The sequence below is a fragment of the Somniosus microcephalus genome, unplaced genomic scaffold (genome assembly GCF_052327205.1).
Source record: "Somniosus microcephalus isolate GS21.2 unplaced genomic scaffold, FLI_Smic_1.0 unresolved_chr1, whole genome shotgun sequence".
Lineage (NCBI taxonomy): Eukaryota > Metazoa > Chordata > Chondrichthyes > Squaliformes > Somniosidae > Somniosus > Somniosus microcephalus.
The window spans coordinates 10,179,168-10,467,525 of record NW_028225179.1 but is presented as its reverse complement, the minus strand read 5'-3'; the positions used below and the strand labels follow the sequence as shown (position 1 = coordinate 10,467,525).

Here is a 288,358-nt window from a genome sequence, read left to right as displayed (position 1 = left end):
CAATGCTGAAAGCCTTGTCCAGTGTAAGATCCTTTTCTGATAGAAGCCGTTTCTGGGTTCCTTCACTTTGAAGCCCACACACAAACTTGTCCCTTAAAGTATCTGCTAGTCCCGTTCCAAACTGGCAATGTTTCGATAGCTTGCACAGTTCCGTTAAATACTCAGCATTACCTTCATCTTTATGCTGGTTCCTTTTGTAAAACTTAAATTTTTCTGCTATCAGCAGCGGTGTGGGGTTTAAGTGGTCCTGTAGGATTGACACTATGTTTTCAAAATCCTTTTCTACTGGCTTCTCTAGGGTTACTAGGTTTCATAATAAGCCATACATTTTTGCACCCATTGAATTCAACAATATCAGGGCTTTCTTGTCATCTGGCACTTAATTTGCCTTGCAGCATAAGAACATAAGAAGTAGGAGTAGGCCAATCGGCCCCTCGAGCCTGCTCCGCCATTCAATAAGATCATGGCTGATCTGATCCTAACCGCCAATCCACTATCACAGAACCATCTCCTGAATCTAACAGAATTAGACACACGAAATAGGAGCAGGATCAGGCTACACGGTCCCTGGGCCCGCTCCGCTACCCACAGGGCTATGACCGATCCGAACCTAGACTCGTGTCCAAATTCCTGCCCGCTCCCCGTAACCCTTAATTTCCTTTACTTCTAGGAAACTGTCTATTTCTGTTTTAAATTTATGAAATGATGTAGCTTCTACAGCTTTTTGGGGCAGCATATTCCATGGACCTACCACCCTCTGAGTGAAGTAGTTCCTCCTCATCTCAGTTTTGAAAGAGCAGCCCCTTATTCTAAGACTATGCCCCCTAGTTCTAGTTTCACCCATCATCGGGAACATCCTCCCCACATCCACCCGATCCAACCCCTTCACAATCTTATATGTTTCAATAAGATCGCCTCTCATTCTTCTGAACTCCAATGAGTCGAGTCCCAATCTACTCAACCTCTCCTCATATGTCCATCCCCTCATCCCCGGGTTTAACCGAGTGAACCTTCTTTGTACTGACTCGAGAGCAAGTATGTCCTTTCTTAAGTATGGACACCAAAACTGTACGCAGTATTCCAGGTGCGGTCTCACCAATACCATGTACAACTGAAGCAATACCTCCCTATTTTTATATTCTATCCCCCTAGCAATGAAAGCCAACATTCCATTGGCCTTCTTAATCACTTGCTGTACCTGCATACTAACCTTTTGAGTTTCGTGCACCAGGACCCCCAGATCCCTTTGTACTTCAGTACTTTCCAGTTTCTTGCCATTAAGATAATAACTTGCTCTCCGATTTTTCCTGCCAAAGTGCATAACCTCACACTTTCCAGTATTGTATTCCATCTGCCAAATCTCTGCCCACTTACTTAGCCTGTCTATGTCCCCTTGCAGGTTTTTTATGTCCTCCTCACTCACTACTTTCCCTCCCATCTTACTATCATCTGCAAACTTTGATATGTTACACTCGGTCCCCTCCTCCAAATCGTTAATATAGATTGTAAAGAGTTGGGGACCCAGCACTGACCCCTGTGGAACACCACTAGTTACTGATTGCCAGTCTGAGAATGAACCATTTATCCCAACTCTCTGCCTTCTGTTAGATAGCCAATCCTCTATCCATGCCAGAATATTACCCCCAATCCCGTGATTTTTTATCTTAAGCAATAATCTTTTGTGTGGCACCTTGTCAAATGCCTTTTGGAAGTCTAAATACACTATGTCCACTGGTTCCCCTTTATCCACCCTATACGTTACTTCCTCAAAGAACTCCAGCAAATTTGTCAAACATGACTTCCCCTTCATAAAACCATGCTGACTTTGTCCTATTAAATTATGATTATCCAAATGTCCTGTTACTGTCTCCTTAATAATGGACTCTAAAATTTTACCTACCACAGATGTTAGGCTAACCGGTCTATAGTTTCCAGCCTTCTGTCTACTGCCCTTTTTAAATAAGGGTGTTACATTAGCAGTTTTCCAGTCTGCCGGGACCTTTGCCGAGTCCAGGGAGTTTTGGAAAATTATTACCAATGCATCCACAATCCCTACCGCCACTTCCCTCAAGACCCTAGGATGTAAGCCATCAGGTCCAGGTGATTTATCCGCCTTGAGTCCCAGTATTTTACCGAGTACCACTTCCTTAGTGATTTTGATCGTGTTTAGCTCCTCCCCCCTTTAACCCCCTGTTTGTCCAGTGTTGGGATATTCTTAGTGTCTTCTACTGTAAAGACTGATATAAAATATTCATTCAGTGTTTTTGCCATCTCCATATTTCCCACCATTAATTTCCCGGTCTCATCCTCTAAGGGACCAACATTTACTTTAGCCACCCTTTTTCTTTTTATATAACTATAAAAACTCTTACTATCTGTTTTTAGATTTTTTGCTAATTTACTTTCATAATCTATCTTCCCTTAATCAATCTTTTTGTTATTTTTTGCTGTCTTTTGAAGTTTTCCCAATCCTCTATCCTCCCACTAGATTTGGCTACCTTATATGCCCTTGCTTTTAGTCGAATCCTATCCTTAATTTCTTTACTTAGCCACGGATGGCTGTCTTTTCTTTTACACCCTTTTCTTCTCAGTGGAATATATATTTTTTGGAAGTTGTAAAATAACTCCTTAAATGTACACCACTGATCATGTATCGTCTTACCCTTTAATCTATTTTCCCAATCCACTCTACTCAATTCCGCTCTCATACCTTCATAGTCTCCTTTATTCAAGCTTAACACGCTTGTTTGAGATCCAACCTTCTCACCCTCTAATTGAATATGGAATTCAACCATGTTATGGTCACTCATTCCAAGGGGATCCTTTACTGGGACATTTTTAATTAATCCTGTCTCGTTACACAGGACCAGATCTAAGGTTGCTTGCCCCCTGGTCGGTTCAGTTACATACTGCTCAAGAAACCCATCCCTAATACACTCAATGAACTCATCCTCAAGGCAGCCCTGCCCAATTTGATTTGTCCAATTAATATGATAGTTAAAATCCCCCATAATTATAGATGTTCCCTTATTACAAGCCTCAACTATTTCCTGATTGATACTCCGTCCAACAGAGTTGCCACTGTTCGGAGGCCTATAGACTACGCCCACTAGTTTTTTTCCCCTTATTATTCCTTACCTCCACCCAAACTGTTTCATTATCCTGATCTTTTGACCCAATATCATTTCTCTGTATTACAGTGATTTCTTCCTTTATTAACATAGCCACCCCACCTCCCCGTCCTTCCTGCCTGTCCTTCCTGATCGTTAAATAACCTGGTATGTTTACTTCCCAGGCATTGTCACCCTGCAGCCATATTTCTGTAATGGCCACAAGATCATACCCATATGTAGTTATTTGTGCCATTAACTCATCTATTTTGTTACGAATGCTACGTGCATTCAGATAGAGAACTTTCAAAGATGTTTTGTGACACTTAGTTCCTGCTTTTGCCCTTTTTATTACTTTACCTTTTACTCCATACCTTCTATGCGTTCGACATATGTCGTCCAATCTTCGACTTCATTGTCAAATGCTGTGATACTGCCACTCTTCGGCATTTTTGGGTGTGGTTAGACTGGCTTAAAATGGCATCTCCCGCGCTTTCCTTTCTTCCCCGCTGCGGCTAAAAATGGCGTCTCCCGCGCTTTCCTTTCTTCCCCGCTGCGGCTTAAAATGGCGTCTCCCGCGCTGCTGCCAACGCCGCTCTCGGCGGTCCTTGTGGCAAATGGCAACACCCTGTGGGTTTCGTGCGCTGCTCCTGCGCTGCTGCCAATGCCACTCTCTGCGGTCCTCGTGGCAATGGCAGCGCCTTGCGTTTTCCTGCGCCCCTCCCCCCCGTTGACGCTGCTCAGCCCTTGAACACCGGCTGCGCTCTGCTCTCTCTTGTCTCTCTCCCCGTTGACGCCACTCGGTCCTGAACACCGGCTGCGCCCTGTGCGCTCTGCCCTCTCCCCCATCGATGCTGCTCGGCCTTTTTCTGTGCCGCTCGGTCGGCTCTAGCCGCCGCTGTCCGGGAAGGGTCTGCGCAGTACCTGTTGCCAGCCCGTTTCGCTGGACCACCGTGACTGGAAAGCCAAGCCTGGCTCTCGACAGCCTCCCCTGCGATGCTCAAATCTCTGCTGGATGACTGGGTGGTTGCCCGTGGTCGATGCCCGTGCTTCTGGACTCGACCTCCTTCCACTGTTCTCCAGGAGCGAATCCCTGGGAGGTGATGCAGAGTTGCAGGTAGGTTCGAATCTGCGTTGTCGCCAATGTTATATCCGTGTATCTTAATGTTGTGTCCTTCAATAATCAGACAATAGACTGCAGGGAACGATCAACAGGTGTTTACTGAATGAGGGTTCAAACTGCAACTGACTGTACAGATCACTACTCAGGGTTTATATACAGGTGTGGTCACTTCCGGTACTACAGGATACCGGAGCCTTAAAGGTACATACATTACAGCAACTTTTAGTAATTTGTGTATTTGTACTCCGAGATCCCTTTGTTCCTCTACCCCACCTAGACTCGCACCCTCCAAGTGATAAGTGACCTCCCCATTCTTCCTACCAAAATGTAATACCTCACATTTATCTGTTCAGCCTTGGTCACTCTGCAAAAACTCTGAAATGTTTAATAATGAAATCAGGGAGTCAAAAAGCTGAGGTGAGGCAGTTTAAAAAGACAGTCCCTGACCAGAGATTGCTGGATGCTGACACTCGGTGCCCATGAGGATAGAATGTCCCATTCCCCAGGCACGGACATCCAGCACCTCGATCACAGCAACAATTCACAAAACAATGGCAATATAACTTGGAGCAGAGACGGTTAAGTGGAGCTGTGATCGAGGTACTCAAAATTAGGAGGGGTTTTGATCGCGCAAACAAAGAGAAACTGTTGTCACTGGCAGGAGGGTCGGTAACGAGAGGACACAGATTTCAGATCATTGGCAAAATAATCGGGAGGAAATGAGGAGACTTTTTTTACACAGCGAATTGTGATGATCTGGAATGCACTGCCTGAATGGGAGGTGGAAGCAGATTCAATAGTAACTTTCAAAAGGGAATTGGATATATACTAAAAGCAGAAATTTGCAGGGCTGTGGGGAAAGAGCAGGGCAGTGGGACTAATCGCATCGCTCTTTCAGAGAGCTGGCACCAGCACGATGGGCCAAAAGGCATCCCACTGTACTCTATGATTCTATAACATCAGCTCCTCTCTGCTCACGAGTACTGAGAGAACAGGGAATAATCTTTAAATCCAGCCCAGTTATTGGGAGCTCTTAATATTAACAAGCCCCAGTTGCCTGAATTAACATGGTTCAGTCCTGCATGTGATTAAAGGCATCAGAAACAGTGCAATCTGTAGTGTCCGTGTGTAGATAAAGACACTGAAGACAGGAGTTGGTTCATAGGTATTTACTAAGCAAGTCTGGCCGGGGGGGGGGGGGGTTTCTAAAGGATATACACAATACACAGGCTTATATAGCCCAAGTGGCAATTACCGGCATTACACACACCTGGGGCTCTTAAAGGCACATACACCACAATTCCTCCCCTTCTAGCTAACTAGTACATCATATTTTAAGTAATTATTAATTACATGTTATATGCAAAATAATATACATTGCTGTATTAATTAATTATAAGTTAGTCTCTCAGGAGGCTTCCTGACTCAGTCTGGATAACGCCTCGGGGGTGTAGTAGTTTCTGGTGGTGTAGTAGGTTCTTCTGGCAAGGCTGAGTCGGCTTGAAGGCCAGTGTCGGGTTCATCGGGCTCCAGTATCACCGGATCGGAGGTAGATATGGGTATCTCTACTTCATCGTTAGATGTATAGAGTGGTGGTGTAGGTTGTCCCTTTTCGGATGACTTGATGATTTGGTCAGCATGGCGCCTTATTATGCTGTCTCCGATGTCCACGGTATATATCAGTGGTCCTAATCGTGTGCAGATAGTTCCAGGCTGCCATTTCTCGGTACGGTAGTCCCGGGCCAAAACCGGTTGGCCTATCTGGAAGGCCCTAGTTGGCCTTTCATTCATGCCCTGAAACTGCCGGTTCTCCACGTCCCTTCGGATGTTGGGCTTGACCAAATCCAGCCGGCATCTTAGGTTTCTATTGTAGAACATCATGGCGGGAGTTTGGTTCGTAACCATATGCGTTGCATTCCTATATGCAAATAAGAAGTTATCCACCTTGTGCTGAAGTTTTATGTCTTCATTACCCATGGCCTTGATGGCCTTCTTGAAGGTCTGGACAAACCTTTCAGCCAATCCATTGGTGGCGGGATGGTATGGGGCGGACGTGTAGTGCTTTACCCCATTGTTCTTTAAGAACTTTCTGAATTCTTCGGACACAAATTGCGGTCCATTATCAGAACATATCTGTTCCGACAGCCCATTCCTGGCAAATATGGTCCTTAATACTGTGATGGTTTTTTCTGTGGTGGTGGAGGACATCTTTATTACCTCCGGCCACTTGGAGTGTGCATCAACTGCGATTAAGAACATTGAGTCCATAAATGGACCAGCAAAGTCGATGTGCACCCTTTGCCAGGGAGATGAGGGCCACTCCCATGGATGTAGAGGGGCCTGTGGCGGAGCATTTTGGACCTTCTGGCATCCTAGGCAGCTCTTGGTCATGTCTTCGATGTCTCCATCGATACCTGGCCACCATACAAACGCCCTAGCTAGGTTCTTCATTTTCACTCCACCCAGATGCCCCTCGTGAAGCTCCTTTAGCACTTTATCCTGGAGTTTGGGTGGAATCACCACTCTGGATCCACACATCAAGGTTCCTCGGCACACTGACAGCTGTTCTCTTCTTTGCGAGAATGCTGGCAACAGTGGTTCGCCATGTGCTGGCCATCCGTTCAGTAGACCCGTGAGAGAGTAGGGTCATTTCTTGTCTCCCTTTCAATGGCAGAATTTGTCACCGGTAGACATTCCACTATGGTAGAGTGGAATATCTCTACTGGGTCTACTGTAGGTGCCTCTTCTATCGTTGGCAACGGTAGGCGCGATAAACCGTCAGCATTCCCATGCTGTTTTGACCATTTGTATTCAATGTTGTATTGGTGTACCCCTAGAAAAAGGGACCACCTCTGTAGTCTTTGTGCCGTCATAATGGGGACACCTTTTTTAGGGTTGAATATGGAGATGAGGGATTGATGGTCAGTCAACAAGGTAAATTTTTGTCCGTGTAGGTAATGGTTGAATTTCTTCACTCCCCATACCAGGCTGAGTGCTTCCCTGTCTATCTGGGCATAGTTACGCTCAGCTGAGTTCAATGAGCGTGACACAAAAGCTATCGGCCGTTCCGAGCCATCAGGGAATCTATGGGACAATACCACTCCTATGCCGTAAGGGGATGCATCGCACGCCAGTCTGATTGGTAGTGATGGGTTGTAATGAGCCAAAACTTTCTCGGATGTGATTAAGTCTTTACATTTATGGAAGGCATGTTTACAGTCTTCGTTCCATTTCCAAATCACTCCTGTCTGTAGAAGATCATTAAGAGGGTGTAGAATAGTTGATAAGTTCGGTAAAAATTATTTGATAGTAATTTATTAATCCCAGGAATGACCTTAATTGTGAAACATTTTCAGGTGCTGGGGCTTTTATAACTGCTTCAATTTTTTCAGGTGACTTATGCAACCCTTCCTTATTAATTATGTGGCCACAATATGATATCTGATTTTGGAAAAATTTGCACTTGGGGCGATTTGCTCGTAGGCCCCGTTCTTTCAGCCTAGTGAGCACCTGCTCCAAATTGGCAAGGTGCTCGTTGTCGTTTTCTCCTGTTATAAGGATGTCGTCTAGGTAGCATTGAGTCCCCGGAATCCCTTGCAGGACTTGCTCCATAGCTCTTTGCCAGATAGCTGGAGCTGATGCTATTCCAAAAACTAGTCGATTGTACTGGTACAGGCCTTTGTGTGTGTTTATTGTGAGATACTTTTTAGAGGTCTCCTCAACCTCCATCTGTAGATATGCCTGTGCCAAGTCAATTTTTGTGAAACGTTTCCCTCCGGATAGTGAGGCGAAAATATCTTCTATCCTTGGAAGAGGATACTGTACCATGTGAAGGACCGGGTTTACAGTCACCTTAAAGTGCAAATTTTTTTCTGTTCCTCAGAGTTATTTTTCAATGTTTTTTTCATGACTGGAACGATGGGTGTTGCCCATTCGCTCCAATCTATTTTGGATAATACGCCTGCCTTTTCCAAATTCTCCAGCTCTGCCTCGACTGCCGGACGTATTGCGTATGGCACCGGTCTTGCCTTAAAAAATTTTGGAATTGCTGCATCTTCTACTTTTATTGAGGCGGTGATGCCTTTCAAGGTTCCTAGTTTCTCTTGAAACACTTCTTTGGCGTTGGCCAAGATGTCTTTTAATCGTTCAGGTATGATGTCATCATTGTTTTTTTCCTTACTGGTCACCGTCAGTGCCTGAATGGAGTGCCAGTCTAAACGTATCTTCCTTATCCATTCACGTCCCAACAACGGTGGACCACCATCTTGCAGAATGTATAAATACAACTTTTGTATTTCTTTGCCGTTGTATACCACAGGCACCTTTATTTTTCCTTTGGGGTAGACTTTCTGCCCCGTATATGTTTTTAAGATAATGGATGTGTCTTTTAGAGGTATATGCGAAAATAGCCTCTCGTAATCTCGTCGATTTATTACGGTTAGAGCTGATCCTGTATCTAGCTCCATTTTAACTGGGGACCCTGCTATTGTGAGGGTAACCCAAATGGTTTGGTAATCCTCTTTGGCAAGTACATTATGTAATTTGAGACAGCTTAGTCTCTTGTTTTCGGAGTCGCTATCGCTATTCTGGTCTTCGGAGCTATTGTCCATCATCATTTGTACCTTCCTGTACTTTTCTTTATTGATTTTTTGTTTTCTGTCAGTGGATTTATTTTGTCCAGATTGGCATACCCGTGCAATGTGTCCAATCTTACCACATTGCCTGCATGCTTTGCCCTTGAACCAGCAGTCCCTCTGGTTATGGGTGGATCTGCCGCAGCGATAACATCTTCCGAACTCCTGTGTCATTTTATGGGTGCCAAAGTCCTGTGTCTCTCGTTGTATCTCTGCAACTCCTTTTGCTGCTGCTTCGTATGATACAGCCATACTGAAAGCTTTGTCCAATGTTAAATCTTTTTCAGAAAGCAGTCTTTTTTGTGTTCCTTTACTTAAAAGACCGCAAACAAATTTGTCTCGAAGATAATCCGATAGTCCTGCTCCGAATTGGCAGTACTTTGATAGCTTTCTTAATTCGGTTAGGTAATCAGCGTTACTTTCATTCTTGTGTTGATTTCTCTTGAAGAACTTGAATCGTTCCGCTATCAGCAGCGGTGTTGGGTTTAAATGCTCCTGCAGGGTATCAACAATTTCTTTAAAAGTCTTGTCCTTTGGTTTGGCTGGAGTGATTAAATTTCGTAACAGCCCGTATGTCTTCGCGCCCATTAAGTTCAGAAGTACTGAAGCTTTTTTTTCATCTGCTATTCCATTTGCAGTGCAATAAACCTCTACTCTTTCCACGTATGTGGTCCAATCTTCTATTTCGCCATCAAAAGCCTCAATATTACCAGATTTAGGCATTTCAGAAAAGATATGGCGCTTCCCGCGCTTTTTTTTTCCTGTAGCAACGATATGGCGCTTCCCGCGCTTTCCCGCCGCTGCTACCGATAACAACGCTGTTTTACTGTGGTTTCCGTTTATTCACTGTTGGAGACTCGTTCCCAACGGAGGTCTAAACGCTGACCTGCTTGCCGCGCCGGCCGTCTCTCGAGTGCACCCTCCCAGTCCGTTATTGCTTGCCTCCGATTTCGCTGCCTGTCTCAGCTGTAGAGCCCGCCGCTGGAGCTCCAGCCTGATGCCCAGGAAGGATTAGCGCAGTACCTGTCACCAGCTTGGCCAGCTGGTGAAACCAGAGTTTCTCTTACTTCCTTGAGTCTTCTGGACGCTGGAGGAATCGATGTCCTTGAGGTGCTGCCGAATTGCAGGTAAGTCCGTTTCCACTTCGTCGCCACTGTAGTGTCCGTGTGTAGATAAAGACACTGAAGACAGGAGTTGGTTCATAGGTATTTACTAAGCAAGTCTGGGGGGGGGGGGGGGGTTCTAAAGGATATACACAATACACAGGCTTATATAGCCCAAGTGGCAATTACCGGCATTACGCACACCTGGGACTCTTAAAGGCACATACACCATAATTGCTCTTAAAGGCACATACACCACACAATCGACCCACCGCAGTCACACTGTGGACACTCTGGTGTGTCAGCGGGTGGGATACACCAGGGAATCCCTTTCCACACACTGAGGTTGACTCTAATGATCGGGAGTCCCAGGGTTTCGGATACCTGATAATCAAGCTCACAAGAACACAAATTGTCTCTCCAGACTTTATTAAGAGCGCTGCATAACACAGATCGGGTGATAATTCCCTCAATCTGAAGAATAGAAGTACAGTTGATTCGCGCGCAATCTTCTCGAGTCTCTTCCAACTGACAACGGCTTAAGCGGCCTGTTCTTATACACAAGCTTGGTTACCGCTCAGGAAATGGGATTGTTTGGACCCGTCTGTTGACCGCCTCCTGAACTCCTGCTAATTCGGGGAATTTAGTCCATCTGTGACCAGACTATAACCACAACCCCGTCTCGTTATCACACCTATACAGTCCGTGAAGTTATTATTCGATTCACACCCAGACGTTGTGCCTTCACTTGTCTGGCACTTCATCCCATAACACGGGTACAGGGGCTCAGTAATGTTTCATTCATCAGAAAAAGACAAAGTACAACAACGTACTGGTCAGCTTAACAAAATCTCATCATATTTATGTGGCTATAAATATAAAAGTCACTAACAAATCCAGGAGGGAATTCAGGAGAAACTTCTTTACCCAGAGAGTGGTGAGAATGGGGAAGTTGCTACCACAAGGAGTGGTTGAGGTGATCAGCATAGATGGATTTATGGGGAAGCCACACAAGGGAGAAATGAATGGGAGGATGTGTTGATCGGGTTAATTGAAGTAGGGTGGGTGTGGGGCATAAACACCGGCATGGACCAGTTGGGCCGAATGGCCTGTTTCTGTGCTGTACATTCTATGGAACACCATGAACAGTCAATCGAAGGGAATCATCAGCACAACAGTCTTAAAGATTAAACAGCAGTACAAGAATTTCAAAACATTCATCCATTCCATGTTCATGATGCCCCAGCTGTCTGCAGGGCTCTGCTCTACAGAACAATGTGAGCTCGCTGGTGTCTCTTCAGGTTCCCAGAGCTTTTAAAGCTCTTACCACAGTCAGAAAAGTGAAAAGGTCTCTCATCAGTGTGAACTCGCTGGTGATCGAGCAGAGTCGAGGACAGAGTGAATCCCTTCCCACACACGGAGCAGGTGAACGGCCTCCCCCCAGTGTGAGCTCGATGGTGTCTCTTCAGGTTTGCGGAGCTTTTAAAGCTCTTCCCGCAGACAGAACATGTAAATGGTCTCTCATCAGTGTGAACTCGCTGGTGTTCGAGCAGAGTCGAGGACTGTGTGAATCCCTTCCCACACACGGAACAGGTGAACGGCTTCTTCCCAGTGTGAAATCGCTGGTGTCTTCAGCTCCCCGGAGCTTTTAAAGCTCTTCCCACAGACAGAACATGTAAATGGTCTCTCCCCAGTGTGAACTCGATGGTGTCTCTTCAGGTTCGCGGAGCTTTTAAAGCTCTTCCCACAGACAGAACATGTAAATGGTCTCTCCCCAGTGTGAACTCGCTGGTGTGCCAGCAGATTCGAGGACCGAGTGAATCTCTTCCCACACATGGAGCAGGTGAACAGAATCTCTCCTGCTCTCTCCAGCTGGTGTCACTTCAGATCCTGGGACCTTTTAAATCTCTTCCCACAGTCAGAACATTTAATCGGTCTCTCATCACTGTGAAAAAGCTGGTGTCTCAGGAGGGTGGCGGAATGAGAGAATCGCTTCAAAAACACGGAGCAGGTCAACGGTCTCTCATCGGTGTGGACAAGCTGGTGTCTCAGCAGCACAGAGGGTGCAATTAATCCCTGTCCCCACACAGAGTGGGTTAAAGGTCCCTCCCTCATGTGAACTTGCTGGTGTATCATTGGAGCGGATGACTGAGTGAATCCCTTCCCACACACGGGGCCTGGGCTTCCCCCAGTGTGTGGCCACTGGTGTTGCTTCAGGTATTTGTAGATTTTGAAGCTCTCTCAGAACATTTAGAAGGTCTGTCATAAGTGTGAACTCACGGGTGTGCCAGCAGATTGGAGGAGAGACTGAATCAGGTCCTGATGAATCGCGTAACTCTGTTAGATCTTGACGTGATGTTTGGTTTGAGCTTCCTGTCAGTAAATGCTCCACTTCTAAAACCCTTTAAAAGGAGTGTAGAAAGGGTAAGGGGGGAAGCAGGGTTAGAAACATAGAAATATAGAAGATAGGAGCAGGAGTAGGCCATTCGCCCCCCCCGAGCCTGCTCCACCATTCAATGCGATCATGGCTGATCATCCAATTTCAGTACCCGGTCCCTGCTTTCTCCCCATACCCCTTGATTCCTTTAACTTAAGAAATATATCCAACTCCTTCTTGAATATATTTAATGAATTGGCCTCTACTGCCTTCTGTGGTAGAGAATTCCACAGGTTCACTTCTCTCTGGGTGAAGAAATTCCTCCTAATTTCTGTCCTAAATGGCCTACCCCTTATCCTTAGACTGTGACCCCTGGTTCTGGACTCCCCGACCATCGGGAACATCCTTCCTGCATCTAGTCTGTCCTGTCCTGTCAGAATTTTATAAGTTTCAATGAGATCCCCTCTCATTCTTCTAAACTCCAGCGAGTACAAGCCCACTCGACCCAATCTCTCCTCATACATCATTCCTGCCATCCCAGGTATCAGTCTGGTGAATCTTTGTTGAACTCCTTCCACAGCAAGAACATCCTCAGATAAGGCGACCAAAACTGCACACAATACTCAAGGTGTGGTCTCACCAAGGCCCTGTACAACTGCAGCAAGATCAGGCAGCTGTTGAACTATCCGCAGCATCACTAAGAGTGCCTCCTTCCACCTGGGTAGCATCGCCCATCTCCGCCCCTGCCTCAGCTCATCCGCTGCTGAAACATTCCCCCGGCCCTTTGTCAGCTCTAGACTTGACTATTCCAACACACTCCTGGCTGGCCTCCCACATTCCAGCCCACGTCACCTTGAGCTCCTCCAAAACTGCCTGTACAGTGACCCCGCCCACTTCCCCTACTCCGCATGTGCCGCCCGCCGCCAGACTGCGTATGCTCGGCAGGACCCCGCTCCCGAGGATCAGCCGGCACCGCGCCTGCGCACAGATCCCGCATTCTGGGTCGGCCCGGGCAACCGCCAGAGTCCGGATCACTGGCGGAAAGTGAGTTTGATCAGGGTTTTTTTATATATCCCAGGCTGCTGTGGGAGGCAAAGGAGGAGATTTTCAGAACCTCTCTGGCCACAGGGGATGTACCAGAGAACTGGAGAACAGCTAATGTAGTACCATTATACAAGAAGGGTAGCAGGGATAAACCAGGGAATTACAGGCCAGTGAGCCTAACATCTATGGTAGGGAAATTATTGGAAAAAATTCTGAGGGACAAAATTAGTCTCCACTTGGAGAGGCAAGGATTAATCGGGGATAGTCAGCATGGCTTTGTCAAGGGTAAATCATGTCTGACAAATCTGATTGAATTTTTCGAGGGGGTGACTAGGGAGGTGGATGAGGGAAATGCTGTGGATGTGGTTTACATGGACTTCAGTAAAGCTTTTGACAAAGTCCCGCATAGGAGACTGGTCAAGAAGGTAAGAGCCCATGGGATCCAGGGTGCCTTGGCGCGTTGGATCCTAAACTGGCTGAGTGGCAGGAGGCAGAGGGTGATGGTCGAAGGTTGCTTTTGTGACTGGAAACCTGTGTCCAGTGGGGTACCTCAGGGATCGGTGCTGGGTCCCTTGTTGTTTGTGATCTACATAAATGATTTGGATGAGAATGTAAAAGGGATGATCAGTAAGTTTGCAGATGACACGAAAATTGGTGGGGTGGTAAATTGCAAGGAGGAAAGCCTCAGGCTACAGGACGATATAGACGGGTTGGTCAGATGGGCGGAAAAGTGGCAAATGGAATTTAACCCTGAAAAGTGCAAGGTGATGCATTTTGGACGGACAAATAAGGCAAGGGAATACACAATGAGTGGTAGGACCCTAGGAAGTACAGAGGGTCAGAGGGACCTCGGCGTACATGTACATAGATCTCTGAAGGCAGCGGAACAAGTAGATAAGGTGGTTAAAAAGGCATATGGGATACTTGCCTTCATTAGCCGAGGCATAGAATATAAGAGCAGGGAGGTTATGATGGAGCTGTACAAAACGCTGGTGAGGCCACAGCTGGAGTACTGTGTGCAGTTCTGGTCGCCTCACTATAGGAAGGATGTGATTGCTTTGGAGAGGGTGCAGAGAAGATTCACCAGGATGTTACCTGGGATGGAGCGCCTCAGCTATGAAGAAAGACTAAACAGGCTGGGGTTGTTTTCCTTGGAGCAAAGAAGGCTGAGGGGGGACCTGATTGAGGTGTACAAAATGATGAGGGGCATAGATAGGGTAGACAAAGAGGAACTTTTCCCCTTAGTAGGGGGGGTCAATAACAAGGGGGCATAGATTCAGGGTAAGGGGCAGGAGATTTAGAGGGGATTTGAGGAGGAGCTTTTTCACCCAGAGGGTGGTTGGAATGTGGAACTCAATGCCTGAAAGGGTGGTAGAGGCAGGAACCCTCACAACATTCAAGAAGCATTTGGATGAGCACTTGAAATGCCATTGCATACAAGGCTATGGACCAAATGCTGGAAAATGGGATTAGACTGGACAGGGATGGATGGGCGGCGCAGACACGATGGGCCGAAGGGCCTCTTTCTGTGCTGTAAAACTCTATGACTCTATGACTATGAGAAGCGCAGGCGGGGAGATAAATAAAAAGAAAAGACAAACCGCACCGTCCCAGCGCCCTCCCGGGGAGACAGAGTGCTACCGCCTGAGCCACGGCTGACATGCTGTATCTAACCCATGCTGTACCTGCCCTGGGAGTGTTTGATGCGAAAGTGTAGAGGGAGCTTTACTCTGTATCTAACGCTGCTGTACCTGCCCTGGGATTGTTTGATGGGACAGTGTAGCGGGAGCTTTACTCTGTCTCTAACCCGTGCTGTATCTACCCTGGGAGTGTTTGATGAGACAGTGTACAGGAAGCTTTACTCTGTATCTAACCCATGCTTTACCTGCCCTGGGAGTGTTTGATGGGACAGTGTACAGGAAGCTTTACTCTGTGTCTAACCCGTGCTGTAACTGCCCTGGGAGTGTTTCATGGGACAGTGTAGAGGGAGCTTTATTCTGTATCTAACCCGTGCTGTACCTGCCCTCACGAGCAAATTTGGCTAGGGTAAATAAAATCAGAGTGTTAAATGCGTGGCTCAAAGACTGGTGTGGGAGAAATGGGTTTTGCTTCTTGGGACACTGGCACCAGTACTGGGACAGGAGAGAGCTGTTCCGTTGGGACGGACTTCACTTGGCCAGTGCTGGGACTAGAATCCTGGCGAATTGAATAACTAGGGCTGTAGAGAGGGCTTTAAACTAATTAGTGGGGGGGAGGTTGCAAGAGAGAGAAAAATAAAAATGTCAGCGGAGAAGGCAACAGAGCAAGGTAGCAGTGGGGGAATTAAAAACCAGAGCATGTCAGGAAGGGACAGAATATATAAAGATAATGGGAAAGTAGTAAAGGGGGTAAATGCAGGAATAAATTGTCACAAAACATATTTAAAAGTTCTTTATCTGAATGCACGCAGCATTTGTAACAAAATAGATGAGTTGACGGTACAAATAACTACACATGGGTATGATCTGGTGGCCATTACGGAGACATGGCTGCAGGGTGACCATGACTGGGAACTAAACATCCAGGGGTATTTGACTATTAGAAAGGACAGACAGGAAGGAAAAGGAGGTGGGGTGGCTGTGTTAATAAAGGATGGAATCACTGCAATAGTGAGAAATGATATTGGGTCAAAGGATCAGGATAGTGAAACGGTGTGGGTGGAAATAGTAATAATAAGGGGAAAAAGTCACTAGTGGGCGTAGTCTATAGGCCTCCTAACAGTTGCAACTCTACTGGTCAGAGTGTAAATCAGGAAATAGTTGGGGCTTGTAATAAGGGAACAGCTATAATCATGGGAGATTTTAACCTTCATATTGACTGGACAAATCAAATTGGGCAGGGCAGCCTTGAGGAAGAGTTCATAGGGTGCATTAGGGACGGGTTCCTTGAGCAGTATGTTACTGAACCAACCAGGGGGCAGGCAATCTTAGATCTGGTCCTGTGTAATGAGACAGGATTAATAAAAAATGTCCTAGTAAAGGATCCCCTTGGAATGAGTGATGATAACATGGTTGAATTCCAAATTCAGTTGGAGGGTGAGAGAGTTGGATCTCAAACCAGCGTACTAAGCTTAAATAAAGGAGACTATGAAGGTATGAGAGCAGAGTTGACTAAAGTGGACTGGGAAAATAGATTAAGGTGTAAGACGGTACATGAGCAGTGGTGTACATTCAAGGAGATATTTCACAACTTTCAAGAAAAATATATTCCACTGAGGAAAAAAGAGGCGTAAAAAAAAAGACAGCCATCTGTGGCTAAGTAAAGTAACAAAGGATAGTATCCGACTGAAAACAAGGGCATATAAAGGAGCCAAATCTAGTGGGAGGATAGAAGATTGGGAAGCATTTAAAAGCCAGCAAAGAATAACTAAAAGATTAATTAAGAAAGGGAAGGTAGATTATGAAAGTAAACTAGCAAAAAATATAAAAACAGATAGCAAGAGTTTCTACAGTTATATAAAAAGAAAAAGGGTGGCTAAAGTGAATGTTTGTCCCTTAGAGTATGAGACCGGGAAATTAGTAGTGGGGAACATTGAGATGGCAGAAACGCTGAACAAATATTTTGTGTCAGTCTTTACAGTAGAGGACACGAAAAATATCCCAATACTGGACAAACAGGGGGCTATAGGGGGGGAGGAGCTAAACACGATTAAAATCACTAAGGAGATGGTACTTGGGAAGATAATGGGACTTAAGGTGGATAAATCCCCTGGACCTGATGGCTTACATCCTCGGGTCTTGAGAGAGGTAGCGGTGGGGATTGCGGATGCATTGGTGGTAATTTTCTAAAACTCCCTGGATTCAGGCAAAGTCCCAGCAGATTGGAAAACTGCTAATGTAACGCCCTTATTTAAAAAGGGAGGTAGCCAAAAGGCTGGAAACTATAGACCAGTTAGGCTAACATCTGTGGTTGGTAAAATGTTGGAGTCCATTATTAAGGAAGCAGTAACAGGACATTTGGATAAGCATAATTTAATCGGACAGAGTCAGCATGGTTTTATAAAGGGGAAGTCATGTTTTGACAAATTTGTTCGAATTCTTTGAGGATGTAACAAACAGGGTGGATAAAGGGGAACCAGTGGATGTGGTGTATTTGGACTTCCAAAAGGCATTTGACAAGGTGCCACACAAAAGATTACTGCACAAGATAAAAAATCACGGGATTGGGGGTAATATACTGGCATGGGTGGAAGATTGGCTATCTAACAGAAAACAGAGAGTTGGGATAAATGGTTCATTCTCGGGTTGGCAATCAGTAACTAGTGGTGTTCCGCAGGGGTCAGTGCTGGGACCCCAACTCTTTACAATCTATATTAATGATTTGGAGGAGGGGACCGAGTGCAACATATCCAAGTTTGCCGACGATACAAAGATGGGAGGGAAAGCAGTGAGTGAGGAGGACCTAAAAAACCTGCAAAAGGACATAGACAGGCTAAGTGGGCAGAAATTTGGCAGATGCAATATAATGTTGGAAAGTGTGAGGTTATGCACCTTGGCAGAAAAAAATCAAAGAGCAAGTTATCTAAATGGAGAGAAACTGCAAAGTGCTGCAGTACAAAGGGATCTGGGGGTCCTGGTGCATGAAACAGAAAAAGTTAGTATGCAGGTACAGCAGGTGATCAGGAAGGCCAATGGAATCTCGGCTTTTATTGCAAGGGGAATTGAGTATAAAAGCAAGGACGTCTTGCTTCAGTTATACAGCGTACTGGTAAGGCCACACCTGGAATATTGCGTACAGTTTGGTTTCCATATTTAAGAAAAGATATACTTGCTCTCGAGGCAGTTCAGAGAAGGTACACTCAGTTGATTCCGGAGATGAGGCGGTTGACTTATGAGGAAAGGTTGAGTAGGTTGGACCTCTACTCATTGGAGTTCAGAAGAATGAGAGGCGATCTTATCGAAACATATAAGATTGTGAGGGGGCTTGATCGGGTGGATGCGGGGAGAATATTTCCACTGATGGGTGAGACTAGAACTAGGGGGCATAATCTTAGAATAAGGGGCTGCCCTTTCAAAACTGAGATGAGGAGAAACTTCTTCACTCAGAGGGTAGTAAATCTATGGAATTTGCTACCTCAGATAGCTGTGGAAGCTGCGACATTAAATAAATTTAAAACGGAGATAGACAGTTTCCTAACTGATAAGGGAATAAGGGGTTACGGGGAGCGGGCAGGGAAGTGGACGTGAGTCTAGGTTCAGATCAGCCATGATCCTATTGAATGGTGGAGCAGGCCCGAGGGGCCGTATGGCCTACTTCTGCTCCTACTTCTTATGTTCTTATGTTCTTTTTCTCTTCACATATCTATAAAAGCTTTTACAGTCAGTTTTTATGTTCCCTGCAAGCTTACTCTCATATTCTATTTTCCCTTTCTTAATTAATCCTTTGTCCTCCTTTGTTGAATCCTAAACTGCTCCCAATCCTCAGGTTTACTGCTTTTTCTGGCCAATTCATATGTCCTCTCCTTGGATCTTATGCTATCCCTAATTTCCCTTGTTCGCCACGGTTGAGTCACCTTTTTTGTTTTATTTTTATGCCAAACTGGGATGAACAAATTCTGTAGTTCATCCATGCAGTCTTTGAATGTTTGCCATTGTGGTAAACCACTTTATCGTTACACTATAGTTATCACTGTTGTATTGTTATCACCGTTGTATCACGATACGAGGTCGCCTCTTGTCGCGCTGTTATACCTGGGCTGACCACCTCCGACTCCGCCCATGGCTCCACCTACCTGCCCAGGTATAAAGGTAGTCGACTGGCTGGTATTCCTCCTTGTTGGACCCGATCACCCACGAGGGTGGGCTCTGTTATTTAGTCAATAAAAACCTTTGGTTACGTTCCTAACTCGTCGCCTTTTATTGGACGAATTGATAGGTATATCAATTTTATTGACTAAATTTTAAAGATGTCTACTACTGGCCAGCCAGAAGCCCTCCCAGAAGCACAGCCACACCAGTCGGCTTGGCTGCAAGCCCTCAAACCACCGTACCTGGATCTAAACCCACAGGCAGCAAACGCAGCCCTCAACTTCAAACACTGGCTGGACTGCTTCGAATCCTACCTGGAAGAATCCGGCGCCCCGCAGAGATCCAAACTAAGACTTCTGAACGCCCAAGCGAGCCCGAGAGTATACGCACTCATACAGGACACGACTACGTACGAGGCCGCTATCAACCTACTGAAACAGCAGTACCGCAGCCCGGTAAATTACATGTACACCAGGCACCTCCTAAGATCCCGCCCGCAACAGCCAGGAGAGTCTGTAGCTGAATTTTTACGGGCGCTAAGAGCACTCGGCAGGAACTGTGACTTTAAAGCGGTGACGGCTGTTGAAAATACGGAAGATAATATCCGCGATGCCTTTGTGAAAGGCCTACGGTCCGACTACTCACGGCAAAGACTGCTTGAAGCTAAAGACCTCGACCTGGACAAAGCTGAAGCCCTCGCTCTCTCCCTGGAGGTGGCCCATCAGGACCAGGAGGCGTTTTCCAGGTACTGCTCGCGACCCTGGGACTCGGGCCCGACCCCTACCGCAATACCCTTCGCAGCGCCGCCCCCGGGACCTACCTCAGCGTCGGCGTCCCGGACCCGACCGGGCCCGCCACCCCCGGTACCGGCTCCGACATCGGGCACCCGCGATCGGGCCGCCGGCTGCTTCTTTTGCGGCCAGGAGAAGCACCCGAGGTCGCGCTGCCCAGCCAGGAACTCTACCTGCACAACCTGCAGGAAGAAAGGCCATTTCTCTAAGGCCTGCAGGAGCGGATCTTCAGAGGCCAGCAGTGCCTCATGCGAACTGTGGGGGCGGCCATCTTCTTTCACGGCAACTGAGGCCAGTATCCCCACACGTGAGTCATGGGGGCGGCCATCTTTGATCAAGGCAACCGACCCCAATAGTGCCTCATGTGAGTTATGGGGGCAGCCATCTTCTCCGCCATTTTGTCCTACCTCGTGGGAGACGCCATTTTACCCACCACGCCCGACTGCCACCGGGCCCCCGGACCCGACGACCGCCTCGCCCGCAGACGACAACGACTCGCTTACCTACACACTAGCCTCCGTCACTCTGGATCAAGCCCGCCCACACCACCTGTCCAAGTCGATGATGGACATCAAAGTAAACGGCCACGCCACGACCTGCCTGTTCGACAGCGGAAGCACGGAGAGCTTCATCCACCCAGACACGGTGAGCCACTACTCCCTCCCTGTCCTGCCAACGCGCAACCGAATCTCGATGGCATCGAGGTCCCACGCCACGGACATTAGCGGCTACTGTGCTGTGACCTTGTCGGTTAAGGGTACAGAGTATAAAAACTTTAAACTCCTCGTCCTCCCCCAGCTCTGCGCTGCCGTCCTACTAGGGCTGGACTTCCAATCCCACCTCCAAAGTGTAACCCTAGCATACGGTGGACCCCTCCCCCCACTCACAGTCGACAACCAGCGAAGGTTAAACCGCCCACCGCGTAACACCTGCAGCCTATCCACCCTCAAGGTGCCGCCACCTTCCCTGTTCGCTAACCTCACCCCCGACTGCAAACCCGTCGCTACCAAGAGCAGGCGGTACAGCGCTGGGGACAGAGCTTTCATTTGCTCTGAGGTGCAGCGTCTCCTGAAGGAGGGCATCATCGAGGGGAGCAACAGCCCCTGGCGTGCCCAGGTCGTGGTCGTTAAGACCGGCGATAAAAATCGCCTGGTCATCGACTACAGCCAGACCATAAACAGATACACCCAGCTGGACGCATACCCCCTTCCCCGCATATCTGACATGGTCAATCAGATTGCACAATACCGCATATTCTCGACCATCGACCTTAAGTCGGCCTACCACCAACTCCCTATCCACCCCGAGGACCGCCAGTACACCGCCTTCGAGGCGAATGGGCGCCTATACCACTTCCTTAGGGTCCCCTTCGGTGTCACCAACGGGGTCTCGGTCTTCCAAAGGGAGATGGACCGGATGGTTGACCAGAACGGACTGCAGGCCACATTCCCCTACCTAGATAACGTCACCATCTGCGGCCGCGACCGGCAGGACCACGACGTGAATCTGGAGAAATTCCTCCGTACAGCCCAACGGCTGAACCTCACCTACAATAAGGAGAAATGTGTGTTTAACACCTCGCGCCTTGCCATCCTTGGCTGTGTAGTAGAGAACGGACTCATCGGCCCCGACCCCGAAAGAATGCGCCCCCTCATGGAGCTACCCCTCCCCCACTGCCCTAAGGCACTTAAGAGAACCCTGGGGCTCTTCGCCTACTATGCCCAATGGGTGCCCAATTATGCGGACAAAGCCAGACCCCTCATGAAGTCCACATCCTTCCCCCTTACGGAGGAAGCGTGCGCAGCCTTCTCCCTCATTAAGGGAGACATTGCCAAGGCCACTATGCACGCAGTGGATGAGTCCATCCCCTTCCAAGTCGAGAGCGATGCATCCGACTTCGCCCTAGCCGCCACCCTTAACCAGGAGGGGAGACCGGTGGCCTTCTTCTCAAGGACCCTACAGGGCCCTGAGATCCGACACTCGTCGGTCGAGAAGGAGGCCCAGGCGATTGTGGAGGCGGTACGACGCTGGAGGCACTACCTGGCAGGCAAACGATTTACCCTCCTTACCGACCAACGTTCGGTCGCTTTTATGTTTAATAACAAGCTGAGGGGCAAAATCAAGAATGACAAGATCTTGAGGTGGAGAATCGAGCTCTCCACCTACGATTATGATATCTTGTACCGGCCAGGTAAGCTGAACGAACCCCCCGATGCTCTGTCACGAATTACATGCGCCAGCGCGCAAAGTGATAGACTTCAGACCCTCCACAACGACCTCTGCCACCCCGGGGTCACCAGACTTTACCACTTCATTAAGGCCCGCAACCTGCCCTACTCCATCGAGGAGGTCAGGACCATAACCAGGAACTGCCAGACCTGCGCCGAGTGCAAACCGCACTTCTTTAGGCCGGACAGAGCAAGCCTGATCAAGGCCACCCGCCCCTTCGAGCGCCTGAGCATCGACTTTAAGGGGCCCCTCCCGTCCTCTGACCGTAATGTGTACTTCCTCAACATTGTTGATGAGTACTCCCGTTTCCCCTTTGCCTTCCCCTGCCCAGACATGACCAGTACCACGGTCATTAAATGCCTGAACGACCTCTTCGCCTTGTTCGGGTTCCCAAACTATATACATAGTGACCGGGGCTCCTCTTTCATGAGCGAGGAACTCCGTCAGTTCCTACTAGCGAGAGGTATTGCAGCAAGTAGGACCACCAGCTACAACCCCCAAGGGAACGGCCAGGTGGAAAGAGAGAACGCGACGGTATGGAAGGCCGTCCTCTTAGCCTTAAAGTGTAAGGGCCTCCCAACCTCCCGCTGGCAGGAAGTCCTCCCGACAGCGCTGCACTCCATCCGGTCACTACTTTGCACTGCCGTTAACGCCACCCCCCATGAACGAATGTTTGTTTTCCCCAGGAAGTCGACTACGGGAACCACTCTACCAACCTGGCTGACCTCTCCGGGGCCCGTCTTGCTGCGAAAGCACGTGAGGGCCCATAAAACAGACCCCCTGGTCGAAAGGGTGAACCTCCTGCACGCCAACCCCCAGTACGCCTACGTGGCTTACCCAGACGGGCGGGAGGACACTGTCTCCTTACGAGACCTCGCACCCTCGGGCACTCCGGAGACACCACCTTTACCCCCCCCCCACCACCCCCCCAATTCCAGCCCAGGTAGACGGCATGCCGGAACCCCACGAGCCTTCGCCGACCACGCAGACACCAGCACTAACACCGGATAATGCAGCACCGCCGCTGCGACGATCGGAGAGGCTTACGAGGCCTCCGGACAGACTGACATACCAGAACTGGTAGTACACTTCACCCTGCCGGACTCAAATCTAAACAAGGGGTGAATGTGGTAAACCACTTTATCGTTACACTATAGTTATCACTGTTGTATTGTTATCACCGTTGTATCACGATACGAGGTCGCCTCTTGTCGCGCTGTTATACCTGGGCTGACCACCTCCGACTCCGCCCATGGCTCCACCTACCTGCCCAGGTATAAAGGTAGTCGACTGGCTGGTATTCCTCCTTGTTGGACCCGATCACCCACGAGGGTGGGCTCTGTTATTTAGTCAATAAAAACCTTTAGTTACGTTCCTAACTCGTCGCCTTTTATTGGACGAATTGATAGGTATATCAGCCATTGCCTATCCACCATCAACCCTTTGAGTGACATTCCCCAATCAATCCTACCCAACTCATGTCTCATACCATCATAGTTTCCTTTATTTCAATTTAGGACCCTAGTCTCTGAGTCAACAACTTCATTCTCCATCTTAATGAAGAATTCGATCATATTCCCAAGGGGCCTCGTACAACAAGATTGCTAATTAATCCTTTCTCGTTACATAACACCGAGTCTAAGAAGGCCTGATCTCTGGTTGGTTCCTCAACATATTGGTCCAGGAAAACATCCTGTAAACACTCCAGGAATTCCTCCTCCACAGCAGAGGACATGAGAGGGGGGGTGGGTGTCCCTTTAAATGTGGAGAGGCGGGGCCACGCATGCTCATTCAGCCCCCACTCAACACCAGGCTGCCAGTGCGCCTGTGCGGGGCCACCGGGGAGAAGACGGAAGGCCGGGCCCGGGGAAGAGGTGGAATCAGCGGCCGGGGTAAATTAAAGTGTTGGGGAATCGATTTAAATCGAGGTGAGGGGGGGAGCGGAGTGCGAGATTATAAAGTAAAATACGAGAAAAACCAAACCTTAGAGTCGGGCGGGCGGGACCTCCGCGTGACGCCGAACGGAGCGGTTTGATCCGCGCAGGGTGGCAGAGTGAGCCGGAGCAATGTGATTCTGACTGACGGGAGCGCTGACCAATAGGAAGAGGGCTGAGCTGGGAGGACTGAACTGGGCGGCCTGGTCCTCCAACCAATGGCGGCGGGGCCTCCTCTCCAGCTCAGGTGCGCTGGGGCCGATTGTGACGCGCTGCCCCCAGGTGAGAGCAGCTCAGGCAGCACAGAGCTGGGGCTGGAATCTGAGAGAGGGGCCGCAGGCAGCACAGAGCTGGGGCTGGAATCTGGGAGAGGGGCCGCAGGCAGCGGGCCTGGCAAAGGGGCACAAGCTTCACAATACAAGCTTCTTTCAAATGCACAATTGTTTCCTACAGACAGCCTTGGTCAGTATGCAAAACAAACTGTTTAACAATTCATCATAACTCCCCTTGCTTTAGGAGAGGGGTAGAGTGCAAAAGCAAGGAAGTTATGATGAAACTGTGTAAAAGACTGGAGTCAGCTGTGGCTCAGTGGATAGCAGAGTCAGAAGGTTGTGGGTTCAAATCCCGCTCCAGGGACTTGAGCACATAAAGCGAGGCTGACACTCCAGTGCGGTGCTAAGGGAGCGCCACACTGTCGGAGGGGCAGTACCGAGGGAGTGCCGCACTGTCGGAGGGTCAGTACCGAGGGAGTGCCGCACTGTCGGAGGGGCAGTACTGAGGGAGCGCCGCACTGTCGGAGGGGCAGTACCGAGTGAGTGCCGCACTGTCGGAGGGTCAGTACCGAGGGAGTGCCGCACTGTCTGAGGGGCAGTACTGAGGGAGCGCCGCACTGTCGGAGGGGCAGTACCGAGTGAGTGCCGCACTGTCGGAGGGGCAGTACTGAGGGAGTGCCGCACTGTCGGAGAGGCAGTACTGAGGGAGTGCCACACTGTCGGAGGGGCAGTACCGAGTGAGTGCCGCACTGTCGGAGGGGCAGTACTGAGGGAGCGCTGCACTGTCGGAGGGGCAGTACTGAGGGAGTGCCGCACTGTCGGAGGGGCAGTACTGAGGGAGTGCCGCACTGTCGGAGGGGCAGTACTGAGGGAGTGCCGCACTGTCGGAGGGGCAGTACCGAGTGAGTGCCGCACTGTCGGAGGGGCAGTACTGAGGGAGCGCTGAACTGTCGGAGGGGCAGTGCTCAAGGAGCCCTGCTCCATCAGAAGGGCAGTACTGAGGGAGCAATGCACTGTCGGAGGGTCAGTACTGAGGGAGCGCTGCAGTGTCGGAGGGGCAGTACTGGGAGCGCCGCACTGTCGGAGGGGCAGTACTGAGGGAGTGCCGCACTGTCGGAGGGGCAGTACTGAGGGAGCGCCGCACTGTCGGAGGGGCAGTAATGAAGGAGCGCTGCAGTGTCGGAGGTGCCGTCCTACAGATGAGACGTTAAACCGAGGCCCCCGTCTGCCCCCTCAGGTGGATGTAAAAGATCCCGTGGTGCTATTTTGAAGAAGTTATCCCCGGTGTTTTGAGCCCAATATTTATACCTCAGTCAACATGACGAAAAAACATTATCTGGTCATTATCACATTGCTGTTTGTGGGAGCTTGCTGTGCACAAATTGGCTGCCGCGTTTCCCACATTACAACAGTGAATACACTTCAAAAGTACTTCATTGGCTGTAAAGCGCTTTGGGATGTCCGGTGGTCGTGAAATGCAGTTAAGAAGGCAAATGGTATGCTGGCCTTCATTACAAGAGGATTTGAGTACAGGAGTAAAGAAGTCTTACTCCAATTATATCTTCTTTCTTCTTAGGCAGTCCCTCGGAACCGAGGATGACTTGCTTCCACATCAAAAATGAGTTCTCGGGTGTAAGGGTAAACCGGGAGAGCTTCTTCTCCCCGAGACGGACCCTCTGATATAAAGGGTCGACTGGATCCATGTTTATCTGTAATTTAAACAGAGGTCTGGTCATCTTCCGAGCTCTTTCCCCTAGAGGAGAGGGTAGAATGGGGGTCTTTAGTGTTAAATGGTTTCACCTGGGTCCATTGCTTCCACCGCATACCCATCGGTTCCTGTAGACAAACACACGTATCACTTGTCATTAATACAGTGCATGGCCCCATCCAACGGGCCCCATTCCCTTTCTTCCGATAACTTGCGTCATTACTTGTTGACCTATTCTGGGCAACTCGTCTGGTTTAAGTCCAGCATTCTGCCTTTCTAGATCTTTAATCTGTTGTTGGTTCCTACTACTTTATTTAGTGCTTGTACCTCCTGATTTAGTTGTACTAAGTATCGCCTTAATCTATCTTGCACTGGTCCTGGTCTTAAATACATATTTTGGTTCTGTCTTCACAAAGGAGGACACAAATAACCTCCCAGAGATGTCGGGGAACATAGGGTCTGATGAAAGGGAGGAACTGATAGAAATCAGTATTTGTAGGGAAATGGTGTTAGGGAAATTGATGGGGGACTGAAGGCCGATAAATCCCCACGGCCTGATAATCTACATCCTAGGGTACTTAAGGAAGTGGCCCTAGAAATAGTAGATGCATTGCTGATCATCTTCCAACATTCGATGGAATCTGGAACAGTTCCCATGGATTGGAGGGTAGCTAATGTTACCCCACTGTTCAAAAAAGGTGGTAGAGAGAAAATGGGGAATTATAGACCGGTAAGCCTGACATCGGTAGTGGGGAAAATGCTAGAGTCCATTATAAAGGATGTAATAGCAGAGCACTTGAAAAAAAGTGACCGGATCGGACAAAGTCAACATGGATTTACAAAAGGTAAATCATGCTTGACTAATCTACTGGAATTTTTTGAGGATGTAACTGGTAAAATAGATAAGGGAGAACCAGTGGATGTGGTGTATTTGGACTTTCAAAAGGCTTTCGATAAGGTCCCACATAAGAGATTAGCGTGTAAAGTTAAGGCACATGGGATTGGGGGGCAAGGTATTGACTTGGATAGAGAACTGGTTGGCAGACAGGAAGCAAAGAGTTGGAATAAACAGCTCTTTTTCCGAGTGGCAGTCAGTGACTATTGGGGTACTGCAGGGATCGGTCCTTGGACCCCAGCTATTCACAATATATATTAATGATCTGGACGAGGGAACTAGATGTAATATCTCCAAGTTTGCAGACGACACAAAGCTGGGTGGGCGTGTGTGCTGTGAGGAGGATGCCGAGAAACTCCAGGATGATTTGGACAGGTTGGGTGATTGGACAGAAGCATGGCAGATGCAATATAACGTGGATAAATGCGAGGTTATCCACTTTGGTGTCAAAAACAGGAAGGCAGATTATTATCTGAATGGCAATAGATTGGGAGAAGGGGAAGTGCAACGAGACCTGGGCGTCCTTGTGCACCAGTCGCTGAAGGTAAGCATGCAGGTGCAGCAGGTGGTTAAGAAGGCAAATGGTATGTTGGCCTTCGTAGCGAGAGGGTTCGAGTACAAGAACAAGGATGTCTTGCTGCAGTTGTACAGGGCCTTGGTGAGCCCACACCTTGAGTATTGTGTGCAGTTTTAGTCGCCTTATCTGAGGAAGGATGTTTTGCCATGGAGAGAGTGCAGCGAAGATTCACCAGACTGATACCTGGGATGGCAGGAATGATGTATGAGGAGAGATTGGGTCGATTGGGCTTATACTCGCTGTATTTTAGAAGACTGAGAGGGGCTCTCATTGAAACTTATAAAATTCTAACAGGGCTGGACACACTGGATGCAGGAAGGATGTTCCCGATGGTCGGGGAGTCCAGAACCAGGGGTCACAGTCTAAGGATAAGGAGTAAGCCATTTAGGACAGAGATGAGGAGGAATTTCTTCACCCAGAGAGTGGTGAACCTGTGGAATTCTCTACCACAGAAGGCAGTGGAGGCCAATTCATTAAATATATTCAAGAAGGAGTTGGATATATTTCTTAAGGCTAAAGGGATCAAGGGATATGGGGAGAAGGCAGGGACAGGGTATTGAATTTGGATGATCAGCCATGACCTCATTGAATGGCGGAGCAGGCTCGAGGGGCTGAATGGCCTACTCCTGCTCCTATCTTCTATGTTTCTATGAACCCCAGGACCAGGCCCCTATGGGGAATAGGTATGCAGATCTAGGCGCAAAACTAGCTGCGGAAGAAATGCAACCAGAGGACGCGTTCAAAAATGAAATAAATATGGTCATGATAGTCAGTGGGGTACAGGAAGTGAATAGAATGGAGCTACAAGAAAATACTAGTAAAGAGCAAAAGGAGAAATGGAGACAAGCTGGCGCGCAATTACAAGATGGAATTTGGAAATGGGGCCCACGTAACCAGGTGGTGGCACCGGAATGTTGTAGACAACAACTGATGGCGCTATACCATGGTGTAACACATACTGGCAGAAGTAACATGTTGCACCTACTGACACAGTACTGGTGGTGGCCAAAGATAGGTCAGGAAGTAGCAAAATATTGCCACCGCTGTATAATATGCGCAAGAATAATGTAGGACAGAGATGTCGAGTTAGAGTAGCAAACCAACCCAGGCCCCAAGGACCCTGGGAAAACTTACAAATTGACTTTACCGGCCCCTTAGCGCAGGACCGGGGGAAGAAATATTGCCTGGTAATAATTGACCAATTTACCAGGTGGGTGGAAGCCTTTGCTACCCGAGATTGCTCTGCAAAAACAGTTGCACTAATATTGGCTACCGAGGTTATACCCCGTTGGGGAGTGCCTCTGCAAATTGACTCAGACAACGGCACTCATTTCACCAGCAAAGTAATGAAAGAAATCTGTAAGCTGCTACATGTGACACAAAAATATCACAAACCGTATCACCCCCAGAGCTCGGGGATGGTAGAAAGAATGAATAGGACACTGAAAAACACGCTGACAAAAGTCATCCAAGAAACAGGGAAGGGATGGTCGGAATTATTACCCAGCATACTAATGAGGCTGCGAGCCGCCCCAGGATGAACGACCGGACTGACCCCCTATGAATTAATGACAGGACGAGCTATGAGACGACCAGAGGATTTGGCTGGAGGGGTGGGAGAACCAGGACCAGTACAAGATAGATTAAGGCGATACTTTGTACAACTAAATCAGGAGGTACAAGCACTAAATAAAGAAGTAAGGAACCAACAACAGATTAAAGATCTAGAAAGGAAGAATGCTGGACTTAAACCAGACGAGTTGCCCAGAATAGGTCAACAAGTAATGACGCAAGTTATCGGAAGAAAGGGAATGGGGCCCGTTGGATGGGGCCATGTACTGTGTTAATGACAAGTGATACGTGTGTTTGTCTACAGGAACCGATGGGTATGCGGTGGAAGCAATGGACCCAGGTGAAACCATTTAACACTAAAGACCCCCATTCTACCCTCTCCTCCAGGGGAAAGAGCTCGGAAGACGACCAGACCTCTGTTTAAATTACAGATAAACATGGATCCAGTCGACCCTTTATATCAGAGGGTCCGTCTCGGGGAGAAGAAGCTCTCCCGGTTTACCCTTACACCCGAGAACTAATTTTTAATGTGGAAGCAAGTCATCCTCGGTTCCGAGGGACTGCCTAAGAAGAAAGAAGAAGATATAATTGGAGTAAGACTTCTTTAATCCTGTATTCAAATCCCCTTGTAATGAAGGCCTGCATACCATTTGCCTTCTTAACTGCCTTTCATGACCACCGGACGTCCCAAAGTGCTTTACAGCCAATGAAGTACTTTTGAAGTGTATTCACTGTTGTAATGTGGGAAACGCAGCAGCCAATTTGCGCACAGCAAGCTCCCACAAACAGCAATGTCATAATGACCAGGTAATCTGTTTTTTCATCATGTTGATTGAGGGATAAATATTAGGCTCAAAACACCGGGGATAACTTCTTCGAAATAGCACCACGGGATCTTTTACATCCACCTGAGGGGGCAGACAGGGGCCTCGGTTTAACGTCTCGTCCATAGGACGGCACATCCGACACTGCAGCGCTCCTTCATTACTGCCCCTCCGACAATGCGGCACTCCCTCAGTACTGCCCCTCCGACAGTGCGGCACTCCCTCAGTACTGCCCCTCCGACAGTGCGGAGCACCCTCAGTACTGACCCTCCGACAGTGCGGCGCTCCCTCAGTACTGACCCTCCGACAGTGCGGCGCTCCCTCAGTACTGACCCTCCGACAGTGTGGCACTCCCTCAGTACTGCCCCTCCAACCGTGCAGCACTCCCTCAGTACTGCCCCTCCGACAGCGCAGTGCTCCCACAGTACTGCTGCTCCAACAGCGCAGTGCTCCCACAGTACTGCCCCTCCAACCGTGCAGCACTCCCTCAGTACTGCCCCTCCAACAGCGCAGTGCTCCCACAGTACTGCTCCTCCGACAGTGCGGCGCTCCCTCAGTACTGTTCCTCCGACAGTGCGGCGCTCCCTCAGTACTGCCCCTCCGACAGTGCGGCGCTCCCTCAGCACTGCCCCTCCGACAGTGCGGCGCTCCCTCAGTACTGCCCCTCCGACAGTGCGGCACTCCCTCAGTACTGCCCCTCTGACAGTGCGGCGCTCCCTCAGTACTGCCCTTCCGACAGTGTGGCACTCCCTCAGTACCGTCCCTCCGACAGTGTGGCGCTCCCTCAGCACCGCACTGGAGTGTCAGCCTCGCTTTATGTGCTCAAGTCCCTGGAGCGGGATTTGAACCCACAACCTTCTGACTCTGCTATCCACTGAGCCACAGCTGACTCCAGTCTTTTACACAGTTTCATCATAACTTCCTTGCTTTTGCACTCTACGCCTCTCTTAAAGCAGGGAAGTTATGATGAATTGTTAAACAGTTTTTTGCAGACTGACCAAGGCTGTCTGTAGGAAACAATTGTGCATTTGAAAGAAGCTTGTATTGTGAAGCTTGTGCCCCATTGCCAGGCCTGCGGCCCCTCTCCCAGATTCCAGCCCCAGCTCTGTGCTGCCTGCGGCCCCTCTCCCAGATTCCAGCCCCAGCTCTGTGCTGACTGCGGCCCCTCTCCCAGATTCCAGCCCCAGCTCTGTGCTGCCTGCGGCCCCTCTCCCAGATTCCAGCCCCAGCTCTGTGCTGCCTGCGGCCCCTCTCCCAGATTCCAGCCCCAGCTCTGTGCTGACTGAGCTGCTCTCACCTGGGGACAGCGCGTCACAATCGGCCCCAGCGCACCTGAGCTGGAGAGGAGGCCCCGCCCCCTTGCCGCTATTGGTTGGAGTACCAGGCCGCCCAGTTCAGTCCTCCCAGCTGAGCCCTCTTCCTATTGGTCAGAGCTCCCGTCAGTTAGAGGCCCGGTGCCGGGTCTCCATCCACCTGATTGGGCCTCTTCCTTTGATGACGTCACAATCGGGCCCCAGCCCACCAGCGCCGGGGGGAGGAAGGTCCCGCCCCCTTGCCGTGCCGCCATTGGTTGGAGGACCAGGCCGCCCAGTTCAGTCCTCCCACCACATCCCTCTTCCTATTGGTCAGCGCTCCCGTCAGTCAGAATCACATTGCTCCGGCTCACTCTGCCTCCCCCCCCCCGCACGACTCAATCCGCTCCGTTCGGCGTCCGCGGAGGTCCCGCCCGACTCTCAGGTTTGGTTTTTCTCGTCTTTTACTTTATAATCTCGCTCTCCCCCTCACCTCGATTTAAATCGATTCCCCAAACATTTTACTTTACCCCGGCCGCTGATTCCGCCTCTTCCCCGGGCCCGGCCGTCCGTCTGTTCCCCGGTGGCCCCGCGCAGCTGCACTGCCAGCCTGGTGTTGTGGTGAAGGGGCCGAAGGAGCATGCGCGGCCCCGCCTCTCCACATTTAAAGGGACACGCGCCACCTCCACATTTAAAGGGACATCCGCCCCATCACATTTAAAGGGACAGCCGCCCCCTCCACATTTATAGGGACACCCACCCCTCCACATTTAAAGGGGCCCCCTCCCCATCAAATTTAAAGGGAACCCCCCTCCAAATTTAAAGGGACACCCACCCCATCACATTTAAAGGGATACCCACCCCCTCCACATTTAAAGGGTCCCCCTCCCCCCTCCAAATTTAAAGGGACACCCACCCCTCCACATTTAAAGGGACCCCCTCCCCCCCTCCAAAGTTAAAGCGACACCCACCCCCTCCACATTTAAAGAGACACCCACCTCCTCCACATTTAAAGTGACTCCCTCCCCCTCTCTCATGTCTTCTTCAGATTAAACAAAGAAGGAACATAGAAGATAGGAACAGGAGTCGGCCAATCGGCCCCTCGAGCCTGCTCCGCCATTCAATGAGATCATGGCTGATATCCAAATTCAGTACACTGTCCCTGCTGTCTCCCCATATCCCTTGATCCCTTTAGCTTTAAGAAATATATCTAACTCCTTCTTGAATATATTTAATGAATTGGCCTACTGCCTACGACCTCTGTCCTAAATGGCTTACCCCTTATCCTCAGACTTAGAGATGAGGAGGAATTTCTTCACCCAGAGAGTGGTGAACCTGTGGAATTTTCTACCACACAAGGCAGTTGAGGCCAATTCATTAAATGTATTCAAGAAGGAGTTAGATATATTTCTTAAGGCTAAAGGGATCAAGGGATATGGGGAGAAGGCAGGGACAGGGTACTGAATTTGGATGATCAGCCATGATCTCATTAAATGGCGGAGCAGGCTTGAGGGGACGAATGGCCTACTCCTGCTCCTATCTTCAATGTTTCTATGCGACCCCTGGTTCTGGAACCTGTTAAGTCTGTGTGTTCTAGTTATTGTTAATAAGAATCACTGCACACAGACCACAAGAGTAAATTCAACAGGTCTTTACTAGTCGGAGGTCAGGCTGAACTGCCCAATAAATCATTACACAGCACTTATATACCGGTGTGGTCACCACCGGTATTACGGTATACAGCAGCCAAGATAAAGTAGTGCATCTCTTAAAATAGTTCTCTTAAAGATGGAACGGTTACATACACCACAATCCTCCCTTTTTAGCTTAACAGTATATATTCCCCATTAAACATAACAATAACATATATACACAACTTCATGTAAAAACAGTTCACAGATTCAGTCTCTGAGGAGGCCTCCTGATCCGAGACGGATAACGCCTTTCAGGGGTCTCTGGTTCTCATTGCTGGGGTGACTCATCTAGTTGATCCCCTATGGATAGGACATCATCATCAGGTATATTCACTTTCGAGGTAGATGCTTCAGGTTCACTAACTTCCTCCACGGTTGTCTCTGTCGTAACCATGGGCTCGACCCTTGTTCTCGATCCCACCAGTTGGTCAGCATGACGTCGCATTACATTTTCACCAACATCTACCGTGTACATCACGGGTCCTTGTCTGGCCCGAATTGTTCCAGATTGCCATTTCTCGTTTTTGTAGTCCCTGGCTAACACCAGTTGTCCTATTTCAAAACTCCGAGTGGGCTTGTTATTGATATGCTGGAACTGTTTGTTTTCGACTTCCCTCTGCACATTTGGTTTTAACAAGTCCAAACTGGACCGCAACCTCCTGTTATAGAACATCATGGCAGGACTTTGGTTTGTTGTTGCATGGGTGGCGTTTCGATATGCCAGTAGGAAATTGTCCACCTTGTGTTGCAGTGGAATCTGATCTTTGCTCATGGCCTTTATTGCCTTTTTGAACGTCTGTACAAACCTCTCGGCCAGCCCATTCGTAGCTGGATGATATGGGGCAGAGGTATAATGTTTCACCCCATTCTTCTTCAGGAATTTCTGGAATTCCTCTGACACGAACTGTGGTCCGTTGTCTGAACATATTTGCCCTGGCAATCCATTTCTTGCAAATATCGTTCTTAGCACCGCGATCGTCTTCTCCGAGGTAGTGGTAGTCATTTTAATCACTTCTGGCCATTTAGAATGTGCGTCCACCGCAATTAAAAACATGGAATCCATGAATGGACCAGCAAAGTCAATATGTACACATTGCCATGGGGTTGAAGGCCATTCCCATGGATGCAGCGGTGCAATTGGAGGTGCATTTTGGACTTTTTGGCACCCTGAGCAGCTTTTCGTCAGATCCTCTATCTGTTGGTCGATACCCGGCCACCACACATAAGCCCTAGCAAGGCTTTTCATCTTGACTCCCCCCAGATGACCTTCATGTAGTTCTTTTAGAACTCTCTCTCTTAACTTAGGAGGGATAATCACCCTTGTTCCATACATCAATGTTCCCTGACAGATGGACAGCTGTTCTCGTCTTGCTGAGAATGCCGGTAATAGTGGATCACCATGGGCTGGCCATCCCTTTACTGTCAATTCGTAGACCCGGGACAGTGTCGGGTCATTCCTAGCCTCCCTTTCAATATTTGCATTGGTGACAGGTAAACATTCGATGATGGTCGAGTGAAATAACTCCACCGGGTCAACCGTCGGTGCCTCCTCCTCAGTAGGTAGTGGCAGGCGCAACAGCCCATCAGCATTACCATGCTGCTTTGTACCTTTGAATTCTATCTGATATTGATGTGCCCCTAGGAAAAGGGACCATCTCTGGAGCCTCTGTGCTGTCATCACCGAAACACCCTTCTTAGGGTTAAAAATGGATACCAACGGCTGGTGGTCTGTCAGCAGTGTAAACTTCTGGCCCTGCAGGTAATGATTAAACTTCTTTACTCCCCACACAAGGCTGAGAGCCTCCCTATCTATCTGAGCATAGTTGCACTCAGCGGAGGTCAATGATCTGGATGCAAATGCGACTGGCCTTTCCAAGCCATTTGGCAACTTGTGTGAGAGTACTGCTCCAATACCATAAGGAGAAGCATCACAAGCTAAACGAATAGGTAGCGTTGGGTTGAAGTGAGCCAACACTTCCTCTGAGGTGATCAATGCCTTGCTTTTGCGAAAGGCCTTCTTACAGTCCTCGCTCCACTTCCATGGTACTTCTTTCTGCAAAAGAGCGTCCAGCGGGTGCAGCACCGTGGATAGATTTGGCAGAAACTTATGGTAATAGTTAATCAACCCTAGGAACGACCTCAACTGGGATACATTTTCCGGAGCGGGAGCCTTCACAACAGCTTCGATCTTGTCAGGTGACTTGTGCAGCCCCTCCTGGTCAATGACATGACCACAGTACGAGATCCGTTTCTGAAAGAACTCACATTTCTGGCGATTAACTCGAAGTCCATATTCCTTCAATCTGGTGAGCACCAGTTTCAAATTTGCAAGGTGTTCCTCATCGTCATCTCCTGTAATCAGGATATCGTCCAAGTAACATTGAGTGCTTGGAATTCCCTGTAATACCTGCTCCATGGCCCTCTGCCAAATTGCTGGAGCCGAAGCCACTCCAAAAACCAGTCTATTATATCGATACAAGCCTCTGTGCGTGTTGATTGTGAGATACTGGCGCGACTCTTCCTCAACTTCCATCTGTAAGTACGCTTGCGCCAGGTCTATCTTGGTGAAGTGTTTCCCGCCAGACAATGAAGCAAAGATATCCTCAATCCACGGAAGTGGATATTGCACCGTGTGAAGCCCCGGATTAACCGTGATCTTGAAGTCTCCACAGATGCGGACCTTCCCCGGTTCCCCTGGCTTGTTACTCGATGAACGCTTCATGACGGGAACAATGGGCGTGGCCCACTCACTCCAGTCCACCTTAGACAGTACTCCTGAACGTTCTAGTCCTTCCAGCTCAGCTTCCACAGCAGGTCGTATCGCAGAAGGTACCGGTCTGGCTTTGAAAAATTTTGGGTTTGCATGTTCTGCAATCTTGATTTTTGCCGTAATTCCTCTCAGTGTTCCCAGTCCCTGTTGGAACACCTCTTTAACCTCATCCAATATTCTGGACAATCGTTCAGGTTTGACATCTTTTTTTCCGGAATCTACCATTATTGCTTTTAGGGAGTGCCAGTCCATATTTATTTTCCTGATCCACTCCCATCCCAGAAGTGGTGGACCTCCCTCAGGTAGTACATATAAGTCCATTCCTTGGTGTTCTTTGCCCTTGTGTACCACCTTGACTTTTATCTTTCCGATGGGGTATACTCTTTGCCCCGTGTATGTCTGCAATACTATCTCCGTATCCCGTAGGGGAATATGTGTGAATAACCTTTTGTAATCTTGCTTATTCATGACCGTCAACGCCGATCCGGTGTCCAATTCCATCTTCACTTGGACTCCTGCTATCTGAAGTGTGACCCAGATAGTTTGTAGGTCAGCTTCCTTACTCACATTGTGAATTCTCAGACTACCCAGTTCCTTGCTGTTGGAGTCTGAATCTGAATTCTGTTCATCCGAACTCTTCTCAGCCACCTTATGTACCTTTCTGCACTTTTCCTGCGGTGACTTTTTGTTGCTGGTCTTCTTTCCTGACCGGCATACTTTAGCTATGTGACCAAGCTTGCCACATTTTCTACATTCCTGATTTTTAAACCAGCATTGGTTCTGATCGTGTGTTGTCTTTCCACAACGATAACATTTCGCTGTACCCAAAGCCATTTGATCTACGCTGAGTACCGCTGCCTTCAGCTGCATTTCCGCAGTGCCTCTCGCTGCGGCTTCGTGCGATGCTGCAATAGTGACAGCCTTATCAAGTGTAAGATCATTCTCTTCAAGCAGCCGCTTTTGTGTTCCTTCTTTCGACAATCCACACACAAATTTGTCTCTCAGTGCCTCTGTCAGTCTTTCCCCAAACTGACAGTATTTCGCTAGCTTACGCAGTTCAATTAAATACTCCGCGTTGCTTTCCTCTTTCAGTTGCGTTCTCGCATAAAATTTAAATCGTTCCGCTAACATCAGCGGTGTGGGGTTCAAATGATTTCTCAGGCCAGCAACAATATTAGTGAAAGCCTGATCCGCCGGTTTAGCTGGTGATAGAAGATGCTTCAATAGCCCGTATGTCTTCGCACCCATTGAGTTTAGTAAAGTTAGTGCTTTATCTTCATCTGATATTTTATTTGCCTTACAATAAATCTCTATGCGTTCTACATACGTGGCCCAATCTTCAACATCGGGATCGAAATCATTGATGTTACCACGCTTAGGCATCCTCGCAATCTTCTTGAGAAACAAAAAGAATTTTTTTTTTTTTTTTTCAAAATGACTGTTTCCCGCGCTTGTCTTCTTCCCCCGCCTACGAAAATGGTGGCTTCCCGCGTTTGCCTTTCTCCCCTGCTGGCTGTAATGGTGATTGCCATATTGCTGCGTTCGCCCTCCCCAGCGGTTCTCAAATCGTGCCTCCCAGCCCCTCTTGCAGTCCGGTCCTTTCCCCCGGCTGCGGCTGAGTTCTCCGCGTTTTTTTGTTTTATTTTATCCCGCGCCTCGCGGCCTCGGTAGCTGCCCGGCCTTTTTCCGTGGTCGAGCTCTCTCTCGACGCTGTTGCGTCTCCCAGCCCGCTTGCAGCCCGGTCTTTTGCACCGGCTGCGTTTGCATTCACCACGGCTCCCGTGCCTTACGCTGCCCCAGTCTCAGCGCCTCTGGCCCCGACTTCTGTCCGGCTCTTTTCCCCGGCCGTGGTCGAGTTCTCCGCCCTTATATCCTCCTTTTTTCCCTCCCCTACTTCACAGCCAACATGGCCGACTTGCTGCTCGTCGCTGATCGGCTTACCCACCACCGTGATAGAAGGGATGATCACTGCCTGTTGCTGATGGAAGGCTTCGTGTCAGGATTCTTCCTTGCTCTTCAGACCCGAGTCTTTTCTCAGCAGGATGATGAGGGCGGATGCCTCTTCTCGACGCCCGTTAAACTGCCTTGGATATATCTCTGCCGCAGGGTAAGATCGTCATCGTCGCCACTGTTAAGTCTGTGTGTTCTAGTTATTGTTAATAAGAATCACTGCACACAGACCACAAGAGTAAATTCAACAGGTCTTTACTAGTCGGAGGTCAGGCTGAACTGCCCAATAAATCATTACACAGCACTTATATACCGGTGTGGTCACCACCGGTATTATGGTATACAGCAGCCAAGATAAAGTAGTGCATCTCTTAAAATAGTTCTCTTAAAGGTGGAACGGTTACATACACCACAGAATCCATGTAAGAAGTCACACAACACCAGGTTATAGTCCAACAGTTTTATTTGAAAGCACAAGCTTTCGGAGCACTGCTCCTTCGTCAGGTGAAGTGGAGAGATGCATAAAGACCGTGACCATTGGGACCATGCTTCCTGCATTTAGTCTGTGTAGTCCTGTTAGAATGTTATACGTTTCAATGAGATCCCCTCTCATTCTTCTAAACTCCCGCGAGTATAAGCCCAGTCGACCCAATCTCTCCTCATACATCATTCCTGCCATCCCAGGTATCAGCCTGGTGAATCTTCGCCGCACTCCCTCCATGACATAGAAACATGAAAGATAGGAGCAGGAGTAGGCCATTCGGCTCCTCGAGCCTGCTCCGCCATTCAATGAGATCATGGCTGATCATCCAAATTCAGTACCCTGTTCCTGCCTTCTCTCCATATCCCTTGATCCCTTTAGCCTTAAGAAATATATCCAACTCCTTCTAGAATATATTTAATGAATTGGCCTCTACTGCCTTCTGTGGTAGAGAATTCCACAGGTTCACCACTCTCTGGGTGAAGAAATTCCTCCTCATCTCCGTCCTAAATGGCTTAGCCCTTATCCTTAGACTGTGACCCCTGATTCTGGATTCCCCGACCATCGGGAACATCCTTCCAGCATCTAGTCTGTCTAGTCCTGTTAGAATTTTATAAGTTTCGATGATATCCCCTCCCATTCTTCTAAACTCCAGTGACTACAAGCCCAATCGACCCAATCTCTCCTCATACGTCATTCCTGCCATCCCAGGTATCAGCCTGGTGAATCTTCGCTGCACTCCTTCCATGGCAAGAACATCCCTCCTCAGATAAGGCGACCAAAACTGCCCAGAATACTCCAGATGTGGTCTCACCAAGGCCCTGTACAACTGCAGCAAGACATCCTTGTTCCTGTACTCAAACCCTCTCGCTACGAAGGCCAACATACCATTTGCCTTCTTAACTGCCTGCTGCACCTGCATGCTTACTTTCAGCGACTGGTGCACAAGGACGCCCCGGTCTCGTTGCACTTCCCCTTCTCCCAATCTATTGCCATTCAGATAATAATCTGCCTTCCTGTTTTTGACACCAAAGTGGATAACCTCGCATTTATCCACGTTATATTGCATCTACCATGCTTCTGCCCAATCACCCAACCTGTCCAAATCATACTGGAGTTTTTCGGTATCCTCACAGCACACACGCCCACCCAGCTTTGTGTCGTCTGCAAACTTGGAGATATTACATCTAGTTCCCTCATCCAGATCATTAATATATATTGTGAATAGCTGGGGCCCAAGGACCGATCCGTGCGGTACCCCACTAGTCACTGCCTGCCACTCGGAAAAAGAGCCGTTTATTCCAACTCTTTGCTTTCTGTCTGCCAACCAGTTCTCTATCCAAGTCAATAACTTGCCCCCAATCCCATGTGCCTTAATTTTACACGCTAATCTCTTATGTGGGACCTTATCGAAAGCCTTTTGAAAGTCCAAATACACCACATCCACTGGTTCTCCCTTATCTATTTTACCAGTTACATCCTCAAAAAATTCCAGTAGATTAGTCAAGCACGATTTACCTTTTGTTAATCCATGTTGACTTTGTCCGATCCCGTCACTTTTTTCCAAGTGTTCTGCTATTACATCCATTATAATGGACTCTAGCATTTTCCCCACTACCGATGTCAGGCTTACCGGTCTGTAATTCCCCGTTTTCTCTCTACCACCTTTTTTAAATAGTGGGGTAACATTAGCTACCCGCCAATCCATGCGAAATGTTCCAGAGTCTATCGAACTTTGGAAGATGACCCGCAATGCATCTACTATTTCTAGGGCCACTCCCTTAAGTACCCTAGGATGTAGATTATCAGGCCCTGGGGATTTATCAGCCCTCAATCCCATCAATTTCCCTAACACCATTTCCCTACAAATACTGATTTCTATCAGTTCCTCCCTGTCATTAGACCCTATGTTCCCCGACAGCTTTGGGAGGTTATTTGTGTCCTCCTTTGTGAAGAGAGAACCAAAGTATGTATTTAATTGGTCTGCCATTTCTTTGTTCCCCATTATAAATTCCCCTGATTCTGACTGCAAGGGACCTACGCTTGACTTTACCAATCTTTTTCTGTTCACATATCTATAAAAGCTTTTACAGTCAGTTTTTATGTTCCCTGAAAGCTTACTCTCATACTCTATTTTCCCCCTCTTAATTAATCCCTTAATCCTCCTTTGTCGAATCCTAAACTGCTCCCAATCCTCAGGTTTACTGCTTTTTCTGGCCAATTTATATATCCTCTCCTTGGATCTTATGCTATCCCTAATTTCCCTTGTTAGCCATGGTTGAGTCACCTTTTTTGCTTTATTTTTATGCCAAACTGGGATGAACAAATTCTGTAGTTCCTCCATGCGATCTTTGAATGTTTGCCATTGCCTATCCACTGTCAACCCTTTGAGTGACATTCCCCTATCAATCCTACCCAACTCGCGCCTCATACCATCGTAGTTTCCTTTATATAAATTCAGGACCCTAGTCTCTGAGTCAACTGCTTCACTCTCCATTTTAATGAAGAATTCTGTTGTGGTGAAAATAAATTCACATCTAAACCATGTAAAAGTAAAAAGATGCAGTTTATTATCAGAGCTCTGGGAGAAGAGTCTCAGACCCCGCGGTCTGTGCGAGCACATTCTCGTTCTCTCTTGGTTGGTACAGCTTTTTGTTCTATTTTCATCCAAGCACATTGTATTACAATAATTACCTGATCACATTGTATTACATTAATCACCTGATCACATATGGATTCTTTTCAGTATTAGTAAAGGTTAGTTACATCTTACTGTGCCTTTGGTTACAGGTCAAATTCCCATGACCCCTATATTCTGCTGTGTCTACAATTTTTAGCTAAAGCAGCATATTCCTTATCGCTTACGCAAAACGCACATATTCTGTCTGGTCCCACAACTGCGTCTTATCTTGGTTTTTCGAAGCTTCTCACATTGTTCTTTGTTTAGTTTTGCCTTTTTACGTAAGTCAATTTTTATTGTGATATTTCTTATCTCAACCTGGTTTCTTTTAGTCAATTTCACATGACCCCACTCCTTTGTTCTGATTTTAATTTTGCTGGCATCACTTAAGTAGTGGTCGCCTCGGCTGTCCGAATTCTGAGAGGGTTCAATTTAACCCCTTCAATACAATAGCTAATTAATCCTCCCCTGCAATGATTCTGGCGGTTAGGCCCTCGTGACCCTTCTTGGTCTGCAATACTGGGCTGCAGGTCATAGGTTACAGTATCAACAACTCGTTTGTAACTGAGCCCATTCTTTCTGTTCTGTTTCTTATCTCTGCCACCTGGATTATGACGTCTGGTTCTACAGGCTGCCAGACTATATTTGCTAGGCTGAGGCTTCTTTAATAATCTACGCAAGCCATTTTGTTTCTTTATGTTACTACTTTAAGTTTAGCTGACTTTTTATTAAATCTTTCTCACACTTCAGCATTAGTTGTGTGTAGCTTGGTGGCTAGGCCTTATCTTATTCTTGTAAGGCTCCATTGTATAAAGTCCTTGAGCTGGGCAGACATTTTATCGTCACCTGGCTTCTCCTCAGCTCTTAGTGATCTCGCACATGACCCCTCTCTCTTTAATTTGTTTGCCCTGCATTTAAAACACTGAAAGGATTTGCTTTTAAACCTTTCAATCCCTCCTGTTGGTCCCGGACCAAATTTAAACTTTGGGGATACCAACTTCTCTTCCACTTTTACCATCCCCGGGACTACTCCTATACTGATGGCTTAAACTTAGTACCTAAGTTCGTCTTTCCCCTCTGTCTATCTTGTTGTGCTAGGCGTGGTAGTCTGTGCAAATGACTAAAGAACTTTACATGTATGTTACTATCGCTATCTGTTCATTATCCCGCATTAACTGTTCGGTTTCTGGCTCAATATTGATTATATCAACTGCAGCAACCAGCACTATTCGGGACACAGCTGCCCTACAGCATGCTTTCAGACCGTCATTATAACACAAAATAATACTACAACTATAATGACAATTAGAAGTCCTTATCATTTCTATTTGTCTTTTGATGCTTGATATTCGACCTTGCTGGCATTTATGCTATCTTTTTCCGCTTGCCTGTTGTCAGTCCCTGGTCTAAGAATTAAAACCCATCTTTGAATCTAATAGCTATTTCTTACAATTCCCTTTTTTTTTGAGAAGGAAATACCTTTATTGACTTCTCACAATCGGCTCTTGACTAATCTAGCCAGCTCTTATTGCTCTCTCAACTTGGGCATTAGTTAGTAGGGAGTATTGAAGATTTCTCCCTTCCTTACAGTCCATTCCTTTGAGGAGAAGGAGCAACCTCTGACCCCTTACTCAAATTCAATTCACTGTTCCGGTGTTCCAATTCTGCCTCGCCTGGGGTCTCCTCTGTTTCTTCTATCTTTCCTGATGTTACCCCGCCTGGGGTCTCCTCTACATTGCTTCGGATCTTCTCTTTTGGTGTGCTCAATTAATTTGTTAGTGCTTGTCAGTCATGGGCATGAGTACCCAATTGGCTTATGTATCAAAGTCTTACTACACACGTTACATATATCAAATACACTATCATTACAAGTTGGATAACTACCAGAGCTTGTGAAATAATACAAACCTAAGGATGTGCTGATGTATTAAGCCCAATATCCCATCAATCTGAGTTGTCCCCTATGCTGTCAATTTCAATATCTATTCTCGAGTTGTCTAGCTCCAAAACATAAAAATGCTTTAGGGAGGAGTTCAGTCGCATCATGAGCTCACTGAAACCCACAAACAACAGGGGAATGTCATATCCGAGTATCCGAATTGTGCCACATAATTGTGTAGCTCATACTTAAAAACATGTTGGTTGATGGGACAGGTCCTGTTAGACCCGTAAAGCATGGTAATTGCAGTAGTAGTGACACAGGAGGCACCACTAAAATCACCTCATACTGGATTCGTACTGGTTTTCCCCACGCTCTGTTACCTACAAAACACAATTATTACAGTCACAGTTAAATTCAGTCTTACAATCATATCAAATACATTACAGTTTAACATCTAATCAACAAATCTTGTGGATAATTCTTACTAATCATGATTTCTCCTTAGCCCTCGATTGTACCAATCCAGATTCCTTGCAACTCTCCACTTCAACTTCAATCCCTCTAACAGGTACCCGTGTGTTTAACTCTATTCTGATTGTTTCATTAATTAGATAGTTTCTCGATGGAGTATGCTTTAAATGTTGTCTCGCTCTCCTGAGCCACATTAACCATTTCATGTCTTGCTGTTGTCAAGTAACTGAGCATGTCTGAGACCCATTCTTCAGTGCAAACTCACCATACATTCCTGGATGGTAATTACCTCATACGTATTGAATCACATTTGCACACTCATATCAGTATCTCAATATCGTACCACACGTGCCATCCGATACAAGCCTTTCTCGGGCTTTCAGGTATCTTATCGAAAGATTGTAGTCGCCTGGAGATCTTTGTTCATCTTCCTCTGCATGGTCCCGATGTCTTGGGTAGTGGCCAGACTATCAAATTCAGTTTTCTTAAAAGTTCATTAAAGGCAGGGACACAAATGTCTCCAAGAGAAAACTATCAATTTACTATTCTTAACTACATTTTCCTGACTTTCACTAGAAAATTTTGAAAATTCCCATTCAGTAGTGTAATTCTCCTGTTTCAATCTTACACTCTCAATCACTTTCCTTTAATTACCATTCATATCTTATTCATGAGTCCTGGAAAAACTTTACTGTCCAGTACAATATTTAAGATAGAAAACATAGATCAAACGTTCTCACTTGATCCAGTTATTAACACATTTTATTATCATTATTTTTAGAGGATCTTTTATTTTCCCAAAAGTAACCAAATATATAGTGCCCGAGTCCATTTTGTCATTTCAAAATTATCCCAAAATCCAAATAGCAGTACAGTTGAACTGACAGGTTTTGTCAATGTTCAATTTCATCTCTATCAATTTATCTTCCATTTCCAATTTCAGAAACAAGTGATTCTCAGGCTAGGTAGCTTACACAGTGTTTTTAACATTAGAGACAGAAGTGCTGCAATTAGTTTACAAGGTAATTTCCATATAACAAAAGCACATTGGCAACTGTAACTTTAAGGCAGAAGCTTATCTTTTGTAAAACTGTTAACAGACAAACAAAACAAAATAGCATATTCTTGCAGAAAACAGTAAATTACGTCATATTTTCTTATCAAATCAAACTGCTTTAGAAGATTTCACCATAGCAACCGCGACTCCAAGGTTAAATCTTAGACTGAAACTTAGGGCTAGAAATTGTCTCAGCACAAATGTTAATAACTTCCATGTCAGTAAAACTTTAAGTTTCTCTTTTTTTCCCCTCTTTTTCCATCGGTGTCCCTATCTTCTTTCTCCTTGTTTATCCTTTAGTTTTGCCAATTTTTTTTCTCTAATTTTGTCACTTGCTCCTGTAGATTTTCGTTTTAATTTCCTCGGTCTTTTGAATGACCGTTACTAATTGGTGTACCAATATAACTCCCACTTTCTTCGTCTTACTTCCCTTTTATGTCTCCCACCATTCTCGTTGGTACACTGGTACCTTAGACGGATCCCATCCATCCTTTTTCATCTTATCTATCAAACCCTTCCGGTCTTCTGCATAGAGCCTGGTAAGGGACCCAGGGGGTCCCCATTCCACCTCTTTCCCCGACGCCATATCCAGTCCTACGTCAGTCTTACCTACTCTGCTGCGTTTCTCTGTGCGGGTTTGCCGTGATCCTGTCTTTATTCGTGGTACGTCCGTGACCTGGGATTTCTCCCCTCCGTCTTACCTCTAGTAACACCCCTGGTGGTTGTAAAAGACTTTTTAAGCGGTTAATTAATCAAAATTAAGCACACATATATTCATTGACTTCACGATCCCAGGGTACTTTGGAGTCTCTCAGCCTACTTGATCCTGGCCAACACGTGGGGCCCAATCGCCCTCTTAATTCCAGCTCAGGCTAGGGTCGATGAGACAGGCACCCTCCTTGTCCTTGTCGATCAGTCAATCACTCATTCCTTCACAACCTCTATCGCTACACAGTGTTCCCTTAGTTCATGCGATCCCAACTCTTACAGACTTTCACTTGATTCATGATGCTACGGCACTGTCCCTCCACCTTCCCAGATGACTCAATTTCTGGCCGGTCAAAATTTGACTTCTCGTCTGGGTTCACTGGTACGGGCAGTCTTTCAGTTCTGTAGCACCCTGCTCGCCGCGCCAATTTGTTGGTGAAAAATAAATTCACTCGAGTCTGTCTTAAAGTAAAAGTGATAGTACACAGTTTATTAACAGAACGTTCTGGGAGAAGGTCATAGACCCCGCGGTCTAGTGACACCCTTCTCGTTCTCTCTTGGTTGGTACAGCTTTTTATTCCATTTTCATCCAATCACATTGTATTACAATAATCACCTGATCACATATGGCTTATTTATTCTTTTCAGTGTTAGTAAAGTTTAGTTACATCTTACTATGCCTTTGGTCACAGGTCAAATTCCCATGACCCCTATATTCTGCTGTGTCTACAATTTTTAGCTAAAGCAGCATATTCCTTATCGCTTACTCAGAACACACATTGGCCTAGAAATTGAGTGGGGTTAGCGCCCAATTAGAGGCGCTAGAGGGCCTTGCGCCGGGATTATAGCCGCTTCGGAAATTGATTTGGGCCCTACCATCGGCGTTAGCCGGTAGCGCTGCGCCGGCACCGATGACATCATCGGTGTGCGCAGCGTCCCGGTTGCCGTGGTAACGCGGCCGGACGCCAAAATTCAGTTGCGGCTGCCTCGCCCGTGGCAGCCGCAACCAACGATTTTTCAAAAGTTTCTTGCTGGACTTAGCGCTGGCGCATTAAGGTGGCGCGGCGGCCGGCCGCTTTCCCGGCGGCCGCCTGCCCGCACCTCCCTCCCCGGACTCCTCCACCACCCCCCCGCGGCACAGATGTGTGTGGGCCTCGAGCCCGGCACTTCTCCGAGGTGCCGGGCTCATTTTTCGTGCGATTCCACCGGCCAGCGGTCGGCTGCAGGCAACTCCTCCTTAACAGAAGGAGGAGGCCTGCAGTACCCCAGCCTGCCGCACCGCATCGGGTGCCGCAGCGGGGGATTAGCGCCGCAATCCTGCATTCAGCGCCCATTGCGAGGCGCTGACACCCTCCATTAGCGCCCGCAGCCATCTGGGCGCGGCGCAGCTGAATTTTTGGCGGGCGCAGCGGCAATTAATGCTGGCGCTAAATTTCGGGCGCTACAGCCCTGGCGGAGGCAAACTCAATTTCTAGGCCATTCTGTCTTGTCCCACAACTGCGTCTTATCTTGGTTTTCGAAGCTTCTCACACTGTCTTTTGTGCAAGACTAGCGAGAGTAGCACTTTTTCAATCTGTACTGTCTTATCTTTGTTTTTCGCATAGCACTTTTCAGTCTGTCCTTTCTTTAGTTTTGCCTTTTTACGTAAGTCAATTTTTATTGTGAAATTTCTTATCGCCACCTGGTTTCTTTTAGCTCTCGTTCATTCTCACATGAACCCACTCCTTTGTTCTGATTTTAATTCTCTGGCACCTACTTAATTAGTGGTTACCTCGGCTGTCTGAATTCTGAGAGGATTAATTTTAACCCCTTCACTATAATGTGGCAGTTTTCGAACGCCTTTCGGAAATCCATGTACACCACGTTAACCACATTGCCCTCATCAACCCTCTCTGTTACCTCATCAAAAACTCAATCAGAATCAGAGCAGCTGGGCCCAGCGGACGTGCGGCCAGGGCCCCGGCACCAGGAAACTCAGGGTGCAGTGCCTCTCCCATCCGAGCCGCCGCTTCCCGGTTTCTTCAGCTGGTACCACTGAGTCCGACTCGGGACAAAGGACAGGAGCCAGGCTCCCAGAATGGCCCGTGGCCCCGGAGAGCATGCACACTCTCAGCGGGGAAATCGGCGCGTTGCATACAGCGGTTTCTGGGGTGCGGGGAATTGTGGGTGTTGCGGCCGCCATTAGTCAGCGGCTGTGGGGAAGAGTTTTATTGCAGGCTGACGGAAGGTAGGCCTTTGGCCGCCTGTGTAGGTCTTTTTCTTGCTTCATTGTTGAGGATGTAACTAGTAAAATAGGTAAGGGAGAACCAGTGGATGTTGTGTATTTGGACTTTCAGAAGGCTTTTGATAAGGTCCCGCATAAGAGATTAGTGTGTAAAGTTAAGGCACCTGGGATTGGGGGCAAGGTATTGGCTTAGATAGAGAACTGGTTGGCAGACAGGAAGCAAAGAGCTGGAATAAACGGGTCTTTTTCCGAGTGGCAGGCAGTGATTGGTGGGGTACCGCAGGGATCGGTCCTTGGACCCCAGCTATTCACAATATATATTAATGATCTAGGCAAGGGAACTAGATGTAATAACTCCAAATTTGCAGACGACACAAAGCTGGGTGGGCGTGTGTGCTGTGAGGAGGATGCTGAGAAACTCCAGTATGATTTGGACAGGTTGGGTGATTGGGCAGAAGCATGGCAGATGCAATATAACGTGGATAAATGTGAGGTTATCCACTTTGGTGGCAAAAACAGGAAAGCAAATTATTATTTGAATGGCAATAGATTGGGAGAAGGGGAAGTGCAATGAGACCTGGGTGTCCTTGTGCACCAGTCGCTGAAGGTAAGCATGCAGGTGCAGCAGGTGGTTAAGAAGGCAAATGGTATGTTGGCCTTCGTAGCGAGAGGGTTTGAGTACAGGAACAAGGATGTCTTGCTGTAGTTGTACAGGGCCTTGGTGAGACCACATCTTGAGTACTGTGTGCAGTTTTGGTCACCTTATCTGAGGAAGGATGTTCTTGCCGTGGAAGGAGTTCAACGAAGATTCACCAGGCTGATACCTGGGATGGCAGGAATGACATATGAGGAGAGATTGGGACGATTGGGCTTATAATCACTGGAGTTTAGAAGAATGAGAGGGGATCTCATTGAAATTTATAAAATTCTGACAGGACTGGACAGACTAGATGCAGGAAGGATGTTCCCGATGGTCGGGGAGTCCAGAACCAGGGGTCACAGTCTAAGGTTATGGGGTAAGCCATTTAGGACAGAACTGAGGAGGAATTTCTTCACCCAGAGAGTGGTGAACCTGTGGAATTCTCTACCACAGAAGGCAGTAGAGGCCAATACATTAATTATATTCAAGAAGGAGTTGGAGATATTTCTTAAAGCTAAAGGGATCAAGGGGTATGGGGAGAAAGCAAGGACCGGGTACTGAATTTGGATGATCAGCCATGAGGGGCCGAATAGCCTACTCCTGCTCCTATCTTCTATGTTTCTATGCTTCAGTTTGAGCTGGAGTGGAGATGGAGGAGAAGCTGCTGGGTTTAACCCCCAGTACTTCTGAGCCCAGGAGGACCCAACAATTTCCAATGTGAGACTGTCAAGGGAGGTGGATTCTAGGGGAGATTAGGTTGTTACACAGACACTGTCCGTACAATGTAAAAGAGTATTGTTTTAGGAACAAGTATTTCTGTACAGGCTTTTAATCCAGTTTACATCTACAGATTTGTTTTAATTCATTCTTGGGATGTGGGCGTAGCTAGCAAGAGCAGCAAATACAGGAAACTTTCTGGTATCCGGCACTGACGGGACCGAGCTGGTGCCGGTCGATCAACACTGCCGGAGAAACGCGCGCTATAGTTAAAAGATACGGAGCTTCTGAGCTCCGTCTGAAGCAACAAACCCTGTTGCTTAGCAACAGCTTCAAAACAGTCGGCGCAGCTTGCAAGCGTCTCTGTAGCTAAGCAACAGCTTCAGCTAGATGCTTGCAGAGCCACAAATGGAGAAAAAAAGCAGCTAAAAGTAAAAAAAGTTACCTGAACCGACTCCTGAATTTTGCCGGTGGATAGAGCATTCAGGATATTTAACCTCCGTTTAAACGAAAGTTTCCTGTATTGCCAATCCCCAGTTTCCCATTGAGAAGGGGGTGGTGAGTCACCTTCTTGAACGACTGCAGTCCGTGTGGTGAAGGTATTCCCACAATGTTGTTCGGTAAGGAGTTCCAGGATTATGACCCAGCAACGATGAATATATCTGAGTCAGGATGGTGTGTGACTTGGAGGGGAACTTGGAGGTGATGGTGCTCCCATACAACAGCTGCCCTTGTCCTTCTAGGTGGTGGAGGTTGCGGGTTTTGGAGGTTCTATCAAAGTTCTGGTCGAGTTGCAGATGTATAAAGTTCCTTTCCTTCACCACCTCCCCCTCCCACACCCACCTCTCTCTCTCTCTCTCACTCTCTCCTCCCATAGAGGCCAGAGTCTTGTGTAGGCCCAGACCAGGTGACGGATTCGCTTCCCTGAAGGACATCAGTGAACCAGTTGGGTTTTTATGACAATCCGACAGCTTTCATGGTCACTTTTTTCTAGTGCCGGCCCCACAATTGGCCAGATTCATTGAGCTCAATTTCACAACCTGCCTTTGTTTTCTTGTGGGTAGTCTCTCACGCTCCCTGTTTTATATTAATTTTACAGGGCACTGGAAGGGGAGGATTTACAGACAGGAAACTCAAACCAAACATCATGTCAAGATCTGACAGAGTCACTCGACTCATCAGATCTGAATATCATCGGCCTCTGAACATGGAAGCAAAAAGCACCGTTCACAGCGGGGAGAAACCGTACACGTGTTCTGTGTGTGGACGAGGCTTCAGCCAACCCTTTGGCCTATCGAGACACAAGCGCATTCACACCGGGGAGAGGCCGTTCACCTGCTCTGAGTGTGGGAAGGGATTCACTCAGCCACCCATCCTGCTGATACACCAGCGTGTTCACAATGGGGAGAGGCCATTCACCTGCTCTGAGTGTGGGAAGGGATTCACTCAGTCATCTGACCTGCTGACACACCAGTGTGTTCACACCGGGGAGAGGCCGTTCACCTGCTCTGAGTGTGGGAAGGGATTCACTCAGTCATTCAACCTGCTGATACACCAGCGAGTTCACACTGAGGAGAGGCCGTTCACCTGCTCTGAGTGTGGGAAGGGATTCACTCAGTCATTAACCTGCTGACACACCAGCGCATTCACACCAGGGAGAGGCCGTTCACCTGCTCTGAGCATGGGAAGGGATTCACTCGGTCATCCCACCTCACTGATCATCAACTTGTTCACACTGATGAGAGACCTATTAAATGTTTTGACTGTGAGAAGAGTTTTAAAAGCGAAAGAAAGCTGATACAACACGAATGCACTCACACTGGGGAGAGGCCGTTCACCTGCTCCGTGTGTGGGAAGATATTCACTCGCTCATCCCACCTGCTGAAACACCAGCGAGTTCTCAAGTGACTGCAGAGGGTGGATTCTGTTGTTGCTGCTGTTAATCACATCCAGGACTGAACCATGTTCATTCTGACAGTTGGGGATTGTTTCTGCTGATGTTAATAACTCCGGGAACTGGGCTGGAGTTTAATATTCTGAATATATGTCAAATAAATCAACTTTGTTTTAAACACATTGTTGTAGATTTTTGTCTTTCCCACCTGAGTGTTTAGCATCACCTGGCTGGAGCTCAGAAAGGACAATCTGGGGGAGGATCATATGGCGGGAACAGAACTCCAGCCTGGACACAGTCCTTCAGGGCCACACTGAGAGGGCAAACGGCACTTTGGTCTTTCTTGTCTCTCTTCACTGACAGCAAAGTTGCCGTGCGGGTTAATCTTGAGGCGTGTGAGAAATGTGTCCCTGTCGCTCTTTGCCATGGTTCAGAGCTCCTAGGCACGGAACAGAAGGCTCCTTTAGGAATGTACCCCAGTGCTTTTTTTTTAATGGCCTTATTAACGTGTGTCACTACTTTTAGTGATTTGTGTATCTGTATCCCGGGATCCCTCTGCTCCTCCAGCCCATGAAGACTCTTCGGGAGAAATTCGGTGGCGCTGGGGCTAATTTTAGCACCCCGAAAAAGTTAGCAGCCCTGCGCATTAATTTCAGTGGCAGCGCCCCAGGCAGGAGGCAGGTTGCTACTGGAAGCGCTCCCCTCCCTCTTGAGGCGCTACCAGTGAATTTCACGGCACTTCGTGTAACAGCGCAATGTCCGTCGGCACATAGCACCATGTCATAGCAGACCTCCCTCCCTGATTAAAGGGGAGGAGCCTAGCACTGCGCACACCGGGGCCCTGCTGGACCACCGGGGAGTGGGGTGTCGGATCAAGAGGAGCGCCGGGCTGTGCGATCGTGGCCGACACACCGAAGAAGAAAGGGGAAGGGGGCAGGTGCTGGCAGTCGGCCAAAATAAAAAGTTGCTGCCCGACACCTGCCCTTTAAGTGGCATCACCGCGGCTGCAGAAACGACCCCTGACCCTGTCGGACATATCGTCCGGCGATAGGTCAGGGGATGCAACCCAAGGTTGCAGCCGGGGTGCTGCGCGTGGCGATGACGTCATTGCCAGCGGTGCAGTGCTGCGGGGAGCTACCGACTACCTCAGCCGCTAACCTCCCACTGATTATCGCGGGAGGCACAAAGCAACCCAATTTCACCCCCTTGTCCAAGTAGTGAGTGGCCTTATTCTTCCCACCAAAACACACCCCCTCACACTGATCTATAGTGAAATTCATTAACACACCACCTCACACTGATCTATAGTGAAATTCATTAACACACCACCTCACACTGATCTATAGTGAAATTCATTAACACACCACCTCACACTGATCTATAGTGAAATTCATTAACACACCACCTCACACTGATCTACAGTGAAATTCATTAACACACCACCTCACACTGATATACAGTGAAATTCATTAAAACGCCACCTCACACTGATCTATAGTGAAATTCATTAACACACCACCTCACACTGATCTACAGTGACATTCATTAACACACCACCTCACACTGATCTGCAGTGACATTCATTAACACACCGCCTCACACTGATCTATAGTGAAATTAATTAACACACCACCTCACACTGATCTACAGTGACATTCCTTAACACACCACCTCACACTGATCTATAGTGAAATTCATTAACACACCACCTCACACTGATCTACAGTGAAATTCATTTGCCAATTACACGCCCATTCTGAAATTTATTAATGTCTTCTTGCATTTTGTCTTCCTCAGTATTAACTCTACCTCCCAATTTGGTGTTATCGACAAACTTTGAAATTGTTCTTCTGATTCACGTGTCCAAATTGTTTATGTAAATGGTGAACAATAGTGATCCCAGCGTCGATCCCTGTGGAACACCACTTCCCACCTTTTGCCAGTCTGAGTAGCTACTCTTAACCCCTACTCTGTTTTCTGTTTTGTGACCAGCTTGCTATCCATAACAGTATGTAAGATCGACAAGATGACCCAGGTCAGGCCGTGTGGAGTGAAGGGCCAGGCAGCAGAATGGATGGAAAGCTGGCTACAAAACAGAAATCAGAGGGTTGGAGTTAAGGGAAGTTTGTAGCGATCTTTCCATCCATTCTGTTGCCTGGCCCTTGACTCCACACGGCCTGACCGTGGTCATCTTGTAGACCGTACATACTGCAGACACAGTGCACCAGTGGTGGAGGGGTTGGATATTGAGTCCTGTGGCAGGGGCGCTGATGAAGTGGATTTCTCTGTCCGTGAGTTTTGAGGCATCGCTAGTTGCGTTTTTCACCTCTTTCCACCTTTAAAAAAAAACCTTGCTGCCAGTTTATTAAAGCCATTAACAGCTGCTCGGGTGGGACACACCAATAAATGAGGCCTTATTTCCCTCAGAATGACAGGCCTGAAACCCGAGTTAGAAAACATTTAGTAATTAAACCAGACTGGGCGGGGCCTGAGGTGCGAGTTAGTAACGGAAAATTGGTGGCCAGCGTACTTCACACCAGGGCTGAGGACCCGGGGACTCGGGTTTCTGTCTCATTTATTGATTAATTTTGTTTATTGCCGAATCTCAATCAGACTGGTGGGTCATCTTGCTGTCTGACGGAGGCGAGGGTCCCCAATGGAGGGCTCTCTATGCGGGAGTCCTTCCCAGCACCATTGGGGATCTGGGGTGGAGACTGTTGCAGGGAGCTGTCGTGTGCAACAGTTTAAGCTCCTTTCCAGACTCCAAGGTCAGATGTGTTTTCTGCGGCCTAGAGGAGTCCACAGGCCGTGTATATATTCAGTGTGAGAGGTTGCAGCCCCTTTATAGTTCCCTGAAGGGGCTGCTCCTCAACTCTTGGTTACACTTTAGCCCCACGCTCCTAATCTTTGGCCGCCTGGTGAGGAGTGGGGGTGGGTAAGTGGGAGGATCTTCTCCTGGACCTGCTCTTGGGCCTGGTGAAAACTGCAATTTGTAGGCCCAGGATGGGCGGGGCCCATGGGGGCGTCACTCTGGCTGCCTGCCTCTCTCCCATGGTCTTGTCCTTGCCCAGGTGGCCCTGGAGAGGGAGCAGGCGGTGTCCACCGGTTCACTTGATACCTTCCTCGACTGGTGGACACGGAACGTATCAAGATGCGATAATCGATCCTCACAATCACATTGTGATTTAATTATTAATTGTGTGTGTGTCACAAATACATTTCTTCTATTTTGATACAAAAGTTCTACTAGACATGTTAAACTACTAGTTATTTAATCAGGGCTGCAGCTGCTGAAAGGTTGACTGTACTGAGGTTTGTGGCCAGAGCTGGCAGATGTGTTGTTCTGAAGTCTGATGTCTCACACCTGAACATAACATAAGAAGTAGGAGCAGGAGTAGGCCATACAGCCCCTCGGGCCTGCTCCGCCATTCAATAGGATCATGGCTGATCCGAATCTAGACTCACGTCCACTTCCCTGCCCTCTCCCCGTAACCCCTAATTCCCTTATCTGCTAGGAAACTGTCTGTCTCTATTTTAAATTTATTTAATGTTGCAGCTTCCACAGCTCTCTGGGGTAGCAAATTCCATAGATTTACTACCCTCTGAGTGAAGAAGTTTCTCCTCATCTCAGTTTTGAAAGGGCAGCCCCTTATTCTTAGATTATGCCCCCTAGTTCTAGTCTCACCCATCAGTGGAAACATCCTCACCGAATCCACCCGATCAAGCCCCCTCACAATCTTATATGTTTCGATAAGATCGCCTCTCATTCTTCTGAACTCCAATGAATAGAGTCCCAACCTACTCAACCTTTCCTCATACGTCAACCCCCTCATCTCCGGAATCAACCGAGTGAACCTTCTCTGAACCGCCTCGAGAGCAAGTATATCTTTTCTTAAATATGGAAACCAAAACTGCACGCAGTATTCCAGGTGTGGCCTCACCAATACCCTGTATAACTGCAGCAAGACTTCCCTGTTTTTATACTCCATCCCCCTCGCAATAAAAGCCAAGATTCCATTGGCTTTCCTGATCACCTGCTGCACCTGCATACTAACTTTTTGTGTTTCATGCACCAGGACCCCCAGATCCCTTTGTACTGTAGCACTTTGCAGTTTCTCTCCATTTAGATAATAACTTGCTCTTTGATTTTTTCTGCCAAAGTGCATAACCTCACACTTTCCAACATTATATTGCATCTGCCAAATCTCTGCCCACTCACTTAGCCTATCTATGTCCTTTTGCAGGTTTTTTATGTCCTCCTCACTCACTGCTTTCCCTACCATCTTTGTATCATCGGCAAACTTGGATATGTTGCACTCGGTCCCTTCCTCCAAATCGTTAATATAGATTGTAAAGAGTTGGGGTCCCAGTACTGACCCCTGCGGAACACCACTAGTTACTGATTGCCAGCCCGAGAATGAACCATTTATCCCAACTCTTTGTTTTCTGTTAGATAGCCAATCTTCCACCCATGCTAGTATATTACCCCCAATCCCGTAATTTCTTATCTTGATCAGTAATCTTTTGTGTGGAACCTTGTCAAATGCCTTTTGGAAGTCCAAATACACTACATCCACTGGTTCCCCTTTATCCACCCTGTATGTTACATCCTCAAAGAATTCGAGCAAATTTGTCAAACATGACTTCCCCTTCATAAAACCATGCTGACTCTGTCCTATTAAATTATGTTTATCCAAATGCTCTGTTACTGTTTCCTTAGTAATGGACTCCAGCATTTTGCCAACCACAGATGTTAGGCTAACTGGTCTATAGGCTCCAGCTTTTTGTCTACTTCCCTTCTTAAATAAGGGTGTTACATTAGCAGTTTTCCAATCTGCCGGGACCTTTCCTGAGCCCAGGGAGTTCTGGAAAATAATCACCAATGCATCCACAATCCCTACCGCCACTTCTCTCAAGACCCTAGGATGTAGGCCATCAGGTCCGGGGGATTTATCCGCCTTAAGTCCCATTATTTTACTGAGTACCATCTCCTTAGTGATTTTAATCATCTTTAGCTCCTCCCCCCCCCCCCATTGCCCCCTGTTTGTCCAGTGTTGGGATATTTTTAGTGTCCTCTACTGTAAAGACTGATACAAAATATTTGTTCAGCGTCTGTTTATGTCGTGTTGTAATGACCTTTTTCTGTTGCCTGGTGTCAGAAATAGAAATCAAAGGAAGATGATGCCCCACTCTGTTAATCAACTCTTTGACACATTTCCATTTCTTAATTTACAAAGATCACAACTCCATTAGTGAACAATGGATTGCCAGTCTGCCACTTTTTAGTGAGGCTTGAAAGGATTCACTGTGAAGCTACACCTGCCCATCTGTCTGTGTGTCACTGTGTTTGGATTGTGTTAGACAACAGTCCTAATATCTCGCCTACGTCCATTACAATTTTTGAAATGTTAGATTATACTTGGAAGAAGTTGAGTTTGAGTCTAACAATTCTGAAATTGGGAGCTTTTAATGATTTCTGTTTTTGACATAACTATATAGTGATGTGATCAGTCAAAGCAAATTAACAGATGGTGCTATTTACTGAACACAACTGAATAATTCTACAAGGATGCTATCGCAGTCTTCCTCAGTATTAACCACACCCCCCAATTTAGTGTCATCAGCAAATTTTGAAATTGTACTTCTGATTCCCAAGTCCAAATCATTCATGTAAATGGTGAACAACAGTGGTCCCAGCACCAATCCCCGTGGAACACCACTTCCCACCTTCCACCCATCTGAGTAAATACCTTTAACTCATCCCGTCACTATAACTGGACTTGTCTCCATTCCCGTGCTGAGGGGATTGCTGTACCAGACGGGAGGGGCAACATTTGGGGACTCTCGATTCTCCACCAATTCCCATTCCCCTTCTTTCTGGTGGATAATGGAGGTGCCACTGTGTGTAATGTGCAAGTCAGTAAGAGTTGTCAGCGAGGATTAATCTGCACTTTCTAATTGGAGATGATAATCAATGGAATCTTTCAGACAATGAATTGTAGATTTTATAGCAAAGATTAATATACGATTGAAGTAAAAGTTCATAATTTTATTGTAAAATATTTCAGGAACACGCATCAGAAATTAAGGGGAAAGATCAGACAGCAGTACTTAAAGGGACTCTGCAGCCCCAACAACTCAATCAGCTATATATCCAGAATATTAAAATCCAGCCCAGTTATAGGGGTTATTAACATCAGCAGAAACAAACCCCAACTGTCAGAATGAACATGGTTCAGTCCTGGATGTGATTAACAGCAGCAATAACAGCAGAATCAAACCTCTGCAGTCACTTGTGAACTTGCTGGTGTCTCAGCAGGTTGGATGACTGATTGAATCCCTTCTCACACACTGAGCAGGTGAACGGCCTCTCCCTGGAGTGAACTCGTTGGTGTGTCAGCAGGTTGGATGACTTTGTGAATCTCTTCCCACACACGGAGCAGGTGAATGGCCTCACCCCAGTGTGAGCGCACTGGTGTGTCAGCAGGTTGGATGACTGATTGAATCCCTTCCCACACACGGAGCAGGTGAATGGCCTCTCCCCAGTGTGAATGCGCTGGTGTCTCAGAAGGTCAGAGGAATTAGTGAATCCCTTCTCACACATGGAGCAGGTGAATGGCCTCTCCCCAGTGTGAATGTGCTGGTGTCTCAGAAGGTCAGAGGTATTAGTGAATCCCTTCTCACACACGGAGCAGGTGAATGGTCTCTCCCCAGTGTGAATGTGCTGGTGTATCAGCAGGTTGGATGAATTAGTGAATCCCTTCCCACACTCAGAGCAGGTGAACGGCCTCTCCCCGGTGTGAACTCGCTGCGTCGATGAGTTTCCAGCTGGGACAGGGAGCTGAATCAGTTGAAGCCTCATCCACACACACAACACGTGTACGGTTTCTCCCCGCTGTGAATGGTGCAATGTTTTTTCAGACTGTGTAACTGGTTAAAGCTCTTTAGTCAGTGCACTGGAACACTCTCACTTGGGTGTGTGTGTCTCGGTGCTTTTCCAGTCACACTGATGTTTGAAATCTTTTCCCACAGACAGAACAGGCAAACATTTCTCCATCCACATTCAAAGACCGATGATATTCCCTGTAAAAGCAGTTTACAAAAGACATCACTGTAAGTTCAGGATTAAAATTCAGAACAGATAATTCTAGTTTCTATGGAACATTCTCTCCTCTCTTATTACATAGAATTACACAGATTGTACAGCACAGAAACAGGCCAATCGGCCCAACTGGTCCATGTGGTGTTTATGCTCCACACGAGCCTCCTCCCATCTCTCTTCATCTCACCCTATCAGCATCTCCTTCTATTCCTTTCTCCCATGTGTTTATCCAGCTTCCCCTTAAATACATCCATGCTCTTCGCCTCAACTACTCCCTGTGGCAGCAAGTTCCACATTCTCAGCACCCTCTGGGTGAAGGAGTTTAATCTAAATAGGACTTTCCTGGGCAGCCAATGAGCACTGTTGCCTCTTTTGTGCATTTCCTGGTGAGGCGAAACAGTTGATATTTTCTGATCAAAAAGAGCTGAGCTCGGCAGCATTAGTCCTGTTTTGCCTCCTTTGGAGACCAGGTGTACAAGCAGAGTGAGCGCAGTTTTCACAGCAACCGCAATAAAATTGTTACAGTTGTGAAGGAACTTTGTGTCTGTGCACTGGATCACAAACAAAGTATGTGTGTCGATTATTGTCTTATTACCCTACTGTAAAGTGCCTTGAGATGTTTTAAAAGCTCTATATAAAGGTAAGTTGTTGTTGGTGTATAGAGAACTCTGTTGAAATTTAGTGAAATGATCAATAACCAAGGAAGATCATTTCTTTGTTTGGTTCTGTTAGTTTTCATAGAATCATTGAAAAGTACAGCATGAAGGAGGCCATTTGGCCCATCGTGCCTGTGCTGGCTCTTAGAAAGAGCACTCGTGCTTCGTCCCACATCCCTGCTTGTTGTCCATAACCCTGTAAGATCCTCATCCTCAAGTACCCGCCCAACTCCCTTTTAAAATCATTGATGGAATCAGCTCATGACCTTTTCAGGTCGAGCGTTCCAGATCCCGACAACTCTCTGAGTTTTATTCAATTGTTACCACAGTTGCTTCTGTGGAGGTTTAATAATAAATGCATTTTGCTATGAAAGCAATTAAAACATTCCAGTATATAAATAGACAGATGCATCAAAATATTAAAATTGTGGGAGGGAGGGCAGTGCTCGCCCAGGGCCCAATAAACAATGGAATTCTTGTTTCCCAACCCAATGCTCAGAAGATGAAGTCCCAGAGCTGCCTCTGGCTCGGTTCCACCTGCCCTATTCTGACAAGCTGAGGTGTTGGTCAGTGCACTGTAATTGCCCTGTGGGCAGAAAATGGCAAATATAGAAATATGACCAAAATAACACATTTTAACCCCAAAGCTGTAAATCCCCATCCCACACACTCTCCCTCCTCCCTGTGCTGAAATCCAAACCCATCGCACCATCTCCAACATTTCTTTCCTCCACTCCCAGTTTTCTCCCTCCCTCTGCTCTGGTTGGGTTCAGTTCTCCACCCGCTGTGTGCAGAGTGAGAATAAAATCAATGAGTCAATGATTGTCTCTCCTGGTCACTGGGACCCTGAAACCTTCAGTTCTCCACCCGCTGTGTGCAGAGTGAGAATAAAATCAATGAGTCAATGATTGTCTCTCCTGGTCACTGGGACCCTGAAGCCCTGCCTGTAATGTATATACCTTTAAGGGGGGAACTATCTTTTACAGCTCATGTATACTGCAGTACCGGCAGTGACCACACCTGTATATAGCACTGAGTAGTAATCTGTACAGATCAGTTCCAGTGTGAGCCACTTTGAGTAAACACCTGTTGTACCGTTCTCCTGCAGTCTGTGTCTTATTATACACGGACACAACATTGGCGACAAGGCAAGTTCGAACCTACCTGCAACTCTGCATCACCTCCCGGGGATTCGTTCCTGGAGATCAGTGGATTGGAGGTCAAGGCCAGAGACTCGGGCGTCGACCACGGGCAACCGCCCAGTCATCCAGCAGAGACTCGAGAATTGCAGGGGAGGCTGTCGAGAGCCAGGCTTGGCTTTCCAGTCGAGGTGGTCCAGCAAAACGGGCTGGCAACAGGTAGTGCGCAGACTCTTCCCGGACAGCGGCGGGATAGAGCCCGACCAAGCGGCACAGCAAAGGGCCGAGCAGCGTTGACGGGGGAGAGAGAGAGAGGGCAGAGCACACAGGGTGCAGCCGGTGTTCAGGGGCTGAGCAGCGTCGAAGAGAGGGAGAGAGAGATGCACAGAAACCCATGAGATGCTGCCATTGCCACGAGGACCGTCAAGAGTGGCGTTGGCAGCAGCGCAGGAGAAGCGCGCGAAACCTACAGGGTGCTGCCATTGCCACGAGAACCGCCGGGAGCGGCGTTGGCAGCAGCAGGGGAGGAGGGAAAGCGTGGGAGACGCCATTTTAAGCCATTGGGAGTCGCCATTTTAAACCACACCCAACATGCCGAAGAGTGGCAGTATCACCGCATTTTACAATGAAGTCGAAGATTGGACTACATATGTCGAACGAATAGAGGTATACTGCAAGGCAAATGAGGTGTCAGATGACAAGAAAGCGTCGGTATTGTTAAATTTAATGGGTGCAAAGACGTATGGTTTATTACGAAACTAGTAACCCCAACGAAGCCAATGGAAAAGAGTTTTGAAGACATAGTAACGATACTACAGGAACATTTAAACCCCACACCGCTGCTGATAGCAGAAAGATTCAAGTTTCACAAATGGAACCAGCATAAGGATGAAAGCAATGCTGATTATTTAACAGAACTGCGCAAACTATCGAAACACTGCCAGTTTGGAGCGGGACTGGCAGATACCTTAAGGGACAAGTTTGTGTGTGGGCTTCAAAGTGAAGGAACCCAGAAATGGCTTTTATCTGAAAAGGACCTTACGCTGGAAAAGGCTTTCAGCATTGCGGTATCATATGAAGCAGCAGCACGGGGCGCTGCAGAGATACAACAGAGACCGCAAGAATATGGCACAAACGAAATGTCATATGGAACAGAGAAGTGCTATCGCTGCGGCAGAACAACACACGACCAGAATGATTGCTGGTTCAAAGACAAAGTGTGCAGACAGTGTGGAAAAGTAGGACACATAGCACGAGTCTGCAGGTCGGGAAAGAAAACCAGCAATTAGAAACTTACCAAAGAAAAGTACAAGAAGGTACATAAGATGACGGAGAATAGTTCAGACGAACAAAAGAGTGATAACGACTCCGAAAGCAGGGAACTGAGTTGTCTGAAACTACATAATGTGATCACAATGGAGGATCACTGAACCATTTGGGTCACTCTCAAGATAGCAGGAGTCCAGGTAAAGATGGAATTGGACAGAGGATCAGCCCTAACAGTCACAAACCGACGGGACTACGAGCGGCTATTCTCACACATACCCTTGAGAGACACAAAAATTATTTTGAAGACGTACACGGGGCAAAAAGTCTACCCCAAAGGAAAAATAAGGGTGACCGTTATATATAACGGGAAGGAAACACCAAAACTAGACCTGTATGTATTGCAAGATGGAGGACCACCATTACTGGGACGTGAATGGATCCGGAAACTACAACTGGATTGGCATTCCATACAGGCACTGACTGTGGCTGACAAAAAGGATGACGACGTCACACCTGGGCGACTGTCAAAGATCCTAACTGATGTGAAAGAAGTGTTCCAGCAAGGACTCGGAACACTAAAAGGCATGACAGCGATGATTAAAATGGAAGAAAACGCAAGCCCAAAATTTTTTAAGGCCAGACCAGTACCTTATGCGATCCGCCCAGCCGTCGAAGCAGAGCTGGAGAGTCTGGAACGTTCAGGTTTACTGTCCAAGGTAGACTGGAGCGAGTGGGCTACACCCATCGTCCCTGTGATGAAAAAGTCATTGAGCAGCACGCCTGCGGAACCAAGGAAGGTTCGCATCTGTGGGGACTTTAAGGTAACAGTGAACCCGGTCCGTCACACCATTCAATATCCACTTCTGCGGATTGAAGATATTTTCGCCTCGCTATCTGGAGGGAAACACTTCACTAAGATTGATCTGGCCCAGGCGTATCTGCAAATGGAGGTAGAAGAAGCATCAAAAAAATACCTCACAATCAACACCCATAAAGGTCTCTACCAATACAACCGGCTGGTATTCGGGGTAGCATCTGCTCCGGCTATTTGGCAGAGGGCAATGGAACAAGTCCTGCAAGGGATCCCAGGGACCCAGTGTTATTTGGACGACATCCTGGTCACGGGCGAAAATGACAGTGATCACCTTGCCAACCTGGAGCAGGTGCTCACTAGATTGCAGGAATATGGGCTCCGAGCTAACCGCCCCAAATGCGAGTTTTTTAGAAAACAGATCTCGTATTGTGGCCACGTTATCGATAAAGAGGGGTTACATAAGTCCCCAGAGAAGTTTGAGGCAGTAGTCAAGGCTCCAGCACTGGAAAATGTGTCACAACTGAGGTCGTTCCTTGGGCTGGTAAACTACTACCATAAGTTCTTGCCAAATTTGTCTACAATACTACACCCACTGAACACCCTACTGCAAACTGGGGTGCCATGGAAGTGGAGTGACGAATGTAGACGAGCTTTCCAGAAGAGCAAAAGACTAATCACATCGATAGAGGTATTGGCCCTTTACAACCCAGCATTACCAATTCGGTTGGCATGTGATGCGTCACCCTACGGCATTGGAGCGGTGCTGTTGCACAAATTCTCGGATGGCTCAGAGAGGCCAATAGCCTTTGTGTCACGATCACTAACCTCAGCCGAGCGTAACTATGCCCAGATTGACAGGGAGGCCCTCGGCCTAGTGTGGGGAGTGAAAAAGTTCAATCACTATCTGCATGGGCAGAAATTCACCTTGCTGACTGATCACCAGCCTCTTGTCTCCATTTTTAATCCGAAGAAGGGCGTTCCGGTGATGACTGCGCAACGACTACAAAGATGGTCACTTTTTCTAGGGGCGCACCACTATGAGATTGAATATAAGGGCACGAAACAGCATGGAAATGCTGATGGGCTATCATGCCTGCCACTGCCTACTGCGGAGGAAGTACCAGCAGTGGACCCTGTCGAAATATTCCATTCAACTATAGTTGAATACCTACCGGTAAGTAACGCTTGTATCGGAAAGGAAACCCGAAATCACCCGACACTGTCTCGGGTATATGATTTGACGGTGAAGGGATGGCCAGCACATGGCGACTCACTGTTGCCAGCATTCTCGACAAGGAGAGAACAGCTGTCAGTGTGCCGGGGGACCTTGATGTGTGGATCCCGAGTGGTAATTCCACCCAAGTTAAGGGATAGAGTGCTCAATGAGCTCCATGAGGGTTATCTGGGAGGGGTAAAAATGAAAAGCCTAGCCAGGGCTTATGTGTGGTGGCCGGGAATCGATAAACAAATCGAGGACCTGACCAAGAGTTGCTCAGGATGCCAGAAAGTCCAAAATGCACCACCACAGGCCCCGCTACACCCATGGGAGTGGCCCTCATCTCCATGGCAACGGGTGCATATTGATTTTGCTGGTCCATTCATGGACTCAATGTTTTTAATAGCCATGGATGCGCACTCGAAATGGCCTGAGGTCATCAAAATGTCCTCCACCACCACGGAGAAAACTATTGCAGTCCTATGGACCATTTTTGCCAGGAATGGCTTGCCAGAACAGATTTGCTCTGACAACGGACCACAGTTTGTGTCCGAAGAGTTCCGGAGGTTCTTGAAAAAGAATGGGGTAAGGCATTACACATCCGCCCAGTATCATCCAGCCACAAATGGATTGGCTAAGAGATTCGTACAAACCTTTAAGAAGGCAATAAAGGCTATGTACAATGACAACATTCCGCTGCAGCACAAGGTGGACAATTTCCTGTTTGCCTACCGGAATGCGACACATGCAGTCACCAACCAGGCCGCAGCCATGATGTTCTTTAACCGAAGGTTAAGATCTCGCCTGGATTTGCTCAGACCAAACGTATGAAGAGATGTTGAGAGTAAGCAATTCCAGCACATCCATGAGAAGCCAACAAGGAGCTTCAATGTAGGGCAACCAGTCTTGGCCCACGACTACCGAACAGAAAAATGGCAGCCAGGAACGATATGCACACGGCAGGGCCCACTAATGTACACAGTGGACGTTGGGGAGAGCATCGTGAGACGCCATGCTGACCAGATCCTAGAGTCACAGGAACAAGTCAACCTCATGCCTCGCCCATACGTACCTGGTGATGAACCCGATGTACAGGTCGCATCTACCCCAGAAACAGTAGCATCAGAAGCTGATGAACCAACCGACGACAGGGGGCCAGAATCGCCTCCGCACCAAGAGCAAGACACTCGGGAAAGGCGCTCTCCAGAAAGGATCAGGAAGCCTCCCCAAAGGCTGAATATATAAATAGACTATTTTCAGCTAATGTTGCATGTTAAAAGTGTTAATTGTAATTAGTTTGATATTTAATTGTTAAATGAGTGTTATGGTACTGTTAATCTAAAAGGGGAGGAATTGTAATGTATATACCTTTAAGGGGGGAACTATCTTTTACAGCTCATGTATACTGCAGTACCGGCAGTGACCACACCTGTATATAGCACTGAGTAGTAATCTGTACAGATCAGTTCCAGTGTGAGCCACGTTGAGTAAACACCTGTTGTACCGTTCTCCTGCAGTCTGTGTCTTATTATCCACGGACACACCGCCCACTCTCTGTTCCTGTACCAAGATGGCCGCACATGCGCCGTGCTGCAGGTGGAACCGGTCTGTCTTTCCTCCACCAAGATGGCGGTGCCTAACCCGGGCCTGTCACCGAGAAAAAGCCTCACCGCTGCCATCCGGCGGAACACATTTGGCCGCTGGATCTCATTCGGGCCTGAGACCATTCTCCAACTTTGTAAACTCTGCGGTGCGGCCTACCCGCAGTTTATTAATCTCCCGACCGCGCTCCGGCCAACCTGCTGCTCCGCCTGGCGACCGCGCGGGGCTTTCTCTGTAAAGTCGGTGAGGGACACGTGACCCGAGCCCAAGGCCTGATTGATGGGAGCATCCGACCAATAGGGAGTGAGTGGGGCGGGGCTGGAGGAGCGAGCCAGCGGCGGGTCCTCCAATCGGGGAGCCCGAGGGGCGGGACTAGTGGCACCCAGTGAGCGGGGCTGGAGGAGCGAGCCGGCGGCGGGTCCTCCAGCCAATCAGGGAGCCCGAGGGGCGGGTCTAGCGGCACCCAGTGGGCGGGTCTGGAGGAGCGAGTCGGCGGCGGGTCCTCCAACCAATCGGGGAGCCCGAGGGGTGGGACTAGCGGCACCCAGTGGGCGGGGGTGGAGGAGCGAGCCGGCGGCGGGTCCTCCAACCAATCGGGGAGCCTGAGGGGCGGGTCTTGCGGCACCCAGTAGGCGGGGCTGGAGGAGCGAGCCGGCGGCAGGTCCTCCAACCAATCGGGGAGCCCGAGGGGCGGGACTAGCGCCGGCTGATTGTCTGATCCGCAGGGCAGCGAGTTTCTCCAGTCCCTTGTTCAGGGCCCGGGGCCCGGGGAGGCTGTGGGCCTTTATTCCCCACATTGGACACAAGGCTCTTTGGCTCACAACACACTGGCTCAGGTTTCAATCGAGACTTTTTAAATTCATCAATAAAAGCAGATAAACCTCGTGCTTCTGTGGAACAAACTTTGTAATATTTGGGAGTAAAAGTACAAGTTTTTTTCCCTCTGGGGAATTTATTATTAGTTTCAGGAAACAACAACAACCACTTGTATTTATAAAGCGCCTTTAATGTAGTAAAACGTCCCAAGGCTCTTCACAGGTGCATTAGAAAACAAAATTTGACACCAAGCCACATAAAGCGATATTCGGGCAGATGAGCAAAAGCTTGGTCAAAGAAGTAGGTTTTAAGGAGCATCTTAAGGAAGGAGAGAGAGAGGTAGAGAGATGGAAAGGTTTAGGGAAGGAATTCCAGAGCTCAGGGCCCAGGCAACTGAAGGCACGGCCACCAATGGTGGAGCGATTAAAATCGGGGATGCTCAAGAGGCCGGAATTAGAGGAGCGCAAATATCTCGGAAGGTTGTCGGGGCTGGAAGAGATTACAGAGATAGGGAGGGGCGAGGCCACAGAGGGATTTGAAAACAAGGCTGAGAATTTTAAGAATGAGACACTTGAGGAAAAGCAGGGAGTGGGGGAGGGTGAAGCCCTTATGGGACAGAGTCGCTAATTCTGTTCTGCGACAGTTACTGGGACAGACTGTATCTCTCCCTCTCCTCCACACAGGGATTTGTGGTAGTTAAAGGGACAGCGATTCTTGTTCTGCGAGATTGTAATTAAAGGGTCACTACTCTGAAATGGCTGCGAACTTTTAGTGCTGCCAGCCTTTCTAAAACATCTTCCTTTCTTTGAGGATCTGTGTGAACTCGCTGGTGACTCAGCAGGTTGGATGAACTCTGAAACCTCTTTGCACAGTCAGAATATTTAAAGGGTCTCTCATCGGTTCTGGGGCAGGAGGGATCTGGTTAACAGTGATCACAATATCATTAGGTTTAAAGTAGTTATGGAAAGGGACAAAATAAAATCAATGGTGAAAATACCCAGCTGGAAGAGAGCCAATTTCAGTGATTTGAGAAGGGATCGAGCACAGGTGGACTGGAAACAAAGATTGTCCAGGAAAACAGTGAATGACCAATGGCAGGTCTTCAAGGCTGAGATAGTTCAGGTACAAACCAAACATATTCCCGTAAGGAGGAAAGATGGGCCATCCAAAGCTCGAGCTCCCGATGACAAAGGACATCGAGGTTAGAATAAACCAGAAAAAGGAGGTTTACGACAAATGTCAGGTACAAAATACAGTCAAAAACCAGGCAGAATACAGAGAGTCCGGGGGGGAAAATGAAACAGGATATAAGACGGGCAAAGAGAGAATATGAGAAAAGATTAGTGGGTAACATAAAAGAGAACCCAAAAATCTTCTATAAACATATGAAAAGTAAAAGGATAGTTAAAGGAATGGTGGGGCCGATTAGCGACCAAATAGGAGCTCATCATACAGAGGCAGAGGGCATGGCTGAGGTACTGAATGAGTACTTAACATCTGTCTCCACAAAAGAGGATGAAGTTAATGCCGCAGTTGAGGAGGGGGGAGTAGAGAAATTGGATAGGATGAAAATGGATAGAAAGGAGGTGCTAAATAGGTTGTCATCACTCAAAGTTAACAAGTCACCCGGTCCAGGTGGATGCATCCTAGATTGCAGAGGGAAGCTAGGGTGGAGATAGCAGAAGCTCCGACCACGATCTTTCAATCTCCCTCAGATATATGGGAGTGGTGCCAGAGGACTGGAGGATTGCAAATGTTACACCCCTGTTTAAAAAAGGGGAGAGGGATAAACCTGGTAACTACAGGCCAATCAGTCTAATGTCAGTGTGGGTGAACGACTAGAGACCATTGTCAAGGACAAAATTAATTCTCACTCGGAGAAGCATGGGTTAATAAGGGGCAGCCAGTATGGATTTGTTAAAGGTAAATCGTGTCTGATTAACCTGATTGAATTAATTATGAAGTAACAGAGGGTTGATGAAGGTAGTGCAGTAGATGTTATATATATGGACTTTCAAAAGGCATTTGATAAAGTACCACGTAAGAGACTTACTCTGAAAATAGAAGCACAGGGAATTAAAGGGCTGATGGTAATTTGGGTATATAATTGGCTAAGGGAGAGGAGGCAGTGAGCAGTGCTGAGGGACGTTTTTCTGACTGGAGGGAAGTATGCAGTGGGCTCTCCCAGGGGTCGGAATTAGGACCATTGCTTTTCTTGTTATATATAAATGACCCGGACTTGGATATAGGTGAACAATTTCAAAGTTTACACATGATACAAAACTTGGCAACGTAGTAAATAGTGAGCATAGTAGTAGCAGACTTCAGAAGGACAGCGACAGACTGTGAAATGAGCAGACACAAGGCAGATAAAATTAAATGAGGGTAAGTGTGAAGTGATGCACTTTGGGAGAAACAACAGGGAGAGGCCGTATAATCTAAATGGGACTATTTTGAGGGGGTGCAAGAGCAGAGGGACCTGGGGGTCCATATTCACAAGTCTTTGAAAGTGCCACGGCAAGTTGGTGAGGCGGTTCAGAAAGCGTATGGGATACTTGGCTTTGCAAATAGGGCCACTGAATACAAAAACAAGGAAGTTACACTAAACCTTTACAAATCACTAGTGAGGAACACAGGACAGGAGGAGGCCATTCAGCCCCTCGAGCCTATTCCCCCATTCAACGAGATCATGGCTGATCTGCGACCTAACTCCATACACCCGCCTTTGGCCCATATCCCTTAATACCTTTGGGTAACAAAAACCTATCAATCTCAGAATTAAAATTAACAATTGATCGAGCATCAATTGCCATTTGCAGATGGAAGTTCCAAACTTCTACCACCCTTTGTGTGTAGAAGTGTTTCCTAATTTCACTCCTGAAAGGTCTGGCTCTAATTTTTAGACTATGCCCCCAGTCCTAGAATCCCCAACCAGCGGAAATAGTTTCTCTCTATCTACCCTATCTGTTCCCCTTAATATCCTGAAAACTTCGATCAGACGACCCCTTAACTTTCTAAATTCTAGGGAATACAACCCTTATTTGTGTAATCTCTCCTCGTAACTTAACCCTTGAAGTCCAGGTATCATTCTGGTAAACCTACGCTGCACTCCCTCCAAGGCCAATATATCCTTCCTAAGGTGTGATGCCCAGAACTGCTCACAGTGCTCCAGGTGTGGTCTAACCAGGGTTTTGTACAGCTGCAGGGTTTTGGCCTCAGCTGGAGTCTTGTGTACAGTTCTGGGCATCACACTTTAGGAAGGATGTCAAGGCCTTGGAGAGGGTGCAGAGGAGGTTGACCAGGATGGTACCAGGGATGAGGGAGTTCAGTTATGTGGAGAGACTGGAGAAGCTGGGATTGTTCCCCTTAGAGCAGAGAAGGTTAAGAGGAGACCAAATAGAGGTGTTCAAAATGATGAGGGGTTTTGATCGAGCAAGTAGAGAGAAACTGTTCACTCTGGCAAGTGGGTCGGTAACCAAAGGTCACAGATTTAAAATAGTTACTAAAAGAACTAGAGGGGAAATGAGGAGAATTGTTTTCAAACAGAGGGTTGTTAAGATCTGGAACGCACCATCTGAAAGGATGCTGGAATCAGGTTCCACAGGAACTTTCAAACAGTAATTGGACAAGTCCTTGAAGAGGAAAAGTTTGCAGAGTTCTGGGGATAAAGCTGGGGTTTGGGACTAAATTGGACAGCTCTTTCAAAGAGCCGGCACAGACACGATGGGCCGAATCACCTCCTTCAGTGCTGTTAGATTCTATGATCAGTGTGAAGACGCTGGTGACTCTTAAGGTTCTTAGAGCTTTTAAAGCTCTTCCCACAGTCAGAACATTTAAAGGGTCTCTTGTCAGTGTGAACAAGCTGGTGTGACAGGAGGGTGGATGACTGAGTGAATCCCTTCCCGCACACAGAGCAGGTGAACGGTCTCTCCCCAGTGTGTAGGTGTTGGTGTCTCTTCAGCTCCCCGGAGCTTTTAAAGATCATCCCACAGTCAGAACACTTAAAGGGTCTCTCGTCAGTGTGAACAAGCTGATGTGCCAGCAGGTTGGATGACTGAGTGAATCCCTTCCCACACACAGAGCAGGTGAACGGCCTCTCCCCAGTGTGTAGGTGTTGGTGTCTCTTCAGCTCCCCGGAGCGTTTAAAGCTCTTCCCACAGTCAGAACAGTTAAATGGTCTCTCATCAGTGTGAACAAGCTGGTGTCTCAGCAGGGTGGAGGACTTCAGGAATCCCTTCCCACATACGGAGCATGTGAACAGACTTTCCGCAGTGTGAACAAGCTGGTGTCCCTTCAGATCCCCAGAGCTTTTAAAGCTCTTCCCACAATCAGGACAGTTAAACAGCCTCTCATCAGTGTGAACAAGTTGGTGTCTCTTCAGCTCCCCGGAGCTTTTAAAGCTCTTCCCACAGTTAGAACATTTAAAGGGTCTCTCGTCAGTGTGAACAAGCTGGTGTGTCTGCAGGTTGGATGACTGAGTGAATCCCTTCCCACACACAGAGCAGATGAATATCCTCTCCCCAGTGTGGAGGCGCTGGTGTTGCTTGAGCTCCCGGCGGCTTTTGAAACTCTTCCCGCACTCAGAACATTTAAAGGGTCTTTCGTTAGTGTGAACTCGCTGGTGTTGCTTCAGATACTGGGGGCTTTTAAAGCTCTTTCCACAGTTAGGACACTGAAATGGTCTCTCATCAGTGTGAACAAGCTGGTGGTGTCTCTTCAGTTCCCCGGGGCTTTTAAAGCTCTTCCCACAGTCAGAACATTTAAACGACCTCTCCCCAGTGTGAACAAGCTGGTGTCCCTTCAGTTCCCCGGAGCTTTTAAAGCTCTTCCCACAGTCAGGACAGTTAAGCGGCCTCTCATCAGTGTGATTTCGCTGGTGTCGCACCAGATCCCTGGAGCTTTTAAAGCTCTTACCACAGTCAGGACAGTTAAACGGCCTCTCATCTGTGTGAGCTCGCTGGTGTCCCTTCAGATCCTGGGGGCTTTTAAAGCTGTTTCCACAGTTAGGACACTGAAATGGTCTCTCATCAGTGTGAACAAACTGGTGTCCCTTCAGCTCCCCGGGGCTTTTAAAGCTCTTCCCACAGTCAGAACACTGAAATGGTCTCTCATCAGTGTGACAAGCTGGTGTTGCTTCAGATCCCCGGGGCTTTTAAAGCTCTTCCCACAGTCAGGACATTGAAATGGTCTCTCATCAGTGTGAACTCGCTGGTGTCCCTTCAGTTCCCCGGGGCTTTTAAAGCTCTTCCCACAGTTAGGACACTGAAATGGTCTCTCGTCAGTGTGAACTCGCTGGTGTCCCTTCAGATCCCCAGGGCTTTTAAAGCTCTTCCCACAGTCAGAACACTGAAATGGTCTCTCCCCAGTGTGAAGTCACTGGTGTGTTTGCAGGTGGGATGAACAAACAAATCCCTTTCCACAGACGGAGCAGGTGAACGGATTGTCCCTGGTGCGACTGCACTGTTGAACTTCTATTGCAGATGGGGAACTGAATCCATTCCCCCCGTCCCCACCTTTACCCGGTTTCTCCCCGGTATGACGGTGCACGTGTCTCACCAGGTCAGGCAATTGGCTGAATCTGGGTCCACATACGGAACACGTGTGCGGTTTGTCATCGCTGCGATCGCTGCTTTCTCCTTCCATGTGCAAAAGCCGGTGATATTCAGGTCCGGATGAATCGAGCGACTCTGTCAGATCTTGACGTGATGTTTGGTCTGAGCTTCCCGCCTGTAACTGCTCCACTTCTATAACCCTGTAAATTGAGATCAGAAAAGGATCAGAGGCAAACTGTTGTTTAATTTTCCCCTTTCCGAACCTAGGGGCAGTGAAGCTGATTTTCAGGCTCCAGCTGCTGCACAGGTTGGTTGAAAGGATCAGCAGTAATGGCGGCTGTAATACCCACAAGCCCGCGAGCTGCAGAAAGCGCTCTGTTGACTCGGAGTCCCGCGCGTGCACCTCATGGCCCCTGCACTTTCCCTCCTGCTCCACAATCGCCCGTTCCAATCGGTCCGCAACACGCATGCTCAGCACACACAACCCCACGGTGCATAGGCAATGGCAAACATTTAAAGATCGCATGGATGAACTACAGAATTTGTTCATCCCTGTTTGGCATAAAAATATAACAAAAAAGGTGACTCAACCGAGGCTAACAAGGGAAATTAGGGATAGCATAAGATCCAAGGAGAGGACATATAAATTGGCCAGAAAAAGCAGTAAACCTGAGGATTGGGAGCAGTTTAGGATTCAGCAAAGGAGGACAAAGGGATTAATTAAGAGGGGGAAAATAGAGTATGAGAGTAAGCTTGCAGGGAACATAAAAACTGACTGTAAAAGCTTCTATAGATATGTGAAGAGAAAAAGATTGGTGAAGTCAAGCGCAGGTCCCTTGCAGTCAGAATCAGGGGAATTTATAATGGGGAACAAAGAAATGGTTGACCAATTAAATACATACTTTGGTTCTGTCTTCACAAAGGAGGACACAAATAACCTCCCAGAGATGTCGGGGAACAAAGAGTCTGATGAAAGGGAGGAACTGAAAGAAATCAGTATTTGTAGGGAAATGGTGTTAGGGAAATTGACGGGATTGAAGGCCGATAAATCCCCAGGGCCTGATAATTTACATCCTAGTGTACTTAAGGAAGTGGCCCTAGAAATAGTAGATAAATTGCGGATCATCTTCCAAAATTTGATAGACTCTGGAACAGTTCCCATGGATTGGAGGGTAGCTAATGTTACCTCACTATTCAAAAAAGGTGGTAGAGAGAAAACAGGGAATTATAGACCGGTAAGCTTGACATCGCTAGTGGGGAAAATGCTAGAGTCCATTATCAAAGATGTAATAGCAGAGCACTTGGAAAACAGTGACAGGATCGGACAAAGTCAACATGGATTTACAAAAGGTAAATCATGCTTGACTAATCTACTGGAATTTTTTGAGGATGTAACTGGTAGCGTAGATAAGGGAGAACCAGTGGATGTGGTGTATTTGGACTTTCAGAAGGCTTTCGATAAGGTCCCGCATTAGAGATTAGCGTGTAAAGTTAAGGCACATGGGGCTGGGGGCAAGGTACTGACTTAGATAGAGAACTGGTTGGCAGACAGGAAGCAAAGTGTTGGAATAAACGGGTCTTTTTCCGAGTGGCAGGCAGTGACTAGTGGGGTACATCAGGGATCGGTCCTGGGACCCCAGCTATTCACAATATATATATAAATGATCTAAACGAGGGAACTAGATGTAATATCTCCAAGTTTGCAGACGACACAAAGCTGGGTTGGCATGTGTGCTGTGAGGAGGATGCTGAGAAACTCCAGTATGATTTGGACAGGTTGGGTGATTGGGCAGATGCATGGCAGATGCAGTATAATGTGGATAAAAGCGAGGTTATCCAATTTGGTGGCAAAAACAGGAAGGCAGATTATCTGAATGGAAATAGATTGGGAGAAGGGGAAGTGCAACGAGACCTGGGTGTCCTTGTGCACCAGTCCCTGAAGGTAAGCATGCAGGTGCAGCAGGCGGTTAAGAAGGCAAATGGTATGTTGGCCTTCGTAGTGAGAGGGTTCGAGTACAGGAACAAGGATGTGTTGCTGCAGTTGTACAGGGCCTTGGTGAGACCACACCTTGAGTATTGTGTGCAGTTTTGGTCGCCTCATCTGAGGAAGGATGTTCTTGCCATGGAGGGAGTGCAGCGAAGATTCACCAGGCTGATACCTGGGATGGCAGGAATGACGTATGAGGAGATATTGGGTCGCTTGGGCTTATACTCACTGGAGTTTAGAAGAATGAGAGGGGATCTCATTGAAACTTATAAAATTCTAACAGGACTAGACAGACTAGATGCAGGAAGGATGTTCCCGATGGTCGGGGAGTCCAGAACCAGGGGTCACAGTCTAAGGATAAGGGGTAAGCCATTTAGGACAGAGTTTAGGAGGAATTACCTCACCCAGAGAGTGGTGAACCTGTGGAATTCTCTACCACAGAAGGCAGTTGAGGCCAATTCATTAAATATATTCAAGAAGAAGTTAGATATATTTCTTAAGGCTAAAGGGATCAAGGGATACGGGAAGAAGGCAGGGACAGGGTACTGAATTTGGATGATCAGCCATGATCTCATTGAATGGCAGGCAGGCTCGAGGGGCCAAATGGCCTACTCCTATCTTCTATGTTTCTATATTTCTATGAACATTGGGCACGCATGCGGAGCCGCAACATCTGGTACTGGTGCGCGGCTCAGGTGGGGGTGAGTCGGTGTTTTGCCTCAGCCACCAGGGAGCTGCGCATGCGCAGGACGACCCAACATTCTTCCTGTCAGCAATCACGCCCTTATTTCTTTAATAAAAGCAGAAAATGCTGGAAATACTCAGCAGGTCAGGCAGCATCTGTGGAGAAAGAAACAGAGTTAACGTTTCAGGTCGATGACCTTTCGTCAGAACTGCTTGTTCTTTGTGTCAGCTGTGGCTCAGTGGGTAGCACTCTCTTGGTGGGAGGGGCTAGGAGGGAGCCAGGTGTTACTGGTTGCCTGATTGCAGCTGGGAGTTGGAGGGAGTTTTGTAAAAAGTTGGTGGTGGGTTTTGGGGTTTTGTTTTTAGGTTTTAGGGCCTTTTTGGCCCACAAAAAACAGCCAGATGGCTGCTGAGGGGTCCGGAGTGCCAGGCCCCTCAGAGGACTGTGTTCCTGAGAGGAATTTAATTAGGGAAGAAACTGTGGTGGGAAAGGAAAAAAGAAGGCCCAAAGATTTGGGCCGGGACCCCAGGAGGTTTGGTAACGAAAATACGGTGGTGGTGCAATGTGAAGATAAGAAGATTCAAGCTTGGGATATTATCCAGGCGGTTCATGAGGACTGTGGTGAGGGAAGCTGCTTTGCCTGCCGACCAAAGCCGAATGTGGAATTTGAGGTGACGGTCAGTGGCCGTGAGGAGGTGGAAAGACTGTTACTCAGTCTGAAAGTTGGTGAGAAATTCTTGGAGGTGACTGCTATATTCAGAGGAGGTGGTGGTTTCATTTTTGAACTTGCCAGTTTACATCGAGGACGAAGTGCTGAGCAAAAAGTTGGAGTCGTGGGGCATTAAAATCTGTTCTGAAATAAAGAGGAGGTACTATCCGGGAACACGGGTAGCAGACGGAACCCGGTATGTAAAGGTGCGGTTCCCAGAGGGGGTGAGGTCTTTGCCGTACAGTATGAAGTTCGAGACACTGGAAGGAGTGCAGTACTTTCGTGTGCTGCACAATAACCAAGTAAAGGTGTGCTATTATTGTCTGGGACATGACCATCTCGTAAGAAGCTGTCCAGATTTGTATTGTTACAATTGCGGTGAGTCGGGACATATCACTCGGAGCTGCAAGGTGGAGAGCTGTGGGGTGTGTCACAAAGGCCCCACCCGCTGCGAGTGTGTGGCAGAAGGGAGCGATATGAGTGATGAGGAGATGGGAGAAGGAGATGAGAGTGGAATGGCCGGAGGAGCGGTGCAGTCGGAGGACACAGCCGGTAAAATGAAGGAGAAAGGACCACAGGAAGAGGCAGAGGATGGCGGAGCGGAGGACGGGATGGAGATGGCGGAAAACACGCCGAGTGCTGTGGAGGGGAACAAAGACAGCAGCGGGCAGCGAGGGTCGAGTGCAGACTCGAGCCTTAGCGTGGTTCGGCTTCCCCCGGGGAGTCTGGTGGCTGCGGGGGGAGAGGAGGCAGGAGCGGGGGGAGAGGAAGCGGGAGCGGGGTGTGTGGTGGAAGTGAGTGCTCCGGGGAGAGGCGGGGAGTCGGATATCTTGGTAAGCGGGAGGGGGCAGGACAGGGAGAGGGAGCAAGAGGCAGGAGCCTTAAAGGGACAGCAGGATGGGATCGGCGAGATAGAGACATCAGAAGGGAACAATTTAGGTGCGCCATTGTCCCATGGAGAGAGGGAACAGGGTGCAAGGGTCAGAGGTGGAGATGTGGTCGAAGGGAGCGGCACAGTGGGAGAAACTGCGATAGCAGGAAGACTCTCTATGGGAGATGAAGTATCTGACGGGTAGCAGGATTATGTATCTGACGGGGAGCAGGCACAGGGGGTTGCAGAAGAGCTTGAGTGTGAGGAATTAGAGAGGGACAGAGACATGGAAGTCGGGGGTGGGGTGGCATCATGTGGAAAGGGAAAGGTTAGTGAGGGGCAGAAGGAGGGAGGAAGGGCAGCTCCTGGGTCCAAACTTAAGGCAAGGAAGAGGCTGAAACAGCAGGGAAAGTTTAAACAGGAGGGGAAAAAGAGTCGGAGGCTGCAGGAAAAAGCAACAGCTGCCCGAGAAGTTGGGAAGGAGCATGTGAGGAGGGAAGGGCCAGAGATTAAATGATGGGGAGATTATCAGGCATACTTCCCTTCTTTGGAGCCATGATTACATTGGTCTCGATCAATGTGAACGGACTGAGGGGTGAGAAGAAATTGCAGCAGTTGTTGCAGGGTTTTAAAGGTACGGACTTGTTGTGTCTGCAAGATACCTTTTGGGATGAGGATATCCTAGAAAGAGTTCAGAAGGTTTGGAAAGGAGAGGTATTTGCAAGTTGTGCAAACAATAACTGTAGAGGGGTGGCTGTTTTGGTGAGTCCGTCCATAAAAGAGAACGTTGCCTTGGTGGACAAGGACACTGAGGGGAGATTTTTACAGCTAAGGGTAAAAATGGAGGGATTTAATTATGATCTCTTTAATATCTATGCACCGAACAACAATTGCAAGCGTCGCGAGTTTTTTCGGGGGTTATTCACTGAAGTGACAGAGGTGGAAAATCCTTGTATAGTGGGGGATTTTAATGTATTTTTATCTTGGATGGACATTTCAGCCCAGATGACCTTTAAAGAGGATAACTCCAGAGGGATGATTGTAAAAATGATGGCAAATTTAAATTTGAGAGACTTATGGAGGGACCGGAACCCCATAAAAAGGGAGTTCTCCAGAGCAGGTTGGGTGGGTGATGTTTTAAAACAGAGCCGAATAGATTTTGTGTTAATGCGGGAAGGGTTAAGTTCTAAGGTGATGGAGATTTATTATAAAAAAGTATTTTTTAGTGATCACTCGGCTTTGGTTCTTAGAATTAGGAACAACAGACTTAAGATCGGTTCAGGGGTGTGGATTTTAAACAATCAATACCTGAAAGAAATTGCTTATAAAGAAGGGATTATAAATATAATAAAGGATGCTTGGAAGGAACCTTTGTTCTTGAAAGAAAGAAGAGTTTGGTGGGATAATTTCAATTATGAGGTAAAAGTTTTTTCGGTACGTTATGGGAAAAAGAGGGCGGCAGCTAACCAGCGTCGAGAAGAGAATATAAATAAAAGGTTTACGGATGTCTGTAAAGCAGTTGACGGAGGGGATAAGGGAGCAGAGACTAAGTTCCGGGTGCTAAAGGAAGAGTGGGAATTATTGCAAGCTGAAATAACTTTTCAAGAAAAATATATTCCACGGAGGAAAAATGGGAGTAAAAGAAAAGACAGCCATCCGTGGCTTAGTAAAGTAATAAAGGATAGTATCCGACTGAAAACAAGGGCATATAAAGTAGCCAAATCTAGTTGGAGGATAGAAGATTGGGAAGCATTTAAAAGCCAACAAACAATAACTAAAAGATTAATTAAGAAGGGGAAGATAGATTATGAAAGTAAACTAGCAAAAAATATAAAAACAGATAGCAAGAGTTTCTACAGCTATATAAAAAGAAAAAGGGTGGCTAAAGTGAACATTGGTCCCTTAGAGGATGAGACCGGGAAACTAGTGGTGGGGAACATGGAGATGGCAAAGACGCTGAACAAATATTTTGTATCAGTCTTTACAGTAGAGGACACTAAAAATATCCCAACACTGGACAAACAGGGGCAATGGGGGGGGGGGGGCGGTGTGGAGGAGCTAAACATGATTAGAATCACTAAGGAGGTGGTACTCGGTAAAATAATGGGACTTAAGGCGGATAAATCCCCCGGACCTGATGGCCTACATCCTAGGGTCTTGAGAGAAGTAGCGGTGGGGATTGCGGATGCATTGGATATTATTTTCTAAAACTCCCTGGACTCAGGAAAGGTCCCGGTAGATTGGAAAACTGCTAATGTAACACCCTTATTGAAGAAGGGAAGTAGACAAAAAGCTGGAAACTATAGACCAGTTAGCCTAACATCGGTGGTTGGTAAAATGTTGGAGTCCATTATTAAGGAAACAGTAACAGAGCATTTGGATAAACATAATTTAATAGGACAGAGTCAGCATGGTTTTATGAAGGGGAAGTCATGTTTGACAAAATTGCTCAAATTCTTTGAGGACACAACATACAGGGTGGATAAAGGGGAACCAGTGGATGTAGTGTATATGGACTTCCAAAAGGCATTTGACTAGGTGCCACACAAAAGATTACTGATCAAGATAAAAAATCACGGGATTGGGGGTAATATACTGGCATGGGTGGAAGATTGGCTATCTAACAGAAAACAAAGAGTTGGGATAAATGGTTCGTTCTCGGGCTGGCAATCAGTAACTAGTGGTGTTTCGCAGGGGTCAGTGCTGGGACCCCAACTCTTTACAATCTATATTAACGATTTGGAGGAAGGGACTGAGTGCAACGTATCCAAGTTTGCCGACGATACAAAGATGGGAGGGAAAGCAGTGAGTGAGGAGGACATAAAAAACCTGCAAAAGGACATAGACAGGCTAAGTGAGTGGGCAGAGATTTGGCAGATGGAATATAATATTGGAAAGTGTTTGGTTATGCACTTTGGCAGAAAAAATCAAAGAGCAAGTTATTATCTAAATGGAGAGAAACTGCAAAGTGCTACAGTACAAAGGGATCTGGGGGTCCTGGAGCATGAAACACAAAAAGTTAGTATGCAAGTGTGGTAAACCACTGTTAACCTGTACATGCCTGTGTGGTAAACCACTGTTAACCCTGTACAAGTCCAGGCATGTCTCAGCCCCTGGCTCCACCCCTAAGCCCGGGTATAAAGGTGACTCACCACCCTTCCCCCGGGAGCTCTTAGGATGGATTCAATAGCAGAGGCATGCTCTAGTTCTTAGTCAATAAAAGCCTACTTCATTTAAGTCCATCTCGTAGTCTTTGGTATTGTTGATAGCGCATCAATTTTATTGACTAATTTTCAACATGGAACAAATCTTGAAGCCGGAACGTTTAGACCTGGATCCTCAAGCAGCAGATGCAGCCAATAACTTTGAACACTGGCTGAGCTGTTTCGAAGCCTTCCTGGAGGCCTCCAGTACTACTGTCACTACAGATGACGCAAAACGGCTTGTCTTCAACTCACGGGTGAGCCACCGAGTCTACTCGACCATCCGAGACGCCACTACTTACGCGGCCGCCATCGCGACGCTAAAGGAACAATATGTGAGGCCTGTTAACGAGGTCTACACCAGACACCTCCTGGCTACCCGAAAACAGCACCCCGGGGAATCGGGCGCTGAATATTTACTGGCACTGAGAGTCCTCGGCCGGGACTGTAATTGCAAAGCGGTGACGGCCAAGGAATGCACGGAAGACCTGATCCGAGACGCCTTCGTAGCCGGCATCAGGTCCAACTATACTCGGCAGAGGCTGCTGGAACAGAGGGGGCTCGACCTGCAGAAGACGGTGGCCCTCGCTAACTCGTTAGACGTGGCCCTCCAGAACATGGACGCCTACCCCCCTGACCGGATGGCCACGTGGATGCCACGGGAGCAGCCATCTTGGGACCCGGTAAGGCCACAAGCCGCCAGCAGCCCAACTACAGCTGCAATGACCAGAGGCCAGAAATGCTACTTCTGCGGCCAGGCCAAGCACCCCAGACAGCAATGCCCAGCAAAGGACGCGACCTGCTCCAAATGCGGCAAGAAAGGCCACTACGCGAGAGTGTGCAAGGCGAAATCGACCCCCAATTCCAGCAGCGCCGCGTGTGAACCGTACAGGCCGCCATTTTGGACCCCACCAACCACGTGTGAGCCGTGCGGGCCGCCATTTTGGACACCACCAGCCGAGGGGGAGCCGCCATCTTGGACACCATCTCAGGACCAGGCCCTCGGCGCGGGCGAATACTACAGCGACCCACCGACCTCGACGATGGCCTCCATCACCCTGGACCAATCTAGGCCCCATCAACTAGCCAGGTCCATGATGAACATAAAGGTAAATGGCCATGCCACAAATTGCCTTTTCGACTGCGGAAGCACGGAGAGCTTCATCCACCCCGACACAGTGCGATGCTACTCCCTATCGGTTATGCGCACACGCCACCAGGTCTTTATGGCCTCAAAGTCCCATACGGCGGACATCGGCGGCTACTGTGTAGCGACTCTGACAGTGAACGGCGTGGAGTACAGAGAGTTTAAATTCCTCGTCCTGCCACAGCTCTGCGCTCCCGTACTGTTAGGATTAGACTTCCAGTGCCATCTGGAGAGCGTCACGATGGCATATGGCGGGCCCCTGCCCCCACTTACAGTCTGCAGCCAGCAGAATTTAAACACGGTGTCGCGCAAAGTATGCAGCCTGTCCACCCTGAAGGTCAAACCCCCCCCGTTGTTCGCTAACCTCGCCAAAGACTGCAAGCCAATTGCTACTAAAAGCAGGCGGTACAGTGCCGGGGATAGGAGCTTTATTAAATCAGAAGTACAAAGACTCCTGAGGGAAGGGATTATTGAGGGCAGCACCAGCCCATGGCGAGCCCAAGTGGTGGTAGTAAAGACCGGTGAAAAACAGCGCCTGGTTATTGATTACAGCCAGACGATCAATCGATACACGCAATTAGACGCATACCCACTTCCCCGCATATCTGACATGGTCAACCAGATAGCACAATACCGGGTATTCTCGACGATTGATCTGACGTCGGCATACCACCAGCTCCCCATCAGGCCTGAGGACCGCCAGTACACGGCCTTCGAGGCTGACGGTCACCTCTACCACTTCCTCCGAGTCCCCTTCGGCGTCACCAATGGGGTCTCGGTCTTCCAAAGGGAGATGGACCGGGTGGTTGACCAGAACGCGCTGCAGGCCACCTTCCCCTATCTAGACAACGTCAGCATCTGCGGCCATGACCGGCAGGACCACGACGCCAACCTAGAAAAATTCCTCCATACGGCCCAACGGCTGAATCTGACATACAACAGAGAAAAATGTATGTTCCGCACCGTGCGCCTCGCTATTCTTGGCTGCGTGGTGGAAAACGGAGTCATCGGCCCCGACCCCGACCGAATGCGCCCCCTCCTGGAACTACCTCCCCCCCCCACTGCCTAAAAGCCCTGAAGAGATGCCTAGGGTTCTTCTCTTACTACGCCCAGTGGGTGCCCAACTATGCGGACAAAGCCCAGCCCCTCATCAAGTCAACCTCCTTCCCCCTGACGGCAGAGGCCCGTGCGGCCTTCACCCTCATAAAAGAGGACATTGCGAAGGCCACAATGCACGCAGTGGATGAGTCCATCCCTTTCCAAGTGGAGAGCGATGCATCCGACTTCGCCCTTGCCGCAACCCTTAACCAGGCGGGGAGACCCGTGGCCTTCTTTTCACGGACCCTCCAGGGCCCCGAAATTCGACACTCCTCAGTCGAGAAGGAGGCCCAGGCGATAGTGGAGGCTGTACGGCACTGGAGACATTACCTGGCCGGTAAACGTTTCACCCTGCTCACTGACCAACGGTCAGTAGCATTTATTTTTAACAACAGACAAAGGGGGAAAATCAAAAGTGATAAGATATTGCGGTGGAGGATCGAGTTATCCACCTACAACTACGATATCTTATACCGGCCCGGGAAACTTAATGAGCCCCCAGACGCCCTATCCCGTGGGACATGTGCCAACGCACAAGTCGATAGGCTACGGACCCTCCACAATGATCTCTGCCACCCGGGGGTCACCAGGTTCTTCCACTTTATTAAAGCTCGCAACCTGCCTTACTCCATCGAGGAGGTCAGGACCATGACCAGGAACTGCCAGGTCTGCGCCGAATGCAAACCGCATTTTTATAGGCCAGACAGGGCACACCTGATTAAAGCCACCCGCCCCTTCGAACGCCTCAGCGTCGATTTCAAGGGGCCCCTTCCCTCCTCTGACCGCAACACGTACTTTCTCAATATTATTGACGAGTACTCCCGTTTCCCCTTCGCCATCCCCTGCCCGGACATGACCAGCGCCACAGTCATCAGGTGCCTCCACGACCTGTTCGCCATATTTGGCTTCCCCAATTACATCCACAGCGACAGGGGCTCGTCGTTCATGAGCGACGAGCTGCGCCAGTACCTGCTCGAGAAGGGCATAGCCACGAGCAGGACTACCAGCTACAACCCCCGGGGTAACGGACAGGTAGAGAGGGAGAACGCAACGGTGTGGAAGACCGCCATGCTCGCCCTAAAATCCAAGGGCCTCCCAATCTCCCGCTGGCAAGATGTCCTCCCCGATGCGCTCCACTCCATACGATCACTGCTCTGTACTGCCACAAACGCCACCCCTCACGAGAAGATGTTCGTCTTCCCCAGGAAATCCACCTCGGGGACATCACTACCGCCGTGGCTGACGTCTCCGGGACCCGTCCTGCTCAGGAAACACCTGAGGAGCCATAAGATGGACCCCCTAGTCGAAAAGGTTCACCTCCTCCACGCCAACCCACAGTACGCCTACGTGGCGTACCCTGATGGGCGGGAGGACACAGTCTCAATTCGAGACCTCGCACCCTCAGGTACCACCCGAAACACCATCGATCACCATCCACTACCTCCACCCACCACCACTACCCACGACGCACCACCGGGGTGTCTACCACGAACTGACGACATGCCGGTGCCATCCCTACCCCGAGAGGACGACACGCCAGTGCTCCGTCCCACGCGAGAAGCGGCCGCGGGCAAAGAACCGCCGCAACCGGCACCACGAAGATCATTACGGCAGACAAGACCCCCGGAGAGACTTTCGTATACGAACTTTTGAAACACTTCACCCCGCCGGACTCTTTTTTAAACGAGGGGTGAATGCGGTAAACCACTGTTAACCTGTACATGCCTGTGTGGTAAACCACTGTTAACCCTGTACAAGTCCAGGCATGTCTCAGCCCCTGGCTCCACTCCTAAGCCCGGGTATAAAGGTGACTCACCACCCTTCCCCCGGGAGCTCTTAGGATGGATTCACTAGCAGAGGCATGCTCTAGTTCTTAGTCAATAAAAGCCTACTTCATTTAAGTCCATCTCGTAGTCTTTGGTATTGTTGATAGCGCATCAGCAAGTACAGCAGGTGATCAGGAAGGCCAATGGAATCTTGGCTTTAATTGCAAGGGGGATGGAGTATAAAAACAGGGAAGTCTTGCTTCAGTTATACAGGGTATTGGTGAGGCCACACCTGGAATACTGCGTGTAGTTTTGGTTTCCATATTTAAGAAAAGATATACTTGCTCTCGAGGCGGTTCAGACAAGGTTCACTCGGTTGATTCCGGAGATGAGGGGTTGACGTATGAGGAAAGGTTGAGTAGGTTGGGACTCTACTCATTGGAGCTCAGAAGAATGAGAGGCGATCTTATCGAAACATAATAGATTGTGAGTGGGATTGACCGGGTGGATGCGGTGAGGATGTTTCCACTGATGGGTGAGACTAGAACTAGGGGGCATAATCTTAGAATAAGGGGCTGCCCTTTCAAAACTGAGATGAGGAGAAACTTCTTCACTCAGAGGGTGGTGAATCTATGGAATTTGCTACCCCAGAGAGCTGTGGAAGCTGCAACATTAAATAGATTTAAAATGGAGATAGACAGTTTCCTAGCAGGTAAGGGAATTAGGGGTTACGGGGAGAGGGCAGGGAAGTGGACGTGAGTCTAGGTTCGGATCAGCCATGATCCTATTGAATGGCGGAGCAGGCCCGAGGGGCCGTATGGCCTACTCCTGCTCCTATTTCTTATTTCTTATAAATGCAAGGGGGCCATTCTCTGTGCAAAGGCTAGGGATGCATTGGAGGGCGAAAGATGCACTGGATATTTTCTAGAGCAAGAAAAGCTGCGACAGAGATTATCATTAATTGAAGAGTTGAAGATCATTCATGAAAGTGGGGAGATTTTAGAGGCGGCTAGCAGCTTTTATCAAGAGTTATATACTAAAGAAGACATTTCCAATTTGGCGATGGAGAAGGTTACTGCTTTTATTGAAGAGGGTTTAAAGGATGATGAGAGAAGCATGTGTGACAAAGAAGTAGGATTAGCGGAAATAAAAGTAGCAATAAGTGGAATGAAGGGGGGGAAAAGCCCAGGGTCCGATGGACTAAGTGCAGAATTTTATAAAGAATTTTGTGAGATTTTAACTCTTAGAAGTTTTTAAGGAAATTAAAATTGAGGGAAGCCTGGCCCCATCTATGAGGAGAGGGATCATAAGCTTAGCTTATATAAAAATAAAGGGGATAGACGGGATCTGAAGAATTGGAGGCCCATCACATTATTAAATGTGGATTATAAGATCTTGGCGAGGGTTATGGCAAATTGTTTGAAGGAGGTGTTACCGCAGATAGTTTGGCCCTCTCAGTCCTATGGAGTCATAGGCCGGGACATCGCAGACTCTGTGGTCTCAATTCGAGATGCGATAGAGCTCATGGAAGAGAGTGGGAGGGAGGCTTATGTATTAAAGATAGATCAAGAGAAAGCCTTTGATAGGGTCTCTCATGAGTTTCTATTTAAAGGTTTTGGAAGCATTTGGTTTCAAGGAAAATTTCATTCAGTGGATAAGGATTTTTTATTCGAACATATTTAGCTGTGTTAAATGTAATGGTTTTTTATCCAAGTATTTTCCGATATAGAGATCAGTGAGACAGGGTTGTCCCCTGTCCCCATTGTTGTACACATTGGTAGCAGAACCATTAGGTTACATGATGCGAAAGAAACAAGGTGTAGTTGGGATTGTGGTCCCCAGTTCTGGGCTGGTGTCGGTGATACACCAATATGCAGATGACACAACCTTAACATTGAGAAATGGGGAGTCAGTGAGGAAAGCTATGGAGGTAGTGGAGGAATATTGTAGAGCTTCAGGAGCCAGAGTGAATTATAGTAAGTCCCAATGCCTGGTTGCAGGGAGGGGTAGGGGGGAATGGTTGGGGGAATGTCCCTTTAAGGTGGTGGAGGTTTTGGAAGTCTGCGGGTGCATATGGGGTGCAAGAAAGACAGGGATGAAGTAGATCAATTAAATTGGGAACCGAAGGTTATGAAAATTAAAAAGATTTTGGGAAGATGGGAAAGAAGGTGGTTGAAAGTGCAAGGAAGAGCGACAGTGGTGTCTGCTCTCCTGCTATCTAAGCTATGGTACTTATTGACGGTGGAGGATATTCCTGAGTGGGCAGAAAAGTCCATCCGAGAGGCTTGTGTGAGGCTTTTATGGGAAGGGAAACCAGCCTTGGTGGCTTACAATACCATAATTGGACGGAGAAATCAGGGAGGACTCAATTTCCCAGGTATTGATTTGAAGAAAAAATCCTTTAGAATCAAATGGGTGAAGAGATTTCTTCAGAAGTCAAATACAAGTTTTTGAAAGAGTTGTTTTGAGCATTTTTTTAAATGAAGTGGGATAGGAGGGATGGGGATATTGTATATGGAATACAATAATATGTTTTGGAAATCGATTAAGCTTCTCCCTAGGTTTTATAAGGGGGTTGTAGAGACTTGGGCTCAATTTTTAAAAAGTGTGCAGTTTATGTCCAAGGGGGCTGAGGAATTTTTAGAACAGTCCTTATTTTTGAACAGGTGGGTCAACATCGAAGGAGAGGTTTTATTTAATCAAGCTTTTATAAAAGCTGGGACTATATCGGTGAAAGATGTATTATACGAGGTGATTCCAGGTTGGTTGCCGGAAGTGATAGTGAGGGACATGGTGTGGGAGGAGGATCAGGAGGTAGAAGGAAAAGCAATAGGAATCATGTATGAGAAGATTGTGAGGGCAATGCCACAGGATTGGATGGAAGAAATAAATGCGGAAATCTCCAAAGGAAGTAAAATGCGTCCTGCTTTTCCAAGCTTTGTACTGGAGAAAGGGGGAGAGTTGGTCCAATTTGACAACTGTAATACTCGAGATTTCTATGAGGTATTCAGAGAATGGAGATTCAAGACACATGCTGGTCAGGAGTTTTGGCAGAGTATATACCCACTGCTGGACTGCAACAGGATTTGGAAGGGAGTGTGGGCGAACTTTAAATGTCCAGAGTGGATTGAACTGGATTTCAAATTGGCACATAAATGGATTTTTACCATGACGGTCTTGTGCAAGATTGGCCGAGTGGAGGCGGCAACTTGCCCAGTGTGTGGGACATGGGATGAAACTCTGTCCCATTTACTGGTGTTATGTCCGCAGTTAAATGACTTTAAGTACTATGTTCGACAGTTGTGTGAAGCTTTTTTGCTGGGTGGGGACTGAAGATCGAGAATGGGAATCCCGTGGGACTCAATTTTGAGATGGGGATTGCAGGAGAGTCTGCCCGAGTCTAGCGGAGCGGCAATTCATTTAATGTTCAGTTTGGCTAGATTCGTGATTGTGCAAAGAAGGAATGCTCCGTTTTTTAAGGGGAGGAGAATCAATCTAAAAGAGTATTTTAAATATAAGCTAAAAGATCATTATATGGCTCTGTGGATGTTTTATTCAGAAAGGAATTTAAGGATAGTATTTTACAACCAATTTTTAAAGTACAATCGATTAATATATGTTACAGGAGACAAATTAAACTTCAGGTTTTGATGTTAAAATGTGGTGGCGGAATGGCTGTGCAGAGCGGCGGAATTGATTTGTATCATGCAATGAAATGATCAAGATGTTGTAAATCTTCTTAATGTTCAATAAAGTATATTCATTAAAAAAAAGTGGGTCTCACTCTCGCCTCTGAGTCAGAAGGTTGTGGGTTCAAGTCCCACTCCAGAGACTTGAGCACCAAAATCCAGGCTGACACTCCAGTGCAGTGCTGTGGGAATGCTGCACTGTCGGAGGTGCCGTCTTTCGGATGAGACATTAAACTGAGGTCCCGTCTGCTCTCTCAGGTGGATGTAAAAGATCCCATGGCACTATTTCAAGAAAGAAACATAGAAACATAGAAGATAGGAGCAGGAGTAGGCCATTCAGCCCTTCGAGCCTGCTCCGCCATTCAATGTGATCATGGCTGATCATCCAAATTCAGTACCCTGTCCCTGCCTTCTCCCCATATCCCTTGATCCCTTTAGCCTTAAGAAATATATCTAACTCCTTCTTGAATATATTTAATGAACTGGCCTCCACCGCCCTCTGTGGCAGAGAATTCCACAGGTTCACCACTCTCTGGGTGAAGAAATTCCTCCTCATTTCAGTCCTAAATGGCTTACCCCTTATCCTTAGACTATGACCCCTGGTTCTGGACTCCCCGGCCATCAGAAACATCCTTCCTGCATCTAGTCTGTCTAGTCCTGTTAGAATTTTATAAGTTTCAATGAGATCCCCTCTCATTCTTCTAAACTCCAGTGAGTATAAGCCCAATTGACACAATCTCTCCTCATACGTCATTCCTGCAATCCCAGGTATCAGCCTGGTGAAACTTCGCTGCACTGCTTCCATGGCAAGAACATCCTTCCTCAGATAAGGTGACCAAAACTGCACACAATACGCAAGGTGCAGTCTCACGAAGGCCTTGTAGAACTGCAGCAAGACATCCTTGTTCCTGTACTCGAACCCTCTTGCTACGAAGGCCAACATACCATTTGCCTTCTTAACCGCCTGCTGCACCTGCATGCTTACCTTCAGCGACTGGTGCACAAGAACACCCAGGTCTCTTTGCACTTCCCCTTCTCCCAATCTATTGCCATTCAAATAATAATCTGCCTTCCTGTTTTTACCACCAAAGTGGATAACCTCACATTTATCCACATTATAGTGCATTTGCCATGTTTCTGCCCAATCACCCAACCTGTCCAAATCGTACTGGAGTTTCACGACATCCTCCTCACAGCATACCCTCCCACCCAGCTTTGTGTGTGTCGTCTGCAAATTTGGAGATATTACATCCAATTCCCTCGTCCAGATCATTAATATATATTGTGAACAGCTGGGGTCCTAGGACCGATCCTTGCGGTACCCCACCAGTCACTGCCTGCCACTCTGAAAACAACCCATTTATTCCAACTCTTTGCTTTCTGTCCGCCAACCAGTTCTCTATCCAAGTCAATACCTTGCCCCCAATCCCATGTGCCTTCATTTTGCACGCTAATCTCTTATGCGGGACCTTATCGAAAGCCTTCTGAAAGTCCAAATACACCACATCCACTGGTTCTCCCTTATCTATTTTACCAGTTACATCCTCAAAAAATTCCAGTAGATTAGTCAAGCATGATTTACCTTTTGTAAATCCATGTTGACTTTGTCCAATCCTGTCACTGCTTTCCAAGTGCTCTGCTATTACATCTTTTATAATGGACTCGAGCATTTTCCCCACTACCGATGTCAGGCTTACCGGTCTATAATTCCCCGCTTTTTCTCTGCCACCTTTTTTGAATAGTGGGGTAACATTAGCTACCCTCCAATCCATGGGTACTGTTCCAGAGTCTATCGAGTTGTGGAAGATGACCAGCAATGCATCTACTATTTCTAGGGCCACTTCCTTAAGTACCCTAGGATGTAGATTATCAGGCCCTGGGGATTTATCGGCCTTCAGTCCCATCAATTTTCCTAACACCATTTCCCTACAAATACTGATTTCTTTCAGTTCCACCCTTTCATCAGACCCTATGTTCCCGGCATCTCTGAAAGACTTGCATTTGTATAGTGCTTTCATGACCACCAGATGTCTTGAAGTGTTTTACAGCCAATGAAGTACTACAATGAAGTAGTCACTGTTGTAATGTTGTAAAGAGCAGGGGAATTATCCCCAGTGTTCTAGCCAATGTTTATCTCTCAATCAACATAAAAAGATAGATTTTCTGGTCATTATCACATTGCTGTTTGTGGGAGCTTGCTGTGCGCTAATTGACTGCCGTGTTTCTTACATTACAACAGTGACTACACTTCAAAAGTACTTCATTGAATGTAAAACACTTTGGGATGTCCGGTGGTGGTGAAAGGTGCTATATAAATGCAAGTCTTTGTTTCTTCACTGATCTCACCAGCGACCTCTTCTAGCTGATGGTTGATTGACATTACAAGAGGATTTGAGTACAGGACTAAAGAAGTCTTACTCCAATTGTACAGGGTCTTGGTGAGTCCACACCTGGAGTACTGTGTACAATTGTGGTCTCCTTACCTAAGGAAGGATATACTTGCCATAGAGGGAGTGCAACGAAAGTTCACGAGATCGATTCCTGGGATGGTGGGACTGTCGTATGAGGAGAGATTGAGTAAATAGGCCTGTATTCTCTTGAATTCAGAAGAATGAGAGGGGATCTCATTGAAACATACAAAATTATTACAGGGCTTGATACGGTGGATGCTGGGAGAATGTTTCCCTTGGCTGGGGAGTCTAGAACCAGGGGCCACAGTCTCAGGATAAAGGGTCGGCCATTCAGGACTGAGATGAGAAGTAATTTCTTCACACAGAGGGTGGTGAATCTTTGGAATTCTCTACCCCAGAGGGCTGTGGAGGCTCAGTCATTGGGTATATTCAAGGCTGAGATCGATTTTTGGACTCTAGGGGAATCAAGGGATGTGGGGATCAGGCCGGTGAATGGAGTTGAGGTGGATGATCAGCCATGATCTCATTGAATGGTGGAGCAGGCTCGAGGGGCCGAATGGCCATTCCTGCTCCGACTGGGGACAGCCGAGGGTCCGCGCATGCCCAGGGTAATGACCGCGCATGCCCAGAGGAGACCAAACCCCGCCCCCACTCAGAGCTGCGCCTGCGCACTAGGATCCTGTCGGACGGAGTCGGCGCGGGCCATTCCAGAGTCGCGATCGGTGACGCAAAGTGAGTTTTCTCCGCTCCGATTGGGTGGAGAATCGCGCGGGGTGGATCGGGAGAGAATAGAGAGAAATAGAAAAACCTCAGAGTCCGCGAAGCCCCGGACCGAGCGGCGGCAGTTGGACGATGCAAGTCATCTCCTCGGGGACACGTCACCCGGGCCTGAGGCCTGATTGACGGCAGCTTCCGACCAATAGGGAGCGAGCGGGGCGTGGCTGGTGGAGCGAGCAGGCGGTGGGTCCTCCAACCAATCGGGGAGCCCGAGGGGCGGGGCTTGCGGCACGCAGTGGGCGGGGCTGGAGGAGCGGGCCGGCGGCGGGTCCTCCAACCAATCGGGGAGCCCGAGGGGCGGGACTAAGGGCACCCAGTGGGCGGGGCTGGAGGAGCGAGCGAGCGGGCGGCGGGCTCTCCAACCAATCGGGTAGCTCGAGGGGCGTGGCTTGCGGCACCCAGTGGGCGGGACTGGAGGAGCGGGCCGGCGGCGGGTCCTCCAACCAATCGGGGAGCCCGAGGGGTGGGACTAGCGGCACCCAGTGGGCAGGGCTGGAGGAGCCAGCGGGCGGCGGGTCCTCCAACCAATCGGAGCGCCCGAGGGGCGGGGCTTGCGGCACCCAGTGGGCGGGGCTGGAGGAGCGGGCCGACGGCGGGTCCTCCAACCAATCGGGGAGCCCGAGGGGCCGGGCTTGCGGGACCCAGTGGGCGGGGCTGGAGGAGAGAACCGGCGGCGGGTCCTCCAAGCAATCGGGGAGCCCGAGGGGCGGGACTAGCGCCGGCTGATTGTCTGATCCGCAGGGCGGCGAGTTTCTCCAGTCCCTTGTTCAGGGCCCGGGGAGGCTGTGGGCCTTTATTCCCCGCATTGGACGCAAGGCTCATTGTCTCAGGCATCGGGTGACGTCGCACTGAAACTTTCCGCCCTCCTTTACAAAGATGGCTGCCGTTAACCTGGGCCTGTAAGGGTTAGAATTCCCCGCAACTGCAAACACGGCATCTTCAGGTTATTATTCGGGGCTTGCCTCCTGCACGAGTTGTTTATGAAGCCTCCCCACCCACCTACCGGTCCATTACTCCCCTCCGTCGCCCTCCCGGCTTCAGCTCCTCTCCAGCTCCAGTAACGCACTGCGCATGCTCAATATACCGGCCCCTCCCGCGCCTGCGCGCTGGGCTCTTGTAGTCCGGGTGCGGCACGTGGTCCACCGCGGGGAATGCTGGGTAAAAGACCAGATTAGTGATTTTTTTTTTTATTCATTGATGGGATGTGAGCGTCGCTGGCTGGCTAGGCCTGCATTTAGTGCCCGTCCCTAATTGCCCTTGAGAAGATGGTGGTGAGCTGCCTTCTTGAACCGCTGCAGTCCATATGGTGTAGGTACACCCACAATGCTGTTAGGAAGGGAGTTGCAGGATTTTGGCCCAGCGACAGTGAAGGAACGGTGATCCAGGTCCACGTCAGGATGGTGTGTGGCTTGGAGGGGAACTTGTAGGTGGTGATGTTCCCATGCATCTGCTGCCCTTGTCCTTCTAAGTGGAACATGGTTTACTGTGATCGGATTGAGGACTGAACCATGTTCATTCTAGTAGTTATGGTTTGTTTCTGCTGATCTTAATAACCCCTGTATCTGCGCTGCAGATTAATATTCTGTTTAAATAGTGAATAAATAAAGCTCGAGGAACAGCACCTCATCGTTCAATTAGGCACTTTACAGCCTTCTGGACTCAACATTGAGTTCAACAATTTCAAACTTTAACCCTTACTCCCATTTTTCATGCTGCATGATTTTGCCATCCCCATTTGCAACATTTTCTAAGACTCAGTTTCACAACCACATCTCTTTTCTCAGCAACTGTCTCCGGTTTCAACTTATTCCACGTGGATTCCAACTGAACTTCCACCCTTCGTGTTTCAGATCCACCCAGGATAACTTTCCTGCCTCTTACCTTAGTAATATCTGTTACATCTCCAGCTTTTTCCAGTTCTGATGAAGGGTCCCAGACCTGAAACGTTAACTCTGTTTCTCTCTCCACGGATGCTGCCTGGCCTGCTGAGTATTTCCAGCATTTTCTGTTGTTATTTCAGTGAATAAATAAGCTTTGTTTCAAACACAGTGTGTCAAATATTTGATTTCTCCATGATAAGAGAAGACGAATTGATGTTCTGTTCCAGACTGTTTAATTTTTGGGCCTTTTCTTACTCTAGATTATTTCCATTCTCATCTCGTTCGCCTTCTACCACATCAAACCCCAAGCTTGCTCCGTTTGAGTACACAACTTGTGGGTGTTATAGACTGAACTGTAGCGTCTCACTTACACTCAACTGCCATCAACTGGTCCAGGCAGCGGACGCTCGAGGGGGTCATTCGGCCCGACTGCCTGCCTCTCTTCCGGTGGCCCTGGAGATGGAGCATGCGGTGTCCGCCGGCAGGCTTGAGGCCTTCTGCGACTGGTGGGCGCTGCGGGGACTGGAGTGCATCATCACCCCGGCCAACGAAATTTTAATTTAATTTGTTAAGTTTCATTTAATGGTTTTTTAAGTTACAGTTTATTTGTTTATGGTCCCTACAAAAGCGTACACTCATCTGCACACCGCAGGGACTGGAGTGCTTATCACCACAGGTAATGAAATGTTAATTTAATTATTAAGTTTCCTTTGATGTTTTAAGTTAAGCTACAGTTTATTTGTTAACACAAAAGAGCACACTCAGCTGCAATTCCTTTGAACCATAGCTTTATAGAACTATCTTGCATAAGTTTTGAAATCTATTATCTGTATCATTTAACCCTTTGTGGATTCGATTTAGCAAAACTCCTCCACACGGACTGCACGTGATAACCTTTGAAAGGCTCTGATCTTTGTAGTAGTAATTTCTGAGCTTGATGGTCTAGTTGATTTAATCTCTTGTTACTAACATACCTTGCACTATTTCTTTCATCGAGATAATTATTTCAAATACTTCCATTATCAGGTCTTTAGCTCCTCCATTGATCCCTGTCAATGATCCTTTGTTAGGGGCTGGGGTTAAGGTGTAGGCATAGGGGTTAGTGGTTGGGGCCAGTGGTTATTGGTTAGGATTGGGGTTAGTGGTTGGGGCCAGTGGTTATTGGTTAGGATTGGGGTCAGTGGTTGGGGTTAGTGGTTATTGGTTAGGATTGGGGTTAGTGGTTGGGGTTAGTGGTTATTGGTTAGGATTGGGGTTAGGGGTTGGGATTAGTGGTTATTGGTTAGGATTGGGGTTAGTGGTTGGGGCCAGTGGTTATTGGTTAGGATTGGGGTTAGTGGTTGGGGGTAGTGGTTATTGGTTAGGATTGGGGTTAGTGGTTGGGGTTAGTGGTTATTGGTTAGGATTGGGGCGAGTGGTTGGGGGTAGTCAATTGGAGGTTAGACTTAGGCGTTAGTGATTAGGGTTCGAAACCACTATTAACAACAGGTGTCACTGGACGCATCTTTTTTCATTTCATGTTTTTTAACTTCACACAGACGAGTCACAAAACAGCCTCATGAATTGTTCATTCAAGGAACATTCTTTCTGGCTGGAGCCTGATTTTTTCCCTTCTTTCACATCTCGACATTTCTCACAGAAAAATACATCAGGGACATTAGACTTTGGGATTTGGGGACAAGAACAGGCGGATCCAGGTGTTGGGCTGGTTATATCCAATCATCAGCCTGCCTGAAAAGGGCTTCTGAAAATAACCTGTCACCTTCTGATTCCACCGTCATACCTGTAGTGTATGTCTCCGTCTACCTTTAAGAAAACCATTGTCTGTAACCGTTCACCTTTAAGAGAACTATTTTAGGTGTGGCACTACTTTGTTGGCTTCTGTACACTGTAATACCGAAGGTGACCACACCGGTATATAAGTGCTGTGTCAGGATTATTTGGCAGATTCGCCCTGACCTTCGAATAGTAAAGTCCTGTTTTAAGTTACTCTTGGAGTCTGTGCATTAATTAACTAAACAACCCACAGACTTTACAGTGGCGACGAGTCCGATCGTACCCTGCGGCAACAATACGTCCGAAGCAGTTAACGAGCGTCGAGAAGAGGCAACCGCCCTCGTCGTTCTGCTGGGAAAAAACTCGAGGCTGCAGAACTAGAAAGGAGGAAGAATTTAGAGACAATGACTTCCATCAGCAACAGGCACTGACTGTCCCTTCTGCCACGGTGAGGAGTGACCAATCAGCACGAGAAGCAAGGCGGCCACGGTGACTGTGAGTAAGGGAAAGTAAAAAGAATAACCGGAGGATAAGGGCGGTGCACTCGACCACGGTCGAGGGGGAAAGGAGCCGAACAGAAGTCGGGCCCAGAGGCGCTGAGACTGGGGCAGCGTGGAGCAAGGAAGCCGCGGTACAGACAGGCTGGGGGACGCAACGGCGTCGTGAGACAGCTAGACCGTGACCGGCGAAAAAGGCCGGGCAGCGACCAAAGCCACGAAGCGCTGCGACCGGGAACGTAGGTGCGGGAAGAGATAAACTCAGCCGCAGCCGGGGAGGGAAGCACCGGACTGCGAGAGGGCTGGGAGGCGCGATTGGGAGCCGAGCGAGCGGGAGAAGCAGAGCCGACCAAGGGAGACTGAGCGAGAGCCAGTCCAGCGGCTGAAACTGTTCTCCGTCAACGGCGTGTACCCAGCGCCGGTAGAGCCGAGCGAGCGGGAGAGAGACAGAGCCCGAGCAAGGGGAACTGAGCGAGAGCCAGCCCAGTGGCTGAAACTGTTCGCTGTCAACGGGGTGTACCCAGCGCCGGTTGCCCTGCCGAGAAAAGGGAAAGCACTGAAGCCGACGCGCAGGCTGTGAACCTGAAAGCCAGCGGCCATCGCCCGTGGGGAAAGTGTACCCCTCCTGCCAGGGGAAGAAATGCGGGAAGCCGCCATTAGGCGGAGAAGAAGACAGAAGTGGGGAACCGCCATTGAAGTGGGCGGGGAGAGAAGATAAGCGCGGGAAACCGCCATCTTCGCGGGAACCGCCATCTTGAAGAAAAAAAAAGAAAATTTAAAGAAATAATCCGTGGTGTTATCAGGAAGAGAGGAAGATGCCTAAGCGTGGTAACATCAACGATTTTAATTCCGAGGTAGAAGACTGGGCCACGTATGTGGAACGCATTGAGATCTATTGTGAGGCCAATAAAATAGAAGAAGATGACAAAGCTATAACCTTGCTAAACTCGATGGGCGCGAAGACATACGGGCTCTTGAAGCATCTACTATCACCGGCTAAACCGGCGGATCAGACTTTCGATGATATTGTGGCTGTTCTGAAGGATCACTTGAACCCCACACCGTTGATGTTGGCAGAACGATTCAAATTCTATGCGAGAACGCAATGGAAAGACGAAAGCAACGCAGAATACTTGGTCGAACTGCGTAGACTAGCGAAATACTGCCAGTTTGGAGGGAATCTGACAGAGGCATTGCGAGACAAGTTCGTGTGCGGATTGGTAAAGGAAGGAACGCAAAAGCGACTACTCGAAGAGAATGACCTTACACTTGACAGGGCTGTCCTTATTGCAGCATCGCACGAAGCCGCAGCGAAGGGAACTGCGGAAATGCAGCTAAAGACAGCGGCACTCAGTGTGGATCAAATTACCTCGACAACAACAAAATGCTATCGTTGTGGGAAGACAACACACGACCAGAACCAATGCTGGTTTAAGAACCAGGAATGTAGGAAATGTGGCAAACTGGGTCACATAGCTAAGGTATGCCGGTCAGGGAAGAAGACCAACAACCAAAGGACCAACAACCAAAGGAAGCCATCACAGGAAAAGTACAACAAGGTACACAAGGTGGCTGAGAAGAGTTCAGACGAACAGAATTCGGACTCAGACCCAAACGGCCAGGAGCTGGGTAGTCTGAGAATTCACAATGTGAGTAAGGAAGCTGACCTACAAACTATCTGGGTCATGCTAAAAATAGCTGGAGTCCAAGTGAAAATGGAGTTGGACACTGGATCAGCTCTATCAGTCATAAATCGAAGGGATTACCACCAGCTATTCTCACATATACCCTTAAGATATACCAAGTTCGTATTGCAGACATACACGGGGCATAAAGTATACCCCATGGGAAAGATAAGAGTCAAGGTGAGAGATAGGGGTAAAGAACACCCAAGAATGAACTTATACGTACTACCTGAGGGAGGACCACCACTTCTAGGACGGGAGTGGATCAAGAAAATAGACATGGAATGGCACTATCTAAAAGCCATAACGAGTGAGGACTCGGTGCAGACAATCAGCTCAGATTCTGAATCGGATGACGATAAGACCAACCCAAATGTGAAAGACAAGGCTAAAATGGACTTGCCGACTAAGGTTGGAAAAACGAAGGCATGCAGAAAGGCTTATGCTCCAGAGAAGAACAAAGTTTCAGAACAGATCTCCACCAAACAACGACAACATAGTTTGACAGAGAATTCTGAGTCTGTTCAGTTTAAGGACATATCCATGATGGGAGAACACCGAGCTCGGACTCAACTTTATTTCAAATCACGACAACAATTAGAACAATTGAGTTACCGTCTCGTACAAGAGATGAAAACAATGAAAAAGTTCTATGACACCGAATGGGAGAATCTGGAAAGACAACAGAAGCAGCTAGCTCAAGCAGAGAGCGACCATAGAGCCATCGTGACCAATCACCGATCACATCTCCCTTATGATGTTCAGGAGTTAGAATATTTGCAGAAAGAAGCAAATGAAGAGGAATCTTCAGGAAGCCAGGATTTTATTCCAGTTCTTCTCTACGACTCCTTACAAGCAGAGTTTGAGAAGTTGAAGGAACAGTATGAACAGGCCCAGGCTACAATCCTGGAGGGGGTTAACTCGGCAACCTTCGAAAAGCTAGTTTCAGTGGAAGCATATGAACAACTAAAGGTTGAACATGAACAAGAAGTCCAAAGGCTGCAGGAAATTCTTAATGAGCTCAAGGCCAAGACAGACTCATCGGTAGAAGTTCCATCCATAGATGAGAAATTAGAGGTGAAAGACATGGCAGAACATGAAAGTCAAGATGTCCAAGAACTCATAAAAATATTGAAGGAAACCCAAGACAAATATGAGGCGGCAATGACCGAGGTTCAACAACTTGAAGAACAGATTCAACTGGGAATTCTTTCAGTGGAAGAAAAGGCAACTGTAAGAAACACAGAGACTGTAAGAATGGCCCCTGAACATGAGCCAGAGAGCATCAAGGCGCAACTTCTCCGAGCGCTTAAAGCCAAAGTACAAGAGGAAAAAAAAGGTGAAAGCATTGGAGGAAAAGGTGGATGAAATGGAGAAGACTCTGATCCACAGGGTCCCCGTGGAAGAGTTAACGGTCAGCCAACTCCTTCATATGCTGAGAGACAAGACTCTGCAAGGGGAACCATTTGAACACGAGCTTCAATCTTCAAAGGGAAGGGGTTCGGAGCTCTCAAAAGTTTGGGGAATAGTTGAGGTTGCAACACAGATTTTACAGGGCTGTCGAAAGTACGCTGAATCACGTCAATGTGAACTACAGAATGTTGAAACAGCTGCTCCAGTAGAAGGATTGAATAGCCCGATCAATCAATCCCCGATGGAAGGGGAAGTATTGGAATCACAAATGAGGTCATTAGTGAAGGATTGGCAGGAAACCCAGGAAGAGCGGGATGAATATGAACGCATGAAGAAGTCTCTTCAGGAAAGATGTCTAGGGAGGGAACAACAGTCGGCTAACGTCCAGTTGGGTAAGGAAGAAGTAGCAGGCCCTCTCGCTAGACTAGTTCAGGACGACACCGAATATTACCATGACCTGTTGAGTGACACGGAATATTACGAGGACTTGGTCTGCCCAGCTTGTGATGAAAACTCCCAAAGTGCAGAAATCAGGATGAAGCACTTAAAGTCTAAGGAACATAGGGAGATGGTGGCGCTACAGCTGGCAGCTGATAAGGGAGCCCCGAGAGTCTCCAAGAAGCAGAAAAGAAAAAGACGAAGCAGAAAGTGATAACCATCTAAATCATTATCACTTCTACCAGATCATGTACGTGGGCCCTACGAAGGGAGCCAAATCAGTTGGCAAGTAGGAAAAATTACCAAGGCAGTCCAGCTGTTTGTAAAAGTCAGCACTGCTGGTTCAGCAGGACGGAAGTTCAAGCTGTTAAGTCAAGGGAAAGACTATTGGATGAGTCACGCTAGCAATGTGAACCGGCTACACCACAGAGATGTTGTTCGGACCGAGTCAAGACCAGAGACTGAATCTGTGAACTGTTCCCGCAGAGACTGAATCTGTAAACTGTTTCCCGCATAGATTATACCTGTGAATTGTTTTACATGAAGTTGAATATATGTTATGTTTAATGGGGGACTAAGTATGTTGTAAGCTAAAAAGGGAGGATTGTAGTGTATGTCTCCGTCTACCTTTAAGAAAACCATTGTATGTAACCGTTCACCTTTAAGAGAACTATTTTAGGTGTGGCACTACTTTGTTGGCTTCTGTATACTGTAATACCGACGGTGACCACACCGGCATATAAGTGCTGTGTCAGGATTATTTGGCAGATTCGCCCTGACCTTCGAATAGTAAAGTCCTGTTTTAAGTTACTCTTGGAGTCTGTGCATTAATTAACTAAACAACCCACAGACTTTACAATACCTTCATCTATTACCTGCCTTTCACCCTCACTAGAGCACTTTTCACCACCATGACCATTCTCCATACTGAGGCTCTCTGATTTCCATTTATAGTCTCAGTGTAAGTGGCCCCTGGATTTGGTGTCACAATGTAAGTGGTCCCTGGATTTGGTGTCCAGATTCATTTCCAGCCATTTTGAGATGTCCCTTACCCTGACAACAGAAAGGCAATACACCCTTCGGGACTCTCGATCCTGACTGTAAAGACAACTATCTATCCTTCTAATTATAGAATCCCCTATACGACAATGTTTCCACTCTGCTCCTCCTCCTTCTTCTTAGGCAGTCCCTCGGAACCGAGGATGACTTGCTTCCACATTAAAAATGAGTTCTCAGGTGACTGATGAGTCCAGTGCGGGACCTACAGTCTCTGTCACAGGTGAGGCAGACGGTGGTTGAAGGGGCGGGTGGGTGGGGTGCTTGGATTGACATGTGCTCTTGCGCTGCCTGCACTTGGCTTCTGCTTGCTCCCGGCGAAGAGACTCGAGGTGTTCGGTGCCTTCCCGGATGCTTCTCCTCCACTTTGTGCGGTCTTGGGCCAGGGATTCCCAGGTGTCGGTGGGGATGTTGCACTTTTGCAAGGAGGCTTTGAGGGTGTCTTTGAAGCATTTCCTCTGCCCACCTGGGGCTCTCTTGCTGAACTGGAGCTCAGAGTAGAGCACTTGTTTTGGGAGTCTCGAATCGGGCATGCGGACAATGTGACCCGTCCATCGAGCTGATCGAGCGTGGTCAAAGCTTCGATGCTGGGGATGTTGGCCTGAGCAAGAAAGTAAGCATGCAGGTGCAGCGGGCAGTTGAGAAGGCAAATGGAATGTTGGCATTTGTAGTGAGAGGGTTTGAGTACAGGAACAAGGATGTCTTGCTGCAGTTGTACAGGGCCTTGGTGAGACCACATCTTGAGTATTGTGTGCTGTTTTGGTCGCCTTATCTGAGGAAGGATGTTCTTGCCATGGAAGGAGTGCAGCGAAGATTCACCAGGCTGATACCTGGGATGGCAGGAATGACATATGAGGAGAGATTGGGTTGTTTGGGCTTATACTCGCTGGAGTTTAGAAGAATGAGAGGGGATCTCATTGAAACTTATAAAATTCTAACAGGACTGAACAGACTAGATGCAGGGGAGGATGTTTCCACTGATGGGTGAGACTAGAACTAGGGGGCATAATCTTAGAATAAGGGGCTGCCCTTTCAAAACTGAGATGAGGAGAAACTTCTTCACTCAGAGGGTAGTAAATCTACGGAATTTGCTACCTCAGAGAGCTGTGGAAACTGCGACATTAAATAAATTTAAAACGGAGATAGACAGTTTCCTAGCTGATAAGGGAATTAGGGGTTACGGGGAGCGGGCAGGGAAGTGGACGTGAGTCTAAGTTCGGATCAGCCATGATCCTATTGAATGGCGGAGCAGGCTCGAGGGACCGTATGGCCTACTCCTGCTCCTACTTCTTATGTTCTTAGGAAGGATGTTCCCGATGGTCGGGGAGTCCAGAACCAGGGGCCACAGTCTAAGGATAAGGGGTAAGTCATTTACGACAGAAATGAGGAGGAATTTCTTCACCCAGGGAGTGGTGAACCTGTGGAATTCTCTGCCAAAGAAGGCAGTAGAGGCCAATTCATTAAATATATTCAAGAAGGAGTTGGATATATTTCTTAAGGCTAAATGGATCAAGGGATATGGGGAGAAAGCAGGGACAGGGTACTGAATTTGGATGATCAGCCATGTTCTCATTGAATGGCGGAGCAGGCTCGAGGGACCGAATGGCCTACTCCTCCTATCTTCTATGTTTCTATGTAACACTGACGTTGGTGCGCCTATCCTGCCAATGGATTTGCAGGATCTTGTGGAGGCAGTGTTGATGGCACCTCTCCAGTACTTTGAGGTGCCTGCTGTACATGGTCCATTTCTCTGAGGCATACAGCAGGGCGGGTATCACTATTGCTCTGTAGACCATGAGCTTACTGCCGGGTTTGAGGTCTTGGTCTTCAAACACTCTCTTCCTCAGGTGACTGAAGGCTGCACTGGCACACTGAAGGCAGTGTTGGACTTCATCGTCGATGTCTGCCCTTGTTGACAGTAGGCTCCCGAGGTATGGAAAGTGGTCCACATTGTCCAAGGCCTTGTCGTGGATTTTGATAATCAGGGGGCAGTACTGTGTGGTGGGGGCAGGTTGGTAGAGGACCTTTGTCTTATGGATGTTTAGTGTAAGGCCCATGCTCTTGTACACTTCGGTGAAGGTGTTGACGATGGTTTGGAGTTTGACCTCTGAGTGAGCACAGAGGCAAGCGTCATCTGCATACTGTAATTCGATGGCAGAGGATGGGACGGCCTTGGATCTGGACTGGAGGTGACGGAGGTTGAACAGTTTCCCTTTTGTTCTGCAAATTAGCTCCACTCCAGTGGGGAGCTTACTGAGGGTGAGATGGAGCATTGCAGCAAGGAAGATCGAGAAGAGCGTTGGTGCGATGACACAGCCTTGCTTGACCCCAGATCGTACGTGAATTAGGTCTGTGGTGGAACCGTTGGTCAGGATCACGGCTTGCATGTCATCGTGAAGCAGGCGGAGGATGGTGACAAACTTTTGAGGGCAGCCGAATTTGAGGAGGACACTCCCTAATCCCTCACGGTTGACAGTGTCGAAGGCCTTTGTGAGATCAAAGACGGCCATGTACAGCAGCTGGTGCTGTTCCCTGCATTTCTCTTGTAATTGACGTGTGGTGAAGATCATGTCCATTGTGCCCCTTAGTGGGCGGAATCCGCATTGCGACTCTGAGAGGAGCTCTTCAGCGACTGGGAGAAGGCGATTGAGGTCGATTCTTGCGATGACTTTCCCTGTGGCAGATAGCAGGGAAACTCCTCTGTAATTACCGCAATTGGACTTGTCACCTTTCTTGAAGATGGTCACAATTACGGCATCTCTGAGATCCCCTGGCATGCTCTCCTCCATCCAGATAAGAGAAATTAGTTCATGAATTTGTGCCAGTTGTGCTTCTCCGCCATTCTTTAGTGCCTCGGAGGGGATTCCATCTGCTCCTGAGGCCTTGTTGTTCTTCAGTTGTTGGATGGCCTTTTTAACCTCATGCCGGGCTGGGGTTATGGTGAGATGGTGGCGGGTAGCATGCTGTGGGATGGAGTTGAGGACACTCGCGTCGAAGACAGAGTCGCGGTTAAGGAGATCTTCAAAGTGCTCCTTCCAGCGGGCACTGACTGCCTCTTTGTCCTTGATGAGTACCTCTCCATTCTTGGGCCGCAGAGGGGTAGGGCCTTGGGTGCTTGGGCCATAGATGGTCTTGACTGCGCTAAAGAATCCACGCATGTCGTGGTTGTCGGCTAGCTGCTGGATCTCCTGCGCTTTCTCCACCCACCATCTGTTCTTTAGGTCACAAGTTTTTTGTTGGACCTCGGCCTTCAGGCTTCTGTAGAGCTGCTTTCTTGCTCTCGAGTTCTGTTGCTGTTTCCAGATCAGAAATGCCTTGCGCTTGCGGCTTATTAGCTCCTGGATCTCCTGGTCATTCTCGTCGAACCAGTCTTGGTGTTTCCTGGTTGAGTGACTGAGCGTCTCTTCACAGGTACTGATTGTGGAGGCCTTGAGTGCAGACCAGACGCTGTGGGCACTCTGTGTCTATGCATCACTGGGAGTTGTCAGGTTGTTTGTGAGGCGCAGGCTGAATAGGGCTTTCTTAGCAGGGTCTTTGAGTGCTCCAGCGTTGATTTTCCTGCGGCATTGTTTCTGTTGCTGCCGCTGTTTTGGGGCTACATTGATGGAGATGACAGAGCAGATTAGGCGGTGGTCTGCCCAGTAGTCATCAGCTCCTGTCATGGCGCGGGTGATGCGGATGTCCTTGCGGTCCCTCGCTCGGACGATGACATAGTCCAGCAGATGCCACTGCTTGGAGCAAGGGTGCTGCCATGAAGCCTTGTACTTGTCTCTCTGACAGAACAAGATGTTGGTTATGACAAGGCCATGTTCTAAGCATTTCGACAGGAGGAGGGTACCGTTGGAGTTGGCTTTCCTTACCCCCTCTCTGCCAATCACACCTCCCCAGAGGTCTGTGTCCTTTCCAACCCTGACGTTGAAGTCGCCAAGGAGGATCAGCTTGTCACCCGTTGGGACTCGGGACAGGGATTGTTCGAGGCTGGAGTAGAATTCCTCTTTGGTCTCGTTTGTGGCTTCCAGTATTGGGGCGTACGCACTGATGACCATAGCGCACTGGTTTTGGGCTAGGGAGAGTCGAAGAGTCATGAGGCGCTCGTTTATACCACTAGGGGAGTCTCTGAGATGCCCGACCAGTTCATTTTTTATGGCAAAGTCTACCCCATGGATGCGGCGGGCCAGCTGGATATCTTTGGGCATGATGGTGACTCGCTTGGCGTGGATGGCACACAGGTTGGTGTCCTCAAAGAACCCCACCAGGTAAGCCTCGCTGGCCTCCTGCAGGGCCATGACGGCCGAGCTCTGGAAGCGCAGGTCGGTCTTGAAGACCTGAGCGATCTCCCGCACCAGGCGCTGGAAGGGCAGTTTGTGGATCAGCAGCTCGGTGGATTTCTGGTAGCGGTGGATCTCCCTCAGAGCCACAGTGCCGGGTCTGTAGTGATGGGGTTTCTTCACTCCGCCCGTGGCTGGAGTGCTCTTCCGGGCCGCTTTGGTCACCAGCTGTTTGCGAGGAGCTTTCCCTCCGGTCGATTTGCGCGCTGTCTGCTTGGTCCTGGCCATTTTCTAAACAGATCTCAGCACAACCTGGAACACAGTGTCTGTTAATGCGGAGTCTGCTGTGTGTCCGTCTTGTTATACTCAATGAGGGACCGCCCCAAGCACTGATTGGCTGGAGACCGGCGCCCACTCACTTTAAACCCAACTCTGACCAATCAATGAAATGCTGGAAACTCAGGCCCCGATTGGATGAGTTGGGATTAATCGCCCATTTCAAAAAGCCTGCCAAATTTAGTGCAGGAAATAACCGTTTTGACACAAATTGATTTTATTCTGCACATATTGAAATGATCATTGCCAGAATCATTGAATGTTTTAAATGTACCTTCCTGGGCTTGGTGCATTAGGGCCCTTCCCATTGCCCGCACTCTGGGCTGTTGATGCTGTCAGGAGCAGGGAAAGGGATAGCAAAATACTGCAGATGCTGGAAATCCGAAATAACAACAGAAAATGCTGGAAAAACTCAGCAGGTCAGGCAACATCCGTGGAGAGAAATTAAAAGTCAACATTTCGGGTGAACCCTTTTTCAAAACTGGAAAGGAAATAAAACAGATCGAAGGCAGGGCTGCGATAGAACAAAAGAGAAGTGAAGAGACATTAAGAGGTATTCAAAACCAGACGAGATGGTAATAGGACAGAGGAGACAAAGACAGCTCAGATTAGGTGTGAAGTGTACTGGCAGGATGAGAAACAGCTGCCATGTGGGAGAGAGAAAAAAAGGAAAGGGGGGTGAAAGGGAGGACCCAAAACAAAGGGGTGGAAAAAATGTAAGTAACAATGTAATAGGGACCGAGGTTATGATCTGAAATTGTTGAACTCGATATTGAGTCCAGAAGGCTGCAAAGTGCCTAATCGGAAGATGAGTTGCTGTTCCTCGAGTTTACGTTGAGCTTCCGTGGAACAATACAAGAGGCCAAGGACGGTGAGGTCCGAGTGGGAATGGAGCGGTGAATTAAAGTGACAGGTGACCGGAAGCTCGGGGTCACCCTTATGGACTGAACGGAGGTGTTCCGCAAAGCAGTCACCCAATCTGCGTTTGGTCTCCCCAATGTAGAGGAGACCGCATCGTGAGCAGCGAATACAGTATACTAGATTGCGAGAAGTACAAGTAAATCGCTGTTTCACCTGGAAGGGGTGTTTGGGGCCCTGGACAGTGGGAAGGGGGGAGGTATAGGGGCAGGTGTTACATCTCCTGCGCTTGCACGGGAAGGTGCCAGGTGAAGGGGAAGGGTTGTTGGGGGTGATAGAGGAGTGGACTAGGGTGTCTCGGAGGGAGCGGTCCCTACGGAATGCTGAAAGGGGAGGGGAGGGGAAGATGCGTTTGGTGGTGGGATCACTTTGGAGGTAGCGGAAATGGCAGAGGATGATCTGCTGTATGTGGAGGCTGGTGGGGTGAAAGGTGAGGACAAGGGGAACCCTATCGTGGTTCCAGAAGGGAGGGGCAGGGGTGAGGGCAGACGTGCAGGAGATAGAATAGACATGATCGAGAGCCGTGTCAACCATGGTAGAAGGGAATCCTCAGTTGCGGAAAAAGGAAGACATGTCGAAAGCACTGGTGTGGAAGGTGGCATCGTCGGAGCAGATACGGCGGAGACGGAGAAACTGGGAGAATGGAATAGAGTCCTTACAGGAGGCGGGGTGGGAGGAAGTGTAGTCCAGGTAGCTGTGGGAGTCAGTGGGCTTGTAGTGTATATTGGTCGATAACCTATCCCCAGAGATGGAGATGGAGAAGTCGAGGAAGGGAAGGGAAGAGTCAGAGATGGACCATGTGAAGGTGAGGGAAGGGTGGAAATTGGAGTCAAAGTGAATGAAATTGTCTAGTTCAGGGCGAGAGCAGGAAACGGCACTGATACAGTCATCAATGTATCGGAAAAAGAGGTGAGGGAGGGGACCTGAGTAGGACTGGAACAAAGAGTGTTCCACATAACCTATGAAAAGGCAGGCATAGCTAGGACCCATGCGGGTACCCATAGCAACACCTTTGATTTGGAGGAAATGAGTGGAGTTAAAGGAGAAGTTGTTCAATGTGAGAACAAGTTCCGGCAGGTGGAGGAGGGTGGTGGTGGATGGGGACTGGTCGGGCCTCTGTTCAAGGAAGATGCGGAGCGCCCTCAGGCCATCCTGGTGGAGGATGGAGGTGTAGAGGAATTGTATGTCCATGGTGAAAAGGAAGCGGTTGGGGCCAGGAAACTGGAAACTGTTAAAGTGGTGGAGGGCATCCGAAGTGTCACGGATGTAGGTGGGAAGAGACTGGACAAGGGGAGAAAAGATAGAGTCAAGATAGGAAGAGATAAGTTCTGTGGGGCAAGAACAGGCTGAAACGATGGGTCTACCAGGACAGTCCTGTTTGTGGATCTTGGGAAGGAGGTAGAAGCGGGTTGTGTGGGGTTGGGGAACTATGAGGTTGGTAGCGTTCCGGACTCAATATCGAGTTCAACAATTTCAGATCATAACCTCGGCCCCTATTACTTTGTTACTTATATTTTTTTTCACCCCTTTGTTTTGGGTCCTCCCTTCCTCCCCCTTTCCATTTTTTTCTCTCTCCCACATGGCAGCTGTTTCTCATCCTGCCAGTACACTTCACACCTAATCTGAGCCATCTTTGTCTCCTCTGTCCTATCACCATCTCGTCTGGTTTTGAATACCTCTTAATGTCTCTTCACTTCTCTTTTGTTCTATCGCAGCCCTGACTTCGATCTATTTTATTTCCTTTCCAGTTTTGAAAAAAGGTTCACCCGAAACGTCGACTCTTAATTTCTCTCCACGGATGTTGCCAGACCTGCTGAGTTTTTCCAGCATTTTCTGTTGTTATTAGCGGGGAAAGGGACCCGCGCCAATCTCCCGCTCTTCCACTCGATTCCTCTCACCTCTCCTCTCCAGCCCATTCAGAATGTCCATCCGCCCGTCCCATTGTGACATTAGCCGCCACTTTCAGGGGAGAGGATCAGAAATCAGTCCCCATGGAGCCTGTGAGAAGAGCTTGGCCAATAATCTGTCATTCGGTAACCGTGCAGTGAGCGATCTGATACTCGGCACATTTTAGATTGCTGAATGGAGACTTATTGCCGCCGGTTACAGATAAGAGGCTGACAAATTAAACCTGTGCATAGAACAGCGCCAGGAATTACTGACGGTGAACGCAGAATAATAGAACAAAAGGACCGAGATTTTAAAATTGTTCCCTTGAAATGAGACTTTAGATTAATTCACTTCTTTCCGGCACTGGAATTGGCGGGCTTTTTCAAAAAACAAAAAAATTCAAACATTTCGCCTGGTCGACAATTTCAACCAATGATGAGCTTACTTTCTAATCTGTGGCTCTGTGATTGGTTAAGAAATGGGATTGTGAAGCGGACCCCCAATCAGAAGTAAGGTCGGGTTAGAGCGGCTCAAACTGCGGTAATTTCAGGTCCCCGAATGACTGAACTGAAATGTCACAATTTCACAAACCCTGTCAGTATCAGTGCCGGACACCACCGTCTGGCTGCAAATAATTCACAAGTTGGACTCTTTTCAGTAACCCATTCAACGGCTTATGTCCGACCAGACAGCTAATTATTAAAATTATAATCATTACAGTATAACTGCACAATGAACAAATGTGTCGATGCGATGTGGCTTTACACCGACAGGGGGAATGTTCCGTCTGAGGAAATAACTCTCCATAAACCTGGTGCAAGTGAAATTCAAAGATTACAGAACACATCACATATCTGTTAATAATATTTCTGACGACAAGCTATTTTGAGAACAATCTACCCCAGCTCCCGTTCCCAGGTCACTGCTCTCTCAGTGAGGCAGTGGGTGCCTCTTAGAAGAGCCTTTGTGTTGTGTTTGGTAGAAAGAGTCGAGTTGTTCAGCCGCCGAATCCATAGAGAGTGCAGCCCTGCCGTTTCAGAGCGTACACCACATCCCTGGCAGTGACCGTCTTGCGCTTGGCATGCTCAGTGTAGGTGACCGCATCCCTGATCACATTCTCCAGGAAAACCTTCAGCACCCCGCGGGTCACCTCGTAGATCAGACCCAAGATCTGTTTGACACCGCCACGGCGAGCCAGGCGGCGGATGGCTGGTTTGGTGATGCCCTGGATGTTGTCATGGAGCACTTTATGGTGATGCTTGGCTCCGCCTTTGCCCAGTCCTTTGCCTCCTTTACCTCGTCCAGTTATGATGATTCTTCAGTCAAAATTCTGCTGAATGAAAAGCCAACTGCTTCTGGTTGCTCTTATATACAGCCGACTCCGACCTGACTGAGAAAGCACAGAGTGAGAGAGGCGGGGAGGGGAGGAGACAGAGTGAGAGATTAAACAGAGAGCGCGGGAGGGGAGGAGACAGAGTGAGAGATTAAACAGAGAGAGGCGGGGAGGGGAGTAGACAGAGTGAGAGATTAAACAGAGAGAGCGGGAGGGGTGGAGACAGAGTGAGAGATTAAACAGAGAGAGTGGGAGGGGTGGAGACAGAGTGAGAGATTAAACAGAGAGAGCGGGAGGGGTGGAGACAGAGTGAGAGATTAAACAGAGAGAGTGGGAGGGGTGGAGACAGAGTGAGAGATTAAACAGAGAGAGGCGAGGAGGGGAGGAGACAGAGTGAGAGATTAAACAGAGAGAGCGGGAGGGGAGGAGACAGAGTGAGAGATTAAACAGAGAGAGTGGGAGGGGAGGAGACAGAGTGAGAGATTAAACAGAGAGAGGCGGGGAGGGGAGGAGACAGAGTGAGAGATTAAACAGAGAGAGTGGGAGGGGAGGAGACAGAGTGAGAGATTAAACAGAGAGAGCGGGAGGGGAGGAGACAGAGTGAGAGATTAAACAGAGAGAGTGGGAGGGGAGGAGACAGAGTGAGAGATTAAACAGAGAGAGGCGGGGAGGGGAGGAGACAGAGTGAGAGATTAAACAGAGAGAGCGGGGGGGAGGAGACAGAGTGAGAGATTAAGCAGAGAGCGCGGGAGGGGAGGAGACAGAGTGAGAGATTAAACAGAGAGCGCGGGAGGGGAGGAGACAGAGTGAGAGATTAAACAGAAAGAGTGGGAGGGGAGGAGACGGAGTGAGAGATTAAACAGAGAGCGCGGGAGGGGAGGAGACAGAGTGAGAGATTAAACAGAGAGAGTGGGAGGGGAGGAGACAGAGTGAGAGATTAAACAGAGAGAGAGGGAGGGGAGGAGACAGAGTGAGAGATTAAACAGAGAGAGTGGGGAGGGGAGGAGACAGAGTGAGAGATTAAACAGAGAGAGGCGGGGAGGGGGGGAGGGGAGGAGACAGAGTGAGAGATTAAACAGAGCGCAGGAGGGGTGGAGACAATTTCAAGAGTGACAGACAGAGCAGAGAGTGGCCTCTGATCTTCCAACTCTACCTCCAGCTTTCTGCAACCGCCAATTTCAAACCGTTTATCGACAGTAGAACCGAAACACAGCACTCCGCACAAACCCTTACATACTCGGGCTTCATATTCAAGGGTTTCCTGAAAACAGAATCTTTTAAATAAGGTCCTGTTACAATTCACAATCAGTAATATTCTCGCCTGTATACAGTCCCTGAAAATGACCCTGAACTGAGACTGGAGCCGAACACCCCCCCCCCAGTTAGAGTGAGGCCCGGCCCGGACATCCCATTCTCTCTGTGTTTTATTGCAGACACTGGGGGAGGGGTGGGTGCAGCGAGTCACCAGGGAGCCAGGGTTCATTTGAAATGATTTCAATCTGGAATCTGAGCATGGCCCCGAGACATGGATCATCTGGTTCCGCGATCAGCTCTTTTTGGAAAGACGTGGGTGGCTCTGAAAAGAGCCTTTGGGTTCAGATGTTTACAAGTTGTCCTTTTTACTTTCTTTTGCTCGCTGCTTTCTGAGACTTTGCTGATTTGGGCTTGGCCTTGGCCTTCGGTTTTTCCACCTTCTTGGCCGCCTTCACCTTTCCAACTGTGGCCTTCTTGGGGCTCTTGGGCTTCTTCACCGCCGCCTTCTTGGTGATCGTTTTCTTGGCTGGAGATTTCTTGGCTGGAGATTTCTTGGCTGCCGGTTTCGTGGCTGGAGCTTTCTTGGCTGCTGGTTTCTTGGCTGGAGATTTCTTGGCTGCTGGTTTCGTGGCTGGAGCTTTCTTGGCTGCTGGTTTCTTGGCTGGAGATTTCTTGGCTGCTGGTTTCTTGGCTGGAGATTTCTTGGCTGCTGGTTTCGTGGCTGCTGGTTTCTTGGCTGCTGGTTTCTTGGATGGAGATTTCTTGGCTGCTGGTTTCGTGGCTGGAGCTTTCTTGGCTGCTGGTTTCTTGGCTGGAGATTTCTTGGCTGCTGGTTTCTTGGCTGCTGGTTTCTTGGCTGCTGGTTTCTTGGCTGGAGATTTCTTGGCTGCTGGTTTCTTGGCTGGAGATTTCTTGGCTGCTGGTCTCTTGGCTGCTGGTTTCTTGGCTGCTGGTTTCTTGGCTGGAGATTTCTTGGCTGCTGGTTTCGTGGCTGCTGGTTTCTTGGCTGCTGGTTTCTTGGATGGAGATTTCTTGGCTGCTGGTTTCGTGGCTGCTGGTTTCTTGGCTGCTGTTTTCTTGTCTGGCGATTTCTTGGCTGCTGGTTTCTTGGCTGGAGATTTCTTGGCTGCTGGTTTCTTGGCTGCTGGTTTCTTGGCTGTTGGTTTCTTGGCTGCTGGGTTCTTGGCTGGAGATTTCTTGGCTGCTGGTTTCGTGGCTGCTGGTTTCTTGGCTGCTGGTTTCTTGGTTGCTGGTTTCTTGGCTGGAGATTTCTTGGCTGCAGGTTTCTTGGCTGCTGGTTTCTTGGCTGCTGGTTTCTTTACTGGAGATTTCTTGGCTGCTGGTTTCTTTACTGGAGATTTCTTGGCTGCCGGTTTCTTCACCTTCTTTCCCTCTTTCCACTGGGATTCCTTCTATGCGAGCCTGAAGGAGCCCACGGCGCCCGTGCCCTTGGTCTGCTCCAGGGAGCCATTTCCCACTTTCCTCTTGATACTTAACCTGATCTGTGAACTTAACTTCAGCACATCAATGCCGTTGGCAGCCAGAGCCTTCTTTATCGCCGCCAGGGACATCCCCTTGCGATCGCTGCCACTCGCCACAATCTTGAGGATCTGTTCGCCCAACGTGGGACCGGCTGGCTTGGAGCGGGGAACCGCCGCTTTCTTCTTGCTGGGAGACTTGGTTTGAGCAGCGGCGGCAGGAGGAGCCGTTTCGGCGGCTGCAGTCTCAGTCATGTCCGCGACTCTGTAGAAAATCTCTCTGACAGTCAGAGCTGGGTCAGAAATGAAATGAGATGCGGCGGCACAGAGCAACTTAAAGTCAGCGAGTGGACGGGGCGGAGACATCCTGCTGTCAGCTCCCGGCCCCTCCAGCCTCTCTGTGTTTCTCTCTCCTCGTTAACTCTCTGATTCCAATTAAACTCAGGCACTCCACATTCCCAGACTGGCCTCTTTCTGTCTCGAAGATCAGGATGTTTCCTGTCGAGAAAGTTTGATCAGAATTAGAGGCAGCAATTTCGATTTAAAACCGATTCATTGCTGCACTGATAGCCCTCTCTCACCCCATCGCCGACATGTTCTCTGTTATTTGACTGAAATTTGAAATCAAATAAATCTTCACGTTTAATTCCCACTTCAGGGCTGAGCAGGGGAGCAGAGCGATCCTATGACAGGGAAATAATTGAATTTTACACAAGAGGGTCCCTGAAATCCGGTGATGAGAGTGGACACACAAACAGTGACATTAGTCTAACCCGCCCGCCCCTTTAACACACTCTCGCTGACACAATGTTCACTCTGCTCATTCACAGCACAATCTGTTCCCAGATTTACAGTTCACAGGACAGGTTTTCCTCTCCGCTCGGCCTGTGCTGCCGATTCTCGGGGTTAGTTGGAGTTTCCCAGCTCAGTCAGTGTTAAACACTCTGAGGCCGGCGCTCCTCACAGTGTCTGTTCCCCAGATTCAGGGGCAAGAGCCAATCACAGCTCTGGCTGTGTTCACCCATATCTGGTTTGAAGGTATTATATTGTTCGCAGGCAGGAATATGTTTGATTTATATGAAAATAGAAATGATGATCTCACCGCCCGTCTAGCCTCTCTCTGTCTCTCTCCTCCGAAACTGAGGAACAGAACAGAGCAACTGGTGTCCTGTGCATTCCATTCTCAACACCCAGAGACAGCAACCAGAGAGAGAGAGACAGAGAGACTGTATCAGTCTGAATGTTCATACTCTGAGCCAGGCGGTCCACGCACTCTCTGTTACCGAGATTTAGGGAGAAATGTGTCACAGTTTTTCTGTGTTGATCCTAGCCTGCTTTTAGATGATAGTATTATTCACAGAAATAGTGAGACATTCTGTTCACCACACATGCCTTGAACTCGGTTTCAATAGACCGAAAACTGAGAGGTTCAGCATCGATCCAGATATAACAGGCAGGGCTGGGGGATAGAGGGACTGGGGATTGATCCTGCACACAAGGCACAGAGACAGACACAGGGGGTGACAGTCACACAGGCCCGGGAACTTGTCTGGTATCTGTCGGCGACTCACCCAGCAGAGACAGGCAGAGACTGAATTAACTCCCCACTCAGCAGCAGTTCAGTGTCAGAGATTGACAGAGCCTGTTCCTCTCCATTGTTCCATACAGAACTGGGGAAACAAATCGCTCTAAGGGACAGGATTCGCATCACTCTCACACTCACCGGCAGCAACTGACATGTGTCCAGAGTCGCTTTCCCCTCTCCTAATATCTCCTTATCAATCTCGGTGACAATGTTTCTTTGATAACGCTCCTTTCAAGCTCATTGGGACAATTTATTCATTTAAATGTGCTATATAAGTTCAAAGTTGTTTTTTTTGCTGTTGCTTCTTTTAATTTGCGTCAGGAGAGAGGTCTGAGCATGCGTGATAAACACTTGCCTGCTCCTCCCCCTCTCCCCAATACTGTATGGAAGGATGGAGAGAACAGGCTCTGTCAATCTCTGACACTGAACTGCTGCTGAGTGGGGAGTTTAATCAGTCTCTGCCTGTCTCCGCTGGGTGCGTTGCCGACAGATACCAGACAAGTTCCCGGGCCTGCGTGACTGTCATCCCCTGTGTCTGTCTCCGTGCCTTGTGTACAGGATCAATCCCCAGTCCCTCTATCCCCCAGCCCTGCCTGTTATATCTGGATCGATGCTGAACCTCTCAGTTTTCGGTCTATTGAAACTGAGTTCAAAGCATGTGTGGTGAACAGAATGTCTCACTTTTTCTGTGAATAATACTATCATCTAAAAGCAGACTGGGATCCACACAGACAAACTGTGACACATTTCTCCCTAAATCTCTGTAACAGAGTGTGTGGAGTGCCTGGCTCAGAGTACAAACATTCAGACTGATACAGTCTCTCTGTCTCTCTCTCTGGTTGCTGTCTCTGGGTGTTGAGAATGGAATGCACAGGATACCAGTTGCTCTGTTCTGTTCCTCAGTTTCAGAGGAGAGAGACAGAGAGAGGCTAGAGGGGCGGTGAGATCATCATTTCTATTTTCCTATAAATCAAACATATTTCTGCCTGCGAACAGTATAATACTGTGGAAATGTGAATAAAATGGACGATGAATTGGCTTACAAAAATGGCTTTGCACAAGGAAAGTCTAGATTAGATTAAAGAGCAGCCCCAGCTTTGCAAAGTGCAAAGCTAGCAGAAAAGAGAGACACCTGCCCCAGGCTGCGGCCAAGTGTTAACGAGCAATAAAGGTCACTGAAAGGGCTTAACTGCTAGCTAGAAGATGATTGACTAGCTATTGTGCGGTGCCCAATCACGATCCGCTACTTCAGGAAGGCATATGCAGCAGTGAGACAAGTCAGGACTTGCCCGCCAGACTGAAGACCAGATCATGGCCAAACTGAAAGGGCTTAAGTGATCCCCATTGGAGAACGCTTGTTGCCAGGGAAGTGATGTAATGACCCTTGTCCCACTGTATAAAAGGGGCTTCCCTACCGGTATTTGCTCTTAGCCAGAAGACGTGTGGATCATCAAGAGAGTCAGACACCTCCCGGGGATGTAAATGCTGGCAACACGTGCCTAACCCGGTGTGACTCTCGGGACACGAATGTACTGTAAAAGACCTCAATATACTGTGTGACCACTGCGAACAGTTGGAAGTAATAAAATGTTGTTTTAACTCTCCGAACCCTCGAGCCTGAAATGATTCTTCGTACTACGGAACTCAAGACGAGGACCAGGAAAACCCGGTTCTAACAATACCTTCAAACCAGATATGGGTGAACACAGCCAGAGCTGTGATTGGCTCTTGCCCCTGAATCTGGGGAACAGACACTGTGAGGAGCGCCGGCCTCAGAATGTTTAACACTGACTGAGCTGGGAAACTCCAACTAACCCCGAGAGTTGGCAGCACAGGCCGAGCGGAGAGGAAAACCTGTCCTGTGAACTGTAAATCTGGGAACAGATTGTGCTGTGAATGAGCAGAGTGAACATTGTGTCAGCGACAGTGTGTTAAAGGGGCGGGCGGGTTAGACTAATGTCACTGTGTTTGTGTGTCCACTCTCATCGCTGGATTTCTGGGACCCTCTTGTGTAAAATTCAATGATTTCCCTGTCATAGGATCGCTCTGCACCCCTGCTCAGCCCTGAAGTGGGAATTAAACATGAAGATTTATTTGATTTCAAATTTCAGTCAAAAAACAGAGAAAAAATTGGGGCTGGGGTGAGAGAGCGCGATTAGTGCAGCAATGAATCGGCTTTAAATTGAAATTGCTGCCTCTAATTCTGATCAAACTTTCTCGACAGCAAACATCCCGGTCTTCGAGACAGAAAGAGGCCAGTCTGGGAATGTGGAGTGCCTGAGTTTAATTGGAATCGGAGAGTTAATGAGGAGAGAGAGACACAGAGAGGCTGGAGGGGCCGGGAGCTGACAGCAGGATGTCTCCGCCCCGTCCGCTCGCTGCCTTTAAGTTGCTCTGTGCCGCCGCCTCTCGTTTCATTTCTGACCCAGCTCTGACTGTCAGAGAGATTTTCTACAGAGTCGCGGACATGACTGAGACTGCAGCCGCCGAAACGGCTCCTCCTGCCGCTGCCGCTCAAACCAAGTCTCCCAGCAAGAAGAAGAAGGCGGCTCCCCGCTGCAAGCCAGCTGGTCCCACGTTGGGCGAGCAGATCCTCAAGGTTGTGGCGAGTGGCAGCGATCGCAAGGGGATGACCCTGGCCGCGATAAAGAGGGCTCTGGCTGCCAACGGCATTGATGTGCTGAAGTTAAGTTCACAGATCAGGTTAAGTATCAAGAGGAAAGTGGGAAACGGCTCCCTGGAGCAGACCAAGGGCACGGGCACCGCGGGCTCCTTCAGGCTCGCTAAGAAGGAATCCCAGCGGAAAGAGGGAAAGAAGGTGAAGAAACCGGCAGCCAAGAAATCTCCAGTAAAGAAACCAGCAGCCAAGAAATCTTCAGCCCAGAAACCAGCAGCCAAGAAACCAGCAGCCAAGAAATCTCCAGCCAAGAAACCAGCAGCCAAGAAACCAGCAGCCAAGAAATCTCCAGCCAAGAAACCAGCAGCCAAGAAATCTCCAGCCCAGAAACCAGCAGCCAAGAAACCAGCAGCCAAGAAAACGATCATCAAGAAGGCGGCGGTGAAGAAGCCCAAGAGCCCCAAGAAGGCCACAGGTGGAAAGGTGAAGGCGGCCAAGAAGGTGGAAAAACCGAAGGCCAAGGCCAAGCCCAAATCAGCAAAGTCTCAGAAAGCAGCGAGCAAAAGAAAGTAAAAAGGACAACTTGTAAACATCTGAACCCAAAGGCTCTTTTCAGAGCCACCCACGTCTTTCCAAAAAGAGCTGATCGCGGAACCAGATGATCCATGTCTCGGGGCCATGCTCAGATTCCAGATTGAAATCATTTCAAATGAACCCTGGCTCCCTGGTGACTCGCTGCACCCACCCCTCCCCCAGTGTCTGCAATAAAACACAGAGAGAATGGGATGTCTGGGCCAGGCCTCACTCTAACTGGGGGGGGGGGTGTTCGGCTCCAGTCTCAGTTCAGGGTCATTTTCAGTTCACAGGTTCAGGGTGAGAGTCTCTGTGAGACACTGACACTGGCGGAGATCCCCCGCGTCACAACTCGAACCCCAACATATGAGATTCTCCAAATCAGCTGGAATAAGGTGTTTGTAAACTGCTGAACCCGTCTGTGTGGGGAAGTGTGGGGAGATGGAATAATGTCAGAGATTGACATGGAAGGAGACGGGTCGACTTGTGATCGAAGGGACTGTATACAGGCGAGAATATTACTGATTGTGTGATGAAATAACTCTGTGTTCTGATATTTGTACTTGTACTTGTAATGTCTGGAAGGTTCCACCGGGGGGAACCACTAATGCTCCTCCCTGGCCCCGCCCCTCTTCTGGTATGTTCTACCAAGGGCTCGGTCGATGATGAACTCTGTTAACTCTGCCATGATTCTTACTTAATAAAAGCCTTCAGTCTTAAACTTTAACTTCACGGATTCGGGCAGTTATTTGGCACATCAATTTTATTAAGTAACAATTTTTGGAAGATGGATCGATTTTTGAAACCAGAGCGTCTGGATATCGATCCGCATTCGGCAGACGTGTCGAAGAAATTTACGCATTGGCTGCGATGTTTTGAACACTTCATCGCATCGTTCGATTCGACGGTTAACAAGTTGGGTCTTCTAACCAACTTGGTAAGTCATCAAACTTACTCTATAATTGAAGATATTACTGCATATGAAGAGGCCCTCGCAGCTCTTAAAGCCCAGTACCTTAAGTCGGTTAACGAAGTATACGCCAGGTATCTCCTGTCTACTCGCAGGCAATTACCCGAGGAATCTCTGGACAATTTCCTGCAGGACCTTAAGGCTTTGGCTAAGGGTTGCAACTACAAGGCTGTCTCTGCCATAGTGTATCAGGAAGAAGCCATCCGTGATTCTTTCATATCTGGCCTCCGATCTAATTATATTAGACAGAGACTCGTCGAGAATGACTCGTTAGTTTTAAAAACGGTCGTCGCTGCTGCTCGATCATTAGATGTAGCCCAGAAGAATTCAGAAGTGTATGCATCAGCCCATGCATCTCTCTCAGCCTCGTGTGTTCCGAGTATGGAGGCATCCATAACACCAATGGAGCCCCCACTTAATCCTATTGTTGCGGCTGTGCCCCATGGGTCTAAGTGTTATTTTTGTGGCCAATCTAAACACCCCAGGCAAAGTTGCCCAGCCAGAGAGGCTACCTGTTTTAAATGTAAGAAACGGGGACATTTTAGTAAAGTGTGTAAGGGTAATCCTGTACCCGAGGTCTTCTCTGCTGCCGCCTATCGTTTTACTCTAGCCTCGGCTACGGTTGACCAGACCATACCGTGTTCCTTTTCAAAATCTATGATGGACATCAAGATTAATGGTCGTCCTACTGGGTGTTTGATAGACTGTGGCAGTACTGAAAGTTTTATACACCCCAACCTTGTTAACTCCTGTTCATTGAAGGTGTATCCTACTCGAAGTGAAATTGTGATGGCGTCCAAATCCCTTACTTCGGAGGTAACTGGATATTGTAAAGTCACATTGACCGTTAAGGATACGGAGTATAAGGATTTTAAACTCCTCATATTACCTCAATTGTGTGTGAACTTAATATTAGGCTTGGACTTCCAGTGTCAGCATGAAAGCGTTACCCTTAAGTATGGTGGATCTCAGCCTCCACTCACAGTCTGCGGCCTTTCTACTTTAAACGTAAGTCCGCCTTCTTTGTTTGCGAACCTTGCTCCTAATTGTAGACCTATAGCGACTAAGAGTCGACGGTATAGTTCCGAAGATAAAACATTTATAAAAGAGGAAGTGGAAAGGCTTCAACAGGAGGGAATCATCGAACACAGTGGTAGCCCGTGGCGTGCCCAGGTGGTGGTGGTTAAAACTAATGAGAAGAAAAGACTTGTGGTCGATTATAGCCAGACTATAAACTTGTATACCCAATTAGACGCCTATCCTTTGCCTCGTATTTCTGAGATGGTGAACCAGATAGCTCAGTACCACGTGTTCTCCACCATTGATTTAAAGTCTGCCTACCATCAACTTCCCATCAAAATAGAAGACTGACCTTATACAGCCTTTGAAGCTAATGGGCGCCTGTACCAATTCCTTCGGGTGCCCTTTGGAGTGACGAATGGGGTATCCGTCTTCCAACGGGAGATGGATCGTATGGTGGATGAATACACGTTGGAAGCAACATTCCCATACCTGGACAATGTTACCATCTGTGGGCGTGACCAACGGGAGCATGATCAAAATCTCGCAAAGTTCCTAGAGACTGCAAAGAGGTTAAACCTGACCTATAACGAAAACAAGTGTACCTTCAATACTACACGTTTGTGTATTCTTGGTTGCGTTGTGGAGAATGGGGTAATCAGGCCAGACCCTGAAAGATTACACCCACTTAAGGAATTACCTTTACCTCACACTGTAAAAGCTTTAAGAAGGTGTCTGGGATTCTTCTCGTACTATGCCCAGTGGGTGGGTGGCTAGCTACTCAGATAAAGTCCGACCTCTTATTAAGTCGACGTCTTTTCCGCTATCGGCGGAAGCTCAGGAGGCTTTCCTTAATATCAAACGGGACATTGAGAAGGCAGTGGTATGTGCCGTGGATGAGAAGATCCCTTTTCAAGTGGAAAGTGATGCATCTGATTTTGCGTTGGCAGCAACTCTTAACCAAGCTGGTAGACCAGTAGCTTTCTTCTCTCATACATTGCAAGGACCAGAAGTTCGACATTCTTCAGTGGAAAAGGAGGCACAGGCAATTATCAAAGCAGTCAGGTATTGGAGACATTATCTCGCTGGCCAATGTTTTACGCTCATTACTGACCAGCGATCTGTGGCCTTTATGTTCAACACTAAGCAGAGAGGCAAGATCAAAAATGACAAGATTTTAAGATGGCGATTAGAACTGTCAACATATGACTATGATATTCAGTACAGGCCTGGAGTATTTAATGAGCCATCGGATGCTTTGTCACGAGGAGTATGTGCTAGTCTAGGTACAGATAAGCTTCAAAGTCTCCACGACGCACTCTGCCACCCTGGGGTTACCAGAATGAACCACTTCATTAAGTCCCACAATCTACCCTACTCTATTGAGGAGGTCCGGACAATGACCAGAACCTGTCATGTTTGTGCTGAATGCAAACCCCGCTTCTATAAGCCGTCCGAGCCAGCTCATCTTATTAAAGCAACTCGACCATTTGAGCATTTGAGTCTCGATTTTAAAGGTCCCCTTCCATCGAGCGACCGTAATGTCTATTTTCTTAATATTATAGACGAGTACTCTCGGTTCCCTTTTGTTATCCCCTGTCCGGATGTGACTAGTGCTGTTGTAATTAAATGCCTCTGCCAACTGTTTTCCTTGTTCGGCATGCCTAACTATATACATAGTGATAGGGGTTCTTCCTTTATGAGCGAAGAATTACGACAGTTTTTGCTATCGAAGGGGATTGCAATGAGTAGAACTACCAGCTATAACCCTCGTGGTAATGGGCAGGTCGAGAACGAAAATGCAACAGTGTGGAAGGCTATCGTACTGTTTCTGAAGTCATGAGGCCTGCCGACCTCTCGCTGGCAGGATGTCTTGCCAGACGTGCTGCATTCCATAAGGTCTCTTTTGTGTACAGCGACGAATGCCACCCCTCATGAAAGGATGTTTAGTTTTCTAAGAAAAGCTACTAATGGAGTATCGTTACCCACATGGTTGACGACCACGGGCCCTGTGTTGTTGTGCAGACATATGAGAGGCCACAAGACTGATCCACTGGTGGAGGAAGTACAACTCCTCCATGCTAATCCCCAGTATGCGTATATTCAATATTCGGATGGGCGAGAGGATACGGTCTCTATTAAAGATCTTGCACCTGCTGGAGCTCGAAAAGAGTTCGACTCTGAGAGTAGAGTTTTCAATCGTGGTATTGGACCTTCAGAGACACAAACCCTCAGTGTGGAAAATACTGATGATTCTGGGAATTCGAATGAACCGGAGTTAGTACTCCAGGAGGAGCCTCAGCAAGAGTTACATCGTTCCCAGAGGATTATCAGACCTCCTGACAGACTGAATCTATAGCAGGGGGTGAATGTGATGAAATAACTCTGTGTTCTGATATTTGTACTTGTACTTGTAATGTCTGGAATGTTCCACCGGGAGGAACCACTAATGCTCCTCCCTGGCCCCGCCCCTCTTCTGGTATGTTCTACCAAGGGCTCGGTCGATGATGAACTCTGTTAACTCTGCCATGATTCTTACTTAATAAAAGCCTTCAGTCTTAAACTTTAACTTCACGGATTCGGGCAGTTATTTGGCACATCAGATTGTGAATTGTAACAGGACCTTATTTAAAAGATTCTGGTTTCAGGAAACCCTTGAATATGAAGCCCGAGTCTGTAAGGGTTTGTGCGGAGCGCTGTGTTTCGGTTCTACTGTCGATAAACGGTTTGAAATTTGCGGTTGCAGAAAGCTGGAGGTGGAGTTGGAAGATCAGAGGCCGCTCTCTGCTCTGTCTGTCACTCTTGAAATGGTCTCCACCCCTCCGCCTCTCTCTGTTTAATCTCTCACTCTGTCTCCTTCCCTCCCCGCCTCTCTCACTCTGCACTTTCTCAGTCAGGTCAGAGTCGGCTGTATATAAGAGCAACCAGAAGCAGTTGGCTTTTCATTCAGCAGAAGTTTGACTGAAGAATCATCATAACTGGATGAGGTAAAGGAGGCAAAGGACTGGGCAAAGGCAGAGCCAAGCACCACCATAAAGTGCTCCGTGACAACATCCAGGGCATCACCAAACCAGCCATCCGCCGCCTGGCTCGCCGTGGCGGTGTTGAGCGGATCTCGGGTCTGATCTACGAGGAGACCCGCGGGGTGCTGAAGGTTTTCCTGGAGAATGTGATCAGGGATGCGGTCACCTACACTGAGCACGCCAAGCGCAAGACGGTCACTGCCAGGGATGTGGTGTACGCTCTGAAACGGCAGGGCCGCACTCTCTATGGATTCGGCGGCTGAACAACTCGACTCTTTCTACCAAACACAACACAAAGGCTCTTCTAAGAGGCACCCACTGCCTCACAGAGAGAGCAGTGACCTGGGAACGGGAGCTGGGGTAGATTGTTCTCAAAAATAGATTGTGGTCAGAAATATTATTAACAGATATGTGATGTGTTCTGCAATCTTTGAATTTCGCTTTCGGTTGCACCAGGTTTACGCCGAGAGTTATTTCCTCAGATGGAACATTCCCTCTCTCAGTGTAAAGCCACATCGCGTCTACACATGTGTTCATTGTGCAGTTATCCTGTAATGATTATAATTTTAATAATTAGCTGTCTGGTCGGACATAAGCCGTTGAACGGGTTACTGAAAAGCGTCCAACTTGTGAATTATTTGCAGCCAGACGGTGGTGTCCGGCACTGATACTGACAGGGTTTGTGAAATTGTGACATTTCAGTTCAGTCATTCGGGGACCTGAAATTACCGCAGTTTGAGCCGCTCTAACCCGACCTTACTTCTGATTGGGGGCCCGCTTCACAATCCCATTTCTTAACCAATCACAGAGCCACAGATTAGAGAGTAAGCACATCATTGGTTGAAATTGTCGACCAGGAGAAATGTTTGAATTTTTTTGTTTTTGGAAAAGCCCGCCAATTCCAGTGCCGGGAAGAAGTGAATTAATCTAAAGTCTCATTTCAAGGGAATGATTTTAAAATCTCGGTCCTTTTGTACTATTATTCTGCGTTCACCGTCAGTAATTCCTGGCGCTGTTCTATAGGAACAGGTTTAATTTGTCAGCCTCTTATCTGTAACCGGCGGCAATAAGTCTCCATTCAGCAATCTAAAATGTGCCGAGTATCAGATCGCTCACTGCACAGTTACCGAATGACAGATTATTGGCCAAGCCCTTCTCACAGGCTCCACGGAGACAAGGGAGAAGCGACTGATTAATAAGAACATAAGAAGTAGGAGCAGGAGTAGGCCATACGGCCCCTCGGGCCTGCTCCGCCATTCAATAGGATTGGCTGATCCGAACCTAGACTCACATCCACTTCCCTGCCCGCTTCCCGTAACCCCTAATTCCCTTATCAGCGAGGAAACTGTCTATCTCTGTTTTAAATTTATTTAATGTCGCAGCTTCCACAGCTCTCTGAGGTAGCAAATTCCATAGATTTACTACCCTCTGAGTGAAGAAGCTTCTCCTCATCTCAGTTTTGAAAGGGCAGCCCCTTATTCTAAGATTATGCCCCCTAGTTCTAGTCTCACCCATCAGTGGAAACATCCTCCCCTGCATCTAGTCTGTCCAGTTCTGTTAGAATTTTATAAGTTTCAATGAGATCCCCTCTCATTCTTCTAAACTCCAGCGAGTATAAGCCCAATCGACCCAATCTCTCCTCATATGTCATTCCTGCCATCCCAGGTATCAGCCTGGTGAATCTTCGCTGCACTCCTTCCATGGCAATAACATCCTTCCTCAGATAAGGCGACCAAAACTGCACACAATACTCAAGATGTGGTCTCACCAAGGCCCTGTACAACTGCAGCAAGACATCCTTGTACCTGTACTCAAACCCTCTCACTACAAAGGCCAACATACCATTTGCCTTCTTAACTGCCTGCTGCACCTGCATGCTTACTTTCTTGCTCAGGCCAACATCCCCAGCATCAAAGCTTGGACCACGCTCGATCAGCTCCGATGGATGGGCCACATAGTCCGCATGCCCGATTCGAGACTCCCAAAACAAGCGCTCTACTCGGAACTCCAGTTCAGCAAGAGAGCCCCAGGTGGGCAGAGGAAATGCTTCAAAGGCACCCTCAAAGCCTCCTTGAAAAAGTGTAACATCCCCACCGACACCTGGGAATCCCTGGCCCAAGACCGCACAAAGTGGAGGAGAAGCATCCGGGAAGGCGCCGAACACCTCGAGTCTCTTCGCCGGGTGCAAGCAGGAGCCAAGCACAGGCAGCGCAAGGAGCGCACGTCAACCCAAGCACCCCACCCACCCGCCCCTTCAACCACCATCTGCCTCACCTGTGACAGAGACTGTAGGTCCCGCACTGGACTCATCAGTCACCTGAGAACTCATTTTTAATGTGGAAGCAAGTCATCGTCGGTTCCGAGGGACTGCCTAAGAAGAAGGAGGAGGAGCAGAGTGGAAACATTGTCGTATAGGGGATTCTATAATTAGAAGGATAGATAGTAGTCTTTACAGTCAGGATCGAGAGTCCCGAAGGGTGTATTGCCTTTCTGTTGTCAGGGTAAGGGACATCTCAAAATGGCTGGAAATGAATCTGGACACCAAATCCAGGGACCACTTACGTTGTGACAGCAAATCCAGGGGCCACTTACACTGAGACTATAAACGGAAATCAGAGAGCCTCAGTATGGAGAATGGTCATGGTGGTGAAAAGTGCTCCAGTGAGGGTGAAAGGCGGGTAATAGATGAAGATATGACGGTGGAATCAGATGGTGACAGGTTATTTTCAGAAGCCCTTTTCAGGCAGGTTGATGATTGGGATGTAACCAGCCCAACACCTGGATCCGCCTGTTCTTGTCCCCAAATCCCAAAGTCTAATGTCCCTGATGTATTTTTCTGTGAGAAATGTCGAGATGTGAAAGAAGGGAAAAAATCAGGCTCCAGCCAGAAAGAATGTTCCTTGAATGAACAATTCATGAGGCTGTTTTGTGACTCGTCTGTGTGAGGTTAAAAGACATGAAATGAAAAAAGATGCGTCCAGTGACATCTGTGTTGTTAATAGTGGTTTCGAACCCTAATCACTAACGCCTAAGTCTAACCTCCAATTGACTACCCCCAACCACTAACCCCAATCATAACCAATAGCCACAAACCCGAACAACTAACCCCAATCCCAACCAATAACCACTAACCCCAACCACTAACCCCAATCCTAACCAATAACCACTAGCCCCAACCACTAACCCCAACCACTAACCCCAATCCTAACCAATAACCACTAACCCCAATCCTAACCAATAACCACTAACCCCAATCCTAACCAATAACCACTAACCCCAATCCTAACCAATAACCACTAACCCCAATCCCAACCAATAACCACTAACCCCAACCACTAACCCCAATCCTAACCAATAACCACTAGCCAGAACCACCAACCCCTAAGCCTACACCCTAACCCCAGCCCCTAACAAAGGATCATTGACAGGGATCAATGGAGGAGCTAAAGACCTGATAATGGAAGTATTTGAAATAATTGTCTCGATGAAAGAAATAGTGCAAGGTATGTTAGTAACAAGAGATTAAATCAACTAGACCATCAAGCTCAGAAATTACTACTGCAAAGATCAGAACCTTTCAAAGGTTATCACGTGCAGTCCGTGTGGAGGAGTTTTACTAAATCGAATCCACAAAGGGTTAAATGATACAGATAATAACAGATTTCAAAACTTATGCAAGATAGTTCTATAAAGCTATGGTTCAAAGGAATTGCAGCTGAGTGTGCTCTTTTGTGTTAACAAATAAACTGTAACTTAACTTAAAACATAAAAGGAAACTTAATAATTAAATTAACATTTCATTACCTGTGGTGATAAGCACTCCAGTCCCTGCGGTGTGCAGATGAGTTTACTCTTTTGTAGGGACCATAAACAAATAAACTGTAACTTAAAAAACCATTAAATGAAACTTAACAAATTAAATTAAAATTTCGTTGGCTGGGGTGATGATGCACTCCAGTCCCCGCAGCGCCCACCAGTCGTGGAAGGCCTCGAGCCTGCCGGTGGACACCGCCTGTTCCATCTCCAGGGCCACCGGAAGAGAGGCAGGCAGTCGGGCCAATCGACCCTCAACCGCCCGCTGCCTGGACCAGTTGATGGCAGATGAGTGTAAGTGAGACACGACAGTTCATTCTATGACACCCACAAGTCGTGTACTCAAATGGAGCAAGCTTGGGGTTTGATGTGGTAGAAGGCGAACGAGATGAGAATGGAAATAATCTGGAGTAAGAAAAGGCCCAAAAATTAAACAGTCTGGAACAGAACATCAGTTCGTAATGGCGCAATCAAATATTTGACACACTGTGTGTTTGAAACAAAGCTTATTTATTCACTGAAATAACAACAGAAAATGCTGGAAATACTCAGCAGGCCAGGCAGCATCCGTGGAGAGAGAAACAGAGTAAACGTTTCAGGTCTGGGACCCTTCATCAGAACTGGAAAAAGCTGGAGATGTAACAGATATTACTAAGGTAAGAGGCAGGAAAGTTATCCTGGGTGGATCTGAAACACGAAGGGTGGAAGTTCAGTTGGAATCCACGTGGAATAAGTTGGAACCGGAGACATTTGCTGAGGAAAGAGATGTGGCTGTGAAACCGAGTCTTGGAAAATGTTGCAAATGGGGATGGCAAAATCATACAGCATGAAAAATAGGAATAAGGGTTAAAGTTTGAAATTGCTGAACTCAATGTTGAGTCCAGAAGGCTGCAAAGAGCCTAATCGAAAGATGAGGTGCTGTTCCTCGAGCTTTATTTATTCACTATTTAAACAGAATATTAATCTCCAGCGCAGATACAGGAGTTATTAAGATCAGCAGAAACAAACCATGACTACTAGAATGAACATGGTTCAGTCCTCAAATTGATCACAGTAAATCATGTTCCATTCACTAATCTGGTCTTTTACCCAGCATTCCCCGCGGTGGACCACGTGCTGCACCCAGACTACAAGAGCCCAGCGCGCAGGCGCGAGAGGGACAGGTATATTGAGCATGCGCAGTGCGTTACTGGAGATGGAGAGGAGCTGAAGCCGGGAAGGCGATGGTGCAGCGGGTAAGAATCGCGACGAAGGGGAGTAATGGACTGGTAGGTGGGTGGGGAGGCTTCATAAACAACTCGTGCAGGAGGCAAGCCCCGAATAATACCTGAAGATCCCGTGTTTGCAGTTGCGGGGATTTCTTCCCCTTTGAGGCCCAGGTTAACGGAAGCCATCTTTGTACAGGAGAGCGGAAAGTTTCAGTGCGACGTCACCCTATGCCTGAGACAAAGAGCCTTGTGTCCAATATAAAGGGAATAAAGGCCCACAGCCTCCCCGGGCCCTGAACAAGGGACTGGAGAAACTCGCTGCCCTGCGGATCAGACAATCAGCCGGCGCTAGTCCTGCCCCTCGGACTCCCCGATTGGTTGGAGGACCCGCCGCCGGCTCGCTCCTCCAGCCCCGCCCACTGGGTGCCGCTAGTCCCGCCCCTCGGGCTCCCCGATTGGTTGGAGGACCCGCCGCCGGCCCGCTCCTCCAGTCCCGCCCACTGGGTGCCGCAAGCCCCGCCCCTCGGGCTCCCCGATTGGTTGGAGGACCAGCCGCCGGCTCGCTCCTCCAGCCCCGCCCACTGGGTGCCGCTAGTCCCGCCCCTCGGGCTCCCCGATTGGTTGGAGGGCCCGCCGCTGGCTCGCTCCTCCAGCCCCGCCCACTGGGTGCCGCAAGCCCCGCCCCTCGGGCTCCCCGATTGCTTGGAGGACCCGCCGCCGGCCCGCTTCCCCAGCCACGCCCACTGGGTGCGGCTAGTCCCGCCCCTCGGGCTCTCCGATTGCTTGGAGGACCCGTCGCCCGCTCCTCCAGCCCCGCTCGCTCCCTATTGGTCGGAAGCTCCCGTCAATCAGGCCGCGGGCCCGGGTCACGTGACCCCGAGGAGATCAACTGCCGCCGCTCGGTCCGGGGCCTCGCGGACTCTGAGGTTTTTCTATTCTCTCCCGATCCACCCCGCGCCATTCTCCACCCAATCGGAGCGGAGAAAACTCACTTCGCGACTCTGGAACCGGCACCAAGGCCTTTCCCCGGAATGGCCCCGCGCCGACTCCGTCCGACAGGATCCGAGTGCGCAGGCGCAGCTCCGAGTGGGGGGGGGGGGTTTGGTCTCCTCTGGGCATGCGCGGTCATTACCCTTGGTGACCGGGAGGGGTCGCCGCTCCGTATGCGCATGCGCGGAATCTCGGCTGTCACTCAACCAACCGCCAGAAGAGGTCGCTGGTGAGACCAGTGAAGGAAGAAAGACTTGCATTTCTATAGCGCCTTTCACCATCAACGGACGTCCCAAAGTATTTTTGCAGCCAATGAAGTACTTTTGCAGTGTAGTCACTGTTGTAATGTAGGAAATGCGGCAGTCAATTAGCAAACAGCAATGTGATAATGACCAGATAATCTATCATTTTTTAATGTTGATTGAGGGATAAACATTGGCTAGGACACTGGGGATAATTCCCCTGCTCTTTCCCACATTACAACAGTGACTTCTTCATTGTAGTACTTCATTGGCTGTAAAGCACTTTAGGATATCTGGTGGCACTATATAAATGCAAGTCTTTCTTTCCTGAAATAATGCCATGGGATCTTTTACATCCACCTGAGAGAGCAAACAGGGCCTCAATTTAACATCTCATCCGAAAGACGGCACCTCCGACAGTGCCGCACTCCCTCAGCACTGCACTGGAGTGTCAGCCTGCATTTTTGTGCTCAAGTCTCTGGAGTGGGACTTGAACCCACAACTTTCTGACTCAGAGGCGAGAGTGCTACCCACTGAGCCACTGGCTGACACTAAAGAGCAAGCAGTTCTGACGAATGGTCATCGACCTGAAACGTTAACTCTGTTTCTCTCTCCACAGATGTTGCCTGACCTGCTGAGTATTTCCAGCATTTTCTGTTTTTATTAAAGAAACGAGGGAGTGATTGCTGACAGGAAGAATGTTGGGTCGTCCTGCGCATGCGCACCTCCCTGGCGGCTGAGGCGAAACACCGACTCGCCCCCACCTGAGCCGCGCACGCGTACCAGATGTTGCGGCTCCGCATGCACGCCCGATGTTCCAACCGCAGGGTTTTGTGTGCTGAGCGTGCGCGTCGTGGACCGATCGGGACGGGTGATTGTAGAGCAGGAGGGAGAGCGCGGGGGGCCATGAGAACATGCGCGGGACTCAGAGTCAACAGAGTGCTTTCTGGAGCGCGGGAGCTTGTGGGTATTACAGCCGCCATTACTGCTGATCCTTTCAACCAACCTGTGCAGCAGCTGGGGCCTGAAAATCAGCTTCACTGCCCCTAGGTTCGGAAAGGGGAAAATTAAACAACAGTTTGCCTCTGATCCTTTTCTGATCTCAATTTACAGGGTTATAAAAGTGGAGCAGTTACAGGCGGGACGCTCAGACCAAGCATCACGTCAAGATCTGACAGAGTCGCTGGATTCATCAGGACCTGAATATCATCGGCCTTTGCACATGGAAGGAGAGAGCAGGGATCGCAACGCAGACAAACCGCACACGTGTTCAGTGTGTGGACGCGGATTCAGCCGATCACCTGACCTGGTGAGACACGTGCACCGTCACACCGGGGAGAAACCGGGTAAAGGTGGGGACGGCGGGAAGGGCTTCAGTTCCCCGTCTGCATTGGAAGTTCAACGGTGCAGTCACACCAGGGACAGTCTGTTCACCTACTCCGTGTGTGGAAAGGGATTTGTTCATCCCACCTGCAAACACACCAGCTTGTCCACACTGATGAGAGACCATTTCAATGTTCTGACTGTGGGAAGAGCTTTAAAAGCCCCCAGGAGCTGAAGGGACACTGGCTCCTACACACTAGGGAGAGGCCATTCACCTGCTCTGTGTGTGGGAAGGGATTCACTCAGTCATCCAACCTGCTGGGACACCAGTGAGTTCACACTGACGAGAGGCCCTTTAAATGTTCTGACTGTGGGAAGAGCTTTAAAAGCTCTAACATCCTTAAGGGACACCAGCGACTTCACACTGATCATAGAATCTACCAGCACAGAAGGAGGTGATACGGCCCATCGTGTCTTTGAAAGAGCTGTCCAATTTAGTCCCAAACCCCAGCTTTATCCCCAGAACTCTGCAAACTAGTCCTCTTCAAGGACTCGTCCAATTACTGTTTGAAAGTTCCTGTGGAACCTGATTCCAGCATCCTTTCAGATGGTGCGTTCCAGATCTGGACAACCCTCCTGTATGAAAACAATTCTCCTCATTTCCCCTCTAGTTCTTTTAGCAACTATTTTAAATCTGTGACCTTTGGTTACCGACCCACTTGCCAGAGTGAACAGTTTCTCTCTACTTGCTCGATCAAAACCCCTCATCATTTTGAACACCTCTATTAGGTCTCCTCTTAACCTTCTCTGCTCTAAGGGGAACAATCCCAGCTTCTCCAATCTCTCCACATAACTGAAGTCCCTCATCCCTGGTGCCATCCTGGTCAACCTCCTCTGCACCCTCTCCAAGGCCTTGACATCCTTCCTAAAGAGTGGTGCCCAGAACTGTACACAAGACTCCAGCTGAGGCCAAAACCCTGCAGCTGAACAAAACCCTGGTTAGACCACACCTGGAGCACTGTGAGCAGTTCTGGGCACCACACCTTAGGAAGGATATATTGGCCTTGGAGGGAGTGCAGCGTAGGTTTACCAGAATGATACCTGGACTCCAAGGGTTAAGTTACGGGGAGAGATTACACAAATTAGGGTTGTATTCCCTGGAATTTAGAAAGTTAAGGGGTGATCTGATCGAAGTTTTCAGGATATTAAGGGGAACAGATAGGGTAGATAGAGAGAAACTATTTCCGCTGGTTGGGGATTCTAGGACTGGGGGCATAGTCTAAAAATTAGAGCCAGACCTTTCAGGAGTGAAATTAGGAAACATTTCTACACACAAAGGGTGGTAGAAGTTTGAAACTCACTTCCGCAAACAGCAATTGATGCTCGATCAATTGTTAATTTTAAATCTGAGATTGATAGGTTTTTGTTAACCAAAGGTATTAAGGGATATGGGCCAAAGGCGGGTGTATGGAGTTAGGTCACAGATCAGCCATGATCTCATTGAATGGTGGAGCAGGCTCGAGGGGCTGAATGGCCTCCTCCTGTCCTATGTTCCTAACTAGTGATTTGTAAAGGTTTAGTGTAACTTCCTTGTTTTTGTATTCAATGGCACTATTTACAAAGCCAAGTATCCCATACGCTTTCTGAACCGCCTCACCAACTTGCCGTGGCACTTTCAAAGACTTGTGAATATGGACCCCCAGGTCCCTCTGCTCTTGCACCCCCTCAAAATAGTCCCATTTAGATTATACGGCCTCTGCCTGTTGTTTCTCCCAAAGTGCATCACTTCACACTTATCCTCATTTAATTTCATCTGCCTTGTGTCTGCTCATTTCACAGTCTGTCTCTGTCCTTCTGAAGTCTGCTACTACTACACTCTCAAAACTTGGCAACATAGTAAATAGTATCATCCGTAAACTTTGAAATTGTTCACCTATACCCAAGTCCAGGCCATTTATATATAACAAGAAAAGCAATGGTCCTAATTCCGACCCCTGGGGGAGCCCACTGCATACTTCCCTCCAGTCAGAAAAACATCCCTCAGCACTGCTCACTGCCTCCTCTCCCTTAGCCAATTATATACCCAAATTACCATCAGCCCTTTAATTCCCTCTGCTTCTATTTTCAGAGTAAGTCTCTTATGTGGTATTTTATCAAATGCCTTTTGAAAGTCCATATATACAACATCTGCTGCACTACCTTCATCAACCCTCTGTTACTTCATCAGAGAACTCAATCAGGTTAATCAGACACGATTTACCTTTAACAAATCCATACTGGCTGCCCCTTATTAATCCATGCTTCTCCAAGTGAGAATTAATTTTGTCCTTGACAATGGTCTCTAGTCGTTCACCCACCACTGTAGGGGTCGCAAAAGCCCCTCAGCCCCCGAAGATCGGGAAATATTAATCCACATCGTGGACGAAATCTTGTGTGATTTAAATTGTCTCTGGGTTGGACAATGTTTTAAAACATACCCAGAACCGCAAAAGGCTGCGTTAAAAAGCTCGTAAGCTAGGCAGCACTTGGACACTGGAATCAAAGAACTTTGTGAAAATCGCACACTTTAAGATTGTACATACATTTTATTAAAAGATGTACTCTTGAGTTTTGGACTGTTTAAATTGCCCAGGGCATAAAAATGGCTGAACAGACCTCATGGAAACAGAATTTTAAAAGGCAGCAGAAAAGGACAGACAGACTGTTAGCATATGAAAAGCTCAGCGCTGCCCTGTAGAAAGTTTGAATGGAGCCCGAGCCGTCAGTCACCCTGTGGTATTGGGCGGGTCCGGTAATCTACAAGCTGCTTGTTTACACTGGGGAGTAGCCCATTTGAATCAGCCAATCATCGGACGGCAAGCACAATGGGTTGTTAACACACATCCATTCACTGAAATTGACTCTACTACGTGATGTCTCCATTTATGAATGGAGGAAGTTAAAAGCCCTTCTCTTGTGTATTCGGACTTTTCGGCGCGAAATTGTGCACGGACCTTTTTGGCGCGAAAACAGCAGGGACTCCCACGGTATAAAGATTAAGCCCAGGAAGTCCTCTGCCCACTTTTTTATCTCTTTTACTCTTTGGACTGCAGGTGAGCAAGGCTTCTGACCCACTGGCAAGACAATCTAGTGAGAAGTAAAGGGGTGGTAATTTAAGGGAAATGTTGCGAAGATTGTAAGGTTAACATTGTAGCCATTTATCCCTCGTTTTTGCCATCTGCCTTCCCCTGTTAAGCAATTTTACTGTGATTACTTTGATCATGTGGTGTTTCTTTAGTTTTAATAAAATTTGACTTTCTTGCATCCAGACCATTTGTCCATTTTTAATATATTAATTATAAGTTCCTCCAGTCAGAACTGGAGGTTTTTTTAGTGATTCGAAACCGCTGATTGAAATTGGTCACAGTGCAGTGGCAAAGGCTGCCTGACCAGGTAAATTACCGTAAACCAGGTAAAGGATGCCCACCTACAAATTGGCGACCGCGGCAGGACTGGAGGCAGTTTTTGATATGATAAGTGATCTGGAGAAAGCATCAGCTCTTGCTTTCAGTCTGTGGGTAGCCCTGCAGAAGTTAGCGGCAGCATGTAAGCTGACCTATTATAGTATAGGTGGCTGGGTTAAGAAGGGTGAGATGAGGGCGCGGGCAGAGGTTACAGAGGCCAAGAATCGGGAGTCAGGGTTTGAAAAATGCCAGGCGGAGGTAGAACGCCTCATAAGAGAGGTGAATGAGGGTGTGGGAAGAAAATGCACGCCTCACACTAGAGGTCACATAATGCCAGGCAGTGATAGAGCACCTTGTGCAGGAAGTCACAGAGGCTAGGGACAGTGAGATGAGGCTACAGGAGGAAAATGCACATCTCACCCAAGAAGCTAGCGAGGGCAAAAGCCACACGAGGCACAAGATAGAGTTCCTAAAGTGCCAAATTACAGAAGCAAAGAGTAACGAGATGAGACTGCGGGAAGAGAATGCCCACCTCACCTCAGAAGTAACAGAGCAGGAGGAAAAGGTTAGGGAGGTAAAGGCAGCTTATAAGCTAGCCTGCGAACAAAGATTTAGTGGAGCAGATCATACCACATGTAACAGAAAGATAGAGAGTTTGGGTATGGAGTTATTAAGGACTAAAGGGATGGTATGTCTCATAAATCCGAAGGGAAGTCCGTCGGGCAGTATCAGCAGCCCAAATCAAACCGCCCCACAGGCAGCACCCAGAACAGAGCTGGCTAGGGAATTAGAGATCCCAAGACCGCAGCCCACAGCTCCGAGTTTTGAGGAGCTCTGGCAGCAAGAAGGGGTGGACAATGGGGTGGTAGGAGAACGCCAGCAAGTCCCACTAGGCAGGCGGGGACCAGGACCAGTGTACCCCCTTCGACAACGAAGGTACGGTCCGCCCGTGAATGATAATGACCCAGGGGCTGTTCAGCATACCTATCTGGTACACCATGATACCCAACAGCTCAGAGGCCTGGTGAAACATATTCCCCTGCTCTCTGAAAAGGGAAACCCTCAATGCACTTCCAAGAGATAACACAGGTTGCCTGTTCTAACGGCTGTGATGACGAAGAGAAAGCCAAAATGTTGCTTTTCTCTGTAGATAGTAAGCTCTATCAGACCCTTTCAGATGAGGCTAAGCGAGGGCAGAAGGGTTTTGAGGACCTAAAGGAGGAAACACTGGAAGCCATGTGTGAAGTCCACACCTCAATAATACATGGACTGCGGGAGAACAATTAAACAGGTATTTTACTGAACAGAGGGTAACGTCAGACTGAAGTACAGAAGCCTGCTAGGGCCTTTTATACAGGGGTGGTCACTGCCGGTACTGCAGTATAAAATCAGTTCTCTTAAATGTACATACACAACAATTCCTCCCCTTTTAGATAAACAGTACATAACATTCATTTAACAACTAAATAATAACTAATTACAATTACAATTTTCTCGGTACTATATACATCAACTGAAATAATGATTTATAAGTTCAGTCTTTGAGGAGGCTTCCTAATCCTGACTGGATAGCGCCTTTCTCGAGTATCCTGTTCTTGCGGTGGAGTCGATTCTGGCTCATTGTCATTGGTTGGTTCGTCAGCTTCCAATACCACTGCTTCTGAGGTAGACGCAATCTGTACTTCAGGCTCAGTACCAGGTGCACATGCTCGTGGTATAGGTTTGGCTTGTTCCTGTGACTCTAGAATCTGGTCAGCATAGCGTCTCACGATGCTCTCTCCAATGTCCACTGTGTACATTCGTGGTCCCTGCTGTGTGCATATCGTTCCTGGCTGCCATTTTTCTGTTCGGTAGTCACGGGCCAAGACTGGTTGTCCTATCTTGAAGCTCCTGGTTGGCTTCTCATTGATGTGCTGGAATTGCTTATCCTCAACATCCCGTCTTATGTTTGGTTTGAGCAAATCCAGGCGACATCTTAGCCTTTGGTTGAAGAACATTATGGCTGGAGCTTGGTTGGTGACTGCATATGTCGCATTCCGGTAAGCAAACAAGAAATGATCTACCTTGTGTTGTAGTGGTATGTCATCATTATACATTGCCTTTATTGCCTTTTTAAAGGTCTGAACAAACCTTTCAGCCAATCCATTTGTGGCTGGATGATATGGGGCAGATGTGTAATGTTTCACCCCATTATTCCTCAGAAACCTCCGGAAATCCTCGGACACAAACTGTGGCCCATTGTCGGAGCAAATCTGTTCTGGCAAGCCATTCCTGGCGAAGATGGTTTGTAGGACTGCAATAGTTTTCCCCGTGGTGGTGGAGGACATTTTGATGACCTCTGGCTATTTCGAATGGGCGTCCACGGCGATTAGAAACATTGAGTCCATAAATGGACCAGCATAATCAATGTGTACCCGTTGCCATGGAGATGAGGGCCACTCCCATGGGTGTAGAGGGGCCTGTGGTGGTGCATTTTCGGCTTTCTGGCATCCTGAGCAGCTCTTGGTCAGGTCCTCGATTTGTTTATCGATTCCCGGCCACCGCACATAAGCCCTGGCTAGGCTTTTCATTTTTACCCCTCCCAGATGACCTTCATGAAGCTCATTGAGCACTCCGTCTCTCAACTTGGGTGAAATTACCACTCGGGATCCACATATCAAGGTCCCCCGGCACACTGACAGCTGTTCTCTCCTTGACGAGAATGCTGGCAACAGTGAGTCGCCATGTGCTGGCCATCCCTTCACCATCAAATCATAGACCCGAGAGAGTGTCAGGTCATTTCGGGTTTCCTTCTCTATACTTGAGTTTGTAACAGGCAGACATTCGACTATGGTCGCATGGAATATCTCAACAGGGTCCACTGCAGGTGCTTCCTCTACTGGAGGCAACGGTAAGCACGACAGCCCATCAGCGTTTCCATGCTGCTTCGTACCCTTGTATTCTATGTCGTACTGATGTGCCCCTAGAAAAAGTGACCATCTTTGCAGCTGTTGTGCCGTCATCACTGGAACGCCCTTCTTTGGGTTAAAAATGGAGACCAGGGGCTGATGCTCAGTCAGTAGGGTGAATTTCTGCCTGTGTAGATAGTGATTGAACTTCTTCACCCCCACACCAGGCTGAGGGCCTCCCTGTCAATCTGGGCGTAGTTACGCTCGGCTGAGGTTAACGAGTGCGATGCAAAGGCTATTGGCCTCTCTGAATCGTCGAGGAATTTGTGTGACAGCACCGCTCCAATGCCGTAGGGAGACGCATCACATGCCAACCGAATCGGTGGTGTTGGGTTGTAGTGGGCCAATACTTCTTTTGAAGTGATTAGGCATTTACATTTCTGAAAGACACGCTTACACTCATCACTCCATTTCCATGTTACTCCAGTTTGCAGCAGGGCGTTCAGTGGGTGCAGAACTGTAGATAAATTCGGCAAGAACTCATGGTAGTAGTTCACCAGCCCAAGAAACGACCTCAGTTGCGACACATTTTCCGGTGCTGGAGCCTTGACTACAGCCTCAATCTTGTCTGGGGACTTATGCAACCCTTCCTCATCAATCATGTGGCCACAATACGAGATTTCTCTCCTGAAGAACTCGCATTTGGGGCGGTTGATTCGTAGCCAATTTTCCTGCAATCTAGTGAGCACCTGCTCCAGGTTGGCAAGGTGTTCACTGTCATTTTCCCCCGTCACCAGGATGTCATCCAAATAACACTGGGTCCCCGGGATCCCTTGCAGGACTTGTTCCATTGCCCTCTGCCAAATAGCCGGGGTGATGCTACACCAAATACCAGTCGATTGTACTGGTAAAGGCCTTTGTGAGTGTTTATCGTGAGGTATTTCCTAGATGCTTCTTCCACCTCCATTTGTAGATACGCTTGGGCCAGATCAATCTTCGTAAAGCGTTTCCCTCCAGATAGTGAGGCGAAAATATCTTCTATCCGTGGAAGTGGATATTGTACTGTGTGCAGGACTGGGTTCACAGTTACCTTGAAGTCCCCACAGATGCCAACCTTCTTCGGCTCCCCAGGCGTGCTGCTCAATGATTTCTTCATTACAGGAATGATGGGTGTGGCCCACTCGCTCCAATTCACCTTGGACAGCACACCAGAACGCTCCAGACTCTCCAGTTCTGCTTCGACGGCTGGGCGGATCGCGTACGGCACCGGTCTGGCCTTAAAAAATTTTGGGTTTGCGTTATCTTTGATTTTTATCGTTACCTTTACTCCTTTTAGAGCCCCAAGTCCTTGTTGGAACACCTCTTTCGCGTCAGTTAGAATTTGTGACAGTCATCCAGGTGCGACGTCATCATCCTTTTTGTCAGTCACAGTTAGTGCCTGAATGGAATGCCAATCCAATTGTATTTTCCGGATCCATTCACGTCCCAATAATGGTGGTCCTCCATCTTGTGGTATATATAGATACAGTTTCTGTGTTTCCTTGCCGTTATATTTAACTGGCACCCTTATTTTTCCTCTGGGGTAGACATTTTGCCCCATGTATGTCTTCAATACAATGGACGTGTCCTTTAAGAGAATGTGTGAGAATAGCCGCTCATAGTCTCGTCGATTCATGACAGTTAGGGCTGATCTTGTATCCAATTCCATCTTTACTTGGGACCCTGCTATCATGAGGGTGACCCAAATGGTTCAGTGATCCTCCTTTGTGATCACGTTGTGTAACTTTTGACAACTTAGTCTCCTGCTCCCGAAGTCGTTATCACTCTCCTGATCTTCTGAACTACTGTCTGTCATTTTTTTTACTTTTTTGTACTTTTCCTTAGTTCTTGTAGTGTTGGTTTTCTTTCCCGACCTGCAGACTCTTGCTATATGTCCCATTTCCCCGCATTGCCTGCATACTTTGTCCTTAACCCAGCAGTCCTTCTGATCTTGGGTTGTTCTGCCGCAGCGATAGCACTTTTCTGCTCCATACGCCATTTAGTTAGCGCTGTATTCTTGTGGTTTCTGTTGTATTTCCGCAGCTCCCCGTGCTGCTGCTTCGTAGGATACTGCCATGCTGAAAGCCTGTTCTAGCGTCGGGTCCTTTTCCGAAAGTAGTCGTTTCTGGGTTCCTTCACTATGGAGCCCGCAGACAAACTTATCCCGTAAGGTGTCTGCCAGTCCTGCTCCGAACTGGCAGTGCTTCGATAACTTGCATAGTTCCGTAAGATAGTCAGCATTGTTCTCATCTCTGTGCTGGTTTCTTTTACGGAACTTGAATCTTTCTGCTATCAGCAGCGGTGTAATTAAATTCCGCAATAGGCCGTACGTTCTCGCGCCCATTAAATTTAATAATACCGACGCCTTCTTTCCATTGGCCACCTCATTGGCATTGCAGTATACATCAATTCTTTCCACATACGTGGTCCAGTCTTCTACCTCGTTGTCGAAAGCAGTGATACTGCCACTCTTTGGCATCTTGGGTGATTTAAAATGGCACCTCCCGCGCTTTTCCTTCTTCCCCCAATGGAATAAAATGGCGCCTCCCACGCATTTCCTTCTTCCCCTTGCTGGCACGCTGCTCCTAGCGTTCTACAGGGTAATGGTGGTGACCCGCGGCTTCGGCGCGTCTCACTTTTCCTTCCCCTCGTTTATTTTCTCTCCGCTGCCTGGTTCTTGAGCACCGACCACGCCCTGTGCGCTCCACCCTCTCGCTCTCTCTTTCCTCCTGGCGACGCTGCGCGGCCCCTTTTGCAGAGCCGCTCGATCGAGCTTGAGCCCGCCGCAGTCTGGAAGGGTCAACGCACAACCTGCTACCAGCACGATTTGCTGGAACACCTTGACTGGGGAGCCAAGCCCAGCTCTCCACAGCCTCTCCCGCAATTCTCCGAACACCGATGGACCCTTGGGCGGTTGCCCGCGGTCGTCACCCGTTGCTCTGACTTCGACCTCCAAGAAACTTCTTCTCAGGGAAAGATTCCCTGCAGGTGAGTTCGAACTTGCTCGTCGCCACTGTAAAGTCTGCGCCTCAATAATACACGGACTGCGGGAGAACAATTAAACAGGTATTTTACTGAACAGAGGGTACTCTTTTAGTTTGGACCAAAAAAAAACCAAATTGGACTGTAAATTAACAAAAGTTCAACTAAAACTTAACAAATCAAATTAAAATCTGGTTTTCCGGGTTGATGATGCACTCCAGTCCCTGCGGCACCCACCGGTCGCGGAAATACTCAAGCGCGCCGGCAGACACCACGTGTTCCATCTCCAGGGCCACCCGGGCTCGAACATGGCTGCGGAAGAGAGGCAGGCAATCCGGCTGGACGACCCCCTCAACAGCCCGCTGCCTGGACCAATTGATGGCTTTTTTAGCCAGGCCCAGGAGCAGGCCTACAAGGAGGTCCTCCAACCTGACTGCTCCCCTCCGCACCGGGTGACCGTAGATCAAGAGCGTGGGACTGAAGTGCAACCAAAAATCGAGGAGCAGCCCCTTCAAGTAGTGAAACTAGGGCTGCAACCTCTCACACGCCATATATATGTGAAACACGGACTCCTCCAGACCGCAGAAAATAAAGGCAGCCTGGGAGTCCGTGAACCTATTTAAAACCATATTGCACGGGACCGCTCCGTGCAACACCCTCCAGGCCAAGTCCCCGATGGAACAAGGGAGGACTCCCGCGTAGAGAGCCCTCCATTGGGGACCTCTGCCTCCACCGGTCGGCAAGACGCCACGCCAAGGCGTGTCCGGATGGCAGACGAAGATGGCAAAGTGGAGAGTGTGCAGGAGCAGCCCGTACAGGAAACCCCTCCACGTGGAATGAAAAGGCACGGAGGGTATTTCCTCGAGACGGCTCAAGTTGTGAGGCGCCGGTTCCCGAGGGGAGTTTCGGGGCCGGGCGCCGATGAGGAATTCTGTCCGAACGGGGGTAAGCTTGGACGGGATCGCCCCACATGCTTGAGCTGCCTCGATACACCTAGTGGAGCCAGGGCCCAGTGCCACTTTCACCGACTCGATGGCTTTGACCGAGAGCCGGATGTTGGCCCAGGACAGGCGCCGCGCCAGCTCCTCCGGCGCCATCCAGCCCGCTCCTCCGCCATCGAGCAGGTCCCCGACTCTGGTCACCTTGCCAGGCACAGCCCTGTGCTCCGCCAGCCACCCGAACCCGTGGTCGTGGAGGTGCGGATTCCTGAGCAGCGGCTTCCGAAGGAGAGCCGCCGCTCCTGATGGGGGAGAGCTCCGCTTGGAAGCGACGTAGTTCCAAACCCATAGCAGTTCCTGGTAGAAGACAGGCAGCTCCCGCAGGCTGGCACGCCTGCCGCCCACTTTCACAAACAGGAGCTGCATGTTGTAATTGAGGCCGTGCAGCTGGCGGAAGAAATACGTCGCCAGCGCACACCATCTCGGAGGATTCTTGACGTACAGGTATCTCTGCAGCGTCTGAAGATGGAAAGTCGCAGCCTGGGTGTGAAGGCACTCCAGCGCCTGACCGCCCTCCCCAAGCGGTAGACACAGAATCACGGCAGAGACCCAGTGCTTCCTTTTGTCCCAGAAGAAGTCGATGAGCTTCTTCTGCAACTTGGCGACAAATGCAGGGGGAGGGATCAAAGTGACCAACCGGTACCACAACATGGCGGCCACCAGCTGGTTTATGACCAGCACTCGACCCCTGTAGGACAACACTCGGAGCAGTCCTGTCCAGTGTCCTAGGCGAGCGGTGACTTTGGCCTCCAGCTCTTGCCAGTTCGCCGGCCAGGCATCCTCGGCGGGGTTGAGGTAGACTCCCAAGTAGAGGAGGTGCGTGGTGCTCCAGGCGAAAGGCCTGAACTTCCGCCACTGACCCACCAGGAGTCCGGAACATTTCTCCCAGTTGATCTTGGCGGAGGATGCGTCCGAGTAAATCTGCTGGCATTCCCGCATCCTCCGCAAGTCAGCGGGATCTGTGACCATGAGGAGCACATCATCGGCTTAAGCCGAGAGGACCACCTCCACGCCTGGCCCTTGCAGAGCCAGTCCCGTCAACCTCTTCCGCAAGAGGCGCAGGAAAGGCTCCACGCAAACGGCGTATAACTGACCGGACATGGGGCATCCCTGATGCACCCCTCTCCCGAAGCGAAGGGGTGCCGTTAACTTTAATCAGACGCTCCGCGGCGGCGTACAGAAGTTGGATCCGGGCGACGAAATGCGTCCCGAACCTGAATGCGCGCAGAGTCCCGAAGAGATACTCATGATCCGCCCTGTCGAACGTCTTCTCCTGATCCAGGGAAAGGAAGGCGACCGACAGACCAGCACTCTGGGAGTGGTGGACCAGGTCCCGGACCAGATGGATGTTATTGTGGATGGTCCAGCCCGGGACCATGTAGGACTGGTCGGGGTGGATCATGTGGGCCAGCACGGTGCCATGGCGAGCAGACATGGCCCTGGCAAAGATTTTATAGTCCGTGCTGAGGAGGGAGACCGGGCGCCAGTTCTTAAGGAGGCGGAGATCGCCCTTCTTAGGCAGCAGGACAATGACCGCCCTGCACCAAGAGAGGGGCATCTCCCCAGTCACCAAACTTTCCCCCAGGACCCACGCGTAGTCGCCCCCCCAAGACGTCCCAGAACGCCCTGTGGAACTCCACGGTCAGCCCGTCCAGCCTCGGGGACTTTCCCCTGGAGAGCTGGCGGAGGGCGTCGGTCAGCTCCGCCATGCTTAGCAGAGCGTCCAATTTTTCGGCGCCCTCCGGGCTGACCTTCGGCAGGTCCTCCCACAAAGCTCTGCGCGCATGTTCGCTGGATGGATCCGGAGAGAACAGAGCCCCATAATAGGTGCGGGTCTCCGCGCTGAATTCCCTCCGGATCCAAGACCAGAGATCCGTCGTCGGCCAGCAGCCCCAAGAGCTGCTTACGGACCCCCCATCTTTTTTCCAGCGAGTAGAAGAAGGGGGAGCCGCGGTCCAGGTCCCGCAGGAGCTGGATCCATGACCTCACATACGCGCCTCAGGACCCGACGAGCTGCAGGTCCTTCAGCGCGCCCCCCTTCTCTTTGTACACCTTCCGCAGGGCCGGGTCTTCGACGACCTGACCGAGATGGGACTCCAGGTCGAGCACCTCCTTCTCCAACCGCCCGACCCGGGCCTCCCGCCTCTTGGTCGACCCCTTCATGTACCCCTGACAGAAGAGATGGACGTGAGCCTTGCCCACGTCCCACCATGGCCTCAAGGAGGGGAAGCCCCCCCTGCTTCCTTCTCCAGTCGGCCCAGAACCGACGAAATGAATCCCGGAACCGCACGTCCTCCAGCAGCAGGTTGTTAAAATGCCAGTACGCGGAACCCCCCCCCCCCAACGCGTGCAGCGGAGCGAGCTCTGCCCACACCAGGTGGTGGTCCATGCACGGCACCGGCTGCATGGAAGCCGCCGGAATGCAGGAGACGTACGCCCGGGAAATGTAGAAGCGGTCGATTCTGGACCTTCCTCCCCCAGACCTCACGCTAGTGAAGGCGCTGGAGTCATGGTGGCGATTTCGCCAGACGTCCACCAAGTCGAAGGACCCGACCAGGTCCCTCAACTTCTCCATCGCCGCCGGGGGACCCGAACGGTCGCTCGCCTCGAGGGTGCAGGTAAAGTCCCCCCCCCCCCCCCCGAGGATGACGCACTTGCCCACGTCGACGGAGCCCAAAAGAGTGGACACTTCTTCGAAGAAGCGCACTTGCTGCGCACCGGTCTGAGGGGCGTACACATTCACTAGATGGAGTGGCACGCCCCCCAGGTGAACAGTGACCTGGAGCAAGCGGCCCGGCACGTGCTCCTTGACCCCCAAGATCTCCGGCTGAAAATGCGGGGCCAACAAGATAGCCACCCCACTGGAATTGTTGGAGAGGTGACTCATGCTGACCCCTCCTTGCCACTCCAGGAGCCACGTGGCTTCATCTCCCGGAACGGTGTGGGTTTCTTGCAGGAAGCACACCGCATACTTCCCGTCCCGAAGGACCGAGAAGTTATTGAATCTACGGCGCGCCTCCCTGCTGCCAGTGATGTTGAGGCTGGCTATGGTTATCTTCATGTCAGAAGCATAGTGCAACCTCTACATACACCTAACGGGGGGAGGGAGCGCAGCCGCTGGTCAGCCGCCACTTCCTCTGCAGCCCAGTGAGGAACATTTTGAGCTGACGCAGCTCGAGCAGGTTCACGCCCTCATCGCGCCCATGATCTTAACGGTGGCGCGGACGGACACGATGAGCAGCGCCAGCTCCGACCACCTGTCGAGGGCCAGCCGGATCTTATTGTGCTGACCCAGGCACATGGCCATAAAGTTCCAGAGTTCCCCTCCGGGAATGAGGGGAGACTCAGCGAGGGGCACGAGGTCATACATCGCCTCATCAGCGCTGGTGTCCAAATCGTCCTCCGTGCCCATCACCGAGTCCCCATCCTCCTCCAGGGGGTCATCACCAGCGGCCGACCCATCCATCGCGCAGTGCGCAGCGAATGACTCGGCCGCACCCGCCAGCCCCGCCTTCGCCCGGATCCCACCCCCAGGATCGGTGGCAGAGGATTCCTCCCTGGGCTCCTCTAGGGGTGCCAGGCCAGAAGACGGCGATGGTTCAGAGCCCCCCTCCGCCTCAGATGCCAGAACGACCGGAGAAACCGGGGAGAGAACAATTCCCAGCTCCTCCAGTACGTCCGGCACCAGAGACACAGCCAGGGGGCCATCCTCCTCCCCGCCACCAACCTCCGGCCCAGCGGATGGGGTGTTTTGAATTAAAACCTATACCAGGTCGAGCAGCCCCTGGGAGATGTCCGGGTCGCATTGGGCGAGCTCATTTACTTCAAACTCGCCCGACCCGGACCACAGGCCGCCCGACCCGGCGAAGTGTAACGGCACAGATAAAATGGCAATTGCCGCGGGTTGATCCGTGACCTCCCCCACGGGCAGGGTCTCGTCCCCATCCCCAGGAGGCACGTGTCGGACAGACACATCTGCCTCAGCCTCCCGAGGGACAGGTGACCCCTGCCGATCACTGATGATGACGACAGCGGGGGGGGGGGGGCGCAGTACCCGCGGCGGGCAACAACTCCCCCTGCTCGGAGGGACCTTCCTCCTCCCGGTCCTCCTCCTCTTCCAGGGGTTCGCGCCTTTTTAACATGGAGGGAGCGAGGGAGACCTCCATGTCTGCAGGGGCCTCCTCGTCCGCTCCCTCCGGTGGAGCAGGTTTGTCGGGTTCCTCGGGCCCGAGCCCGGCCGCAGGTATTGGCGTTTCCGCTATGGTGGTTGCAGCCACAGGCTCGGGCACGAGGCCCCTCCCACTCACGTCTGCCCCGATTAAATCCGCGAGGAGTGTGGGTGTAAGGGGCTCAAGGGGCAAGGGCTGGCCCTCCACGGGGGGACCCGCCCTAAGGTGTTTAGTTTTATTCCGTGCCTTCTTTCCGACCAGACGCGCTCCTTCCCCCCCCGCCGGAGGCCTTGGTGGCATCGGCCTCCGGCGTCGACCGCGCATCGGTTACTCGGGATGTGCGGGCAGACCCGGGGGGAGGAGCGGCGGCGGTGCCAGCCTCGGCCGCACTAGACGATCTGGCGGCCTTGGAAGCGGGGCAGTATTTCCTGAGGTGCCCACCTCCTTGCAGGCATGGCACCGCACACCATCCGACGTCCAGAAGACGCGATAGGCGGTCCCCTCATGGAGGACGACGAACGCCCCATCGGTGTCCTCCTCCCGTGCCAGCTGGATAAACAGCTGGCGCCGGAAGGAGAAGACGTGGTGAAGGCTGGCCTCCCGGAAGCCGGGCGGGATGGGTGTGATCCCCGACCCCACCTCCCCAAGTTGGCATAAATGGGGGAGGAGGAGCTCACCAGGAACATAGGGCGGGACGTTAGAAATGACGATCCTCTGCATGGTGGCCTCGAGAGGATCCACCAGCAGGAAGGTCCCGCCCACGGTGAGCCACTTGGCGACGGCCGGGGACACCGCCCGCTCTGACCCCAGGAAGAACACTGCCTTCCCATACATTTTTGAGGCCGCGACGATGGCTGAGGGGTCGACAGCCCCAGCCATGGCTTTAACGCAGGCCTCAATGGTCATAGTGGGGTGAGTGTAGCTCTTCACCCCAAGCTTTTTTGTTATAAGTTTAAAGGGTGACGGGGCAGCAGAAGCAGCGGGAGCAGCTGTGGCTGTGGCTGTGGCTGCCACTCCCGCATAAGTCCTGGCTGGCCCCACCACCGGCGAAGATGTCCGAGGCCTGAAGGTGTTAATGGCCTCAGGTATTTTTTTTGGTCCTCTATTGAGCAGAGGGAGCTGTTTAAAATGAAGGCACACCTCTCCCCTTATTGATTGAAATTGGGAGAGGGGCATTCTTCCCTCTGCTCAATAGGCAATTAATAAATAAAGATGAAATTGAAGTGCCTCAGAGAAAGAGGCAGAGAGAGACAAAGAGAGAGAGAGAGAGAGAGAGAGAGAGGGGGTGGGAAGGAGGGAGGCCACAAGGGCAGGGTCGCCACTCAGGATGGTGGGTGGGTGGGTGTTGGCAGGGGTACACTCTCCGAAGGAAATTTAAAGTCTTTGATGGTGGTGGTCTTCTGGCAGGGGGAGAAGATGTCTTCACCTGGGAGAGCTGGAGATGCCCCAGGCTCATTCCCACACCAGGTCTTAATGAAGTAATAAATGAAATTGGGCTTCACCTAGGCAGCTCCAACTGTCCCAGGTCAGGCAATAGAAGAGGTGCTTATTAGTGGTGTGTGTGGCCTAGTTTTTAGCAAGAGACACACACACACACACACACACACACACACACACACACACACACCTATCTGCAAAACAAAGTCTTTAGGAGACCAGATAACACCCACCTGAAAATGTTCAAAAGATGTTATCCTTCCCTCCTTCCAAACAGTTGTTGGTTGTTTCTCTCCCCTCTCTCCCTCTCCTGAAGTGGAGGCCAATTTGGGGAGGCAGCAATGGGAAAGGCCTCTCCCCTGGTTGATGTTGTTGCTGGCCTCCTTTCTCCTTCTCCTCCTCTGTCCTCTCCAGGCACCTCTGTTGTTGTGATGATGGTGGTGAAGGTGGTGATGGTGACCTATCGTTGTCCTCCTCTTCCTGGTCAGGAGACCACCACATTCCACTCTCCACTCTCCTGGTTTGGCTGCTCCTTCTCCTCCTGCTGACTGAGGCAGCTGCACAGCCAGCAATGCTGAGAATGAGGCCTGAACAGAGGGTAACGTCAGACTGAAGTACAGAAGCCTACGAGGGCATTTTATACAGGTGTGGTCACTGCCGGTACTGCAGTATAAAGTCAGTTCTTCTCTTAAAGGTACATACACAACAATTACCATCTCCTTTTGCCTTGAATATCTCACCTATAAATACTATAAGCCCCAAACCATCACTACATCTTCAAATACATTTTTTAAAAACATCACATTTTTAAAATAAACTATAAATTACATGAAATAACGATTTTAAACAATAATTTAAATTTTTGAAAAAAATATTATTTTCTAACGTGGCAAAAAATAAACTTAACTTTCTTTAGACTATTTAAAAATAATGAAACTGTGGAAAAAATGTTTTAATTTTAATTAATTCACCACTTACCTTGTAAAAAGCAGGCCTTGCGACTGCTTTTTAAATGTCTAACTTCTGGAGACTTACCTTCCCGGGAAAACCTGCAAAAAAAAAAATGTAAGTTCGATGCTCACACGCTGCCTCTGCTACGCACGTGTTCCACCTCTTCACCCCTTCTTTCAGGGGAATGGAAGTGCTGGTTTCCCGCGCATGTGCAGTGCATGCATGAAACCGGCACTTCCATTGGGATTACGGGTGAGTACCCCATGCGTACTAACCCGTGGAGACCCGAATTTCTGGGCCAATGTCTCTTAACCTCTCCTGCCTTCTATCCTATCACAGACCTTCCCTCACGTTCTATCATCCCCACCCCCCTTTCCCAGCCCCTGCCCTTGCTTAAAAATCTGTTCCATTTCCTGCTTTTTTCCAGTTCTGACGAAAGGTCATGGAGCTGAAACGTGAAATCTGTTTCTCTTTTCACAGAAGCTGCCTGACCTGCTGAGTATCTCCAGCATTTTCTGTTTCTATATCAAAGTAAGGTGGCCTTTGTCCCTTTAACACTGTAACTGTTCCCATCACACTCCACCATTCACTGCTGTATCGAGATCTTGACCCAGTTAAATAAACTGATTATCTCTTGTGTTAAAATTGTGGGGAGAGGAATGTGTGAAACATTTGTCCCGCTAATATCAGTAGCTTTGGGTTTCTTTCTTTTCCTCATGTATGAAATAGTGGGGTTGGCTGACTGCAGCAGCTGAACATCCTGTAACACCTCCACACACTAATGCTCCTGAACAGGGGACAGCTGAGGAGGGAAACATCACAAACTATCTGTCCGAGACTAGACAGAAAGTTACTTTCACTCCTCAATTGTCACTTGTTCTGAAACAGAAGGTGTAGAATTGGTGCACATTTCAGTCACTCTTTTAAGGCAAACCAGGTCTGTCCAATAGATTGTGTGAGGGGAATGTTTGGAACAGAAATTCCAGATACGATTCCTGATAGTGGAAGGGGGCGCATATTTAATTTGTTCTCGGGCTGTGGGCATCGCAGGCAAGGCCACATTTAATGGCCATTCCTATTGACCCTGAGAAGGTGGTGGTGGGCCTTCTACTTAAACTGCTGCAGTCCTTGTTGTAAGGGGTGGTGTGTGGGTCAGCTTCACCTCTGACTTACGAGCGGTTCGAATCGCTCCCACTTCCTTGGTTCTAGACCTCGGACTTATTTGTGGGGTTTGATGAAAAGTGCAGCAGACAACTGAATCTTGGTGAACGAAATAAGATTTTATTTGAGAAAGAAAATATACAACACAATAATCTTAACACTCTAAATTGGGGGAACACTTCGGAATATACGAGGGAAAATAACAATAAACGGAATACTTCACCCCTCCCAATCCCACTTCACTTGCTAAGTTGGGCTCCAGAGGACCAAGGATGATGCTCACCAAAACGACTTCTTTTGACAGTTGTAGAGGTTTGCAATTTCGGGATTCTCTAGATGTGTCGGTTGGGGCCTGCCATACCCCGGACGTGGTAGAGGATGTCACCTGCGTGGCTGGTCAGTCTTTGTGAGTCCGCTGATGCTGTAGTGTGCGTATTGGATCAATCAGGTGAGTACCCAATTTCTTTTGGTTAGAAGTAGGGTTCAGAGTCTTTTCGATAAAATCTTACCATAGGGTAAGTCAGGATAGTTTGTACAGTGGAAAAACTTGCGGATCTTCGGTTTCTTCCAAGTTGGTATCTTGTTGGTCGCAGTGGCCCAATATTACCCGGTTGCTGGTAATATTTGGTTGTTTGTTTCGCGGGCCCTGGTCTGCCACGAGGTCTCTGATGGTGTGTTACTTCTTCGAGAGTGAGAACTGCTTTGAGATGCTTCTTCTTGGACTGGGCTGAACTTGATGACTTGAATTGAACTGAACGACGAACTGAACTTCCTCCAGCACTGAACTGCTTGAACTCCTTCGAACACCTTCCTACTCCTTCCCACTGTTTGAACTGCCTGATCTGAAATCAGGCCTTCAATTATACTGATTGGGGCCTGCTAATCTATACACCAAATCAGTTCTGGCTTATTGTTAGTTTTGGCGGGCTCATTAATATTGATTGGTGTGAATTGCTTAATTGGTTTTGGGATGGTCCCATCGATCTTAACTTGTTTTAAGAACGTGTACAGAGGTTTTGTGATGGTCCCATCGATCTAAGTTTTTTTAATAACGTGTACAGTGGTTTCGGGATGGTCCCATCAATTGTTTAACCTCTTGTTTAATTGCAGTAAATTTGTCTTTTCCTGTGGGGGCCAAGGTTCTTTTGTTGGTTGGAGGCATGTTTTGCATTATGCAAGGTTTTGGAAGGTCCTGTAATTTTGGCGTGAACTGCTCTTCTGTTGGTCTATTGTCAGTATGTATAATGACTGAGACAGTCTAGATAGTCCCCAGATAGCTTGGTTAATGCCAATACCCAAAACTGTCCATATACAGAGGCCAATCCCAATTCCTTTATTGCAGCCCCTTTCTTCTTCCACAGGCTCGAACATGCTTTTAAAATAAAAAACAAAATCCTGCGGTCCTTGATTTTTAAATCTCCTTTTGGCCCAATATTTTTATACCAGTCCGACATGGTTTATTAACAGTCCAAACATCCCTTCTTTAGGGTAATCTTCTTGGTTTTGGGGAATCTGCTGAATTTTGTGAATCTTACATTGTGGTGGTGGTGCTCCCACAATGGTGTTAGGTAGAAAATTGCAGGATATTGACACAGAGACGATGAAGGATCTGTAATTTACGTCGAAGGCACAATGGTGTGTGACTTGGAGAGTAACTTGATGGTAATAGTGTTCCCATAACAATGGTGTTCTTGTCCTTCTCAGTGGTAGTGGTCACAAGGGCGGGAGGTGCTACTGAGTAACATTGGTGAATTGCTGCAGTGCATCCCGTAGATCGTACACACTGCAGGTACAGTGTGCCCGTGGTGGAGGGGTGGTTATTGCGTTCAGTGGCACGGGCACCGATCAAGTGAGCTGCTCTGCCCTGGATGATGTTGAGCTTCTTGTGTGTTGTTGTAGCTTCTCCCATCCAGGTGAGTGATGGATGTTCTATCACCTTCCTGAATTGAGCCTTGCAGATGGTGGAAATGCTTTGTGGGGTCAGACGTGATCCACTCATCACAGAGTACCCAGCCTCTAAACAAATCTTGTAGCCAAAGTGTTGATGTGTCTGGTTCAGTTATACTCCTGTTCAATGGATGTTGATGTTGGGGGACAGGCAGTGGTGGTGCGATTCAAAGGCAGGGGAGGTAGTGTGGTGGAAAAGTTACCTGACACATGTCAGTCCAAGATGTTTGCAGATGGTTCAAAGACTGGCTGTGAGGTTGATAGTGAGGAAGAAAGCTCTAGACTACAGAAAGTACGATCAGCAGCGTTCTGAATGCAGCTGAACACTGTGGAATCATCATTTGAACAGCCGCACCCCTGAACTTATCTTGGAGGGAAGGTCATACATGAAGCAGCTGATGATGGTTGGGCCAATGATGCTTCCCTGAGGAAGTCTTGCACTGATGTCCTAGGCCTGCGATAATGGGCCTCGGAAAACCATGACTATCTTCATTTAGGTCGGGTGTGACTTCAGTCACTGGAGGGGTTTCACTTTGAAAGTCAGTGTTGGGTTCAATCCCACTCCAGAGACTTGAGCACAAAACTCTGGCTGACACTCCAGTGCAGTACTCAGGGTGTGCTGAAGTTTTGGAGTTGCCATCTTTCTAATGAGATGTTAAACCAAGATGTCTGCCCTCTCAGGTGGACGTATAAGATTTCGTGGCACTATTTCAAAGAAGAGTAGCGGAGTTATCCCTGTTGTCCTGGCCAATATTTAGCCCTCAATCAATATCACTAAAACAGATTATCTGGTCATGATCACAGTGCAGATTTGTGGGAGCTTGCTGTGTACAAATTGGCTGCTGTGTTTCCAACAATACAACAGTGACACACTTCAAAAGTACTTCATTGGCTGTAAAGTGATTGGGATGCCTGGTGTCCTGAAAGGGGCTGTATAAATGCAAGTCTTTCTTTTATTAATCTGATAAACCAATGCTTATTTGTACACTAAAGTGAAGGTTTCATAATGGGAGCATGTGCAAAGGGTTTAGCAAAACTCATGACAATTTGAGTGGACAGATTTTCTGTCTGGTTTGGCGCCTTGCTTAGATGGCGATGGGAGTTTGTCTATTGTCATAACATCAGCTCAGTATCATATAATCTTTCTGTGTAACTCACTTCCTTGTGATTAGAGAACAGCCAACATTGATACAAGTGAATGTTGTCCAACGTTTTACCCAAACTTGGCAGTCATTGAAGAAGAAATATTTTGGCTGCAGTAAATTTTCACCTGAATGTAAATATGTGACAATTTTGCCATCAATTATTTTGCTTGGTTTGTTTAATTGGTCTTCCTTTTAACTTAGAATAGCTTCCTGAGGGAGAATTCCGGGCGTGTTGTCAACTGGTGATCTTTGTAAACACACAGTCCGTACATCATCTTCTGTTTCACTGGGTGATGTAGCCATCTTATAGAATCACAGGGAGTTATTTTAACCCCTCCCCTGCCTGGCGCTAATGGTACGGGTGGTGTGGATTACGATGGTGGCGGGATTTTGCACCACATTCCCGATTCGTTCCTACTCCCCACCATTATAATTCACCTGAAATCAGGCACTGCATGGCCACCCATGCCAGAGGAGCTGGGGCCTAATTTAAATAGCAACATTGCACCCCAATGATGTCATCAGAACGTGCATGCTATTTTATCATTGAGCCGACTAAGTCCCACACAGTCACAAAGACACCAGCTAAAGCTGGGAGCAGGGTAGCTACTAGGCATGGGAGGCCCAGTGAATGTGTAGGATTCGCAAAATTGAACTTTATATTATAAAGGGTCGAATGGCAGAAGATGCCATGATTTTTAAAGACTGTTTTAAATGAAGCCTAGGAAAAAGGGGCTTTCAAAATGGCCGCCAGACCCCATGACCAACTTATTGGGACACATTAAAATGGTTCCTGCAAATCCTCAGACAGCTTTGTGGATTCAGCCCACAGTAAGTTCTGGAAGCCATTTCTGATAGAACGAAACCAGACACCCACATATACATATAGATTGAATACAGATCCAGTCGAGATCGGCCTGTAGATAAAGGCCTTCTAAATGTTTACCCAGACAAAAGGAAACAGTGTGGCGACATGCCACCATTGGACATAATCCGCTCACGGCGGCACGGACAGTTTACGCAGGCGCACTGCCGGCAGCAGCCGCCCCCAGCCGTGGGCCCTTTCCTCCGGCAACTTGTTTCCCGCAGGGACAGGCTGCCGGGAGCACTTCCTGTCTGGGGAGTATTTAAGTGGTTGGGTGGGCTTTTTAAGCAGTTGTTTTGCCATGATGTAAATTAAAGCAGTTGTGTTCCATCAACTCTGGTCTTGACTCCCACGTTTGCCGCAGTATCTCAACACTGGTGACCCCGACGCTCAGGACGAATCCTAAGCTAGCATGGCGGATACAAACGCAGTCACGGTTAAACTACCGGACTTTTGGCAGAACCTGGCCGAGGCCTGGTTCGTTCAAGCCGATTCCAGCTGAAAAGCGTTACAGTCGACACCACGAAGTATGACTACCTCATCGCCTCTCTCACCTGCGCCACAGTCCCTAAGGTTTGGGCAGCGCTGCAGGATCCACCAGAGGAAGGCAAGTACGATCATCTGAAGGCTGTGCTCCTTAAAAAATTTCAGGCGTCCTCCTACCAGCGCAACTGCCAACTCCTCGACCTCCCAGGCCTTGGTGACGCTTCACCATCAGACCTGCTTTCCCACATGCTGTCCCTCTCGGACGACAAATAACCCGGCGCCCTCTTTTGTACGCTTTTCATTCGGCAGCTCCCCACCAGCATCCGCCCGCTCATTGTGGAGTCTGGCTCCATGGACCTGAACGAGATAGCCGAAATGGCCGACCGGCTGCTCTCCGCGCAGGCCGCCCGCGACGTCGCGCCCGACCTCACGGCAACGACCATGCGGTCTCCCCGGCTCACTAGGCCCGACCGCCCTTCCACTCCGGGTCACTGCTACTACCACACCCGTTTTGGCACTAGGGCCCAACGTTGCATGCCACCGTGCACTTTCAAACCCTCCCCCGCACCGGCCCCAACGATGGCCGTGGGGCAAAAGGGGCCCCTACTGTACATCACCGACGACAGCACCAACCGCCGATTCATGTGCGACACAGGAGCCCAGCACTGCATCGCCCCCGCCTCCGCCCTCGAAATCCAATGTGGTGCACGGGGTGTCACGCTGGCTGCAGCCAATGGCTCTGACATCCGCACATACGGCACCCGCGTGGTCACACTCGACCTCGCATGCCGCCGCTACCGCTGGGAGTTCCTCACAGCCAAGGTCCTCTGCCCACTCATCGGCGCCGACTTCCTACGCACCCACGGCCTCCTTGTCGACATTCCGAGGCACCGCCTCGTCGACATCAACACTATGGCCCCCATCCCTGGCGCAGTCACCCCGGCCCGTTCTGCCGGCCTGACGACCTACTGCCTCATCAGAGCCACGGTCGAATACTCGGCACTACTAGCCGAGTTTCCCGCCCTCACTAACCTGACCTTTTCGGCCAAAGCCGCCAAACACGGTGTGGAGCACTATATCCCCACCACCGGCCCCCTGGTCTCTGCCCACACCCGCAGACTAGACCCGGCCAAGCTGGAAATCACGCGGGCCGAGTTCACCACCATGGAGCAACTCGGCATCATCCGCCGCTCCAGCAGCCCTTGGGCCTCACCCCTCCACATCAACCCAAGCCCGGCGGGGACTACCACCGCCTCAACGACGCCACCACCCCCGACCGATACCCGGTGCCACACATCCAGGACTTCTCGGCCCGATTGGCTGGATGAACCGTCTTCTCCAAGTCGACCTGGTGCGCGGTTACCACCAAGTCCCTGTTCACCCCGCAGACATCCCCAAAACGGCCGTCATCACCCCATTTGGCCTGTTCGAGTTCCTGAGGATGCCCTTTGGCCTCAAGAATGCTACCAGGCTTTCCAGTGCCTTATGGACTCAGTCCTCTGGGACCTGAACTTTCTATTCATCTATCTAGATGACATTCTTGTGGCCAGCTCCTCCAAACAGGAACACCTCAAACGCCTTCGCATCTTGTTCGGGCGCCTAGCCCAATATGGGCTTATCCTCAGCCCAGCGAAGTGCCAATTCGGCCTAGCCGAGATCGATTTTCTCGGCCACCACATCACCCCTGCTGGGGCCGTCCCCCTGCCCAACAAGGTGCAGGCCATCCAGCAATTCCCCCACCCTAAAACCATCAAGGGCCTCCAGGAGTTCCTCGGGATGGTGAACTTTTACAACAGGTTCATCCCCAGAGCTGCAGCCCTCATGAAGCCCCTATACGATTCCCTTCGAGGTAAATCCAGCAAGATGGCCGTAGTCTGGACCGCTGATGCGTCAGCCGCCTTCGACGCCACCAAAAATGTGCTCGCCGACGCCACCCTGCTCGCGCACCCGAGGGCCAATGCCCGGGTCATGCTCACCACCGACGCCTCCGACCATGCAGTCGGAGCCGTGTTTGAGCAGTGGGTCAATGGCGCGTGGCAGCCACTTGCCTTCTACAGCCGCCAACTGCGCCCCCCGGAGGTCAAATACTCTACTTTCGACTGCAAGCTCCTCGCGCTCCACCTGTCGGTCCGCCATTTCAGGTTCCTCCTGGAGGGCCGCTCCTTTACCGCGTACGTGGACCACAAGCCACTCACATACGCGATGGCCAAGAACACTGATCCTTGGTCCGCTAGGCAGCAACGCCAGCTCGCGGCCGTGTCTGAGTTTACCACGGACATCCAGCACGTCTCCAGTAGAGACAACGTTGTCGCCAACTGCCTTTCCCGTCCCACCATCTGCACAAATCACCTAGCGGTCGACTACGCGCAGCTAGCAGCGGCCCAGCTCACAGACCCAGACCTCCTCTCGGCGGCTACCAGCCTGCCAGGGCTACGCCTAGCCAAGGTCGCGCACGGGCCCGAAGCCACGGTAGTCACTTGCGACGTCTCACTCAGCCAACCCAGGCCGGTCGTCCCTGCAACCTGGCGCCGCCGCATCTTCGAGGTGCTCCACAGGCTCTCCCATCCGGGTTCCCGCGCATCTGTTAAACTCCTCTCCCAGTGCTTCGTCTGGCGCGGCCTCAGCAAAGATGTTCGGACTTGGGCCAACTCCTGCCTCGCCTGCCAACGGGCTAAGATGCAGCTGCACACAAAAGCACCCCTGGGAGACTTCGAGGTACCAAGCCGCCGCTTTGACCACGTACACATCGACATCGTCGGTCCTCTGCCGCCATCGCAAGGCCAAACTTATCTGCTCACGAAGGATCGACCGCTACACACGCTGGCCTGAGGCAGTGCCGTTGACCTCCACCACCACAGCCGACATCGCCAGGGCGTTCGTTAACACCTGGGTCATGAGGTTTGGCGTACCGGCCGATATAACCTCCGACAGAGGCGCCCAGTTCACCTCCGAACTCTGGACGGCCACAGCACACAACCTCGGGGTGATGCTCCACCGAACCACGGCGTACCACCCGCAGGACAACGGGCTGTGTGAACGCTTCCATAGGTCACTCAAGGCCTCACTCCGCGCCAGCCTGCAGGACAGTAACTGGACTGACCGCCTACCGTGGGTGCTACTAGGCCTACGCACTGCAGTCAAGGAAGACCTCCAGTCCTCAGCAGCGGAGTTAGTCTACGGACAACCGCTGCGCGTACCAGGCGAATTCCTCCTGGAGGCTACCACGCCTTGGTCGGCTGAACAGCAGCGGCTCAACTCTTTCTCTTCCGCTCAACAGTTCGCCCCACTTCCGGTCAACCGACACGGCGAACTCACACCTCATGTTCCGCCAAACTTACAGCAGGCACGCTTCGTCTTCGTGCGACAAAATGCAGACCGCGGTCCCCTGCGACCCCCGTACAATGGACCGTACGAGGTACTACAAACCGGGGACAAGGTCTTCAAGCTGCGACTCGGCGACAGGGTCAAAACGGTCTCCATCGACCGACTCAAACCAGCACACACAGAACCAGGGGAACAGGTCCCCGTGGCCCAACCTCCAACTAGAGGCCGTCCCGCCAGCAAACTAGCACAGCCGGTGGTGAATCACCCAGCCCCACCAACTAGACTGGCGGCCACTCAGAGCCGCTTCGGCAGAACCATTAGACCACCGTCACGACTCGTCCACTCCTCCTAAGCGGATTCTGGGGGGAGCTCTGTGGTGACACGCCACCATTGGACATAATCCGCTCACGGTGGCACGGACAGTTTACGCAGGCGCACTGCTGGCAGCAGCCGCCCCCAGCTGTGGGCCCTTTCCTCCGGCAACTTTTTTCCCGCAGGGACAGGCTGCCGGGAGCACTTCCTGTCTGGGGAGTATTTAAGTGGTTGCGTTGGCTTTTTAAGCACTTGATTTGCCATGATGTAAATTAAAGCAGTTGTGTTCCATCAACTCTGGTCTTGACTCCCACGTTTGCCGCGGTATCTCAACAACAGTTTCATATTCATGAGAAGAGCATCAAGGACCCGTTAAGGACATCACCAGGACATTAAAAACAATGAAGGTCATTCCAGACCAGAGATGGCCAGTTACCGGCCATCCAAGAACAGTTTAAAATATAATAACTACCCCGTTGTGCTCGCAGCCGTCAAAAATTAAAACAGAAGACAAACCTGATTTGGCGCAAGATAAGGGCTTCTGATGAGAAGTATATCTGGGAACCCAGGGGTAGAAAGAAAAAGCAGCCATCGTGGTGCTACCATTGTATCGGTGGCGTCATCGCTAGAAGAAGGAGAAGAAGACGGTTTGAGCCGGCGTCCCACCCCGGGGTAAAACATCGGGAGATCATCGACCAACCCTGGGCAGTTGACGAAACGAGAGGCCATCGACCCACTCCGGATCGGGAGAAGAGACAATAAAAAACTACAGAAGAAAACTATGGGACCCCGCCAACATCCAGACCAGCTGGTGTCCAGCTGTCCCCGACCCCCACCTCAGGAGAGAGATGTGACGCAGCTCGCTGGGGCTCCACTAACCACGTGGAGACGGGACGCCTGAAAGGATCAAACGCAGACCTGTTTCAAAACCTTACACTTCCTAGTTGGATTGGTGAACATGTTTCTGGCACTTCATAATCAGATCCAGATAGGTTTAAGGGGGTGGACATTTAAGGCCTTGCGACTGCTTTTTAAATGTCTAACTTCTGGAGACTTACCTTCCCGGGAAAACCTGCAAAAAAAATGTAAGTTCGATGCTCACGCGCTGCCTCTCCTGCGCACGTGTTCCACCTCTTCACCCCTTCTTTCAGGGGAACAGAAGTGCCGGTTTCCCACGCATGTGCAGTGCATGCACGAAACCGGCACTTCCATTGGGCTTACGGGTGAGTACCCCATGCGTACACACCCGTGGAGACCCGAATTTCTGAACCAATGTCTCTTAACCTCTCCTGCCTTCTATCCTATCACAGACCTTCCCTCATGTTCTATCATCCCCTCCCCCCTTTCCCAGCCCCTGCCCTTGCTTAAAAATCTGTTCCATTTCCTGCTTTTTTCCAGTTCTGACGAAAGGTCATGGAGCTGAAACGTGAAATCTGTTTCTCTTTTCACAGAAGCTGCCTGACCTGCTGAGTATCTCCAGCATTTTCTGTTTCTATATCAAAGTAAGGTGGCCTTGGTCCCTTTAACACTGTAACTGTTCCCATCACACTCCACCATTCACTGCTGTATCGAGATCTTGACCCAGTTAAATAAACTGATTATCTCTTGTGTTAAAACTGTGGGGAGAGGAATGTGTGAAACATTTGTCCCGCTAATATCAGTAGCTTTGGGTTTCTATCTTTTCCTCATGTATGAAATAGTGGGGTTGGCTGACTGCAGCAGCTGAACATCCTGTAACACCTCCACACTCTAATGCTCCTGAACAGTGGACAGCTGAGGAGGGGAACATCACTAACTATCTGGCCGAGACTAGACAGAAAGTTACTTTCACTCCTCAATTCTCACCTGTTCTGAAACAGAAGGTGTAGAATTGGTGCAAATTTCAGTCACTGTTTTAAGGCAAACCAGGTCTATATGCAAATGCACTATAATGTGGATAAATGTGAGGTTATCCACTTTGGTGGCAAAAACAGGAAGGCAGATTATTATCTGAATGGCAATAGATTGGGAGAAGGGGAAATGCAAAGAGACCTGGGTGTCCTTGTGCACCAGTCGCTGAAGGTAAGCATGCAGGTGCAGCAGGCGGTTAAGAAGGCAAATGGTGTGTTGGCCTTCATAGCAAGAAGGTTCGATTAGAAGAACAAGGATGTCTTGCTGCAATTGTACAGGGCCTTGGTGAGACCACATCTTGAGTATTGTGTGCAGTTTTGGTCGCCTTACCTGAGGAAGGACGTTCTTGCCATGGAAGGAGTGCAGCGAAGATTCACCAGGCTGATACCTGGGATGGCAGGAATGACGTATGAGGAGAGATTGTGTCGATTGGGCTTATAATCACTGGAGTTTAGAAGATTGAGAGGGGATCTCATCGAAACCTATAGAATTCTGTCAGGCCTGGACAGACTAGATGCAGGAAGGATGTTTCTGATGGCCAGGGAGTCCAGAACCAGGGATCATAGTCTAAGGATAAGGGGTAAGCAATTTAGGACTGAAATGAGGAGGAATTTCTTCACCCAGAGAGTGGTGAACCTGTGTAATTCTCTGCCACAGAGGGTGGTGGAGGCCAGTTCATTAAGTATATTCAAGAAAGAGTTGGATACATTTCTTGAGGCTAAAGGGATCAAGGGATATGGGGAGAAGGCAGGGACAGGGTACTGAATTTGGATGATCAGCCATGATCTCATTGAATGGCGGAGCAGGCTTGAAGGGCCAAATGGCCTACTCCTGCTCCTATCTTCTATGTTTCTATGTCTGTCCAATAGATTGTGTGAGGGGAATGTTTGGAACAGAAATTCCAGATACGATTCCTGATAGTGGAAGGGGGCGCATATTTAATTTGTTCTCATGTTGTGGGCGTCGCAGGCAAGGCCACATTTAATGGCCACTCCTATTGACCCTGAGAAGGTGGTGGTGGGCCTTCTACTTAAACTGCTGCAGTCCTTGTTGTAAGGGGTGGTGTGTGGGTCAGCTTCACCTCTGACTTACGAGCGGTTTGAATCGCTCCCACTTCCTTGGTTCTAGACCTGGGACTTATTTGTGGGTTTTGATGAAAAGTGCAGCAGACAACTGAATCTTGGTGAATGAAATAAGATCTTTATTTGAGAAAGAAAATATACAACACAATAATCTTAACACTCTAAATTGGGGGAACACTTCGGAATATCTGAGGGGAAAATAACAATAGACAGAAGACTTCACCCCTCCCAATCCCACATCACCAGCTAAGTTGGGCTCCAGAGGACCAAGGATGATGCTCACCAAAACGACTTCTTTTGACAGTTGTAGAGATTCGCAATTTCGGGGTTCTCTAGATGTGTCGGTTGGGGCCTGCCATACCCCGGACGTGGTAGAGGATGTCACCTGTGTGGCTGGTCAGTCTTTGCGAGTCCGCTGATGCGGTGGTGTGTGTATTGGATCTATCAGGTGAGTACCCAATTTCTTTTGGTTAGAAGTAGGGTTTAGAGTCTTTTCGATAAAATCTTACCATAGGGTAAGTCAGGATAGTTTGTACAGTGGAAAAACTTGCGGATCTTCGGTTTCTTCCAAGTTGGTTTCTTGTTGGTCGCGGTGGCCCAATATTACCTGGTTGCTGGTAATATTTGGTTGTTTGTTTCGTGGGCCCTGGTCTGCCACGCGGTCTCTGATGGTGTGTTACTTCTTCGAGAGCGAGAACTGCTTCGGGATGCTTCTCCTTGGACTGGGCTGAACTTGATGACTTGAATTGAAATGAACGATGAACTGAACTTCCTCCAGCACTGAACTGCTTGAACTCCTTCCCACTGTTTGAACTGACTGATCTGAAATCAGGCCTTCAATTATACTGATTGAGGCCTGCTGGTCTATACACCAAATCAGTTCTGGCTTATTGTTAGTTTTGGAGGTCTCATTAATATTGATTGGTGTGAATTGCTTAATTGGTTTTGTGATCGTCCCATCGATCTTAAGTTGTTTTAAGAACATGTACAGTGGTTTCGGGATGGTCCCATCAATTGTTTAACCTCTTGTTTAATTGCAGTAAAGTTGTCTTTTCCTGTGGGGGCCAAGGTTCTTTTGTTGGTTGGAGGCATGTTTTGTATTATGCAAGGTTTTGGAAGGTCCTGTAATTTTGGCGTGAACTGCTCTTCTGTTGGTCTATTGTCAGTATGTATAATGACTGAGACAGTCTCGATAGTCCCCAGATAGCTTGGTTAATGTCAATACCCAAAACTGTCCATATACAGAGGCCAATCCCAATTCCTTTATTGCAGCCCCTTTCTTCTTCCACAGGCTCGAACATGCTTTTAAAATAAAAAACAAAATCCTGCGGTCCTTGATTTTTAAATATCCTTTTGGCCCAATATTTTTATACCAGTCCGACATGGTTTATTAACAGTCCAAAAATCCCTTCTTTAGGGTAATCTTCTTGGTTTTGGGGAATCTGCTGAATTTTGTGAATCTTACATTGTGGTGATGGTGCACCCACAATGGTGTTAGGTAGGAAATTGCAGGATATTGACACAGAGACGATGAAGGATCTGTAATTTACATCGAAGGCACAATGGTGTGTGACTTGGAGAGTAACTTGATGGTAATAGTGTTCCCATAACAATGGTGTTCTTGTCCTTCTCAGTGGTAGTGGTCACAGGGGTGGGAGGTGCTACTAAGTAACCTTGGTGAATTGCTGCAGTGCATCCCGTAGATCGTACACACTGCAGGTACAGTGTGCCCGTGGTGGAGGGGTGGTTATTGCGTTCAGTGGCATGGGCACTGATCAAGTGAGCTGCTCTGCCCTGGATGATGTTGAGCTTCTTGTCTGTTGCTGTAGCTTCTCCCATCCAGGTGAGTGATGGATATTCTATCACCTTACTGAATTGAGCCTTGTAGATGGTGGAAATGCTTTGTGGGGTCAGACGTGATCCACTCATCACAGAGTACCCAGCCTCTGAACAAATCTTGTAGCCAAAGAGTTGATATGCCTGGTTCAGTTATACTCCTGTTCAATGGATGTTGATGTTGGGGGACAGGTAGTGGTGGTGCGATTCAAAGGCAGGGGGAGGTAGTGTGGTGGAAAAGTTACCTGACACATGTCAGTCCAAGATGTTTGCAGATGGTTCAAAGACTGGCTGTGAGGTTGATAGTGAGGAAGAAAGATCTAGACTACAGAAAGTACGATCAGCAGCGTTCTGAATGCAGCTGAACACTGTGGAATCATCATTGAACAGCCGCACTCCTGAACTTATCTTGGAGGGAAGGTCATCCATGAAGCAGCTGATGATGGTTGGGCCGATGATTCTTCCCTGAGGAAGTCCTGCACTGATGTCCTAGGTCTGCGATAATGGGCCTCGGAAAACCACAGCTATCTTCATTTAGGTCAGGTGTGACTTCAGTCACTGGAGGGGTTTCACTTTGAAAGTCAGTGTTGGGTTCAATCCCACTCCAGAGACTTGAGCACAAAACTCTGGCTGACACTCCAGTGCAGTACTCAGGGTGTGCTGAAGTTTTGGAGTTGCCATCTTTCTAATGAGATGTTAAACCAAGATGTCTGCCCTCTCAGGTGGACGTATAAGATTTCGTGGCACTATTTCAAAGAAGAGTAGGGGAGTTATCCCTGTTGTCCTGAACAATATTTAGCCCTCAATCAAGATCACTAAAATAGATTATCTGGTCATGATCACAGTGCAGATTTGTGGGAGCTTGCTGTGTACAAATTGGCTGCTGTGTTTCCAACAATACAACAGTGACACACTTCAAAAGTACTTCATTGGCTGTAAAGTGATTGGGATGCCTGGTGTCATGAAAGGGGCTATATAAATGCAAGCCTTTCTTTTATTAATCTGATAAACCAATGCTTATTTGTACACTAAAGTGAAGGTTTCATAATGGGAGCATGTGCAAAGGGTTTAGCGAAACTCATGACAATTTGAGTGGACAGATTTTCTGTCTGGTTTGGGGCCTTCCTTAGATGGCGATTGGAGTTTGTCTATTGTCATAACATCCGCTCATTTTCATATAATCTTTCTGTGTAACTCACTTCCTTGTGATTAGAGAACAGCCAACATTGATACAAGTGAATGTTGTCCAACGTGTTACCCAAACTTGGCAGTCGTTGAAGAAGAAATATTTTGTCTGCTGTAAATTTTCACCTGAATGCAACTATGTGAGAATTTCACCATCAATTATTTTGCTAGGCTTGTTTAATTGGTCTTCCTTTTAACTTAGAATAGCTTCCTGAGGGAGAATTCCGGGCGTGTTGTCAACTGGTGATCTTTGTAAACACACAGTCCGTACATCATCTTCTGTTTCACTGGGTGATGTGGCCATCTCATAGAATCACAGGGAGTTATTTTAACCCCTCCCCTGCCTGGCGCTAATGGTACGGGTGGTGTGGGTTACGGTGGTGGCGGGATTTTGCACCACATTCCCGATTCGTTCCTGCTCCCCACCATTATAACTCACCTGAAATCAGGCACTGCATGGCCACCCATGCCAGAGGAGCTGGGGCCTAATCTAAATAGCAACATTGCACCCCGATGATGTCATTGGAACGTGCATGCTATTTTATCATTGAGCCGACTAAGGCCCACATAGTCACAAAGACACCAGCTAAAGCTGGGAGCAGGGCGGATACTAGGCATGGGAGGCCCAGTAAATGTTAGTTTTAAACCTTTATGGATTTCTTGTGTGCCAGTGGGAACAGGAGTGCCCCTCCTCACCCCACAAGTATACCTCAGGCTGCTCCTGACGTGGGCTTCACTCCTCCCCCAATAATGGAAACTTACTAGAATGGTATCAGGGAGTAGAACACTGACAGCACAAACATCAAAAGTCATAACCACGGCCCCTATCATATATATATTTTTCACCACACATTTTGTCTGTGTCTTTTTTTCCTCTCTCCCACATGGCAGCTGTCTTTCATTCTGTCAGCGCAATTCACACTTCATCTGGAGCCATCGGTTGTTTCTTAACCTGTCCCATTACCATCTCCTGTTGCCTTGAATATCTCACCTATAAATACTATAAGCCCAAAACCATCACTACATCTTCAAATACATTTTTAAAAAGCATCACATTTTTAAAATACACTATAAATTACATGAAATAACTATTTTAAACAATAATTTAAATTTTTGCAATAAATAATTTTATTTTCTAATGGGGCATAAAATAAACTTACCTTTCTGTAGAGTATTTAAAAATAATAAACCTGTGGAAAAATGTTTTAATTTTAATTAATTCACCACTTACCTTGTAAAAAGCAGGCCCTGCGACTGCTTTTTAAATGTCTAACTTCTGGAGACTTACCTTCCCGGGAAAACCTGCAAAAAAAAAACGTAAGTTCGATGCTCACGCGCTGCCTCTCCTGCGCACGTGTTCCACCTCTTCACCCCTTCTTTCAGGGGAACAGAAGTGCCGGTTTCCCGCGCATGCGCAGTGCATGCACGAAACCGGCACTTCCATTGGGCTTACGGGTGAGTATCCCATGCGTACTAACCCGTGGAGACCCGAATTTCTGGGCCAATGTCTCTTAACCACTCCTGCCTTCTATCCTATCACAGACCTTCCCTCATGCTCTATCATCCCCTCCCCCCTTTCCCAGCCCCTGCCCTTGCTTAAAAATCTGTTCCATTTCCTGCTTTTTTCCAGTTCTGACGAAAGGTCACGGAGCTGAAACGTGAAATCTGTTTCTCTTTTCACAGAAGCTGCCTGACCTGCTGAGTATCTCCAGCATTTTCTGTTTCTAAATCAAAGTAAGGTGGCCTTGGTCCCTTTAACTCTGTAACTGTTCCCATCACACTCCACCATTCACTGCTGTATCGAGATCTTGACCCAGTTAAATAAACTGATTATCTCTTGTGTTAAAACTGTGGGGAGAGGAATGTGTGAAACATTTGTCCCGCTAATATCAGTAGCTTCGGGTTTCTATCTTTTCCTCATGTATGAAATAGTGGGGTTGGCTGACTGCAGCAGCTGAACATCCTGTAACACCTCCACACTCTAATGCTCCTGAACAGTGGACAGCTGAGGAGGGAAACATCACGAACTATCTGGCCGAGAATAGACAGAAAGTTACTTTCACTCCTCAAGTCTCACTTGTTCTGAAACAGAAGGTGTAGAATTGGTGCAAATTTCAGTCACTCTTTTAAGGCAAACCAGGTCTGTCCAATAGATTGTGTGAGGGGAATGTTTGGAACAGAAATTCCAGGTACGATTCCTGATAGTGGAAGGGGGCGCATATTTAATTTGTTCTCGGGCTGTGGGCATCGCAGGCAAGGCCACATTTAATGGCCATTCCTATTGACCCTGAGAAGGTGGTGGTGGGCCTTCTACTTAAACTGCTGCAGTCCTTGTTGTAAGGGGTGGTGTGTGGGTCAGCTTCACCTCTGACTTACGAGAGGTTCGAATAGCTCCCACTTCCTTGGTTCTAGACCTGGGACTTATTTGGGGGTTTTGATGAATAGTGCAGCAGACAACTGAATCTTGGTGAACGAAATAAGATCTTTATTTGAGAAAGAAAATATACAACACAATAATCTTAACACTCTAAATTGGGGGAACACTTCGGAATATCTGAGGGGAAAATAACAATAGACAGAATACTTCACCCCTCCCAATCCCACTTCACCAGCTATGTTGGGCTCCAGAGGGCCAAGGATAATGCTCACCAAAACGACTTCTTTTGACAGTTGTAGAGGTTCACAATTTCGGGATTCTCTAGATGTGTCGGTTGGGGCCTGCTGCACCCCGGATGTGGTAGAGGGCTTCACCTGCGTGGCTGGTCAGCCTTTGCGAGTTCACTGATGCGGTAGTGTGCGTATTGGATCTATCAGATGAGTACCCAATTTATTTTGGTTAGAAGTAGGGTTTAGAGTCTTTTCGATAAAATCTTACCATAGGGTAAGTCAGCTAAGTTTGTAGAGTGGAAAAACTTGTGGATCCTCAGTTTCTTCCAAGTTGGTTTCTTGTTGGTCGCGGTGGCCCAATATTACCCGGTTGCTGGTAATATTTGGTTGTTTGTTTCATGGCCCTGGTCTGCCACGAGGTCTCTGATGGTGTGTTACTTCTTCCAGAGTGAGAACTGCTTCGAGATGCTTCTCCTTGGACTGGGCTGAACTTGATGACTTGAATTGAAATGAACGATGAACTGAACTTTCTCCAGCACTGAACTGCTTGAACTACTTCGAACTCCTTTGTAGTGTATGTAACCGTCCACCTTTAAGAGAAGTATTTTAGGGGTTGCACTACTTTATCTTGGCTGCTGTATACTGTAATACCGGCGGTGACCACACCGGTATAGAAGTGCTGTGTAATGATTTATTGGGCAGTTCCGCCCTGACCTTCGAATAGTAAAGTCCTGTTAAAGTTTACTCTTGTGGTCTGTGCAGTAATTCGCAATATAACACACAGACTTTACAGTGGCGACGAGTTCGATCTTACCCTGCGGCAGAGATACATCCGAAGCAGTTAACGAGCGTCGAGAAGAGGCATCCGCCCTCGTCATTCTGCTGAGAGAAGACTCGAGTCTGCAGAGCAAGGAAGAAGGAAGAATTCTGACACGAAGCCTTCCATCAGCAACAGGCAGTGATCGTCCCTTCCATCACGGTGGTGAGTGAGCCGATCAGCGACGAGAAGCAAGTCGGCCACGTTGACTGTGAGTAGGGGAGAAAATAAAAAGAAACGGAGGATATAAGGGCGGTGAGCTCGACCATGGCCAGAGAAAGGAGCCGGACAGAAGTCAGGGCCAGAGGCGCTGAGACTGGGGCAGCGTAGGGCACGGAAGCCGCGGTACAAGCGGGAACGCAGCCGGTGTGAGAGACCGGGCTACAAGCGGGAACGCAGCCGGTATGAGAGATCGGGCTACAAGCGGGCTGGGAGACGCAACAGCGTCGTGAGACAGCTCGACCGCGACCGGTGATAAAGGCCGGGCAGCTACCGAGGCCGTGAGGCGCTGCGACCGGGATCGTAAGGCGTGGGAGGTAATAAAAAAAAATAATAAATAAATAAAACCGCGGCAAACTCAGCCGCAGCCGGGGGAGGAAAGGACCGGACTGCGAGAGGGCTGGGAGGCAAGATTGAAAACCACTGCGGGAGAGACAGAGCCCGAGCGAGCGGGAGAGACAGAGCCCAAGTGAGCGGGAGAGCGAGGGAGACTGAGCGAGCGGGAGAGACAGAGTCCGAGCGAGGGGGGAACGGGACCGAGCGAGGGAGACCGAGCGAGATTTCCGCCCAGCGGCTTACAGCAGCTTTCCGCAAAGGACCAAGAGCTGGAACTGTCCGCCGCCAACTCGTTTTCCCCAGCGCCCGGTTGCCCCTGTCGGGAAAGGGAACAAGGAACTCAATCAGCTGTTCTCGCGCTTCAGAATAAACCGAAAGTCAGCGGTCGTCGCCCGAGGGCAAAGCTTACCCCTCCCGTCAGAGGAAGAAATGCGGGAAGCCACCAGTTAGGCGGGGAAGAAGACAAGCGCGGGAAACCGCCATTCTCGGAGGCGGGGAAGAAGATAAGCGTGGGAAACCGCCATTTAAAAAAAAATTAAAGAAAAATTCGTTGTTGTTTCTCAAAGATTGTGAAGATGCCTAAGCATGGTAACATCAATGATTTCAATTCCGATGTGGAAGATTGGGCCACGTATGTAGAACGCATCGAGATATATTGTAAGGCCAATAAAATAGCAAATGATGATAAAGCTCTAACCTTACTAAACTCAATGGGTGCGAAGACATACGGGCTATTGAAGCATCTTCTATCACCAGCTAAACCGGCGGATCAGACTTTCGCTAATATTGTTGCTGTCCTGAAGGATCATTTGAACCCCACACCGCTGATGTTAGCGGAATGATTCAAATTTTATGCGAGAACGCAACTGAAAGAGGAAAGCAACGCGGAGTACTTGGTTGAACTGCGTAGACTAGCGAAATACTGTCAGTTTGGGGAAAATCTGACAGAGGCATTGAGAGACAAGTTCGTGTGCGGGTTGTCGAAGGAAGGAACACAAAAGCGACTGCTCGAAGAGAACGATCTTACACTTGATAAGGCTGTCCTTATTGCAGCATCGCATGAAGCCGCAGCGAGAGGCACTGCGGAAATGCAGCTGAAGGCAGTGGTACTCAGCATGGATCAAATGACTTCGGGTACAACGAAATGTTATCGTTGTGGGAAGACAACACACGACCAGAACCAATGCTGGTTTTAAAAACCAGGAATGTAGAAAATGTGGCAAGCTTGGTCACATAGCTAAAGTATGCCGGTCAGGAAAGAAGACCAGCAACAAAAAAAAGTCACCGCCGGAAAAGTACAGCAAGGTACACAAGGTGGCTGAGAAGAGTTCGGATGAACAGAATTCGGATTCAGACTCCAACAGCAAGGAACTGGGTAGTCTGAGAATTCACAATATGAGTAAGGAAGCTGACCGACAAACTATCTGGGTCACACTGCAGATAGCAGGAGTCCATGTGAAAATGGACTTGGACACCGGAGCGGCATTGACGGTCATGAATAAACAAGATTACAAAAAGTTATTCAAACATATTCCCCTACGGGACACGAAGATAGTATTGCAGACATACACGGGGCAAAAAGTATACCCTATCGGAAAGATAAAAGTCAAGGTGATACACAAGGGCAAAGAACACCAAGGAATGGAATTATATGTACTACCTGAGGGAGGTCCACCACTTCTGGGACGGGAGTGGATCAGGAAAATAAATATGGACTGGCACTCCCTAAAAGCAATAACAGTAGATTCCGGAAAGAAAAATGTCAAACCTGCACGATTGTCCAGAATACTGGATGAGGGCATATGCAACAGTGACCGGGACAAAGCAGAGAGTGAGAACTCGGTGAAGACAATCAGCTCAGACTCTGGAACTGATGATGGTAAGACCTGCCCATGTGCAAAAGACAAGTCTAAAATGGACTTGCAGACTAATGATGGAAAAACGAAGGAGTGCATAAATGCTTCAGAAGAGTGCAAAGTATCAGAACAGATTTCCACCGAACAACAACAACATAGGTTGACAGAGAATTCTGAGTCTGTCCAGTCTTCAGACATGCACATTTCTGAGGAACACCGGGCTCGAACTCAACTCCATTTCAAACTACAACAGCAATTAGAACAAATGATTCGCCGTCTTGAGCAAGAGATGAATGCAACGAAAAAGTTCTTTGACACAGAGTGGGAGAATCTGGAAAGACAACAGAAGCAGCTGATGGAGAAAATGGAGCAGGAGCGCACAAACCATCTGCGCGAGGAGGCCAAACGAATCAAAGCTGATTCGGTTTCTGAAGGTGCGTGCTCTAATCTGCTGGAGCAAGATGTTCAGCAACTGAAGGCGCTTGTTAGCAGGTTGCAGGCAGAAAAGGCTGATTTGGTTGCCATGAATTCTGAGCTCCTACTGAAGTTGGGTGCAGCATCACCGGACGATTCATTTGTTGAAATTCGAATGGTGGAGGCTGCGGATGATGGCGAATTAAAAGCAGCAAAGGAGCCCCAGTGCAAGGTTACAAACAGCCCTGCAGCCTATACGTCAAAAACACATGACGATGATACTGGGAAACATCTGATGTCAGAAGAGTTAGCGGTCAGCCAACTCCTTCATATGCTGAGGGACAAGACTCTGAAATGGGAAAAACTTGAACACGAGCTTCAATCTTCAAAGGGAAGGGGTTCGGAGCTCTCCAAAGTCATTGAAATAGCTGAGGTTGCAACACAGACTGAGAAGATTGCAACAGAGCAGCCCTTGGATGCCAAGAGTACGCTGACTCATGGCAATGTAGGACAACAGAATGCTGAAACAGCTGCTCCAGTAGAGGGATTGAATAGTCCGATCAATCAATCTCCGAATGAAGTTGAAGTATTGAAATCACAAATGATGTCATTGGTAAAAGACTTGCAGGAAGCCCAGAAAAAGCTGGATGAAGCTGAAAGCATGAAGAAGTCTCTTCAGGAGAGATGTCTGGATTTGGAACAAAAGCTGGCTAACGTCCAGCTGGGCATGGAGGAAAAAGAGGACCCTCTCGCTGGCCTAGCTCAGGACGACACCGATTATTACCACTACCTGGACGACACCGAATATTACCACGACCTGTTCTGCCCAGCTTGTGGGGAAGTCTTCCAATGTAAAAAAACCATGAAGAATCACGAAAAGTCTAAGAAACACCGGGAGATGGTGGCGCTGATACGGCAACAGGAGGAAGAGGAGGAGGAACTGTGCATGCAGCTGGGAGTGGAGCCCAGAGAGCCTCCAAGAAGCAGAAAAGGAAAAGACGAAGCAGAAGATGATGACCCATCTGAACCATTATCACCTCTACCAGGTCACGCACGTGATCCCTCCGAACTGAGTCAAATCAGTTTGGAAGTAGGAAAACTTCCCAAGGTACTCGAGCCTTTAGAAGTCAGCAAGGCTGGTTCTGAAGTTACGGAAGTTCAAGCTGTTAAGTCCAGTGAAGGACTATTGGATGAGTCACCCCAGCAACGTGAACCTACTACACCACCGAGAACTACGACACCACCGAGGCGTTATCCCGACCGAGTCAGGAAGCGCAGGAGGCGCCTCCACAGAGACTGAATCTGTGAACTGTTTCCCGCAGAGACTATATCTGTGAACTGTTTTTACATGAAGTTGAATATATGTTATGATATGTTTAATGGGGAATAGGTATATTGTAAGCTAAAAAGGGAGAATTGTAGTGTATGTAACCGTCCACCTTTAAGAGAACTATTTTAGGGGTTGCACTACTTTATCTTGGCTGCTGTATACTGTAATACCGGCGGTGACCACACCGGTATATAAGTGCTGTGTAATGATTTATTGGGCAGTTCCGCCCTGACCTTCGAATAGTAAAGTCCTGTTAAAGTTTACTCTTGTGGTCTGTGTAGTAATTCGCAATATAACACACAGACTTTACATCCTTCCTACTCCTTCCCACTGTTTGAACTGCCTGATCTGAAATCAGGCCTTCAATTATACTGATTGAGGCCTGCTGGTCGATACACCAAATCAGTTCTGGCTTATTATTAGTTTTGGCGGTCTCATTAATATTGATTGGTGTGAATTGCTTAATTGGTTTTGGGATGGTCCCATCGATCTTAAGTTGTTTTAAGAACGTGCACAGTGGTTTCGGGATGGTCCCATCAATTGTTTAACCTCTTGTTTAATTGCAGTAAAGTTGTCTTTTCCTGTGGGGGCCAAGGTTCTTTTGTTGGTTGGAGGCATGTTTTGTATTATGCAAGGTTTTGGAAGGTCCTGTAATTTTGGCGTGAACTGCTCTTCCGTTGGTCTATTGTCAGTATGTAAAATGACTGAGACAGTCTCGATAGTCCCCAGATAGCTTGGTTAATGCCAATACCCAAAACTATCCATATACAGAGGCCAATCCCAATTCCTTTATTGCAGCCCCTTTCTTCTTCCACAGGCTCGAACATGCTTTTAAAGTATAAACCAAAATCCTGCGGTCCTTGATTTTTAAATATCCTTTTGGCCCAATATTTTTATACCAGTCCGACATGGTTTATTAACAGTCCAAAAATCCCTTCTTTAGGGTAATCTTCTTGGTTTTGGGGAATCTGCTGAATTTTGTGAATCTTACATTGTGGTGATGGTGCTCCCACAATGGTGTTAGGTAGAAAATTGCAGGATATTGACACAGAGACGATGAAGGATCTGTAATTTACGTCGAAGGCACAATGGTGTGTGACTTGGAGAGTAACTTGATGGTAATAGTGTTCCCATAACAATGGTGTTCTTGTCCTTCTCAGTGGTAGTGGTCACAGGGGTGGGAGGTGCTACTAAGTAACCTTGGTGAATTGCTGCAGTGCATCCCGTAGATCGTACACACTGCAGGTACAGCGTGCCCGTGGTGGAGGGGTGGTTATTGCGTTCAGTGGCATGGGCACTGATCAAGTGAGCTGCTCTGCCCTGGATGATGTTGAGCTTCTTGTGTGTTGTTGCAGCTTCTCCCATCCAGGTGAGTGATGGATATTCTATCACCTTCCTGAATTGAGCCTTGTAGATGGTGGAAATGCTTTCTGGGGTCAGATGTGATCCACTCCTCACAGAGTACCCAGCCTCTAAACAAATCTTGTAGCCAAAGTGTTGATATGCCTGGTTCAGTTATACTCCTGGTCAATGGATGTTGATGTTGGGTGACAGGCAGTGGTGGTGCGATTCAAAGGCAGGGGAGGTAGTGTGGTGGAAAAGTTACCTGACACATGTCAGTCCAAGATGTTTGCAGATGGTTCAAAGACTGGCTGTGAGGTTGATAGTGAGGAAGAAAGCTCTAGACTGCAGAAAGTATGATCAGTGGTGTTCTGAATGCAGCTGAACACTGTGGAATCATCATTGAACAGCCGCACTCCTGAACTTATCTTGGAGGGAAGGTCATCCATGAAGCAGCTGATGATGGTTGGGCCGATGATGCTTCCCTGAGGAAGTCCTGCACTGATGTCCTAGGTCTGCGATAATGGGCCTCGGAAAACCACAGCTATCTTCATTTAGGTCAGGTGTGACTTCAGTCACTGGAGGGGTTTCACTTTGAAAGTCAGTGTTGGGTTCAATCCCACTCCAGAGACTTGAGCACAAAACTCTGGCTGACACTCCAGTGCAGTACTCAGGGTGTGCTGAAGTTTTGGAGTTGCCATCTTTCTGATGAGATGTTAAACCAAGATGTCTGCCCTCTCAGGTGGACGTAAAAGATTTCGTGGCACTATTTCAAAGAAGAGTAGCGGAGTTATCCCTGTTGTCCTGGCCAATATTTAGCCCTCAATCAATATCACTAAAACAGATTATCTGGTCATGATCACAGTGCAGATTTGTGGGAGCTTGCTGTGTACAAATTGGCTGCTGTGTTTCCAACAATACAACAGTGACACACTTCAAAAGTACTTCATTGGCTGTAAAGTGATTGGGATGCCTGGTGTCATGAAAGGGGCTATATAAATGCAAGTCTTTCTTTTATTAATCTGATAAACCAATGCTTATTTGTGCACTAAAGTGAAGGTTTCATAATGGGAGCATGTGCAAAGGGTTTAGCGAAACTCATGACAATTTGAGTGGACAGATTTTCTGTCTGGTTTGGGGCCTTGCTTAGATGGGGATGGGTGTTTGTCTATTGTCATAGCATCAGCTCATTTTCATATAACCTTTCTGTGTAACTCACTTCCTTGTGGTTAGAGAACAGCTAACATTGATACAAGTGAATGTTGTCCAACGTGTTACCCAAACTTGGCAGTCATTGAAGAAGAAATATTTTGGCTGCTGTAAATTTTCACCTGAATGCAAATATGTGACAATTTTGATATCAATTGTTTTGCTTGGTTTGTTTAATTGGTCTTCCTTTTAACTTAGAATAGCTTCCTGAGGGAGAATTCCGGGCGTGTTGTCAACTGGTGATCTTTGTAAACACACAGTCATAGAGTCATAGAGTTTTACAGCACAGAAAGATGCCCTTCGGCCCATCGTGTCTGCGCCGTCCATCAATCCCTGTCCAGTCTAATCCCATTTTCCAGCATTTGGTCCATAGCCTTGTATGCAATGGCATTTCAAGTGCTCATCCAAATGCTTTTTGAATGTTGTGAGGGTTCCTGCCTCCACCACCCTTTCAGGCAGAGAGTTCCACATTCCAACCACCCTCTGGGTGAAGAAGTTCCTCCTCAAATCCCCTCTAAATCTCCTGCCCCTTACCCTGAATCTATGCCCCCTTGTTATTGACCCCCCTACTAAGGGGAAAAGTTCCTCTTTATCTACCCTATCTATGCCCCTCATCATTTTGTACACCTCAATCAGGTCCCCCCTCAGCCTTCTTTGCTCCAATGAAAACAACCCCAGCCTGTTTAGTCTTTCTTCATAGCTGAGGCGCTCCATCCCAGGTAACATCCTGGTGAATCTTCTCTGCACCCTCTCTAAAGCAATCACATCCTTCCTATAGTGAGGTGACCAGAACTGCACACAGTACTCCAGCTGTGGCCTCACCAGCGTTTTGTACATCTCCATCATAACCTCCCTGCTCTTATATTCTATGCCTCGGCTAATGAAGGCAAGTATCCCATATGCCTTTTTAACCACCTTATCTACCTGTTCCGCTGCCTTCAGGGATCTATGTACATGCACACCAAGGTCCCTCTGACCCTCTGTACTTCCTAGGGTCCTACCACTCATTGTGTACTCCCTTGCCTTATTTGTCCGTCCAAAATGCATCACCTCGCACTTTTCAGGGTTAAATTCCATTTGCCACTTTTCCGCCCATCTGACCAACTCGTTTATATCTTCCTGTAGCCTGAGGCTTTCCTCCTCACAATTTACCACCCCACCAATTTTCGTGTCATCTGCGAACTTACTGATCATACCTTTTACTTTCTCATCCAAATCATTTATGTAGATCAGAAACAGCAAGGGACCCAGCACCGATCCCTGAGGTACCCCACTAGACACAGGCTTCCAGTCACAAAAGCAGCCTTCGACCATCACCCTCTGCCTCCTGCCACTCAGCCAGTTTAGGATCCAACGTGCCAAGGCACCCTGGATCCCATGAGCTCTTACCTTCTTGACCAGTCTCCTATGCGGGACTTTGTCAAAAGCTTTACTGAAGTCCATGTAAACCACATCCACAGCATTTCCCTCATCCACACACCTAGTCACCCCCTCGAAAAATTCAATCAGATTTGTCAGACATGATTTACCCTTGACAAAGCCATGCTGACTATCCCCGATTAATCCTTGCCTCTCCAAGTGGAGACTAATTTTGTCCCTCAGAATTTTTTCCAATAATTTCCCTACCACAGATGTTAGGCTCACTGGCCTGTAATTCCCTGGTTTATCCCTGCTACCCTTCTTGAATAATGGTACTACATTAGCTGTTCTCCAGTCCTCTGGTACATCCCCTGTGGCCAGCGAGGTTCTGAAAATTTGTGTCAGAGCCCCTGCAATCTCCTCCCTTGCCTCACACAACAGCCTGGGATACATCTCGTCCGGGCCTGGGGATTTATCCTCTTTTTGGCCTGCTAAAACTGCTAGTACCTCCTCCCTCCCGATGCTAATATGTTCAAGTATGTCACAGTCCCCTTGCCCGATTTCTATGTCTACATCATCTTCCTCCATAGTGAACACAGATGCAAAAAATTCATTTAAAACCCCGCCTACATCCTCTGGCTCTACACACAGATTGCCACTTTGGTCCCTAATGGGCCCTACCCTTTCCCTGGTTATCCTCTGGCCCTTAATATACTTATAAAACATCTTAGGATTTTCCTTTATTTTGCTCGCCAGTGTTATTTCATGGCCCCTCCTCGCCCTCCTAATTTCTTTTTTAAGTATGCCCCTGCACTTTTTATACTCCTCTAGGGCTTCCTCCGTCTTTAGTCTTTTGTAACTGCCAAAAGCCCCCCTTTTTTTCCTAATGCATTTTTGTATATCCCTTGTCATCCAAGGTTCCCTTTGCTTGTTGGTCCCATCCTTGACCTTTACAGGAACATGTTGGCGTTGTACTCTCTCTATTTCCCTTCTGAAAGCCTCCCACTGCTTTGATGTGGATTTTCCTATAAGTAGCTGCTCCCAGTCCACTTTGGCCATATCCTGCCTTATCATATTAAAATCGGCCATCCCCCAATTTAGAACCCTTATTTCCGGGCCGTCATTGTCTTTTTCCATGACCACCTTAAATCTCACCGAATTATGGTCACTGTCGCCAAAATGCTCTCCTACTGACACTTCCACCACTTGCCCGGCTACATTCCCTAGAATTAGGTCCAGTACTGCCCCCTCTCTTGTAGGACTTTCTACATGTTGGCTCAAAAAGCTCTCCTGGATGCACTTTAAGAATTCTGCAGCCTCTAAGCCTTTCACACTCTGACTATCCCAATTAATATTGGGGAAGTTGAAATCCCCCACTATTATTACCCTATTATTTTCGCACTTCTCTGAGATTTGCCTACATATCTGTTCCTGTATCTCCCCCTGACTGTTTGGGGGCCTATAGTACACTCCCAGCAAGGTGCTTGCCCCCTTTTTGTTTTTAATTTCTACCCATATGGCCTCATTAGAGGAACCCGCTAATATATCATCCCTCCTTACAGCAGTAATCGACTCCTTAATTAATATTGCAACACCCCCTCCCCTTTTACACCCCCCTCTGTCTCTCCTGAAGATTCTATACCCCGGAATATTGAGCTGCCAGTCCTGACCCTCCCTCAACCATGTCTCCGTGATAGCAACAATATCGTACTCCCATGTGTTCAACAACAACTTCAGTTCATCCACCTTATTTGCAAGACTCCTTGCATTAAAATAAATGCCTTCCAGCCTTGCCATATTCCCTTTTGCCCTCACATATTTTCTCTGCCTTCCCAGCTGACATGTTTTTTCCTCTGTATTTGGCTGTAAATCACCCCCTACTATAGCTCCACTCTGTATCCCATCCCCCTGCCATCCGTACATCATCTTCTGTTTCACTGGGTGATGTGGCCATCTCAAAGAATCACAGGGAGTTATTTTAACCCCTCCCCTGCCTGGCGCTAAGGGTACGGGTGGTGTGGGTTATGATAGTGGCGGGATTTTGCACCACATTCCCGATTCGTTCCTACTCCCCACCATTATAACTCACCTGAAATCAGGCACTGCATGGCCACCCATGCCAGAGGAGCGGGGGCCTAATTTAAATAGCAACGTTGCACCCCGATGATGTCATCGGAACGTGCATGCTATTTTATCATTGAGCTGACTAAGGCCCACACAGTCACAAAGACACCAGCTAAAGCTGGGAGCAGGGCGGATACTATTCATGGGAGGCCCAGTAAATGTTAGTTTTAAACCTTTATGGATTTCTTGTGGGCCAGTGGGAACAGGAGTGCCCCTCCTCACCCCACAAGTATACCTCAGGCTGCTCCTGACGTGGGCTTCACTCCTCCCCCAATAATGGAAAATTACTAGAATGGTACCAGGGAGTAGAACACTGACAGCACAAACATCAAAAGTCATAACCTCGGCCCCTATCATATATATATTTTTCATCCACACTTTTTGTCTGTGTCTTTTCTTCTTCTCTCCCACAGTGCAGCTGTCTTTCATTCTGCCAGCGCAATTCACACTTCATCTAGAGCCATCGGTTGTTTCTTAACCTGTCCCATTACCATCTCCTTTTGCCTTGAATATCTTTTAATGTCTCTTAACCTCTCCTGCCTTCTATCCTATCACAGACCGATCCTTTTCTTCTTTCATCCCCTCCCCGCTTCCCATCCCCTGCGCTTGCTTAAAAATCTGTTCCATTTCCTGCTTTTTTCCAGTTCTGACGAAAGGTCATCGACCTGAAACGTTAACTCTGTTTCTCGCTTCACAGATGCTGCCTGATCTGCTGAGTACCTCCAGCATTTTCTGTTTCTATTTCTGATTTCCAGCATCTGCAGTATTTTCTTTTTGTATTAGTGTTTAATTCACTGCAACCTCTCTTCCAGGAATGCCCACCTTGAAGAAGTTCTGCCCTTCTCTGCGACGGGAGTTCCGTTTGTCTCTTTTACCTTGTTCATCTTCATTGCTTTCTGTCTCCCTTCTTGTGTTTGATCAGGTATTTACCAAAACTCGCTTTCACAGCCACATATCTTTCCTCAGCAACTGTGTCTGGCTCCGACGTACTCCACGTGGATTCCAACTGAAATTCCACCCTTCGTGTTTGGATCCACCCAGGACTACAGATATCTCCGAGATATTCAGCATTCCTCGAACCACTGCTCTCACCGTATCCTGAGATCCACGCTGAATTTCATGCACCACCTCATGCACACGCTCGACCTCTCTCTTCAGCAGCACTGACTCACTCTATCTCAAAGCTGTCCTGGTCCGCAGTTCCATTTCATCCTTCACCTCATCCAGCACTTTAACAAAAAACTGCTTATCTTCCTTTCAGGTGTCAAGGATCGCAAGCTTCAACAACTCTTGGACACCAACGCCCCTCTGGAAACTTTTTCCCTCTCACTTTCCTCTGACCCCATCCCTTCTCCCAATCTCACCCCTTGCCGTGTTCTCCTCTGACCTTCCTGTCTCTGACCCCGAACGATCAGTCCTTAGCAAAGGCCCGAGCTTCAGCCCCTTACACCCCCACCTCAATGAACTTCGAGGTCGGCACGATGCTGAGCTCTTTTTCCGCTGCCTTCACCTCCATGCCCACTTCTTTGGCCAGGAGTCTTCCTCCCGCACGGCTGACCCCTTCTCCCGCTTTCAGAATTCTCGTTCTACCTTGACCCCTCCCTCTGCCCTCTTAACTGCTCTAGAGCTTTTCATTGCAAACTGCCGGCATGACATCTGCCATCTCCATTTCTCTGCTCCCCTCACTCACTCCAACCTACCTCCCTCTGAAATTGCAGCACTCCGTTCTCTTAGATCCAACCCCAACATTGATATTAAACCCGCTGACATGGGTGGTGCTGTTGTTGTTTGGCAAACCGACATCTACCTCGCGGAAGCTGAACGCCAACTCTCCGACACCTCCTCGTACCTCCGCCTGGACCATGACCCCACTACCGAACATCAAGCCATTGTTTCCAAGACTGCCACTGACCTCATCTCCTCTGGCGATCTTCCCCCCATGGCCGCCAACCTCATAGTTCCCCAAACCCGCACAGTCCACTTCTACCTGTTCCCAAGATCCACAAACAGGACTGCCCTGGTAGACCCATCGTTTCAGCCTGTTCTTGCCCCACAGGAATTATCTCTTCCTATCTCAACTCTATTTTTTCTCCCCTTGTCCAGTCTCTTCCCACCTACATCCGCGACTATTCCGACGCCCTCCTCCACTTTAACAGTTTCCAGTTTCCTGGCCCCAACCGCCTCCTTTTCACTATGGGCCTACAATCCCTCTACACCTCCATACCCCATGAGGATGGCCTGAGGGCGCTCCACTTCTTCCTTGATCAGAGGCCCGACCAGTCCCCATCCACCACCACCCTCCTCCGCCTGGCTGAACTTGTTCTCACATTGAACAACTTCTCCTTTGACTCCACTCACTTCCTCCAAATCAAAGTGTGTTGCTATGGGAACCTGCATGGATCCCAGCTATGCCTGCCTTTTCGTGGGATATGTGGAACACTCTTTGTTCCAGTCCTACTCAGGTCCCCTCCTTCACCTCTTTTTCCAGTACATTGATGACTGTATCAGTGCCATTTCCTGCTCTCGCCCTGAACGAGATAATTTCATTCACTTTGCTTCCAATTTCCACCCTTCCCTCAGCTTCACATGATCCATCTCCGACTCTTCCCTTCCCTTTCTCGACTTCTCCATCTCCATCTCTGGGGATAGGTTAGTGACAAACTTTCACTACAAGCCCACCGACTCCCACAGCTACCTGGACTACACTTCCTCGCACCCCGTTTCCTATAAGGATTCTGTTCCATTCTCCCAGTTTCTCCGTCTCTACTGCATCTGTTCTGACGATGCCCCCTTCCACACCAGTGCTTCCAACACATCTTAATTTTTCCTCAACCGAGGATTCCCCTCCAATGTGGTTGACACGGCCCTTGACCGTGTCCGTTCTACCTCCTGCACTTCTGCCCTCACCCCTGCCCCTCCCTCCCGGAACCACAATAGAGTTCCCCTTGTCCTCACCTTTCACCTCACCAGACTCCACATTCAACGGATCATCCTCCACCATTTCTGCCACCTCCAGAATGATCCCACCACCAAACACATCTTCCCCTCACCTTCCCTTTCAGCATTCCGAAGAGTCCGCTCCTCTGCGACACCCTGGACCAATCCTCTATCACCCCCAACACCCCTTCCCCTTCGCCCAGCACCTTCCCGTGCAAGCGCCGGAGATGCAACACCTGCCCTTATACCTCCCCGCTTCCCACTGTTCAGGACCCCAAATATCCCTTCCAGGTGAAACAGTGATTTACTTGTACTTCTTGCAATTTAGTATACTGTATTCGCTGCTCACGATGCGATCTCCTCTACATTGGGGAGACCAAATGCAGATTGAGTGACCGCTTTGCGGAACACCTCCGTTCAGTCCGTAAGGGTGACTCTGAGATTCCGGTCGCCTGTCACTTTAATTTGTCACACCACTCCCACTCTGACCTCACCATCCTCGGCCTCTTGCATTGTTCCACGGAGGCTCTACGTAAGCTCGAGGAACAGCACCTCATCTTCCCATTAGGCACTTTACAGCCTTCCGAACTCAATATCGAGTTCAACAATTTCAGATCATAACCTCAGCCCCTATCATCTATATATTTTTCACCACGCATTTAGTCTATGTCTTTTTTTCTTCTCTCCCACATGGCAGCTGTCTTTCATTCTGTCAGCGCAATTCACACTTCATCCAGAGCCATCGGTTGTTTCTTAACCTGTCCCATTACTGTAAAGTCTACGCCTTAGTAATACACGGACTTCGGGAGAATAATTAAAAAGGTATTTACTTGAACAGAGGGTAACGTCAGACTGAAGTACAGAAGCCTGCGAGGGCCTTGTATACAGGTGTGGTCACTGCTGGTACTGCAGTATAAAATCGGTTCTTCTCTTAAAGGTACATACACAACAATTCCTCCCCTTTTAGATAAACAGTACATAACATTCATTTAACAACTAAATACTAACTAATTACAATTACAATTTTCTCGGTACTATATACATCAACTGAAATAATTATTTATAAGTTCAGTCTTTGAGGAGTGTGCTGTCTCTCTGTAGCAATTTATGTTAGTTTTCCATGTTAATTCAGGGGTTTGAGTAAGTTGGGTCGATTCCCATTGTGTGCCGCCACCTAGTGGCTATTTGGTACCTAGCAACTGCAGTAAAGTGCAGTAAAGCACAGTAAGTGCAGTAAAGTAAACTGTATACTACAGACCTACAGCGGCACATGCTCTGGAAAGTATATTGTTCCCACGCCTGAGTCTTGGATATTATTTGTCTGTAAGTACTTGAGAATGTTATAGATGATTAGTGTACACTGTATGTTGCAGAAAATGTTTAGTTTGTAACTTTTCTCTGTAAACAAACTTACACAGCTAGCCGTGAAGTGCTCGCTCTCTGTCTAGCTGGTTAACTTGTAGCTGTATTTTGATGCACTATGAACAGGGCTAATTTAAAGAGAATGCCTTCCAGTTTGCTAAATGTATATTCACAGTAAGCTGTGTTTCCACGTGTTTGGTAAGTTACATGCCATATGTACTGTGTTGCTCAGGCGTACCTAAATTTGTGTATGCATATCAGTTACGCGCTTGTATACTAATGTGTGCTTCCATTTCTGTGTTGTATTTCAGTTTCACAATAAGAATCTTTCAGTAAAGCTTTACAAGAAAAGTCAAGCCTTGTGATTTTTATGGGAAGTAATCAAGTTGTTAGCTACCTGTCTAGCTCTGCATAGGAACGCGCTGCGAGGGCAGAAAAGTAAAAAGGCAACAGCACAGCGGGCTCAAGCACAAGAAGATACCACTCAGCTACCATGAGTCTACGCTCAGGAAGACAATATACCATAGAGGACGTCGACCAGCCAATCGAGAAGCATGAGCCTCTCCGAGCAAATGATGCCAAGTCACAGTCCTCTAAAGCATCCTCTAGATCATCTCGGCGGTCCAGCAGACCGTTGTCATCGACAGCTTCTGCAGCCGCCAAAGGACGTGCCAAGGCAAAAGCTGCCCAGGCTCAATTATCCTTCACTGAAAACGAAGCTAGTGTGATGAAGCAGAGAGCTGACCTCGACACTAGTGTGATGAAGCAGAGAGCTGACCTCGACACTAGTGTGATGAAGCAGAGAGCTGACCTCGACACTAGTGTGATGAAGCAGAGAGCTGACCTCGACACTAGTGTGATGAAGCAGAGAGCTGACCTCGACACTAGTGTGATGAAGCAGAGAGCTGACCTCGACGCTAGTGTGATGAAGCAGAGAGCTGACCTCGACGCCAGTCTCCACATTCTCCAAAGCCAGAGAGCTGCCGCTGCCGCTGAAGCTGAAGCTGCAGCTTATGAAGAAGGTGAGGAGAATGAAGGCGGGGAGCCCAGCCATGAAGCATATGTTCTAGAATAGCCCCTCAGTCCAGTGCAAAGTACAAGTGAGTATGTCCAACAACACTCCAAATTGTTCTTCAAGGAAACATCCAGGTATCTCGACGCAGAACCAGCTACTCACCACAGTAGCAAACAGCCTGTTTTTGGAGACACTGAGCTTAAAGGAGAAGAAACAAGTAAGACTTACCTGCAGAGACCTCCACAGCACTCGGCCAATCCAGCCAAGCAGTCCTCACCCGAGCCACAAGGTGCACAAGACCTCGCTAGGTACCTTATCCGTCGAGAATTGTTAAGTTCAGGCCTTCTAGAATTTGATGACCGTCCTGAAAATTATTGGTCATGGAAAGCGTCCTTCCTGAGTACCACCAAGGACTTGAATCTGTCAGCCAGAGAAGAACTAGATTTGATGACAAAGTGGCTCGGAGCTGAGTCGTCAGAACAGGCGAAGAGAATTCGCTCAGCGCACGTCCACAATCCCACAGCAGGCCTCAACCTGGTTTGGCAATGTCTCGAAGACTGTTATGGGACACCAGAAGTCATTCAACACGCACTGCTCAAGAAGATTGAGGACTTTCTGAAGCTAACCAACAAAGATAATGTCGAGCTCCGAGAAGTGGGCGACATTCTCCTCGAACTGGAGTGTGCCAAGGGAAAAGGTTACCTGACCGGCCTCTCATATTTGGATACAGCTCGTGGGGTAAACCCAATAGTGGAAAAGCTCCCCTACAACCTTCAAGAGAAATGGATAGCTAAGGGATCCAAGTACAAGGAGGACAATGGAGTGGCATTTCCCCCCTTCTCTCTCTTCTCCAGGTTCGTCCAACAACAGGCAAAGGTGAGGAATGATCCAAGTTTCACTTTCTCCACCTCCAGCAACGCTCCTTCGAGAACAGAGAAACCCACAAAGTACAGCAACAAAGCCTCTGTGAGCGTGCACAAAACAGATGTTCCAGCCGAACCCTCAGTCAACCAATCCAGTTCTGCTGGGAATAAAGTGGATGACCCAGATCGTCAGTGTCCAATACACAAGAAGCCCCACCCACTCAAAAAGTGTCGAAGCTTTAGAGACAAGCCTACTGATGAGCGCAAATCATACCTGAAAGAGAATCGCATCTGCTTCAGGTGTTGTGGGTCGACTATGCACATGGCAAAAGACTGCAAGGTGACAATCAAGTGCCTTGAGTGCAATAGTGAAAACACATCGCAGCCCTGCATCCAGGTCCTCCTCCTTCAACCACCGAGAGTGCTGCGGTTGACAAAGAGGATAGCGGGGAGCAAAGCGAAAGCACATCTTCTTCAGTCACCTCCAAGTGTACAGAGGTATGTGGAAATCAAGCAGCCCACGCTCATGCTCCAAAATCTGCTTGGTTAAACCATATCCTGCAGGGAGAAAGGAGAAGGCAATCAAAATGTACGCAGTGCTTGATGAGCAAAGTAACAAGTCTCTAGCGAAGACAGAATTCTTCAATCTCTGAGGTCAAGGCCAGCGCAGCTCCGTACATGCTAAAAACCTGTTCAGGGACAACAGAGACTATGGGTAGGAGAGTTGGGAACTTCATGATCGAGTCCATGGATGGGAAACTACAGCTTCCCCTCCCCACCTTAATTGAGTGTGACATGATGCCAGATGATAGGACGGAAATTCCCTCCCCAGAGGTCGCACGCCATCAGCCCCACCTACTGCCAGTTGCCAACAAGATTCCAGCTGTGGACCCGGACGCTCCAATCCTCCTGCTCTTGGGAAGAGACATCTTAAGGGTGCACAAGGTGCGTGAGCAAATCAACGGGCCCCACAATGCTCCTTATGCGCAGCGGCTTGACCTGGGATGGGTCCTCGTGGGTGGAGTTTGCCTGGGAACAGTCCACAAACCAGCGGGTGTCAACGTCTATAAAGCAAACGTGTTGCACGACGGTCGCACATCCTTTCTCAGCCCATGCCCAAACAGGATCCAGGTAAAGGAAGGCTACAATGGCATGACGCAGCATCATAGGTCAACCTCCTCTGCCTGTGAGGAAGAGGCAGGCCTCACTGTGAGCACAGACAGCCTAGGATGCTCGGTGTTTGAAAGGTCCAAGGATGATGACAAGCCAGCACTATCCATGGACGACAAAGCTTTCCTAACCATCATGGATGAGGAGGTTTACCAGGACGATGGACACAGCTGGGTGGCACGCTTACCATTTCACTCTCCCAGACGCCGTCTTCCGAGTAACAGGGAACAAGCTATGAAGCGCCTCTGCTCCCTCAGGAGAACACTGGAGAAAAGGCTAGAAATGAAGGGCCATTACATAGAGTTCATGCAGAAGATGCTGGACAACGACCAAGCCGAGCCTGCTCCACCTCTGGAGGAAGGTTAAGAACACTGGTACCTGCCAACATTCGGTGTGTATCACCCACAAAAGCCAGACCAGTTACGAGTTGTGTTCGATTCAAGTGCTGAATGTAAAGGAGTGTCTCTCAACGATGTACTCCTCAGCGGCCCAGACTTGAACAATACCTTGTTGAGAGTTCTTCTGCGGTTCAGGAAAGAACCTGTAGCCCTGACAGCAGGTGTGCAGCAAATGTTTTATTGCTTCGTCGTCCGAGAAGACCACAGGGACTATCTCCGCTACCTGTGGCATGAGGACAACGACATCAACAAGAATGTGGTGGAGTACAGGATGAAGGTCCACGTGTTTGGAAACAGCCCTTCACCTGCTGTGGCTATCTACTGCATGAGGCGAGCCGCTCAGAAAGGTGAGCAAGAATATGGCTCCGATGCGAAGCATTTTGTTGAGAGACAGTTCTATGTTGACGATGGTCTTACCTCGGTTACCACACCTGAAGAAGCAGTAGATCTCCTGACAAGAACCAGAGCGATGTTGGCAGAGTCCAACCTAAGACTACACAAGGTAGCATCGAACAGTGGACAGGTGATGGAAGCCTTCCCTGCAGAGGACCGTGCTAAGGATCTGAAGGATTTGCACCTTGGAGTGGATCCTCTCCCCCTTCAACGGAGCCTGGGGCTCTCCTGGAACCTGGAAACAGACAGCTTCACATTCCTGGTGTCCCGTGAAGAAAGGCCATTCACACGGAGAGGCGTCCTGTCCACAGTCAACAGTTTGTACGACCCTTTGGGGTTCGTAGCTCCCATAACAATGCAAGGAAAATCATTAGTATGGGAACTCTCATCTGATCAGAGTGAGTGGGATGCTCCACTCCTCCCAGAAAAAGAAGCAAAATGGAACCTATGGAAGGAGTCCTTGAAGGCTCTCGAAGACCTGCACATAGAGAGGTGCTACATTCCAGGCTCGCTGTCTTCAACACAGAGAAGAGAGCTATGCATCTTCTCAGACGCTTCCACAGTAGCAATAGGAGCTGTGGCCTACTTGAGAGCAGCTGACACCGATGGGAAATACCATGTGGGATTCGTTATGGGGAAGTCCAAGTTGGCCCCTCGGCCTGCCCACACCATTCCACGTCTCGGGCTTTGTGCAGCTGTGTTGGCTGTTCAACTGTACGAGTTGATCAGAGACGAGATTGACATCGATGTGGGCACCGTCAAGTTCTTCACGGACAGCAAGATTGTACTTGGTTACATCCACAACTCCACAAGAAGGTTTTATGTGTATGTTTCCAACCGGGTGACTCGTATCAGACGATCCACTCACCCTGACCAGTGGTGCTATATCTCCACAGACCTGAACCCTGCAGACCATGCTACCAGGTCTATACCAGCAGCACACCTACAGCAAAGCAGTTGGTTCTCGGGCCCCTCTTTCCTGTCTAATGTCAACACAGAGGAGACTCCTGAGTCCAATCCCTTCACCCTTGTGGAGCTTGAAGCTGATACTGAGATTCAGCCTGAAGTTATGACCCTGGTCACCAAAGCCTCAGAATCTCAGTTGGGCTCACAACGCTTCAAGCGATTCTCTAGCTGGAGAACACTCTGCCGAATCACAGCCCGACTCATTCATGTAGCAGCATCCTTCAAGGGGAATTCGGACAACGTAGAATGCAAAGGATGGAAATTTTCTAAAGAAGTATCCAGCACATGTGAGCTTTCACAAGCCAAAGGTGTGATCATTCGCTCTGTCCAGCATGATGTCTTCAAGGAGGAATTCAAATGTCTTGAAGAGGGACAGACATTCCCCAAGCAAAGCCCACTTAAAAAGCTCAACCCAGTTACAGATGAAGATGGTTTCCTCCGGGTCGGAGAGCGCATATCATCCGCAGACTTGTCAAGAGAAGAAAAGCACCCTCTGATCATCCCGCGCACCCATCACATTGCCACACTACTCGTGAGATACTATCATGAGCAAATGGCTCACCAAAGGACGTTTTCTTTAGGTTTATTTTGTATCTGTAGTGGTACAATGGAATTGTACCAAGCAGGGAGTGTGCTGTCTCTCTGTAGCAATTTATGTTAGTTTTCCAGTTAATTCAGGGGTTTGAGTAAGTTGGGTCGATTCCCATTGTGTGCCGCCACCTAGTGGCTATTTGGTACCTAGCAACTGCAGTAAAAGTGCAGTAAAGTGCAGTAAAGCACAGTAAGTGCAGTAAAGTAAACTGTATACTACAGACCTACAGCGGCACATGCTCTGGAAAGTATATTGTTCCCACGCCTGAGTCTTGGATATTATTTGTCTGTAAGTACTTGAGAATGTTATAGATGATTAGTGTACACTGTATGTTGCAGAAAGTGTTTAGTTTGTAACTTTTCTCCGTAAGCAAACTTACACAGCTAGCCGTGAAGTGCTCGCTCTCTGTCTAGCTGGTTAACTAGTAGCTGTATTTTGATGCACTGTGTACAGGGCTAATTTAAAGAGAATGCCTTCCAGTTTGCTAAATGTATATTCACAGTAAGCTGTGTTTCCACGTGTTTGGTAAGTTACATGCCATATGTACTGTGTTGCTCAGGTGTACCTAAATTTGTGTATGCATATCAGTTATGCGCTTGTATACTAATGTGTGCTTCCATTTCTGTGTTGTATTTCAGTTTTACAATAAGAATCTTTCAGTAAAGTTTTACAAGAAAAGTCAAGCCTTGTGATTTTTATGGGAAGATATCAAGTTGTTAGCTATCTGTCTAGTTCTGCATAGGAACGCGCTGCGAGGGCAGAAAAAGGAGGCTTTCCAATCCTGACTGGATAGTGCCTTTCTCGAGTATCCTGTTCTTGTGGTGGAGTCGATTCTGGCTCATTGTCATTGGTTTGTTCATCAGCTTCCAATACCACTGCTTCTGAGGTAGATGCAAACTGTACTTCGGGTTCATTACCAGGTGCACATGCTCGTGGTATAGGTTTGGCTTGTTCCTGTGATTCTAGGATCTGGTCAGCATGGCATCTCACGATGCTCTCTCCAACGTCCACTGTGTACATTAGTGGTCCCTGCTGTGTGCATATAATTCCTGGCTGTCATTTTTCTGTTCGGTAGTCGCGGGCCAAGACTGGTTGTCCTATCTTGAAGCTCCTGGTTGACTTCTCGTTGATGTGCTGGAATTGCTTATCCTCAACATCTCGTCTTATGTTTGGTTTGAGCAAACCCAGGTGACATCTTAGCCTTCGGTTGAAGAACATTATGGCTGGAGCTTGGCTGGTGACTGCATGTGTCGCATTCCGGTAAGCAAACAAGAAATTATCTACCTTGTGTTGTAGTGGTATGTCGTCATTATACATCACCTTTATTGCCTTTTTAAAGGTCTGAACAAACCTCTCAGCCAATCCATTTGTGGCTGGATGATATGGGACAGATGTGTAATGCTTCACCCCACTATTCCTCAGAAACCTCCGGAAATCCTCGGACACAAACTGTGGCCCATTGTCGGAGCAAATCTGTTCTGGCAAGCCATTCCTGGTGAAGATGGTCCATAGGACTGGAATAGTTTTCTCCGTGGTGGTGGAGGACATTTTGATGACCTCTGGCCATTTCGAATGGGCGTACACGGCGATTAGAAACATTGAGTCCATAAATGGACCAGCAAAATCAATGTTTACCCGTTGCCATGGAGGTGAGGGCCACTCCCCTGGGTGTAGAGGGGCCTGTGGTGGTGCATTTTGGACTTTCTGGCATCCTGAGCAGCTCTTCGTCAGGTCCTCGATTTGTTTATCAATTCCCGGCCACCACACATAAGCCCTGGCTAGGCTTTTCATTTTTACCCCTCCCAGATGACCCTCATAAAGCTCATTGAGCACTCTGTCTCTCAAATTGGGTGGAATTACCACTCGGGATCCACACATCTAGGTCTCCCGGCACACTGACAGCTGTTCTCTCCTTGGCGAGAATGCTGGCAACAGTGAGTCGCCATGTGCTGGCCATCCCTTCACCGTCAAATCATAGACCCGAGAGAGTGTCGGGTCATTTCGGGTTTCCTTCTCTATACTTGAGTTTGTAACAGGCAGACATTCGACTATGGTCGCATGGAATATCTCAACAGGGTCCACTGCAGGTGCTTCCTCTACCGTAGGCAACGGTAGGCGTGACTGCCCATCAGCGTTTCCATGCTGCTTCATACCCTTGTACTCTGTGTTGTACTGATGTGCCCCTAGAATAAGTGACCATCTTTGCAGCCGTCGCGCCGTCAACACTGGAACACCCTTCTTTGGGTTAAAAATGGAGACCAGGGGCTGATGATCAATCATTAGGGTGAATTTCTGACTGTGCAGATAGTGATTGAACTTCTTCACCCCCCACACCAGGCTGAGGGCCTCCCTGTCAATCTGGGCTTAGTTACGCTTGGCTGAGGTTAATGAGCGCGACGCAAAGGCTATTGGCCTCTCTGAACCGTCAAGGAATTTGTGTGACAGCACCGCTCCAATGCCATAGGGAGACGCATCACATGCCAACCGAATCGGTAGTGTTGGGTTGTAGTGGGCCAATACTTCTTTTGAAGTAATTAGGCATTTACATTTCTGAAAGGCACGCTTACACTCATCACACAATTTGCATTTCCATGTTACTCCAGTTTGCAGCAGGGCATTCAGTGGGTGCAGAATTGTAGATAAGTTCGGCATGCACTGATGGTAGTCGCTCACCAGCCCGAGAAACGACCTCAGTTGCGACAAATTTTCCGGTGCTGGAGCCTTGACTACAGCCTCAATCTTGTCTGGCGACTTATGCAACCCTACCTCAATAATCATGTGGCCACAATACGAGATTTGTCTCCTGAAGAACTCGCATTTGGGGCGGTTGGCTCGTAGCCCATATTCCTGCAATCTAGTGAGCACCTGCACCATTGGCAAGGTGTTCACTGTCATTTTCGCCCGTAACCAGGATGTCGTCCAAATAACACTGCGTCCCCGGGATCCCTTGTTGGACTTGTTCCATCACCCTCTGCCAAATAGCCGGGGCTGATGCTACCCCGAATACCAGTCGATTGTACTGGTAAAGGCCTTTCACAGAATCACAGAAACCCCACAGTGCAGATAGAGGCCATTTCGGCCCATCGAGCCTGCACCGACACACATCCCACCCGATCCCCGTAACCCCTACACCAACACATATCCCACCCTATCCCTGTAACCCCACGTATTTAATCCCCCTAACACTAAGGGTCAATTTATCATAGCCAATCAACCTAACCCGCACATCTTTGGACTGTGGGAGGAAACCGGAGCACCCGGAGAAAACCCACGCAAACACGGGGAGAATGTGCAAACTCCACAAAGACAGTCGCCCGAGGCCGGATTCGAACCCGGGTCCCTGGCGCTGTGAGGCAACAGTGCTAACCACTATGCCACCGTGCTGAGTGTTTGTCATGAGATATTTCCTAGATGCTTCTTCCACCTCCATTTGTAGATACGCTTGGGCCAGATCAATCTTTGTAAAGCATTTCCCTCCAGAAAGTGGGCCAAAGATATCTTCTATCCGTGGAAGTGGATATTGTACTGTGTGCAGGACTGGGTTCACAGTTACCTTGAAGTCCCCACAGATGCGAACCTTCTTCGGCTCCCCAGGCATGCTGCTCAATGATTTCTTCATTACAGGAATGATGGGTGTGGCCCACTCGCTCCAGTCCACCTTGGAAAGCACACCCAAATGCTCCAGACTCTCCAGTTCTGCTTCAACAGCTGGGTGGATCGCGTACGGCACCGGTCTGGCCTTAAAAAATTTAGGGTTTGCGTTATCTTCAATTTTTATCGTTGCCTTTACTCCTTTTAGAGTCCCAAGTCCTTGTTGGAACACCTCTTTCGCATCAGTTAGAATTTGTGACAATCGTCCAGGTGTGACGTCATCATCCTTTTTGTCAGTCACAGTTAGCGCCTGAATGGAATGCCAATCCAATTGTATTTTTCGGATCCATTCACGTCCCAATAATGGTGGTCCTCCATCTTGTAGTATGTATAGATACATTTTCTGTGTTTCCTTGCCGTTGTATTTAACTGGCACCCTTATTTTTCCTCTGGGGTAGACATTTTGCCCCGTGTATGTCTTCAATGCAATGGACGTGTCCTTTAAGGGTATATGTGAGAATAGCCGCTCATAGTCTCATCAATTCATGACAGTTAGAGCTGATCCTGTATCCAATTCCATCTTTACTTGGGACCCTGCTATCATGAGGGTGACCCAAATGGTTCGGTAATCCTCCTTTGCAATCACGTTGTGTAACTTTAGACAACTTAGTCCCCTGCTCCCGGAGTCGTTATCACTCTCCTCATCTTCCGAACTACTGTCTGTCATTTTTTGTACTTTCTTGCACTTTTCCTTAGTAGTTCTTGTAGTGTTGGTTTTCTTTCCCGACCTGCAGACTCTTGCTATATGTCCCATTTTCCCGCATTGCCTGCATGCTTTGTCCTTAAACCAGCAGTCCTTCTGATCATTGGTTGTTTTGCCGCAGCGATAGCACTTTTCTGCTCCATATGCCATTTCGTTAGCGCTGTATTCTTGTGGTTTCTGTTGTATTTCCGCAGCACCCCGTGCTGCTGCTTCATAGGATACTGCCACGCTGAAAGCCTGTTCTAGCGTCAGGTCCTTTTTCGAAAGTAGTCGTTTCTGGGTTCCTTCACTCTGGAGCCCGCAGACAAACTTATCCCGCAAGGTTTCTGCCAGTCCTGCTCTGAACTGGCAGTGCTTCGATAACTTGTGTAGTTCCGTAAGATAGTCAGCATTGTTCTCATCTCTGTGCTGGCTTCTTTTATGGAACTTGAATCTTTCTGCTATCAGCAGTGGTGTAGGGTTTAGGTGTTCCTGTAAGATATTAACAATCTCTACAAAACTTTTCTCCATTGGTTTAGCTGGGGTAATTAAATTCCGCAATAGGCCGTACGTTCTCACGCCCATTAAATTTAATAATACCGATGCCTTCTTTCCATTGGCCACCTCATTGGCATTGCAGTACACTTCAATTCTTTCCACATACGTGGTCCAGTCTTCTTCCTCATTGTCAAAAGCAGTGATACTGCCACTCTTCGGCATCTTGGGTGATTTGAAATTGCGCCTCCCGCGCTTGTCCTTCTTCCCCAATGGAATAAAATGGCGCCTCCCGCGCTTTTCCTTCTTCCCCTTGCTGCTACGCTGCTCCTAGCGTTCTACAGGGTAATGGCGGTGACCCGCGGCTTCGGCGTATCTCACTTTTCCTTCCCCTTGTTTATTTTCTCTCCGCTGCCCGGTTCTTGAGTACTGACCGCGCCCTGTGCGCTCCACCCTCTCTCTCTCTTTTTCCTCCCGGCGACGCTGCACGGCCCCTTTGCAGAGCCGCTCGATCGAGCTCGAGCACACCGTAGTCTGGAAGGGTCAGCGCACAACCTGCTACCAGCACGATTTGCTGGAACACCTTGACTGGGGAGCCAAGCCCAGCTCTCCACAGCCTTTCCTGCAATTCTCCAAACACCGATGGATCCTTGGGGCTGTTGCCCACGGTCGACGCCCGTTGCTCAGACTTCGACCTCCAAGAAACTTCTTCTCAGGGAAGGATCCCCGTGAGGTGATGTAGTACCGCAGGTGAGTTCGAACCTGCTCGTCGCCACTGTAAAGTCTGCACCTTAATAATACACGGACTTCAGGAGAACAATTAAACAGGTATTTACTTGAACAGAGGGTACTCTTTTTTGTTTGGACCCAAAAAATCCAAAACAAATTGGACCGTAAATTAACAAAAGTTCAACTAAATCTTAATAAATCAAATTAAAATTTGGTTTTCCGGGTTGATGATGCACTCCAGTCCCTGCGGCGCCCACCGGTCATGGAAATACTCAAGCATGCCGGTGGACACTGCATGCTCCATCTCCAGGGCCACCCGGGCGCGTACATGGCCGCGGAAGAGAGGCAGGCAATCCGGCCGGACGACCCCTCGACCGCCCGCTGCCTGGACCAATTGATGGCTCTTTTAGCCAGGCCCAGGAGCAGGCCTACAAGGATGTCCTCCAACCTGCCCGCTGCCCTCCACACCGGGTGACCATAGATCAAGAGCGTGGGACTGAAGTGCAACCAAAAAGTGAGGAGCAGCCCCTTCAAGTAGTGAAAGAGGGGCTGCAACCTCTCACACTTGACATAAACGTGAAACACGGACTCCTCCAGGCTGCAAAAACCTACTTAAAACCATATTGCACGGGACCGCTCCGTGCAACACCCTCCAGGCCAAGTCCCCGATGGAACAAGGGAGGACTCCCGCATAGAGAGCCCTCCATTGGGGACCTCCGCCTCCGCCAGTCGGCAAGATGCCACGCCAAGGTGTATCTGGACGGCAGACGAAGATGGCAAAGTGGAGAGTGTGCAGGAGCAGCCCATACAGGAAACCCCTCCACGCGGAATGAAAAGGCACGGAGGGTATTTCCTCTAGACGGCTCAAGTTGTGAGGTGCCGGTTCCCGAGGGGAGTTTCGGGGCCGGGCGCCAATGAGGAATTCCGTTCGAATGGGTGTAAGCTCGGACGGGATTGCCCCACATGCTTGAGCCACCTCGATACACCTAGTGGAGTCGGGGCCCAGTGCCACTTTCACCGACTCGATGGCTTCGACCGCGAGCCAGACGTTAGCCCAGGACAGGCGCCGCGCCAGCTCCTCTGGCGCCATCCAGCCCGCTCCTCCACCATCGAGCAGGTCCCCGACTCTGCTCCCCATGCCAGGCACAGCCCTGCCATCCGCCAGCCGCCCGAGCCCGCGGTCGTGGAGGTGCGGATTCCTGAGCAGCGGCTCCCGAAGGAGAGCCACCGCTCCTGACGGGGGAGAGCTCCGCCTGCAAGCGACGTAGTTCCAAACCCATAGCAGTTCCTGGTAGAAGACAGGCAGCTCCCGCAGGCCGGCACGCCTGCCACCCACTTTCGAAAACAGGAGCTGTGTGTCGTAATTGAGGCCGTGCAGCTGGCGGAAACAATACGTCGCCAGCGCACACCATCTCAGAGGATTCTTGACGTACAGGTATCTCTGCAGCGTCTGAAGACGGAAAGTCGCAGCCTGGGTGCGAAGGCACACCAGTGCCTGACCGCCCTCCCTAAGCGGGAGACTCAGAACTGCGGTAGAGACCCAGTGCTTCCTTTTGTCTTAGAAGAAGTCGATGAGCTTCTTCTGCATCTTGGCAACAGACGCAGGGGGAGGGATCAAAGTGACCAACCGGTACCACAACATGGCGGCCACCAGCTGGTTTATGACCAGTGCTCGACCCCTGTAGGACAACACTCGGAGCAGTCCTGTCCAGCGTCCTAGGCGAGCGGTGACTTTGCCTCCAGCTCTTGCCAGGTCGCCGGCCAGGCGTCCTTGGCAGGGCTAAGGTAGACTCCCAAATAGAGGAGGTGCGTGGTGCTCCAGGCAAAAGACCTGAACTCCTCTGGCAGGGAGTCCACCCGCCACTGACCCACCAGGAGTCCGGAACATTTCTCCCAGTTGATCTTGGTGGAGGATGCGTCTGAGTAAATCTGCTGGCATTCCCGCATCCTCCGCAAGTCAGCGGGATCCGTGACTGTGAGGAGCACGCCATCGGCGTAAGCGGAGAGGAGCACCTCCACGCCCGGCCCTTGCAGAGCCAGTCCCGTCAACCTCTTCCGCAAGAGGCGCAGGAAAGGCTCCACGCAAACGGTGTATAACTGACCGGACATGGGGCCTCCCTGACGCACCCCCCTCCCAAAGCGAAGGGGCGCCGTCAAGGACCCATTACCTTTAATCAGACACTCTGTGGCGGTGTACAGAAGTCGGATCCGGGTGACGAAATGCGTCCCGAACGCGAATGCGCGCAGAGTCCTGAAGAGATACTCGTGATCCACCCTGTCGAATGCCTTCTCCTGATCCAGGGAAAGGAAGGCGACCGACAGACCAGCCCTCTGGGAGTGGTGGACCAGGTCCCGGACCAGATGGATGTTATCGTGGATGGTCCGGCCCGGGACCATGTAGGACTGGTCGGGGTGGATCATGTGGGCCAGCACGGTGCCAAGGCGAGCAGACGTGGCCCTGGCAAAGATTTTATAGTCCGTGCTGAGGAGGGAGACTGGGCACCAGTTCTTAAGGAGGTGGAGATCGCCCTTCTTAGGCAGCAGGACAATGACCGCACTGCGCCAAGGGAGGGGCATCTCCCTGGTCGCCAAACTTTCCCCCAGGACAAGCGCGTAGTCGCCCCCCAAGATGTCCCAGAATGCCCTGTGGAACTCCACGGTCAGCCCGTCCAGCCCCGGGGACTTTCCCCTGGAGAGCTGGCGAAGGGCGCCGGTCAGTTCCATCAGGCTTAGCGGAGCGTCTAATTTTTCGGCGCCCTCCGGGCTGACCTTCAGCAGGTCCTCGCACAAAACTCTGCGCGCATCCTCACTGGACGGATCCAGAGAGAACAGAGCCCCATAATAGGCGTGGGTCTCCGCGCTGATTCCCTCCGGATCCGAGACCAGAGATCCGTCGTCGGCCAGCAGCTCCAAGAGCTGCTTACGGGCCCCCAGTCTTTTTTCCAGCGAGTAGAAGAAGGGGGAGCCGCGGTCCAGGTCCCGCAGGAGCTGGATCCGTGACCTCACGTACGCGCCTCTGGACCCGACGAGCTGCAGGCCCTTCACCGCGCCCTTCTTCTCTTCATACACCTTCCGCAGGGCCGGGTCCTCGACGACCTGACCGAGACGGGACTCCAGGTCGAGCACCTCCTTCTCCAACCGCCCGACCCGGGCCTCCCGCCTCTTGGTCGACCCCTTCGCGTACTCCTGACAGAAGAGATGGACATGAACCTTGCGCACATCCCACCATAGCCTCAAGGAGGGGAAGCCCCCCCCCGCTTCCTTCTCCAGTTGGCCCAGAACCGACGAAACGAATCCCGGAACCGCGCATCCTCCAGCAGCAGGTTGTTAAAATGCCAGTACGCAGACCCCCCCCCGCGTGCGCAGTGGAGCGAGCTCCGCCCACACCAGGTGGTAGTCCGTGCACGGCACTGGCCGCATGGAAGCCGCCAGAATGCAGGAGATGTACGCCCGGGAAATGTAGAGGCGGTCGATTCTGGACCTTCCTCCCCCAGACCTCACGTTAGTGAAGGCGCTGGAGTCGGGGTGTAGATTTCGCCAGACGTCCACCAAGTTGAAGGGCCCGAGCAGGTCCCTCAACTTCTCCATCGCCACCGGGCTTCACGGGGGACCCGAAAGTTCCCTCGCCTCGAGGGTGCAGTTAAAATCCCCCCCGAGGATGACGCACTCGCCCACGTCGATGGAGCCCAAAAGAGCGGACACTTCTTCGAAGAAGCACACTTGCTGCGCACCGGTCTGAGGGGCGTACACGTTCACTAGATGGAGCGGCATGCCCCCCAGGCGAACAGTGACCTGGAACAAGCGGCCCGGCAAGTGCTCCTTGACCCCCAAGACCTCCGGCTGAAAATGCGGGGCCAGCAAGACAGCCACCCCGCTGGAATTGTTGGAGAGGTGACTCCAGCTGACCCCTCCTTGCCACTCCAGGAGCCACGTGGCTTCGTCTCCCGGAACGGTGTGGGTTTCTTGCAGGAAGCACACCGCATACATCCCGTCCCGAAGGACTGAGAAATTATTGAATCTGCGGCGCGCCTCCCTGCTGCTGTTGATGTTGAGGCTGGCTATGGTTAACTTCATGTCAGAAGCATAGTGCAACCTCTACCTATACCGAACAGGGGGAGTGAGAGCAGCTGCTGGTCAGCCGCCACTTCCTCAGCAGCCCAGTGAGGAACGTTCTGAGCCGACGCAGCTCGAGCGGGTTCACGCCCTCATCCGCGCCCATGATCTTAACGGCGGCGCGGACAGACACGATGAGCAGCGCCAGCTCCAACCACCTGTCGAGGGCCAGCCGGATCTTATTGTGCCGACCCAGGCACATGGCCATAAAGTCCCGGAGTTCCCTTACGGGAATGAGGGGAGACTCGGCGAGGGGCACGAGGTCATCCAGCGCCTCGTCGGCGCTGGAGTCCAGATCGTCCTCCGTGCCCATCACCGAGTCCCCATCCTCCTCCAGGGGGTCGCCACCAGCGGCCGACCCATCCGTCTCGCTGTGCGCAGCGAACGGCTTGGCCGCACCAGCCAGCCCCGCCTCCGCCCAGATCCCACCCCCAGGATCGGCGGCAGAGGATTCCTCCCTGGGCTCCTCTAGGGGTGCCGGGCCAGAAGACGGCGGTGTTTCGGAGTCTGCCCCGCACCTCCGAAACCAGAACGACCGGAGAAACCAGGTAGAGAACAATTCCCAGCTCCTCCAGTACGTCCGGCACCAGAGATGCAGCCAGGGGGCCATCCTCCTCCCCGCCACCAACCTCCGACCCAGCGGATGGGGTGTTTTGTATTAAAACCTCTACCAGGGCGAGCAGCCCCTGGGAGATGTCCGGGTCGCATTGGGCGAGCTCATTTTCTTCGAGCTCGCCCGACCCAGACCCCAGGCCGCCCGACTCGGCGAGGGGTAACGGCACCGATAAAAAGTCAATCTCCACCGCGGGTTGTCCCGCACCCACCCCCACGGGCAGGGTCTCGTCCCCATCCCCGGGAGGCACATGCCGGACAGACACATCTGCCTCAGCCTCCCAAGGGACAGGCGACGCCTGCCGATCACCGGTGGTGATGACAGCGGGGGGGGGGTGCGCAGTACCCGCGGCGGGCGACGACTCCCCCTGCTCGGAGTGACCTTCCTCCTTCCGGTTCTCCTCATCTTCCAGGGGGTCACGCCTTCTTTTTAGCACGGAGGGAGCGAGGGAGACCTCCATGTCTGCAGAGGCCTCCTCCTCAGCTCCCTCCGGTGCAGCAGGTTTGTCGGGTTCCTCGGGCCCGAGCCCGGCCGCAGGTATTGGCGTTTGCGCTATGGCGGTTGCGGCCACAGGCTCGGGCACGAGGCCCCTCCCACTCATGTCTGCCCTGATTATCTCCGCGAGGAGCGCGGGTGTAAGGGGCTTAAGGGGCAAGGGCTGGCCGTCCACGGGGTGACCCGCCCTAAGGTGTTTTGAATTTTGCCGTGCCTTCCTTCCGGCTGGACGCGCTCCCTCCCCCCTGCCAGAGGCCTTGGTGGCATCGGTCTCCGACGTCGACCATGCATCAATGGTTCCCGACGCGTGGGCAGGTCTGGGGGGAGAAGCGGCTGCGGCGCCAGCCTCGGCCACACTAGATGATCTGGCGGCCTTGGAGGCAGGCAGTTTTTCCGAATGTGCCCCACCTCCTTGCAGGCGTGGCACCGCACACCGTCCGACGTCCAGAAGACGCGATAGGCGGTCCCCTCGTGGTGGACAATGAACGCCCCGTCGGTGTCCTGCTCCCGCGCCAGCTGGATAAACAGCTGGCGCCGGAAGGAGAAGACGTGGCGAAGGCTGGCTTCCCGGAAGCCGAGCGGGATGGGCGTGAACCCCGACCTCACCTCCCCAAGTTGGCATAAATGGGGGAGGAGGAGCTCACCAGGAACATGGGACAGGACAATCGAGATGACGATCCTCTGCGCAGTGGCCTCGAGAGGATCCACCGGCAGGAAGGTCCCACCCACGGTGAGCCCCTTGGCGATGGCCAGGGTCACCACCCACTCCGACCCCAGGAAGAACACAGCCTTCCCGTACACTTTTGAGGCCGCGACGATGGCTGAGGGGCCGACAACCCCAGCCATGGCTTTTACGCAGGCCTCATTGGTCATAGTTGAGTGAGTGTAGCTCTTCACCCCAAGCTTTTTTGTGATTAATCCAAAAGTTGACCGGGCAGCAGAAGCAGCGGGAGCAGCTGTGGCTGTGGTGCCACTCCTGCATAAGTCCTGGCTAGCCCCGCCACCAGCGAAGATGCAGTCGCCATTTTGGGGTGTTTTCTAAAAAGCGCTACACTCACCCCAAGTCACAGGCCTGAAGGTGGAAATGGCCAGAGGTATTTTAATGTCCTCTATTTGAGCAGAGGGAGCTGTTTTAAATGAAGGCACACCTCTCCCCTTATTGATTGAGATTGGGAGGGGGGCCTTCTCCCCTCTGCTCAATAGGCAATTAATTAATAGAGATGAAATGAGGTGCCTCAGAGAAAGAGGCAGAGAGAGACAAAGAGAGAGAGAGGAGGGTGGGAAGGAGGGAGGCCGCAAGGGCAGGGTCGCCACTCAGGATGGTGGGTAGTTGGGTGTTGGCAGGGGTGCACTCTCCGATGGAAATTAAAAGTCTTTGATGGTCTTCTGGCGGGGGTGGAAGATGTCTTCACCTGGGAAAGCTGGAGATGCCCCAGGCTCAGTCCCACACCAGGTCTTAACGATGTAAAAGTGAATTGGGCTCTTCACCGAGGCAGCTCCAGCTGTCCCAGGTCAGGCAATAGAAGGGGTGCTTATTAGTGTGTGGCCTAGTTTTTAGCAAGAGCCACACACACACAGACACCTCTTGATGTTCCGGCCTTGTTTCTTCTTTTCTCCCCCCACCTGCAAAACAAAGTCTTTAGGAGAGTGCACCAGATAACACCCACCTGTAGATGTTCAGAAAGATGTTATCCTTCCCTTCTTCCGATCAGTTGGTGGTTGATGGTGATGGTGGTTTCTCTCCCCTCTCTCCATCTCCTGAAATGGAGGCCAATTTGGGGAGGCAGTGATAGGAAAGGCCTCTCCCCTGGTTGATGTTGTTGCAGGCCTCCTTTCTCCTTTCTCCTTCTCCTCCTCTGTCCTCTCTCTCCAGGCACCTCTGTTGTTGTGATGATGGTGGTGGAGGTGGTGATGGTGACCTATTCGTTGTACTCCTCTTCCTGGTCAGGAGACCACCACTTTCCACTCTCCACTCTCCTGGTTTGGCTGCTCCTTCTCCTCCTGCTGACTGAGGCAGCTGCACAGCCAGCAATGCTGAGAATGAGGTCTGAAACAGAGGGTAACGTCAGACTGAAGTACAGAAGCCTACGAGGGCATTTTATACAGGTGTGGTCACTGCCGGTACTGCAGTATGAAGTCAGTTCTTCTCTTAAAGGTACATACACAACAATTACCATCTCCTTTTGCCTTGAATATCTCACCTATAAATACTATAAGCCCCAAACCATCACTACATCTTCAAATACATTTTTTAAAACATCACATTTTTAAAATAAACTATAAATTACATGAAATAACTATTATAAACAATAATTTAAATTTTTGAAAAAAATAATTTTATTTTCTAACGGGGCAAAAAATAAACTTACCTTTCTTTCGAGTATTTAAAAATAATAAACCTGTGGGAAAAATGTTTTAATTTTAATTAATTCACCACTTACCCTGTAAAAAGCAGGCCCTGCGACTGCTTTTTAAATGTCTAACTTCTGGAGACTTACCTTCCCGGGAAAACCTGCAAAAAAAACGTAAGTTCGGTGCGCACGCGCGGCCTCTCCTACGCACGTGTTCCTCCTCTTCACCCCTTCTTTCAGGGGAATGGAAGTGCCGGTTTCCCACGCATGCGCAGTGCATGCACTAAACCAGCACTTCCACAGGACTTACGGGTGAGTACCCCATGCGTACTCACCCGTGGAGACCCGAATTTCATGAAGTGGTGCACCGATAACAACCTGGCCCTTAACATCAAGAAAACCAAAGAAATCATTGTGGACTTCAGGAAGTCCAAAGGCGGATGTCACACCCCCATCCACATCAATGGGGCTGTGGTTGAAAGGGTGGACAGCTTTAAGTTCCTCAGAGTCCACATCACAGAAGACCTCTCCTGGTCCCTCAACACCTCCTCTCTGGTGAAGAAGGCCCAGCAGCGCTTATATTTCCTAAGGAGGCTGAAGGGATGTAACCTGTCACCCCTGATCCTCTCTAACTTTTACCGCTGCACTATAGAGAGCATCCTGACAAACTGTATCACGGTATGGTATGGCAGCTGTAGCTACTATGACCGGAAAGCCCTGCAGCGGGTAGTCAAAACTGCCCAACGCATTACCGGCACCCGACTATCGACCATAGAGCACATATACCAGAAACGCTGTCTACGGAGGTCACGGTCCATCATCAAAGACCCTACTCACCCCAGCCACAGTCTGTTCACCCTCCTGCCATCTGGGAGACGCTACAGATGCATTTGCACCCGTATGACCTGGTTTAGGAACAGCTTCTTTCCCAGGGCTGTCATCCTACTGAACTCCACAAATAAACTCTAAAGCCTGCACATCTGCCAATGCACTTTATTATGGTTATGTTTATGTTAATATACTACAAGCCAAATGTATGTTGAATGTTTAAATGTCTTAATCCAAATGTACACTCTCGGGAGCCGCAAGCCTACATTTCGTTGTACTGCACTTGTGCACTAACAATGACAATAAAAAAGTTCATTTGACTTGGTTTGATTCTGGGCCAATGTCTCTTAACCTCTCCTGCCTTCTATCCTATCATAGACCTGCCCTCATGTTCTATCATTCCCTCCCCCCTTTCCCAGCCCCTGCCCTTGCTTAAAAATCTGTTCCATTTCCTGCTTTTTTCCAGTTCTGACGAAAGGTCATGGAGCTGAAACGTGAAATCTGTTTCTCTTTTCACAGAAGCTGCCTGACCTGCTGAGCATCTCCAGCATTTTCTGTTTCTAAATCAAATTAAGGTGGCCTTGGTCCCTTTAACACTGTAACTGTTCCCATCACACTCCACCATTCACTGCTGTATCGAGATCTTGACCCAGTTAAATAAACTGATTATCTCTTGTGTTAAAATTGTGGGGAGAGGAATGTGTTAAACATTTGTCCCGCTAATATCAGTAGCTTTGGGTTTCTATCTTTTCCTCATGTATGAAATAGTGGGGTTGGCTGACTGCAGCAGCTGAACATCCTGTAACACCTCCACACTCTAATGCTCCTGAACAGGGGACAGCTGAGGAGGGAAACATCACGAACTATCTGGCCGAGACTAGACAGAAAGTTACTTTCACTCCTCAATTGTCACTTGTTCTGAAACAGAAGGTGTAGAATTGGTGCACATTTCAGTCACTCTTTTAAGGCAAACCAGGTCTGTCCAATAGATTGTGTGAGGGGAATGTTTGGAACAGAAATTCCAGGTACGATTCCTGATAGTGGAAGGGGGCGCATATTTAATTAGTTCTCAGGCTGTGGGCATCGCAGGCAAGGCCACATTTAATGGCCATTCCTATTGACCCTGAGAAGGTGGTGGTGGGCCTTCTACTTAAACTGCTGCAGTCCTTGTTGTAAGGGGTGGTGTGTGGGTCAGCTTCACCTCTGACTTACGAGCGGTTCGAATCGCTCCCACTTCCTTGGTTCTAGACCTCGGACTTATTTGTGGGGTTTGATGAAAAGTGCAGCAGACAACTGAATCTTGGTGAACGAAATAAGATTTTATTTGAGAAAGAAAATATACAACACAATAATCTTAACACTCTAAATTGGGGGAACACTTCGGAATATACGAGGGAAAATAACAATAAACGGAATACTTCACCCCTCCCAATCCCACTTCACTTGCTAAGTTGGGCTCCAGAGGACCAAGGATGATGCTCACCAAAACGACTTCTTTTGACAGTTGTAGAGGTTTGCAATTTCGGGATTCTCTAGATGTGTTGGTTGGGGCCTGCCATACCCCGGACGTGGTAGAGGATGTCACCTGCGTGGCTGGTCAGTCTTTGCGAGTCCGCTGATGCTGTAGTGTGCGTATTGGATCAATCAGGTGAGTACCCAATTTCTTTTGGTTAGAAGTAGGGTTCAGAGTCTTTTCGATAAAATCTTATCATAGGGTAAGTCAGGATAGTTTGTACAGTGGAAAAACTTGCGGATCTTCGGTTTCTTCCAAGTTGGTATATTGTTGGTCGCAGTGGCCCAATATTACCCGGTTGCTGGTAATATTTGGTTGTTTGTTTCGCGGGCCCTGGTCTGCCACGAGGTCTCTGATGGTGTGTTACTTCTTCGAGAGTGAGAACTGCTTTGAGATGCTTCTTCTTGGACTGGGCTGAACTTGATGACTTGAATTGAACTGAACGACGAACTGAAGTTCCTCCAGCACTGAACTGCTTGAACTCCTTCGAACACCTTCCTACTCCTTCCCACTGTTTGAACTGCCTGATCTGAAATCAGGCCTTCAATTATACTGATTGGGGCCTGCTAATCTATACACCAAATCAGTTCTGGCTTATTGTTAGTTTTGGCGGGCTCATTAATATTGATTGGTGTGAATTGCTTAATTGGTTTTGGGATGGTCCCATCGATCTTAACTTGTTTTAATAACGTGTACAGTGGTTTCGGGATGGTCCCATCAATTGTTTAACCTCTTGTTTAATTGCAGTAAATTTGTCTTTTCCTGTGGGGGCCAAGGTTCTTTTGTTGGTTGGAGGCATGTTTTGCATTATGCAAGGTTTTGGAAGGTCCTGTAATTTTGGCGTGAACTGCTCTTCTGTTGGTCTATTGTCAGTATGTATAATGACTGAGACAGTCTAGATAGTCCCCAGATAGCTTGGTTAATGCCAATACCCAAAACTGTCCATATACAGAGGCCAATCCCAATTCCTTTATTGCAGCCCCTTTCTTCTTCCACAGGCTCGAACATGCTTTTAAAATAAAAAACAAAATCCTGCGGTCCTTGATTTTTAAATCTCCTTTTGGCCCAATATTTTTATACCAGTCCGACATGGTTTATTAACAGTCCAAACATCCATTCTTTAGGGTAATCTTCTTGGTTTTGGGGAATCTGCTGAATTTTGTGAATCTTACATTGTGGTGATGGTGCTCCCACAATGGTGTTAGGTAGGAAATTGCAGGATATTGACACAGAGACGATGAAGGATCTGTAATTTACGTCGAAGGCACAATGGTGTGTGACTTGGAGAGTAACTTGATGGTAATAGTGTTCCCATAACAATGGTGTTCTTGTCCTTCTCAGTGGTAGTGGTCACAGGGGTGGGAGGTGCTACTAAGTAACCTTGGTGAATTGCTGCAGTGCATCCCGTAGATCGTACACACTGCAGGTACAGTGTGCCCGTGGTGGAGGGGTGGTTATTGCATTCAGTGGCGCGGGCACCGATCAAGTGAGCTGCTCTGCCCTGGATGATGTTGAGCTTCTTGTGTGTTGTTGTAGCTTCTCCCATCCAGGTGAGTGATGGATGTTCTATCACCTTCCTGAATTGAGCCTTGCAGATGGTGGAAATGCTTTGTGGGGTCAGACGTGATCCACTCATCAGAGTACCCAGCCTCTAAACAAATCTTGTAGCCAAAGTGTTGATGTGTCTGGTTCAGTTATACTCCTGGTCAATGGATGTTGATGTTGGGTGACAGGCAGTGGTGGTGCGATTCAAAGGCAGGGGAGGTAGTGTGGTGGAAAAGTTACCTGACACATGTCAGTCCAAGATGTTTGCAGATGGTTCAAAAACTGGCCGTGAGGTTGATAGTGAGGAAGAAAGCTCTAGACTGCAGAAAGTATGATCAGCAGCGTTCTGAATGCAGCTGAACACTGTGGAATCATCATTGAACAGCCGCACCCCTGAACTTATCTTGGAGGGAAGGTCATCCATGAAGCAGCTGATGATGGTTGGGCCGATGATGCTTCCCTGAGGAAGTCTTGCACTGATGTCCTAGGTCTGCGATAATGGGCCTCGGAAAACCACAGCTATCTTCATTTAGGTCAGGTGTGACTTCAGTCACTGGAGGGGTTTCACTTTGAAAGTCAGTGTTGGGTTCAATCCCACTCCAGAGACTTGAGCACAAAACTCTGGCTGACACTCCAGTGCAGTACTCAGGGTGTGCTGAAGTTTTGGAGTTGCCATCTTTCTGATGAGATGTTAAACCAAGATGTCTGCCCTCTCAGGTGGACGTAAAAGATTTCGTGGCACTATTTCAAAGAAGAGTAGGGGAGTTATCCCTGTTGTCCTGAACAATATTTAGCCCTCAATCAATATCACTAAAACAGATTATCTGGTCATGATCACAGTGCAGATTTGTGGGAGCTTGCTGTGTACAAATTGGCTGCTGTGTTTCCAACAATACAACAGTGACACACTTCAAAAGTACTTCATTGGCTGTAAAGTGATTGGGATGCCTGGTGTCATGAAAGGGGTTATATAAATGCAAGTCTTTCTTTTATTAATCTGATAAACCAATGCTTATTTCTACACTAAAGTGAAGGTTTCATAATGGGAGCATGTGCAAAGGGTTTAGCGAAACTCATGACAATTTGAGTGGACAGATTTTCTGTCTGATTTGGGGCCTTGCTTAGATGGTGATGGATGTTTGTCTATTGTCATAACATCAGCTCATTTTCATATAACCTTTCTGTGTAACTCACTTCCTTGTGATTAGAGAACAGCCAACATTGATACAAGTGAATGTTGTCCAACGTGTTACCCAAACTTGGCAGTCGTTGAAGAAGAAATATTTTGGCTGCTGTAAATTTTCATCTGAATGCAAATATGTGACAATTTTGCCATCAATTGTTTTGCTTGGTTTGTTTAATTGGTCTTCCTTTTAACTTAGAATAGCTTCCTGAGGGAGAATTCCGGGCGTGTTGTCAACTGGTGATCTTTGTAAACACACAGTCCGTGCATCATCTTCTGTTTCACTGGGTGATGTGGCCATCTCATAGAATCACAGGGAGATATTTTAACCCCTCCCCTGCCTGGCGCGAATGGTACGGGCGGTGTGGGTTATGATGGTGGCGGGATTTTGCACCACATTCCCGATTCGTTCCTACTCCCCACCATTATAACTCACCTGAAATCAGGCACTGCATGGCCACCTGTCCCAGAAGAGTGGAGGCCTAATTTAAATAGCAACGTTACACCCCGATGATGTCATCAGTGCGTGCATGCCATTTTAACCGTGGGCCAACTAAGGCCCACACAGTCACAACTACACAGGCTAAAGCTGGGAGCAGCAAAGATCCTGGGAATGGGAGGCCTAGTAAATGTTAGTTTAAAACTTTTACAGATTTCATGCTGGCCAGTAGGAGCAGGAGTGCCCCTGCTCACCACACAAGGCTGCTTTGGCCGCCCCTGCCGTAGGCTTTCCCCCGCCCCAATGATGGAGATTTACGAGAACAGTCAACACGTTCCTCTCTCCACAATATTTACATAGGAAAATACTTGTTTATTTTAACTGGGTCAAGACCTCCATCACAGCAGTGAATGGTGGAGTGTGATAGGAACAGGTCCAGTGTCTGCCCTGCTGGTATCACCAATAGTTATTTCAGCTATTAAGTGTGAAAAATTCATAGGGGAGGATGAGTTTGTTTTGACAAAGACAATGGCCCAGAAATTCGGGTCGGGGGCTACCTGCGGGTGCAAGCCCCCGACCTGCACTTACCTAGCGCGCCGGCCGTTGAGCTGTGGGCCCCCATGGAATTCCGATCCTGGGCCTCCTCCAACTGCCGGCGCGCAGTGCTTACATCTCCCAGGGGCGCAGTTAGTTCGATTCGTCCCCTGGGATCACGTGGGTCATGGGGTGCCAATTGGAGCAGGGAATGCTCCATTCATAAGTCTGACAGGAAGATCTATCAAAAGTTAGAAATACTACAGCCCCATAACATCACTAAATCTTCAAATACATTTTTTTTAAATCACATTTTTAAAATCAACTATAAATTACATGAAATAACTATTTCAACAATAATTTAAATTTTTGAAAAAAATAATTTTATTTTCTAATGGGGCTAAAAATAAACGTACCTTTCTTTAAGGTATTTAAAAATAATAAACCTGTGGGAAAAAATGTTTTAATTTTAATTAATTCACCACTTATCTTGTAAAAAGCAGGCCTTGTGCCTGCTTTTTATATGTCTAACTTCTGCAGACTTACCCCCCCCGAGAAAACCTGTAATAAAAAAAAAAAAAAAAAAACGAAGTTCGATGCGCACGCGCTGCCTCTCCGGCGCACGCGTTCGACCTCTGAACCCTTGCTTTCAGGGGAACGGAAGTGCCGGTTTCCCACGCATGCGCAGTGCATGCATGAAACCGGCACTTCCATTGGGCTTACGGGTGAGTACCTCGTGCGTACTCACCCGTGGAGACCCGAATTTCTGGGCCATTGTTTCCAGATCATAAGAACTCTCTGTGGAAAAGAAATTTGCCTCATCTCTGCTCTGAGTCTTTTGCCAATGACTTGTAAATCTGTGTTCTCTGGTTAACATTCCTGATGCCACTGGAAATGGGTTATCCTTATTTACTCTATCAAAGCCTTTGATGATTTTAAGCACCTTTATTAAATCTCCACTTAAGCTTCCCTGCTCTAAGGGAAACAAACCCATCAGCTGATTGGCTAAGATGTTTCTGTGTTACACATACTCTGGTAATACATGGTTAACAATTTGTTTCTTTTTCATAGTGTGGTAAACCACTGTCATACCTGTCTGTGTCTGTATGTGTATTCCACTAGGTACAGGTCTGGACATGCCTCGGCTGACTCCTCCCACTATTCCAGGTATATAAGTGACTACCTCCCAGTCCCTTAGTATTCTGGACGGGTCGACCACTCGAGACAAGACCTTCATTCTTTAGTTAATAAAAGCCTGATTGTTACTCGCTCAACTTCAGTCTTTTGAGTAATTGATGGCGCATCGCATAGTTACTAACGTGAGTCTTTTAAATTAATTCCCGTGATGTGAGCAATGCTGGCAAGGCCAGCATTTATTGACCATTCCTAATTGCCCTGAGAATGTGGTGGTACAGTTTTTTGATGCATCTGAGTGTCTTGCTTGGCCAACTCTGAGGGCAGTTAAGAGACAACCACGTTGGTGAGGGTCTGGAGTCACATAGGCCAGACCGGGCAAGCACAGCAGTTTCCTTCCCTTAAGGACATTAGTGAACCAGTTGGGTTTTTACAACAATGTGAAAGCTTCATGCTTACTTTTACTGAGACCAGCTTTTTATTTCCACTACTCTACCGTACCCACTGTATAACAATGACATTATTTACAGACGGTCATTCTCTGCACCAATGTCCCACCGGTCAGTGAAGTAACAAACTTGGGATTGTTTCCAGTGTGTTCAACAACATGTGGCATTCACAGGGAGGGTCCTGTGGACAATGCACAGGGAAGTTGTTCAAAATACTAAAGTGAAGGAACCCTGCAGAATGTGCCAGGGCCGAGGGCCACTCCAGAAACGCTGATCGGAAAGTTATTCCAGTAACATTTCATACTGTCTTCAGGGTTATAGGGCCAAAGGAAAATGCACAGTAATCCAAAGATACCATCCTGTCTGCAGGAGAAGCTGGCACTCGACAGACACAAGCAGCAGATAACTGGTGGTGGGACACCATAGATTGAATGTCCTACCATCTATGGGGCAGCTGTGGTTGAGCTCCCTGCTCAATCTGCTGGCATCTCTGATAGAAGTGGACTTGCAGCGATGTCTGCCTTTATTGCCCGGATAGTGTCTATGAAGGTTATTACAGCCCTTGGTTTATATGTGACTGTGTGGAGGACCCACAAAGAGACTCAGAGCAACTTAGTATAATCCCTTTAATTACATTGTAGTGCAGCCGGGGACTGCACCTTTAAACTGGTTGTACCTTTACTGTTTGTACTTTCCTTCACTCCGCGTGATGACGTGATGACGCCGATCACGTGACCGCCAGTGGCGCGAAGAACGCGATGACGTCATGACGTCAGCTTCCAGAACCTTCCAGCAGCCATTGAGTACCTGGCATCCCGAGCAGACCTGTACAGAGTTTCTCCCTAGTGTTTTACCAGTTAAGTTTGTTATCCATTAAACTTCACTATTTGGATTCACTGAGTCGAACTCTGTTATTCAGTAAGGAACCTCCGTTCCTACATTGGTGACCCCGATCTCGTCGGACAACTTTCGAAAAGAATTCATGATGAACACAAATGCAGTCGCCCTCAAACTGCCACAGTTCTGGGAACAGCAGCCAACAGCATGGTTTCTCCAGACAGAAGCACAGTTTACCCTATGGGAGATCACAGCAGATTCGACCCGTTACTTTTACGTGGGCTCCGCTCTCGACAGCGCCACGGCCTCATGGGTCATCAGCCTCCTGAGCAATCCAACTGATGAGGGCAAGTATGAAGCTCTTAAAGCTCGTTTACTTCAGATATTCGCCCTTAATAAGTCGGAGCATGCACGCAGGCTTATTGCCATGCCAGGCCTCGGGGACTCAAAGCCTTCGGAATTAATGAGCCAAATGCTCATGCTTTTGTGGTCGGAACCCCAGTGCTTTTTATTCCGCGAACTTTTTCTCTGCCAGCTACCTGAATCTGTTCAGGCGGCCCTGGCCAATTCTGCCATCACCGATTGCGCCGGGCTCGCGGCAGAGGCAGACAAGATTTTTTTGGTTACGCAGCAGTGTTGTGCAGCCACGAGGCGCCCTTCACCCACGCGTGCGAAGCCCAGCCCTCCTCCAGCAGGCTGGTGCACATACCATGCCCTTTTTGGCACCAAAGCTCGATGCTGCTGGCCCCCCTGTAGCTTCTCCCCCCCCAAAAAAATCCTTCAGCAAGCCATTGTTCCTCGACAAGAATGAGAAGCCCTGAAAAGCACGTCCAGTTCGCAATGGTGGTTGGTTCAACGGGAAAGCTACTTTATGTTACTGATTCCACAACAGGGCGCAGATTCCTGTGCGACACAGGTTCCCAGTGCAGCATTTTGCCAGCTTCCAAACTGGATCAGCAATCCAGTGGCCATGGCCCTTCCCTCGAGGCAGCCAATGGCGTGGCTATCCGCACTTTTGGAAAACGGTCGGTTAATGTAACCTCGGCGGCCAATGGTTTCACTGGCAGTTTATCATGGCCAAAGTGTCACAGGCCATACTAGGGGCCGACTTCTTCTGTGCAAACGGCTTTTTAGTTGACGTCAAGAACTGCAGGCTCATTAATGTGTCCACTCATCATGCGGTCCCTTGCCACCGCAGCACCACTGTGTCCTGGTCGGTCGCCTGTGCAGTACCAGCACAAGATGGCTTTACGCGCCTGCTCGGCGAGTTCGCGGAGCTCACCAGGCCTACCTTCTCAGCAGCAGTCATGAAGCACGGTGTGGCACACCATATCACCATGAATGGATCGCTGGTTTACGACCGCGCGCGCAGGTTGGAACCCGGCAAACTCGCAGCGGCAAAAGCAGAATTCCAGACAATGGAGCACCTCAGGATCATCAGACGCGACCATCGCTCTCACTACAGATGCCTCTGACTACGCCATTGGGGCAGTACAGGAACAAAGGGTCAAAGGGACTTGGCAGCCGTTAGCCTTTTTTAGCCGCCAACTGCGCAAGAATGAGCACAAGTACAGCACGTTCGACAGGGAGTTGCTGGCCCTGTTTTTGGCCATACGGCATTTTTGTTTCCTGTTAGAAGGGCACCTGTTCACCGCGTTCGTGGACCACAAGCCACTCACTTTTGCAATGGCGAAAACGTCGGAACCATGGTCAGCTCGGCAACAGCGCCACCTCACATTCATATCGGAATTTACAACAGATTTGCAGCATGTCTCCAGAAAAGATAACCTCGTGGCTGATTGCCTCTCCCGCGCTCCTGTCCTGGCAGTCTACCTGGGTATCGATTATACTGGGCTAGCGGAGGAACAGTTGACAGATCCCAAGGTACAGGCATATCGGACCACGCCTTCTAGTTGGCAAGTCGCCAACGTTAAGTTCCAGGCTGCAGGAACCACCCTCTTGTGTGACACGTCCATGGGTGTACCTAGGCCCATTGTGCCGGCCGAATGGCGTAAGAAAGTCTTCCAGGCGGTACACGGGTTATCGCACCCTGGGATGCGGGCCTCACAACATCTCATGTCCCGCAAATTTGTGTGGAAAAACATGCACGTCGATGTCCGCGACTGGACAAACAATTGCCTGGATTGCCAAAAAGCAAAGGTCAACCTTTACAGCATCCGTGTGATTATTGAATAACAGCATATCCTCAGAATCATGGATCTAACAGTGGTGACGAGTGTCGATTCGAATCTACCTGCAACAAAAAATAAATAAATAAATAAGTCGAGGCCAGGAACACGGGCGTCGACCACAAGCAACCGCCCAGCCATCAGGCAGAGAGTGAACATTGCAGGGGAGGCTGTGGAGAGCTGGGATTGGTTCCCCAGCCACGACGATCAGCAAGAGACTGCCGACAGGCCCAGTGCAGACCCTCCCGAGCAGCGGCGGCTGGAGCCGACCGACGGCGGAGAGAAAGCCGAGCAGCGTCGACGGGGTAAGACAGAGGGTTAAGCGCGCAGGGCGCAGCCGGGGGTTGAACAGCGAGCGGCGTCGAGAAAAAGAAAACAAACCGGAGAGAGAGAGGGTAAAGAAACAGCCGGGTCCAAGACTGAGCGGGGGCAACAAAAAAAAAGCAGAATGAACAGAGCACAGCCAGGGCTCACGGGCTGAACAGGGTCCGCGGGGAGAAGAAGGGAGAGTGCGGGAGACGCCATTGAGCCGTGGAGAAGAAGGGAGAGCGCAGGAGATGCCATTTTGTGCCAGCGGAGAAGAAGGGGAAGCGCGGGAGATGCCATTTTTGACAGTTAACTCACACCCAGGGATGCCAAAGAGTGGCAGTATCTCTACGTTCGACAATGAAGTCAAAGATTGGGCGACATATGTGGAACGTATTGAGGTGTACTGCAGGGCGAATGAAGTGCCAGATGCTAATAAAGCACTGGTTTTGTTAAATTCCATGGGTGCAAAAACTTATGGGTTACTGCGAAATCTAATAACCCCAGAGAAGCCGGTGAACAAGAATTTCGAAAGCATAGTCAAAATCCGACAGGACCACTTAAACCCTACACCGCTGCTGATAGCAGAACGATTTAAGTTCCATAAAAGGAACCAACACAAAGATGAAAGCAATGCTGAGTACCTAACGGAACTGCGCAAGCTATCGAAACACTGCCAGTTTGGAGCGGGACTAGCAGATACGTTAAGGGACAAGTTTGTGTGTGGGCTACAAAGCGGCTTCTATCGGAAAAGGATCTTACGCTGGACAAAGCTTTCAGTATGGCAATATCACACGAAGCAGCCGCAAGGGGCGCTGCAGAGATACAATGGAGACTGCAAGAATATGGCACCAATGAAATGTCCTATGGAACAGGGAAGTGCTATCGCTGCGGCAGAACAACACATGATCAGAAAGATTGTTGGTTCAAGGACCAAGTGTGCAGACAATGTGGGAAAGCAGGACACATAGCAAGAGTCTGCAGGTCTGGGAAGAAAACCAACGGTAAGAGATCTCCACAGGAGAAGTACAAAAAGGTACACCAGGTGATGGACAGTGGTTCAGACGAACAGAAAAGTGACACAGACTCCGGAAGCAAGGAGCTGGGTTGTCTGAAACTACATAAGGTAACCGAAATGGAGGATCACCAGGCTATCTGGGTTACACTCAAGATAGACGGAGTCCAAGTGAAAATGGAATTGGACACAGGATCAGCCCTAACAGTCATAAATTAAAGGGACTACAAGCGGCTATTTTCACATATACCCTCGAAAGCTACAGAGATTGTCTTGAAGACGTATACGGGGCAAAAAGTCTACCCCAAAGGAAAAATAAGGGTGAAAGTAATATATAAAGGCCAGGAAATACCTAAAATGGATATATATGTATTGCCAGATGGAGGACCACCACTGCTAGGACGTGAATGGATCCGGAAGATACAATTTGATTGGCATTCCATACAGGCACTGAAGGTTGAGGCCAAAAAGGATGATGACCCGGACGACTGTCAAAAATGCTAACTGATGCAAAAGAAGTGTTCCAGGAGGGACTAGGAACACTAAAAGGCATAACAGCAACGATTAAAATAGAGGAAAATGCAAGCCCAAAGTTTCTTAAGGCCAGACCAGTGCCTTATGCGATCAGACCAGCTGTTGAAGCAGAGCTGGAAGGGTTGGAATGTTCAGGAGTACTGTTCAAAGTGGAGTGGAGTGAGTGGGCTACACCCATCGTTCCTGTAATGAAGAGGTCGTTGAGTAATACGCCTGGGGAACCAAAGAAGGTCCGCATCTGTGGGGATTTTAAGGTGACAGTGAACCCAATCCTCCACACGGTACAATATCCGCTTCCACGAATTGAGGATATTTTCGCCTCACCATCTGGAGGTAAACGCTTCATCAAAATTGATCTAGCCCAGGCGTACTTGCAAATGGAGGTAGAAGAAGCTTCAAAACAATACCTTACGATTAACACTCATAAAGGCCTCTATCAATACAACCGGATGGTGTTCGGAGTAGCCTCGGCTCCGGCTATCTGGCAAAGAGCGATGGATCAGGTCCTGCAAGGGATTCCAGGGACCCAGTGTTATTTGGACGACATCTTGGTCACGGGCGAAAATGACAGTGATCACCTCGCCAACTTGGAGAAGGTGCTCACCAGATTAAAGGAGTATGGGCTGCGAGCTAATCACCACAAGTGTGAGTTTTTCCAGAAACAGATCTCGTATTGTGGCCACGTCATCAATGAAGAGGGGTTACATAAGTCCCCTGACAAGATTGAGGCAGTAGTCAAGGCTCCAGCACCGGAAAATGTGTCACAACTGAGGTCGTTCCTCGGGCTGGTAAACTACTACCACAAGTTCTTATCAAATTTGTCCACGGTATTACACCCACTGAACACCCTACTGCAAACAGGGGTACCATGGAAGTGGGATGACGAACGTAGACGAGCTTTCCAGAAGTGTAAAGAATTGATCACATCGAAAGAGGTGTTGGCCCATTTCAACTCAGCACTACCAATTCGTTTGGCATGTGATGCATCACCCTATTGTATTGGAGCGGTGCTGTCGCACAAATTCCCAGATGGGTTGGAGAGGCCAGTAGCCTTTGCATCTCGGTCACTAACCTCAGCCGAGCGCAACTACACCCAGATTGACAGGGAGGCCCTCAGCCTAGTATGGGGAGTAAAAAAATTCAACCACTATCTGCATGGGCAGAAGTTCACCTTGCTGACTGACCACCAACCACTTGTCTCCATCTTTAATCCTAAGAAGGGCATTGCAGTGATGACTGCACAGTGGTTACAAAGATGGTCCCTGTTTCTAGGGGCGAATCAATATGAAATAGAATATAAAGGCACGAAACAGCATGGGAATGCTGATGGGCTATCACGCCTGCCACTACCTACTGTGGAGGAAGCACCAGCAGTGGAACCTATCGAGATATTTTATTCATCAATAATTGAACGATTGCCAGTAACGAACGCGGATATAGAGAAGGAGACCCGCAATGATCCGACGCTGTCTCGGGTATATGATTTGACGGTGAGGGGATGGCCAACACATGGCGACTCACTGTTGCCAGCATTCTCATCCAGAAGAGAACAGCTGTCAGTATGCCAGGGGACAGTCATGTGTGGATCCAGAGTGGTGATTCCACCCAAGTTAAGGGAGAGAGTGCTAAATGAGCTACATGAAGGTCATCTGGGGGGAGTGAAAATGAAAAGCCTTGCTAGGGCTTATGTGTGGTGGCTGGGAATTGATCAACAAATCGAAGCCCTAACTAAGAGCTGCTTAGGATGCCAGAAGGCAAAATGCACCACCACAGGCCCCTCTACACCTATGGGAGTGGCCCTCCTCTCCATGGCAATGGGTGCATATTGATTTCGCTGGTCCATTCATGGACTTAATGTTCTTAATAGCAGTGGATGCTCATTCAAAGTGGCCTGAGGTGATAAAAATGTCTTCAACCACTACAGAGAAAACGATTGCAGTCCTACGGACCATATTCACCAGAAACGGTTTGCCAGAGCAGATTTGCTCTGATAATGGACCACAGTTTGTGTCCGACGAGTTTCAAAAATTTATGAGAAGGAATTGGGTAAGGCATTACACATCTGCCCCGTATCATCCAGCCGCAAATGGATTGGCTGAGAGGTTCGTACAAACCTTTAAGAAGGCGATAAAGGCCATGTGCAATGATTAAATTCCACTACAGCATAAGATGGACAATTTCTTATTAGCCGACCGAAACGCGACACATGCAGTTACCAACCAGACCGCGGCCATGATGTTCTTTAACCAAAGGTTGAGATCTCGTCTGGACTTGCTCAGACCAAATGTGCGAAGAAATGTTGAGGACAAACAATTCCAGCACATCAATGAGAAGCTGACAAGGAGCTTCAATGTAGGGCAACCAGTCTTGGCCCGTGACTATCGAACAGAGAAATGGCAACCCGGAACGATATGCACAAGGCAGGGGCCATTAATCTACACAGTGGATGTTGGGGAGAACATTGTGAGACACCACGTCGATCAGATCTTAGCGTCACAGGAACACGTCAACCCCATGTCTCGAGTACCTGGGGATGAACCCGACATACCGGTAGCATCTACCTCCGAACCAGTAGCAGTGGAACCCGATTTACTACCCGATGAAGAGGGGTCTGAATTGCCTCTGTGCCAAGAACAAGAACCTCCGGAAAGGCACTTTCCCGAAAGGGTCAGGAAGCCGCCCCAAAGACTGAGGCCTAGAAATTGAGTTGGCGCCGCGCCAGGGCTTTAGCGCCGGAAATTTAGCGCCGGCGCTAAGTCCCCCTGCGCGCGCCAAAAATTCAGTAGCGCCATGCCCAGATGGCTGCCGGCGCTACTGGAGGGTGTCAGCGCCTCGCAATGGGCGCTGACTGCCGCATTGCGGCGCTAATCCGCCACTGCGGCACCCGATGCGGTGCGGCAGGCTGGGGAAGTGCAGGCCTCCTCCTTCCGTTAAGGAGGAGCTGCCTGCACCCGACCGCTGGCCGTTGATCTGTGGAGAGAAATGAGCCCGGCACCTCGGAGAACTGCCGGGCTCGCGGCCCACATGCATCTGTGCCATGGGGGGTGTTGGAGGAGGCCGGGGAGGGAGGTGCGGGCAGGCGGCCGCCGGGAAAGCGGCCGGCCGCCGCGCGACCTTAATGCGCCGGCGCTAAGACCCGTAGCGAACTTTTGAAAAATCGTTGGTTGCGGCTGCCACGGGCGAGGCGGCCGCAACTCAATTTCAGCGTTCGGGCGCGTTGCCACGGCAACCGGGACGCTGCGCACACCGATGATGTCATCGGTGCTGGCGCAGCGCAACCGGCTAACGCCGATGGCAGCGCCCAAGTGAATTTCTCAATCGGCTGTACTTGCGGCGCTAGGCCCTCTAGCGCCTCAAAATGGGCACTAACCCCACTCAATTTCTAGGCCTGAATCTATAAATGGACTATTGTTGTGTAATTTACATGTTAAAGTGTTAATTGTTATTGACTAGAGTCCCAATCTACTCAACCTCTCCTCATATGACCACCTCCTCATCCCCGGGATTAACCGAGTGAACGTTCTTTGTACTGACTCGAGAGCAAGTATGTCTTTTCTTAAGTATGGACACCAAAACTGTATGCAGTATTCCAGGTGCGGTCTCACCAATACCTTGTACAACTGCAGCAATACATCCCTGTTTTTATATTCCATCCCCCTAGCAATAAAAGCCAACATTCCATTGGCCTTCTTGATCACTTGTTGCACCTGCATACTAACTTTTTGACCCCCAGGACCCCCAGATCCCTTTGTACTACAGTATTTTCCAGTTTCTTGCCATTAAGATCATAACTTGCTCTATCATTTTTCCTGCCTCACACTTTCCAGTATTGTATTCCATCTGCCAAATCTCTGCCCACTTACTTTTTGTACTGCTCCTGTGGAGATTTCTTGCTGCTGGTTTTCTTCCCTGACCTGCAGACTCTTGCTATGTGTCCTACTTTTCCACACTGTCTGCACACTTGGTCCTTGAACCAACAGTCCTTCTGGTCGTGTGTTGTTCTGCCGCAGCGATAACACTTCCCTGCTCCATATGACATTTCATTGGTGCCATATTCTTGCGGTCTCCGTTGTATCTCTGCTGCGCCCCGTGCGGCTGCTTTGTGTGATACTGCCATGCTGAAAGCCTTGTCCAGCGTAAGATCCTTTTCTGATAGAAGCCGTTTCTGGGTTCCTTCACTTTGAAGCCCACACACAAACTTGTCCCTTAACGTATCTGCTAGTCCCACTCCAAACTGGCAGTGTTTCGATAGCTTGCGCAGTTCCGTCAAGTACTCAGCATTACTTTCGTCTTTATGCTGGTTCCTTTTGTGGAACTTAAATCTTTCTGCTATCAGCAGTGGTGTGGGGTTTAAGTGGTCCCGTAGGATTGCTACTATGCTTTCAAAATTCTTATCCACGGGCTACTCTGGGGTTATTAGGTTTCGCAGTAAGCCATAAGTTTTTGCACCCATGGAATTTAACAAAACCAGTGCTTTCCTAGCATCTGGCACTTCATTCGCCCTGCAGTACACCTCAATGCGTTCCACATATGTCACCCAATCTTCGACTTCATTGTCGAACGCAGTGATACTGCCACTCTTCGGCATCCCTGGGTGTGATTTAACTGTCTAAAATGGCGTCTCGCGCACTCTCCCTTCTTCTCCGCTGGCACAAAATGGCATCTCCTGCGCTTTCCTTTCTTCCCGCACTCGCCCTTCTTCTCCGCTGCGGCTTCTAAAAATGGCATCTCCCGTGCTCTCCCTTCTTCTCCGCAGCTCAATGGCATCTCCCGCGCTCTCCCTTCTTCTCCCCGCGGATGCGGTTCAGCCCTTGAGACCTGGCTGTGCTCTGCATGTTCTCCTGTGCCTTTCCCGTTGCCGTCGCTCGGTCCTGAACCCGGCTGCTGCTTTACCCTCTCTCTCTCTCTCTGTTTGTTTTTCCTCGACGCCGCTCGGTTTTCAACCCCCGGCCGCGCCCTGTGCGCTTCACCCTGTCTCTTACCCCATCGACGCTGCTCAGCTTTTTCTGTGCCGTCGGTCGGCTCCAGCCGCCGCTGTCCGGGAAGGGTCTGCGCTGTACCTGTTGCCAGTCTGTTGCTGGATCGTCGTGGCTGGGGAACCAAGCCCGGCTCTCAACAGCCTCCCCTGCAATGTTCGCTCTCTGCCGGATGACTGGGCGGTTGCTCATGGTCGACGCCCATGCTTCTGGCCTCGACTTTCTTCCACCACCCTCCTGGAGCGAATCCTTGAAGGGAAATGCAGAGTTGCAGGCAGATTCGAATCGACCTCGTCGCCACTGTTCAATCCGTGATTCTTAACGTATGATGTTTTCCAATAACTACACGGAGGCTGTAACTTAACAATCAACAGGTGTTTACTGGAGTAGGGTAGTCTCAAGACTGACAGTACACAGGCATGCTCAAGGCTTATATACAGGTGTGGTCACTGCCGGTACTACAGTATACAGGAGCTGTAAAAGTAGTTCTCTCTTAAAGGTACATACATTACACAGCCCAGGTACCATCCTGGTAAATCTCCTCTGCACCCTCTCCAAAGCAATCACATCCTTCCTATAGTGTGGCGATCAGAACTGCACACAGTACTCCAGCTGTGGCCTAACCAGCGTTTTATACAGCTCCATCATAACCTCCCTGCTCTTATATTATATGTCTTGGCTAATGAAGGCATGTATCCCATATGCCTTTTTTACCACCTTATCCACCTGTTCTGCTGCCTTCAGGGATCTATGTACATGCACACCAAGGTCCCTCTGACCCTCCGTCTTACCTAGGATCTTACCATTCATTGTGTATTCCCTTGCCTTGTTAGTCCCTCCAAAGTGCATTACCTCACACTTTTCAGGATTAAATTCCATTTGCCACTGTTCCGCCCATCTGACCAACCCATCTATATCATCCTGCAGACTGAGGCTACCCTCCTCGCTATTTACCACCCCACCAATTTTCGTGTCATCTGCGAACTTACTGATCATACCTTTTACATTCACACCCAAATCATTAATGTAGACCACAAACAGCAAGGGACCCAGCACCGATCCCTGCGGTACCCCACTGGACACAGGCTTCCAGTCACAAAAACAACCTTCCACCATCACCCTCTGCCTTCTGCCACTAAGCCAGTTTTGTATCCAATGTGCCAAGGCACCCTGGATTCCATGGGCTCTTACCTTCTTGACCAGTCTCCTATGCGGGACTTTATCAAAAGCCTTACTGAAATCCATGTATACCACATCCACTGCACTACCCTCTTCCACACATCTAGTCACCCCCTCAAAAAATTCAATCAAATTAGTCAGACATGATTTTCCCTTGACAAAGCCATGCTGACTATCTCTGATTAATCCTTGCCTCTCCAAGTGGAGACTAATTTTGTATCTCAGAATTTGTTCCAATAATTTCCCTACCACTGATGTTAGGCTCACTGGCCTGTAGTTCCCTGGTTTATCCCTACTACCCTTCTTGAATAATGGTACTACATTAGCTGTTCTCCAGTCCTCCGGCACATCCCCTGTGGCCAGAGAGGTTCTAAAAATTTGTGTCAGAGCCCCTGCAATCTCCTCTTTTGCCTCACATAGCAGCCTGGGATACATCTCGTCCGGGCCTGGGGATTTATCCACTTTTAAGCCTGCTAGAACCGCCAATACCTCCTCCCTCTCGATGCTAATATGTTCGAGTATATCACAGTCCCCCTGCCCTATTATTATGTTTACATCGTCCTTCTCCATAGTGAAAACAGATGTAAAAAATTCATTTAGAACCCCACCTACATCTTCCGGCTCCACACACAGATTGCCACTTTGGTCCGTAATGGGCCCTACTCTTTCCCTAGCTATCCTCTTACCCTTAATATACTGGTAAAACACCTTAGGATTTTCCTTGATTTTGCTCGCCAGTGTTATTTCATGGCCCCTCCTCGCTCTCCTAATTTCTTTTTTAAGTATATCCCTGCACTTTTTATACTCCTCTAGGGCTTCCTCTGTCTTTAGACTTTTGCATCTGCCAAAAGCCCTCCTTTTTTTCCTAATCCATTCTCGTATATCCCTTGACATCCAAGGTTGCCTGGGGTTTTTGGACCCACCCTTGACCTTTACGGGAACATGTTGCCATTGTACGAACTCAATTTCCCTTCTGAAAGACTCCCATTGCTCTGATGCAGATTTTCCTACAAGTAGCTGATCCCAGTCCACTGTGGCCAGATCCTGCCTTATCCTATTAAAATCGGCCTTCCCCCAATTTAGAACCTTTATTTCCGGTCCATCTCTGTCATTTTCCATGACTACCTTAAATCTCACCGAATTATGGTCACTGTCACCAAAGTGCTCACCTACTAACACTTCTTCCACTTGGCCAGCCACATTCCCTAGAATTAGGTCCAGTACGCCCCCTCTCTTGTAGGACTTTCTACATGCTGGCTCAAAAAGCTCTCCTGGATGCACTTTAAGAATTCTGCACCCTCTAAGCCTTTCACACTCTGACTATCCCAGTTAATATTGGGGAAGTTGAAATCCCCCACTACTATTACCCTATTATTTGCACATTTCTCTGAGATTTGCCTACATATCTGTTCCCCTATCTCCCACTGACTGGGGGCCTATAGTACACTCCCAGCAAAGTGCTTGCCCCCTTTTTGTTTTTAAGTTCCACCCATATGCCCTCATTAGAGGAACCTGCTAATATATCATCCCTCCTTATAGCAGTAATTGACTCCTTAATTAATATTGCTACACCCCCTCCCCTTTTACCTCCCCCTCTGTCTCACCTGAAGATTCTATACCCCGGAATATTGAGCTGTCAGTCTTGCCCCTCCCTCAACCATGTCTCCGTGATAGCAACAATATCATACTCCCATGTGTTTATCAACACCTTCAGTTCATCCACCTTATTCGCAAGACTCCTTGCATTAAAATAAATGCCATCCAGCCTTGCCCTACTCCCTTGTGCCGTTACATATTTGCCCTTCCTTCCAAGCTGACTTGTTTTTTCCTCTTTATTTGGCTGTACATCACCCCCTATTGTAGCTCCACTCTGTATCCCATCCCCCTGCCAAGTTAGTTTAAACACCCCCCAACAGTGCTAGCAAACCTCCCCGCAAGGATATTTGTCCCGCTCTGGTTCAGGTGCAACCCGTCCGACTCGTACAAGTCCCACCTTCCCCAGAAGCAGGCCCAGTGATCCAGGAAACTAAAGCCCTCCCTCCTACACCAACTCTTTAGCCACGCATTCATCTGCTCTATCCTGCTATTCCTATAATCAATAGCATGTGGCACCAGGAGTAATCCAGAGATTACAACCTTTGAGGTCCTGCTCTTTAATCTGCTACCTAGCTCCCTAAATTCTTGCTGCAGGACCTCATCCCTCTTCCTACCCAGGTCTTAATTAAAAAGCAGAACCACAAAGGTAATAATCTCTGGATTAATACCTGAACCATGAGCAAATTGGTATAGGGTCAATAAGATCAGAGAGTTGAATGCGAGGCTCAAGGATTGAAGTGGGAGAAATGGCTTTAGATTCATTGGGCACTGGCACCAGTACTGTGGAAAGAGAGAGCTGTTCTGTTGGGATGGCCTTCACTTGAACCATGATGGGACTAGTGTCCTGGCAAATCGAATAACTATGGCTGCAGATAGGGCTTCAAACTAAATAGTGGGGGGCGGAGGGTTCAAGCTGTAGTGTCCGAGTATCAATAATACACGGACTGCAGGAGAACAATAATAATAGGTATTTACTGACATAGGGTAAGCTTAAACTGAAAGTACAGAAGCCTGCTCTGGCTTTATAAACAGGTGTGGTCACTGCCAGTACTACAGTATAAAATCAGTTCTCTCTTAAAGGTACATACGCAACAATTCCTCCCCTCTTAGATAAACAGTACATAACATTCATTTAACAATTAAATAATAACTAATTTCAATTATAATTTTCCCTGTACTATATACATCAACTGGAATAATCATTTATAAGTTCAGTCTTTGAGGAGGCTTTCTGATCCTGACTGGATAGCGCCTTTCTCGAGTATCCTGTTCTTGCGGTGGAGTCAATTCTGGCTCATTGTCATTGGTTGGTTCGTCAGCTTCCAATACCACTGATTCTGAGGTAGACGCAATCTGTACTTCGGGTTCATTACCAGGTGCACATGCTCGTGCTATGGGTTTGGCTTGTTCCTGTGGCTTTAGAATCTGGTCAGCATGGCGTCTCATGATGCTCTCTCCAACGTCCACTGTGTACATTAGTGGTCCCTGCTGTGTGCATATCGTTCCTGGCTGCCATTTTTCTGTTCGGTAGTCGCGGGCCAAGACTGGTTGCCCTATCTTGAAGCTCCTGGTTGGCTTCTCATTGATGTGCTGGAATTGCTTATCCTCAACATCTCGTCTTATGTTTCGTTTGAGCAAATCCTGGCAACATCTCAGCCTTTGGTTGAAGAACATTATGGCTGGAGCTTGGTTGGTGACTGCATGTGTCGCATTCCGGTAAGCAAACAAGAAATTATCCACCTTGTGTTGTAGTGGTATGTCGTCGTTATACATCGCCTTTATTGCCTTTTTAAAGGTCTGAACAAACGTCTCAGCCAATCCATTTGTGGCTGGATGATATGGGGCAGATGTGTAATGTTTCACCCCATTATTCCTCAGGAACCTCTGGAAATCCTCAGACACAAACTGTGGTCCATTGTCGGAGCAAATCTGTTCTGGCAAGCCATTCCTGGTGAAGATGGTCCATAGGACTGCAATAGTTTTCTCCGTGGTGGTGGAGGACACTTTGATGACGTCTGGCCATTTCGAATGGGCATCTACGGTGATTAAAAACATTGAGTCCATAAATGGACCAGCAAAATCAAAGTGTACCCGTTGCCATGGAGATGAGGGCCACTCCTATGGGTGTAGCGGGGCCTGTGGTGGAGCGTTTTGGACCTTCTGGCATCCTGTGCATCTCTTGGTCATATCATTGATTTCTTTATCGATTCCCAGCCACCACACAAACGCCCTGGCTGGGCTCTTCATTTTTACCCCTCCCAGATGACACTCATGAAGCTCATTGAGCACTCTATCTCTCAACTTGGGTGGAATTACCACTCGGGATCCACACATCAAGTTCCCCCGGCACACTGACAGCTGTTCTCTCCTGGTCGAGAATGCTGGCAACAGTGAGTCGCCATGTGCTGGCCATCCCTTCACCATCAAATCATAGACCCGAGAGAGTGTCAGGTCATATCGGGTTTCCTTCTCTATACTTGAGTTTGTAACAGGTAGACATTTGACTATGGTCGAATGGAATATCTCAACAGGGTCCACTGCAGGTGCTTCCTCCACTGTAGGCAACGGTAGGTGCGACAGCCCATCAGCATTTCCATGCTATTTCGTACCCTTGTACTCTATGTCATACTGATGCGCCTCTAGAAAAAGTGACCATCTTTGCAGCCGTTGCGCCGTCATCACCGGAACGCCCTTCTTTGGGTTAAAAGTGGAGACCAGAGGCTGATGATCAGTCAGTAGGGTGAATTTCAGCCCGTGCAGATAGTGATTGAACTTCTTCACCCCCCACACCAGGCTGAGGGCCTCCCTGTCAATCTGGGCGTAGTTACGCTCGGCTGAGGTTAACAAGCGTGACGTGAAGGCTATTGGCCTCTCTGAACCATCAAGGAATTTGTGTGACAGCACCGCTCCAATGCCGTAGGGAGATGCATCACATGCCAACCGAATCAGTAGTGTTGGATTGTAGTGGGCCAATGCTTCTTTTGAAGTGATTATGCATTTACATTTCTGAAAGGCACGCTTATACTCATCACTCCATTTCCATGTTACTCCAGTTTGCAGCAGGGCATTCAGTGGGTGCAGAATTGTAGATAATTTCGGCAAGAACTTATGGTAGTAGTTCACCAACCCGAGGAACGACCTCAATTGTGACACATTTTCCGGTGCTGGAGCCTTGACTACTGCCTCAATCTTGTCTGGGGACTTATGCAACCCTTCCTCATCAATCATGTGGCCACAATACGAGATTTGTCTCCTGAAGAACTCGCATTTGGGGCGGTTGGCTCATAGCCCATATTCTTGTAATCTAGTGAGCACCTGCTCCAGGTTGGCAAGGTGTTCACTGTCATTTTTGCCCATAACCAGGATGTCGTCCAAATAACACTGGGTCCCCGGGATCCCTTGCAGGACTTGTTCCATCACCCTCTGCCAAATAGCCGGGGCTGATGCTACCCCGAATACCAGTCGGTTGTACTAGTAAAGACCTTTGTGAGTGTTTATCGTGAGGTATTTCCCAGATGCTTCTTCCGCCTCCTTTTGTAGATACGCTTGGGCCAGATCAATCTTCGTAAAGCATTTCCCTCCAGATAGTGAGGCAAAAATATCTTCTATCCGTGGCAGTGGATATTGTACTGTGTGCAGGACTGGGTTCACAGTTACCTTGAAGTCCCCACAGATGCGAACCTTCTTCGGCTCCCCAGGCGTGTTGCCCAATGATTTCTTCATTACAGGAACGATGGGTGTGGCCCACTCGCTCCAGTCCACCTTGGACAGCATACCCGAATGCTCCAGACTCTCCAGCTCTGCTTCAACGGCTGGGCGGATCACGTACGGTACCGGTCTGGCCTTAAAAAAATTTTGGGTTTGCGTTATCTTCGACTTTTATCATTGCCGTTACTCCTTTGAGTCCCAAGTCCTTGTTAGAACACCTCTTTTGTGTCAGTCAGAATTTTTGACAGTCGCCCAGGTGTGACATCATCATCCTTTTTGTCAGTCACAGTTAGCGCCTGAATGGAATGCCAATCCAATTGTATTTTTTGGATCCATTCACGTCCCAGTAATGGTGGTCCTCCATCTTGTAGTATATATAGATACAGTTTCTGTGTTTCCTTGCCGTTGTATTTAACTGGCACCCTTATTTTTCCTCTGGGGTAGACCTTTTGCCCCGTGTATGTCTTCAATACAATGGACGTGTCCTTCAATGGTATGTGTGAGAATAGCCGCTCATAGTCTCGTCGATTCATGACAGTTAGGGCTGATCCTGTATCCAATTCCATCTTTACTTGGGACCCTGCTATCATGAGGGTGACCCAAATGGTTCAGTGATCCTCCTTTGTGATCACGTTGTGTAACTTTAGACAACTTAGTCTCCTGCTCAATGAGTCATTATCACTCTCTTGATCTTCCGAACTACTGTCTGTCATTTTTTTACTTTCTTGTACTTTTCCTTAGTAGTTCTTTTAGTGTTGGTTTTCTTTCCCGACCTGCAGACTCTTGCTATGTGTCCCATTTTCCCACATTGCCTGCATACTTTGTCCTTAAACCAGCAGTCCTTCTGATCATGGGTTGTTCTGCCACAGCGATAGCACTTTTCTGCTCCATATGCCATTTCGTTAGCGCTGTATTCTTGTGGTTTCTGTTGTATTTCTACAGCTCCCCGTGCTGCTGCTTTGTAGGATACTGCCACGCTGAAAGCCTGTTCTAGCGTCAGGCCCTTTTCCGAAAGTAGTCGTTTCTGGGTTCCTTCACTCTGGAGCCCGCAGACAAACTTATCCCGTAAGGTGTCTGCCAGTCCTGCTCCAAAATGGCAGTGCTTCGATAACTTGCGTAGTTCCGTAAGATAGTCAGCATTGCTCTCATTTTTGTGCTGGTTTCTTTTATGGAACTTGAATCTTTCTACTATCAGCAGCGGTGTAGGGTTTAGGTGTTCCTGTAAGATATTAACAATCTCTTCAAAACCTTTCTCCATTGGTTTAGCTGGGATAATTAAATTCCTCAATAGGCCGTACGTTCTCGCGCCCATCAAATTTAATAATACCGACGCCTTCTTTCCATCGGCCACCTCATTTGCCTTGCAGTACACTTCAATTCTTTCCACATACGTGGTCCAGTCTTCTACCTCGTTGTCGAAGGCAGTGATACTGCCACTCTTCGGCATCTTGGGTGATTTAAAATGGCACCTCCCACGCTTTTCCTTCTTCCCCAATGGAATAAAATGGTGCCTCCCGTGCTTTTCCTTCTTCCCCTTGCTGCCGCACTGCTCCTAGCATTCTACAGGGTAATGGCGGCAACCCACGGCTTTGGCGCGTCTCACTTTTCCTTCCCCTCATTTTATTTTCTCTACGTTGCCCGGTTCCTGAGCACCGACAGTGCCCTGTGCGCTCCACCCTCTCTCTCTTTTCCTCCCGACGACGCTGCACGGCCCCTTTGCAGAGCCGCTCGATCGAGCTTGAGCCCACCACAGTCCGGAAGGTTCAGCACACTACCTGCTACCAGCATGATTTGCTGGAATACCTGGACTGAGGAGCCAAGCCCAGCTCTCCACAGCCTCCCCTGCAATTCTCTGATCTCCGATGGATCCTTGGGCGGTTGCCCGCGTTCGACGCCCGTTGCTCTGACTTCGACCTCCAAGAAGCTTCTTCTCAGGGAAAGATCCCCGTGAGGTGATGCAGTACTGCAGGTGAGTTCGAACCTGCTCGTCGCCAGTGTAGTGTCCAAGTAGCAATAATACACGGACTGCAGGAGAACAATAATAATAGGTATTTACTGACAGAGGGTAAGCTTAAACTGAAAGTACAGAAGCCTGCTATGGCTTTATATACAGGTGTGGCCACTGCCGGTACTACAGTATAAAATCATTTCTCTCTTAAAGGTACATACACAACACAAGCGAGGGGAAATTTTGAAAGTTAAAGAGAAAGGGCAGGACAATAGTGTGGGGTAGCGGTATGGGCAATGAAAAATGATATTGGCCTAGAAGATCAAGACATAGAATCAGTTTGGTTGGAGATAAGAAATAATAAGGATAAGAAGTCACTGGTGGGAGTGGTCTACAGGCCCCCAAACAGTAGCCATACTGTAGGACAGAGTATAAATCAAGAAATAATAGAGGCTTGTAAGAAAGGTCTGACTATAATCATGGGAGATTGAACAAAGCAAATTGGCAAAGGTAGACTTGAGGAAGAGTTCTTAGAGTGTATACAAGATGGTGTAGGAGTCTCTGCACTCCTAGCAAAGATACTATAAACTCACTGGTAGTTAACAAACTGAGTTTAATGTACTGAAACTTTAACAAAATAATAAAAATGCAGGAGAAGCTCTGAACAGGTCTTTACACTCTCTCTCTCCACGAGGACTAACTGGAAATGCCCTTCAACACTGACATCATCACGTTTCCCGCCGTTGGGAACATCATGTGACCCACGTGATGACGTCATCGCGTCAGATCGGGATTTTGTCGATCTAGCTCTGTTTAACCAGAGCAAACATTTAAAGGCAAAATACATGCTTAAAGGCAAGTTACTGTGAGAGTCTCTTAGTGGCTTTGCCACATACGCCCCCCCAGAATTGTCTTTAACGAGAAGAGTCAATCGCTGAGGAGGTCGGACAAGCCTGTTTGACTGACTCTGAAATTCTCGGAGGGGAAAATGCTGAGCGGATGGCGAGCTGTCCGGCAACACAACACTGTCAGGTGTGGCGGTGGCCGGCGGCCGGCCCTGGCGCAGAGGCTGCACCAGTTCGATTGGTTGTTCAAGGTCCAGGTGCGCAGGCTTGAGTCGATCCACCAAGATGTGATCAGGCTTGCCCCCGACGTCGATCACGAAACTTTTGTCCCCGGCCTGTAGAACCTGGAAGGGACCAGCATAAGGAGGTGCGAGCGGGGTACAATGGCCGTCTTGGCGCACAAAGATGAACTTGGCCTTCGACAACTCCCTTGGGACATTGGACGAAGGCAACCCATGCTGTGAGGTCGGGACTGGGTGGAAATAATAGGCTGCATCCTGGTGGGCCTCTCTCTGCCTGGCCACAGACCATGGCTGCGTAGGGGATGGTAGGAATTCCCCCAGAACTCGAAGCGGTTGCCCATAAACCATCTCCACCGCCGATGACTGTAGATCTTCCTTCGATGCCGTGCGGAGTCCTAACAACACCCAATGCAGTTTGTCGACCCATGCTGCATCCAGAAGGCTGGCCCTGAGCGACGCCTTCAAGGAACGGTGGAACCGCTCGCACAAGCCGTTCACTTGCGGGTGATAAGCCGTAGTGCAATGCAGTTTAGTGCCCAATACGGACGCCACCTCATTCCACATTTCTGATGAAAATTGTGGCCCACGATCTGATGAAATATCCGCAGGGACACCAAACCGGGCTACCCAGGATGAGACGAAAGCTCGAGTGACATCCGCAGAGGTGGTGGATGTCAGGGGGATTGCCTCCGGCCACCTCATGGTGCAATCCACCATTGTCAAAAGGTACGTAAAACCACGGGACGGTGGAAGTGGGCCCACTAGGCCAATGTGAATGTGGTCGAAACGCCGCTCCAGTACCTCGAACGTGGCCAGCGGGGCCCTGACATGCCGCTGCACCTTGGCCCGTTGACAGACCACACAAGTGTTCACCCAGTCACGGACGTCTTTGCGTATTCCCCTCCATATGAATTTGGAGGCCAGCAGCTTCTGCGACGCCCGCACTGCAGGATGCGATAGGCCATGAATGGCATCAAAAACCTTTCAGCGCCATGTAGCCAGGACAATCGGATGAGGTGCACCCAATGAAACATCGCAGAGCAGAGTGGTACCTGCGGAATGAAAAGGCACGTCTCTCGGCTGGAGGCTGGCGGGGTCAGCACGAAAAGCCTGGGTCTCCGGGTCGGCCGACTGGTCAGCTGCCATCTTTGCAAAATCAATGCCCAATTGAATGGCCTGGACGGTGGCGCGGGATAGGCAATCAGCAATGATGCTGTCCTTGCTGGCCACATGCCGGACGTTGGTGGTGAACTCGGAGATGTACGTCAGCTGCCGTTGCTGCTGAGCCGACCATGGTTCCGCAGACTTGGCCATCGCGAATGCCAATGGTTTGTGGTCCACAAACACAGTGAAGCGGTGCCCTTCGAGGAGGAATCGGAAGTGGCGGATGGCCAAAAACAGGGCTAACAGCTCTCTATCAAAAGTGCTGTAATGACGTTCATGCTGCCGCAGCTGGCGGCTGAAAAACTCCAGAGGTTGCCACGCACCATCGACCCATTGCTCCTGGACGGCCCCCACTGCCTAGTCTGCCATGTCCGTCATGAGGGCGATGATAGCTCCCGGTAAGGGATGCACCAACATGGTCGCATTTGCGAGCGCAGTCTTCGTATCCTCGAAAGCGCGATCCATCTCCTGTGACCATGCCATGGGCTCCTTTCCCGTCTTGCCCCTGAGGGCCTCACAGAGCGGACGCATGAGCTATGCTGCCCTGGGGATGAAACGATGATCGAAGTTCACCATCCCCAGGAACTCCTGTAGCGCTTTCACGGATTGCGGTTTCGGGAACGCCGTGATCGCCTCCACCTTAACATGAAGTGCCATTGCCCCAGTGGGAGTTATGCGGTGGCCCAGGAAATCGAGCTGCACTAGGCCGAAACAGCATTTGTATCGATTAACGATGAGGCCATGCTGCTGAAGCCATCAGAAAAGGACGCGGAGATGCCTGAGGTGTTCCTCCTTGGAGGTGCTGGCAATCAGAATGTCATCTAAATAAACAAACAAAATATCGAGGTCTCGCAGAACCGAATCCATTAGGCGCTGAAACGCCTGTGCCACATTTTTAAGCCCAAAGGGCATGCAGAGGAATTCAAATAGTCCAAACGGGGTGATGACAGCTGTCTTTTGGACATCCTGGGGGTGCACTGGAACCTGGTGGTGCCCACAGACGAGGTCGACCTTTGAGAATAATGACTTCCCCGCCAAATGCGCAGAGAAATCCTGTGTATGGGGAATGGGGTAGCGGTCGGGCATCGTAATCTCATTGAGGTGGCGATAGTGGCCACAGGGCCGCCATCCCCCGCCGGGCTTGTGTACGATGTGGAGCGGGAAGGACCAAGGGCTACTGGACCGACGAATGATCCCCAGTTTCTCCATCTTGGCGAACTCCGCCTTCACTGCTGCGAGCTTGCTAGGCTCTAAATGTCGCACCCTGGCGTAAACGGGAGAGCCGGTCATCGAAATGTGATGCTCCACCCTGTGCTTGACGGTCGAAGCCGAAAAGGTGGGCCTCATCAGCTCGGGGAACTCCTCAAGGAGGCGTGAGAAGTTGTCAGGTGGTGGTCGCGCACAGGAGATCGAGTGTGACGCAGCCACGCTGCGCGCACCTGGAATATCATCGAGTGTGGCAGCGTGAACGAGGCGTTGATTTTTCACGTCCACCAACAGGCCGTTGGCGCCTAAAAAGTCAGTGCCCAAAAGGGCCTGCGCGATTTAAGCGGTGACGAAATCCCATATGAAAAGCTGTCCACCAAAACAGACTTGAACTCGTCATTTTCCGCAAGTGCAGATCGTACCCCCATTGGCTGCTTGGAGGGGAGGACCCCATCCACTGGAACGAAGGTCAATGACCGAGGCGGGGAGTATGCTGCATTGCGCCCCCATGTCACACAAAAAACGACGGCCCGAGATGGGGTCGGTTAAGTACGTGAGAATCCCGGAAGAGCCGATCACCATTGTGGCCACGGGGGAAGTACTGGTTCCGGCATGCTTGACTCGCGGCAGTCTATTCGACGGTCTGGTTACGAAACTGCATGGTGGTCGGCAGCAGTGGGCCTTTGGGCCAAAACGAGCATGGTAGTAACAGTAACCGGTCATTGGAGGCACCGGGGCCGGAGCCGGGGCCAGGCTCCTCATGGCGGGGCATTGCGCGATGGCGCAGAGTTGTTGCCGGACTGCGTAAATTTGATCTGCTTCTTCGGCGAGCCCGACGCAGTCACCGGAGTCCGATCTGGCGAGGGCTGCCTGGACTTGCTCAGGGAGCTGAGCAAGGAACAGCTCGCGGAACAGAAAGCACTGGGGTTCAGACCCCAGGAGCGTCAGCATGTGGCTCATTAGTTCTGAGGGTTTGGAGTCACCTAACCCTGGTAGTGTCAATAAACGGCGAGCGCGCTCCACTTTGGTAAGACCAAATACCTGCAGTAGCCATGTCTTGATGGCTACATACTTGTCAGTGGTCGGGGGGTTCTCCAGGAAGCTGATGATTCTCGACGCCATCGAGCTATTGAGGGTGGAGACCACGTAGAGGTATCTGGTCTGGTCCTGTATGACATGGCAAAGTTCGAATTGTGCCTCGGCTCGCACAAACCAGGAGGCCGCCTGTTGTTCCCAGAATTGGGGGAGCTTCAAGGCCACTGCATTGGCCTCCATTACTGGCCCGTGTTCTGTGTTCACCACGAAAAACGATTGCGAGGATTCGGGGTCACCAATGTAGGAGTCTCTCCACTCCTAGCAAAGATACTATAAACTCACTGGTAGTTAACAAACTGAGTTTAATGTACTGAAACTTTAACAAAACAATAAAAATGCAGGAGAAGCTCTGAACAGGTCTTTACACTCTCTCCGTGAGGACCAACTGGAAACGCCCTTCAACCCTGACGTCATGACGTCATCACGTTTCCCGCTGTTGGGAATGTCACGTGACCCAGGTGATGACGTCATCGCGTCAGATCGCGATTTTGTCGATCTAGCTCTGATCACAGAATCACAGAAACCCCACAGTGCAGATAGAGGCCATTTCGGCCCATCGAGCCTGCACCGACACATATCCCACCCGATCCCCGTAACCCCTACACCAACACATATCCCACCCTATCCCCGTAACCCCACGTATTTAATCCCCCTAATACTAAGGGTCAATTTATCATAGCCAATCAACCTAACCCACACATCTTTGGACTGTGGGAGGAAACCGGAGCACCCGGAGGAAACCCACGCAAACATAGAGAGAATGTGCAAACTCCACACAGACAGTCACCTGAGGCCGGATTCGAACCCGGGTCCCTGGCGCTGTGAGGCAATAGTGCTAACCACTATGCCACTCTGCCACCAGAGCAAACATTTTAAGGCAAAATACATGCTTAAAGGCAAGTTACTGTGAGAGTCTCTTAGTGGCTTTGCCACAATGGTTTCTTGGAACAATATGTTGTGGAACCAACCAGAGAGAAGACTATTTTAGATCTGGTAATGTGTAACGAGACTGGATTAATTAATGATCTCGGAGTGAAGGATTCTCTTGGGAAGAGTGATCATAGTTTGGTAGAACTTCAAATTCAGTTTGAGGGTGAGAAAGCAAGGTCTCAAACTAGTGTCCTGAACTTAAACAAAGGTAAGTACAAAGGTATGAAGGCAGACTTGGTTAAAGTGACTGGGAAAATATATTATAGGGTAAGACTGTAGGAAAGCAGTGGCAAACATTTAAGGAGATATTTCATAACTCTCAGCAAAGATATATTCCAGTGAGAAAGAAAGGGCTAAAAATTCGCCAGAGGTGCCAAACTGGCGCCAAGTTCGCCTGGGCGCTGATTTTTGCACCGCGATCGCCGCAGTAGCGATCACCTTAAATTCAGTTTCAGCGCCCCTAAAGGGACACGGGGCGAGGCTTGAGGCGCTCCGCGTCCCTCTTAAGGCGCTGAAACTGAATATTGCAGCACAAGGTGCCGCAGCACCAGACGCTGCGGCACGGCACACTGTGGTACTGCAGGCCTTCCTCCCACTGTTAAGGGGGAGGGGCCTGCAACAGTGCGAGCCCCGATCACGAGTGCCGGCAAAAGAGCCCGGCAGCGTGGAGAACTGCCGGGCTCTCGGGAAACAGCCGGCAATGCTGTGGGGGGGGGAGCAGGAGGCCGGGGACAGAGGTGCTGGCAGGCGGCCACCAAAAAAAATGGCCGCCACGTACCTCCACCTTAACTTGCACCTCTGATGGCACAGCAAGGCCCCGTGAACCTGGCGCTGGTAGCGAACGGTGCTACAGCGGCGTTCGCTACCAAATATCGTGATTGGGGTGCTAATGGGGTGCTGCGCACACCAATGACATCATCGGTGGAGGCGCAGTGCAACAGGCTAATGCCACCATTAGCGCCCCCACTGAATATCGCGAGAGGTGCAGCCTGTGGCGCTACAGCCACTGACTGCCTCTTTAGGCGCTATCAGGTGGTGCTACTCACCCAATTTCTCCCCCAAAGACTCTGAGAGAAGGATGAACCATCTGTGGCTAACTAAGGAAGTAAAGGATGGTATCAAATTGAAATCAAAAGTGTACAATGTTGTGAAGAATAGTGAAAGGCCAGAGGATTGGGAAATTTAAAAAAAACAGCAAAGGACGACTAAAAAAATGATAAAGAGAGAGGAGATAGCTTATGAGAGTAAGCTAGCAAGAAATATAAAAACAGACAGTAAGAGCTTCTACAGGTATATAAAAAGAAAGAGAGTAGCTAAAGTAAACATTGATCCCCTAGAGGATGAGTCTGGGGAATTAATAATGGAAGCAGGGAAATGGCGGAGACTTTGAAAAAATCTTTTGTATCGGTCTTCACGGTAGAAGCCATGGTGTGGAGATGCCAGAGTTGGACTGGGGTGGACAAATGTAAGAAGTCACACAACACCAGGTTATAGTCCAACAGCTTTATTTGAAATCACAGGCTTTCGGAGTGCTGCTCCTTCATCAGGTGACAAAGGAGCAGCACTCCGAAAGCTTGTGATTTCAAATAAAGCTGTTGGACTATAACCTGGTGTTGTGAAGACACTAAAACTAATGGGACTAAAGGTGGACAAGTCCCCTGGACCCGATGGCCTGCATCCTACAGTCTTAAAAAAGTTGGCTGCAGAGATAGTGGATACATTGGTTGTAATCTACCAACATTCCCTGGATTCTGGAGCAGTCCCAGCGGACTGGAAAACCGCAAATGTAACATCCCTATTTAAGAAAGGAGGGAGACAGAAAGCAGGAAACTATAGACCAGTTAGCCTAACATTTGTCATTGGGAAAATACTGGAGTCCTTCATTAAGGAAGTGGAAGCAGGACATTTAGAAATTCATAATATAGTCAAGCAGAGTCAGCATGGTTTCATAAAAGGGAAATCATGTTTGACAAATTTGCTGGAATTCTTTGAGAATGTAACAAGCCGGTTGGATAAAGGGGAACCAGTAGATGTCGTGTATTTGGATTTCCAGAAGGCATTCAATAAGGTGCCACATAAAAGGTTACTACACAAGATAAGGGCTCACGGGTTTGGGGGTAATATATTAGCATGGATAAAGGATTGGCTAATGAACAGAAAACAGAGAGTCATGGTAGATGGGTCATTTTCAGGTTGGCAAACTAACTAGTGGGGTGCCGCAGGGATCAGTGCTGGGGCCTCAACTATTTATGATCTATATTAATGACTTGGATGAAGGGACCGAGCATAATGTAGCCAAATTTGCTGATGATACAAAGATAGGTAGGAAAGCAAATTGTGTGGAGGACGCAAATAATCCCAAAAGGAATTTATATAGGCTAAGTAAGTGAGCAAAAATCTGGCAGATGGAGTTTAATGTGGGAAAATGCGAGGTTATCCACTTTGGTAGGAAAAATAAAAAACAAATTATTATTTAAATAGGGAGAGATTACAAAATACTGATGTACAGAGGGATCTGGGGGTCCTTGTACATGAATCACAAAAAGTTAGCATGCAGGTACAGCAAGTAGTTAGGAAGGCAAATGGAATGTTGGCCTTTATTGCAAAGGGAATGGAATATAAAAGTAGGGAAGTCCTGTTACAACTGTACAGGGTGTTGGTGAGACCACACCTGGAGTACTGCGTACAGTTTTGGTCTCCTTATTTAAGGAAGGCTATACTTGCATTGGAGGCAGTTCAGAGAAGGTTCACGAGGTTGATTCCAGAGATGAAAGGGTTGTCTTATGAAGAAAGGTTGAGCAGGTTGGGCCTATACTCATTGCAGTTTAGAATGAGAGGGGATCTTATTGAAACATATACGATTCCGAAGGAGCTTGACAGGGTAGATGCAGAGAGGATGTTTCCCCTCATGGAGGCATCTAGAACTGGTGGGCATAATTTCAGAATAAGGGGGGCTGTAATGTTCATAAATAAATAAACATTTTAATTATGAACAGCTAGCTTGGAGCTAGTCACTTTATTCATGCCATGTGGATTACTGTGCAGGCGTCCATCTTGACTACTGCCTTGTGGGTAGCCTACTGCATCGTGGGTAGCCTACTCTTATATACATACAGCTCCACCTAGTGTACCATTCTAGAATAACATGTTACTGATCATTACATCCCCCTTTCTTTGAGGTTAAACAAAAAATTAATATCAGTCAATATCAATCAATCATAACGACACAAACATGTTCACAACAGTCAATACATTTTCAACAGTTTTCTTTGTACTTGTTTGTTTTGGTGTTTCTGACATGTCTCACATTTGCCTATCATGTTCTCAATGTCCTTATTTATGCCAGGCCAATAAACAGTGTCTCTTGCTCTCCTTTTGCATTTTTCAATTCCGAGGTGTCCCTCATGAATCCTTTTGAGCATGTCTTGACGTAGAGCCTGTGGAATGACTATTCTGTTCTGTTTTAGTAATAGTCCACTTGCGACACTCAAATCTGACCTGATGTGATAATACTTTGGACAGGAACCTCTTGGCCAATCATGATGAATGTTCTCTATTACTGTTTGTAACACTGTGGCCCAGAAATTCGGGTCCCAACACGTGAGTACAGGCGGAGTACCCACGCGTGGACCCGATGGAAGTGCCGGTTTCTTGCATGCACAGCACATGCGCGGGAAAACGGCACTTCCAGTCCCCTGAACGAAGTGGTTAAGAGGTGAAACGCGTGCGACGCATGAGGCAGCGCGTGCGCGTTGAACTTCCGGTTTTTTGACAGGTTTGCCCGTGCGTGAAGGCCTGCACTATTTGCACATTTAACAACCAGACGTAAGTACTTAGTTTTAAAAGGTAAGTGGTCTATTAATTAAAGTTAGACATTTTTTTCCACAGTTTTATTATTTTTAGAGTCGATTTTTAAAAAAAATATTTTTTTCAAAAATTTGATGAATTGTTTAAATTAGTTTTTTACAGTTATTAATATTTCATTTAATTAGTGGGATATTTTTTAAACTTTTATTTGAAGTTTAAGTACTGTTTTGGGCGCCTGGAGTTTTCATGAGTTTGACAGTTCTTACTATCAAACTCATGAATGAACTTTTGCAACCTCCGATTGGTTGCCCAGTGCTCACGTGATCCCAGCCGGCTCATCACACTAACTACGCCGCTGGATCACGCAAGCACAGCGCGCCGGGAGCTGCAGTGGGCCACAGACCGGAAATGCACGCAGGCCCAGGCATCAACGGCCGGCGCGCTAGGTAAGTGCAGGTCGGGGGCTTGCACCCACGGGAAGCCCCCGACCCGAATTTCTGGGCCTGTATCTTTTACTGTTTCTTTTGCTATTTACTTTGATTTTGTGTCTGACACGGGCAGCGCAGCAGTGACCATACTCACATGAACATCCATGTCTTCCTCAGTAGAGCTCACATGACTCATTGTGGGTGCTCGGGGTAGTGCATCTGCTAACATTATGTGTTTGCCTGGTGTGTAGATCAGATCAAAGTCATATCTTTGCAGCTTCATCATGAGTCGTTGAATCCTTGGAGACATCTCATTCAGATTTTTTTTTATGATGGCAACCAGTGGGCAGTGGCCTGTCTCAACTGTGAAGGTGGGAAGTCCATATATGTAGCCATGGAACTTTTCAAGTCCAACTACCAAGCCTAGACATTCCTTTTCAATCTGGGCGTATCGACACTCAGACTCAGTCTGGAGGCATAGGCAACAGGCTTCCAATCTTCACCCTCTGCTTGTAGCAAGACCGCGCCTAGACCATCTTTTGATGCATCCATTGACACTTTGATTCTCTTTGTTGGGCCAAAGAAGGTGAGTACAGGTGTGGTTGTCAGCACTGTTTTGAGGTTCATCCACTCTTGTTCATGTTTTTCTGTCCATGCGAACTCATTTGTTTTATGTAGCAGGTCTCGCAGACAGACTGTCTTGGCTGACAAGTTAGGAATGAACTTTCCAATGAAGTTTATCATCCCCATGATGTGTAGCACTCCTTTTTTGTCAGTGGGTCGGGGCATGTTGAGTATGGCGTTTACTTTTTCCATATCTGGCTCTATTCCTTTACCAGCTAGATTATCTCCTAGGAAAGTGAGTTCCTGGACGCCAAACTGACACTTGGCTTTGTTGAGCTTCAGTCCATTCCGGTGTATGCTCTGTAGCACTTTAGTCAGTCTCTCATTGTGTTCTTTCAGTGTGGAGCCCCAGATGATGATTTCATTAACATAGACCTGAACTCCTTCCAGACCTTCAATTATGTGTTCCATCGCTCTATGAAAGATTTCAGATGCAGATATTATCCCGAAAGGCATTCTGAGGAAACTATACCTGCCAAATGGTGTGTTGAAGGTACAGTATTTGGGGTTCTCTTCATCCAGTTTTAGTTGCCAAAATCCTTGTGAGGCATCGAGCTTTGTGAAGTATCTGGCACCTGATATTTCACTGGTGATTTCTTCTCGCTTGGGAATCTGGTAGTGTTCACGTTTTATGTTTGCATTTAAGTCCTTTGTATCCATGCATATTCTTAGATCATTGTTCTTTTTCTTTACACATACCATGGAGTTAACCCAGTCTGTTGGCTCTTCGACTTTCCTGATGACTCCTAGCATGGTCATTCTGTCCAGTTCTTTTTTGAGCCGGTCATGCAGGGGTGCTGGAACTCTCTGTGGAGCATGTACCACTGGCTGAGCATCCTCCTTTAGCTGGATCTTGTAAGTAAATGGTAGAACTCCAAACCCTTTGAACACATCCTGGAAATTACTCACTACAGAATCCACCGAGTCATCTGGTCTGCTTATGGCACAGTTTATACGGTAGGCTCTCTTGACCAGTTCTAAGTCCTCACAAGCTTTGTCACCTAGTAGTGAATCAAGTCCTTCAGCCACAACAGAAAACATGAGGTGATGCACTTTGTCTTTGACTGTCACTTTATGTCTGCATACACCTAAGCTATCTATTTTCTGTCCATTATAGTTCGTCAGTAGTACTGACTTTTTCTGTATTTTGGGCTTTTCTTTCATATTTTTAATGTCCCTCATACTGATTAAGTTTGCTTTTGCCCCAGTGTCTAGTTTCAATGTAACTAATGCTCCATTTACCTGCAGTGGCATCATCCATTTGTCCTCTTTTACGGCATAAACTTTATGTTCAGCATTGTCCATATCTGAGGGCTGCACATTTTCTGTGTCCTTTTCTATATTGTCACATGACACCATTCCTACAAAAAATGTCTCACTTAAATCAGTGTCCTCAATCACATTGACTTGTTGCCCTTTCTTTATTTTTACTTTTGAAAAGCATTGTTTGGCAAAGTGATTTTTTCCATTACATTTAATGCACATTTTCCCAAACGCTGGGCATTGTCTTCACTGGTGTTTATAACCACAGCGTTTACAATTAAAAGTTCCTTCCTCCGATTGCTTTTCATTTCTGTTCTGCCTACGTTTCTTCCTTTTGTAGAACACAGCACCGACAGCAGCAAAGTCACTCATTAGAGTCGCATCATTATTAATTTCACAAAGTTTTTGCGTGCTTCTGAGCTAGCTCACTGGCAAGGCATATTTTCACAGCATCCTCCAATGTTAGTTCGGTTTCTCTCAACAAACGTTCCCTGACCTTTTTATCATGAATACCAAACACAATCTGGTCACGAATCATGGATGATTTCAGTTGAGAGAAATTACTTGTCTGTGTTTTCAGTTTCAGATCTGTCACAAAGCTATCAAAAGTCTCATTTTGCTGCTGTGTCCGTGAACGTAACATGTACCTTTCATATGTCTCATTCTTTTTGGGAGAACAATGTGTATCAAATTTCTTTAGCACATGGTCTATTTTTTCTCTGCTCCCTTCTTGATCAAAGACAAACGTATTAATTACCTCTATCGCATGCGGGCCTGCAACCGTGAGCAGCAACGCTATTTTCCTTGCATCTGGCTTCGTCTCGAACCCGATGGCTGCAATGTAGAGTTCGAATTGTTGTTTGAAAGTCCGCCAATTGCAGTCGACATTCCCCGTGAGTTTCAAACCCTCTGGTGACTTCAAAGTCTCCATGTCGCATTTCACAATATTGAGCAGATTTTACCAATCCTGGTACCATGTTATGTTCATAAATAAATAGACGTTTTCATTATGAACAGCTAGCTTGGAGCTAGTCACTTTATTCATGCCATGTGGATTACTGTGCAGGCGTCCATCTTGACTACTGCTTTGTGGGTAGCCTACTGCATCGTGGGTAGCCTACTCTTATATACATACAACTCCACCTAGTGTACCATTCTAGAATAACATGTTACTGATCATTACAGGGGCACCCTTTTAAATTGGAGATGAGGAGGAATTTCTTCTCTCAGAAGGTTGTGAATCTTTGGAATTCTCTTCCCCTTGAGAGCTGTGGAGGCTGGGTCATTGAATATATTTAAGGTGGAAATAAACAGATTTTTGAAAGGTAAGGGAGTCAAGGGTTATGGGGAGCAGGCAGGGAAATGGCCAAATGACCTACTCCTGCTCCTACATCTGATGTTATTATGTTCTAAAACCAGAGTGCGACAGGAAGGGCCAGAGTGTACAAACATAAGAGTGCACCAGCAAATAAGGTCAGAGTAGGGAAAAATGATAAAAAGACAAAATTAAAGGCTCTTTATCTGAATGCACGCAGCATTCGTAACAAAATAGATGAATTGACGGCACAAATAGAAATACAGGAAACTCTCATTTAAATGGCACCTAAATATCTGGAATTCTCTATTAACCAGCAAAATTCTCACTCCGAAAACAACACCTCAATAACCGGCAATGTTGCCGAGTCCGAGTCCAAGTCTCCCGCGTTGGCCGAGTTAGTAAGTGGGGCTAGTTCTCCAAACTGCCACTACTCGGCTTTTTGGCGTTGTCGGAAGTTGGTACATCTCAATACCCCTGCAAGAGGAGTCTGACTCTCCCGCGCTGCCGGTAGTCTCTTCTGATCCGCCATTTTACAGGGGTATTGTGTGTCTCCCACGCTGCTGGTAGTCATTGCATTGCATTACCCTCAACTGGCAGTATTGTAATTAATCAAGCATCTTCCACCATCCATTTAACACAACATTCTGTAGGTGAGTACCCAATTACTGTATACTGCACATTTCTTGATTTTTTTAATTTTTCTTTGTTAAAAAAAGCCTTGGTATATAACTCTCTCCATCATCCGGAATTTTTGATCAACCGGCAACACGCCGGTCCCGTCGGTGCCGGATACCAAAGAGTTTCCTGTAAATTGGTTTGATCTAATAGCCATCACAGAGACATGGTTGCAATGTGACCAAGGCTGGGAACTGAATATTGTAGGATTCGCAAAATTAATATGTTTTTCCACAAGGGTTACTGGTGCGGAGGCGATTCTGGCCCCTTTTCGTTGGATATTTCATCAGTTTCCACTGCTAATGTTTCTGAGGTAGATGCCACCGGTATGTCGGGTTCATCCCCAGGGACGCGAGACATGGGGTTGACTCGTTCCTGTGACGCTAAGATCTGGTCGACGTGGCGTCTCACAATGTTCTCCCTGACATCCACTGTGTACATTAATGGCCCCTGCCATGTGCATATCGTTCCGGGTTGCCATTTCTCTGTTCGGTAGTCATGGGCCAAGATTGGTTGTCCTACATTGAACCTCCTTGTCGGCTTCTCATTGATGTGCTGGAATTGTTTATCCTCAACATTTCTTCGCACATTTGGTCTGAGCAAATCCAGACGAGATCTCAACCTTCGGGTAAAGAACATCATGGCCGGGCTCTGGTTGGTAACTGCATGTGTCGCATTTTTGTAGGCTAACAGGAAATTGTCGACCTTATGCTGTAGTGGAATTTCATCATTGCACATGGCCTTTATCGCCTTTTTAAAGGTTTGTACGAACCTCTCAGCCAATCCATTTGTGCCTGGATGATACGGGGCGGATGTGTAATGCCTTACCCCATTCCTTCTCATAAATTTCCAAAACTCTTCGGACACAAACTGTGGTCCAGTATCAGAGCAAATCTGCTCTGGCAAGCCGTTCCTGGCAAATATGGTCCGTAGGACTGCAATCGTTTTTTCTGTAGTGGTTGAGGACATTTTTATCACCTCAGGCAATTTCGAGTGAGCATCCACTACTATTAAGAACATTGAGTCCATGAATGGACCAGCAAAATCAATATGCACCTGTTTCCATAGAGAAGAGGGCCACTCCCATGGGTGTAGAGGGGCATGCGGTGGTGCATTTTGGACATTCTGGCATCCTGGGCAGCTGTTGGTTAGGTCCTCGATTTGTTGATCGATCCCCGGCCACCACACATAAGCCCTAGCAAGGCTTTTCATTTTCACCCCTCCCAGATGACCTTCGTGAAGCTCCTTGAGCACACTCTCCCATAACTTGGGTGGAATTACCACTCGGGATCCACACATCACTGTCCCCTGGCATACTGACAGCTGTTCTCTTCTGGATGAGAATGCTGGCAACAGTGAGTCGCCATGTGTTGGCCATCCCCTCACCGTCAAATCATGTACCCGAGACAGTGTCAGATCATTGCGGGTCTCCTTCTCTATATCCACGTTAGTTACTGGCAATCGTTCAATTATTGACGAATAAAATATCTTGATATGGTCCACTGCTGGTGCTTCCTCCACCATAGGCAATGGCAGGTGTGATAGCCCATCAGCGTTTCCATGCTGTTTCGTGCCTTTATATTCTATTTCATATTGGCTCACCCCTAGAAAAAGGGACCATCTTTGTAACCGTTGTGAAGTCATCAGCGGAACGCCCTTCTTTGGATTAAAGATGGAGACAAGTGGTTGGTGGTCAGTCAGCAAGGTGAACTTCTGCCCATGCAGATAGTGGTTGAATTTTTTTACTCCCCATACTAGGCTGAGGGCCTCCCTGTCGACCTGGGCATAGTTGCGCTCGGCTGAGGTTAGTGACCCAGACGCCAAAGCTACTGGCCTCTCCAACCCGTCTGGGAATTTGTGTGACAGCTCCGCTCCAATACCATAGGGTGATGCGTCACATGCCAACCGAATTGGTAGTGCTGGGTTGAAATGGGCCAACACCTCTTTCGATGTGATCAATTCTTTGCACTTTCGTCCTTCCACTTCCATGGTACCCCCATTTGCAGTCGGGTGTTCAGTGGGTGTAATACTGTAGACAAATTTGGTAAGAACTTATGGTAGTAGTTCACCAGCCTGAGGAACGACCTCGGTTGTGACACATTTTCTGGTGCTGGAGCCTTGACTAATGCCTCAATCTTTTCAGGGGACTTATGTAACCCTTCTTCATCAACAACGTGGCCACAATACGAGATCTGCTTCTGGAAAAACTCGCACTTGTGGCGATTAGCTCGTAGCACATATTCCTTTAATCTAGTGAGCACCTTCTCCAGGTTGGCGAGGTGATCACTGTAATTTTTGCCCGTGACCAGGATATCGTCCAAATAACACTGGGTCCCTGGAATCCCTTGCAGGACTTGACCCATCGCCCTTTGCCAAATAGCCGGAGCTGATGCTACCCCGAACACCAGCCGGTTGTATTGGTAGAGACCTTTGTGAGTGTTGATCATGAGGTATTGTTTCGAGGCTTCTTCTACCTCCATTTGCAGGTACGCCTGGGCCAGATCAATTTTGGTGAAGCATTTACCTCCAGATAGTGAGGCAAAAATATTCTCAATCCGTGGAAGCGAATATTGTACCTTGTGAAGGACTGGGTTCACTGTCACCTTAAAATCCCCACAGATGCGGACCTTCTTTGGTTCCCCAGGTGTATTACTCAACAACCTCTTCATTACAGGAACAATGGGTGTAGCCCACTCGCTCCAGTCTACTTTGGAAAGTACTCTTGAATGTTCCAACCCTTCCAGCTCTGCTTCGACGGCTGGTCGGATCGCATAAGGCCTGGCCTTAAAAAACTTTGGACTTGCATTTTCCTCTATTTTAATCATTGCTGTTATGCCTTTTAGTGTTCCGAGTCCCTCCTGGAACACTTGTTGTGCGTCAGATAGCATTTTTGACAGTCGTCCAGGTGTGACATCGTCATCCTTTTTGGCCTCAACCTTCAGTGCCTGTATGGAATGCCAATCTAATTGTATCTTCCGGATCCATTCATGTCCTAGTAGTGGTGGTCCTCCATCTGGCAATACATATAGGTACATTTTAGGTATTTCCTGGCCTTTGTATATCACTTTCACCCTTATTTTTCATTTGGGGGTAGACTTTTTGCCCCGTGTACGTCTTCAAGACAATCTCTGTAGCTTTCAAGGGTATATGTGAAAATAGCCGCTTGTAATCCCTTTGGTTTCTGACTGTTAGGGCTGATCCTGTGTCCAATTCCATTTTCACTTGGACTCCGTCTATCTTGAGTGTGACCCAGATAGTCTGGTGATCCTCCATTTTGATTACCTTATGTAGTTTCAGACAACCCAGCTCCTTGCTTCCGGAGCCTGTATCACTTTTCTGTTCGTCTGAACTACTGTCCATCACCTTATGAACCTTTTTGTACTTCTCCTGTGGAGATTTCTTGCTGCTGGTTTTCTTCCATGACTTGCAGACTCTTGCTATGTGTCCTGCTTTTCCGCACTGTCTGCACACTTGGTCCTTGAACCAACAATCCTTCTGGTCGTGTGTTGTCCTGCCACAGCGATAACACTTCCCTGCTCCATATGACAGTTCATTGGTGCCATATTCTTGCGGTCTCCATTGTATCTCTGCAGCGTCCCGTGCAGCTGCTTCGTGTGATACTGCCATGCTGAAAGCCTTGTCCAGCATAAGATCCTTTTCTGATAAAAGCCGTTTCTGGGTTCCTTCACTTTGAAGCCCACACACAAACTTGTCCCTTAATGTATCTGCTAGTCCCACTCCAAACTGGCAGTGTTTCGATAGCTTGCGCAGTTCCATTAAGTGCTCAGCATTACTTTTGTCTTTATGCTGGTTCCTTTTGTGGAACTTAAATCTTTCTGCTATCAGCAGCAGTGTGTGGTTTAAGTGGTCCTGTAGGATTTCTACTATGCTTTCGAAATTCTTATCCACGGGCTTCTCTGGGGTTAATAGGTTTCGCAGTGAGCCATAAGTTTTTGCACCCATGGAACTTAACAAAACCAGTGCTTTCTTTGCATCTGGCACTTCATTCACCCTGCAGTACACCTCAATGCGTTCCACATATGTCGCCCAATCTTCGACTTCATTGTCGAACGCCATGACACTGCCACTCTTTGGCATCCCTGAGTGTGATTTAACTGTCTAAAATGGCGTCTCCCGCGCTCTCCCTTCTTCTCCGCTGGCACAAAATGGCGTCTCCCGTGCTTTCCTTTCTTCCCGCGCTCGCCCTTCTTCTCCGCTGCGGCTTCTAAAATGGTGTCTCCCGCACTCTCCCTTCTTCTCCGCAGCTCAATGGTGTCTCCCACGCTCTCCCTTCTTCTCCCCGTGGACGCGGTTCAGCCCTTGAGCCCTGGCTGTGCTCTGCACGTTCTCCTGTGCGCCTTTCCCGTTTCCGTCGCTCGGTCCTGAACCAGGCTGCTGCTTTACCCTCTCTCTCTGTTTGTTTTTCCTCGATGCCGCTCGGTTTTCAACCCCCAGCCGCACCCTGTGCGCCTCACCCTCTCTCTTACCCCGTGAACACTGCTCAGCTTTTTCTATGCCGTCGGTCGGCTCCAGCCGCCGCTGTCCGGGAAGGGTCTGTGCTGTATCTGTTGCCAGTCTGTTGCTGGATCGTCGTGGCTGGGGAACCAAGCCCTGCTCTCAATAGCCTCCCCTGCGATGTTGACTCTCTGCCAGATGACTGGGCAGTTGCTCATGGTCGACGCCCGTGCTCCTGGCCTCAACTTTCTTCCACCGCCCTCCCGGAGCGAATCCTTGAAGGGAAATGCAGAGTTGCAGGCAGATTCGAATCGACCTCATCGCCACTGTTGGATCCGTGATTCTTAACTTATGATGTTTTCCAATATGTACACGGAGGCTGTAACTTAACAATCAACAGGTGTTTACTGGAGGAGGGTAGTCTAAAGACTGACAGTACAGAGGCATGCTCAAGGCTTATATACAGGTGTGGTCACTGCTGGTACCACAGTATACATAGAAACATATAAGATAGGAGTAGGCCATTCGGCCCTGCTCCGCCATTCAACGAGATCATGGCTGATCATCCAAACCCTAGCACCCGGTCCCTACACCGACAGCCATCCCACCCAAGCTCTATCCCCGTAACCCCGCATATTTAATCCCCCCTAACACTAAGGGCCAATTTTTTTTTTTACCATGGCCAATCAACCTAACCCGCACATCTTTGGACTGTGGGAGGAAACCGGAGCACCCGGAGAAAACCCACGCAAACACGGGGAGAATGTGCAAACTCCACACAAACAGTCACCCGAGGCTGGATTTGAACCCGGGTCCCTGGCGCTGTGAGGCAACAGTGCTAACCACTATGCCACTATGCTACAGGAGCTGTAAAAGTAGTTCTCTCTTAAAGGTACATACATTACACTTTCCAAGGGTGCAGGGCATCGTTGACTGCACACATGTGGCCCTTAGGGCACCCCATCACAATCCAGGTATTTTTGTCAACCGCAAAGGCTTCCACTTCCTTAACGTTCAGCTGGTGTGTGACCACAAAAAGGAGATTCTGCATGTTTGTGCCATGTACCCTGGCAGTTGCCATGACTCCTTCATACTGTGCCTCCGCTATTCAGGCCACCAGACCAACTTCACGGATGGCTACTTGGAGACAAGGGCTATCCCCTGAGGACTTGGCTAATGACACCGTTGAGGAGGCCAGCCAACGAAGCTGAGGAGCGCTACAACTCAAGTCACATTTCCACCAGATCCATTATCGAGCAAACCATCAGTTTGCTGAAGATGCGCTCCAGATGCCTGGATAGATCAGGTGGAGCCCTACAGTACTCAGCAGCCAGGGTCTCCAGAATCGTCGTGGCTTGCAGATTCCTGAGGACCAAGTGACTCCTCACATACCCTCCTCAGATGATGAGGATGAAGATGAGGATGAGGATGAGGATGAGGATTAGGAGGAGGAGGAGGACGAGGAGGAGGAGGAGGACGACCATCCTGTAGAGGACCAACAACCAGTGGCAGCATTACGCGAGAACATTGCTGTCCAGGATGCAAGGAACGCACTCATCCTGGCCAGATTTGCTTAGCCTAGCCAATCACGCACTTTTGCCTCGCAGCTTCTTACCTGAGCATCAACAATGGCCAAGACCCTGCAGATTCCCAGCTATTTGTACAGCATACTGACAATTGCAAGTAATCCTAAGCCCTCAATGTGAAAGTCCCATTCGCAAAATGACACACGCCACAAATACAGCAGTAGCCATCAGACTTTTTATTGACAGAATTCATCTGATAGCTTTTTTTAACAATACATAAAATTTCACCCAAGTGACTACCCTTGTGACTACTTGTGCTTTATTTTCCTCTTACGCATGCTCCTACGTCGTGGTTCTCCTGTGGCTTCAGCAGATGTGGAGGCCCCTTGCTCACTTTCCTGCTGCTCCTGTCTTGACACCTTTGGCGGGCGTCCTCTGGGGTTTTGAGCCTGTGAGGGCTCGTCAACAGTCTGCTGCTCCTGTGGCTGTGCAGGGGTTGAGACGTCTATCTCACTTGGGTGTGGACTCCGGTGGGGCTCTGACCGAGGGCTCTGCAGTGGCATGGAAGTGTGAGCGCCTGGAGAGGAGCCCCCACTTCCTTGAGGTCTGCCACCAACTTCCCCCTCATGGGTCAGGTCCCCCTCAGTGCCTGCAAGTGGCTGGAGAGCACCTTGCTGCACATCAGGGCCGCCATGGGGATCTGTATCTGCAATGGCAGTCCTACTCAGAAGGACTTCCATGAAGGTCTGGTTTCTATGTTCAATAGATGCCCATCGCTCCTCAAGAGATGTCATTCTATTCTGAACACTCACCATGTTTTCCATACCCTGGTGACTAACCTCTTCCATGGCTGTAGCCCTCCTCTCCTCTACTGTAGCCAGCCTTACCACGGAGGCAGCAATCAATTCTGCGTAGGTAGCCATCCTTTCCGTGTTGATGCGTTCATGCGCCAATGACTCCACAAAGGCTCTGCTCATGTTCGCCATGGACTCCTCCATTTGCTCCATACTCGCAGCGACCCTAGAGACAAAACCTGCCAGATACTCCTGCATCTGTGCATGGAGTTCCATCACCTCTGATCTTATGGATGGGCCCAGAGGCAAAGGATCGACATGCAGCTGAGCCGAGCTGGCAGAGTCCTGTGCCCTCCGACGAGGACACTCCACTGCAGTCCCTGTCTCCACAATCTGCTGATGCTCACTTGTGAGCTGTGATACACCAGGTGACAACACTACTCTATCTCGCGAAGTTCCCTCCAAGGTGTGAGTGTCTGCACTGGTGCTGGGTGCGCTTATTTCTGCTGACACTGCGCCCTCAGAGGTTGCAGATTCCTCTGAGGAGTCTGGAAGATCAGGCTCTTCCTCCTGGACAGTGGGGACGGGGGCTCTTGATGGTCCTGTGGGGGAGTAAAGGAAAGAGTTAGAGATGTGAGGTCAAGGTTACATGCACATTGCATATTGCAGATGATCATAAGTCCATCTGTTATAGCTTCAGAATCATTATCAGCAACTCATGCAATGTCAATGAGAGAGATGGAAAACTATTCTCTCACCAGCTTGCTGTGATGCACCTATTTGTCCATCCCCAACGTGCGCATCTTTTTCAACCCCGACAATTTCCAGGACAGCTTCCTCCCAGGGGGTGAGCTGGGCTAATGATGGTGGGCCTCCTCCTGTCCTGGCTCTTTCCCTTTTATTGTGAGCTCTCTTTTCCTGCAACGAGGGAGACAAGTGGAGGTTGAGTGTGAATGAAGGAATGAGTGTAGAGTTTGCATAGCATAGATACTTAGAAGGAGACAAAGATGGAGTGAGGTTGCAAGACCAAGGGCCCTCCCTGTGTGTTGTCAGTTGTGTTCAAAGCATCAGAGTGATAGGGATTGTGAGGGCTGCATGCTGGAATAGTTATGTGAATGTGACCAGAGAGAGAGGGAATGGGTAAGGGTGCATGGATGTGAGTGTCTAGTGGGATGTGGAGGAAGAGATTGCTGAAGCTGAGTGCTGGTGAGGAAAGGCAATGGGGATCAGATGGAGGGTAATGGGAACTTCATACCTACTTTTCCAGTGCATTGAAGGTCATGGAATCTTTTCCTGCACTGCATCCAGGTGCGCCGCATGACCCCCAAGGAGTTGACCTCCCGAGCCACCTGTATCCACACAGCCTTGGTCTGACTGGGCGGCCTCTTCCTCCCTGATGAAGGGAACAGGACCTCCCTGTGGGCCCTAGCCCCATCCACCAATGCCTGTAGTGCTGCCTCGTCAAACTTAGGAGCTGCTCTTGGCCTCCCACTGGCCATTGTTCCTGCAGGTTCCTGTACCATCAGATGGAGAAAGCTTGGCAGTCTGCAGAAGAAGCAAGGCTTGCTGTGGACCTTAAAAGCAGCAGCAATGATGACGTCATCAGAGGGGACTTTCATTCATGAAAAACCCATTTGCAAAGGCTTCCCACACGTTGGAAATCAATTGGCCAATTGAGTTAAAATTGCATCAATCTCCCACATCCATTTAGATTCGTGTGGAAAACACGAAATTCGGGGAACATGCCAATAGCCCACAGTTGAGTTAAAATTGAGGCCTAAGAGATTCGACAAGTATATTAAAAGGAAGAGAGTAGCTAAAGTTAACGTTGGTCCCTTAGAGGACGAGACTGGGGAAATAATAATGGGAAACAAGGAAATGGCAGAGGCATTGAACAAATATTTTGTATCTGTCTTCACAGTAGAGGACACACAAAACATCCCAGTAATAGTAGAAAATCAAGAGGCAAAAGGGAGAGAGGAACTTAAAACAATCACTATCATTGAGAAAAAGTGCTAGGCAAACTTATGGGTCTAAAGGCTGACAAGTCCCCTGGACCAGATGGCCTGCATCCTAGAGTCTTAAAAGAAGTGGCTACAGAGATAGTGGATGTGTTGGTTGTAATCTACCAAAATTCCCTTGACTCGGGCGAGGTCCCGGTGTATTGGAAAAGCACAAATGTAACACCCTTATTCAAAAAAGGAGGGTGTCAGAAAGCAGGAAACTATGGGCCAGTTAGCCTAACATCTGTCATTGGGAAAATGCTCTAATCCATTATGAAGGAAGTAGTAGCCGGGCATTTAGAAAATCATAATACAATCAAACAGAGTCAACATGGTTTTATGAAAGGGAAATCGTGTTTGACAAATCTATTAGAGTTCTTTGAGGAGGTAACGAGCAGGGTGGAAAAAGGGGAACCAGAAGAATGAGAGGCGATCTTATTGAAACATATAAGATTGTGAAGGGGTTGGATCGGGTGGATGCGGGGAGGATGTTCCCGATGATGGGTGAAACTAGAACTAGGGGGCATAGTCTTAGAATAAGGGGCTGCTCTTTCAAAACTGAGATGAGGAGGAACTACTTCACTCAGAGGGTGGCAGGTCCATGGAATATGCTGCCCCAAAAAGCTGTAGAAGCTACATCATTACATAAATTTAAAACAGAAATAGACAGTTTCCTAGAAGTAAAGGGAATTAAGGGTTACAGGGAGCGGGCAGGAATTTGGATATGAGCCTAGGTTCGGATCGGACATGGCCCTGTGGGTAGCGGAGCGGGCCCAGGGGCCATGTAGCCTGATCCTGCTCCTATTTCGTGTGTCTAATTCTGTTAGATTCAGGAGATGGCTCTGTGATAGTAGATTGCTGGTTAGGATCAGATCAGCCATGATCTTATTGAATGGCGAAGCAGGCTTGAGGGGCCGATTGGCCTACTCCTGCTCCTATTTCTTATGTTCTTATGTTCCCCGAGCAAGTCCAGGCAGCCCTAGCCAGATCGGAGACTGGAGACTGCATCGCGCTCGCCAAAGAGGCGGATAAAATTTATGCAGTCCGGCAACAAACTGTGCCATCGCGCAACGCCCCGCCACGAGGAGCCCAGCCCCGGCTCCGGCCCCGGCGCCTCTGATGACTGGTTACTGTTACTACCATGCTCGTTTCGGCCCGAAGGCCCACTGCTGCCGACCACCGTGCAGTTTCGTACCCAGACCATCGAACAGAGCGGCGCGAGTCAAGCACGCCGGACCCGGTACCTCCCCCACGGCCACGATGGTGATCGGCACTTCTGGGAATCTCACGTACTTAACCGACTCCATCTCGGGCCGTCGTTTTTTGTGTGACACGGGGGCGCAATGCAGGATACTTCCAGCCTTCGGTCCGGTGGACGGGGTCCCCCCGTCCAAGCTGCCAACGGGGGTACGATCCGCACTTGCGGGAAACGACGAGTTCAAGTCTGTTTTGGTGGACAGTTTTTCACCTGGGATTTCATCACCGCTCAAATTTCGCAGGCCCTTTTGAGCGACGACTTTTTACGCACCAATGGCTTGTTGGTGGATGTGAGAAATCGACACCTCGTTCACGCCGCCACGCTCGCCGGTATTCCAGGTGCGCGCAGCATGGCTGCATCACACTCGGTCTCCTGTGCGCGACCACCACCCGACGACTTCTCCCGCCTCCTCGAGGTGTTCCCCGAGCTGATGAAGCCCACCTTTTCGGCTTCGACCGCCAAGCATAGGGTAGAGCATCATATCTCGATGACGGGCTTTCCCGTTTACGCCAGGGCGCGACGTTTAGAGCCCAGCAAGCTCGCAGCGACGAAGGCGGAGTTCGCCGCGATGGAGAAACTGGGATCTTTCGTTGGTCCAGTAGCCCCTGGTCCTTCCCGCTCCATATCGTCCCCAAGCCCGGTGGGGGATGGTGGCCCTGTGGCGACTATCGCCGCCTCAATGAGATAACAATGCCCAACCACTACCCCATCCCCCACATCCAGGGTTTCTCTGCGCATTTGGCGGGGAAGTCCATATTCTCAAAGGTCAACCTCCTCCGTGGGTGCCATCAGGTAACGGTGCACCCCCAGGATGTCCAAAAGACGGGTCATCACCCCTTTTGGACTATTTGAATTCCTCCGCATGCCCTTTGGGCTTAAAAACACGGTGCAGGCGTTCCAGCGCCTAATGGATTTGGTTCTGCGGGACCTCGATTTTTTGTTTGTTCATTTAGATGACATTCTGATTGCCAGCACCTCCAAGGAGGACCACCTCAGGCATCTCCGCGTCCTTTTCGGACGGCTTCAGCAGCACGGCCTCATCATTAACCCGGAGAAATGCCGTTTCGACCTAGCGCAGCTCAATTTTCTGGGCCACTGCATAATTCCCGCTGGGGCAATGCCACTTCGAGTTAAGGTGGAGGCGATCACGGCATTCCCGAAACCGCAATCCGTGAAAGCCTTACAGGAGTTCCTGGGGATGGTGAACTTCTACCATCGGTTCGTCCCCAGGGCAGCGCAGCTCATGTGTCCGCTCTACGAGGCCCTCAGGAGCAGGACAGGAAAGGAGCCCGTGGTTTGGTCTCAAGACATGGATCGCGCCTTCGAGGATACGAAGACTGCACTCGCAAAAGCGACCATGTTGGCACATCCGCTGCCAGGAGCTATCATCACCCTCATGACGGACGCGTCGGACTACGCGGTGGGGGCCATCCAGGAGCAATGGGTCGACGGTGCGTGGCAAACTCTGGCACTTTTTAGCCGCCAGCTGCAATGGCACGAACGGCAGTACAGCACTTTTGACAGAGAGCTGTTGGCTTTGTTTTTGGCCATCTGCCACTTCCGGTTCCTCCTCGAAGGGCGCTGCATCACTGCATTTGTTGACCACAAACCATTGACATTCGCGATGGCCAAGTCTGCGGAACCATGGTCGGCTCAGCGGCAACGGCAGCTGACATACATCTCCGAGTTCACCACTGATGTTTGGCATGTGGCCGGCAAGGACAACGTCGTCGCCGATTGCCTATCCTGCACCGCCGTCCAGGCCGTTCAATTGGGCATTGACTTCGCAAAGATGGCAGCTGACTAGGCGGCCGAACCGGAGACCCAGGCCTTTCATTCTGTCCCCACCAGCCTCCAGCCAAGAGATGTACCATTCCATTCCGCAGGCACCACTCTACTCTGCGATGTTTCATTGGGTGCACCCCGTCCGATTGTCCCATCTAAATGGCACCGAGATGTTTTCGATGCCATACACGGCCTATCATATCCTGGAGTGTGGGCGTCGCAGAAGTTGATATTCTCCAAATTCGTATGGAGGGGGATACGCAAAGACGTCTGCGACTGGGCGAACACTTGTGTGGTTTGTCAACGGGCCAAGGTGTAGCGGCATGTCAGGGCCCTGCTGGCCACCTTCGAGGTACCGGAGCGGCGTTTCGACCACATTCACATTGGCCTAGTGGGCCCACTTCCACCGTCCCATGGTTTTGCGCACCTTTTGACAATGGTGGATCGCACCACGAGGTGGCCGGAGGCAGTCCCCCTGATGTCCACCACCTCTGCGGATGTCGCTCGAGCTTTCGTCTCATCATGGGTAGCCCGGTTTGGTGTCCCTGCGGATATTTCGTCGGATCACGGGCCACAATTTTCTTCCGAACTGTGGAATGAGGTGGCTTCCATGTTGGGCACTAAGCTCCATCGCACTACGACCTATCACCCACAAGCGAGCGGCTTGTGCAAGCGGTTTCACCGTTCCTTAAAGGTGCCACTCAGGGCCAGCCTTCTGGATGCAGCATGGGTCGTCAAACTGCCTTCAGTGCTGTTAGGACTCCGCACGGCGCCGAAGGAAGATCTACAGTCGTCGGCGGCAGAAATGGTTTATGGTCAACCACTTCGAGTTCCGGGTGAATTCCTGCAATCCCCTACGTGGCCGTGGTCTGCTGCCAGTCAGCGAGAGGCCCACCGGGATGCAGCCCACTGTTTCCGCCCAGTTCCGACTGTTAAGTCCGTGAATGATTGAGACACGGACCAGCAGGAGTGAAAACAAACAAGCCTTTACTGGTGGAAGTCAATAGCGAAACTAACAAAGAGAGGCTCTCTAGCGCCTTTTATACAGGTGTGGTCACTGCCGGTACTGCATTCTGAGACCAGTTATTCTCTTAAAGGTACATACACAACAATTCCTCCCCTTTTAGATAAACAGTACATAACATGCATTTAACAACTAAATCATAACGAATTACAATCACAATTACTGTTGCTAGATACATTGGTTAAGTTTAAGCAATTATAAGTTCAGTCTTTGAGGAGGCTTCCTGATTCTGTCTGGATAACGCCTCTTTGGGGTTTCTGGCAATGTTGCATCGGGATCAATGTCTTTGTTTGGTTCATCTGCTTCCAATATTACCGGTTCTGCGGTAGCTGCAATTGGAATGTCAATTTCATTACCAGGTGTATCAGATCGTGGTGTGGAGTTGACGTTTTCCCGTGACTCTAGAATCTGGTCAGCATGGCACCTTACAATGCTCTCCCCAACGTCCACGGTATACATGAGAGGTCCTTGTCGTGTACAAATCGTTCCTGGCTGCCATTTCTCAGTGCGGTCTGAAACTGCCTGTTCTCCACATCTCTTCGGACGTTTGGCTTAACCAAATCCAAGCGGCATCGTAGTCTTTGATTGAAGAACATCATGGCTGGAGTTTGGTTGGTAACCGCATGTGTTACATTCCGGTAGGCAAACAAGAAGTTGTCCTCCTTGTGTTGTAGGGGTATATCTTCATTACACATTGCCTTGATAGCTTTCTTGAATGTTTGGACAAACCTCTCGGCCAATCCATTAGTGGCTGGATGATATGGGGCAGATGTGTAATGCTTAATGCCATTGTTCTTTAAGAAACTCCGGATCTCTTCAGGCACAAACTGTGGTCCATTGTCAGAGCAAATCTGTTCAGGCAGCCCATTCCTGCGAATATGGTTTGCAAAACTGTGATAGTTTTTTCCATGGTGGTTGAGGACATTTTTATTACCTCTGGCCACTTTGAATGTGCATCCACCGCAATTAAAAACATCGAGTCCATGAAGGGACCAGCAAAATCAATGTGCACCCGTTGCCATGGAGATGAGGGCCACTCCCATGGATGCAGAGGAGCTTGTGGTGGGGCGTTTTGGACCTTCTGGCATCCTGCACAGCTCTTGGTCATCTCTTCGATTTCTCTATCGATTCCCAGACACCACACAAACGCTCTGGCTAAGTTCTTCATTTTTACCCCACCCAGATGACCCTCATGAAGCTCATTGAGTACTCTATCCGTCAACTTAGGTGGAATTACTACTCTGGATCCACACATCAAGGTCCCTCTGCACACTGACAGCTGTTCTCTTCTTGGCAAGAATGCTGGCAGCAGTGGTTCGCCATGTGCTGGCCATCCCTTCACCGTTAAATCATAGACCCATGATAGTGTCGGGTCATTCCGTGTTTCCTTTTCTATGTTTGCATTCATCACAGGGAGACATTCGACTATGGTCGAGTGGAATAACTCCATTGGATCCACTGCAAGGTCTTCTTCTTCCACCATCGGCAACGGTAGGCGTGACAATCCATCAGCATTTCCATGCTGTTTAGTTCCTTTGTACTCGATGTCATATTGGTGTGCCCCTAGGAAAAGGGACCATCTCTGCAGCCATTGTGCCGTCATTATTGGTACGCCCTTCTGAGGGTTGAAAATGGAGACAAGAGATTGATGATCGGTTAGTATAGTAAATATTTGACTGTGCAGGTAGTGATTGAACTTCTTCAGCCCCCACACTAGGCTGAGGACCTCTCTGTCAATCTGAGCGTAGTTACGCTCGGCAGAAGTTAACGAGCGTGACGCAAAAGCTATCGGCCTCTCTAACCCATCAAGGAACTTATGTGACAGTACCGCCCCTATGCCGTAGGGAGACTCATCACACGCCAGTCTGATCGGCAGTGCTGGGTTGTAGTGAGCCAATACATCCCTTGAAGTGATTAAGTCCTTTCTCTTCTGAAAAGCACGCTTACAATCATCGCTCCATTTCCATGCTACCCCCATTCGTAGCAGGGCATTCAGTGGGTGCAAAATTGTCGACAAATTCGGCAAAAACTTATGATAGTAATTCACCAATCCGAGGAATGACCTCAGTTGCGACACATTTTCAGGCACTGGGGCCTTAACAACCGCTTCAATTTTGTCAGGGGACTTATGTAACCCCTCTTCATCAATCACGTGGCCACAATACGATATCTGTTTCTTAAAAAATTCGCACTTGGGGCAGTTGGCTCGCATCCCATGTTCCCGTAGTCTAGTGAGCACCTGTTCTAGGTTGTTAAGGTGTTCACTGTCATCTTCACCTGTCACAAGGATGTCGTCCAAGTAACACTGAGTCCCCGGAATCCCTTGCAGGACTTGTTCCATCGCTCTTTGCCATATCGCCGGAGTCGTTGCTACTCCGAATACCAATCGATGATACTGGTAAAGACCTTTGTCAGTGTTTATCGTGAGATACTTCCTAGAGGACTCTTCAACCTCCATCTGCAAATATGCTTGTGCTAGGTCAATTTTTGTAAAATGCTTCCCTCCAGACAGTGAGGCGAAGATGTCTTCTATCCTTGAAAGAGGATATTGTACTGTGTGAAGGACAGGGTTCACCGTCACCTTGAAATCCCCACAGATGCGAATCTTCCTTGGCTCTCCGGACTTATTGCTTAACGTTTTCTTCATGATAGGAATGATGGGTGTCGCCCACTCGCTCCAGTCGACCTTAGACAACACGCCCGCCTTCTCCAGATTCTCCAGCTCTGCCTCGATGGCTGGGCGAATTGCATATGGTACCGGTCTTGCTTTGAAAAACTTGGGAACTGCATTCTCTTCTATTTTTATCAAGGCGGTTATGCCTTTAAGCGTGCCCAGTTCTTGTTGAAATACCTCTTTGGCATTAGCTAAGATTGTTGACAATCTTTTTTACCGTCCACCTTCATTGCATGAATGGAATGCCACTCTAAGTTTATCTTCCTGATCCATTCCCATCCCAATAACGGTGGTCCACCATTTGGCAGTATGTAGAGATACAATTTCCGTATTTTCTTGCCATTGTATTCAACAGGCACCCTTATTTTTCCTCTGGGGTATACTTTTTGCCCCGTATACATCGTCAAGATGATGGATGGCTCTCTCAAGGGTATGTGTGAAAATAGCCGCTCGTAGTCTCGTCGATTCATGACGGTTAGCGCTGATCCTGTATCCAATTCCATTTTAACTTGGGACCCTGCTATCGTGAGGGTGACCCAAATGGCTCGGTGATCCTCTTTTGCGATTACATTGTGAAGTTTGAGACAGCTTAGTCTCCTGTTCTCGGATTCACTATCGCTCATCTGGTCTTCGGAACTACTGTCCGTCATCTTTTGTACTTTCTTGTACGGTTCCTTAGTAGCCTTTTTGTTGTCGCTGGTCTTCTTCCCAGACCTGCAAACTCGTGCAATGTGTCCAATCTTCCCGCATTGTCTGCATATTTTGTCTTTGGACCAGCAGTCCTTCTGGTCATGGTTAGTTCTGCCGCAGCGATAACATTTTGCAAATCCCCGTGTCATTTCGTGGGTGCCGTATTCCTGTGGTTTTTGTTGAATTTCTGCAGCTCCCCTGGCTGCTGCTTCATATGATACTGCCACGCTGAAAGCCTTATCTTGCATCAGCTCTTTTTCTGAGAGTAACTTCTTCTGTGTTCCTTCACTCAGGAGTCCACAGACAAATTTGTCCCGTAGGGTATCTGCCAGTCCTGCTCCGAACTGGCAGTGCTTTGATAGCTTGCGTAGTTCCGTAAGATACTCAGCATTGCTCTCATCTTTGTGCTGAGTTCTCCTGTGGAATTTAAATATTTCTGCTATCAACAGCGGTGCAGGGTTTAAGTGTTCCTGTAGGACAGCAACAATTTTGTTAAAACTCTTCGCGTTCAGTTTGGCTGGAGTAATCAGGTCCCGCAATAGGCCGTACATTCTAGCACCCATTAAGTTTAGCAATATCAATGCCTATTTCCCCTCCGCTATTTCGTTTGCCTCGAAATATACCTCGACTCTTTCCACATACGTGGTCCAGTCCTCTAATGTATTATCAAAAGCAGTGATACAGCCAGTCTTCGGCATCTTGCAAATCTAAAATGGCACCTCCCGCGCTTTGCCTTCTTCCCCTATTTAACAAAATGGCGCCTCCCGCGCTTTGCCTTCCTGCCCGCTGTTGTTAGCGCTGCTTTCCACGGTTTCTTGTGCATTAAATATTGATTCCTTTTCTTTTATTATTTTCCCTTGTGGAGCGGACCCTCTGGGACACTTCCCTCCCTCTTCTCAGGTCTGAACGCTGCCCGGCTTTGAAGCACCGGCCGCGCCCTGTGTGCTCCACCCTCTCTCTCTCTTTGCTTCCCGACTCGCTGCCCGGCCCCGTTGAAAAGCCACCCGATCGAGCTTCAGCCCACCGCAGCCCAAGAAGGATCAGAGCACTACCTGCCACCAGCCCGATTAGCTGGGAAACCACAGACCGAGGAACCCAGCCTGGCTCTGGACAGTCTCTCCTGCAAGTTTTCAAACCGATGATTGACGGTCGACGCCCGTTTCCCGAGTTTCTTTGACTTTTTTTTTCTTTCTTCTGGCTCCGACCTTCAACAACGTCGTCTGAGGTGCTGCCGAGTTGCAGGTAAGTTAGTTTCTTACTCGTCACCAGTGTTAAGTCTGTGAATGATTGAGACATGGACCAGCAGGAGTGAAAACAAACAAGTCTTTACTGGTGGAAGTCAATAGCGAAACTAACAAACAGAGGCTCTCTAGCGCCTTTTATACAGGGGTGGTCACTGCCGGTACTGCAGTCTGAGACCAGTTATTCTCTTAAAGGTACATGCACAACACCGACCTCACAGCACAGTTTGCCTTCATCCAACATTCCGGGGGAGTTGTCAAAGGCAAAGTTCATCTTTGTACGCCAAGACGGCCATCGTGCCCTGCTCGCACCTCCTTATGCAGGTCCCTTCCAGGTTCTACAGGCCAGGGACAAGAGTTTCGTGATCGACATTGGGGGCAAGCCTGATAACATCTCTGTGGATCGCCTTAAGCCTGTGCACCTGGACCTTGAACAACCGATCGAACTGGCATAGCCTCCGCGCCAGGGCCGGCCACCGGCACACCTGACAGCGCCGTGTTACCTGACAGCTCGCCACCTGCTCAGCGTTTTCCTCTCCGGGAATTTTGGAGTCGGTCAAACAGGCTTGTCCGACCTCCTCAGCGATTGAATCTTCTTGTTAAAGACAATTCTAGGGGGGCGTATGTGGCAGAACCACTAAGAGACTCTCACAGTAACTTGTACAATTGCCTTTAATCATGTTTATTGCCTTTAAATGTTTGCTCTGTTTAAACAGAGCTTGATCGACAAAATCGCGATCTGGCGCGATGGCATCATCATGTGGGTCACGTGACGTTCCCAATGGCGAGAAACGTGATGACGCCATGACGTCAGTGTTGAAGGGTGTTTCCAGTTAGTCCTCGTGGAGAGAGAGAGTGTACAGACCTGTTCAGAGCTCCTCCTGCATTTTCTTGTTTTGTTAAAGTTCCAGTTCATTAAACTCAGTTTGTTAACTACCAGTGAGTTTATAGTATCTTTGCTAGGAGTGCAGAGACTCCTACAACACACCCCATTTGGTTTCACTCGCAAATTTAGAAATTGTACTTCCAATTCCTGAATGAAAATTGTTGATGTAAATGGTGAAAAACTGTGATCCCAGCAACAATCCTTGTGGAACCACTTCCCACCTTTTGCCAGTCTGAGGAACTACCTTTAACCCCCACTCTCTTTTTTGTAGCCAGCTTGCTCTCCACTCTGCCTCTTGTCCTCTGACTCCACATGTTCTGACTTTAGTCATGAGTCGACTATACTATTCTTCACAAACGGATTACAATCTCACTGCAGCCAGTACATGAAGGAGACATTCCGCCATGGTGAGAAACGGGGGAATAGATAGGGTTCAGATTTATTACAAAAGGGGTTGGATTGTTCTATATAAAAATTATCAAGTTTTTGTGAGTACTATCACTTTATTTTTGGGGTCTTCACCTCAATATAATGGTCACCAAATCCGAAATGTTCTCATTGATAATATTCATTAAATCTTAATATCATAAATGCATTCCCTTACAGGCTGATCACTGGGTCAGGAAGCGTGGCTGCAGTTTCCATTTCTCAGTGAGCAGTTACAGTGCCACCTTGTGCAATCTCATGTGTTGCTCACAAAAAATTCCAGTGGTTTCCAGCCCCGCCTGTTCTGAGCTGCCAGTCACTGATTGGTCAGCAGTAATTTTGACATCATTAATGGTCCAGCCAATTGGATCTGATTACAATGGTTCCAAAGGTCTCCATAATCTGCTATATATACACATGCAGTAGTACTTGAAACCTCATCACATCAGACAACTGGGAGAGAGAACGAGAGGTAGGAATGGGAGCAGGAAAACCCTCCCTTTACTTGAAACCTTGACACTAATGTTGAATCGTTTTGTTGTGTTTCAGGTTTGAGGAAAGGAACTTCATTGCAGACATGATGCTGGTGACAGTTTTGCTGCTGAGTGCATTGCTCGTCAGTGATGTGGCAGGTGGGGTCAAGTGATTCTAATAACATTAAACATAAATGACTGCTAACAATAGTAAATAAATATTAGAAATGGCAGTACAGGTAGGATATCAGATCTGTAGAATATGGGAATTTGTGGACAGTAAGACAGTCCCAGATAACTACACTTGTAGGACATGTCTCTTGCTTGAGACACTCATGCTCAGTGTCATTGAGTTGGAAGGACAGGTGTTGTATCTCCTGCGCATGTATGAGAAGGTGCTGTGGGAAGAGGAGCGCGTGTTGATGGTGATGAAAGAGTGAACCAGTGTGTCCTGAGGATATGGTCCTTTTGAAATGCTGAAAAGGAAAAAGGAGGGAAAGATGTGTGAGTCAGTGGGTTTATAATAGGTATTGGTTGACCACCTATCTCCAGAAATGGAGATGGAGAAGCCGAGGAAGGGAAGAGTCGTCGATGGACCATGTGAAGACAAAGAAGGTGTGGAAATTTGAAGCAAAATTAATGAAAATATCCAGTTTGAGTCATAAATAGGAGATCGTCACCAATAAATCCAATAAGGATTTCAGGAGAACCTTCTTTACCCAGAGAGTGCTGAGAATCTGGAACTTGCTACAATATGGAGTAGTTGAGGTGAACAGCATAAATGCATTAAGGAGAAGCTAGATAATGAGGGGAAAAGGAGTAGAATGATATGCTGATAGGGGTACAGGAAGTAAATATAGAGGGAGGAGGCTCCTGTGGCATTGACTAGTTGGGCCAAATGGCCTGATTCTGTGCTGTAACTTCTATATAATTCTATGTAAACAAACATGGTGTGTGAGGACAGGTCAGGTTTGTGCAGGAAGGTGAAAAGCAGTGCAGGCCCCGCCCCCCCTGTTCATGCTCCACCCAACCTGTACCCATCAATTTCTAGTCTCACAAATCAGAGATAAACTTTGAAGATTTGGGGATTGCTGTTGTGATTATTGCAGCTTGTTCAGTCCAATTCCCTTTAACTGCAGGTTTTGCTACTCTGAGTAGAACATTGGAGCCACTGGAGACAGAGACGGATCAGGATCAGGACCTTGAAAAACGTGGCGCCTTTGGGAGTGGATATTGTTTCAATGGCCAGTTTTATTTCGGTTATTGTTACCAGTTTGTCGCTCAGAGAAAGACTTGGATCGAAGCTGAGGTAAGTCTCTGGAGTCTCCATTTTAAGTTATTGGCTTTGTTCGTCAGTGTAACATATCAAAGTTTGCAGATGATACTAAGATGGGAGGGAAAGTAGTGAGTAAGGAGGACATAAAAAACCTGCAAGGGGACATAGACAGGCTAAGTAAGTGGGCAGAGATTTGGCAGATGGAATACAATACTGGAAAGTGTGAGGTTATGCACTTTGGCAGGAAAAATCGTAGAGCAAGTTATTATCTTAATGGCAAAAAACTGTAAAGTACTGGAGTACAAAGGGATCTGGGGGTCCTGGTGCACGAAACTCAAAAGGTTAGTATGCAGGTGCAGCAAGTGATTAAGAAGGCCAATGGAATGTTGGCTTTCATTGCTAGGAGGATAGAATATAAAAATAGGGAGGTATTGCTTCAGTTGTACAAGGTATTGGTGAGACCGCACCTGGAATACTGCATACAGTTTTGGTGTCCATACTTAAGAAAAGACATACTTGCTCTCGAGTCAGTACAAAGAAGGTTCACTCGGTTAATCCCGGGGATGAGGGGGTGGTCATATGAGGAGAGGTTGAGTAGATTGGGACTCTACTCATTGGAGTTCAGAAGAATGAGAGGCGATCTTATTGAAACATATAAGATTGTGAAGGGGTTGGATCGGGTGGATGCGGGGAGGGAGTTCCTGATGATGGGTGAAACTAGAACTAGGGGGCATAGTCTTAGAATAAGGGGCTGCTCTTTCAAAACTGAGATGAGGAGGAACTACTTCACTCAGAGGGTGGTAGGTCCATGGAATATGCTGCCCCAAAAAGCTGTAGAAGCTACATCATTACATAAATTTAAAACAGAAATAGACAGTTTCCTAGAAGTAAAGGGAATTAAGGGTTATGGGGAGCGGGCAGGAATTTGGACATGAGTCTAGGTTCGGAATGGTCATGGCCCTGTGGGTAGCGGAGCGGGCCCAGGGGCCGTGTAGCCTGATGCTGCTCCTATTTCGTGTGTCTAATTCTGTTAGATTCAGGAGATGGTTCTGTGATAGTAGATTGGCGGTTAGGATCAGATCAGCCATGATCTTATTGAATGGCGGAGCAGGCTCGAGGGGCCGATTGGCCTACTCCTGCTCCTATTTCTTATGTTCTCGGTGTTTCTAAATATGACCAGACACAGAGAATGAAAGAACCTTCTTGTTTGTATCTGGACAGTTCTGTCAGTGTGTTCCATCAGCGGGTAACATGGTCTACATTGTATTCTACATTAGACACTGAAAGCACTGATCTGTCACATTGAACCCTACAGACAAGGAGGGTCCCAGGTTCATCCATGGACAGTGATGAGGGTGTTACAACTTGTCTGACTGTCTGTGGATTAGAAAAGTGTAAAATCAGCGCGACTCCCTGGTCCTGATCACCATCCAGTGAAACCTTCTGCAAAATGCATTGTGTGGAAGTTTGGTGGGGACAGGATTGGGCTCCAGATCCTGCTCTTCAGATCAAAGATGACAAGGTCCATTTAAAGGATTTACTGTCAACCCAATGAAAGGGCAGATAGTGTGAAAAACCAGGAACCATTCAGCGAAGATTTCAGACATTTTCATAAGCCGACAAGATGCATCCAATATTTGTTAGTTTTACATTGAACGGTCTTCCCAAGTCACTTTCATTGAATGGGTCTGTAATGTCTCCCCAGGTCAATTCATTTGTTCCCTTCCTGTTGGGCAATGTTCGTCTATTTGCATTTAAATATTTAAATTCCCCCATGTGATATTAGCAAGGTAAATTGTATACCTGGGGCTCATTTATTTTGAGCCCTTTTAGACTGTTTCGGACTTCTATATTTATTCTACTTGTATTACTGCTTTCAGGAGAGCATGTTGGCCACACATTCCCTTTTAAATATTTGAAGGAAGTAATGATCTCTATATTACTAAAACCATGTATATAGCTTGCATTTCCTGTCCACACTTTTTATGTTCACATTTATAATGCGAAAACTGTTAAAATATAGGTAAGAAAAATGAAAGCCACTCACTTAGCTTTCACAGAACAATGGACAAATTCCACAATGCCATTAAATAAAAATGGAATTTACATTATTGGGGAGAAAGTCAACTCGCACCTGTTCATTTTGCACTTAAGAAACAGGCGGTGGGGGGACGTCTCGATCGCCCCTTTGATGCCCAAAGCCTGCCAGACGCAATATTCAGCCGGGCCTGAAAATGGGCGAGCAGCCCACCCACCTGAAATGGGCCTAAACCTACTTAAATATGCAAATTGGGTCCCTATTTTCTAACTTTTTTTTTCCATCTGCCTTCCAAACTCACTTACGCATTTACTGCCTTCAATTTCCAGTCTTTCTTCTCCCCCTTCTGAATCTACACTCAGGTTCCCATCCCCCTGCCAAGCTAGTTTTAACCCTCCCCAACACCACTAGCAAACCTCCCCGCGAGGATATTGGTCCCGGCCCTGTTGAGGTGCAACCTGGCTTGTACAGGCTTTTACAGGTCCAACCTCCCCCAGAACTGGTCCTAATGCCTCAGGAATCTAGAGCCCTCCCTCCTGCACCATCTCTCCAGCCAAGCATTCATCGACTCTATCTTCCTATTTCTGTACACACTGGCGTGTGGCACCGGGAATAATCTGGAGATTGCTACCTTTGAGGTCCTGCTTAATAATCTCTTTTCCAAGTCCCTAAAATCTGCCTGTAGGACTTCATCTCTCTTTCTACCTAAGTCATTGTTGCTGATATGGGCAACAACCCCTGGCTGTTCACCCTCCCCCCTCAGAATGTCCTGCAGCTGCTCAGTGACATCCTTGACCCTGGAACCAGGGAGGCAACATACTATCCTCGAGTCATGTCTATGGTGCAGAAACGTCTGTCTATTCCCCTAACTAATAAATCCCTCATCACTATTGCTTTTCTGATCATCCTCCTCCACCCACTCCCTGCTGTACAGCTGAGCCACCTATGGTGCTCTGGCTGTATTCACCAGAGGAACCATCACTCTCCAGTAGTCACCGGTTAGAGAGCGAGATGCACTCGGGGGACTCCTGCACTGCCTGCCTGGCCCTCCTTGTCTGTCTGACCATCACGCATTACCTCTGCCTGCAAATTCTTAAACTGCAGGGTGAGCACCTCCTGAAACGTGTTATCCACATAGCTCCCAGCCTCGTGGATGCACTGCAGTGACGCCAGCCGCTGCTCAAGCTCTGAAACCCGTGCTCGAGCTCCTCGAGCTGATGACACTTCCTGCGCATGTGGTTGTCCAGGACACGAGAAGCATCCTGGACTTCCCACATGGCACAGGATGGCCAGATAAACCTGTTAGTGTGGGTGTGGTCACTTTGCAGTGATGTGAACTGCAACATCTGTATTGACTGCAGCTGTACGGATAAAAGTTGGGGAGAAGAGGGAAACAACGCCCGTTAGCCCACAGAACATTCGACCAAAAGCCCAGCCCAGTGTCAATCTGGTGGTTTGAAGCCATTGAGATTGTTCCCCAGTAACCAGTGCCAACGTCCCACTATTCACTTAATCTACAGTGAAGTTTGGAGTTAGTCCATATCGAGTGCTCATGGACATATAACAGCAGATTGTATGTTTTATTGTTCACCTTCAGCAAAAGAACAGAATGTTTCAACATTAAACATATTACATGGAGCGGCAGAACTGAATAGTCAATGTAAAAAGGTGATAAACAACAAATGGTCTGTTCTATTTTTATTTAAAGCTGCACTGCCAAAAACTGGCTCCAGGCGGCCATCTTGCCTCCATACACTCACAACAACAGAACGAGTTCATTGCATGGGTGATTCATGCAAGAGCCCCAAAAAATCCTTCAACTTGGCTCGGTTTGAGTGACACCTACAAGGTAACTTTGTCTGAGAATTTATATCATAGATTGTTCATTGTAACAAAAATATGCATGTTTAAATCATGATTTTAATTTTTCCACAGGAGCAGGCTTTCCTTTGGACTGATGGATCGGCAACACATTTTAAAAAATGGAATAAGGGGGAACCCAATAATTTTAAAGGAGATGAGGACTGTCTGATTATTTTCAGTAAGTTGATGCTGCAAGTTGTGACAGTGTTTTTTTGGAAAATAATTTCTGACAAATTAATAGATGAACTGACGAGATTAATGAGCTTTGAATTGGACCCAGTATGGTTGAGTTTTAGACTTTGGCAGGGCTCAAGTAAAGCTGTTTAATGGAAGAACGTACACTGGGTGTAACACTGTAGATAGAGGAAGGTACACTGGGTGTAACACTGCAGATAAAGAAACGTACACTGGGTGTAACACTGTAGATAGAGGAACGTACACGGTGTAACACTGTAGATAGAGGAACGTACACACGGTGTAACACAGTAGATAGAGGAACGTACACTGGGTGTAACACTGTAGATAGAGGAACGTACACTGGGTGTAACACTGTAGATAGAGGAACGTACACTGGGTGTAACACTGTAGATAGAGGAACGTACACTGGGTGTAACAATGCAGATAGAGGAACGTACACTGGGTGTAACACTGTAGATAAAGGAATGTACACTGGGTGTAACACTGTAGATAGAGGATCGTACACTGGGTGTAACACTGTGGATAGAGGAACGTACACTGGGTTTAACACATTGGATAGAGGAACGTACACTGGGTGCAACACTTTGGATAGAGGAACGTACACTGGGTGTCACACAGTAGGTCGAGGAGCGTACACTGGCTGCAGCACAGTAGATAAAGGAACGTACACTGGGAGTAACACAGTAGATAGAGGAACGTACACTGGGAGTAACACAGTAGATAGAGGAACGTACACTGGGTGTAACACTGTAGATAGAGGAACGTACACTGGGTGTAACACTGTCGATAAAGGAACGTACACTGGGTGTAACACTGTAGATAGAGGAATGTACACTGCGTGTAACACTGCAGATAGAGAAAAGTACACTGGGTGTAACACTGCAGTTAAAGGAACGTACACTGGGTGTAACACTGCAGATAGAGGAACGTACACTGGATGTAAAACTGTAGAATTAGGAACGTACACTGGGTGTAACACAGTAGATAGAGGAACGTACACTGGGTGTAACACTGCAGATAGAGGAACGTACAGTGGGTGTAACACTGCAGCTGGAGGAACGTACACTGGGTGTAACACAGTAGATAGAGGAACGTACAGTGGGTGTAACACTGCAGCTGGAGGAACGTACACTGCGTGTAACACAGTAGATAGAGGAATGCACACTGGGTGTAACACTGTAGACAGAGGAACGTACACTGGGTGTAACACTGCAGATAGAGAAACATTCAGTGGGTGTAATACTGCAGTTAAAGGAACGTACACTGGATGTAACACTGCAGGTAGAGGAACGTACACTGGGTGTAACACTGTAGATAACAGAACGTTCACTGGGTGTAACACTGTAGATATATGAATGTACACTGGGTGTAACACTAGATAGAGGAACGTACACTGGGTGTAACACTTTGGATAGAGGAACGTACACTGGGAGTAACACTTTGGATAGAGGAACGTACACTGGGTGTAACACTCTAGATAAAGGAACGTACACTGGGTGTAACACTGTAGATAGAGGAATGTACACTGCGTGTAACACTGCAGATAGAGAAATGTACACTGGGTGTAACACTGCAGTTAAAGGAACGTACACTGGGTGTAACACTGCAGATAGAGGAACGTACACTGGATGTAAAACTGTAGAATTAGGAACGTACACTGGGTGTAACACTAGATAGAGGAACGTACACTGGGTGTAACACTGTAGATAGAGGAACGTACACTGGATGTAACACTGTAGATAGAGGAATGTACACTGGGTGTAACACTGCAGCTGGAGGAACGTACACTCGGTGTAACACTGTGGATAACAGAACGTTCATTGGGTGTAACACTGTAGATATATGAACGTACACTGGGTGTAACACTAGATAGAGGAACGTACACTGGGTGTAACACTTTGGATAGAGGAACATACACTGGGTGTAACACTTTGGTAGAGGAACGTACACTGGGTGTAACACAGTAGGTAGAGGAACATACACTGGGTGTAACACTGTAGATAGAGGAATGTACACCGGGTGTAACACAACAGATAGAGGAATGTACACTGGGTGTAACACAACAGATAGAGGAATGTACACTGGGTGTAACACTTTGGATAGAGGAATGTACACTGGGTGTAACACAACAGATAGAGGAATGTACACTGTGTGTAACACTGCAGGTAGAAGAACGTACACTGGGTGTAACACAGTAGATAGAGGAATGTACACTGGGTGTAACACTGCAGATACAGGAACGTACACTGGGTGTAACACAGTAGATAGAGGAACGTACACTGGGTGTAACACTGTAGATAGAGGAATGTACACTGGGTGTAATGCAGTAGACAGAGGTACGTACACTGGATGTAACACAGTAGATAGAGGAACGTACATTGGGTGTAACACTGCAGATAGAGGAACGTACACTGGATGCAACACTTTGGATAGAGGAACGTACACTGATTGTCACACAGTAGGTAGAGGAACGTACACTGGGTGTAGCACAGTAGATATAGGAACGTACACTGGGTGTAACACTGCAGATAGAGGAACGTACACTGGGTGTAACACTGTAAATAAAGGAAGGTACACTGGGTGTTACACAGGAGATAGAGGAACATACACTGGGTGTAACACAGCAGATAGAGGAACGTACACTGGGTGTAACACTGCAGATAGAGGAATGTACACTGGGTGTAACACTGCAGATAGAGGAACGTACACTGGGTGTAACACAGTAGATAGAGGAACGTACACTGGGTGTAACACTGCAGATAGAGGAATGTACACTGGGTGTAACACTGCAGATAGAGGAATGTACACTGGGTGTAACACTGCAGATAGAGGAACGTACACTGGGTGTAACACAGTAGATAGAGGAACGTACACTGGGTGTAACACTGCAGATAGAGGAATGTACACTGGGTGTAACACTGCAGATAGAGGAACGTACACTGGGTGTAACACTAGACAGAGGAACAGACACTGGGTGTAACACTTTGGTAGAGGAACGTACACTGGGTGAAACACAGTAGGTAGAGGAACGTACACTGGGTGTAACACTGTAGATAGAGGAAAGTACACTGGGTGTAACACTGTAGATAGAGGAATGTACACTGGGTTTAACACTGTAGATAGAGGAATGTACACTGGGTGTAACACTGTAGATAGAGGAATGTACACTGGGTGTAACACTTTGGATAGAGGAATGTACACTGGGTGTAACACTGCAGATAGAGGAACGTACACTGGGTGTAACACTGTAGATAACAGAACGTAAACTGGGTGTAACACAGTAGATAGAGGAACGTACACTGGGTGTAACACTCTATAGAGGAACGTACACTGGGTGTAACACTGCAGATAGAGGAACGTACACTGGGTGTAACACTGTAGATCGAGGAACGTACACTGGGTGTAACACTGCAGATAGAGGAATGTACACTGGGTGTAACACTGTAGATAGAGGAATGTACACTGGGTGTAACACTGCAGATAGAGAAACGTACACTGGGTGTAACACAGCAGATAGAGGAATGTACACTGGGTGTAACACTGTAGATAGAGGAATGTACACTGGGTGTAACACTGCAGATAGAGAAACGTACACTGGGTGTAACACTGCAGATAGAGGAATGTACACTGGGTGTAACACTGCAGATAGAGGAATGTACACTGGGTGTAACACTGTAGATAGAGGAACGTACACTGGGTGTAACACTAGATAGAGGAACGTACACTGGGTGTAACACTGTAGATAGAGGAACGTACACTGGGTGTAACACTGCAGATAGAGGAATGTACACTGGGTGTAACACTGTAGATAGAGGAACGTACACTGGGTGTAACACTGCAGATCGAGGAATGTACACTGGGTGTAACACTGTAGATAGAGGAACGTACACTGGATGTAACACTGTAGATAGAGGAACGTACACTGGGTGTAACACTGCAGATAGAGGAACGTACACTGGGTGTAACACTGTAGATAGAGGAATGTACACTGGGTGTAACACTGTAGACAGAGGAATGTACACTGGGTGTAACACTGCAGATAGAGAAACGTTCACTGGGTGTAACACTGCAGATAGAGGAACGTACACTGGGTGTAACACTGCAGATAGAGGAACGTACACTGGGTGTAACACTGCAGATCGAAGAACGTACACTGGGTGTAACACTGCAGATAGAGAAACGTACACTGGGTGTAACACTGCAGATAGAGGAATGTACACTGGGCGTAACACTGTAGACAGAGGAACGTACACTGGGTGTAACACTGCAGATAGAGAAACGTACACTGGGTGTAACACTGCAGATAGAGAAACGTAAACTGGGTGTAACACTGCAGATAGAGGAATGTACACTGGGTGTAACACTGTAGATAGAGGAACGTACACTGGGTGTAACACTGCAGATAGAGAAACGTACACTGGGTGTAACACTGCAGATAGAGAAACGTACACTGGGTGTAACACTGTAGATAGAGGAACGTACACTGGGTGTAACACAGTAGATAGAGGAACGTACACTGGGTGTAACACTGTAGATAACAGAACGTACACTGGGTGTAACACTGTAGGTAGAGAAACGTACACTGGGTGTAACACTGTAGATAACAGAACGTACACTGTGTGTAACACTGGAGATAGAGGAACGTACACTGGGTGTAACACTGTAGATAGAGGAACGTACACTGGGTGTAACACTGCAGATAGAGAAACGTACACTGGGTGTAACACTGTAGATAGAGGAACGTACACTGGGTGTAACACTGTAGATAGAGGAACGTACACTGGGTGTAACACTGTAGATAGAGGAATGTACACTGGGTGTAACACTGCAGATAGAGAAACGTACACTGGGTGTAACACTGTAGATAGAGGAACGTACACTGGGTGTAACACTGTAGATAGAGGAACGTACACTGGGTGTAACACTGCAGATAGAGGAACGTACACTGGGTGTAACACTGCAGATAGAGGAACGTACACTGGGTGTAACACTGTAGATAGAGGAACGTACACTGGGTGTAACACTGTAGATAGAGGAACGTACACTGGGTGTAACACTGTAGATAGAGGAACGTACACTGGGTGTAACACTGCAGATAGAGGAACGTACACTGGGTGTAACACTGTAGATAGAGGAACGTACACTGGGTGTAACACTGCAGATAGAGAAACGTTCACTGGGTGTAACACTGCAGATAGAGAAACGTACACTGGGTGTAACACTGCAGATAGAGGAACGTACACTGGGTGTAACACTGTAGACAGAGGAATGTACACTGGGTGTAACACTGCAGATAGAGAAACGTTCACTGGGTGTAACACTGCAGATAGAGAAACGTACACTGGGTGTAACACTGCAGATAGAGGAACGTACACTGGGTGTAACACTGCAGATCGAAGAACGTACACTGGGTGTAACACTGCAGATAGAGAAACGTACACTGGGTGTAACACTGCAGATAGAGGAATGTACACTGGGCGTAACACTGTAGATAGAGGAACGTACACTGGGTGTAACACTGCAGATAGAGAAACGTACACTGGGTGTAACACTGCAGATAGAGAAACGTAAACTGGGTGTAACACTGCAGATTGAGGAATGTACACTGGGTGTAACACTGTAGATAGAGGAACGTACACTGGGTGTAACACTGCAGATAGAGAAACGTACACTGGGTGTAACACTGCAGATAGAGAAACGTACACTGGGTGTAACACTGTAGATAGAGGAACGTACACTGGGTGTAACACAGTAGATAGAGGAACGTACACTGGGTGTAACACTGTAGATAACAGAACGTACACTGGGTGTAACACTGTAGGTAGAGAAACGTACACTGGGTGTAACACTGTAGATAACAGAACGTACACTGTGTGTAACACTGGAGATAGAGGAACGTACACTGGGTGTAACACTGTAGATAGAGGAACGTACACTGGGTGTAACACTGCAGATAGAGGAACGTACACTGGGTGTAACACTGTAGATAGAGGAACGTACACTGGGTGTAACACTGTAGATAGAGGAACGTACACTGGGTGTAACACTGTAGATAGAGGAACGTACACTGGGTGTAACACTGTAGATAGAGGAACGTACACTGGGTGTAACACTGTAGATAGAGGAACGTACACTGGGTGTAACACTGTAGATAGAGGAACGTACACTGGGTGTAACACTGCAGATAGAGGAACGTACACTGGGTGTAACACTGTAGATAGAGGAAGGTAAAATGGGACTAATCTTGTTTTTTGCCTGTTAACTACCTGTTAACAGACAGTTAAAAGGATTTAATCCCTTTCCCGCCTCCAGGAGACGGGACCCAGGTCAGGACTGCTTCCCACCTCCTGGCAAAAGAGCACGGAGGCGGGATGGGGCAGGTTTGCCAGCCGCCCCCACTTTCTGCAAATTTACCGGCAGTCCCGCCTCCATACCCACCTCCTCAGGGCTGGCAATATCCAGCCCCGAGGTTCTAACTCCAGAAATCACAGCCTTTGCTCCAATCATGTGAAGTCTGTGCAGTGGGGAAGGTGACTGTTTAGCCCTGGTGGTGAGGCCTTGCTGTCCACCCCACACAGGAAAACCCAGCCCAGGGTGAGCTTGGCATCTTCAGTCAGTAACTGTGCAAACCCCCACTGAATATTGTGAGGTTTCCAGATTTCAGTGAGACACACACTGACTGTGTGCACACGGCATCACAACAGAAAGTGTCTCACTTTATTTACAAGGTAATTTCATGGATCAAGAGACAGGTAAAATTAAAGGATCACAGACACTGAGGGGGGAGTTTTCCGGGGGGTCAGTGGGTGGGATTGGTATCGGGTCAGGTGGGAAAGTGTTTTTTGTTTGACTGGGTCGGGATTCCGCTGTCAATCCACCGCCATGCGCATTTACCAAATGTTGGGTCTGTCAGCGCTGAGCAGACCCGACATGCAGTGGCGGGGAAGCCAATTTAGGTCATTATGACCTTGTTAACAGAGAATTAACAACAATTTCGAGCTCACCTTTAGAATTTACCAGCTCGCCCATGAGGTCCACGCTGCTCATGGATTACGTCTGTTAAGCTGGGCAGGAGTTGAACGGCCATGGAGTCATCTCATTACTTGACAGCCTGAAATGTGCTATTATATTATAGGGGAGGTGGTGGCATAGTGGTTATGTCACTAGACTAGTAAGCCAGAGGCTCAGTCATCAATGCTCTGAGGATATGGGTTCAAATCCCACCACGGCAGCTGGTGGAATTTCAATTTAATTCTGGAATTAAATGTTAGTCTTCGTAATGGCGACCATGATTCGATTGTTGCAAAAACCCATCTGGTTCACTAATGTCCTTTTAGGGAAGGAAATCTGCTGTCCTTACCTGGTCTGGCCTACATGTGACTCCAGGCCCACAGCAATGTGGTTGACTCTTAATGTCCTCTGAAATGGCCTAGCAAGTCACTCAGTTGTAAACAACCACTACAATGGACTGCAGCGGTTCAAGAAAGCGGCTCACCACCATCTTCTCAAGGGCAATTAGGGATGGGCACTAAATGCAGGCCTAGCCAGCCAGCGATGCCCGCACCCCATCAATGAATTAAAAAAAAAAAAATTTAAAGCTCCCATCTCACAGCTGTTCACTTTCCATGCTCAGAAGCTGTTGCTTACTGCATTTGGAAGACAGATTGAGCTTTGTGCAGTTTGCAAGTATTGCTTCTGTCATCTCCAGTTCACCTGCCATCTATTACATCAGCATATACTCTCACCTTGGTCCTCAGAATCTGACCATGATCAGCCGCAATGCCAGCATCACCACCAACCACAGAAGCTCGCTGTGAGAGTTGGAGAGCCTGGGTGCAGCCATGCACCTCTGCAGTGCTTGTCAGTGTTTGCAGCATCTCAATGTTGTCGAACACTGACAGCACAAATGTCAAAGTATGAGCCAGCAGCGAGGCTGCGACCCGCCACCGACCTGCCCAGGTAGGGGAAATTACGGCCTGACTCTCCCAAAAGAGGAAGTATGAAACAGTTAGACACACTGATGGGTAAATGTTTGATTCAATTTTTTCTTTCTCCAGCTACTCAAGGTTTATGGGATGATAAGCCCTGTGATCACCAATATTCTTTCGTTTGCTCCTACAAACTGCACTGCAGTTAGAAGAATCTGGCGATGCTCCACAGATCCTTTCCAGGAGTGGATTCTGTGCCTGGATTTGTTTGTAGCCGCAGTCACTGCCTGTGGTGACTGGACTGACTTAGTCTCTCAGCCAATAATAAACGTAATTGCATCTTAAGCTGTGTGTTTGATGCTGTGTGGGTCTAGTTTATAGAAGCCTTCCTGTCCCACTGTAGCTTCCGACCCACCTCTTCACTCAATACTGCATCGGGGAGAAGGCGGCACAGACTTTGTAAAATTAACTGTCAATATCTGTGCCTTTTTTGGTTTAAGATTACGAACTTTAAAGGGATGAGATGAACTTAAAGAAATGAATTGGGAAATATTACTGGAAGGAATCTGTGAAAGGAAATTGGATCTGATTTAAACCTGCACTAATGTAGATTATTCAAGATAAATATTTACTCTCAAAAATAACTGTAAACAAAGTCCCAGAATGAATCAATGGGGCAATGAAAATGGGAAAAAGAAATATCAACAATCCGTACAGGACTGCAGGGAAAAGGGGGCCCGAGGAGTAGAGGAATTTACTGAAACAGATTAAAAAGATATTAGAGGAAAAAAGAGATACAGCAAAATATGTTAATAACACAACATTCATCCAGTGTTAATCACATCGGGAATATATTCAAAGTCTTCCATATCAACATGCTTCCTGTAAGTGTCACTCTTGCTTCCTGTCACACAATTCCTGTCACACATTAATCTTCCTATTTATTACACTGAGCCGTGATTCTGTTTTCTTATCACTGATTGGCTGACTGGGTCACGTGACCAACTCCAGCCTGGGTGCTCCCAATTCCCGGGAAGGTCAACAGGCTGAACTCCACCAACAGTTCCCACCAGCTACATTTTGCTCCTTCCCCATTTCCTGCTCCAATGTGTCCAGGTAGTCCCACTCTCACTGGGTCTTGTATAAGGCCCAGGCCCTGCCTGCTGTACCCCTGACCCTGACAGCAAATCAGACTCCCCACCAATCTGCCCACAGTGATCCTCAGCCACATTCCCTGCATCCCGGTACTTACACTACCGAAGCTGGGCTCCTGCTGCGCGGGAATGGGAATGGGAAGAGGCTTCGGGTTTCTTAAGCGCTTTGAGCCCTTTCAAAAATATTAACATGGAGAAGAGCTTCAGAACCTTAGAGCCCATTCCTGCCTGTGGGAAATGGCTTTTGGTGAAGTGGGGTGGGATTCCCCACAGGGTTTATCCATAATGGAAATCTCTGTATTGTTTATTGTTTCAATCATATTGGGTGTCAGTCGTGATTCAGTGGTCACACTCTCACCTCTGAGTCAGAAGGTCATAGGTTCAAGGCCCACACCAGAGACTTGAGCACAAAATCCATGCTGACACATCAGTGCAGTACTGAGGGAGTACTGCACTGTCACAGGTGCCATCTTTTAGGCAAGATGTTCAAACCGAGGTCTTTCCTGCCTGTTCAAGTGGGCGTAAAAGATCCTATGGGAGAACTCAAAGAAGAGCAGGGAGTTCTCCTGGCCAACATTTATCTCTCAACTGTGTGCAGGAGGCCATACCCTGAACACAGAGTCTACAGACTGAGTCAGCTTCTTGGGTCTATTTGCACAACAGTGCAGGAGGAGGCTGTGTTTCTCCAGCCAGGCTGTCTCAGACCTCTGCAGCTTCCTGCAACACAACCTGCTGCCTGCTGGACCATGGGGACATACCATGCCAGTGGCACTCAAAGTCACCACAGCCTGGATTTTTGACACCACTGGCCCCTCTCATGCTGCTAGAGGGGACATCAGTCATGTTTCACAGTCTGCAGTTCGCAGCTGCATTCAGCAGGTGACTAACAGCCTCTTTGCCAGGGCTGAACAGTGCAGCACCTTCCCCACTGACCTCAGCAGTCACCAGGACAGAGCTCGGGGCTTTGCAGCAGGGGCTGGCTTGACTCATGTGCAGGGCGTGATTGACTGTCCACACGTGGTCATTAGGTCACCGGAACATGAGGGAATGATATCGTCAACAGAGACATCAGCATCAGAAAGGCAGGGAGCTGCCCTTCTACTCATGTCTGCAGCCAACAAGTCTTCCAGCATTGTTCAATGAAAATCACAAGCAGGGATGCAAACTCGCTTTAAGAGTTCCATCCCCACTTTAAATAGAGTCGGGGAATGTGCTATAAATTCTGCAGGTCACGTGGATGGGCTGCCTAATTGTTCAAATATTAATAAGCTGAGTGTCTATTGATAAAACTGTGTCAGCCAATGAGTTGCACCGTGTCAGTCAACATGTTGGAGGTGGGGCGGGATTTACGGGATGACTTACAGCAAACAGTATATTTTACAGCAAACAAAGTCTGTTTACTCAGCAAACAGAGTCTATTTAAACAGCACACTACAGCAAACAGTCTACAGAGTCTATGTAAAAAGAGTCCCGACAAACTACAGCAAACAGAACTCATGATGAAAACTGCAGCAATGTCTCCCAATAAAAGCAGGATTAATTCTCCAGTAAATTGCAGTGAGTGGCGGATAGGTACGGTCAAATAAGAACATAACATAAGAAATAGGAGCAGGAGTAGGCCAATCGGCCCCTCGAGCCTGCTCCACCATTCAATAAGATCATGGCTGATCTGATCCTAACCTCAAATCTTCTATCACTCTCCATCCACCCGAACCCATGTGATCTCCAGGGAGAGGCGAAAAACCAGATAAAAAACCCAATGGCCAATTTGGGAGAAAAAAATCTGGGAAATTCCTCTCCGACCCATCAAGGCGATCGAAACTTGTCCAGGAGATCACTCTGTCCCTATATTTTCTACAGTACTTACCTTCTGTAAAGGTGATCTCCACCCCAGCCAGGAACAGGAATAAAACCATCTCCTGAAATCTAACACAGAATTAGAACACAGCAGGAGCAGAACCAGGCTACACAGCCCCTGGGCCCACTCCACTACCCACAGGGCCATGACCATTCCGAACCTGGACTCATGTCCAATTTCCTGCCCGCTCCCCGTAACCCTTAATTCCCTTTACTTCTAGGAAACTATCTATTTCTGTTTTAAATTTATTTAATGATGTAGCTTCCACAGCTTTCTGGGGCAGCAAATTCCACAAACCTACCACCCTCTGAGTGAGTGAAGAAGTTTCTCCTCATCTCAGTTTTGAAAGAGCAGCCCCTTATTCTAAGATTATGCCCCCTAGTTCTAGTTTCACCCATCATTGGGAACATCCTCACCGCATCCACCCGATCAAGCCCCTTCACAATCTTATATGTTTCAGTAAGATCGCCTCTCATTCATCTGAACTCCAATGAGTAGAGTCCCAATCTACTCAACCTCTCCTCATATGACCACCCCCTCATCCCTGGGATTAACCGAGTGAACCTTCTTTGTACTGACTCGAGAGCAAGTATGTCTTTTCTTAAGTATGGACACCAAAACTGTATGCAGTATTCCAGGTGCGGTCTCACCAATACCTTGTACAACTGCAGCAATACCTCCCTGTTTTTATATTCTATCCCTCTAGCAATAAAAGCCAACATTCCATTGGCCTTCTTGATCACTTGCTGCACCTGCATACTAACTTTTTGAGTTTCGTGCACCAGGACCCCCAGATCCCTTTGTACTACAGTACTTTCCAGTTTTTTGCCATTAAGATAATAACTTGCTCTATGATTTTTCCTGCCAAAGTGCATAACCTCACACTTTCCAGTATTGTATTCCATCTGCCAAATCTCTGCCCACTTACTTAGCCTGTCTATGTCCCTTTGCAGGTTTTTTATGTCCTCCTCACTCACTACTTTCCGTCCCATCTTTGTATCATCTGCAAACTTTGATATGTTACACTCGGTCCCCTCCTCCAAATCGTTAATATAGATTGTAAAGAGTTGGGGACCCAGCACTGACCCCTGCGGAACACCACTAGTTGCTGGTTGCCAGTCTGAGAACGAACCATTTATCCCAACTCTCTGCTTTCTGTTAGAGAGCCAATCCTCCACCCATGCCAGAGTATTACCCCCAATCCCGTGATTTTTTTATCTTGAGCAATAATCTTTTGTGTGGCACCTTGCCAAATGCCTTTTGGAAGTCTAAATACTCTACGTCCACTGGTTCCCCTTTATCCACCCTGTATGTTACTTCCTCAAAGAACTCAAGCAAATTTGTCAAACATGACTTCCCCTTCATGAAACCATGCTGAGTTTGTCCTATTAAATTATGTTTATCCAAATGTCCCATTACTGTCTCCTTAATAATGGACTCTAACATTTTACCAACCACAGATGTTAGGCTAACAGGTCTATAATTTCCAGCCTTCTGCCTACTACCCTTTTTAAATAAGGGTGTTACATTAGCAGTTTTCCAATCTGCCGGGACCTTTGCTGAATCCAAGGAGTTTTGGAAAATTATTACCAATGCATCCACAATCCCTACCGTCACTTCCTTCAAGACCCTAGGATGCAAGCCATCAGGTCCAGGGGATTTATCCGCCTTGAGTCCCATTATTTTACCAAGTACCACTTCCTTAGTGATTTTAATCGTATTTAGCTCCTCCCCCCCCTAGAGCCCCCTGTTTGTCCAGTGTTGGGATATTCTTAGTGTCCTCTACTGTAAAGACTGATACAAAATAATTGTTCAGCGTTTTTGCCATCTCCATGTTTCCCACCATTAATTTCCCGGTCTCATCCTCTAAGGGACCAACATTTACTTTAGCCACCCTTTTTCTTTTTATATAACTATAGAAACTTTAGCTATCTGTTTTTATATTTTTTGCTAATTTACTTTCATAATCTAACTTCCCTTTCTTAATCAATCTTTTAGTTATTTTTTGCTTTCTTTTAAAGACTTCCCAATCTTCCAACCTCCCACTAGATTTGGCTACCTTATATGCCCTTGTTTTTAGTCAGATACTATCCTTAATTACTTTACTTAGCCACAGATGGCTATCTTTTCTTTTACACCCTTTTTTCCTCAGTGGAATATATATTTTTTGGAAATTGTAAAATAACTCCTTAAATGTACACCACTGATCATGTACCGTCTTACCCTTTAATCTATTTTCCCAGTCCACTCTAATCAATTCCGCACTCATACCTTCATAGTCTCCTTTATTCAAGCTCAGCATGCTTGTTTGAGATCCAACCTTCTCACCCTCCAATTGAATATGGAATTCAACCATGTTATGGTCACTCATTCCAAGGGGATCCTTTACTAGGACATTTTTAAATAATCCTGTCTCATTACACAGGACCAAATCTAAGGTTGCTTGCCCCCTGGTCGGTTCAGTTACATACTGCTCAAGAAACCCATCCCTAATACACTCAATGAACTCATCCTCAAGGCTGCTCTGCCCAATTTGATTTGTCCAGTTAATATGATAATTAAAATCCCCCATAATTATAGCTGTTCCCTTGTTACAAGCCTCAACTATTTCCTGATTAATACTCCGTCCAACAGCGTTGCAACTGTTCGGAGGCTTATAGACTACGCCCACTAGTGTTTTTTCCCCTTATTATTCCTTATCTCTACCCAAACTGTTTCACTATCCTGCTCCTTTGACCCAATATCATTTCTCTGTATTATAGTGATTCCTTCCTTTATTAACATAGTCAACCCACCTCCCCGCCCTTCCTGCCTGTCCTTCCTGATTGTTAAATAACCTGGTATGTTTAATTCCCAGTTATGGTCACCCTGCAGCCATGTTTCTGTAATGGCCACAAGATCATACCCATATGTCATTATTTGTGCCGTTAACTCATTCATTTTGTTACAAATGCTACGTGCATTCAGATAAAGAACTTTCAAATATGTTTTGTAACACTTAGTTCCTGTTTTTTCCCCTTTTAGTTCTTTACTTTTTACTCTATACCTTCTGTCCCTTCCTGACACATTCTGTTTTTTAATTCCCCCACTGCTACCTAAGTCTATGACCTTCTCCATTGTCATTTCTATTATTTGCTCTCTAGAAACCTCCCCCCCCCCCCCCCCGCCACTAATTAGTTTAAAGCCCTCTCTACAGCCCTAGTTATATGATTCGCCAGGACTCTAGTCCCAGCACTGGCCAAGTGGAGTCTGTCCCAACGGAACAGCTCCCTCCTGTCCCAGTATTGGTGCCAGTGTCCCAAGAAGCAAAACCCATTTCTCCCACACCAGTCTTTGAGCCACGCATTTAACTCTTTAATTTTATTTATCCTAGCCAAATTCACTCGTGGCTCAGGTAATAACCCAGAGATTATTACCCTTGAGGTTCTGTTTTTTAATTTGACCCCTAGCTGCTCATACTCCTTTAACAGAACCGTCTTCCTTGTCCTATCTACGTCGTTTGTACCAACATGGACCACGACAACTGGATCCTCCCCCTCCCACTCCAAGTTTCTTTCCAGCCCAGAAGAGATGTCCTTAACCCTGGCACCGGGCAGGCAACACAGCCTTCGGGACTCCCACTCTTGACTGCAGAGAACCCTATCTATCCCCCTAATGATACTATCCCCTACCACTACAACATTTCTTTTTACTCCCTCCACTTGAATGGGCCCCTGTACCACAGTGCTGTGGCTAGGTTGCTCATCCTCCCTGCAGTCCCCGCTCCCGCCCTCACAGGGAGTAAGAACCTCGAACCTGTTGGACAAGAGCAAGGGCTGCGTCTCCTTCAACACTACATCCTGGATCCCTGTACCTTCCTCACTCATAGTCATACCGTCCTGTCCCTGACCACGGACTACATCTGCAGTAATTAACTTCATAGGTGTGACCATCTCCTGAAACATAGAGTCCAGGAACTTCTCCCCCTCCCTGATGTGTCACAGTGTCTGAAGCTCGGTCTCAAGCTCTTTAACATGGAGCTTGAGTTCCTCTAGCAGCAAACACTTATCGCAAATGTAATCACCGTGAGCCTCAATGGGGTCCACCAGCTCCCACATTTCGCAACAGTGACACATCACCTGTTCACCCACACCTATGTAATTAATTAAATTTATTATTATTAGTTATGAAGACCCTCTGCCCCGATATAGATGATACTATTACACCACTATTCAATGGGACTTACCATCTTAAAGGAATAAAAGAGAAGGAAGAAAACCAACCAAACAGCTGATCACCAACCTCCTCCTTGAATACTGTCTGTGGGGCCTGTTTGGTTGAATCGTCTCGCTGCTCCGCTTCTGCAATGCTGTCTAAGCCTGGGAGTGGGGAACAAAACAGAACAAAAAACACACCCTCGCCTCCCACTTGCCCGAAATCTCCCTCTTACCAATCTCTAGCAGCACTCAATGCACAGCACTCCGTGCACAAGCACTAGTCCCGCCCCTTTTATACCCGTGCTGTGCGTAACAGCAATTCTGTCTATTACAGCAGTGCAGTCTCTAGGCGTGATTGACAGTGGATTTACCCAATCATCTCCGCTCTGGCTGGGAATAGAAGTGTCACTAAATTAAGTCATTAATGAGGCCTGTGAATTAAAATGGCCACAGCGGCTTTAAGTCGACATCCTCACGGGGACTGCCGCTCGTCCTGCTGCCTGCCTTACCCCTGTCACTACACACGCACATTCAGTTCAAATCAACATTACGAGGAGACAGGTTTCGAGCGACAGTTTCATTGAACACAAGATTTCACCTAACTCATCCATTCCATCACCTGATAATCCTCAATCTGTGTCCCTGATAATCCTCAATCTGTGTCCCTGATAAATCTCAATCTGTGTCCCTGATAATCCTCAATCTGTCTTCCTGATAATCCTCAATCTGTGTCACTGATTAACCTCAATCTGTATCCTTGATGATCATCAATCTGTGTCCCTGATAATCCTCAATCTGTGTCCCTGATAATCCACAAGCTGTGTCCCTGATAAACCTCAATCTGTGTCCCTGATAATCCTCAATCTGTGTCCCTGATAATCCTCAATCTGTGTCCCTGATAATCCTCAATCTGTGTCTCTGATAATCCTCAATCTGTGTCCCTGATAATCCTCAATCTGTGTCCCTGATAATGCTCAATCTGTGTCCCGTATAATCCTCAATCTGTGTCCCTGATGATCCTCAATCTGTGTCCCTGATAATCCTCAATCTGTGTCCCGGATAATCCTCAATCTGTGTCCCTGATGATCCTCAATCTGAGTCCCTGATAATCCTCAATCTGTGTCCCTGGTAATCCTCAATCTATGTCCCTGATAATCCTCAATCTGTGTCCGTGATAATCCGCAATCTGTATCCCTGATAATCCTCAAACTGTGTCCCTGATAATCCTCAATCTGGGTCCCTTATAATCCTCAATCTGTGACCCTGATAATCCTCAATCCGTGTACCTGATAATCCTCAATCTTTGTCCCTGATAATCCTCAATTTGTGTCCCTGATAATCCTCAATCTGTGACCCTGATAATCCTCAATCTGTTTCCCTGATAATCCTCAATCTGTGACCCTGATAATCCTCAAACTGTGTCCCTGATAATCCTCAATCTGTGTCCCTCCTAATCCTCAATCTGTGTCCCTGAGAATCCTCAATCTGTGTCCCTGATAATCCTCAATCTGTATCCCTGATGATCCTCAGTCTGTGTCAATGATAACCCTCAATCTGGGTCCCTTATATTCCTCAAACTTTGTCTCTGATAATCCTCAATTTGTGTCACTGATGATCCTCAAACAGTGTCCTTGATAATCCTCAATCTGTGACCATAATAATCCTCAATCTGTGTCCCTGATAATCCACAATCTGTGTCCCTGAAAATCCTAAATCTGTGTCCCTGATAATCCTCAATCTTTGTCCTGATGATCCTTAATCTGTGTCATTGATAATCCTCAATCTGTGACCCTGATAATCCTCAATCTGTGTCCCTGATAATCCTCAATCTGTGTCCCTGATAATCCTCAATCTGTGTCCCTGATAATCCTCCATCTCTGTCCCTGATAATCCTCAATCTGTGTCCCTGATAATCCTCAATCTGTGTCCCTGATAATCCTCAATTAGTGTCCCTGATAATCCTCAATCTGTGACCCTGATAAACCTCAAACTGTGTCCCTGATAATCCTCAATCTGTGTCCCTGATAATCCTCAATCTGTATCTCTGATAATCCTCAATCTGTGCCCCTGATAATCCTCAATCTGTGTCACTGATAATCCTCAATCTGTGTCCCTGATAATCTTCAATCTGTGACACTGATAATCCTCAATCTGTGTCCTGATAATCTTCCATCTGTTTCCCTGATGATCCTCAATCTGAATCCCTGATAACCCTCAATCTGTGTCCGGATAATCCTCTATCTCTGTCCCTGATAATCCTCAATCTGTGTCGCTGAAAACCCTCAAACTGTGACACTGATAATCCTCAATCTGTGTCCTGATAATCCCCAATCTGTGTCCCTGATAATCCTCAATCTATGTCCCTGATAATCCTCAATATTTGTCCTGATAATCCTCCATCTGTGTCCCTGATAATCCTCAATCTGTGTCCCTGACAATCCTCAATCTGTGTCCCTGATTGTCCTCAAACTGTGTCCTTGATAATCCTCAATCTGTGTCCCTGATCATCCTCAATCTGTGTCCCTGATAATCCTCAATCTGTGTCCTGATAATCCTCAAACTGTGTCACTGATAATCCTCAATCTGTGCCCCTGATAATCCTCAATCTCTGCCCCTGATAATCCTGAATCTTTGTCCCTGATAATCCTCAATTTGTGTAGCTGATAATCCTCAATCTTTGTCCCTGATAATCCTCAATTTGTGTCCCTGAAAATCCTCAATCTGTGCCCTGATAATCCTCAATCTGTGTCCCTGATAATTCTCAATCTGTATCCTTGATAATCCTCAATCTGTGACCCTGATAATCCTCAAACTCCGTCCCTGATAATCCTCAATCTGTGTCCCTGATAATCCTCAATCTGTGTCCCTGATAATCCTCAATCTATGTCCCTGATAATCCTCAATCTGTGTCCCTGATAATCCTCAATCCATATCCCTGAAAATCCTCAAAATGTGTCCCTGATCATCCTCAAACTGTTTCCCTGATAATCCTCAATCTTTATCCCTGATAATCCTCAAACTGTGTCCCTGATAATCCTCAATCTGTGCCCCTGATAATCCTCAATCTCTGCCCCTGATAATCCTGAATCTTTGTCCCTGATAATCCTCAATTTGTGTAGCTGATAATCCTCAATTTTTGTCCCTGATGATCCTCAATTGTGTCCCTGAAAATCGTCAATCTGTGCCCTGATAATCCTCAATCTGTGTCCCTGATTATTCTCAATCTGTTTCCCTGATAATCCTCAATCTGTGACCCTGATAATCCTCAAATTCTGTCCCTGATAATCCTCAATCTGTGTCCCTGATAATCCTCAATCTGTGTCCCTTTTAATCCTCAATCTGTGACCCTGATAATCCTCAACCTGTGTCCCTGATAATTCTCAATCTGTGTCCCTGATAATCCTCAATCTGTGTCCCTGATAATCCTCAATCTGTGTCCCTGATAATCTTCAATGTGTGTCCCTGATAATCCTCAATCTGTGACCTTGATAATCCTCAATCTGTGTCCCTGATAATCCTCAATCTGTGTCCCTGATAATCCTCAATCTGTGTCCCTGATAATCCTCAATCTGTGTTTCTGATAATCCTCAATCTGTGTCCCTGATAATCCTCAATCTGTGTCCCAGATAATCCTCAAATTGTTACCCTGATAATCCTCAATCTGTGTCCCTGATAATCCTCAATCTGTGTCCCTGATAATCCGCAAACTCTGTCTCTGATAATCCTCAATCTGTGTCCCTGATAATCCTCAATCTGTGTCCCTGATAATCCTCAATCTGTGCCCCTGATAATCCTCAATCTATGCCCCTGATAATCCTCAATCTGTGTGCCTGATAACCCACAATTCTTGTCCCTGATAATCCTCAATCTGTGTCCCTGATAATCCTCAATCTGTGACCCTGCTAATCCTCAAACTGTGTCCCTGATGATCCTCAATCTGTGTCCCTGATGATCCTCAATCTGAATCCCTGATAATCCTCAATCTGTGTCCCTGATAATCCTCAATCTGTCTCCCTGATAATCCTCAATCTGTGCCCCTGATAATCCTCAATCTATGCCCCTGATAATCCTCAATCTGTGTCCCTGATAATCCACAAATTTTGTCCCTGATAATCCTCAATTTGTGTCGCTGATAATCCTCAATCTATGTCCCTGATAATCCTCAATCTGTGACCCTGATAATCCTCAAACTGTGTCCCTGAGAATCATCAATCTGTGTCCCTGATAATCCTCAATCTCTGTCCTGATAATCCTCAATCTGTGTCCCTGATACTCCTCAATCTGTGCCCCGGTTATTAACCATCAATCTGTCTCCTGATAATCCTCTATCTGTGTCCCTGATCATCCTCAATCTGTGTCCTGATAATCCTCCATCTTTGTCCCTGATAATCCTCAATCTGTGTCCCTGATAATCCTCAATCTGTGATCCTGATAATCCTCAATCTGTGTCCCTGATAATCCCCAAAATGTGTCCCTGATAATCCTCAATCTGTGTCCCTGATAATCCTCAATCTGTGTCCCTGATAATCCTCAATCTGTGTCCCTGAAAATCCTCAATCTGTGCCCTGATAATCCTCAATCTGTGTCCCCGATAATCCTCAAACTCCGTCCCTGATAATCCTCCATCTGTGTCCCTGATAATCCTCAATCTGTGTCCCTGATAATCCTCAATCTATGTCCCTGATAATCCTCAATCTGTGTCCCTGATAATCCTCAATCCGTATCCCTGAAAATCCTCAAAATGTGTCCCTGATCATCCTCAATCTGTTAACCTGATAATCCTCAATCTTTATCCCTGATAATCCTCAAACTGTGTCCCTGATAATCCTCAATCTGTGCCCCTGATAATCCTCAATCTCTGCCCCTGATAATCCTGAATCTTTGTCCCTGATAATCCTCAATTTGTGTAGCTGATAATCCTCAATCTTTGTCCCTGATGATCCTCAATTGTGTCCCTGAAAATCCTCAATCTGTGCCCTGATAATCCTCAATCTGTGTCCCTGATAATTCTCAATCTGTTTCCCTGATAATCCTCAATCTGTGCCCTGATAATCCTCAATCTGTGTCCCTGATAATTCTCAATCGGTATCATTGATAATCCTCAATCTGTGACCCTGATAATCCTCAAACTCCATCCCTGATAATCCTCAATCTGTGTCCCTGATAATCCTCAATCTGTGTCCCTGATAATCCTCAATCTATGTCCCTGATAATCCTCAATCTGTGTCCCTGATAATCCTCAATCCATATCCCTGAAAATCCTCAAAATGTGTCCCTGATCATCCTCAATCTGTTTCCCTGATAATCCTCAATCTGTGTCCCTGATAATCCTCAATCTGTGTCCCTGATAATCTTCAATGTGTGTCCCTGATAATCCTCAATCTGTGACCTTGATAATCCTCAATCTGTGTCCCTGATAATCCTCAATCTGTGTCCCTGATAATCCTCAATCTGTGTCCCTGATAATCCTCAATCTGTGTTTCTGATAATCCTCAATCTGTGTCCCTGATAATCCTCAATCTGTGTCCCAGATAATCCTCAAATTGTTACCCTGATAATCCTCAATCTGTGTCCCTGATAATCCTCAATCTGTGTCCCTGATAATCCGCAAACTCTGTCTCTGATAATCCTCAATCTGTGTCCCTGATAATCCTCAATCTGTGTCCCTGATAATCCTCAATCTGTGCCCCTGATAATCCTCAATCTATGCCCCTGATAATCCTCAATCTGTGTCCCTGATAATCCACAATTCTTGTCCCTGATAATCCTCAATCTGTGTCCCTGATAATCCTCAATCTGTGACCCTGCTAATCCTCAAACTGTGTCCCTGATGATCCTCAATCTGTGTCCCTGATGATCCTCAATCTGAATCCCTGATAATCCTCAATCTGTGTCCCTGATAATCCTCAATCTGTCTCCCTGATAATCCTCAATCTGTGCCCCTGATAATCCTCAATCTATGCCCCTGATAATCCTCAATCTGTGTCCCTGATAATCCACAAATTTTGTCCCTGATAATCCTCAATTTGTGTCGCTGATAATCCTCAATCTATGTCCCTGATAATCCTCAATCTGTGACCCTGATAATCCTCAAACTGTGTCCCTGAGAATCATCAATCTGTGTCCCTGATAATCCTCAATCTGTGTCCTGATAATCCTCAATCTGTGTCCCTGATACTCCTCAATCTGTGCCCCGGTTATTAACCATCAATCTGTCTCCTGATAATCCTCTATCTGTGTCCCTGATCATCCTCAATCTGTGTCCTGATAATCCTCCATCTTTGTCCCTGATAATCCTCAATCTGTGTCCCTGATAATCCTCAATCTGTGATCCTGATAATCCTCAATCTGTGTCCCTGATAATCCCCAAAATGTGTCCCTGATAATCCTCAATCTGTGTCCCTGATAATCCTCAATCTGCGTCCCTGATAATCCTCAATCTGTGTCCCTGAAAATCCTCAATCTGTGCCCTGATAATCCTCAATCTGTGTCCCTGATAATCCTCAAACTCCGTCCTTGATAATCCTCCATCTGTGTCCCTGATAATCCTCAATCTGTGTCCCTGATAATCCTCAATCTATGTCCCTGATAATCCTCAATCTGTGTCCCTGATAATCCTCAAACCGTATCCCTGAAAATCCTCAAAATGTGTCCCTGATCATCCTCAATCTGTTAACCTGATAATCCTCAATCTTTATCCCTGATAATCCTCAAACTGTGTCCCTGATAATCCTCAATCTGTGCCCCTGATAATCCTCAATCTCTGCCCCTGATAATCCTGAATCTTTGTCCCTGATAATCCTCAATTTGTGTAGCTGATAATCCTCAATCTTTGTCCCTGATGATCCTCAATTGTGTCCCTGAAAATCCTCAATCTGTGCCCTGATAATCCTCAATCTGTGTCCCTGATAATTCTCAATCTGTTTCCCTGATAATCCTCAATCTGTGCCCTGATAATCCTCAATCTGTGTCCCTGATAATTCTCAATCGGTATCATTGATAATCCTCAATCTGTGACCCTGATAATCCTCAAACTCCGTCCCTGATAATCCTCAATCTGTGTCCCTGATAATCCTCAATCTGTGTCCCTGATAATCCTCAATCTATGTCCCTGATAATCCTCAATCTGTGTCCCTGATAATCCTCAATCCATATCCCTGAAAATCCTCAAAATGTGTCCCTGATCATCCTCAATCTGTTTCCCTGATAATCCTCAATCTTTATCCCTGATAATCCTCAAACTGTGTCCCTGATAATCCTCAATCTGTGCCCCTGATAATCCTCAATCTCTGCCCCTGATAATCCTGAATCTTTGTCCCTGATAATCCTCAATTTGTGTAGCTGATAATCCTCAATCTTTGTCCCTGATGATCCTCAATTGTGTCCCTGAAAATCCTCAATCTGTGCCCTGATAATCCTCAATCTGTGTCCCTGATTATTCTCAATCTGTTTCCCTGATAATCCTCAATCTGTGACCCTGATAATCCTCAATCTGTGTCCCTGATAATCCTCAATCTGTGTCCCTGATAATCCTCAATCTGTGTCCCTTTTAATCCTCAATCTGTGACCCTGATAATCCTCAACCTGTGTCCCTGATAATTCTCAATCTGTGTCCCTGATAATCTTCAATGTGTGTCCCTGATAATCCTCAATCTGTGACCTTGATAATCCTCAATCTGTGTCCCTGATAATCCTCAATCTGTGTCCCTGATAATCCTCAATCTGTGTCCCTGATAATCCTCAATCTGTGTTTCTGATAATCCTCAATCTTTGTCCCTGATAATCCTCAATCTGTGTCCCAGATAATCCTCAAATTGTTACCCTGATAATCCTCAATCTGTGTCCCTGATAATCCTCAATCTGTGTCCCTGATAATCCGCAAACTCTGTCTCTGATAATCCTCAATCTGTGTCCCTGATAATCCTCAATCTGTGTCCCTGATAATCCTCAATCTGTGCCCCTGATAATCCTCAATCTATGCCCCTGATAATCCTCAATCTGTGTCCCTGATAATCCACAATTCTTGTCCCTGATAATCCTCAATCTGTGTCCCTGATAATCCTCAATCTGTGACCCTGCTAATCCTCAAACTGTGTCCCTGATGATCCTCAATCTGTGTCCCTGATGATCCTCAATCTGAATCCCTGATAACCCTCAATCTGTGTCCCTGATAATCCTCAATCTGTCTCCCTGATAATCCTCAATCTGTGCCCCTGATAATCCTCAATCTGTGTCCCTGATAATCCACAAATTTTGTCCCTGATAATCCTCAATTTGTGTCGCTGATAATCCTCAATCTATGTCCCTGATAATCCTCAATCTGTGACCCTGATAATCCTCAAACTGTGTCCCTGAGAATCATCAATCTGTGTCCCTGATAATCCTCAATCTGTGTCCTGATAATCCTCAATCTGTGTCCCTGATACTCCTCAATCTGTGCCCCGGTTATTAACCATCAATCTGTCTCCTGATAATCCTCAATCTGTGTCCCTGATCATCCTCAATCTGTGTCCTGATAATCCTCCATCTTTGTCCCTGATAATCCTCAATCTGTGTCCCTGATAATCCTCAATCTGTGATCCTGATAATCCTCAATCTGTGTCCCTGATAATCCCCAAAATGTGTCCCTGATAATCCTCAATCTGTGTCCCTGATAATCCTCAATCTGTGTCCCTGATAATCCTCAATCTGTGTCCCTGAAAATGCTCAATCTGTGCCCTGATAATCCTCAATCTGTGTCCCTGATAATCCTCAAACTCCGTCCCTGATAATCCTCAATCTGTGTCCCTGATAATCCTCAATCTGTGTCCCTGATAATCCTCAATCTATGTCCCTGATAATCCTCAATCTGTGTCCCTGATAATCCTCAATCCGTATCCCTGAAAATACTCAAAATGTGTCCCTGATCATCCTCAATCTGTTAACCTGATAATCCTCAATCTTTATCCCTGATAATCCTCAAACTGTGTCCCTGATAATCCTCAATCTGTGCCCCTGATAATCCTCAATCTCTGCCCCTGATAATCCTGAATCTTTGTCCCTGATAATCCTCAATTTGTGTAGCTGATAATCCTCAATCTTTGTCCCTGATGATCCTCAATTGTGTCCCTGAAAATCCTCAATCTGTGCCCTGATAATCCTCAATCTGTGTCCCTGATAATCCTCAATCTGTGACCCTGATAATCCTCAAATTCTGTCCCTGATAATCCTCAATCTGTGTCCCTGATAATCCTCAATCTTTGTCCCTTTTAATCCTCAATCTGTGACCCTGATAATCCTCAATTTGTGTCCCTGATAATTCTCAATCTGTGTCCCTGATAATTCTCAATCTGTGTCCCTGATAATCCTCAATCTGTGTCCCTGATAATCCTCAATCTGTGTCCCTGATAATCTTCAATGTGTGTCCCTGATAATCCTCAATCTGTGACCTTGATAATCCTCAATCTGTGTCCCTGATAATCATCAATCTGTGTCCCTGATAATCCTCAATCTGTGTTTCTGATAATCCTCAATCTGTGTCCCTGATAATCCTCAATCTGTGTCCCAGATAATCCTCAAATTGTTACCCTGATAATCCTCAATCTGTGTCCCTGATAATCCTCAATCTGTGTCCCTGATAATCCGCAAACTCTGTCTCTGATAATCCTCAATCTGTGTCCCTGATAATCCTCAATCTGTGTCCCTGATAATCCTCAATCTGTGCCCCTGATAATCCTCAATCTATGCCCCTGATAATCCTCAATCTGTGTCCCTGATAATCCACAATTCTTGTCCCTGATAATCCTCAATTTTTGTCGCTAATAATCCTCAATCTATGTCCCTGATAATCCTCAATCTGTGACCCTGATAATCCTCAAACTGTGTCCCTGAGAATCCTCTATCTGTGTCCCTGATAACCCTCATTCTGTGTCCTGATAATCCTCAATCTGTGTCCCTGATAATCCTCAATCTATGTCCCTGATAATCCTCAATCTGTGTCCCTGATAATCCTCAATCTGTGACCCTGCTAATCCTCAAACTTTGTCCCTGATGATCCTCAATCTGTGTCCCTGATGATCCTCAATCTGAATCCCTGATAATCCTCAATCTGTGCCCCTGATAATCCTCAATCTATGCCCCTGATAATCCTCAATCTGTGTCCCTGATAATCCACAAATTTTGTCCCTGATAATCCTCAATTTGTGTCGCTGATAATCCTCAATCTATGTCCCTGATAATCCTCAATCTGTGACCCTGATAATCCTCAAACTGTGTCCCTGAGAATCATCAATCTGTGTCCCTGATAATCCTCAATCTGTGTCCTGATAATCCTCAATCTGTGTCCCTGATACTCCTCAATCTGTGCCCCGGTTATTAACCATCAATCTGTCTCCTGATAATCCTCAATCTGTGTCCCTGATCATCCTCAATCTGTGTCCTGATAATCCTCCATCTTTGTCCCTGATAATCCTCAATCTGTGTCCCTGATAATCCTCAATCTGTGATCCTGATAATCCTCAATCTGTGTCCCTGATAATCCCCAAAATGTGTCCCTGATAATCCTCAATCTGTGTCCCTGATAATCCTCAATCTGTGTCCCTGATAATCCTCAATCTGTGTCCCTGATAATCCTCAATCTGTGTCCCTGATAATCCTCAATCTGTCTCCCTGATAATCCTCAATCGGTGTCCCTGATAATCCTCAATCTGTGACCCAGATATTCCTCAATCTGTGTCCCTGATAATCCTCAATCTGTGTCCCTGATAATCCACAATCTGTGTCCCTAATAATCCTCAATCTGTGTCCCTGATAATCCTCAATCTGTGTCCCTGATAATCCTCAACATGTGTCCCTGATAATCCTCAATCTGTGTCCCTGATAATCCTCAATCTGTGTCCCTGATAATCTTCAATGTGTGTCCCTGATAATCCTCAATCTGTGACCTTGATAATCCTCAATCTGTGTCCCTGATAATCCTCAATCTGTGTCCCTGATAATCCTCAATCTGTGTTTCTGATAATCCTCAATCTGTGTCCCTGATAATCCTCAATCTGTGTCCCAGATAATCCTCAAATTGTTACCCTGATAATCCTCAATCTGTGTCCCTGATAATCCTCAATTTGTGTCGCTGATAATCCTCAAGCTTTGTCCCTGATGATCCTCAATTGTGTCCCTGAAAATCCTCAATCTGTGCCCTGATAATCCTCAATCTGTGTCCCTGATAATTCTCAATCTGTTTCCCTGATAATCCTCAATCTGTGACCCTGATAATCCTCAAATTCTGTCCCTGATAATCCTCAATCTGTGTCCCTGATAATCCTCAATCTGTGTCCCTTTTAATCCTCAATCTGTGACCCTGATAATCCTCAATCTGTGTCCCTGATAATCCTCAATCTGTGTCCCTGATAATCCTCAATCTGTGTCCCTGATAATCTTCAATGTGTGTCCCTGATAATCCTCAATCTGTGACCTTGATAATCCTCAATCTGTGTCCCTGATAATCCTCAATCTGTGTCCCTGATAATCCTCAATCTGTGTTTCTGATAATCCTCAATCTGTGTCCCTGATAATCCTCAATCTGTTTCCCAGATAATCCTCAAATTGTTACCCTGATAATCCTCAATCTGTGTCCCTGATAATCCTCAATCTGTGTCCCTGATAATCCGCAAACTCTGTCTCTGATAATCCTCAATCTGTGTCCCTGATAATCCTCAATCTGTGTCCCTGATAATCCTCAATTTTTGTCGCTAATAATCCTCAATCTATGTCCCTGATAATCCTCAATCTGTGACCCTGATAATCCTCAAACTCTGTCCCTGAGAATCCTCTATCTGTGTCCCTGATAACCCTCATTCTGTGTCCTGATAATCCTCAATCTGTGTCCCTGATAATCCTCAATCTATGTCCCTGATAATCCTCAATCTGTGTCCCTGATAATCCTCAATCTGTGACCCTGCTAATCCTCAAACTGTGTCCCTGATGATCCTCAATCTGTGTCCCTGATGATCCTCAATCTGAATCCCTGATAATCCTCAATCTGTGTCCCTGATAATCCTCAATCTGTCTCCCTGATAATCCTCAAACTGTGCCCCTGATAATCCTCAATCTATGCCCCTGATAATCCTCAATCTGTGTCCCTGATAATCCACAAATTTTGTCCCTGATAATCCTCAATTTGTGTCGCTGATAATCCTCAATCTATGTCCCTGATAATCCTCAATCTGTGACCCTGATAATCATCAATCTGTGTCCCTGAGAATCATCAATCTGTGTCCCTGATAATCCTCAATCTGTGTCCTGATAATCCTCAATCTGTGTCCCTGATACTCCTCAATCTGTGCCCCGGTTATTAACCATCAATCTGTCTCCTGATCATCCTCAATCTGTGTCCTGATAATCCTCCATCTTTGTCCCTGATAATCCTCAATCTGTGTCCCTGATAATCCTCAATCTGTGATCCTGATAATCCTCAATCTGTGTCCCTGATAATCCCCAAAATGTGTCCCTGATAATCCTCAATCTGTGTCCCTGATAATCCTCAATCTGTGTCCCTGATAATCCTCAATCTGTGTCCCTGATAATCCTCAATCTTTGTCCCTGATAATCCTCAATCTGTGTCCCTTATAATCCTCAATCTGTGTCCCTGATAATCTTCAAACTGTGTCGCTGATAATCCTCAATCTGTGACCCAGATAATCCTCAATCTGTGTCCCTGATAATCCTCAATCTGTGTCCCTGATAATCCACAATCTGTGTCCCTAATAATCCTCAAACTGTGTCCCTGATAATCCTCAATCTGTGTCCCTGATAATCCTCAACATGTGTCCCTGATAATCCTCAATCTGTGTCCCTGATAATTCTCAATCTGTGACCCTGATAATCCACAAACTGTGTCCCTGATAATCCTCAATCTGTGTCCCTGATAATCCTCAATCTGAATCCCTGATAACCCTCAATCTGTGTTCGGATAATCCTCTATCTCTGTCCCTGATAATCCTCAATCTGTGTCGCTGAGAATCCTCAAACTGTGACACTGATAATCCTCAAACTGTGTCCCTGATGATCCTCAATCTGTGTCCCTGATGATCCTCAATCTGAATCCCTGATAATCCTCAATCTGTGTCCCTGATAATCCTCAATCTGTGTCGCTGAGAATCCTCAAACTGTGACACTGATAATCCTCAAACTGTGTCCCTGATGATCCTCAATCTGTGTCCCTGATGATCCTCAATCTGAATCCCTGATAATCCTCAATCTGTGACCCTGATAATCCTCAATCTGTCTCCCTGATAATCCTCAAACTGTGCCCCTGATAATCCTCAATCTATGCCCCTGATAATCCTCAATCTGTGTCCCTGATAATCCACAAATTTTGTCCCTGATAATCCTCAATTTGTGTCGCTGATAATCCTCAATCTATGTCCCTGATAATCCTCAATCTGTGACCCTGATAATCATCAATCTGTGTCCCTGAGAATCATCAATCTGTGTCCCTGATAATCCTCAATCTGTGTCCTGATAATCCTCAATCTGTGTCCCTGATACTCCTCACTCTGTGCCCCGGTTATTAACCATCAATCTGTCTCCTGATCATCCTCAATCTGTGTCCTGATAATCCTCCATCTTTGTCCCTGATAATCCTCAATCTGTGTCCCTGATAATCCTCAATCTGTGATCCTGATAATCCTCAATCTGTGTCCCTGATAATCCCCAAAATGTGTCCCTGATAATCCTCAATTTGTGTCCCTGATAATCCTCAATCTGTGTCCCTGATAATCCTCAATCTGTGTCCCTGATAATCCTCAATCTTTGTCCCTGATAATCCTCAATCTGTGTCCCTTATAATCCTCAATCTGTGTCCCTGATAATCTTCAAACTGTGTCGCTGATAATCCTCAATCTGTGACCCAGATAATCCTCAATCTGTGTCCCTGATAATCCTCAATCTGTGTCCCTGATAATCCACAATCTGTGTCCCTAATAATCCTCAAACTGTGTCCCTGATAATCCTCA

General features: G+C 48.3%; 2 protein-coding genes across 3 annotated transcripts; both read left to right on the top strand.

The window, feature by feature from the left end:
- The first annotated feature begins 113,085 nt into the window (after nt 1-113,085).
- Nucleotides 113,086-114,672, top strand: LOC147093417 (uncharacterized). The gene has a single exon (XM_085973897.1). It carries the CDS (start codon nt 113,112-113,114, stop codon nt 113,943-113,945), a length of 834 nt encoding a protein of 277 aa, XP_085830023.1. The 5' UTR covers nt 113,086-113,111; the 3' UTR covers nt 113,946-114,672.
- Nucleotides 114,673-123,919: 9,247 nt separating this feature from the next.
- LOC147093416 (C-type lectin-like) lies at nt 123,920-267,504 on the top strand. 2 transcript variants are annotated; one of them, XM_085974314.1, is made up of 7 exons: nt 123,920-124,006; nt 126,325-126,520; nt 253,933-254,015; nt 254,996-255,165; nt 258,879-259,019; nt 259,106-259,211; nt 267,289-267,504. In XM_085974314.1, the coding sequence occupies exons 3-7, from the start codon at nt 253,961-253,963 to the stop codon at nt 267,366-267,368; spliced, it is 552 nt and encodes a 183-aa protein (XP_085830440.1). In that variant the 5' UTR covers nt 123,920-124,006; nt 126,325-126,520; nt 253,933-253,960; the 3' UTR covers nt 267,369-267,504. The 2 variants fall into 2 exon arrangements, with proteins under 2 accessions (XP_085830440.1, XP_085830441.1); XM_085974315.1 differs by lacking the exons at nt 123,920-124,006; nt 126,325-126,520 and adding an exon at nt 253,837-253,855.
- Nucleotides 267,505-288,358: the final 20,854 nt, after the last annotated feature.

Bases quoted from the DNA above. Each gene is read 5' to 3' on its own strand.
- LOC147093417 (XM_085973897.1), top strand. From the start codon at position 113,112: ATGTCTCCGCCCCGTCCGCTCGCTGCCTTTAAGTTGCTCTGTGCCGCC.
- LOC147093416 (XM_085974314.1), top strand. From the start codon at position 253,961: ATGATGCTGGTGACAGTTTTGCTGCTGAGTGCATTGCTCGTCAGTGAT. The intron at 259,020-259,105 runs GTAACTTTGTCT...ATTTTTCCACAG, and splicing joins GTTTGAGTGACACCTACAAG to GAGCAGGCTTTCCTTTGGAC. The intron at 259,212-267,288 runs GTAAGTTGATGC...TTCTTTCTCCAG, and splicing joins GGACTGTCTGATTATTTTCA to CTACTCAAGGTTTATGGGAT.